Source organism: Dermochelys coriacea, chromosome 2 (assembly GCF_009764565.3).
Source record: "Dermochelys coriacea isolate rDerCor1 chromosome 2, rDerCor1.pri.v4, whole genome shotgun sequence".
In the NCBI taxonomy this organism is placed as follows: Eukaryota; Metazoa; Chordata; order Testudines; family Dermochelyidae; genus Dermochelys; species Dermochelys coriacea.
The window spans coordinates 14,488,633-14,776,990 of NC_050069.1; the positions used below are offsets into that span (position 1 = coordinate 14,488,633).

General features: G+C 40.5%; 1 protein-coding gene across 3 annotated transcripts; it reads right to left on the reverse strand.

Annotated features, from left to right (window-relative positions):
• Window positions 1-19,589: 19,589 nt before the first annotated feature.
• Window positions 19,590-229,156, reverse strand: KHDRBS3 (KH RNA binding domain containing, signal transduction associated 3). 3 transcript variants are annotated; one of them, XM_043507307.1, is made up of 11 exons: window positions 228,716-229,156; window positions 168,080-168,198; window positions 145,234-145,350; window positions 142,192-142,338; window positions 121,088-121,227; window positions 95,568-95,760; window positions 63,949-64,031; window positions 28,935-28,993; window positions 24,251-24,400; window positions 22,802-22,860; window positions 19,590-20,647 (listed from the first exon to the last, which is right to left on the reverse strand). In XM_043507307.1, the coding sequence occupies exons 1-9, from the start codon at window positions 228,801-228,803 to the stop codon at window positions 24,309-24,311; spliced, it is 1,038 nt and encodes a 345-aa protein (XP_043363242.1). In that variant the 5' UTR covers window positions 228,804-229,156; the 3' UTR covers window positions 19,590-20,647; window positions 22,802-22,860; window positions 24,251-24,308. The 3 variants fall into 3 exon arrangements, with proteins under 3 accessions (XP_043363242.1, XP_043363241.1, XP_043363243.1); XM_043507306.1 differs by having other exon boundaries at window positions 19,651-20,647; window positions 22,802-24,400; XM_043507308.1 differs by lacking the exons at window positions 19,590-20,647; window positions 22,802-22,860; window positions 24,251-24,400; window positions 28,935-28,993 and adding an exon at window positions 57,734-58,820.
• Between the last annotated feature and the right edge of the window lie 59,202 nt (window positions 229,157-288,358).

The following is a 288,358-nucleotide window of genomic DNA, read 5'->3' on the forward strand; positions in this document are numbered from 1 at the left end:
TTTGGAGCTACATTTGGTCCAAGCTGAGTTTACCAGAGCTAATAATCTGGGTTGTTTCCAAAAACAGAAGGACAATGATCCACATATGACTCAAGATCTGTGCAACCCACTGAGGTAACAGAGACTTCAACCAGGCTAATAAATGCTGGCCTCAAGATGGACATTAAACGGTTTAACAATATGGTTCATTTGCTTCTCAAAGGGTAAAGCCTGGGGTCAGGGATGAGTGCAGTTATAGGAAAACCCCAAAGGCACATAACTAGTCTTGCCAGAGGGCTCAGTAGGTGATGGGTCCTTGACTCATCAAGCCCTCGGATCGCTACCCCTTCCTGCTTCTCCACGTGGGCACCAATGATACTGCCAAGAATGACCTTGAGCGGATCACTGCGGACTATGTGGCTCTGGGAAGAAGGATAAAGGAGTTGGAGGCGCAAGTGGTGTTCTCGTCCATCCTCCCCGTGGAAGGAAAAGGCCTGGGTAGGGACCGTCGAATCGTGGAGGTCAACGAATGGCTACGCAGGTGGTGTCGGAGAGAAGGCTTTGGATTCTTTGACCATGGGATGGTGTTCCATGAAGGAGGAGTGCTGGGCAGAGACGGGCTCCATCTTACGAAGAGAGGGAAGAACATCTTTGCCAGCAGGCTGGCTAACCTAGTGAGGAGGGCTTTAAACTAGGTTCACCGGGGGAAGGAGACCAAAGCCCTGAGGTAAGTGGGAAAGCGGGATACCGGGAGGAAGCACAGGCAGGAAGGTCTGTGAGGGGAGGGCTCCTGCCTCATACTGGGAATGAGGGGCGATCAACAGGTTATCTCAAGTGCTTATATACAAATGCACAAAGCCTTGGAAACAAGCAGGGAGAACTGGAGGTCCTGGTGATGTCAAGGAATTATGACGTGATTGGAATAACAGAGACTTGGTGGGATAACTCACATGACTGGAGTACAGTCATGGATGGTTATAAACTGTTCAGGAAGGACAGGCAGGGCAGAAAAGGTGGGGGAGTAGCACTGTATGTAAGGGAGCAGTATGACTGCTCAGAGCTCCGGTACGAAACTGTGGAAAAACCTGAGTGTCTCTGGATTAAGTTTAGAAGTGTGTGCAACAAGAGTGATGTCATGGTGGGAGTCTGCTATAGACCACCGGACCAGGGGGATGAGGTGGATGAGGCTTTCTTCCGGCAACTCAAGGAAGCTACTAGATCGCATGCCCTGATTCTCATGGGTGACTTTAATTTTCCTGATATCTGCTGGGAGAGCAATACAGCGGTGCATAGACAATCCAGGAAGTTTTGGAAAGCGTAGGGGACAATTTCCTGGTGCAAGTGCTAGGGGAGCCAACTAGGGGGAGCGCTTTTCTTGACCTGCTGCTCACAAACCGGGTAGAATTAGTGGGGGAAGCAAAAGTGGATGGGAATCTGGGAGGCAGTGACCATGAGTTGGTTGAGTTCAGGATCCTGACGCAGGGAAGAAAGGTAAGCAGCAGGATACGGACCCTGGACTTCAGGAAAGCAGACTTTGACTCCCTCAGGGAACAGATGGCCAGGATCCCCTGGGGGACTAACATGAAAGGGAAGGGAGTCCAGGAGAGCTGGCTGTATTTCAAGGAATCCCTGTTGAGGTTACAGGGACAAACCATCCCGATGAGTCGAAAGAATAGTAAATATGGCAGGCGACCAGCTTGGCTTAATGGTGAAATCCTAGCGGATCTTAAACATAAAAAAGAAGCTTACAAGAAGTGGAAGGTTGGACATATGACCAGGGAAGAGTATAAAATATTGCTCGGGCATGTAGGAAAGATATCAGGAGGGCCAAATCGCACCTGGAGCTGCAGCTAGCAAGAGATGTCAAGAGTAACAAGAAGGGTTTCTTCAGGTATGTTGGCAACAAGAAGAAAGCCAAGGAAAGTGTGGGCCCCTTACTGAATGAGGGAGGCAAGCTAGTGACAGAGGATGTGGAAAAAGCTAATGTACTCAATGCTTTTTTTGCCTCTGTTTTCACTAACAAGGTCAGCTCCCAGACTGCTGTGCTGGGCAACACAAAATGGGGAAGAGATGGCCAGCCCTCTGTAGAGATAGAGGTGGTTAGGGACTATTTAGAAAAGCTGGACGTGCACAAGTCCATGGGGCCGGACGAATTGCATCCGAGAGTGCTGAAGGAATTGGCGGCTGTGATTGCAGAGCCCTTGGCCATTATCTTTGAAAACTCGTGGCGAACGGGGGAAGTCCCGGATGACTGGAAAAAGGCTAATGTAGTGCCCATCTTTAAAAAAGGGAAGAAGGAGGATCCTGGGAACTACAGGCCGGTCAGCCTCACCTCAGTCCCTGGAAAAATCATGGAGCAGGTCCTCAAAGAATCAATCCTGAAGCACTTAGAGGAGAGGAAAGTGATCAGGAACAGTCAGCATGGATTCACCAAGGGAAGGTCATGCCTGACTAATCTAATCGCCTTTTATGATGAGATTACTGGTTCTGTGGATGAAGGGAAAGCAGTGGATGTATTGTTTCTTGACTTTAGCAAAGCTTTTGACACGGTCTCCCACAGCATTCTTGTCAGCAAGTTAAGGAAGTATGGGCTGGATGAATGCACTATAAGGTGGGTAGAAAGCTGGCTAGATTGTCGGGCTCAACGGGTAGTGATCAATGGCTCCATGTCTAGTTGGCAGCCGGTGTCAAGTGGAGTGCCCCAGGGGTCGGTCCTGGGGCCCGTTTTGTTCAATATCTTCATAAATGATCTGGAGGATGGTGTGGATTGCACTCTCAGCAAATTTGCGGATGATACTAAACTGGGAGGAGTGGTAGATACGCTGGAGGGGAGGGATAGGATACAGAAGGACCTAGACAAATTGGAGGATTGGGCCAAAAGAAATCTAATGAGGTTCAATAAGGATAAATGCAGGGTCCTGCACTTAGGATGGAAGAATCCAATGCACCGCTACAGACTAGGGACCGAATGGCTCGGCAGCAGTTCTGCGGAAAAAGACCTAGGGGTGACAGTGGACGAGAAGCTGGATATGAGTCAGCAGTGTGCCCTTGTTGCCAAGAAGGCTAATGGCATTTTGGGATGTATAAGTAGGGGCATAGCGAGCAGATCGAGGGACGTGATCGTTCCCCTCTATTCGACACTGGTGAGGCCTCATCTGGAGTACTGTGTCCAGTTTTGGGCCCCACACTACAGGAAGGATGTGGATAAATTGGAAAGAGTACAACGAAGGGCAACGAAAATGATTAGGGGTCTAGAGCACATGACTTATGAGGAGAGGCTGAGGGAGCTGGGATTGTTTAGTCTGCAGAAGAGAAGAATGAGGGGGGATTTGATAGCTGCTTTCAACTACCTGAAAGGGGGTTTCAAAGAGGATGGCTCTAGACTGTTCTCAATGGTAGCAGATGACAGAACGAGGAGTAATGGTCTCAAGTTGCAATGGGGGAGGTTTAGATTGGATATTAGGAAAAACTTTTTCACTAAGAGGGTGGTGAAACACTGGAATGCGTTACCTAGGGAGGTGGTAGAATCTCCTTCCTTAGAGGTTTTTAAGGTCAGGCTTGACAAAGCCCTAGCTGGGATGATTTAACTGGGACTTGGTCCTGCTTTGAGCAGGGGGTTGGACTAGATGACCTTCTGGGGTCCCTTCCAACCCTGATATTCTATGATTCTATGATTCTATGAGGGAATTCAGATACAGCTGATTAATTCATCAGCTAATGTAAAAGGCGAGAGGAAATATCAAAGCAGTGCTTGCCTAGACCCAGAAATCACTGTTATAAACAAAAGTCAGGTCATTCATTACCATCTACTGTAGATTTGAATGGCTCAAAGGGGTGCTCATTTTCCCACCGTTGTACTTTGCATGGCCTGCTCTGAAGCTCAGCACTGTTCTGCTGCTCCAGTAACATCACGGCCCACAGGATATTTGGTGGCAAAATGGCTTTGACTTTGGACACTTAGGTCCAAGTCTAGGATTTGGTGACAGGTGAAAATTGGTTTGCAGGTCCCTCCTCAGGCATGACCTATGCATATGACCAAACCACCATCCATGGCTGTATTGTATAATTGGCAGCCTGTGCTAACAAGAGGGCCAAGACTGGGCTTTCATTGGTGCTGGGTTGAGGTTCGGCACCTGTCAACATTCTTTCTGGCTCTAATCAGCACTTGCAGTCCTTAGCTTTCACAGGCACTGAAATCACACATATGGATTAAACACAGACACAATTTTTAAAAAAACACTCTCCGCCCCTTCCCCCCCCCAAAAACCTTGAAGTAAAAGGCAACTTTTGAAAATAAACCATGAGCACTGGTGAATAATTCCATCCCATCGCACCCACCAATACCCATCCAGAGACCAGTGATGAGGCTTGATCAGCCTAAAAATCCCATTTAAGAAACCCTGAAGTCATGTAACTTTTATTGAACTTGTTAAATGTATAAAGTGCAGCTCCACGATTATATCTAGGGCTTCTGTTGGTCAGGGTTTATTTTAGCAATGTTTCAGTTCTATGTAGCTATCCAAAAATTGCGGGAGAGGGGCTTCCTTTTTGTGTATACACATAATCCTGTTTCAAACACCACTAGTTGGAAGCGCACTAGGGAACCTTTATTGCACACCAGCAGGGTCTATGCAGACCAATTAATATGCAACACATTAGTGCATTTTAGAAATAATCTCCCCTCCCGTAGTCCACATTACTGCCCTGAGTGGACAAGCCTTTAGATACAAACCAGTGGGCAGGGACATTGCTTCTGTAAACAAACTGCACTGGGAAAGGGGTAAAGCCGGCACGACTTGTGTAACCATTCCCAATGTTTTCCCTGAATTTACTGGATAAACACAGATTTTGTTTTCTATATCAGGCATATTTTATCAGTGTTGATCGGTTAAAACCTAAAATCAGAGGCCCTAGTTACAACTAATGCCAGAATACAATGCATGTACAAAGGACACTAAAAGGCATTGTCAACTCTCTTAATGCATCTAATGCATCTTAATGCAATCTGAAAGCATTTACCTGATTTTTGGGAAGGGCTGAAAATAATAGGTGATTGGGTGGGATTTTCAATAAAACCTAGGTGAGTTACAAACTCAAGATTCATTGAAAGTCATGGGACTGGCATGTTCTGGGGTGCAATCTGGACCAGTGAGGCGTTGTGTGACCACCTGCCCTGTAACCCCAGGTGCCTTAAATGCTCTGTTGCTGTGGCTCACAGCCTGGAGCCAGCAGGCAAGCATATACTGAGTGTCTGTACCTTAAACAGCTCTGGCTCAGTGCTCAGATTCCAGCCACCTGCTTGTTACACCACAGACACACTCTGGTATCCACCAGCCTTGGTTACTACAGGTCAAGTGATTCCAACACACTCCCATTTCCAAATTTTCCCCAAATTGCCCAAATTTAGACCCCATTATTTTTATGTATAGTTGGAATTATGTTTTCCAGTGTGCATTACTTTGCATTTATAAATATGAATTTCATCTGCCATTTTGTTGCCTAGTCATCCAGCTTTGTGAGATTCCTTTGTAACTCTTCACAGTCTGCTTTGAACTTAACTATCTTGAGTAATTTTGTATCATCTGCATCCCACTGTCCACCCTGGGGACACCATTGTATACCTTTCCTCATTCTAGTCTACCCTTTGTTTCTTGTCTTTTAACCAGTTACTGATCCATGAGAGGACCTTTCCTCTTATACCATGACAGCTTATTTTACTTAAGAGTCTTTGGTGAGGAAGCTTGTCAAAGGCTTTCTGAAAGTCCAAGTACACTATATCCATTGGATTCCCCCTGTGCATGTTTGTTTGCCAAAGAATTCTAATAGATTGGTGAGGCATGATTTCCCTTTACACAAGCCATATTGATTTTTCCCCAACAAATCATGTTCATCTATGTGTCTGATAATTCTGTCCTTTATTATAGTTTCAACCAATTTGTCTGGTACTAAAGTTAGGCTAACTGGCCTGTAATTGCCAGGATCACCTCTGGAGCCTTTTTTAAAAAATGGCATCACATTAGCTATCCTCCAACCATCTGGTACAGAAGTTGATTTAAGGGATAGATTACAAGCCACAGTTACTAGTTCTGCAATTTTATATTTGAGTTCCTTCAGAACTCTTAGGTGAATACCATCTGATCCTGGTAACTTATTACTGTTTAATTTATCAATTTGTTCCAAAACCTCCTCTATGGACACCTCAATTTGGGACAGTTCCTCAGATTTGTCACTTCAAAAGAATGACTCAGGTATGGGAATCTCCTTCACACCCTCTTCAATGATGACTGATGCAAAGAATTCATTTAGATTCTCTGCAATGGCTTTTATCTTCCTTGAATGCTCCTTTGGTACCTCAATCATCCGGTGGCATGCTTCCTGCTTTTGATGTTTGCAGTTTGACAGGCTTCCTGCTCTTGATGTACTCCCCCACCTTTTTGCTGTTAGTTTTTGTCTTTTTCTTTAAGTAGTTGCTCTTCAAATTCTTTTTTGGCCTGGCTATTTATTCTTTTACACTTAACTTGCCAGAGTTTATGTTCCTGTCTATTTTTCTCACTAGGATTTGATTTCCAGGTTTTAAAGGATGCCTTTTTGCCTCTAACCACTTCTTTTACCCTAATCACATCACAATAGATATAGCCAGGTACTTAAAATTCTGACCATTGTTGAAAGATATAAATGGATCAGGAGGTCTGTCTTAAAATACAGCTGAGGCTTTTTAAATTTTAAAGCCTATTACATAGAGCTAATGGGAACAATACATTTACAGATACATGAAATAAGGTGGCGCTGCGTTCTGCCCAGAGAATGTGAAATGCTGCAGGTACTCAAAAGAGAGTAAATAATATATTATAGTTGGCTGGAGTTTTAATAGTAAAAATCTTATTGAATATAAATGTCTGGGTACAATTGAAAATGCTTCCTGCTCTCTACCATGTATCTGTAATAGACAATAGCAAGAGCTGCTGATTAATAAGCACCACTGTTTACTGAAAAGCCATTTGATTAGTGGCATGCCCTCGTACACTGTGCTCCATTTGGCTTATCAAAAGAGAACTCTTGTGTCATAGTCAGTGAATGCCAGTGATGTGGGTAGGGAGGTGGATACAGAGGGATCATCTCTCTCCTATTAAAATTTATTGCATATAAGACATGCATTTGTTATCCTCTCCCTCTTTCTCTCTCTCTGTGCTGGGGAAGAGGTTGTTTTTTATTTAGTAAAATGTAAGCGGTGGGAGGGAATGAAATGAACGTCAATTCGTGCAGGCTGGTAAGGAAAATCCCGATTGAGGAAAACACTTAGGCATGCGCTTAACTTTAAGCACGTTTAAGTCCCGTTGATTTCCCTGGAACATAAGTACACTGGTGTTTGAAAGCACCTAAGTGACTGAGGAGCACAAGTCTTATTGAAAAGTCAATGAGGATTGAGCCTCTAAATCACCTGGGCAGTTCTGAAACTCCCACCCAAACTTGAAGTTAAGCACATGCTTAAGTGCTCTTGCTGAACAAGGATGCTATCCCAAACAAGGTGTCTCAGTATGTGAATGCAGATGGAAACTCAAATATGTACATGTTGCTGGGAGAGAAAATTGAGATGCTTAAGCAATTGTGTCCACTCCCTCTCACCTGGTGATGTCTATTGCTGTAGAACATCTATTTACAAACCAGGTCAGACACACAGAGCGGCGAAGTAAAAATAGAAAAGCTATTACAGAGCAGACAGGGTCTGAGATGCGCATTTCACTGAAGGGTCAAGGCTATGGATTTGGGTTTTTCTCCTGTAAAGTGAGCTAATATGTAAGTGACATGCCTCACAGCTGGTGGGGGGGGGGAGGGAGGGAAACCAAAAAGCTTTCCATAGTCACAGTTTAAGCAGCATGTCAGCAGCTGCAAGGTGCAGCTCCTTCGGGTTGCCGTCAGCCTTGTCCGGGAGTGATCAGTCTCTAGATGCGAGATGCAGGCCACTGCTGAGAGCCAGAACTCTGGAGTTCTGTTCAATGCTAAGCTGGCTGAGGAGCATATTAATCAGGCTCTCTTAGCTGGCACTTTATAACCTGAAGAAGCTTCTTTTAGAAGCTTCTTGGAGTCTTTCCCAGGCTGTGACCTGAACTGTCTCTTCAGGTCGCAGACTCTGTTACATTAAAAGCCTGTGGATCCCACTTGGACTGTTGTCTGATTTAGCTATTCTTGTAACTTACTGCAGGGCCTGCTTGGCAGAATATTTACTGGAGACAAGGTCTCAGGGCATGTCTCGTCAGTGTTTAACTTGCACCGTGTGACACCATATCGACTCGACGACTTGTTTATAGAGCCATACTGGGCCGGGGCCATCTGATGTGCTGGATCACCTACCTGTATTCATTGAACAGGGTGTGTCAGTGGATTGCTGTCCTTTGCTTAGATGATATTGCTGTGCAACCATGCCACCGTGAGCTGTGATCACATCAGATCGCAAAATCAGCACTCAGTACCCAGCACATGCGGCTCTTCAGAAGTTAATATGCGGCGCCTTGCATAGGCAGCAACTCTGGGGCTGGAGCTACAGGTGCCAACTTTCCAATGTGCCAGTGGTGCTCACTGCTCAACCCCTGGCTCTGCCCCAGGTCCTGACCCCACTCCACCCCTTCCCGCACCCTCCCCTGAGCCTGCCATGTCCTTGATCCTCCCCCCTTTCCCCCAGAGCCACCTGCACACTGTGAAACACCTGACTGTAGCAGGTGGGAGGCATGGGGAGGGGGAGGGAGAGGGAGGCACTGATTGGTGGGGCTGCTGGCAGGTGGGAGGGACAGGGGACAGGAGGCGGGATCTGATGGGGAGGCTGCTGACATATTACTGTGGCTCTTTGGCAATATACATTGGTAAATTCTGGCTCCTTCTCAGGCTCAGGTTGGCCACCCCTGACCCAGTAGGTTGAAGGAAACAGGAGGTAAATAAGTAGGTGACCCTCGTCCCTTTGTCAGTATCGATCCAGCAAATGGTGCTACAGGCTTCTGTTGGAGGGGGCAGCTAATAGCTAAGATTACAAACAGAAGTTCTGATCCCCTGCATTATATTTTGATTGGATACAGTATTCTGTACTCTTCCTAGATTCCAGTGTACCAGAGCTTTGTGCTTGTAAACAGCTGCTGTGTTCCACCCCAGAGCTGGCTGCAGTTCAAGGAATTCCTTCACAATGTGCATTAGGAATATGAACTATTCTTATCACATTTCTTATATAGCTCATCTTGGTAGCCTAAGATCAATAGTCAGGCAATGGCACCCAGTATTCTAATATTCCCTTGGACTTACCTTGGAGAGCTGTAATAATTCCATGAAAATCCCTACAACCGAGTACCCCTTCTTGTCACCGTGGTGCTATCCTGCTTTTGTGTCTTGCAGTCTGACTCCCTTCCCAATGCTGATCTTAACAAGTAGCAGAGAGTTTGCCAGCATAACCAAGCAACAGCAGCCTTGCCCCTGAAGAGTATCCTTAATCCTAGTTAAAAATGACAGCATCACATTATTACAATCTGCTAGCCTTCGAATAAATACAGCATGGGTAGTGGGTACTTACTCTCCAGTGGGCCTCAATAATCTCCTACATAGACCTTCTGTAGCGTATTCCTTTGCTTCTAAAACTGCAGCTATTTGGATGGTGGTCCCTGTCCTCTAAGAATTACATGGGGACCACCAACTATTTAGAGTGTAAGCTCTAAGGCAGGGACCTTCCATATATCTGTAAAGAACCATGCAACCAATGGCATTTGCATGCTCTGGCGGCACTTCTTAATACAAAACAAACTCTTGGAGGAAACACTGAGTGATGCAAAAGCAGATGATGAGTTTTCAGGTAACAGAATTCAACTCTGGGGCAGATACTGGCCCACAGTCACCCCACTAAATTCAGTGGGATTGCACAGGAGTTAGCCCTGTTGGCTGAGCTTGCTTTTCATCTTAAGAAACAATATGATTGTACCAAATTCAGTGTCTGCAGCTCTCTATACAGCTGCACACCCACTCCCATCTGAGGTTCCAATGGAAGCCACATCCCGTCGCTGCTGGTACCATGTTGTCATTCATTACTAGGGTCCTACCTGATTCACTGCCATGAAAAACACTTCATGAACCGTGAAATCTGGTCTCCCTCTTGTGAAATCTGGTCTTTTGTGTACTTTTACCCTATACCATACTGATTTCATGGGGGAGACCAGCGTTTCGCAAATTGGGGGTCCTGACCCAAAAGGGAGTTGAAAGGTTTTTTGGGGGGGGTCATGGTATTGCCACCCTTACTTCTGCACTGCCTTCAGAGCTGGGTGGCTGGAGAGTGGCAGCTGTTAGCTGGGTGCCCAGCTCTGAAGGCAGAGCAGCCGCCAGCAGCAGCACAGAAGTAAGAGTGGGAATGCCATCCAATGCCACCCTTACTTCTGCGCTGCTGCCTTCAGAGCTGGGTGGCCAGAGTGGCGCTCCTGACTGAGGGCCGAGCTCTGCAGGCAGCAGCACAGAAATAAGGGTGGCAAAACCCTACCATGCATCCTTACTTCTGCACTGCTGCTGGAGATGGCTCTGACTTCAGAGCCATCAGCTCTTGGCCAGCAGCTGCCGCTCTCCAGCTGCCCAGCTCTGAAGGCAGTGCTGCCGCAGCAGAAGTAAGGGTAGCAGTACCGCAATTCCCCCTACAATAACTTTGTCCCCCCCACCCCCCAGCTCCTTTCTGGGTCAGGATTCCTATAATTACAATGCTGTGAAATTTCAGATTTAAATAGCTGAAATCATGACATTTATGATTTTTAAAATAATATGACCGTAAAAGTGACCAAACTGGATTTGGTAGGGCCCTATTCATTACTTCCCATCCTGGGTCTATACTGATGGAGAGTTCTCTGGTTGAGTCTTGATCCTACAGCTACTGAATTGCTAAGTACTATGGAGCTTGATTAGGTCATTCATAGTAATGACCTATTACAGGACTTTCCCACTGTCCTTCCTGAGGCATAAAGCTCATAATCGCTATACCCATTCCTGTCAATGTGCTGCACAAAACAAAACTAGACAACTAAGCTTTACATTTCTGGGATTGAACTACAGGACCCTAACCTCCTGACCTCCTTTATGGCATACTACAGCAGTTTCTGGACCTATGTAACTCAGCAGTCAGTTGCATCCGATGAAGTGAGCTGTAGCTCACGAAAGCTTATGCTCTAATAAATTTGTTAGTCTCTAAGGTGCCACAAGTACTCCTTTTCTTTTTGCGAATACAGACTAACACGGCTGCTACTCTGAAACCTGTCAGCAGTCATTGGTTGTGCTAGCCACTTGTCACATTACAATGGCAATACAGAAAACTGCAGGCTATGCAAAGATCCTGAGGTTCTAATGTCAGAATTTTTTCCCATTGCCTTTTAAATCCCCTTTCAGTGGTTTATAAACAGTTGAACAATGCAAATGAGTTTATCCTTTCAAAGACTGAAAAGGCAATATTTGAGAGTGGCTGCAGCAGCTTTAATTGACTCTGTTTTTTTATACCAGAGTATTATATCCCTCCCATATTCTTTTTAATCTAATGGAATTTCTAAAAAAAAACCCCAACCCCAAAACCCTAAATTCGGACTTGAAAAATTAGCATCATACAAGGGACTTGTATGTCTTTTAATTAATCTCTTGATAGGACACACGGACACACATCCTATTAAGTGACCTATTTAACAACATGGGCTAATTATGGATTTTCACTGCAAATGCGTCATCTGTAACTCTGGGCCTGTTTCTTACTCCATTCCTGTGATTGGGAATTTGGTTTGGTGGAAGCAAAGGTAGATTTAAGCATCCTTTGCACTCTCCAAATTACAGGGCCATGTAGACACCTGCCTGGCCGTCAGTGTAAGTTAGAGCAGCCTCAAGGCTATTCTAACGTACGCTTTGTTCCATAAGTCCTCAGGGAAGCAAAGAATAGCTGTAGTGTACCACACTCTGGCCACACTTTCACATGCCCTTGGTACACCCCTTATGCATGGGACTGTGAGAAGGACTGGTACAGAGCCTTTGTACCAGCTGAATACTGGCCAGGAATAGCCTCTGTAAAACAGCTAATCTCAAGAAGACATTTCTGCCACTTTAATGCTGCCAGAATGGCATAAAGGAGCCTTAGAGTAACTGGGAATCGGCCCTTCTCTGTCTTTGATGAAACCAAGATCCTGACGACTTGTATTCATTAGAGAGCCCATGGCACTCTCTCCAAATAGGGTGTTAATGCTGGGACATTGTCCAGATCCAATTAAAAGTAATTACATCATGCCTGCCTAAATACTCTCTGCAGTTTCAATTACTTTTCCGGTCCTGAACTTGTGCAGTGTTGCTGGGCACTGAAATATAGCTGCTGACTTCCCACCTGGAGCTGGCTGCCTTCCAGTGGGGAGTGAAATGGTCCAAATGTATTAGCTTTGAGTTACCTCAACAGTGTTTTGTGAAGGTTAGTCAGATCCTCAAATGATAAGTCCTGTGTAAGTGTAAAGTCTCCGGTTCCCATTGGCAGGAGTGTTACATTACGATACCACTGAATTTACTCTGGACACCAAGTAGGCAGTGCATCCAGCTAGTGCCTAGATAACTGGGCTTTCCCTCAAAGGATTGACTCTGGGATAATGGCATACCAAAAATGAGCTGTTACTTACTCAGCGATACAGAACTGCACAATTGGCTAAGTATATTGAGGGGGTTCCCCTTTTGTCTGATGTGACAAGTATTGGCCACTGTTGTAGGCAGGCTGCCAGACCTGATGGACCAGTGGATCTGAAACAGCAAATCGATTAAATAATTTTTTGCACTTCCGAAAGGTACTTATCAAAATAAGTTTTTTTAAAAAGTAGATAAACATTAGTCAGAAGTTCATACTACAATTTTTCAAAGGGGCCTCAATTGTGACACTTATGTTTCAGTTTATCCCTTACACCATAATGAATGAGTTATTGTTATAATGCAAGTGACCCTGATGACATATAGCCCTGAGCTGCAGGGGAGGAGGTTAAAACACCCATCTAGGACTTTGAAAACCTCATTCAAGTCCCTGCTCAGCTACAAGCCTCCCCTTGACTTTAGGCAAATCACTGAGCTTCTCAATCCTCCATGTGCAAAATGGGGGTAATAGCATTTCCCAACCTCACTGGGGTGTTGTGATCATAAATACATTAAAGAATGTGAGGTGCTCAGATACCAGGATGGGTGCCCGATAAGTACCTAAGATAGATACTAACACATAATGCTGACAAATGATCTTACTAGACAGGTGGTAACAATAGGGCTGACACTTTGAAAATGAGCAGCTATCATGTGGTTGCCCAACAAAATCTGTTAATTAACATAAATATATAAAACCATTTACTAAAGGGACTAAAGAGCACAGGGAATTTGTATTGTGATACAGAGCCTTTCATTTCCCAAGTCTTAATTTCCACTCCAGAGCAGACCAACGGTTAATAACGGTTGTTACAACCTAATGATTTGGGGAGGGGGAGTGTCATATGAAAAGGATATGATGGTGTTTTTCTCCTCACTTTAATTTCTTCAAAGATACTATCATTTTATATTTTGTTTAACAAAACCAGTTTTACAATGCCAGTCATGATCAATTAAAAATGAAGGTCCCAATTACAATCACACAAAACAACAAGAAACATCCCCACAGTTCCTGAAATGTATCTTGCTGTTCACCGAAATGGAATGATAACTCACTCAGACTCATGTACTCTCCTCACTTAATATACTTTTTCATCAATCTTCAGAATCTTTCCATTTATTAAGTAGCAATCTTTTGCTAGTCAGCTGAATCAGTAGATGTTGTCCTGTAATTTACTAATGGGTAGAATACTTCTGAGGTCCCCCAGTAGAAAAAATGTAGTGTCCAAGGTAATAACACTGCTCAAAACATATTAGCTTTTTGATATACTTCAGACCAAATTCTCAATAGGTGTAAAAAGCTGAAATACCAGTGGAGCCAAGTTAATTTTCACAAGCTGACAATCCAGCGCATCATCTCAGAATGTACATACAAATGACCATTCTCAAAATGCATACAGCAAGGTAGCTTTTGGCTCATTTTAGACTTGTAATTTGCTTTGAACTCTATATTTAGGCACTCTGAATGGAATTCTTAAACAAATAGACCAAAATATTGCCATACAAATATGGCAGCACAGTTGAGCAAAATCCACAAAGGGTAATTTGGCTTCAGATAATATTTTGATGCCCTAGCAGCTGCATGCATGGGAGACAGAAATGAGTGATCTTAAGCAAGAATAGCTATTTTACATAAGAAAAGGATTGTTGAGCAGGTCACATGTGGTCATGCCATGGGGAAATACTTAACTAAACCAGGAACCATTCTATTCATTATTCATAAGAGGCCAATATGGTTCTTAAGGAGATGCCTTGCATAGCTTGTCTTCTACTAAAACAGGACAGGACACCACTACTATAATTATTAATTCAACAGATAATGAGGCAATATAACAACTGGGAAAACATAGAAGGGAAAAATGTGAAATTAATTACTCAAGGAAGATTTGGGAATGAAGACACCGACTTGGGGTCTTTCAACAAACAAATCACCACTAATAGGACAAACTACTATCAACCAGACCACTCAGCACTTTGCAGGAGATGGAAGCTAATTACTAATAAGTCAGTAGGTTCTCTTAAGTGGGCTATTCTGTATACAGTAGTTAGTGATTTAAGTTCAAGAGTGAGATTTTGGCACCATTGAAGTTAATGATAAAACTTCCATTGACTTCAGTGAGGCCAGGATTTCACCCTATTTTATTTGCCTAACTGTCATCTCACTGTCCGTTAAAATGAACAGCCTATATTTGTGTTCCATACAGCTAAATAATACTATTAATAGAATAAAAACTATCTGTGGAAAAAAATGTTCAGGTTTGCAACAGCACAAACTGACCTGTACAAATTGATTGAAGTTTGATTTTTTTCTCTGACTGGCAGGAATAAAAACAGAAGCTTGTTTAGCTAGCGTAAGGAGTCCAGGGTAACTTTCTATCTTGAAAGGACAAGAGTAATTTTTACTGTTTAATACACTAAAAGAGATTTCTGATCAGTTTTTGGCATAAGCCTTCATTAAACTAAGCCCCAGCTATAGGCGTCTGGCAGAAGTTTTGAGGCATCTATTAAACCTATCCATAATTTGCCATGTTTATTAACAGTGTCACTGTGCCATACATTCTTAACATTTTCCAGTGAACCATTTGTTAGAACAGAGTAAAACTACATATTGAGTCAGCTTTATGTTTGCTGCCAGCTAACGTTTCTAAGCATTTTTAAAATAAGGATTTGTCTGCAATATCCTCTCAACTCCCACTTTGCGAAAAGTCTGCCTGAGCACATGGGGAGCTCATTGCAGGACTGGGGTCTATGGGAGCATTTTTTGTTTTAGCAGCATACATTTCAGCTATAAATGCCTTCAATAATTCCCTTTTCCAAGACTCTCTATTAGTGTTAAGCAATTCCTCAGGCCATTTAACCTCTTATTCACAGTTTTGGAACCTGAGTTATTCCAAGTGTGTGTGTGTGTGTGTTCAGATGTGACAAAGCTAAATTTCTTGGATGATCATTGTCCTGGGCGCTTCTATTTTAAGATAGCCAGCTTAGTACAAAACAATGGTGAGCATGGTATAAGATCCTAAGCAGAACAGAAAGGGGGGCAGGAAAGGATGAGGGGGGGAAAATAGGAGGGCAGAGAAGAATTTTTCATTTAACTAAATTTATTTTCCCCTGTAAAAAGTTTAATCTACTCCCAACTATCAAAGTCAAATTTGATCTGCTTTATTATTGCATATAGATTCATTGTATCCCTTTGGTTTTTTTTTTCCTGAATATATAATTGCTTCAGCTGTACGGATGAAGAGCTCCAAATTGAAAAGCAATAATAGCTATGTCTTCAGGCTTATCCTCATTCACATTGTCGTTGGAAATTATTATTAAATCTATTAATGATGTTCAAATTTCCAGGAATTGTTTCTTGTGGCTCAGTTATAAACATCATGAGCATCAGCCCCTACTGGTGAGAGGCTCGCCTCAGAAAAACCACCAACATAATTACTGACAAGATAACATGGAGACTGAAACGTCCGTTGCTAGAGACGGTCAGACTCTCCACTATTTTATAGCACCGTTATATTTTCCCACTGAGATGTGGTATAAACCCAGTTACCAGGACAGTGAATCAGGCCCACTGCCTCCTGAGGAGAGTTAAAGCAGGAGTCCCAGGCACCTGGCTGCGTCTTGTGAAACACACCCTGGGACCAAGGGCCAGATCTACAAAGGTATTAAGGTGCCTAAATCCAAAATTTAGAACCTCAGCCCCCTTGTACAGCTGCCACCTAACCCTGTCGGTGCCTGAAATCGGCCCATGGGCTGTGCACAGCTGTCTATGCCCTGACACCCAGCTCGCATCTAAGCCCCAGTGGGATCCTCAAAATAGGCATTCCCCAACAGACCCCAATCTGGTAAACATGCTCAGAGGCCACCCTATATCACAGCAACTGGATGAGTCTTGGCACAAAGCATAGCTAGAGGAGGTGATGCTCCCCTTTGCCCAGTGGTAAGACCACTTGCACTGGACCCAAGAAACCCAGGTTCAAATCCCCATGCTACCTGATATGAAGCAGGGACTTGAATCAAACTCTCCCACGAGTGCCCTAGGCACTAATGGGTGAGGAAGAGGAGTGGTGGCTGCTCCTTTTCCTTTGTAAGAAATGGCCAACCTGGTTTACACGCCTAACTGCAGGAGAGGGTTCACTGCAGAGAATCCCAGCTCGGGATAGGCACCTAAATCCCAGAGTGGTGGTTTGGGCTACCCCCCTCTCTTCAATTTCGTATTGGCTAATCTTGGACAGCTCCCAGCTCAGCATGCTGGTTTTTGCGGATCCCATTCTCAGGTACCATGCTGTCCCCATGGAAGGAGACTGGGCACCTAACTTGGGGCTGTGGATTCCAGTAGGCAACAGGGAATCTAAAGTTAAGCCTTCCAAGGGTGAGCCATGTATGGCTCTAGCCCCAAGGATGAAATCCTGGCCCCACTGACATAGAATCATAGAATCATAGAATATCAGGGTTGGAAGGGACCCCAGAAGGTCATCTAGTCCAACCCCCTGCTCAAAGCAGGACCAAGTCCCAGTTAAATCATCCTAGCCAGGGCTTTGTCAAGCCTGACCTTAAAAACCTCTAAGGAAGGAGATTCTACCACCTCCCTAGGTAACGCATTCCAGTGTTTCACCACCCTCTTAGTGAAAAAGTTTTTCCTAATATCCAATCTAAACCTCCCCCATTGCAACTTGAGACCATTACTCCTCGTTCTGTCATCTGCTACCATTGAGAACAGTCTAGAGCCATCCTCTTTGAAACCCCCTTTCAGGTAGTTGAAAGCAGCTATCAAATCCCCCCTCATTCTTCTCTTCTGCAGATTAAACAATCCCAGCTCCCTCAGCCTCTCCTCATAAGTCATGTGCTCTAGACCCCTAATCATTTTTGTTGCCCTTCGCTGTACTCTTTCCAATTTATCCACATCCTTCTTGTAGTGTGGGGCCCAAAACTGGACACAGTACTCCAGATGAGGCCTCACCAGTGTCGAATAGAGGGGAACGATCACGTCCCTCGATCTGCTCGCTATGCCCCTACTTATACATCCCAAAATGCCATTGGCCTTCTTGGCAACAAGGGCACACTGCTGACTCATATCCAGCTTCTCGTCCACTGTCACCCCTAGGTCCTTTTCCGCAGAACTGCTGCCGAGCCATTCGGTCCCTAGTCTGTAGCGGTGCATTGGATTCTTCCATCCTAAGTGCAGGACCCTGCACTTATCCTTATTGAACCTCATTAGATTTCTTTTGGCCCAATCTTCCAATTTGTCTAGGTCCTTCTGTATCCTATCCCTCCCCTCCAGCGTATCTACCACTCCTCCCAGTTTAGTATCATCCGCAAATTTGCTGAGAGTGCAATCCACACCATCCTCCAGATCATTTATGAAGATATTGAACAAAACGGGCCCCAGGACCGACCCCTGGGGCACTCCACTTGACACCGGCTGCCAACTAGACATGGAGCCATTGATCACTACCCGTTGAGCCCGACAATCTAGCCAGCTTTCTACCCACCTTATAGTGCATTCATCCAGCCCATACTTCCTTAACTTGCTGACAAGAATGCTGTGGGAGACCGTGTCCAAAGCTTTGCTAAAGTCAAGAAACAATACATCCACTGCTTTCCCTTCATCCACAGAACCAGTAATCTCATCATAAAAGGCGATTAGATTAGTCAGGCATGACCTTCCCTTGGTGAATCCATGCTGACATGAATGGCAAAATGCTCATTGCCATCTCTGGGGCCAGAATTTAACACAAGAAGTTTGTCACACACATATGGAAGTCTACTTGGTATGTAGATATAGGTATTTAATTTAGGACAATCTTAACCAAGTTGCCTGGGTGCATACAAATTACATAGTCTGCAATCATACCATCTTGTTTTGTGATCTGATCAGATTCCTCAAGGTAATCAGAGTTAGGCCAGGCCAGTACTTATGTAGGAAACACTAAGAAAATACCAGAGATGCTGGAAATAGCTTTGATAATTTAGTACTGAACACTTTTCCCTCTGAGTCGGTGCCAATGTCATTTCGCACCATGATATTTGGAAGCTGTGCTGTTATAGTTGCAGTTTAATTAGATAAGACTTAGAAATGAAAATCTGATACTTTATTTGTAAGAGATCACTGTGTGACTAATCCCGGTGTCCTCCTGACCAAATTACAATTAAAGAAATTTCCCTCTGCTCTCTAAATTCCCTCTGCAGAGTCAGATAAATGTATTCATTTTCCAGTCTTACACACCTGGGTAGCATTTGCTACGAAAAGTTAAACAGTTGCTATTTCAGACCAGAGATGCCTGCATTTTGGTGTGATGTGAACTCATCCCTATGCAGTGAACACCTATTTCATTTGAAATGCTTGAGGCTTGTTTATTTTTAAATCACTTGTAGGTCTTCTGGAAGGAGCTACAGCAGTGCAGTTGTAGTATAGTGAAACGGAGTAAAAAGGTTTCAGAGTAGCAGCCATGTTACTCTGTATTCGCAAAAAAGAAAAGGAGTACTTGTGGCACCTTATAGACTAACAAATTTATTTGAGCATAAGCTTTCGTGAGCTACGGATCACTTCATCGGCACGAAAGCTTATGCTCAAATAAATTTGTTAGTCTCTAAGGGGCCACAAGTACTCCTTTTCTTTTTTAGAGTAAAAAAGGAAAATTCTTGGAAGATGTAAAACATAATTTTGAATAACTCTAACTTTAAGGTGATATAGCTAAGTGGTAAAGAAGTCACAGGAAGACTATCCTTTTTGACTACACCTGAAGCTCCTTCCAAACAACCAAAGGAGAAAAGAACTAAATGATACTCCATTGGCTTAAGGTAGCTTTGAGAAATCAACGTGAAGAATAATCTAAGATCTGAAATCAATTTTCCCACCTCCCTATAAAAATCCTTAAAGACAATCTTCAACAGCCACTAAATGGTAATAAAACATCTCAATGTGCGTTGATGGAGATGAGGAGTTTGAACAGAAGACACTTAAGTTTAGTGATATTCCTTTATTTTTCAAAAAAAGTAATAGTTTGACTTGAAAATATACACTTAGCTAAAAAGAAAAGTCTGGCCTCAGTATGGAAATGGATTAACTGGAATGCACAGTGGCTGAACTTGTTGAGTTTCAAGAACTATCAGAAAGGAAAATGCATCCGATGGAAGTAAATTTCTGAAGCATGGGTGGAAAGCAGTCAGCTTTGCAGTCAGCTTTGCTTTAAGAAAAAGTTAAATTACCAGAAGTTTATTTGGATTACAAATGATCACAATAAGGACTAATATTAAAATGAAAAAGCATTGAGGAAACAGGTCTACCAGGTATAAGAGTGCAAATTTATCAAGACATAAAAACTAGCTTGAAATTCTTTCACTGGAAAACATGTGACCTTATATTATAAGAGTAGAGAAGATTATCTATCTGTAGATGTAAAATTATAATCACAATATACATGGCATAAGTGAAAGACAACGAACAATATAATACAGTCCACAGTGATTATGACCTGCATGTTCTATAAACAAATTACTGAAGGAAATTGAAATTGGGTTTATTCTCTCTCTACTAATCAGTCTTGCTTCAGGCACATCTGTTTTCACTGAGCCTATGAGCAATACAATAGCTTCTGTGTAATACTCTTGTTTTCATGTTTACTTGTCCATGCTGCAGGTATAGTAGATAAACCACTTCCAAAAGTGAACTGTGGGTCTAGTCATAAGACTCCACACAAGGTTCGCTCATAGCTGCTGTGTAGGAATTACGAAGTCACTGACAGAACATAAGGATGCATTATTGCTTTGTGCTGGAGATTTAAATGGAGATTCTTTATTGACTTCTACATAAATAACATTGCTAAGTCATTAAACAATTACGGGATTTTACAGCAGTTGTTAAAAATAAAGGATATAATATGATACATTTTAGTACTACAGTATATAAAATACTGGAAGAGAAACAGAACTGCATTTTCAAATTCCAAAGCTGATTTCATTGTCGACTAGGCACACTGGTGAATATAATAGTCTATGCAGTCCATAATAATCACGACAGAAGTCCCTGGAAAAGAGGAAAAGAAAATACATTTATGTACTGGAAACTAATAATTTTTACTGACTCTCTGGAGACTGTCAGATTACAGGCAGTGGAAACTGGCAATTGGAAATACAATAAATTTATGTAGATTTCTGGAAAAGAATGCAAAAAAAGAGCTAATTGTTTAAATTTAGTACACAGATGACAATAAAGCCTGTGTGCAATATGGAAAAATTTATAATTATATGATTCATCAATTGTTAAGATATTATTCACTTGTGCTATTGGATTTGACTCTAGCGATATGTAGTGATTGACCAAGAGATGTGAGAACATAAAATTCTACACTGAATGAACTAGCTCTTCTTAGTAATTAAGTTTGTCACAGGAAGCAGGATTATCTAATATCTAAACTGTCTTCCTTGGTAGGTTATTCCATTATTCCAAAGAAAGCTGGAGATATAATAGAGGAAAATAAGGTCAAAGTGTGCTATTTTAGAAAGTGTTGAGAAAAGATTTATACTGCAAACACTGAACCTATAAAAGTGTCTAAAATTCTGCTTCAATGTAGTTTCAATTTTTTGTTTTTGACAAAAAAAGATGCTCAATCAAATCCTTGCAGAAAGATCAAAAATATGGACATAAATTATAAAAATATTCCCTGTCCAAATATTTTTAAAATCTAGTGCTGCTACGGTCACTATTTACAAGGTTCTTCTGTGTAGATTTAGATAAGGTCATAATAAGAACCATTAACTAAAACTGGGCCTAAGTGTGTAAGGGCTGCAGTTTTCATTTGATTGGTTCAAAAATTGCATAGGGCTTAACATCAGACTTTTTATGCAACCTTAACACTTACACTGAAACTATTTTTTTAAAAGCCATTTTGAGGATGTGGACAAAATCATGTTAACATAGCAATTAAGGGTTTGACCCAGGAAGCTATGAACGTTCAGAGAAGACAGTTTCAATATACCCCACTTTATTGCGCCTAGGAATAGCAGCAGCTATAGGAGTCAGCCTTGCTCACTGATTTTGGATCTCTGCAATTATTCTGGCCAAGGCAGATAGAAGTCTCAGCTGAACTCTTTAACCTTTACAGGTCTTATGGGACCTTTTGGCTAAATCTTAAACTAAGTCTTGAATTTGTTCCAGCAAACTTTGCATGTGCAAATGCAGGTTTTGTATATGCAAATGAAGAGACCTCCTAATGTTACTGTGTTAAACAGTAACTACATATGCATTATTTAAAAATATATAGCTCCATTTAGACTACCAATTGCAAATTAAAGGCACCAAGTTGCTGAAAAAGCTCCAGGACCCATTTATTAATCAATTAACCTGGAATTTGAATGTTTCTTCCGGGATTAGCATCGGAAACCATTCAAAGTAGGAAATAAATCCCGCAAAAGTTAAAAGTTTCTGTCCTAGAAAGACTCATTTTTTTTATCGCACAGCACATAAATAGGAGTGAATTATTTTTAACCTAGTATCTGACTAACCTCATTAGAAAAAGTAATCCACAGCAAACATGCACAGAAGCAGTAGATTCACAGCTCTGTAAATACATTTTTACGGGATTTGATTTTCCCCTTCACCAGTATTCAGCATGTTTCTTGTGCAGAAATGTTCATTTTGGTTCACCAAGTCATCCTCTACCAATTTTTTTCCCTATCAAACTATTCCCCACAAAGTTATTCTCAGAAAAATTATGGATTGGGACCTCTGTGACTAAAACTGTCAACATGACTTTTCTATCAGGATTGAAGTTCTCTGTGGGGGACTGATGGCATAAAATTATACTCATTTCCTTCTATGTTCCTCTATTAGCTCAGCAACTCCTTTACCTAGTTAGCTGAAATTCAAAGTTAATTCTTAAACCTCTGGAATAGAAATAATCCAACAATAGCTAGGGGCACAATGGGACAGTTCAATATTAAGCTTTGCATGTCAGACTGCCTGAAAAAAGGTACTTTTCTTTTTGGCAGACTCTTAAAGTAACTTCAGAATTCAAAATAATCACTGACTTTAGTGATTATTTAAGGATTAATCCAGAGCCTCCCAAAGTCATTGGAAGTCTTTCCATTGATTTCAATGGGTTTTGAAATAGGCCCTTAAAATTCTTTTCTCTGGTACATCGTTTATCAGAGAGTTTAAAATATATGAACAGGTACATACCAAAGCATCAACCGATTTAGGTTTCTGTTCTCTTGGATCCCCAAGATGTTTACCATTTCCTGACAAGAGAAAAGATCTGTTTACTAAATACAGAAGAAGACTTTAAAATATAAACTAAAACCAAACAATTCAAATGAAACTATAATTAAAAAGACAAACTGAATCATTAAGGAAAAGCTTTTGAAAACATTTGTAATGTTTAAGCACTGTTCTCAGTTACTAGAATTTATGGAAAAATAAGGTATTACAAACTACTAGTTATGAGGTTTTACATTTGTTTAATAGGGAATAGTTTGTCCAAATTAAACTGACTGAGCTAAGGCTTTTTAGATTACTAAAACAAATTAAACTTTTTAAAATGAGAATTTAGGTGATCTTAAAGCCTTTCTAAAATCTAAAATGAAACTTTCTAATTTGTATTCTCCCTGATTTTATTGGTTATATTAAGATAAATTAAGTGAGATTAAAATCTTATTTGATTTATTTACCTTTGCAAATGAAGACCGTTTTAAGGGTTACACATCCTCTGCCTCTGACGAAAGCGACCTCAATTAGTCAAGTCAGAAAGTCTTTAAAAGCTTTGTGTTTATTGCTTCCAGCACGGAGCGAGGTGGTCATTAAGGTACCAAAATTCTCATAAAAATTCCAAAGTTGCACTAGTGAAAAAATGCTCAACAAGATGAAAACTAGTCACATCTTTTTCAGAAAATTCATTAGCTATTTTAAACCATTTTTAACCAAGATTATTTTTTTATATGTGGCATTCAAGCAGATCCATACCATTTGGATATTTAAACATCATTTAAATCTATTGTGAGTATATAAATGTACATTTAGGTTTATACCATTTTTTTAAAAAAAGCTGTACAGTGTTTAGTATGAGCCTTTTATGTTGATCATTGTTAGATGAATTTCTCCCTGTTTACTACTATTTATGAAGGTTTATTATAAAATAAACTAAAGCATAAAATTACTCTCACACACACTGATTTTCTTTCAAAAGTTTATTTAGTATCAAGCAAGAGTAAACTTTGCTTAACACTACAGAACATTTCAAGACTTGAGTTACAAAATACCACATTATTTGCATTTGTAATTTGCTTCCCTTTTTACGCATGTTTGCAAGAGAAAAAACTAGCAAAACGGTTGAAAAATAAAACTAAAAGAACTAAATTGCTGAAAACCTTTAAAATAAAAGGTTACGCTTATGTTAAAAGAATGGATTAACATATTTAGTAAACCTAGTTTTTGTTTAACACTAGTTAATCAGAGGTTATTTTTTTTGATCACCTATTTTTCAAATACAGTCTGGAAATAACAAAGTTCCTTGTTTTACATATCTTTCTGTCCAGGTTGTTCTTTCAACAGAATAGTTTAAGTTCAGTCCAACCATTCAATTTTTACGCACTTTGATTTACTAAAAAGGGATTGTTTATAGAAAAAAATTACTTGGAACAGTATACAGGACTGGTGGAGATTGGATATTTCACAACATCAGACAGTACAATCAGTATCTGGCATATGGCTGGTCTCTGTAGATTCCCTTTGCTGTCCTTGCTGAAGGTGCCTTGTGTCTTGAGTTGGTCCATTCTTCTTGCCCTGAAACGAGGAAAAGCAATCATAATTAGATCTTTCCTAATGGTCCTTGTGGCAGTGTTTGTTTTACTTATAATTTTTTTAGTTTAATTTTGGAGTTCAGTGCTTTTGCATTGACAGTTGTACAGAATGAAGTCGAATATTTAGTCAAAGAACTGGTGAACTTCCCCATGCTGCTCTACCACCAGGTCTCAGTTCTGATTGGGATTAGCTGGGGGTTAGAATGTGTTTAGGTAACTATGATATTCAGTATGGCCTCTAATGAGGCTGCAAAGAAGAGTGCAACTTTAGTGGTAGATTGTGATGTGGGTACTTATACTAACAGGATCTGGAGTAAGAACATGAAAATCTATGTAGGCTACTGAATAGCTATAAATTCCTCCTCCCACCCAATTTCTTTTGGTCACTACCAATTTAGGATTACTTTGAATTAGAAAGTTACAAGTGAAAAGTTCCATAATTCCACTATGAACACTTGTGCTTCCCTTTTGAAAAACACAACCTAATACAGCATTTGAGATAACAGTGGATTTCACAGAAACAAATACATTTCCTGTAAAAAGAAAAGGAGTACTTGTGGCACCTTAGAGACTAACAAATTTATTAGAGCATAAGCTTTCGTGAGCTACAGCTCACTTCATCGGATGCATTTGGTGGAAAAAACAGAGGAGAGATTTATATACACACACACAGAGAACATGAAACAATGGGTTTATCATACACACTGTAAGGAGAGTGATCACTTAAAATAAGCCATCACCAACAGCAGGGGGGGGAAGGAGGAAAACCTTTCATGGTGACAAGCAGGTAGGCTAATTCCAGCAGTTAACAAGAATATCAGAGGAACAGTGGGGGGTGAGGTGGGGGGGAGAAATACCATGGGGAAATAGTTTTACTTTGTGTAATGACTCATCCATTCCCAGTCTCTATTCAAGCCTAAGTTAATTGTATCCAGTTTGCAAATTAATTCCAATTCAGCAGTCTCTCGTTGGAGTCTGTTTTTGAAGCTTTTTTGTTGAAGGATAGCCACTCTTAGATCTGTGATCGAGTGACCAGAGAGATTGAAGTGTTCTCCAACTGGTTTTTGAATGTTATAATTCTTGACGTCTGATTTGTGTCCATTCATTCTTTTACGTAGAGACTGTCCAGTTTGGCCAATGTACATGGCAGAGGGGCATTGCTGGCACATGATGGCATATATCACATTGGTAGATGCACAGGTGAACGAGCCTCTGATGGTGTGGCTGATGTGATTAGGCCCTATGATGGTATCCCCTGAATAGATATGTGGACAGAGTTGGCAACGGGCTTTGTTGCAAGGATAGGTTCCTGGGTTAGTGGTTCTGTTGTGTGGTGTGTGGTTGCTGGTGAGTATTTGCTTCAGATTGGGGGGCTGTCTGTAAGCAAGGACTGGTCTGTCTCCCAAGATCTGAGAGAGCGATGGCTCGTCCTTCAGGATAGGTTGTAGATCCTTGATGATGCGTTGGAGGGGTTTTAGTTGGGGGCTGAAGGTGATGGCTAGTGGCGTTCTGTTGTTTTCTTTGTTGGGCCTGTCCTGTAGTAGGTGACTTCTGGGTACTCTTCTGGCTCTGTCAATCTGTTTCTTCACTTCAGCAGGTGGGTACTGTAGTTGTAGGAATGCATGATAGAGATCTTGTAGGTGTTTGTCTCTGTCTGAGGGGTTGGAGCAAATGCGGTTATATCGTAGCGCTTGGCTGTAGACAATGGATCGAGTGGTATGATCTGGATGAAAGCTAGAGGCATGTAGGTAGGAATAGCGGTCAGTAGGTTTCCGATATAGGGTGGTGTTTATGTGACCATCGCTTATTAGCACCGTAGTGTCCAGGAACTAAAACCCCTCCAACGCATCATCAAGGATCTACAACCTATCCTGAAGGACGAGCCATCGCTCTCTCAGATCTTGGGAGACAGACCAGTCCTTGCTTACAGACAGCCCCCCAATCTGAAGCAAATACTCACCAGCAACCACACACCACACAACAGAACCACTAACCCAGGAACCTATCCTTGCAACAAAGCCCGTTGCCAACTCTGTCCACATATCTATTCAGGGGATACCATCATAGGGCCTAATCACATCAGCCACACCATCAGAGGCTCGTTCACCTGTGCATCTACCAATGTGATATATGCCATCATGTGCCAGCAATGCCCCTCTGCCATGTACATTGGCCAAACTGGACAGTCTCTACGTAAAAGAATGAATGGACACAAATCAGACGTCAAGAATTATAACATTCAAAAACCAGTTGGAGAACACTTCAATCTCTCTGGTCACTCGATCACAGACCTAAGAGTGGCTATCCTTCAACAAAAAAGCTTCAAAAACAGACTCCAACGAGAGACTGCTGAATTGGAATTAATTTGCAAACTGGATACAATTAACTTAGGCTTGAATAGAGACTGGGAATGGATGAGTCATTACACAAAGTAAAACTATTTCCCCATGGTATTTCTCCCTCCCACCCCACCCCCCACTGTTCCTCTGATATTCTTGTTAACTGCTGGAATTAGCCTACCTGCTTGTCACCATGAAAGGTTTTCCTCCTTCCCCCCCCTGCTGTTGGTGATGGCTTATCTTAAGTGATCACTCTCCTTACAGTGTGTATGATAAACCCATTGTTTCATGTTCTCTGTGTGTGTGTATATAAATCTCTCCTCTGTTTTTTCCACCAAATGCATCCGATGAAGTGAGCTGTAGCTCACGAAAGCTTATGCTCTAATAAATTTGTTAGTCTCTAAGGTGCCACAAGTACTCCTTTTCTTTTTGCGAATACAGACTAACACGGCTGCTACTCTGATTTCCTGTAAAGTGCAAGATCTACAGAGCTGGATTTTTTTTTATAATCTTCAAAGAGCAAAGGAAATTGCTTGCCTCACTTGTAACAACAAAATGAATAAACACAAACACACACTGAACTGTATTATTAACAATAATAATGGACTGAATTAGAGTCCAAATGTGTTAGGCATAGAAAGACATAGGAAGATATGGTCATTCCCCAAGGTCCTAACAATCTTTCTGCAAATCTCAAAAGGCACACTTAACATTTTGTACTAAACTTCTGGCAAACAAGTTTGCCCTGGCAAATAACAAGCTATCAGTTTTAAGTAACAAAAGATTTAATGAGAAAATTTTAAATTTTTTTACCTTATATATTGTAATGCTACAAAGATTACATCCTCTTGTGTTCTGCATTACGCAGATTGTAAACTTTATCACTATCGATTTTTCCCTTAGTGAGATACTCTGAGAAATCAGAGCCCTACTGTCAAACAGTCATCTTTAATACTGAAATATACAATGATTTAAGCAATGCAGTCCACAGAGACCAATTTAAAGAACTGTGAGGGGCAAAAATTGCTTGAAGTGACCTCCTCTTTTGATGAACTCATCTAATCAATGACTTTCCCTCAAGTTATTTGCATTGATTCAAGTTGATGACACGTGGCAAACCTATATGTTCAAAGTGTTTGTTATGACAAACAAATCTTAGCTGAGGTAATCATTGCTTCAGGGAGGAGATATCGTAAAATGCACTTCAAAAGATACACCAGGAAATGGTTTTTAGTTATGTTCTAAAAAATGTCATAACATCCATTAACCACAGTCATGATTCACTTGCACCAGTCACTAGCAATTCATGAGTTTCTGAGCTTCCTGACTGATGGAAAACTGCATTTCTCTGATCTCTAGCCAGAGGTCTAACATTTATCCATGAAGTAAAGGTGCCTTTTAACATGCTTTATGCTTCTAATCCATAACAGATTCCTTTAATTAAACCTGTCACCGCTACACTTCTGATTTGAAAAATTTAATCCTACTATTGTGGCATATGCTTTTTGCTTTATTATGCATTGTCTTGCCTTCACACAAGTACTCCAGTACCCTGGTGTCTATTACATACCGAAAATACTTTTATAACTTTTATATAATTACTACCTGCTTGAGTTTTCAGAACTGGCGCATGGAAATGAATTTATACATCAAAAGACCATAAACTAAGTGTGAAATGTGCTCAATTCAGCCCTGATGCAGCAAAGAACTTAAGCATACGCTCAAGTCCAATGGACTTCAATGAGTCTTAAGCACATGCTTTACATTAAGCATATGCTTATGTACTCTGCTGAATTGAGGCCTTATGGCTCAATTCTTTGCCATCCTTACTCACACTAAATATTTTGTATGATGAAAATAATCCCATTGATTTAGGGGAATGTAGTAAATATGAGTAAGGGTGGAAAATGTAGCCCTTAGTGCTTATTTTCACTGTTATATGGCAAAGATAGCAAACAGAATTACAAAAAAAAACCCCAAACCCCAACAAATATGTCTCAGTAACCATAAATCTTCAACATCTATAACAATGGGACTCCATACCAGCACAGAAGTTGATGCAAGTGTATCCTGATGCAGGTTTGCAGCATTCCTCATGAAAATTCTTTTTCGTTCAAATTGATTTTTGTTTCAAAATTCTTTAAAATCACCGATAATTCCACTTGCAAAGCTACTCACCATAAGAATCATATGTTTCCTCACTAAGTCCATGTCCATAATCATAGTAATCTGTTCCACTGTATGAAAAAAAGACAGACAACGTAAATAATGTCATTATAAATGTAGTGTTAAGCAGCATGTCTTAAATCATAATGGAAAAGATTCACAAGGGACTTAGGCACTTTGCCTTTTTAGGTGCCAAAGTCCAACATTTAGGTGGCAGTGTCATTCAAAAAACCATTTTTAGCTGCCATCTGACACTGTTGGTGCCTAAGTTTCTGTCAGAAGGCATGCAAAATCATCTAAATCTTGACACTGTGCAGCTGCTCGGTGCCCTAGCTTATTTTACAGGGACAACATCCCACAATGTTTTCATGGTCCATACATTTGTAATTATGTATAACCTTTTGCTTTTTGATTATTGCTTTAAAAATATTTTACATGTGATCAAATGCCTACTGGATGTTTGCAGGACACTAAGCAACAAATAAGAAACACAGTTTAAAATACAAAATGGGTGATTGCGCTAGTTTGGTACCCAGTAGCCAAATAAATCCAGATGCAAATTGGAATACATGACTATTTGGAAAGTAACTAAATTACAAACTGCTACAACCAAAGCCTTGTCTTCACTAGGAAAAAAAAGCTGTGATCTTATCTTATGTTGGCTAACAAGTGCTAACTAACATGAAGTAAAATCCAAGTCAAGATAAAGCAATTTGTAGTTTTAACAGGAGTTTGAAGATAGGTAAACCCCGGGCTTCCCCATAATCTTTTTATGTACAGAATAAACAATAGATGTACTTCAGTTGCATTTAACTTGCAGAGAGAACTACAGAGCTGAGACAGGTAATGAAACAGAGTTGTCAAATTTTGGAAAAGACCTGGCCCAAAAGTGTAAAAATTCTGACATATGCAAATACAAAACAATAAGATCAGTGAATGAGTATCTGTTAATGCCAGTCTAAAGCTTCCTGAACTAAAAATTCTAGTAGTGTCTGCACTGTGAAATTCTGAAGACCTATATAAGAGCTAAAATTCTCATCTATGGTTTGCCCGCCCATGTGATACAGACCTGTGTATTAGGACAAAAATTTGAAGCATACAAAGTAGCATAAATTTGTCCTGCAACAGTTCAGTGATAAAACAATCTTAGTGTTGACAATCAAGAACTTTAAATTGACATTCTCTATCATTTCACACAGCATCAGATTATTTATTGTAAGACTGTCATCAAGTCTAGAGGTCTATAGCAGCTGAGCCCCATCCCTGTGCCTGTCAATCCTGTCAGATTACTTTCGCAGTGTTTCATTTCAGACCTAAAATGTCTATTAAACAAAAAATGACTCACATTTTATGGAATGTAAACTGCAAAACCAATAAAGACTGGAAGGGAGAAAACCACTTATTTGCATTATAAGTACATCAAAATTTATCTTTATTACCTGACAGACTGTTCAGCATTAATAATCAAGTCAAATAATAATGTAAAGTGCTCAAAGTTGCTCATTGAAGAGCAATGCTCTCTCTCTCTTCCTTGCACCCTCTCCTCTCAGGCTCTATTACAAAGTAATGCTGCTAAACCCTTTCATGGCTGACTTCTGTCTGAACTTGAGAGTCTATAAACAAATATGAAATTTTACACAAGAGGGCAATGGAATGTTTGTAACACAGTGAACATATTTGATGTAAATGGTTGTAGGGAGGACTGAGAAAAGGAAAAATATAGAAAAATTGTAAGACTACCTATCTAGCACAGGTCTTCCTATAGTTAGAGCCCCGTGAAATTATTTTATTTTATTTTTTGGGATTTTTGTGTTATTTTGGTTTATCCCCAAACCCTCACAATCCCCCCCCATTGTAATAACTGGCCCCACAAATTTACACACATTGTAAACTTAACTGTAAGACATGAACATTTATAAAACACCATGTTAACCTATAACAACAAATATTAATGGAAAAAAAGTGCAAAAGGGACACAAAAAGACTAAATTAGTCCAAACAAAAAGGCCTATTGATATAACTCAAGGACTGTGTTAACATCATGTCTAGTAAACAAGAGAAGTGTTAGATGAGAAATCAATGAACTAAAATTGATGTGCTCAAAATGAGGTCTAATTAATGAACAAAACAATGAGGATGGGCTATTCCTCTATCACTCCCTGTTTGTTTGTTTGTTTTTAAAAAAAGACTTTTTGGGGAAAATTAAGAGAAGAACAGATGCAAATGCTGGCTGACTGAAGAACTAGAAAAGGGGAAGGAGGGAGCTTCACCATGACAACTGTCACTCCTATTTTCTCATAGGACCCCTGGCCTTCTTTGTCCTAATCCTGAGAAATGTCCTGACCAGGCCGGGCCAGAGAGAGGGAGCCAAATTTCATTGCCACTCCACTGGCCCCGGCTAAGTCTCCAAACACCACGTGGGAAGTGAGACTTTGTCACCTCCCTCTCCGTGTGTCCTTTTCCTTCCCACCTTATTTCTTTTCTTTCCTATCCCTCCCTTTTCCTTGTGTCTAAGAGGAGTCTGGCTTAGATGGTCAAAACTGTATATTTTGCAACACCGCTGTGAGTCTTTGACCAGAAAAAGGCAGCTAAATGCAATTCCCTAAACAGCCCAACATTGGTACAAGTTTGCCAGGTCTCAATACAGCTAATAAGACCACGTGTTATGCCCGTGTTTCTCCAGCAGTGAGGCTGCAAGTGAGTCAGCACCAGAGACAGAGGCTTCATTTTCTATCTTTGCTGTTCTCTTCTTTCCCCTCTTCTTTGTATTTGTCTTACTTTGTCTTCTAGAAAACAGGACTGGACTTCAAATAATAACAGCAACAATGATAGCTCCAGCCCATTTTAGCTTTTTCTCATTTCCCTAGAAAGGAGAGTTATTTCCATTTTAAATACCACCAAAAAGAATAATAGAATATCAGGGTTGGAAGGGACCTCAAGAGATCATCTATTCCAAACCCCTGCTCAAAGCAGGACCAATCCCCAACTAAATCATCCCAGCCAGGGTTTTGTCAAGCCTGATCTTAAAAACCTCTAAGGAAGGAGATTCCACCACCTCCCTAGGTAACCCATTCCAGTGCTGTAATGTGGGGTAGGGTTTCCTTTTAAAAACTTGTTCCAGCTAAAGGGAAAGGGAACACGGGTTGTTGTTAGAATAAAATTTACTTAATATTTTATGTGTCAAATGCTTTAACTCTTTTTCTCTCTTTTCTGTATCTTTAATTAAAGGTTAAAAGGAATTTTAATGGTGTGTTTGCAATGGTTCTAAGTAGGCTGAGGGCTCTGTATACAAAACCCTGAATCTTGTTTAACACTGTTTAATGTTGGACATTGACAGGGTCATGATAACACCTTTGACTCCTTGGGCCTCTTTATAACATCTGCATTAATATAACACCTCTCCCCCCAACAATCCTGACTCCAACTGCCTCCCTGCCCACAACCCTTGCCCCTCTGACCCTTAGACACCCTCCTCCCCCGACTCCTCCAACCTCTGCCTGATGTCCAGGCACTCTCGTCTAAATACCCAACCCGTGCCCTGACTCTGCAGTGATGCCTAGTGCCCAGCCAGGACTCATCACTCCATCCCATGGAAGGAGCGGAAAACTGCAGAGCTCCGACTCCTTTGGTGGGCGTGCTCAGGAGAGGTCGAGCACCTGCTTTCCATAGCTCCCTCACCACAATGACTGCCTCACTCAGGTGTCTGTCTCTCTCCTGCACTCTTCATGCAGCCGCCGAATCCTCCTGCTAGCACCGCCTCAGTACACAGATTACACATGAACCATGAATGCATGTGACCCAGGCAGGGCCTTCCCTGGGCTGTGCATGTCGTATGGTGGAAATGATCCTATTAGCTCACTGTTTGCACCTGTGGGTGCTCCACTGGCCACTGAATGAGAAGCTTCATTTTTTTGTTTTTTTTTGTTCTCATTTTATATGTAGTTTTTGTTTTATTTCTAGTTATTGTGTATTTGAGAAAAATATGAGGCTCTACCTGTAGTGCCTATCACTGCAGAGTCTAAGCAGTGCTTGAATTCAAAAGCTAACACCCCATATTTTCTTGGATTTATTAGTATATGTCCATCCTCTTTGGAAGCATCTCATATAAAATATGAAGGTACTAAAATCACATACAGAAGAACTGTCTCATCCAGGAGCTAAAGATTTAGTTTTCGGTAACTTTCCTTTTATAGCTATTTACTTATAGATATTTACTATTGACAGAGCTGAGCACATTTTACAAAGAATCTCCTATATTAAAACTTAAGCTTCCTTTCAAATTAAACATCTGAATTCATCCACTGAAACAATCAAATAATTTCTATTTTTATGGCCATCACACTCCTCACAATTTACACCTATGCAGAGGGCCAATTTAAGCCTGTTATGCAAATAAAGGGATCTTCAGTTTCCAAAACTCTCAAACACTTTCAAAAGCATTAAAATATAAAATAATTAACTAAATAAAAAGTTTAATTCTCTGAGTTTGTAAACAACCTGAATGCACGTCTTTTTCACATGTGTTAGAACAACAAGTACTTCAGTATCTAAAGATGCTGGTTAAAGATTGCCTAAAGTTTGTATTTGTTTTTAAATGATCTAAATCAAGAGCACTGGAGGAGGAGAGGGAAGTGGGAAATCTACTTTGTCAGTATTTCAATATTGCTGAATAATTTCTAAAATAAAAAAAATAATTCTTTCCTCACATTTTTCTCTTTCTGAGATTTTCTATGCTTGCCCAGATATGCTTGTCTGAGAATAGCTCTTCCTGCCAGCAGATGGAGACAGTACTCTGAAGCTTTTTTGGTGATGTCTGCTCTGTTTATATAGGGTCCTACCAAATTCACGGTGATGAAAAATGCGACACGGACTGTGAAATCTGGTCTCCCATGTGCTTTTACCCTATACTATACAGTTTTCACTTGGGAGATCTGTGTTTCTCAAATTGGGATTCCTGACCTAAAAGGGTGTTGCGGGGGGGGGGGGTGTCATGGTATTGCCACCCTTATTTCTGCGCTGCCTTCAGAGCTGGGTGGCAGAGAGCAGCAGCTGTTGGCCAGACGCCTATCTCTGAAGGCAGCTCTCCACCAGCAGCAGTGCAGAAGTAAGGGTGGCAATACCATATCATGCCCCCTTATTTCTGTGCTGCTGCCTTCAGAGCTGGGCAGTTGGAGAGTGGCAGCTGCTGACTGAGGGCTCATCTCTGCAGGCAACAGTGCAGAAGTAAGGGTAGCAATACCATATCATGCCATCCTTACTTCTGCACTGCTGTTGGAGGGGGCTCTGCCTTGAGAGCTGGGATCCCAGCCAGCAGCTGCCGCTCTCCAGCTGCCTGGCTCTGAAGGCAGTGCTACCGCCAGCAGCACAGAAGTAAGGGTAGCAGTTCTGCAAGCCCCCCTACAACAACCTTGCAACCCTCCCACAACTCCTTTTTGGGTCAGGACCCCTACGATTATAACACCGTGAAATTTCAGATTTAAATAACTGAAATCATGAAATATATGATTTTTTAAAATCCTATGACTGTGAAATTGACCAAAATGGACCATAAATTTGGTAGAGCTCTATTTATAAATATATTGCTCACCCATGTTGGCTGAAGCTTTGAAAGCTCTAAGGACATATTTTCTCAAAAATATGCAACTTTAATTCTGAATCTAGTCTGACTGCCATTGGAATTTTAACTATCTACCAGATGCTTCTGTACATTCATATATCTAATATCTACATCTGTTTGTGTGTATGTAACTACCTGGATTTTGATAGCACCAATGTAGTATCTTAGAGCTGAAGGGAAGGGAGAGTCTGAAAGATAGTAAAGAAAATTAAATTGTCAGGTAGGAAAAAATTCGCTTTGATTTTCTGTGCTACCTAAAAACTTGGAACCTCACAAAGCAGTATGTACACAACAGAATGAAGGGATTAGCATCCAACAATAGACTTCAGTATGCTGCTCCTAATTGCTGAAGGCTGGACATTAATCAAAGAATGCTTAGAGAGAGTGTGAAGTGAGGCCCAAGTAAATAGTTTACATGTTGCCAGGAGGGTAGTGTCTGATTTCTCTGTTTAAGAAGTCACCACTGATCAAGCAGAGTGAGCTTTGAGAGATTCTGTCGCTTCCTTATCACCACACAAGTAAGCCACTTGGATGAACTGTTTTATCCAGTTAAACAATATGGTACATAATGTGGACCTGCAACTGCCTGTCCTTTCTTGATGCAGTGTGAAGAATGTCTGTAATTAACTGAATTTATAAGTGTAGAAAATAGTGTAGAACAGGGCCTAAATTCTCCAATTCTTTTTGCTGTGTAGACTGCTTCTAAAAATAAAACTTTGGTAGACCATAGCTACAGAGTGATTTTTCATTCAGATACAAACTAGGCTTTCAGCACCAAGCTCATGCCTCAAAGAGAAATGGAAGCTTGATTGCTGGCCTTAACTACAGCCTGTTATTGCTGGAGATGGCTGGATGTTCCCTAAATGACAATTATCTCCAGAAGAGTGGACTTCTAAAGGGCTGGCATTGATTCCCAAGTCCAGCCCATCTTGTAAAGATATTTGCTATCTGGACAATCATAGGCTCAAAACCTCTACATAACCACCAGACAGTGAACGTATTCCATACTTTTGCATAGTGTACATGGGTGTACTCTAAAAATATACTATTAGTGATGAATTGGGATATAATGGCTCGCCAGGGATCAGTACTACCACATATCAAGGTATTTTCTAACAGACCACATTACAGGGACATGATTGCTGAGGTTGAGGAAATGGTCTCAGAATGGCAATTTGTAGTTTGGGGAGAAACCCAGACTGTTAACTCTGATAGGGCTAGTCACTGGAGTGCAAAAAGAGGAATATTCTGGAAGCCCATTTTCCCCAGTCAGTGCCTAGAGGTTGCTTTGAAGTGTAGTTCATAAGCAGCCAGTTGGTAGTTCTGGGCTGGTGCAAGGCATGGTGGAAGAAGTGACAAGCAATCCATTGTTTGTTGCTTTTGCTTGTTATTTTGCAATAGCAATTGTTTGTTTTTTGTGGGCTTTGAGGCTAACCCCTTTGGGGAGAGATCAGGATAGCTTTAGAAAGAGTAGTTGAGGAAACCCAGTGACAGGGAAGTTTTAATTTGTTTTTGAAAAGAGCTTTATGGGTAATGTACAGTAAATTCCTGCTCAAGGAGACATACCCACACTAGCTTTCACTGAGCTAACTTGCTGAAAATAGAATGTAGCCACAGCCATGCAAGTGGGTGGAAGAGCTAGCCACCTGAGTATGGCCCTAGCATCTTGGACAACTAGGTATTTGGGGGGGGCTACCACTGCCACTTGCACCACTGTGACTACACTCATTTTTTAGCACTCTAGCTTGATTAGAGTGGGTCTTGATCATATGCATGTCTCCTTGAGCTGAAATGTACACCTCTAGGATGGAGTGTAGACATACTTTTATGTATGTGGACCCTTTCGTTTGGCCCGTGACAGACTGATAGCACAGAACAAGCGAACCAGGGAACAAATGGCCTGTCAAAACAATTGTCTTATTTGGTCTGCAACCCCAGTTATGACAATGTCTGACAAACCCTCTTCCCCTGTCTTGCCCTCTCAATAGTTATGTCAAAAACCTAAAGTGAGTTAGCTCTTCCTGTGTGACTGGTCTTTATATTAAGAGATTTTCCCAACAATCAATTGTGGGAAATATGGACACTGCAACGAGACATGGATGTGATAGTATGTTTTGTCATAAAGGTAGGATCAGGCAGATGAGAGTTACCATTTTCTTATGTCTTCTGTGTTAATCAGCAACATACAAGGTTTTCCATCTGCTGGAAATGACTGCCCAAGTCAAACCAACAAGCCTGTCACAAACGAGATGACATCACTGAAAATATTTCAGCATATTGTCTTTATCTGCTGACAGAGATGAACTTTAGCCAAGCATATGGACTGGTACAGATGATCAAAAATAGCTGCTAGTTCATGACTCACTAAAAAAAAGTTTAGATACTATTTCCCCTCCACCCCCAACAAACTAACCAACCAACTCACCCACCCCACTATGTTAAAAGAACATTAAGGTTGCACAGTCAAAAGCTCAAAAAATTAGGAAATGCGAGAATGAAGGTTGTTTTTGGAAAACTTAGTTCAGCCCTCATGTCCACAGCATTTTCACAGTCTTGAATTACATGATCACATACTATTTTTAATCACAGGACTCTTGCTTGCTTTTTTTAGTGCCGATGATGGACCTGCTCTGGGGCTGAATCAGAATCTTGAAGTGGAAATTTATTTTTCCCTACTCTCATTCTTGGAAACAGCTGAACTGTTTTATCTGAAAATTTTCAAAATAATTCAGTCTGACACACCCCCAGCATGGAGAATTTCAACCCAAACTGTTAAAGTTTGGCAGCATCATAAGGAACTGAAAATAGGGTCTTATAATGCCAAGTGGCAGGCAACCTTGGTGATAGGCGATGGCAGTAGTCCTGCCTGGAATAACCATTGTGGCCTTAACAAATTTATTGTTCAGCATAGTATTTGAAATCCAGGATTTTTAATACTTGAATATTAATTACAGGCAGATGTTGCTATTAAAAATTTTATGAATCAAAATACACACAAAACACATTTAACATTGTAAATGAATTGCAACTATTTTAGAAATTTTGAATATAGCATTAACATTTGTGCTCTCCTTTGGTCTATGACAAGAATAATTTGTTAGTCACAGAACTGCTGCCCTACAATGATACCCACAAATATTACAAAGTGAACATTAAAAGGCTTTTGTTTTTAATTCAGCCGCTGTAGACAAGGTGCTCCTACTTGGGAGTCTTATTTCCCATTGCGAAATATTAATGCTGTACAAAATGTTCGGAAAGGCAGTAGAAAGGACACATGAAGTGTTGGTGATTGATACTAGTCCCGATCACACTGCCAGCAGGCAATTGTCTCCCCATGCTGCAGAGGAAGACGTAGCATGACCAAATTCCTCCCTCAGTAGCAGCCTTCTCTCCTACTTGGTGTGTCAGTCACTGGACATCTATATATGCAGGTGACCTGAGAAGTCTAAACCAGGAAGGAGGTAATGAGGAGCTACTGAATCGACAGCTGAGCATACAAGATCATTGTAAAGGCCCACCAAGCTATCAATATTTTTACTTAGAGCCATCTGCCATTCTGGTTCATTAGACTCTGAAGGGACATAACTAAAATAGGTAATTGGTTCAAAAGGGTAATAATGACTGATACTGCTCTCTCTGTTCTCCACGCACAGCTTCGGATAATAAATGTGTTATGTGGACAGTGCAGGATGGTGGGTTTTGCCATTTACCCATCTTTGCATGTTATCTAAAATTGATTGATTATTCCCCCTGGCACAGCATCCACTTTGAACAGAATACTGACCAGAGCAATAAGAGCTGTGGCCACTTTAGCCCCCTCACCATCCCTATTTGGCATCGTAAATGGTCTAAAAGTTGCAGTTGCAGCTGGTGGTGAGGCAGCAGAATTCCACTCTGTATGTTTTGGAATGATTCCTAAGTGCTCTACAGTTACTCAAGCAGCCATAAGAACAGAAGAATGGCCATAGTAGGTAAGACCAATCATCTATCTAGCCCAGTATCCTGTCTTCTGACACTGGCCAATGACAGTTGCTTCAAAGAGAACGAACAGAACAGGGCAATTATCAAGTGATCCATCCCATGAATCCAGTCTCAGCAACTGGCAGTCAGAGGCTTAGGGACACTCAGAGCATAGGGTTGCATCCCTGACCATCTTGGCTAATAGCCATTGACAGATCTCTCCTCCATGAATGCATTTAATTCTTTTTTGAGTCCAGCTATACTTCTGGCCTTCACAACATCACCCACAAACTAGTTCCATAGATTGACTGTATGTTATGTGAAGAAGTACTTCCTTTTGTTTGTTTTAAACCTGCTGCCTATTAAAATTCATTGGGTGACTCCTGGATCTTGTATTATGTGAAGGGGTAAAAACACGTTCTTATTCACTTTCTCCATGTCATTTATGATTTTATAGACCTGTATCATATGCCCCCCCTAGTCATCTCTTTTCCAAGCTGAACACTACCACTGGTTTTAAACTCTCCTCATAGGGAAGCTGTTCCATATCCTTACTCATGTTTATTATCCTGCTCTGTACCTTTTCCATTTCTAATACATCTTTTTTGAGAAGCAGTGAAGGATGGGTATTGTCTACTCTGTCCCTGTCACCTACAGTGGTATAGTGACATTTCTTGGATTCCAGTTTCAAAGAAGCCCCCTCTATTTTCTTCTCCAAGGGAGAAAGTGGCCTGGGTCACTCACTATAATAAATTAATAACCACAGAGAGGACAGGTTTATCCCTTACTACAGATAGGGATCAGGACAATGGTAGCAGCTCTAGAAAATGGAGAGGAAACTATGGCCAGCATCAATCCCTAGCTGTATTTAAGGTGCATACAGCACCTTTATTGTCCCAGTGAATTTATTTTCTTTAAGTTTGTGAAATAATTGGGTCAGGTGTCAGCATCTTGCTCTACCTTTAATGTAGCTGCTGACCTGTTTCTCTGTCATCCCTGTTGTGACATGTGCCATATATTGTTAGATATTCGATTCCATATTATTTTGTTCAGGTAGACTCAAAATGGGGACAAACAAAACAACGTGGCCTGTAAAATACTGTCACATACACAGAAAATGAGTATGTGGACTTCCTCCTATCCAGCTCTTTGGAAGTGTTACTTAATAAGATCATAAGAGACCAATTACCACGTCTTTATCAAAGTCGCTGAAGAAACAGCTACTCCAATAATTGTACTTACAAGTTTCACCAATATTTCCTGTAAATTCTGATTCTCCCAAATGCTCTTAAAAAGGACTACACAAGTGACTATTCACTCTATAAGTTAAGGAAAAAAAATTAACATTAACTTCTCATCATTTAAAAAAAGTGTGTCTACATTTAAAATGAAAAAGGTTCCCTCCAGTAAAATATTGCATAAACAGAAACTATGCAATCAAAATTGGCTAAGCCATAACATTTAGCCAATACAAATTCATAAAAGAAAGGAAATACCAAGTTTTAGACACCACTTAGCTGTACCTAATTTGCATTGCAGGAGTGATAAACCAAGGTCTGAATCTTGGACCTACAGCACAGACCTCTACCACTGGAGCTAACTTAAGGAGAAACTCAGTAGCCTGTTATTCTTTAGTGAACCAGCCATTACAGAGGGACTGAACATGCACTTTTGCAATGAGTTATATTGTCATCTCACATGATCCATCCACTGTAAAGTGAATAAACCCCTTGAGGGCTCTGTGCTATACACACTCTTCCCCTATTAGATGAATATAATGGTCTTCTCTACACCCTGTGGTCCTGGCTCAAAAGAGTGTACATTTTGTGTCTATAAACTATATAATTTTTTCAACTCTCTCTCAACTCCCAGACTTTCACCCACTTGCCTTACAACCCATAAAAGACAATTTTCCAAAGATGACATAAACCAGCTCTTCCTCTGCTCCTAAGTGAAGTTCCATAGTTTAAAAAAAAAAAAAAAAAAAAAAGAGCTTTGGCAACTCCCCAGCCCTTTCCAATTTGCTGTTTTTTTTCTCCCAAACAAAAGTTTATTTGAATCACTGCATCTAAAAAGAGAGTTGCTGTTTCCAAAAAGAAAGTGTTCAAAGGGGTCAGAAAGTAAAACTGCAAAATTTCATCCGGCTCTAGTGAAAACCATCAACATGTTGAATGCAAATATGCAAACCACTTTATCTTTGAAAAAAATGTGGTCTTGGTAGAAATTCTGGTGCATTTATTGTAGCATTTAGAGACTGAAATGAACTTTTAGATTCAGCACTTTTTTTCTTCCACAGGGCAGCATCCGGTGCTTGAAGTTGAGAAGGTTAAATTGCACACTTTACTTTTTAATATAGTATCACTTTATTGGGAAAACAAGAACTTTCAAAGGACAGGAAGAGGCAGATGGCTCATTAAAGCCTGTTCTTATAACCATTATTTGTTATTCCTATAACAAGTCAACCAATCATTTTAACATCAAGCAGTACATTTTTGAAGAGATGTGCAGAGAGAGATTTAGCTAAACAACTCCCTCTGATAGTGGAAGTTGTATAGCTCAGTCTCTGCACAATGGTTTGAAAATTTACCCACAAACAACTGTCTAGGCGATCACAACTACAGTATCTAAAGTCCAGATCTACAAATGGACTTAGACTTTTAAGCCCCAGTTTTAGGCACCACTGCAATCCAGAAAACTGCTTGGCTGCTGTGTAACCCAGTAGACACAAATTCACTTGTGCCTAAATTGTCATTGTAAAAGTCCCCTAGTCACTTAAGTTTCTGCTTCTGGGCATGCATACTGCTGCCTCACTCTAGGTGGCTGGATGCCTCTCTCACACCTAAGACGCAGTGCGATCCACAAATCAGGGAAAGATAGACATTCACCCATGTATCTTGCCTGCAAGGCCCAATCTGGTAGGCCTGCTCACAACCCCATTCAAAATCCAGATGGAAATGCAGGTAGTGGCATCTCCCTTACAATTTTTAGCCCTGTGCTTAGATCACTCACTCAGGCTGTGGGAGAAAGAGGTTCAATTCCCACTTCTGCCTGATAGGGAGAAAGGTTTTGAACACAGGGATCTCAGCTCTCAGGCTGAGATCAAAGCTTTTGAAACTATCTCCCACAGTATACATGCCAGCAAGTTAAAGTATGGATTGGATGAATGGACTATAAGGTGTATAGAAAGCTGGCTAGATTGTCGGGCTCAATGGGTAGTGATCAACGGCTCGATGTCTAGTTGGCTGCCACTATCAAGCGGAGTGCCCCAGGGGTCGGTCCTGGTTTTGTTCAACATCTTTATTAATGATCTGGATGGTGGGATTAATTGCACCCTCAGCAAGTTCACAGATGACTCTAAGCTGTGGGGAGAGGTAGATACAATGGAGGGTAGGGATAGGGTCCAGAGTGACCTAGACAAATTGGAGGACTGGGCAAAAAGATATCTAATGAGGTTCAACAAGGACAAGTGCAGAGTTCTGAACGTAGGAAGGAAGAATCTCATGCACCACTACAGGCTGGGGACCGACTGGCTAAGCGGCAGTTCTGCAGAAAAGAACCTGGGGATTACAGTGGACAAGAAGGTGGATATGAGTCAGAAGTGTGCCCTTGTTGCCAAACAGGCCAATGGCATATTGGGTTGTATTAGTAGGAGCACTGCCAGCAGATTGAGGGAATTGATTATTCCCCTCTATTCGGCACTGGTGAGGCCACACCTGGAGTATTGTGTCCCATTTTGGTCCCCCAGCTACAGAAGGGATGTGGAAAAATTGGAGATAATCCAGTTGAGGGCAACAAAAATGATTTGGGGGTTGGGGCACCTGACTTAAAAGGAGAGGCTGAGGGAACTGGGGTTTTTAGTCTGCAGAAGAGAAGAGCGAGGGGGGATTTGATAGCAGCCTTCAATTACCTAAAGGGGGGGGGTTCCAAAGAGGATGGAGCTAGGCTGTTCTCAGTGGTGGCAGATGACAGAACAAGAAGCAATGGTCTTAAGTTGCAGTGCTGGAGGTCTAGGCTGGATATTAGAAAACACTATTTCACTAGGAGGGTGGTGAAGCACTGGAATGGTTTACCTAGGGAGGTGATGGAATCTCCATCCTTAGAAGTTTTTAAGGCCCGGCCTCACAAAACCTTGGCTGGAATGATTTAGTGGGTGTTGATCCTGCTTTGAGCAGGGGACTGGACTAGATGATCTCCTGAGGTCTCTTCCAACTCTAAACTTCTATGAGTGCCCAAACCACTGGGAAATGGCATATTCTGCTGTGGAGCCCCTCAGTTTCTCCTGTTGAAGATACTCCCTCTTGAACAAAGAATTAGAGTCACTGGAGAAGAAACACTGGACCATGGATCTCCTACATGGGTGTCCTAACCCAAGTCAAAACAGTCATTCATTCGCTTTCTCTTCCTGGCCCAGTTACTAAGTATGCAGCACTGACATAGGCACATAACTCCTCAATAGGGGTGTGGCTTAAGACATACCTTTCTGGTCAGCATCTCCTATTGGCTAGTTTAGGGAGCACCTTGCCTAGTGTGCTGGCATTTGTGGATCCCACCCTTATGCGCCTTCTTTTCATTGTATAGGGCACTAGGCACCTAATCTAGTCTTTGTGGGTCCCATTATTGTTCCAGTGATTTTCTAGGCACCTAAGACCTTTTGTGGTTCCGGGCCCATGTGCCTAAATAAAAGCTATACTCCAAGTTCTCTCTGCAAAAAGTGTCCTGTTATTTGCTGAACAGAAAATTACTTGCTCTAGATTCACCTTTGGCAAGTTTGTAAACTTCAACTATCTTATCTTTTGTGTCAAAACGTTTTGCAGTTAGTTCAAGTTGTTCATGCAACTAAAAAGATATTTTTAATCCACAGTGCTTTTTAAAATTAGTTATTATTATAAATATCTGCAATGTATAAGTTCTGAAGAACTCACATCTTAAGATTACTTGCTTATTAACATCTTTCTAAAGTAGAGGTCACACTTCACCTACCCTTTCCTAATGATTTCAGCTCTCCAGTAAGCAAACGAGAAAATCTTATGTCCTATGATTCTCTTCTACCTTACCTGGCACGGTGATAATTCAGACAGAGGTTCAAAAACTGTATCTGTGGGCAAAACTGAAAAATTTGTGCAATATGAATGAGTTAAGTTTGCAATCAGAATTTTTTTTTGCATTTTCTGAATACTTAAAATATGACCTTAATGTTCTTGTGTTTGTATTATAATTATAGCAAATAAAAAAAAAATCTATCAGTTCTCCAAACTGATTTATTTTATTTATTTTTAGATATATCCTTCAACAAAGTTTAGGGAGTATTACTTAAATCATTTATAGCATACAGGCTAGATTTTGTTTTTTTTCCAACCGTTGAATTTTCAAGCTTATAAAACTCTGTCTATTCAGTATCGCTATTCTGTCTATTCAGTAACGCTAACTAAAAATACTCCTAATATTTATTGTATTTAGTAGCTCCCTGATCTGCACCTTGGACTACCATTTGTTTGATTACCCCTCATCCACTTTCCCCTATTTTCTGAAATATCATATGGTATGTTAGCCTCATGAATTCCATTATCGTTAGTCTCGGCTAACTTCCTATGCAATAATTTGGAAGTTTATCCTTTTATAGCATTCCAACTGCTCTACATTTTATAACATTCATTTGCAGACTAATCATTTGTGCAAAGCATCAAACACTTTTCTTAACCTCAAACAATTTGCTAGATTTGGGGCAAAATTTTCAAAAGCACATAAATTACTTAGGAATCTATAGCTAGATCCACAAAAAGGTATTTAGGTGCTCTAGTCCATAATTTAGGGACCACTGCCAGTCTCAAAACCACAGTCCAGCTACCACTGCACCCCACAGATGCTTCCGATTCTGCAGTCAGACATGCTGCCCCACATCAAACAACCTGCTTGGAGCCCTCTCTGAAGCCAAAGACCAGTGGTCCTAAAGTGGGATTCTTAAGGTAGGCATTCTCCCGCCTATCTTTCAGGCATTCTCCAACCATGTTTAAGACTTCACTCCTGTCTCAAAAGACAGCCGGGGCTAAGCAGGTTGGGAGGGAGAGAGAGTGTGTCAGAGCCTAGTAGTTAGGACACTCACCTGGGAGGTGGGAAACCCAAATTCAAATCCCTGCTCTCCCTGATTTGGAAGAGGGACTTGGAACCCAGCTCTCAAACATCCAGGTGAATGCCCTAACCATCAGGTTATTGAGTATCCTGGAAGGTGAGTTCTCAATTACCCTTGTTGAAACTGCTCCACTTTCCATAAATCATTACATATTCATTGGACTAAAGAGAGAGTGACACTATAGCCTAGTGGTTAGGGGTTCAGCAGAGATGTAGATTCAAGGCCCTGCTCCAAATCTGGCACAGCAAGCGCTTGAAACCAGGTCTTGCACATCTGAGATGAGTCTCCTAACCAAGAAAGGTTTGGGTTTTGGCTGCTAGGGCATGGGTTTTTTAAGCAACTCACGTGGCTTAGGTGCTTAACTCCAGGGAAGTGATTTCTTTCCTCTGCATTTCACTGCTAGCTAGCTTGGACAGCTCCATGCTTAGTCTGTAAGGATCCTGTCCTTCAGTGCCTAACTCTCCTCATGCATTGTATGGGGAGCATGGGTGCCCAATTTAGGGCTGACGATGCCACTAGGTGGCAGCCTAGGGATTAGGTGATGCTACACCTATCTTCCTTTGGGGATCCAGGCCCTAAATCCAATTGAAAGTCAGCAAAACTTAAAGGGAGGGAGAGAGTCACATAGGCACATCTGAATATTTTACCTTTTGTCATTATGTTCAAAGGTTATATAATTGAAACAAGAAAAGTATCCTTATATTGTTTAAGTATAAAAGTTGTATGCGGATGACAGCACTACATAAATAATAGCCTTTTTATAGACTAGACATAATAAGAATTAAGGACAAGTTTCAGAGTAGCAGCCGTGTTAGTCTGTATTCGCAAAAAGAAAAGGAGTACTTGTGGCACCTTAGAGACTAACAAATTTATTTGAGCATAAGCTTTCGTGAGCTACAGCTCACTTCATCGGATGCATTCAGTGTATGGTAATACCCATTGTGTCATGTTCTGTGTGTGGGTATATAAATCTCCCCACTGTATTTTCCACTGAATGCATCCAATGAAGTGAGCTGTAGCTCACGAAAGCTTATGCTCAAATAAATTTGTTAGTCTCTAAGGTGCCACAAGTACTCCTTTTCTTTTTAAGAATTAAGGGTACATCTAAAGTTCAAGTTGGGTGTAGCCACAGCAGTGCCCTTGAGTAAGTGCCTCTGGTCTCAGATGTGCATGACTTCGGGTGGCTAACACGTCTTGCAGCTAGAGTCTGTTTTTAACACACTAGCTCAACGAGAGCTAGAGCAAGTATTTGTCCTCGAGTTCAAAGTGCAGACACACTCTTAAAAGTAAGTCACAAGACACAGCAGACTCATTTTCAATTAGAAGCTACAGTACTATCCATGCTTGTGCTAATTCTTTTATAGGGTTGCTTTGTAATAAATTATGTACTTCCAATAAATAAATTTGTCCCAGCTGTTCTGTAATCAACAAATTGCAAGATACTAGTCATTTAACCTATCACAGGAAATCAAACTGTTATAGATAGGATCGATCGATTTCTGAATACATCAGAGATTGAAACATATTCTGCTGCAGTAAGATGCAGAAAATTACATGTTGAAAACCTATAACAGACACTGTTTTGTATATAATGCATATTTATACATCCTGAAAATGCATGATTACTGAGACGCCTAACAATGTAAATTTAAAACATTGAGCCTCACAAACAAAATGTCAGCAATTAAATTTTAGTATAACTTTGAAATACCATCATCTGCAGATCAATTCATTAGTGAAACTTTAAAATTAAAATTCCCATAATACAAAGACATTGCTGCTTACCAGTCTAAGAAACCTTTTTCTGATTGTATGCTTAGTGGCAGCTATGGATTGAAATTATGCTGATAATCACAATCAGTTTTTAGACTGGTTTCATCATATCAAGTAAATCAAAATTAAATATTGTTGCTGCTCTGTCTGATGAATTTCTTTCTATTCTGCTTGTTTTGGTTTAGACTGTTGTCTCTGGGTTTCTCAGTTTTATTCTCTTATTTTTAGTGCATCTGACTCTTTGTTGGTCTCCTATGTTTAGTTTTAACTTCACTTTAATATAAATTAAAATGTCACTGCCAACAGCAGCCTGGGAAAGAGTGAGAACCAAAACTATGTAGTAATTTTCCAATTCAAGTAAAAATTTGGATACCTACATATATCTTTACAAATGATGCCCGTCTAGAGAAGCAACTAATAAAGGATGGAAAAGGAAAATTTGGACGGAGTATCAGGAAAAATCTTCCTGACTTATATTAACTTGTAAAATTGTTTCCAATGGCATTCAAATGGTTGAGGTGAAAACCAAAGCTGGTCAGGAAAAAAACCTTTGATGGAATCGTCTTCTGAAGTAAAATGCAATTCCATTGAAATAAAAATGCCTTGCAAAGTCATGCTGATTTTACCAAAATTTAATTTAGGAAAAATAATAAGAAATTTCCAACAATGTCAAAACATTTTTGACACCGTCTAAATGAAACATTTTGACTTTTCATTTTGAAATGACTTTTCATTTCATTTTTTTTATATTTTACATTGTATATGATAACACACATTTTAAAAAGTTAAAATCAATTAAAAATGTTCCCATCAGTCTTATACATTTTTTGAGTTGTCCTTAGTGGGGAATTTCAAAATTTTCAGGTTTCACTCCAATCTGAAATGAAGCAAATTTTTAAACCTTATAAACCTTAGTGAAATGGAACATTCACCTCTGTGCAATTCATGAAGTATGGACATTTAAAACTCGACTGAAAAGTACGATAGTAAACATACCGGATGGTACGATCCTATATCAGCAGGAGAATGAAAAGGATGATTTACATTTCTAATACCTAAATCTACTAGATGAAGCGGGGGCGAGGGGGTGGAAGGAGGGAAGAGGCCACTGCTTAAGGCAAGGATGCTCAAACATTTTCATTGCATGAATTATATTACTTTACTTTTCGATTTAAGCAAATGCTGCAGTTGCACGCTAAGTGGTCACAAACTGAATGGAAGGAGGTCTGCATGACTGTGATTTGGTGGTGGTGGGAAAATGGTCCGCCAGACTCTCTATAAAGATGTGGACGACACTATAAAATCATCATTGATAAAGTTTGCAGGGAACACAAAAATTAGGGGAGTGGCAAAGAACGAAGAAGAAATAATGATTCAGAGAGATACAGATTGCTTGGTAAACTGCTGTGAAGCAAGCAATATGTAATATTATTTATTATTATTATTATTATTGATAGTCACACTTACAGGATTGGGGGACTCTATCCTGGGAAGCAGTGACTCTGAAAAAGATTTGGGGGTCATGAGGGATAATGAGCCATACACAAGCTCCCAGTACAACATTGTGGCCAAAAGGGCTAATGCTCTCCTGGGATGCATAAAAAGGAGAATCTTGATAGGAGAGTAGAGAGCTTGTTTTACCTCTGTATTTGGCACTGGTGAGACTGCTGCTGGAATACTGTGTCCAGTTCTAGTGATCAAGAGGGTTCAGAGAAGAGGGTTCAGAGAAGAGCCACAAAAATAATTAAAGGATTAGAAAACAAACCTTATAGCAACAGATTCAAATAACTCAATCTGTTTAAAATAAGAATATAAGAATGGCAATTGGTCCATCTAGCCCAATATCCTGTCTTCCAAAAGTGGCTGGTGCCAGATGCTTCAGAGGGCATTAACAGAATGGGGCAATTAAAGTGATCCATCCCCTGTAATCCAGTCACATGGTCTGCCCATCACAGGTTTAGGGACACCCAAAGCATGGGGTTGCATCCCTATCTTGGCTAATAGCCATTGATGGACCTATCCTCCATGAACTTACCTAATTCTTTTTTAAATCCATTTATACTTTTCATCTTCACAACATCCCATGACAATGAGTTCCACAGGTTGATTTGGGCTGTGTGAATAAGTAATTTCTTATGTTTATTTTAAAACTACTGCATATTAATTTCATTGGGTGAGCCCTGGCTCTTGTGTTATGGAAGGAGTAAAAAATACTTTCTTATTCACCTTCTTCACACCATTCTCCATTTTATAGACCTCTATCATATCCCCCCCACTTTGTCGTCTCTTCTCTAATATGAATAGTCCCAGTCTTTTTAATCTCTTCTCATATGCAAGCTGTTCCATACCCTTAATAATTTTTGTTGTCCTCCTCTGTACTTTTCCACTTCTAATATATCTTTCTTGAGATGGGGTGACCCAAACTGTGTGCAGTATTCTAGGCATGGGCATACCATGGATTTGTATTTGTATAGTGGCATTATGATATTTTTTGTCTTTTCCTAATATTTCCTAATGTTCTGTTAGGGTTTTTTTTTTGTTTTGTTTTTTGGACGGCTGCTGCACATTGAGTGGATGTTTTCAGAGAACTATCCATGGTGACTCCAAGATCTCTTTCTTGAGTGGCAACAGCCAAGTAGGACTAATCATTTTGTATGTGTAGTTGGGATTATTTTTTCCAATGTGCATTACTTGCACTTATCAACATTGAATTTTATCTGCCATTTTGTTGCCCAGTCACCCAGTTTTGTGAGATCCCTTTGTAACTCTACACAGTTAGCTTTGGACTTAACTATCTTGAGTAATTTTGTATCGTTTGCAAACTCTGTCAACTCACTTTTCATCCCCTTTTCCAGATCATTTATCAATATTTTGAACAGCAGTGGTCTCAGTACAGATTCTTGGGTGACCCCACTATTTACGTCTCTGTACTGTGAAAACTGACCATTAATTCCTACCCTTTGTTTCCTATATTTTAACTAGTTACCGATCCAAGGGAGGACCTTATACCAGGACGCCTTACTTTGCTTAAAAGTCTTTGGTGTGGGACCTTGTCAAAGGCTTTCTGAAAATCCAGTACATTATATCAGCTGGATCACCCTTGTCCATATTTGTAGACTCCCTGAAAGAATTCTAATAGATTGGTAAGGCATGATTTCCCTTTATAAAAGCTGTCTTGACTCTTCCTCAACAAATTATGTTCAGCTATGTCTCTGATTATTCTGTTCTTTATTATAGTTTCAAACAATTTGCCTAGTACCTAAGTTAGGCTTACTAGCATGTAATTACCAGGACTGCTTCTGGAGCCTTTAAAAAAAAAAAAGTCAGTGTTACGTTATTTATCCTCCAGTCATCTGGTACTGAGGTTGATTTAAGTGATAGGTTACATCAGCAGTTCTCAAACTGTGGGTCAGGACCCCAAAGTGGGTTGAGACCCCATTTTAATGAGGTCGCCAGGGCTGGTTTAGAGTTGCTGGGGCCCGGGGCTGAAGCCCAAGCCTGCATTGTCTAGGGCCAAAACCAAAGCCCAAGGGCTTCAGCCCTGGGTGGTAGGGCTCATGTTATAGCCCCCCTGCTTGGGGCTGAAGCTCTTGAGCTTCAGCTTTGCCCCTTCCCCCCACCCAGAGTGGTGGAGCTCAGATTTTGCCTCTCCCCCGCACCTGGGGCAGTGGGGCTTGGGTGGGATCAGGCATCTGTCCCCCCTCCTGGGGTCGTATAGTAATTTTTGTTGTCAGAAGGGGGTTGTGGTGCAATGAAGTTTGAGAACTCCTGGGTTACATACCACAGCAATTTCATATCTGAGTTCCTTCAGAACTCTTGGGAAGGATATATATCGGAAGGACAGAACAGGTCATGCAGGGGGGTTGGGAGTGGCACTATACTTGAAAGAAAATGTAGAATCAAATGAAGTAAAAATCTTAAATGTATCCACATGTTCCATAAAATCTCTATGGATAGTAATTCCATGCTCTAATAAGAATTTAACAGTAGGGATCCATTATTGAAAACCTGACCAGGACAGTGATAATGACTATGAAATGATAAGGGAGATTGGAGAGGCTATCAAAATAAAGAACTCAATAATAGTGGGGGATTTCAATTATCCCCATATTGACTGGGTTCATGTCACCTCAGGACGAAATGCAGAGACAAAATTTCTCGATATTTTAAATGACTGCTTCTTGGAGCAGCTGGTACAGGAACCCACAAGGAAAGAGGCAATTCTAGATTTAGTCCTGAGTGGAGCGCATGATCTGGTCCAAGAGGTTACTGTAACAGGACCACTCGGAAATAGTGACCATAATATAACAACATTCCTGTGGTGAGAAGAACACCTCAGCAGCCCAACACTGGCATTTAATTTCAGAAAGGGGAACTATGCAAAAATGAGGAGGTTAGTTAAACAGAAAGTAAAAGGTACAGTGACTAGAGTAAAACCCCTGCAAGCTGCATGGACACTTTTCAAAGACACCATAATAGAGGTCCAACTTAAATGTATACCCAAATTTAAAAACACAGTAAAAGAACTAACAAAGAGCCACTGTGGCTTAACAACCATGTAAAAGAAGCAGTGAGAGATAAAAAGGCATCTTTTAAAAAGTGGAAATCAAATCCTAGTGAGGTAAATAGAAAGGAGCATAAACACTACCAAATTAAGTGTAAAAATTTAATAAAGAAAGCCAAAAAGGAGTTCTAAGAACAGCTAGCCAAAAATTCAAAAGGTAATAACAAAATGTTTTTTAAGTACATCAGAAGCAGAAAGCCTGCTAAACAACCAGGGGGGCCCCTGGACGATCAAGATACACAAGGAGCATTTAAAGATGATAAAGTCGTTGCAGAGAAACTAAATGAATTCTTTGCTTCAGTCTTCACGGCTGAAGATGTTAGGGAGATTCCCAACCCTGAACTCTCTTTTGTAGGTGACATATCTGAGGAATTGTCACAGATTGAACGGTCATTAGAGGAGGTTTTGAAATTAATTGATAAACTTAACAGTAACAAGTCACCAGGACCAGATGGCATTCACCCAAGAGTTCTGAAAGAACTCGAATGTGAAATTGCAGAACTATTAATTAGGGTTTGTAACCTATCCTTTAAATCAACTTCTGTACGCAATGACTGGAAGATAGCTAATGTAACACCAATATTTAAAAAGGGCTCTAGAGGTAATCCTGGCAATTACAGACCGGTAAGTCTAACACTAGTACCGGGCAAATTAGTTGAAACAATAGTAAAGAATAAAATTGTCAGATGCATAGAAGAGCATAAATTGCTTGGTAAAAGTTAGCATGGTTTCTGTAAAGGGAAATCATGCCTTATTAATCTATTAAAGTTCTTTGAGGGGATCAACAAACAAGGGGGACAAGGGGGATACAGTGGACATAGTGTACTTAGATTTCCAAAAAGCCTTTGACAAGGTCCTTCACCAAAGGCTCTTACATAAATTAAGTTGTCATGGGATAAGAGGGAAAATCCTTTCATGGATTGAGAATTGGTTAAAAGACAGGGAACAAAGGGTAGGAGTAAATGGTAAATTTTCAGAATGGAGTGGGGTAACTAGTGGTGTCCCCCAATGGTCAGTCCTAGGACCAATCCTATTCAACATATTCATAAATGATCTGGAGAAAGGGGTAAACAGTGAGGTGGCAAAGATTGCAGATGATACTAAACTGCTCAAGACAGTTAAGACCAAAGCAGACTGTGAAGAATTTCAAAAAGATCTCACAAAACGAAGTGATTGGGCAACAAAATAGCAAATGAAATTTAATGTGGATAAAACGTAAAGTAATGCACATTGGAAAAAATAATCCCAAGTATACATACAATATGACGGGGGCTAATTTAGCTACAACTAATTAGGAAAGAGATCTTGGAGTCATCATGGATAGTTCTCTGAAGATGTCTATGCAGTGGCAGTCGAAAAAGCAAACGGGGTGTTAGGAATCATTAAAAAAGGGATAGAAAATAAGACGGAGAATATCTTATTGCCCTTATATAAATCCATGGAATGCCCACATCTTGAATACTGTGTACAGATGTGGTCTCTCAGTCTCAAAAAAAGATATACTGGCATTAGAAAAGGTTCAGAGAAGGGCGACTAAAATGATTAGAGGTTTGGAACAGGTCCCATATGAGGAGAGATTAAAGAGGCTAGAACTTTTCAGTTGGAAAAGAGGAGACTAAGGGGGGATATGATAGAAGTATATAAAATCATGAGTGGAGTGGAGAAATGAATAGGGAAAAGTTATTTACTTGTTCCCATAATATAAGAAGTAGGGGCCACCAAATGAAATTAATGGGTAGCAGGTTTAAAACAAATAAAAGGAAGTTCTTCTTCACACAGTGCAGTTGACCTGTGGAACTCCTTGCCTGAGGAGGCTGGGAAGTCTAGGACTATAACAGGGCTTAAAAGGGAACCAGATAAATTAATGGAGGTTAAGTCCATTAACGGCTATTAGCCAGGATGGGTAAGGAATTGAGTCCCTAACCTCTGTTTCTCAGAGGGTGGAGATGGATGGCAGGAGAGAGATCACTTGATCATTACCTGTTAGGTTCACTCCCTCTGGGGCACCTGGCATTGGCCACTGTCGGCAGACAGGATACTGGGCTGGATGGACCTTTGATCTGACCCAGTATGGCCATTCTTATATTCTTATGTAATACCATCTGGTCCTGGTGATTTATTAGTTTAATTTGTCAATTTGTTCCACAACCTCCTTTACTAGCACCTTAATCTGGGATAGTTCCTCAGATCGGTCACTTAAAATGAATGGCTCAGGTGTGGGGAAACGCCCTCACGCACTCATCAGTACTAAGGGATTCAAAGAATTTATTTGGCTTCTCTGCAAGGGCCTTATCTCCCTTGAATGGTCCTTTAGCATTTGAATTGCCCCCTGGTCCTACTGATTGCTTGGCAGGCTCCTTGCTTCTAATGTATCTAAACATTTGTTGTTGTTGTTGTTAGTTTGTGTTTTTTGTTAGCTGCTCTTCAAAAAAAATGTTGGCCTGCCTAATTTTACTTTAAACACTTGAATTGCCAGAGTTTGTGCTCCTTTCTATTTCTTTCAGTAGGATTTGACTTTCATTTTTTGGGGGATGTGGTTTTGTCCCTCTAATTGCCTCTTTTAATCTGCTATTTAGCCCTGGTGGCCATTTTTTGGTCATCTGTTTTTGGTTGTTTTTTTTCCCCTTTAAATTTTGGGTGTACAATTAGTTTCAGCCAGGGTGGATAAAAATCAATGATTTAAAAAAAAAATTTAAATCAGATTTTTTTTTATAAAATTCTTTTTGATTATAATAGTTTTAATTAAGATATCTTTGAACTATAATGTATCTCATCATGGAATAGGGATTATAAATTCTAATTCTATAGTTGAGACAATATATTCATGTAATGTTTAAGAAAAGTTTTGTAAATGAGTTCCAATAGTTCATGGATTAGGGACCCAATCTTATGAGGTTCCAGGGGCTCCTGTATAGATTATTTAGGTTAATGTTTCTATCTACCAATGGGACTCAATGCTCAGTCTAGAAGATTCCATCAGAGATGCTTAGTTTTGCAGTTCTCAAACTGTGGATTTGTGTTTCCAGAGATAACATGCTTGTAAACAGCAAAAAAATGTTTTAAAAGAAATACATAATATATAGAGGTGAGAAATAACAGACCTCAACTCTATTGTTCCTCTGAAAATTTGTGTACACAGAGTCAATCCCTTACCTCTCTAAAAGTGCAAAGTTTCAAAAAATTCAATGAATAGAAGATTGCTGGGGGTGGAATAGATCTGGACAAGTCTGGACATAAATGTGAAAAGGGAGGGACAGGCAGTAGAAACAAAAGTGAAACAGTCTGAGCAGCATATTCCAGAAGTCTTGAGGTCTTTAAGTGTAGCCTTCATTGATTTGAGATCTACCATACCATTCTCTCACTAGAGGGGAAATCGTATAATGGCAGCAGGCCGTAAAAGAGACCCAGTTTGGGAACAAGAAAAATTCAAGAAATATATGTTTGCTGATGATGTTTTTAAAGAAAGTCACACAAGTGAACTGGTGGAAGTCACTTAAACACTTAGATTCAGAGACTGCTGAAGTGATAATCTCACTTTTAACAGCAGTAGCTTCTTCTGCCGGCATTGAAAGAATATTTTCTCTTTCTTTGGATTAATTAATTCCAAATTGAGAAATCATTTGGGAGCTGAAAAAGCAGGAAAATGAACAAACTATGATTATGAACAAACAGGAAAATGAAGGTGAAGACGACTGAGTTAGCTACAGAAGCCAATATTTTAAGTTTCTCATGTTGACAGAACAAACATAACAAGAATACTTAAAGAGAGCTGTAGACTCAGAACTGGAAGTTCAGATTAGCTTGATTGAAATGGCTATGGCTGCTACAAACAATTTCCAGTTAATACAAGCTGATTACAAACTTTTGCGATCATTTTAAATAGTAGGAATTATTGTTGTGCGGGAAGTAAGAAAACTATGAAATATGGTTGACATGTTTAAGCCAAGTATCAGAGAAATCTATAGTGTATTGTGTCAATGGGCAAAAGGGCACAAACAATGTAACACAAAACACTGAAAGAACTAGACTGAGCCAACAATTAAATTTGGGGCTGACCCTCCCCCCTTTATTTCAACATCTAGCTTAAGTATGGTTTCTGCATCCTCAGCAATGGGACAACAGTATAAGCCAGAAAAGATGTTGTGTATGAACGGCTACTTAATTTAATTTTTCTCCTTAAACTCATTCTAAGACTGAGAAATAAATTTACAGCACAATCAAATATCAAGCGAGTAAAATACTGCCATCACAAATAACTTTATTAATTGGTATAGCAATTAATACTATATACTGCTTTGTCTATAAACAACTTTCGGTCAGATAGACACTGTCCAGTACTGAGGCTCCGATTTTTTTTTTTAATTTAAATTGTTTTGAAGATATTACTTTTTTATTTTTCAAAACTGATCCTTCAAGTTGCTAAATCTAAAGAAAAAAAATCATGAAGTTTGGTCCATTCTCCAAAATACAATGGTGTATAGACACAGCAGTAGCTACTATCAGTGTAGTATCTACCATCAGAATGAAAGCAAAGCACTATGGTGAAACACAAAATAGGATACATTCATTCTTAAAAATGTCCTTGTGGCTTGAAGGACTGATTTGAAGAAATTAATATTTACTGGGAATTTAGGACCTAAGAGCTACTACATTTACAAAATTTGTAAAACTGGTAAAATATCATGCCTGGCCATCTTATGTCCTTTTAAGACAAAAAAAATCCAAGGATTTGAAATTGAAAATTAAATTAACATTTCTTCTCGTTGAATACATTTTAGCTGTATTTTCTAAATGTTTACGTCTCTGCACCACTTGCATAGTTCAAAATGAACTGGACAAACTGGAGAAATGGTCTGAAGTAAATAGGATGAAATTCAATATGGACAAATGCAAAGTGCTCTATTTAGGAAGGAAAAATCAGTTGTACACACACAAAATGGGAACTGACTGCCTATGAAGGGGTATTGCAGAAAGGGATCTGGGGGTCATAGTGAATCACAAGCTAAATATGAGTCAACAGTGTAACACTGTTGCAAAAAAAGCAAACATTAGCAGGAGTGTTGTAAGCAAGACACGAGAAGTAATTCTTCCGCTCTGCTCTGCGTTGATTAGGCCTCAACTGGAATACTGTATCCAGTTCTGGGCACCACATTTCAGGAAAGATGTGGACGAACTGAGAAAGTCTAGAGAAGAGCAACAAAAACGATTAAAAGTCTAGAAAACATGACCTATGAGGAAAGACTGAAAAAACTGAGTTTGTTTAGTCTGGAAAAGAGAAGACAGGGGACATAATGGTTTACAAGTACGTAAAAGGTTGTTACAAGAAGGAGAGAGAAAAATTGTTCTTCTTAACCACTGAGGAAAAGACAAGAAGCAATGGGCTTAAATTGAAGCAAGGGAAGTTTAGGCTGGAAATTAGGAAAACTTCCTGTCAGGGGAATTAAGCATTGGAATAAATTATCTAGGGAAGTTGTGGAATCTTCATCATCGGAGATTTTTAAGAGCAGGTTAGACAAACACCTGTCGGGGATGGTCTAGATAATACTTTGTCGTACCATGAGTGCAGGGGACTGGCCAAGATGTCCTCTCAAGATCCCTTCCAATCCTAAGATTCTATGAAAAAGCCATATGACATGTAGGTTTATGCAAACTAGTTTACACTCTGTGGCTTTCACAGTTTAAAGTACTAACTCTATTCTTGACAAACTTCCACCACCGGTTGGAATATTATGGATATAGCATCCAAGAAGAACCTTTTAAGAGGAAGAAATTACTGTATCCATATCATATCGATGGACAAACGATTCTACAAATACTTTTTTTTGCAGTTTCTAGGAGACATGGGGCAAATTGAAAATGTTCTATACATTTTTAAGAGCAGCTTTGAAACCTGAGAAAAATTAAACATTTTGTTTTGTTTACAAGCATTAATCATTCTCTCCTGACAGAAAACTTACAAGTAGATAGTAAACCTTTAGTGCTGTTGGACAGGTAACAAACATATACTCTTTTTCAGCAATCTTGTCACATAATCTGAATTTTAGTAACAAACCTCATTCTCAGGCATGTTAATTCTCTGCAGCATCTGTCGCTGCTTTGAATGGTTGATCATAAGTACCTCTGTAGTCATCGCAATGCTATTAAGCAGATGGCAGCGCTAAATCCGAATGATGTAGTACATCTCCCTAGTGGACTTTGTTTCCATATACTACCATTATTCTACAATTCCTCAGTGATAAATCTTATGTATTCTAGAGAACATTAAACAGTGAACTGACAATGGCAATTGATTTATTAGCAGTAGTTTGCCTTTTCCCTATTATTGTCTTTGCAAACACTTGTGTAGATCATGTATGAAGCTTCCACGGCATAAAGGCCATTGGCCTAATTTTTTCTGTAATGTTTTAGAGATTTAATATTTTAATGAAATTTGTCTTCAGAGTTAACATGTCTAACTCTGGTCTACAGATTTGAAATAATTCCCTGTTAAAATTCTCCTTTTTCCTCTATTATTTTATAATCTGTGGATTTTCATGATAAAATGTTCTAGTATTAACATTAGGCCATTAAAACAACAACTTCTTTTGACCATAAATCCAAGTAAAAGATTACTGCCTGATGTACGGTTTTGAGAAGAAGTATTTGTAATTCAACTTTGTTTCATAAATATCATATATACACACACACACATACGTGAAGCTGGTAAAAAAAGGCACTTGTGTGCCAAGCAAAATGAATACAATAATATGGGGGGGAGGGTTATTGTTTTAGCAGTATTTAACTTCTGCAGTTCAATTTATATTTAAACAGATCATTTGTGCTATATACAGCAATGTATGTTAAATTATTATGTATCTATGCTGTGCAGCTTTCATGAAGAAATTACTGAATGCATAATGCAAAAGCTGCCTGCAGAAAAGCTATATTGCATGGCATATGGCAACATTAATTTTAGTCTTTTTGCTTTCCTTAGCTTGGCATTGAAAATCTACCATGAGTGTTCATAGCTTTTGACTGTTTCTATTATACTCTGGTTTTTAGATAGAGTTGGCTGTCTAACAATTTCACAAATGTTTACTATTCTCTAATTTTCAAAAGCTAAGCAACAATGTTTTGTTTGATCTTTCTCACTATGATTGGACTGCTTTAGCATTGTTTGTTCAATTAGCCTTACTAATTTGTATGGGTTTAATTTCTATCTAATATTATCCCCTAAATGTTAAGTGCTGCATGGGAATTTAAATCGCATATCTCCCACAGAAGTCAATGGAGCTGGCTTGCTAAATACAGCACACATAATAGAGTTATCTATTTGAAGACTATCATAATTGCCAAAGATAGTTCCTTTGAAAGCCCACCAAAATACACTCAATTATTTGTGGATTTACTCTATGAACCAACTGACTTGTAGACGATGCAACATTTTAGTATCCAAAATCCAAACTCTCCCCACAGCTATTGTCCTTGCTTGGTGGGACACTATTATGTAAAAGAATTGGAGAGAAATCTCAGATTTAGTCTTCTCCAATCTGGTATTAGAGTGAAAGGTTTTAAAATAAAGCTCAAGGTTGATAGGTACCAGGAGTCATGCAAAAAGTGATTCTCAGTGATGACATTTGAATACCAAACAAAATGCCATTAATAAAACTTAAAATGGGCAACACTTTCAGTCTCCTAGTTGAAAGTTGGCTACTATATAACAATATTGGTTGCTGGAAAGAAGGGGAGGTTAGGTTGTATAGAGAGGAAGAGCTTTTCACGAAGACAAGTGAACATTCAAGTACCCACCCACAATATTTAGACCCTGGTGTCTGAATGTCATATCATTCCCTTCAACCCCTATCAGCTACAGATATCCTGGGGAGACAGTAAGGAGGATGTGAAAGTATCAGATCGTGCAGTGCTAGAGGAGAGTTCTATCCAGTTGCACTGGATGCCCCAAAATGGAGAACAAGCTACAAAAATTTACTACTGCACTTCACATTAGAGATGTACTTGGGTGAGACAGGTTTTAGAGTAGCAGCCGTGTTAGTCTGTATTCGCAAAAAGAAAAGGAGTACTTGTGGCATCTTAGAGACTAACAAATTTATTAGAGCATAAGCTTTCGTGAGCTACAGCTCACTTCATCGGATGCATTTGGTGGAAAAAACAGAGGAGAGATTTATATACACACACACAGAGAACATGAAACAATGGGTTTATCATACACACTGTAAGGAGAGTGATCACTTAAGATAAGCCATCACCAACAGCAGGGGGGGGAAGGAGAAAAACCTTTCATGGTGACAAGCAGGTAGGCTAATTCCAGCAGTTAACAAGAATATCAGAGGAACAGTGGGGGGTGGGGTGGGAGGGAGAAATACCATGGGGAAATAGTTTTACTTTGTGTAATGACTCATCCATTCCCAGTCTCTATTCAAGCCTAAGTTAATTGTATCCAGTTTGCAAATTAATTCCAATTCAGCAGTCTCTCGTTGGAGTCTGTTTTTGAAGCTTTTTTGTTGAAGTATAGCCACTCTTAGGTCTGTGATCGAGTGACCAGAGAGATTGAAGTGTTCTCCAACTGGTTTTTGAATGTTATAATTCTTGACGTCTGATTTGTGTCCATTCATTCTTTTACGTAGAGACTGTCCAGTTTGGCCAATGTACATGGCAGAGGGGCATTGCTGGCACATGATGGCATATATCACATTGGTAGATGCGCAGGTGAACGAGCCTCTGATAGTGTGGCTGATGTGATTAGGCCCTATGATGGTATCCCCTGAATAGATATGTGGACAGAGTTGGCAACGGGCTTTGTTGCAAGGATAGGTTCCTGGGTTAGTGGTTCTGTTGTGTGGTGTGTGGTTGCTGGTGAGTATTTGCTTCAGATTGGGGGGCTGTCTGTAAGCAAGGACTGGTCTGTCTCCCAAGATCTGAGAGAGCGATGGCTCGTCCTTCAGGATAGGTTGTAGATCCTTGATGATGCGTTGGAGGGGTTTTAGTTGGGGGCTGAAGGTGATGGCTAGTGGCGTTCTGTTGTTTTCTTTGTTGGGCCTGTCCTGTAGTAGGTGACTTCTGGGTACTCTTCTGGCTCTGTCAATCTGTTTCTTCACTTCAGCAGGTGGGTACTGTAGTTGTAGGAATGCATGATAGAGATCTTGTAGGTGTTTGTCTCTGTCTGAGGGGTTGGAGCAAATGCGGTTATATCGTAGCGCTTGGCTGTAGACAATGGATCGAGTGGTATGATCTGGATGAAAGCTAGAGGCATGTAGGTAGGAATAGCGGTCAGTAGGTTTCCGATATAGGGTGGTGTTTATGTGACCATCGCTTCTTAGCACCGTAGTGTCCAGGAAGTGGATCTCTTGTGTGGACTGGTCCAGGCTGAGGTTGATGGTGGGATGGAAATTGTTGAAATCATGGTGGAATTCCTCAAGAGCTTCTTTTCCATGGGTCCAGATGATGAAGATGTCATCAATGTAGCGCAAGTAGAGTAGGGGCATTAGGGAACGAGAGCTGAGGAAGCGTTGTTCTATGTCAGCCATAAAAATGTTGGCATACTGTGGGGCCATGCGGGTACCCATCGCAGTGCCGCTGATTTGAAGGTATACATTGTCACCAAATGTGAAATAGTTATGGGTCAGGACAAAGTCACAAAGTTCTGCCACCAGGTTAGCCGTGACAGTATCGGGGATACTGTTCCTGACGGCTTGTAGTCCATCTTTGTGTGGAATGTTGGTGTAGAGGGCTTCTACATCCATAGTGGCTAGGATGGTGTTTTTAGGAAGATCACCAATGGACTGTAGTTTCCTCAGGAAATCGGTGGTGTCTCGAAGATAGCTGGGAGTGCTGGTAACGAAGGGCCTGAGGAGGGAGTCTACATAGCCAGACAATCCTGCTGTCAGGGTGCCAATGCCTGAGATGATGGGGCGTCCAGGATTTCCAGGTTTATGGATCTTGGGTAGCAGATAGAATACCCCAGGTCCTGGCTCCAGGGGTGTGTCTGTGCGGATTTGTTCTTGTGCTTTTTCAGGGAGTTTCTTGAGCAAATGCTGTAGTTTCTTTTGGTAACTCTCAGTGGGATCAGAGGGTAATGGCTTGTAGAAAGTGGTGTTGGAGAGCTGCCTAGTAGCCTCTTGTTCATACTCTGACCTATTCATGATGACGACAGCACCTCCTTTGTAGGCTTGAATAGAGACTGGGAATGGATGAGTCATTACACAAAGTAAAACTATTTCCCCATGGTATTTCTCCCTCCCACCCCACCCCCCACTGTTCCTCTGATATTCTTGTTAACTGCTGGAATTAGCCTACCTGCTTGTCACCATGAAAGGTTTTCCTCCTTCCCCCCCCTGCTGTTGGTGATGGCTTATCTTAAGTGATCACTCTCCTTACAGTGTGTATGATAAACCCATTGTTTCATGTTCTCTCTGTGTGTGTATATAAATCTCTCCTCTGTTTTTTCCACCAAATGCATCCGATGAAGTGAGCTGTAGCTCACGAAAGCTTATGCTCTAATAAATTTGTTAGTCTCTAAGGTGCCACAAGTACTCCTTTTCTTTTTGGGTGAGACAGTGAGCTATTCATTCCACTGCAAGAACATTCTCTTTAACACTGTACTATTTTGTTTCACATAAGAAAGCTATCTATCTGACTCAACCTAGAATACCAAAAATACAACTACTCTGAGATGTACAACAAATACTCTAAAAAGTCATTATTTTGAAAATCAGGAATCCTAAAACTGAACAACAGCAAATAGATGAAGCATCTGTAATTTCCCATGAGTAGTAGAAACACACATACAGTGGACTACATTTCAAAACTTTAGTTTCTAGAGATATTTCCAGTTCTAGTTGTATTCCTCATTTCAAGTACAGGGAATCTCTCTGAAATCTGCAATATTTTTAAATCAGTATGAACTTTTTAAGCATGCCAACTACCCAATGTACTAGAAAAAGGAAAATGTACCCCTGTCGACTGAGTTTAAAAGAGGCCTATTCTAATATTTGCTTTAACATTATTTTAGGGGTATTTAAAACAAGCAAAACTTGATTTTACATGCTAGTCAAAAAGTGACCCATTTTAAACATAATACATCAAGGGATGTTTTTTTTTGCCTTATAATTCGAGGACAGTATCAAATGGTTTAAAGATACTGTAGCATCACAATTCTCTTTTGTTTCACATAATTTGCATAACAACAAATATATTTAGATATATTCCAGGGTTACAAGCATCTCTCAGTAGTTACAAAAGACATTACAATATGTGCTACTCTTTGATCATCAGATTAAAAATTGTTCTGTGTAGCTCAGGTGGTTTGCTTATAGCTATTAGTTTTAGCCTGCTTTTGCAATTCTAAGATCTCTTTGCATAAAAAAATGTGAGCCTGGATTGTGTGAGCAATATTTCAGTGAGCCAATTCATACCTCCTTCCCTTTCACCATGAACTAACTCTATTGTTTACAAAAACAGCACAATAAATATGTGAATAAGTCATTCTTTTAAAAAGTTTACCAAATTTGGAGTTTAGTGAACATAACAGAACTGTACCGCACATGCAACATAAAGCAACTACCTAATAAAGTAGTTCTACCCTGGTGAGACTCAAGAACAAACTTCATGGCTAATAATCAGTACTTGACATGTGAATTATATGTGGTGTTTCATTTTCTTGGAAAATTGATTTTTGCTCATCATTCAGAGGACCACCAAAATTTGTAAAAGATAAAAAAAGTTCATAACAGGTCTTGTTTAAAACCTGACAAAAAGGAAAAACAAATTCAAATAATCATATTTTAAGTTTTAGTCTAGTCCTGTATTTTCATTGCGCTATCTGAAAGCATAGCTGTCAACAGCAAATAAAACCTATTACTAACATAAAAAGCAGCAAAGCAAAATAGAACTGCCAATGTTAAAAGTAGAGATTTGAAGACTTTTTGACCAGTATCTCTACTAAAAAAAATCATGTTAACTGCCTCTATTTTCTAAAGGTAGTATGCAAGGTAGACACGTCCACCAGAGTTCTTAATGCTTCTGATGTGCACATCAGAATAAAGACTACTTTTTTCCGGTTGTCAAAATCTTCATAAAAACGAACAAACAAATAATCTCAGTGAAAACAGTGAAATTTACGCTTTCCACAGATTTTTCACTTTGAGCAGTTTGCCTGGTTTTGAGAGCTTTCTTTCCTCACAAAGACTTAAATCATTCCTGACAAACAGAATGGCAAAATATCCCTCAGTTGCCAGCTGGGAAAAAGTGTTTTTCCTCTTCAACTGTGTTGTGAAATCAGGGTTCTTTAGTTTTTCAGATTTTGCTGCACTGCTACAATGCATTTAAGTAAGGTTGTCTTTAACTTGTTTACTGGTGGGTGAGATATATTGTCAGTTTGAGCAGCACACTCCCTATCCTTAGAAATATTGTAAAGAACATCTTATCCATGAGAAAAAAGGTAAGAGAAATCTTTTAAAGTCAATCACTATGGATAACAAATGAAACATAAAACCAGAATAATTGCATACTCAGCATGTCAGCACAATGAGCTCAACCAAATAAAAAGTTCCCTAAAATAAAAACTGCAGAATATTTGAAATTGTTTTATCAAAATCTATTTGTACTAAACAAGTTATACATATTATCCTTTGATTTTTTAAATTTTTCTAAGTCAATTTCCAACAAGCTAAAAAGTGAGTGAAAATTCCTTTTCTTTCAAGTATATACAGTTCAGGCACCTTATAATGCCACTGTCAACCAAGTTTCTGAATAATGTCATCTTGTAAAATTTGCCATTCTTTCAATATCTCTTCTCCTTGTTTACTTGGTTCCTTTCAACCCCTTTTTGGCAGCAATTTGTCTTTTGTACATTCCTGATAGAGAAGTATACAAGACTGCAGATTGTTTCTAACAAACCTTTTAGTTATGTTGTTATGTACTGAAAGAAAAATTAGCTCATTGATTGTAGGAGTTTTCTGCTATAAATACAGTGGGACTTGATACTTACCTTTGTGCCTGGGTGCTATAGCTGTTATCATAGGAGTCGTAGCCCTGCTCATCATAAGCAGTGCCATATCCATCATCATACTCCTGAAAAATACAATAGAAAAGTAATGTTTAAATTTAAAGAACACACTTCAGAACCTAAAATAAATACTTTAATAATTATAAATGTGAACAACTCTATCCACTGAAATCTAAATTCATGCAACAAGATGTACCATGGAACTATAAAATATTAATTTACTTAATATACACCAATTCTATCTAAGAGGCAACATAAATCTAAGATTTATGTAGTTACGTTGGATTTAAGTTTGAGATCTTGGTGGCAACCTATTTTGCACTTTTATGGGACAATAGCATGTTGAATAAAAATGGCTACTTACCACAAAATAACTGTGGTTCTTCAAGGGTGCTGCCTCTGCATATTCACACCTGTGGTATGTCTGGAGTCACAGACCTTCAAGAAAGCAGTGTCAGTTTGGGACCTTTTGTGGCAACAAACTTTGGACCCAAAGTTATAAAAAGGCTATGCAAATCCAGTTGCCTTAGCTCTTTTCCCTAAGCTCAAGAATCCTGTAAGAGTATAATTCTGAAGAAGAAAGAGGCTGACAGGCAGTGCAATTATGCAGAGACAACACCCTTAAGAACCATAATTACTAACATAAGTAACCATTTATACTTCTTGAAGTAGCCTCTGCATAGTCCCACTTGTGGGAGTTTAGTAACGGCATGAAGGAGGGCAGAGATCTAATTAAACAAGAATTGTAGAACTGCCCTCCCAAAACCAGCATCAGGCCTAGATCCCAAATTGAGAGAGCAGTGTTGTATGAAGGTTTATACAGAAGTGCAGGCAGGACCCTTCCAGATGTTTATAATGAAAAGAATACAGAGGTATGCCCATGATATTGGCTTACGTCTGGTAGAGTGAAATCTAGAACTGTAAAGAACTGACACCTTAGATAATTTACAACATGACTCAATACAAAGCCTAATCTATTTAAACAGGTGCTGACTAGAAATGGCATTCCCTTCACATTGATCCCCTGAGGCTACAAAATTGTTGACCTCGTAAGGCCTCAGTTTTACCCAAATAACTCAAAGTAACCATAGAAGGTATATAAGTCTAATTCCCCCAGATAAGAAAGAAGCTTTGAAAAGATACTTGGAGACTGATGATCTGATTCAGATGAAATTAAGACATGACATTTGGAATAAATTTGAGATAAAAATACAGGAACACTCCCTCTCTTGTAGATGTAATTATGACTAAAAATGGTGCTTTTAGTGTCAAGGGGAATAAACACCACTGTCATAAGATCTCCAACTGTACAATCTTGTCAGCACAACACTAAGGTTCCTTGATAGAATAGGTTCTCAACTCTGATGGGAAAACACCAGACCCTTTCAAGAATCTTCTGATGACTGAAAACAATAGAAACATATTCTGAGAGATAATATAGTAAGATTATAGATAGATGCACCTTAATAGAATACAAGGTGAGACTGAGACACCAAGTACAATACAGATTTCAAAATCAATTATATGGGCATGACTCATGGAGACATTATCTGAATACCTTGGAGAAAACATCTTTGGAGAAGAACAATTCAACACAGATGGCTTTCTAGAATGTAGCAGAGCCTTTTCTATTTCCACAGAGCATTTCACATCAGAAGTAGTCAATGTCTTATGATCAAAGCAATGGAGATGAAGTGACTCCAGATAGATAAAATAGAGAAAATAGTCTTCCTGTGATAGCAGGTCTGATGATGAATGTAGAAGATCTAGGAACTTCATGTACCAATACTGTCTAGCTCATACTAGGGCAACCAGCATGATTTGGGAGAATGTCTTGTATCTTTTTATTACCATTGGAACTGTTGGAAAGGCATAAAAGAATGCCTGGCTCCAGTTCAGCAAGAATGTGTCTGTGATAGTCTATCCATCCCTGTCTGTTTCAAGGAACACTCACACTGTTCCTGCAGCCAGCAACTGAAAGTTTGTTGCCATATTCTCTGTCAGATCTGCCAAGTTGCATTTGATGAGCCAGACTCCCAACCGACACAGCCATTGCTTCCTGGCATTATTGTTAATTAGAACCTCATTATTTATTAACGTAATATTTAGACATCATGTTAACAACATAGCCCTTATTCAATGCCACAAAGGATTTGAGGTAACACAACAGCTTTGTTCCACTACATTTATATGGCACTTGGTCTCCTCCCCCAGATTCCACCAATTTTGAACTCTCAGATTTGGAGATAAGCTCTCAAACCCAAACTGGATGCATCTGTGATGATCACAATAGCTGGGGATAGAGGATCAAAATGAACTTCCTATATTATATTGGTTGGGAGCTTCCACCAATGGAGAGTCCTAAGGAATTTTGGAAGACGACTCAGATAACCCATATTGGCTACATTAGGAATGAATGTTTTGCTGCCCTGGGGGGTGTGGGGGAAGAGAAGGGTCATAAGACAAAGAAAAGAAAAGGGGCTTTTGCTTGAGACCCAGCATAGCTAAACCTGCTTAAAAGGAACAACGCCAAAATGTGCTTCAAGTAGGAAAGAGAGCTAGCAAACTGACTCCACCACAAGGGAGACAAAATGCTGGATAAGTATGGCAGATTCAACTTAGAGTACAGAGAGAGGCTTGGTTCCATAAGTTGCTAGCACAACTGCCTTAATAGGGTGTAACTGGCATGGCCAATACTACCATTTCCTGTCCCATCCTGGTTGGCAGCTCTGTGTGTTACTATATTTAGTATTTGGATAACTTCTCTTTAAATATAATCTTCTTTCAAGAAGTTGGTATATTATTTAGTAGCTTTGGGTTTCATTGAACCTTCCAGTCTCTGAACACGTATTGTACTATTCCGTTTTGATGCCTTCACTTTATACTTCCCCATAACTCACAGTTCTTTGAGATGATTACATATTCACACTTACAGGTATTGTGCCACCTGGTGGCGCCTAACAGAAGAACCTCCTCCAAGCAGCTTGTGTTAAAGAGCACATGCCCTGCCTCTTTTCCTTGGCATTTCCAAAGGCCTTATAAGGGGGCGCTGGCTCTCTACAGTCTCAGTTCCTTCCATTGCTAACTCAGAGTGACCATAATAGGACTCTGAGAAAGAAGGGAAGATAGGAGGGAAGTGTGAATATGCAGTCACTTTGAAGAAAAAAGTAACCTTCATTTCTTCTTCGAGTGACTCTGCATATTATCTGCTATGGGCAGTTTGACAAGCAGTCCTGGAAACCCAGGAGGTGGGAACAAAGTCAAAATTAAATAATGACAGAAACACTGTTCTACCAAATTTGGCATTCGCTCTTGAAGCCAGATCCAGAGCATAACATTTAGTGAATGCGTGCACTGACTTCCAGGTAGCATCCAGGTAGCAATTCCTAAGTGGGACATTTTTAAGAAAAGCAAAAGATGCCTCTACAGCCATGTAGAATGAGACCATACAACACAGAAAGCACAGGATTTTCTGCTAATTTGTAGCACTAAATGACACATTGTTTAACCCATCTGGAAATAGTCTGAGCAGACACACACTGATCTCTATTTTTCTTAGCATAACAAACAAAAAACCTAGATGAACTCTTAAAACTCCATTATATTTAAACATGGAAGAACACTTCTAGCATATAAAGTGCATAACACAGATTTCCCTTTATTAGTGTGAGGCTTTTGGGGAAAAAACACTGGTAAAATTGTCTGGTTGATAGGAAACTTGGACACCATTTTTGGTAAAACATAGGGATCAGGTCTATGAACGATCTTATCTTTATGAAAAACTATAACTGGCAAGTCAGCCATCAGGGATGGAATTCGGTTACCCTTCTGGCTGATGTTTTAACAATAATGAAGATCTCTTTAATAGATGCACAAAATAAAGAACACTCTACCAGAAGTTAAAAAGGTACCCTCATAAGCACAGATAAAACAAGATTAAGATCCAAGCATGGAACTGCATACTTTAAAGGACGATAGACATTAAATACCCCTTCACAAAACCTTTTAACAGAATAATATGCAAAGAGTGATCCACCATCAACCAAAGCATGGTAAAATGAAACAGCTGCCAGGTGAACCTTTAAGGAAGAATCTGATAATCCTTCAGATTTTAAATATATTAAATATTCTAAGATACAGGGTATGGAAGCTGAAACTGGACAATCAAATTTTCCTGCATTCATGCAACCAATCTAGCCCATTCTAAATAGTAACATTTCTAGTAGACAAATTTCTAGAATTAAGCAGTACATTTTGAACCAATGAGGAACATGAGTGTTCTAGACTAGCCAAAGCAGGTAGTAAGATGAAGCGACTGAGGATCTGGATGAAGAATCCTACCTAGTTGCTATGATAAGAGATCTGGAGCCAGAGGAAGATACAGGTACAGTCTGACTAACAGCTGAAGAAAAAGGTCCTTATGCTACTGCTGTCTCAGCTAAACTGTGGCAATCAAATATCATTTTTGCCCTGTCCTGACGTTTCCTCTTCAGCACTTTCTGAATCAATGGAAAAGGGGGCGGAGGGGAAGGGAATACTCTTACCCAGTGTAGAAGGACTCTCCCTCTCTGCTCTTGAACAGAGGAGAGGAAACTTTTTATTAATCCTTGTAGCAAACAGCTCTATGTCAACAGGAAAAGATGTCCCACGTTACTCAATCCTTCAGGGACCACTCATGAATTTAAGAACTGTTCTTGCTGACAATCTGCTAGCACATTGCTGTCCCTTCCTAAATTCAGGACAACCAGATAGATCTCTTAAACCATGCATAAATTCCATAATCTGACTGTTTCACCAGATAACTGGAAAGAATGAGTACTTCTTTGATTTGTTCAGGTATTGTCTGTTGATTGTATTGTCTGTTGTCGTGATTGTATTATCTGTTGATATTTGAACAACCTTCTCTTTTATATGAAGGAAAGATCTGAAGGCCAAACAAATAGTTATTATTAACACGTTATGAACAAGCTCTTTTCATGAAAAGCCCAGTGACTCCAGATTGTAATCCAGCCTAAATGGGCTCCCAATCCACTGTTGGATGCATCTGACATTGTGGTGACCGATGAAGGGGTATTGAACAGAACACCTCAAAGAACATGACTGGTCTGTCTACCAATTCAGTAAATTCAGAATCTGTAAGACTTAGGAAGGGGATCCCTTTCTGGGATTGGCAGGCTCAAACTTGGAAAACCACTTGTTCCATTTGTAGAAACCTGTCCTCTGGAAGAAAAGCCTTCCCTGCTACTGACTCCAGTACAGAACCTATAAAAACAGTTCTGAGTTGGCCAGAGATTTGATAGGGTGACATTAAGGAGCAGACCCAGATGCAAAAAGAGTGAGATTGTAAATGTGATGTAGCAGCTTTTAGCCATCAATCATCGAAATATGAGAAAACAAAAATACTCTGTTTTCTCAGATGTACTACTACCATAGAAAGGCACTTTGAAAAGATTCTTGGTGCTGCGGAGAGGCCAAGCAGGAGCACTTGGTACTGGAAATGGCATCCCACCACTATGAAATGCAGATATTGTCAATGACTGTGTCGGACAGAGATGAAATAAGCATCCTTTAAACAGAGAGTGACAAACCAATCCATAATTATAAACGAAGAAATCATAGAGGCCAGGTTTAACATACATAATAGGAATGTCTGGGAGGATCTGTTAAGTTTTCTTAAATCTAAAATTATACAGAAACCTCAATCTTTTTCTCTATACCAGGAAGTATCTTGAATGGAACCTGACCCCACAGATGTTTGGGTACCTCTTTAACAGCTTCTGTCTGGAGCAGCTTGTGAACTTCCTTATGTAGAATAACTTTGTGAGAAGGTTACCTGAAAAGGGAAGGATAGGGGCAGCCATGCAAACTGCATAGCATAGCCTCTGTCTATAATTTTAGTACCCATACATTCTATGTAATCAGCCTCTGATGAACTGCTGATGAATTGGGCTAGCCTGTCCCCAAATAAAAGAAGAGATGGATCCTTGCTGGATCTATGACAGGACTATGACTGTCAATCCTCACATCAAATGTAAGACCTGGTGTTAAAGGAAGATGAAGAGGGAACAGATTGCCTCATAAGTCTACATCTGAAAAGCCTCTTTTTATGCTTAGTCTCAAATGAAGATGGAGGTTGCTGGTGCCGTTGACGACATCAGATTTGTACAATAATAATCAGATGATGGAGAATAATATTTCTACGGCTATTGAAAAAAAAAGAAGCAGAAAGTATTCTGATTGAGGGGTAAAGACCTAGAAAATGAGCAGTGGCTTTCGAGTCCTTTAAACAACAATACATCCGTCTTATTGAAGAAAAGAGAATTCCCTTTGAAGGGGACATCTTCCACTTTAATTCTAGTGTCTGCAGCCAGAGAAGGGGAATGGAGCCAACATGCCTCCTCAAGGTAAATCCAGACACCATTGCTCTGTCAGAAGAGTCTAATGAATCAAACAATGCTTTGAAGACATGTTTTGCCATGTTCTGTCCTTCTGTCAAAATGGCATTAGACAAGACTTTTTTATCATCTGGCAAATCTTAAGAAAACCATCCTTTCCCACAGGTAGAATTCATAATGGGCCATCACTGCCTGGTAATTAGCCACTCTAATTTGAGATGCTGAGAACAAAATTAATCAAGGAACCAAAGGACACAGAGAAGAAATTCTTACATTGCTTGTACATTAATACTAGGGGCCTGGGCAACAAACATGAGGAATTGAAAATTCTCATTTATGACCATAAAGTTGATCTAGTCATATTACTGAAAGCTGGTGGGATGATTTGCACATGTGGAATATTAAAATCAATGATTATAAACTATTTAGGACTGACTGACTGGGGAAAAGGGAGGGGTCATGGTACTTTAGGGTCAAAATGGCATTCTACTAATTTCTCAGGAGGATGTTAAACAGAAGCTACTAAAGTTAGACATTTTTAAAATCAGGTCCAGACAACTTGCATCCAAGACTTTCAAAAAGCTGGCTAGGGAGCTTGCTGGGCCATTAATATTGATTTTCAACAACTCTTGGAGCACTGAGGAAGTTCCAGAAGACTGGAACAAAACTATTGCTGTGTCAATTTGTAAAAAGATAAATGAGATGGCACAGGTAATTATAGGCCAGTGAGCCTGTCACTGATCCTGGGCAAAATAATGCAGTGGCCGATATGGGACTTGATTAATAAAGAATTAAGGGAAGGTAATGTAATTAATGCAAATCAACATGGGTTTATGGAAAATAGATCCTGTCAACTAACTTGGTATCTTTTTTTGATGAGATTACAAGTTTGGTTAATAAAGGTAATATGTTGACAAAATATACTTAGACTTCTTTATGGAGTTTGACTTGGTCCCATACAACATTTTGATTAAGAAACTAGAACATAAAATTAGCATGGCACACATTAAATGAATTAAAAAATGTAAATGGTGAATTGTCATCAAGTGGGTCTATGTCTAGTGGGGTCAGTTCTTGGCCCTATGCTATTTAACATCTTTATCAAAGAACACACAAAATCATCACTGATAAAGTTTGCAGATGATAAAAACTGGGAGAGTGGTAAATAACAGAGGACAAGTCACTGATTCAAATTTCTCTCAATATTTCTCTCTTCTCTATCAGCAGTAGTGGAGTGAGTTTGGCCAGACCTAAGCCTATTACCGGAAGCAGCCACAACCAACAAATTTGGCAGAGCATGCATATGAAAGAAAGAAAACCCTTCATGGGGAAGCTGATACAGTTTGTCTGCTTTCTTGGAAATAGGCCGACAGAAAGCAGGAGTTGACCCAACAGTCTTAGGAGGCTGCAAAAAAACATCCAGGATAGGAAGTGACAGCCTATTGGTGGAGATAGCCCAAGAACATCAAATACTGGATGAGAGGGTGCCTCCGCAGTCGCCAAAAGTAAGTTTAATGTGGGCTATCATGTGATCTATGAGGTCATGGAATTGCAAAGCATCCTCAGAAGGGGAGAAAGCAGAAGCTACACCTAACATGCTCATCAGGTGACAAATCAGGATTAAAGTCAGTATTTGTTTGTATCTCCTCATGCTTTCTGAAGCAGAGAGGATTTCAGGTACAACTATCTGAGCTGCTGATGGATCTGGAGTAAGTGGATCCAAAGACTGTTGAGCCACCGGATCCTTACTAGATGAAACATCACCTCTCCATCTATAAGCAGGATAATACAAAAATTCTTGTGGTGGAACCCAACAGGTCTCTTTAGTAGCTAGGATCTGGAAAGATTTCCACAGGAGGAGAAGCAAAAGCATATGGAGGTGTAGCAGGGTGGTCACCCTGCTCTGGCCCTGAAGGGGTTAAAACAGCCTTGGAATAGGGCTGCCCTGGGGAGCCAATAGTAAAAGCAGCCCTGGAGAGGGCTGTGGCTGGGGGAAGAGGGCTGCAGCTGGGGAAAAGCTAGGCTGATTGGGGAAGCAGCCAAAGCTGGGGCCCTGCCCCGATCAGGCCCTGCTGGTCCTTATAAGAGGGCTGGGGGCCAGAAGAGGGGAGTCTCACTCTAGCCCTGGAGTGGGAAGGGCTAGCTGCCTGGGAGCAAGGTACCTGAAGCGGAGCAGCACTGGGGAAGAGCAAAGGGAGCTGGGGCGCTCCAGCCTGGTAACCCCAGGCTGCAGGCCTTAGTGAAAGCCTACAGAGGTACTGGGGCTACAGAGGGGCAGCCTGAGGATAGGCAAAGGTAGCAGGTCCTAACCCCTTGCCAATGATGAGTGGCCATTACAGACTGCAGTCTGCCCCGTGAGCAGGGACTAGATGATGACTGGCAGTAGCCTCTGAGGCAAGGTGGGTTTAGAGGGTTGGGGGTTCCCCTGGGAGGGGAGACCCAGAGCGAGGGGGTACTGCTGGGGCAGAACCCTGAGGTAGAGGGCACCGGGGTCCGGGAGGGACACGGGGGCCAGTGGCAGGTGAGACACCAGCCTGCAGAGGGCACTCCATATGCTGGAGAGCTAATTCCCTAGATGACCAGCAGGAGGCGCTGCTCCAGTGAGTCTCACCTCGCTACAGGAGGCATAACCTGGGACAAATCAAGTTTCCTTCCTCTAGCCTCCTCTAAAATGGGATCTGACCTTGGATCTGCTCTATATCACACTAGACACATCCATATAACCATAGGATGAAGGCAGACAGATAGTGAGAAAGATCTGCCTGAAGATCCTGTTGGAACTGGAGGAGGAGGCAGCAGCACAGATGGCTCCTGGAGAAAAACTAACAACCTTCTCTGCTCTTCTCCTCTTTGCAGCAGGTGAAGCAGACCACAGAACTGAAGAAGACTGCCTCTTACTCATCACAAACTTCCTGTCAGTTGGATCTGATGAATGCACAGATGCAGAAAGGTACACATCAGCCACCACAGTTAACATCCTCTTTGGATCTAAGGACTGTCCCTGAACGGGGTGGAGGATGGAACTGGCATCACAGGCCTGAAAGCCACTAGATCTGGAGAAATACTCAGCTTCACAGCCCTGGACTTCGAAGTTGAGCCATAGGCGCCAACTCTGTGGGTGCTCTGGGGCTGGAGCACCAATGGAAAAATTGGTGGGCGCTCTGCACCCAGCAGCAGCTCCCCGCATCACCCCAGCTCACCTCTGCTCCACCTCCTCCCCTGAGTGTGCCACGTCCCGCTTCTCCCCCCTGCCTCCCAGTGGTTGCCGTACGAAACAGCTGTTTCGTGCTGGAAGTGAGGGGGGAGAAGGGGGAAAGCAGCGTGCTTGGGGAAGAGGCGGGGCCAGAATTTGGGGAGAGGTCCAATAGGGACAGAGACTTTGGGGAAGGGGTTGGAATGGGGGCAGGGCTGGGGCGCGCGCACCCACCAGCGTCAGGGAAAGTTGGTGCCTATGAGAGGAGCCCAATTTGGATTTCAAAGTTGGAACCATAGAAGCTGTGGCAGAAGCAGACGGATCCAATAAGTCTATCAGACAGGATCTGGCACTGCTAACAGTGGCCACCTTCTCTCTCAGCTGCTTCTTTTGAACCAATACAGTTGGAACCGAAATGGCTCTAGGTTCCTAAACTGTCAGCCCTTTTCTACCAATGGTGCCTTTAGAGCCTTAACAGCTTTTTTTTGAAGGACTGAGAGCTGGCACTGGCAAAGATACCAATGACTAGGAACCCTTAGACAATTTAGCCTTGCTGGAGAAAGCCACCAGATTAGAAACACCAGATTAGAAATACTTAGTCTTCATAGAATCATAGAATCATAGAATATCAGGGTTGGAAGGGACCCCAGAAGGTCATCTAGTCCAACCCCCTGCTCAAAGCAGGACCAAGTCCCAGTTAAATCATCCTAGCCAGGGCTTTGTCAAGCCTGACCTTAAAAACCTCTAAGGAAGGAGATTCTACCACCTCCCTAGGTAACGCATTCCAGTGTTTCACCACCCTCTTAGTGAAAAAGTTTTTCCTAATATCCAATCTAAACCTCCCCCATTGCAACTTGAGACCATTACTCCTCGTTCTGTCATCTGCTACCATTGAGAACAGTCTAGAGCCATCCTCTTTGAAACCCCCTTTCAGGTAGTTGAAAGCAGCTATCAAATCCCCCCTCATTCTTCTCTTCTGCAGACTAAACAATCCCAGCTCCCTCAGCCTCTCCTCGTAAGTCATGTGCTCTAGACCCCTAATCATTTTTGTTGCCCTTCGCTGTACTCTTTCCAATTTATCCACATCCTTCTTGTAGTGTGGGGCCCAAAACTGGACACAGTACTCCAGATGAGGCCTCACCAGTGTCGAATAGAGGGGAACGATCACGTCCCTCGATCTGCTCGCTATGCCCCTACTTATACATCCCAAAATGCCATTGGCCTTCTTGGCAACAAGGGCACACTGCTGACTCATATCCAGCTTCTCGTCCACTGTCACCCCTAGGTCCTTTTCCGCAGAACTGCTGCCGAGCCATTCGGTCCCTAGTCTGTAGCGGTGCATTGGATTCTTCCATCCTAAGTGCAGGACCCTGCACTTATCCTTATTGAACCTCATTAGATTTCTTTTGGCCCAATCTTCCAATTTGTCTAGGTCCTTCTGTATCCTATCCCTCCCCTCCAGCGTATCTACCACTCCTCCCAGTTTAGTATCATCCGCAAATTTGCTGAGAGTGCAATCCACACCATCCTCCAGATCATTTATGAAGATATTGAACAAAACGGGCCCCAGGACCGACCCCTGGGGCACTCCACTTGACACCGGCTGCCAACTAGACATGGAGCCATTGATCACTACCCGTTGAGCCCGACAATCTAGCCAGCTTTCTACCCACCTTATAGTGCATTCATCCAGCCCATACTTCCTTAACTTGCTGACAAGAATGCTGTGGGAGACCGTGTCAAAAGCTTTGCTAAAGTCAAGAAACAATACATCCACTGCTTTCCCTTCATCCACAGAACCAGTAATCTCATCATAAAAGGCGATTAGATTAGTCAGGCATGACCTTCCCTTGGTGAATCCATGCTGACTGTTCCTGATCACTTTCCTCTCCTCTAAGTGCTTCAGGATTGATTCTTTGAGGACCTGCTCCATGATTTTTCCAGGGACTGAGGTGAGGCTGACCGGCCTGTAGTTCCCAGGATCCTCCTTCTTCCCTTTTTTAAAGATGGGCACTACATTAGCCTTTTTCCAGTCATCCGGGACTTCCCCCGTTCGCCACGAGTTTTCAAAGATAATGGCCAAGGGCTCTGCAATCACAGCCGCCAATTCCCTCAGCACTCTCGGATGCAATTCGTTCGGCCCCATGGACTTGTGCACGTCCAGCTCTTCTAAATAGTCCCTAACCACCTCTATCTCTACAGAGGGCTGGCCATCTCTTCCCCATTTTGTGATGCCCAGCACAGCAGTCTGGGAGCTGACCTTGTTAGTGAAAACAGAGGCAAAAAAAGCATTGAGTACATTAGCTTTTTCCACATCCTCTGTCACTAGCTTGCCTCCCTCATTCAGTAAGGGGCCCACACTTTCCTTGGCTTTCTTCTTGTTGCCAACATACCTGAAGAAACCCTTCTTGTTACTCTTGACATCTCTTGCTAGCTGCAGCTCCAGGTGCGATTTGGCCCTCCTGATATCTTTCCTACATGCCCGAGCAATATTTTTATACTCTTCCCTGGTCATATGTCCAACCTTCCACTTCTTGTAAGCTTCTTTTTTATGTTTAAGATCCGCTAGGATTTCACCATTAAGCCAAGCTGGTCGCCTGCCATATTTACTATTCTTTCGACTCATCGGGATGGTTTGTCCCTGTAACCTCAACAGGGATTCCTTGAAATACAGCCAGCTCTCCTGGACTCCCTTCCCTTTCATGTTAGTACCCCAGGGGATCCTGGCCATCTGTTCCCTGAGGGAGTCAAAGTTTGCTTTCCTGAAGTCCAGGGTCCGTATCCTGCTGCTTACCTTTCTTCCCTGCGTCAGGATCCTGAACTCAACCAACTCATGGTCACTGCCTCCCAGATTCCCATCCACTTTTGCTTCCCCCACTAATTCTACCCGGTTTGTGAGCAGCAGGTCAAGAAAAGCGCTCCCCCTAGTTTGCTCCCCTAGCACTTGCACCAGGAAATTGTCCCCTACGCTTTCCAAAAACTTCCTGGATTGTCTATGCACCGCTGTATTGCTCTCCCAGCAGATATCAGGAAAATTAAAGTCACCCATGAGAATCAGGGCATGCGATCTAGTAGCTTCCGTGAGTTGCCGGAAGAAAGCCTCATCCACCTCATCCCCCTGGTCCGGTGGTCTATAGCAGACTCCCACCATGACATCACTCTTGTTGCACACACTTCTAAACTTAATCCAGAGACACTCAGGTTTTTCCACAGTTTCGTACCGGAGCTCTGAGCAGTCATACTGCTCCCTTACATACAGTGCTACTCCCCCACCTTTTCTGCCCTGCCTGTCCTTCCTGAACAGTTTATAACCATCCATGACTGTACTCCAGTCATGTGAGTTATCCCACCAAGTCTCTGTTATTCCAATCACGTCATAATTCCTTGACATCACCAGGACCTCCAGTTCTCCCTGCTTGTTTCCAAGGCTTTGTGCATTTGTATATAAGCACTTGAGATAACCTGTTGATCGTCCCTCATTCCCAGTATGAGGCAGGAGCCCTCCCCTCACAGACATTCCTGCCTGTGCTTCCTCCCGGTATCCCGCTTTCCCACTTACCTCAGGGCTTTGGTCTCCTTCCCCCGGTGAACCTAGTTTAAAGCCCTCCTCACTAGGTTAGCCAGCCTGCTGGCAAAGATGTTCTTCCCTCTCTTCGTAAGATGGAGCCCGTCTCTGCCCAGCACTCCTCCTTCATGGAACACCATCCCATGGTCAAAGAATCCAAAGCCTTCTCTCCGACACCACCTGCGTAGCCATTCGTTGACCTCCACGATTCGACGGTCCCTACCCAGGCCTTTTCCTTCCACGGGGAGGATGGACGAGAACACCACTTGCGCCTCCAACTCCTTTATCCTTCTTCCCAGAGGCTTCTTCAGAGCCGATGACCCTCCAGAGCTGGATAGTTTACTGGCAATAACTTCTTTAAGCAAAAGCAGAGAGGTCTGTCCTGCCTGGCTTTGTGTTCTCTGGGCATGAAAGCCCAGCAAACAGAATATCCAGAAGGAGAGTGGCCTTGTCCCAGGCACTTAAGACACCTAATATTTTTGTCCAATGCCAGGAAGATTGTTGGTCATGAAACACATCTTTTAAAACCCGGCTTCTACTTCTGTAGTATCACCATTACATGGAACCAACTTCACAAACTACATTGAACTATTTATGATTACTATGCTTAAAACTACCTTATTCCAAAAACTGTGCTAAGAACAACAATTATAAACCATCAATGCACTATAAATGGAGAAGAACCCTGGTGCAACAATGGGAAAGAATTGAGGTGGTAGAGGGCACAGAGTTGCCCTCAGAACATTCGGAAACACTGATGGAGAGTACGAGGGGGGTGCACATGTACTTTAATGGGCACTGTCTGCAGAAGGTTCTATCGTTAGGCTCCATCAGTTGGCCCATAAGCGGGAATATGCAGAGCCCCTCGAAGAACTGCCATTTCACTGGAATCCTATTGCACTTTCAAAAACAAATCTATCCTCTGCAAAGTAAAAGTATGATTCTTTGACTTTGTGATGTAATTCAAAGGTAGAATTACAATTGACTGTGTACTTACAGTGGGATGAAAATTAAAAGTAGTTGCTGTATTGTGATAGCTGTCTGATGTACTTTAATCTTTGAATATGCAGTAGTGGATATCAGGATGACAAAATTAATAGTTTAAACAGAATTTTCAAGTCATGAAATTGGCTACCAGATTTCAGTCACTCTCAAAAGTGTACAAAGAGTCTTAGGGAAAAAAATCTATTTTTTTCTCTTTGCTAAATATTGAGTGTCTACCAAATGATTTCATCAAACACAAGTGTCTTTGGACTATTTTGCATATGATACTTGCACATAGAAAACAGTGCCTTCCATACATCCATAAAAGGCTGCCTCAAGTTCCTTGGTTGTTGTTGTTGGATATCCTTCTACTGGATTCAGATCAGGTGACTGGTGGCCAGAGCACAAAAGAATTAACCTTCTTCAAATTTGTAACTTTTTGTGTACATTGGGTTATTTCTTGTTGAAAAATTCTCTTAAGGTTTATTCCCTAAAGGAACAGTTGTGGAGAGTAATATCCCTTTATGCACTGTTTTCTCCATTATGACATCAATGAAATATAGTTTTCAGAACAATTATCCAATGCCTTCATACTACTTTCATCATGCTTACTTACTGGAACCTTGAATATGCAAACCTTTCTAACACTATGGAGCATTTTAATCACATCAAACTGTGTTTAACATGTCACCCTTTTCAGGTTGTCTGGAGCACAGTTTAATTTTACTGCTTTACAGTATCATGATTTCCTACAGGCTATATTTTCATTGAAGCAATCACCCCTTATTGCTTATCAGTTCTTCCATTCACATCAGTAATACTGTGTTCCTTAGCCCTTTTTTTTTTAGTAGTGTACCCTCCTTTCTTACTGGAAATATCATTATTGCTTTTTCCATTTTAGATTGGTAGCCCCTCTCTGGTTTAACAGTACACAACTCGTTTTGTTGCATTCTCCATAATCTATTTCGATAATAGGTCACCAGTTCCTCATTTGCAGCCTAGTATTTAAATTTATCAAATAAACTACCTTGAAAATCAACAAGATATCTTTATTTTTGTAGATTGAGTTATCCAAGAACTACTCTGAATGGATTATAGCACCAAAACAGAAGGTAAAATATTCAAATCCTACAAATTCTCTTACAATCCATGATTCCCTTTAAACAGCAATCAGGCATGGATGTTTCAAGTATGTTTTAAAGCTTGCCCTTAATTAGATTTGACTTCTTTGTGTTAGTATTTGTGTTAGGACAGATTTTAAATGCTGAACATTTTCTCTTGGGCCATCCTGCATGTAAATTTATAGTTTTAATTTTAGATAAATCTCCATAAATTTGAATATGTAGAAAAATTTGCCCACCATTTGTTTTCAAAATAGAGACTTAGTGTGACTCTGCAGAATGTCCTCTTTAACCATATTTATAACATCAGTGAACAATACCCATGGCTATTTGGCAACCTGCATTATTGTAAAATTTCATAATAATTAAAAAAACCCACCATACATAAGCACCATTTTGCTGCTTTATACAATCAAAATCTACTGAAGCGATAACTTTGCTGCAGGAGATCTGAATACTTTAAAGTTTTCTTTGTAAGAAGGTATTCATTTAGGAGGGTTGTTATATGAAATATTTTATTATAATATACAGAAAAAATATTCATAACAGATGTTATCTTTCATGTTAATTTTGTATTGAGTTTATTTATACATACAATTCAAGCACTTGCTTCAGGAAACTTCAATGTATTTCCATATTTTTTTGATTTGGTGCATGGAAAACATTTTTGAGTAGTAAGTGGTTTTGAGTTCCCTCTAAGCCCCAAAGAAGATTATATTTCCAACTTACTTTTGCCTCCCTCTAGATATAATACCTTTCTGTCTAGCCAAGGAAGGTGGTACACAGTTCCTTCTGGAGCCAATCAAAGCTACTCCAGAAATGGCCAAAGAGTTTGCTTCAGAATCACTAGTTACTCCCACCATATCAAAGGCAAAGAATCAGTCTCTCATCTTATATTCTCTAAATGGTACACTAAATGGCAATTAGTGCTATCAGGCCAGCCTAGAAAATCTACTTTCACCAATTTTATTCTTATAAACAGAAGATCATTTTAAAGTGTGCTGAACGCATAAATCCCAAAAACAAGTAAATACTACTCTGTAAGTAATATAACCATCTTAAAAACTTCCATGTATTTTGGATAAGTCAAACCATGAACTGGAAAAGTAACAGAATGATTAGTGGCTAGTTTTCTGTAAATTTCAATCTTTAGAATTTCCTATGAAAGAATCACTTCTCCATGCAGAGCATCTCAGAATTCCAAGATGATCTGAGAAGTGATCAGGCAGCTCGTTTCACATTAGACATCTCTGAAGCATATTTAATATCCATTTCTTTGGAATGGACTCATATTAGCCAATTATCTAAGAAAGGACACAAAACTCCTGATGTCTTATAACATTGGTTACAGCCAGTCTTACTTTGGTCAATGTACTTGTAGTTGAGGCAAGAACAAAGGTCAAGAAATGGTACTGGTAACAGCAACTGTCCATTGCAAAGAATAGATATTTCTAAGGGGCACAAGCAACAAAGATATACAAATAAGCACCATTCAATTCTGTAAACATCAAGGGATTCCTCTGAGTCAGTGGCTAATAGGGTAGTGGAGGGAATCTCACCCAAAATATCCAAAACTTCTGTTGTTTCACAAACTATCTGCACCATTTTAAATCCAGAAGAGGGTAGCTCTCCTCAACTTCTTCCTTATAATGAAGTAATTTCAGTGCACTCTTTGACCCTGCTGATCTTGGCGAAAAGAAATAATAGCCTTAACTTTTGAAACGTGGGCAATTGTAGATCAAGATTTGGCCCTTTTCTTAAGAGGGGAAGTGTTTGGGAGAGAATGAATACAGGAGCACAGGGAAAAGGGAAGGGAGAAGGAATGCTAAAATAGCTGCTCGCTTTCAGCAAAAGAACTTTTGTTTTGTTTTGGAGTGTTGAAAGTTCACGGGCTGTGTAAGGTTTCAGAGTAGCAGCCGTGTTAGTCTGTATTCGCAAAAAGAAAAGGAGTACTTGTGGCACCTTAGAGACTAACAAATTTATTAGAGCATAAGCTTTCGTCGATGAAGTGAGCTGTAGCTCACGAAAGCTTATGCTCTAATAAATTTGTTAGTCTCTAAGGTGCCACAAGGGCTGTGTAAGGAATCACTTCACTTCCAATTCAAGTCCACAAATTATATAAGGGCCAATCCCAGGATGTCAGAAAGCATTACAGCTAGACAGATCTGAGATTGTTGCCTGGTTTATGAAAGCAGTGGGTGTTTTCCTGAAATGAAGACTTCAGACAGTACTTTACTATGGAATGCTGAGAACTGTGGTTTTCTTTTAGATAAGACATTGTGGTTGAGATAACTTGAGGTGGCACTCAGATTAGAAATCTTGGAAAGGGAGAGAAGACTTCACAGACCTATCTGCAAGTAAAATTAAGCACACCCTTGGAAATGTAGGAGCCTTAAAGGGAAGGAACAGCCATTTTCTGCTGTGAAGATATCACCTTCCTACAGTAAGGCTTTTGTCAGTCCCACATGACATTCTCATAAGCAAAGTAGGGGAATGTGGTATAGATGTAATTACTATAAGGTGGGTCACTAATGGTTGAAAGAGGAGTTACCAATGGTTCACTGTCAAACTGGGAGGGCGTAACTAGTGGGGTCTTGCAGGGGTCAGTCCTGGGTCCAGTACTACTGAATATTTTCATTAATGACTTGGATAATGGAGTGGAGAGCATGCTTACAAAACTGATGAATGACGCCAAGCTAGCAGGGGTTGTATGCACTTTGGAGGAGAGGATCAGAATTCAAAACAAACTTGAAAATTAGAGAATTGGTTGAAATAAACAATATGAAATTCTAGTGCAAAGTGCTTTACATTTAGGAAGGAAAAACCAAATGCACAACAAAATGGGGGATAACTGGCTAGGTTGTAGTATTGCTGAAAAAGAAGTGGAAGTTGTAATGGATCACAAATTGAATATAAATCAACAGAGTGATGCAACTGTGAAAAAGGCTAATATTGTTCCAGGGTGTATTAACAGGAGTGTCGTATGTAAGACATGGGAAGTAACTGTCTTGCTCTACTTCAGCACTGGTGAGGCCTCAGCTGGAGTTGTGTCCCCAATTTTGGGCATCCCAATTTAGGAAGGATGTGGACAAATTCGAAAGTCTAGAGGAGAGCAACAAAAATGATTAAAGGTTTAGAAAACCTGACCTGTAGGAAAGGTTGAAAAAAATCGATAAGTTTAGTCTTGAGAAAAGACGACTAAGGGGGGAATCTGATAACATTCTTCAAATATGTTATGGGCTGTTATAAAGAAGATGGTGATCAACTGTTTCCATGTCCACTGAAGATAGGACAAGAAGTAGTGGGATTGATCTGCAGCAAGGGAAATTGAGGTTAGATATTAGGAAAATCTTTCTAAATATAAGGGTATATTAGTTGTGGAACAGGCTTCCAAGGGAGGTCATGGAATGTGCATCATTCAGGGTTTTTAAGAACAGTTTGGACAAACCCTTGTCAGGGATGGTCTAGGTCAGTGGTTCTCAACTGTGGTCCATCACTTGTTCAGGGAAAGCCCTGGACCGCCAAGCCGGTTTGTTTACCTGCCGCGTCTGCAGGTTCAGCCAATCACGGCTCCCACTGGCCGTGGTTCGCTGCTCCAGGACAATGGGGACTACGGGAAGGGCGGCCACCACATCCCTCAGCCCACGCTGCTTCCTGCAGCCCTCACTGGCCTGGGATGCGGCAGGTAAACAAACCGGCCCGGAGTGCCAGGGGCTTTCCCTGAAAAAGCGGTGGACCACAGTTGAGAACCACTGGTCTAGGTTAACTTGCTCCTACCTCACCGCAGGGGGCTGGACTTGATGACCTCATGAGGTCCCTTCCAGCACTATATTTCTATGATTTTTAAAGTTTAACCCAGAGGGCACTTCAGACAACTACAAACTATTAAGGATGTTGGCCAGTAACTAAGGCCAACCTGAGTCACATCATTAAGGGTATTGGTAGCCAAAATACACTTAGATTGTAGGCTCCTTTTTTGCAGAGTTCGTGTCTTTTTCCCACCTCTAGTCTAGTATACTTTTGATTGGGATGTAAGTAATAAATAAGACTTTTCTTAACTGAGTTAGGGAGAGAAACACAAAGTGTTTTTTCTCCAGTTTTACCTCTGTAAGCCAAAAAAAATGAGAAATATAGCACTGGGCAACCATTGTAAACTGAGCCATCATGAGGTCAAAGAATACCCATTACTTTTCTATTCATTTGGATACAGAGGGAAATATTATACAAGAGAGAAGAATATGTGCCCAAACCATAAATAAAGAATGTACTTTTGGGAAGGAGAACACCAAGCCATTTTCTGGAAAAGCTGGGTGAGAAGCTAATACGGTTTGGAGATGGTTGTTTTTAGATGAATCAGTTTAAAATGCAAAATAGCACCGGAAGTCTTCATGAGTTTCTGTACTAACAGGTGGAGAAGTAAAGCTTTTCCTTGGACTTTACTCCCATAGAGATGTTGCAGTCCTTAAAAATCCAACTTTTCTTTGTTCTCACTCAACTTCATGGCCACAAATAAGAGTTTAATAAGGTAGCCTAAGTCCTCCTGAGAAACTGCATGGGGAGGTTATAAAAATCCTCTTTTTCTGGTCTAAATATGTATTTGTTTACACTCTGAGAAAGGTCAAGAGAGGAGAGACAGGCCGAAAGCATTAGAACCACAACCTACACATGCAACTTCTACTGGAGGACCATGGCAAAAAGTACATTGGACGCCACAGAAAAAACGGTCTATTGAGCAGGAGATTCCCACTTTTTCAAAGGGTTATCTGAGGAGATGATATTTGGTAGGGTATGGCCTTTATCCTTCTGTAGTCAGGCAGATAGCACATTTAGAACAAATGGAGTATAACAAAGTGAGGGAGTCTGAAATCCTTTACTAGTCCCAAGGTCTAGTTTCTCATACCATTCACAGAATCTATATCTCCTTTCCTGCGGTCTGCCGCTAGGTCTCATGGGCTACTCCGTATGCTGCAATCCTGGAGCACTGAGTCTACAGTACTTTTGTAGGAGCTGCCATTGAGGGATCTGCTGAGAACTATTGCTGTGAGATTCTCTGAAATTATGGTGGGAGTGGGGGCTGCTTATATTGTGAACAGTGAAGTATGGAGCTAGTGATTGATAAGCCTTTTTTCATTGGTCTAAACTCATTTTGAGCTGAGAAGCAAAAATGTAGGCCTAAAAACAATTGCTGTTGCTGTACCAACTTCTTGCCACACTACCTGCTATAACAAGACAGGAAGAAAACTGGGGGTTACAACGTTCATCCATGTGGAAAGAGGTAGAACTGGAGGAGCAAAGAATCAATGTGATTGCGGCAACCTCCCCCACATGAAAACACAGGCAGGTCAAAGTCTTTTGAAGGAGACTAAGTTTGAAAATCCTGTATAGTAAAAACATGGTTAGAACTCTGTTGTGATTGAATCAGAAAACTACCAATGTTTGGCTGACCAATGAGAATGAGGCTAAACAAAACTCCATGAAAACAATGTTCTTATAATCATTTTAATGCAAGTTACTTTAAAATGGGTAATGCTTACATTTACAGTAATAGAAACTACTGAAGACTCAGCAATTCTGAAAATCAGGTCACTTATTTAGGTGCCTAAATATGGAAATAGGAACCTAACTTCAGGCACTTTAAAAAAAATATCTTGGCCCAGAATTGTAAAATAGTTCAAAGGATTTGTAGAAATATTACCTTTTATTTAAAATTAGAAAGGATCCCTAAACGTCTATCTAGTATACTCTCCATCTTAATTAAATTTCCTGTTACGGAAACCAAGCTAATTGAAGCATCTTAGAGATTAGTTAATTGTCAGAAATTATGCAATTAGGCACTGCATTAGGAAAATCTGCCATCAGTGCAAACCTTGTCTGACGGGTAACACAAAAAGCATCAATAAAATAGCCAGACACATAATTAAAGCTCTGTCACTAATTTTCACAGACTGGAAGGAACCCTTATAACTAATTGGTTTCCACAGTGGTCTTAAAGAAAGACTACATTTCAAATAAAATTACAACACTCTGACTGTGGTTTGCAGGACTTCTGGGATTCTCTGGTTTACAGTGCAGAATCTCCCTACACTCATGAACCACTGGTTCTAAGTTTAAATTCAAAACCCAATCCCATAATTACCACTTGTCTAAACACAAAACATTATCTTGAATGTATATCCTGTCCATTTCAACAAGTATGAGCAGTAACTTGCCATGCAATGATTATATAAAGTCTTTATGTAATTCTTGAAGTCAAATATTTCATTTGGAATAAATCATTTTAAAAATTCTATAAATCAGATCAGTAATTTTTAAAATCTCTTCTCAAAACAATGGTACTTCAACAGAGTCCCTTTCAAATTATTAGTGAAGAGGTTTAGACGATCTTTAAATATTGTGGGAAGGGGATAATGGCAAAAAGGTAATAAAACCTTGATTATTTATAAGAAAAGTAAATTAGGGTAAACATACAAGTTTACTTCTGTAACCACAGTCATTGTTTCAGAGAGAACGAAATGATATGAAAACAATGAGTTACAGGTATGTTGCTACTAAATATCGGTCTTCTGCTTACTGAGAGAAGTCTAGAAAAATATGAAATCATCTCCATTCCAGTAGGTACTTATTAGAAATAATTACTCTTTCTTATTATAATGGAATAAAGTCAGTTGATTAAAGCGCATGCGCACACAAACACACGCACACACATAATGTCTTGATTTTTTGTCTGCTTAATTTGGCCCAGTGCTCAAGAGAATAATCTCTTCCTCAGTAAACAGCATGGACATCTTTATTAAGCGGACTAGGAAAGAGGTTACTCTAACTTACTAATTGAAGCAGTGTTCCAGCTAAAGTCTTTTGCCATCCTCCAGTTAAGAAATCATGAACACAACATGTTTTGATTGTAGTTATAGGAAGGTGCACAGACTGCTTTCCTGTAACCCTGTATCTCCTAAAGATGCAAGTCTTAAACAGATTGTCTGTCACTTGGAGGCCATATATGTCAATAAATTAATTTATTAGTTAGGGCTGTGGTTGAAACTATGTACAACCACTAAGCCAGCACTTAAAAATGAAATAGTCAAGGTCCACAGCTTTGAAATTCTCTCTCTCTGACTGACTCAAAAGGCCATCTAGTCCAGCCCCCTAGAGCCAAGTATACCTAGAATGGCGTAGTATTTTGGATAGAGTAAGCTTTTACTTAAAGATCCATCCCTTTCACCCCTTCTCATAAGCTGTTCAAAAACTCAAGACTAACCCATCCTTTGACCTCCCTGGGTATGTCTATACTGCAATAAAAGACCCACAGGCATGGCCATAGCTGGCCTGGATTATCTGACTCAGGCTTGCGGGATCAGGCTAAAGTGCTACAAAATTGCTGCAGGGAGAGAAGGTCTCAGAGTACATCTACACTGCGATAAAAAAAAATGTAGCACCATATCTCAGAGCCCAGGGTCAGCTGACTTGGGCTAGCAGGGCTCGGGCTGCGGGTCTAAAAATTGCAGTGCAGACATTTGGGCTTGGGCTGGAGCCCAGGCTCTGAGACTCAGAAGGGAGGATCTTAGAGGATGGGGTCCAGCCCAATCCTGAACATCTAACATTTCAATTTTATAGCCCTACATCCTGAACCTTGCAAGCCTCAGTCAGCTGACCTGGACCCTGAGACTTGGTGCCATGGGTTTTTATCATAGTATAGACATACCCTGAGGTCTTGCTGCAAAACCAAGAGATACCAGAATGGTCATACTTGATATTTCTCAGAAAGAAAGCAAACAGAAAAATCCTAAAACCCAATCAAACCTATCAGGCCTCTTTCTACATCAAGAAGAAAAAGGACACAATCCACTTAAAAAAAAAACCTTTGCAAGCTACGTAACTGCTTTAGGTAACTGATCTCTTATTCTCTGGTAATGTACACAAGCTCCTTCCCTTAAAAACTGACCCATTACATAAACACATTAATCTGCTTGAGATAGTGGCAATTAAGCACTGTCCCAGTTCCTAAAAGCTCCTTGAGCATCCAAAAGAAATGACCTCCTTCCCCCACACATCTTGCAGATCTCTAACCCCAGTTGATGGTGTGTATCTATTACACAAAATCTTGTAAGGACTGCAAGGGCACAGCCATATTCCCTTCCCAGCACAGCCAGTATAATATATACAATCATCTGTAGCAGTAGAGTGTTCACATCTTCACCATAAGGGTTTGGGGTCATCTAGTTCTGCCTACACTAGGGTGTTACTAACCTCCGATATAAATGAGGACCTCCTATTTCTCGCCCTTATGCTGCTCCAAATCTACACTACTCCTGATAGGGGAACATATCTAACTTTCCCCATCTACTATTCTGGTTTAATTTTATTCATCAAAACTACTGCACTTCTGAGGAAACTTCAATACTCTGATTTCACAAACTCTCCCAAATTCTGCACTAACTTGTAATACAGTAGAATCTGAGAGTTATGAACACCAGAATTACAAACTGACCAGTCAACCACACCTCATTTGGAACCGAAAGCGTGTAATCAGGCAGCAGCAGACAACAAAAAGCAAATACATTACAGTACTGTGTTAAATGTAAACTACTAAAAAAATAAAGGTAAAGTTTTGAAAAAAGATTTGATAAGATAAGGAAACTGTTTCTATGCTTGTTTCATTTAAGTTATGATGGTTACAAGCAGTATTTTTCTTCTGCATAGTAAAGTTTCAAAGCTCTATTAAGTCAATGTTCAGTTGTAAACTTTTGAAAGAACACCCACAACATTTGCTCAGAGTTATGAATAACCTCTATTGCTGAGGTGTTCATGTGTGTGAGATTCTACTGTATTAGCGTTGAGTAGGATAAATTTAGCCATCTAAATCTACTGGATATTTTCTCAAACATTCCTATAGGAAATGAATTAATGGAATTTTGAAGGGACATCCAGTATAGAAACTTCACTTGCGGTTCCCCCAATTAAGTTAAATTGAGTTTTGCACTTGAAACAAGGGTTCAACCACTTTGCTACATATGAAGAATACAGAGTATCCGCTTACTCTCCAAATATAGAACAATTTTTTAATTTTTATATATATATATATATATATATATATATATATATATATATATATATATATATATATAAAAACACACAAGTGGTTTTATGTGTTAAATTTAATTTTAAAAAATGTGTCCTTTAAAACATTTAGCATCCTGTGTCAAAACATTTTTGTCCCAAATCTTAATGAAAAAAATGCAGATTCATCAACTTTCCTCTATATTTAAAACACACTGAAATCTTGCACATTTGATTTTTTTCCTCAAAACTAAATATTTCCCCTTCAGCTGGGGCTGACAAACAATGTTTTCCTACAAAGAATTCCTTGAAAAAGTGCCCTCTTTCAAAATGGCTGCCATCTCCTTCTATTTTCTGTAAGAGTGAGGTTAAGGCAGCCTTCACTTAATATGTCCCCTTTTCAAAATGGCAACTGCCACCCATTGTTCCCAACAGCAGTTAAACCCAGCTGCACTGGCTAAAGGGCCACCATCTTTCTTCGTGGTTGCTTGGCTTCTCTTCTATTGGGAACAATGGCAAGCAGAGGCCATTTTGAAAGAGTGCAAATTTGTTAAAGGACAGCCTTTAGAGTTAATCTCTTTCAGAACAAGATGCGAGAGCAACCATTCTGGAAGAGGGCAATTCTTAGTGGAATTATCTTTATAGAAAACACCACCACACCTACTGCAAGAGGAAGGAGGAAACTAGTATAATATGTATGTATGTATGTGCCTGTGAATGTGCATGCAGGGAGAGACTAGCCTGTGTACTCTGGTTGTTTGAACCACTGCAGAGTGCATGTCTTCAAATAACTAAACATATTATATGGTAATATTTCTTGATTTCCTGTTAATTTTCATATATGAAATTTTAATAACTTTTTAAATCTCAGGAAATTTTCAGACAACAGCCATATGAAAGAAGAGTTAACTACATAGTAGTTATTCTTTGAGTTGCGCTGTCCATATAGATTCCACTTCCGATGTGCACACATCCCATGCATATGCGATCAGTTTCTTTTAGTCAATGGTTTCTGCTGGGGTCAGACCTGCACCCTAATGCCCCTCCACTCAAGGGCATAAAGGGTGAAACAAACACAACTGTCCCTCAGTTCCTTTGCTAATACAGATTCCAAATGGCTTAGAACATTATACATATGGGGAAAGAGGATGGGTCAAGGAAATCATGTGGATAACGCATCTTGAAAAACCACAGTTTTTGCAAGTTAAGTAAACCTTTGTTCTTCTGTGAGTGATTATCCAAGTGTATTTCACTTCTAGTGACTAGCAAACAGTGACTTCATCATAGTCAGAAGGTGGGTGTTACAAGTTTTGTTTAAACAAGATTTGCAGGATACCTCTACCAAACCAGGCATCAGATCTTGAGGCCTCAACTAAGGAATAGTTCTGGGTCAAATTGTGGACTCCTCTATCCTGAACATTTCAAAAGGAGCTGGTAAGACTGCCTGAGCCCTGGTGGAATGGGCTCTAACCTGCATAGGTGGATCTTGTCTAGATATTTATGATCTAATAGAGTGGATAATGCATGTTTTGAAACTTTATCTGCAAATGTCACAGTCTGGGGGAGCTACTGAAGAGACCTGTCCTGCTCAGGTAGTATGAAAGAGTCCTGACCATGTCAAGGAGCGCAGTTTAATTTCCTCCAGGTCTGAATGGGCTTGGGGAATAAAACTAGAAGATGAATCAGCTGCTTTAAATTAAAATCAGAGACAATTTTAGATAAGAAGGGATATGAAGGGAAAGCAGTGGATGTATTGTTTCTTGACTTTAGCAAAGCTTTTGACACGGTCTCCCACAGCATTCTTGTCAGCAAGTTAAGGAAGTATGGGCTGGATGAATGCACTATAAGGTGGGTAGAAAGCTGGCTAGATTGTCGGGCTCAACGGGTAGTGATCAATGGCTCCATGTCTAGTTGGCAGCCGGTGTCAAGTGGAGTGCCCCAGGGGTCGGTCCTGGGGCCCGTTTTGTTCAATATCTTCATAAATGATCTGGAGGATGGTGTGGATTGCACTCTCAGCAAATTTGCGGATGATACTAAACTGGGAGGAGTGATAGATACGCTGGAGGGGAGGGATAGGATACAGAAGGACCTAGACAGATTGGAGGATTGGGCCAAAAGAAATCTAATGAGGTTCAATAAGGATAAGTGCAGGGTCCTGCACTTAGGATGGAAGAATCCAATGCACCGCTACAGACTAGGGACCGAATGGCTCGGCAGCAGTTCTGCGGAAAAGGACCTAGGGGTGACAGTGGACGAGAAGCTGGATATGAGTCAGCAGTGTGCCCTTGTTGCCAAGAAGGCCAATGGCATTTTGGGATGTATAAGTACGGGCATAGCGAGCAGATCGAGGGACGTGATCGTTCCCCTCTATTCGACACTGGTGAGGCCTCATCTGGAGTACTGTGTCCAGTTTTGGGCCCCACACTACAAGAAGGATGTGGATAAATTGGAAAGAGTACAGCGAAGGGCAACAAAAATGATTAGGGGTCTAGAGCACATGACTTATGAGGAGAGGCTGAGGGAGCTGGGATTGTTTAGTCTGCAGAAGAGAAGAATGAGGGGGGATTTGATAGCTGCTTTCAACTACCTGAAAGGGGGTTTCAAAGAGGATGGCTCTAGACTGTTCTCAATGGTAGCAGATGACAGAACAAGGAGTAATGGTCTCAAGTTGCAATGGGGGAGGTTTAGATTGGATATTAGGAAAAACTTTTTCACTAAGAGGGTGGTGAAACACTGGAATGCGTTACCTAGGGAGGTGGTAGAATCTCCTTCCTTAGAGGTTTTTAAGGTCAGGCTTGACAAAGCCCTGGCTAAGATGATTTAACTGGGACTTGGTCCTGCTTTGAGCAGGGGGTTGGACTAGATGACCTTCTGGGGTCCCTTCCAACCCTGATATTCTATGATTCTATGATTCTATGAAGAACTTGGGGTAAGGCCTGAGAGTCACCTGGGCATTAGGCAACACCATATAAAGTGAACCAGCCAGGAGGACCTAAATTTCCCCTATTCTACAAGTTGAGCTGATGTTATGGCTACTAAAAAGGCAGTCTTCATAGACAGGTGGTAAAAAAAAACAGGTAGGTCAGGCTCAAATGGGGATCTTATTAAGCCACGTAATACTGTGTTGAGGTCCCAGGACTAAGGGAAACATGTATGAAATCTCTGAGGAATCTAGCAATGGTAAAGTGGAAAAATATATTATGACCCTGAATTGGAGTAGGATAAGTTATTGCTGGTAAAGGTACTCTTATGGAGCTAATACATGAAACATTCAGGACTATGGCTACTAGATACTCCAGAACAGCAGGAAAAAACCCAATGGCTACCATGGGAGACAGATGACATTGTGCTGCTCAAATGGAAAAATCTCATCAGTGTAGTTACATAAATTAGTCAAGTGGAAGTTCTTCCAATATTAACCTAGAGGTTCTAGACTTTTGGAAGAACAGCTTCTTTTGGTGGCAGTTAACCAGCCAGAATCCAGGTGGTCAGATGTAATGCTGCTGGACCCATGTGTAAGAATATAAACACTCTTCCTCAACCAGGTGGACATACTGTGTCAGGCATCCTAGTGTTTTACTGAAATCCAGTCATTGTTTGAACAGGAGAGCTCATCAGTGCAATGGCTGTGTTAGTAATCTATACCAAGAGAGAAATACCTTTGGTGGAAGACATACAGAATGTAGAGGTGACTCCGGTTCTGTGGTCACCTTGAGATCATTCAGTACCGAGAAAGTCTTTGGTACCAAGAAAGTCAGTGCCAGAAACATCTGCACAGTGGAGGTGATGTTGGAGTCCTAATCACTGAGGCTATTGGTAATGAGTACAATGGCACAGACATTAGTAATGAGGAGTTGGTAGTGGAAAAAATGCAAACCATAGCAGCAGCCAGTGCTGCAAGTACTCAGAGTTGCTGGTGCTGAGGTGTCAGAGGGAACCGATATGGGTTATGAACTATCCTTTCCCTGAAGGGCACGAGTTGATCTAGAAACTTGATGGATTTTATGTCTCATTTTAAGGTGATGTTTGTCTGTGTTCACCCTGGGAGTGATGCTCCTTCCTACCCCTTTCTGACAACAGGTAGGTGGAGGAGTTCTTGACCATTCTGGGCTCAGTAACAGGGGATTTCATTCTCTGAAAAATAAGTGTAGGAGCTCAGAGGAGACCCAGGGCCCACTACAGCACTTGTTTAAAGAAACTTGAGGGGGCTTAGCAGGAATTTTAGCCTGAGACTCTGAAGAGGCCCTCATCCAACACTCCAAAAAGAAAAGCTTGAGACTGGCTCCGCTGGCTTTGTGCCCTCTTGCAAAAGGAGTGGCCAAATGTACATTTATCAGGGATGTGTCCCTGGCCAAGTAAGAAGAGGCACTTAGAGTGCTCATCACTGAGTGGTATAGCAGCCTCACAAGAAAGATAAGTTTTCAATTCCAAGGATTTAGTCTCAGCCATATTGGTTAGATACTTGGTACCAGGGTTAACCCCAATTTAATTGGGGGGAGTGTCGTCTTTTACCAAAGTGATCAAGCTACGACAACTATTAATTAACTACACTAATTAACTAAAACGATAATAAAAAAGTAGCCTAACAACTAATTGCACAGCGTGCAGAATAAGCAGACACTGCAGGAGCTTCATCTCACTGCCACGGGTAGTAAGAAGGAACCAAGGGATGAGTGGACCTGCTCTGTTTTTTTATGCCCTATGGTGGGGCATCCAGGCCCCAGACATAGTCCCAGGAAACATTGCTGGTCAAAAGAATCTAATCTTACACATGGGGCATATGAACGCAGAAGCTGAAGCCATGTGGACAATCACTTAACGACAATGGAGTTAAGGTTAAGTATATAGCAGTAAATAAAGAGTAAAACATTACAGGGATTTTGTAATTATCTCAAAAAGAAACATTAGCAATTCAAAGTCGGGTGCAAAATGCACTGTTAAGGAACACCAATCTTTACTTCTATCTAACTAACTTCCTATCTACTAACACCAAGAGGGAAAAAAAATGATGCATCTTCAATTTAACCTAATATAGGACTACAAACACTAAAATGTACTAATCATAATTGCAACTTATTGCATGGTGTCACTACATGACGGAGTTAAGGCTGTTTGAGTGCCTTAACTGTGCATTTCTATTCCTTAATACGTTTTCATTTCTTTTAAGTTTATCCTTAATGTTGAAGTTCCTGGGTTTGTAAAGCGTGGTTTTGGCATAACAGAACAGTTCTCTAATGTTTTTACCCTGGAGCTACAGATATGTAATCAACTGTAACTTCATCATAGCACAGTTTATGTCTGGGAATATACTGTAATGTTAAAAATGAAACAGGCTCAATTGTATAAAACATGGTTTTAAATGGTGTTTCCATTCTAGCTCAAACATTTTCTGTTGTAAGACAAATGATATAGTACTGGAGAACCTTTCATTTAAAAGTTACTTTGTGTCTTATTCATTTTCTTTGTTATTGTTTTCTAAGAATTCTCTTTTAAAAGCTAGGTGTACCTCAATGTACTGACAACCCTACCAATTATTACCATACTACATGCAGCTACAGCTTTAGGCAATAGGTATATATTAATTAACAAACACCAATTTATTTTCTAACACATATTGCCATCAGCAATGAAGAGTATGCCTTGGGAATAGTTTGTGAGAACAGATTTAATGAGGAACATTTAAAAGACATTATAAATTACTGAATACTTTCATTGCTCACCTTGAGGCAATCAATCGTCAGTTAGGTATTATCAGGTATGGCAACAGGACATACTTTGTCATATGTGCTAACTAACTATATGAATCTATTAAGAATCCTTTTGGTTGATCACTCAATTGATCCTAAACCAGTGCCTATATTCAACTCTCTGTAACAGGCCTAAGAAAATTACAAGAAACTACAGATATATATTTAAGATTATGTGATATAAAGGAGGGGGTTTTTTTGGTGGGGGCGGAGGAAAAGGGGGGCAAGGGAGATATAGACTGAAGATCTAATTCATCAGATACGCTGTCTCTAGCAAAGGAAGACCATATGAGACTCCCATTACAGGGAGGTCCCTTGTGAGATATAAAACACACACATCCTCAGCCTTAGTAGGAACAGACCAGTCTTCAGACCTGAACTCAGATATCACCCAAAATATCATCATCAGAGTGCCAAAGCTTTCCATAAACAAACAAACCAACCAACAAACCCCTTGACTTATCTATCTGCAAATTTCTGTATTTTTATTTATACAGTTAATGGATTAATGAGCCATTTTTTCAACCCATTAGCTTTGTGTATTTAGTCAATATTAAGTTTCTTCTTTAACAGTTTTTGCCATGCAACTGTTGAGTACCACATTCAAAATAAAGGTTTCAGAGTAGCAGCCGTGTTAGTCTGTATTCGCAAAAAGAAGAAAAGGACCACTTGTGGCACCTTAGAGACTAACAAATTTATTTAAGCATAAGCTTTCATGAGAGCTGTAGCTCACAAAAGTTATGCTCAAATAAATTTGTTAGTCTCTAAGGTGCCACAAGTACTCCTTTTCTTTTTTTATTAAAAATAAAGTAATTTAGAATATGCCTGAAATCAAACATCTATATTTTATTTAAAATGTTTAATGCCTATACTCTTTAACAAATTAAAACATCATTTTCTCTTTGAACGTTTGAGACTTATAACTCCACTTTCAAGAGCCAGAATTCTTTTAAATCTCATATAAGGTTTTTATATTACATTTTCAGCATATGGAAGTTTTTCAACTGCTTAGACATAACACAATGCGATTCCTATAAATAAGGAAAAAGTAGTATATGGCTGACTGCATGGTTTTTAAACCACTTGCGTTGGAACCTATAATTTAACATTTTTCTTAAAGCTTATTCAAGTAGAACTTCATTAATTCATACTTACATCTAGACAACTGACCCATTACATAGTTTTGAGTGTTATAAATTAGTAAGAACAAGAAAAAAGCAGGGTAATTCATTAAAAGATTTATTTTATTCATTTGTCAACTGCAGGTTAGATTTATTTATATCTTAAGGTATGATAGTGAAGTGTAATAGAGTATTTTGTAAAGATACTAAAATTTAAGAATATGATATCCAGTACACTGTTAAATCTTTGTAAAAATGCTGAGACCACCAAATCTGGTGCAGATTTCAGGTGTGGGGTTCAGCAAAGTGCAGAATAAAGACTTTCTACTGAATTCTAAAATGATAGTCACAATCTTCTGTTACAAGAGTAATGAAGATTATGCTTGGTGGTGCCAACAGCTAGGCAAAAGGTTTCACTTACATATTCTCCATATGTCTCCTGTGCTGGAGGTGGTGGCAGAGGCCGGTAGCCTGCAGGTGGAGGTATTCCTCTTGCTCGGGGGGCTAGAAGTCCACGACCACGACTGACTGGACCTCTACTGGGAGGTACTCCCCTGGGAGCTGGTGCCCCTCTTGGTACACCTGCTGGTGGGGGTGGCACTCCTCCACGGCCCCTATGAACAAGATGATAATTGTATTAAATACCATATTCATACTCTTGGTTTTCCCTCTGCAAGTTTTCTCCCAGTAACTTCTCAATTTTGCTCCAGTTATCACTGCTACAGCTAGCTAAGAATGTTTAAAGGTTCTTTACAAAAAAGAGGCGATTTAGAGTTTGGCATTTGTATTTCACATTTTGATTCAGTTATGCTTAGTATGAGTAATACCAAAGGCACAAGTTGCACGTAGGTGATTTTTCACTAATGTCTTGTGAAAGTTTCTGCTGATAGTATATGTAGAAGCCTGCTAGTGAAATTATAGTAATCAGTCAATTGCACAACAAATTTAACTTGAGATGTGGAAATACCATTCCAAGAAATAAAGGATTATTATTGGTTACATCATGTCCCTTAGATCCATGAACAGAGAAATCAGACCCATCTCCCTTCAGACCCTGTAAAGATGTCTCTGCATGGTTCGTGGAACATGGTGAAAGGAGAGACTAGGTGGGTACAGCAATTGATTTTCTTCCCTTTCTGGCCCTATGGAAACTACATTAAAAGATATAGCATAGCTTGTACACTTGTGCTGTGGTGATAGCTACAGAAACACATTAAATTTGCAAAACACAGCCACTTACTTAGCAGTGCTTCAAGCAGAGAGCATATAAATGCCCTACTTCAAGAGCTTTATAAGATTCCCATATAAAATTCCAGGTGGAGTTCAAGGTGCTGGTTTTAACCTATAAGGCCTTTGGGGTACGAGGAGTGGTTATATTAGAGAATACACTTACCCACGTGTGGTTTATGGTAGCAGTAAGCTGTGTGCTGGTGTGTGAAGGAGCACAGTTATGTACTGCTTGGTGGCTTACCTTTTCATTTCCTTGCTTTTATCATTTAGTGTCTGGCATGTTTTTAATTGTTCAAGTGGAGTGAATGAGGGTGGGGAAAAGTTACCCAGAGCTTTGTCACAGAAGTGTAGCTGACACAGAAGCTGCACTTCTGTGGTAAATAAAACCTTCTCCATCCAACAGAAAAGCATAGTTGCTGAAGGTAAAGATGTTATGATTGTGCAGGATAAAACAATCAATAGGTGTGAAATATAGATAGCAAGTCAATTCTTCAGAAGTACTTATCCTACACACAAAGCTTTAGTCAAACCCCTTTTCTTGTTCTACAGAATTTATATTTGAGGATATGATGCCAGGGGGAAGGAGAGGAAAAACTTACATAAAAATCTATATGTCCCTTAAATGTAAAAAAAAAAAGATAGTGGTTAGCTTACAAATTATTACCTTCTTTGCTTAGCTTGTGTATTAAAATTGATGATGGATGACCTTTAAAATGCTAGCAGAAAGACCTAGACAAACAGCTTATTTCTTCCACAGAAAGGAAATGTGCACTTGGTATTCTGATTCACTTATCTACTGCCAACATCTTGTAATATATCTTGAGTAACATCAACAAAACTATATACTGCATTCTCTACCAGAAGTACGAAAGTAATTCATCCCAAAAGAAGTAGAGGAGCAAGAGTGACCCTTGCAATTACAACCTGGCTATTAGAGAGAATAGATTCTAGACAAGTCTGACTTGGGCAGAAATGTTTCGACTCATGTGATATGATATAAAATAATGAAGGTCAGGCTTGTCTTGTGGATAACGTATTGATGATCTGGGATCTGTACACACTTCCTGTGTAACCCTGATTAAACCACAGAACCGCTCTGCACCTTACTTTTCTTATCTGTACAATTGTTTTAACATTCCCTTACATCGCAGCTGAATATATTAATGTATGAAAAATTGTGGCACTGACTGAGAAAGTTAGAAGTGCAAAGTTTGATCATAATCAGAGTAGATACAGATGCAATTACTCATAATAATTAATCAAAATAGCTAAGGGCAAAATATTTTGAACAGTACAATGAACAGTATGATTAACTGGTGTGGTCTGCTGAGTACTTACTGGACACAAGCTGTTCGCTGAAGCTCCTACTTTATAGCTGCTTCTACAGGGTTTGCAGAAGCAGCAGTAAAGGAGAAACAGCAAACCTAGCACTTTCCACTAAGGGATGCAAAGAAAGGGAGAAGAGCTTGATGTCACCAAAAGGGTCAGTTCCAGGAGGTATCAGCAGATATAAACCAAGAGCCAGCTGCAGTGCCAGATCCAGAAATTTCCTTAATGACATACTTCAGCAGAGACAAGTACTCAGAGGTGCAAGAGACCAGGCAGATACATGCAGGGAAGTGGAGGAGGTGGATGTGGAGAGAAAACAAAACAAAACAAAACAGGATTCTTAGTTTACTTGCTCATCAATCTAAAAAGTTTATTAATTGACAAAATTCTACAATTGTTACAGAGCTGGCATGAGATCATGAATTCCCTCCCTTGGGCTTGCCTTCCTTTCCCCTCCTATAACACTCCTATAACACTCTCCCTGCTCACAGACTCAGAAATTTCTTCCCTGCTCTTCTCTAAACCTCTCCACTTACACCAGTGATCTTATCCCATCTGCCTCACACTCACTCCTCCCATCACTTTTCTCCTTAACCTCTCACTCTGCTCTTGTTCTTTCCCTTCACAATTACTCATTTACTTTTACTCATACTCAAAGTTTAAAAACCCCATTCTTGAACCTACTTGCCTCTCCAGTTTACCACTCTATCTCCCTTTCATGTCTAAGTTCATTGAACATGCTGTCTACAAACACTATCTGGAGTTCCTCTCCTCTCATTCAATCCTAGACCCTCTTCAATCTGGCTTTTGCCCCTTGCATTCAACCGAAACAGCTCTCAGCAAAGTTTCTAATGACCCTTTCCTAGCCAGAAAAGACTCAGTATCCTTATCTTATCCATCCTTATCTTTCTTGACCTGTCAGCCACATTCCATTCAGCTGACCATGTTCTTGAAATTTTGTCCTTTCTTGGGTTCTGTGACTCTGGACTCTCCTGGTTCTGCTTTTACCTCTCTAATCTCTCCTTCATAGAATCATAGAAATGTGACCTAGAGAAGTCATCAAGTTCAGCCCCCTGCACTGTGGCAGGAACAAGTAAGCCTAGACCATCCCTTTCAGGTGTTCGTTCAACTTGTTTTTAAAAGCTTAAAATGATAGGGAAGCCTATTCCAGAACTTAACTACTCTTATAGTTAGAAAGTGTTTCCCAATCCCTAACCTAAATCTCCCTTGCTGCAGATCAAGCACATTACTTCTTGTCCTACCTTCAGTGGACATGGAAACAATTGATCACTATCCTCTTTATAACAGACTGTAAAAGATATTGGAAGACTTAACAGGTTGCTTCTCTGTCTCCTTAAGACTAAACATGCACAGTTTTTTCAACCTTTCCTTACAGGTCAGGTTTTCTAAACCTTTTATCATTTTTGTTGCTCTCCTCTAGACTCTTGCCAATGTGTCCACATCCTTTCTAAATTGTGGTGCCCAAAAAAAGAACACAGTACTCCAGCTGAGGCCTCACCAGTGCTGAGCAGAGTGGGACAATTACATCCTGCTGCTTACATACAACACTCCTGTTAATACACCCCCCCAGAATCATACTAGCTCTTTTTTGACAGCTGCATCACATTGGAGACTCATATTCAGTTTGTGGTCACTATAACCCCCAGACCTTTGTCAGCAGTACTACTACCTAGCCAGTTATTCCCCATTTTGTAGCTGTGCATTTGATTTTTCCTTCCTAAGTGAAGCACTCTGCGCTTGTATTTATTGAATTTCATCTTGTCGGATTCAGACCAACTCTCCAATTTGTCAAAGTCATTTTGAATTTCAAACCAGTCCTCCAAAGTGCTTGCAACCCCTCTCAGCTTGGTGTCATCTACAAATTTTATAAGCGTACTCTCTATTCCATAATCCAAGTAATTAATGAAAATATTAAATAGTATGGACCCAGAACCGACCCCTGTGGGACCCCACTAGATATGTCCTCCCAATTTGACAGCGAATAATTAATAATTCCTCTTTGAGTACTGTCTTTCAACCACTGCTGCACCCACCTTGCAATAATTTCAACTAAACCACATTTCCCTAGTTTGCTTATTAGAATGTCATGCAGTGCTGTGCAAAAGCCTTACTAAAATCAAGGTATATCACATCTATTGCATCCACCCTATCGACTAGGTCAGTAATCCTATCAAAGGAAATTAAGTTGATGTGGCATGATTTGTTCTTGACAAATCCATGATGATTCCTTATAACCTTATTACCCTCCCAGTGCTTACAAACAGATTGTTTAATAATTTGCTCCAGTATCTTTCCAGATATTGAAGTTAGGCTGACTGGTCTATAAATCCCCAGATCTTCTTTGTTCCTCTTCTTAAAGATACAGTAGAACCTCAGAGTTACGGACACCTCAGGAATGGGGGTTGTCCGTAACTCTGAAAAAAAAAGTGCAGTTCCGGCTCCAGATACAGCAGATGACACTCCAGGCCAGGATTCATCAGCAGCTGAGCACCCTACTCAGCCCCAGCATGAGTTTGCAAGCTGATTCCCCTTCGGGCAGGGTGTGCGTGTGCGTTTGCATTTTTCCCCTCCTGGCGGGGGTGAAGGGGTGAAAGCTCCAGCTGCTTTGGACTGGCAGCCCCAGCTGGACCACATAGCTTGAAGAAACTCCAATTACAGGTAAGTAACCTCCTCGTATTATTTGAGTGATGTATTACACTGAAGGTGATTAACAAGCAGTACCTCAGTCGGAAGAGGGTGCGAGGATGAAGATGCAATTGGTGAGCAGAGGACACTTCCGCCGAAGGAGGCATCCACTACTGAGTCTTAATGCATAGCAAAGGTATGTCCTGAACTCTATGTGGCCACTCTACATATGTCCCAGAGTGGTCCAAGCCTGGGCTCTCGTAGAATGGGTCCACACCCAGAGGGTGAAGGCAATCCCAATAACTGATGGAGTGTAAAATGCACCCTGAAATCCACTTGGAGATTCTCTATGTGAAGGTTGCCTGACCTATAACTCTTTCAGCTATTACAACAAACAGTCGAGGAGATTTCCTGATCAGTCTTGTCCTCTGCAGGTAGAAGGACAAGGCCTGATGGACACTGAGGGAGCAGAGTCGTCATTCGTATTCTGAGGCACATGGCTTCGGAAAGAAAGCAGGTAAGTGAATGGGCTGATTGAGATGATACTGGGAGACAACCTTTGGCAGAAATTTCAGATGCAGGTGCAAGGAGACCATCTTTATGAAAAGTGATGAAAGAAGGGTCCGCCATCATGGCCCCAAGGTCACTTACCCTCCTCTCCAAACTGACCACCACGAGGAAGGTGACTTTCATTGAAAAAAGGAACCAAGAGCAGAGTCAAGCTTGAATGGTGGATTTTATTAATACTGAGAGAAATAGGTAGAGGTCTCACTGGGGAGCAATGGGTTGAATGGGTGAAAAGTTTTGATAAGGCTTTTCCAAAACCTAGCAATTGGTGTATGTGTAAATATAGAATGTCCTTCTGGGGGGGAGGGGGAGAACGTGGAAGGTGCTAATTATTGCCAGGTGCACCTTAAGAGAGTATAGAATGAGGCCCGATGTCTTCAAAGACAGGAGGCAGTCTTAAAGAAGAGGAATCTCCAATTGCTTCTGGAGAAAACCGCTTTTGCTAGACCCAGGAGACCAAGTTTTTCCACTTGGCCCAGTAGGAACACCTAGTGGACTCTTTCCTGCTGCTCAAGAGATTGTTTTGTACTTCTGAACAACATGCCTGTTCTAGAGAAGATGCCCATGCAAATACCATGCTCTGAGGTGAAGCCTCTGGGCATTGGGATATCTGATCCTGCCATTGTGTTGCATCAGTAGCTTGGGGAAAGTAGGGATGAGAATTAGGGGACGGATGGACACATGGAGGAGGTTGGGAAACTAGAACTTTCAGGGCCAGCAGGAGGCAATCAGGATGACTGTTGCTCTGTCTAGTCTGATCTTGTGGAGTACTCATGGCAGGAATGGAAGAGGAGGAAAGATGTAGTTGACCTGTTCCAACCAGAGGAGTATGAGGGCATCACCCTGAAAGTGGGGACCAATACCCACCCTGGAGCAGTTTGTGCTGCATTTATAGTTGACGGGGGAGGCAAAGAGGTCTCTGATCAGAGTCCCCCATTGGTTGAAGATGTCGCACACTATGGCATCATGGAGTTCCCACTCGTGGTGGATCACTAACCGTCTGCTGAACAAGGCTGTGATCATGTTCTGAGTCCCTGGGAGATAGGCCATAGATAAGATCTATGATTTCCTGCAGAGTCTGGAACCCGTCCATTGGAAGGTAAGCTCGTACTGTAACTCAGTTGATGGAGGCCCCTACAATTGTATGGTGTCCGAAGTTGATTTTTCAACACTGATGCAGACTCCGAGGGAGGAAAGAAATCCAAGAAACAGAGGATGAAAGCAGAGCTTCATCTCTGAATCTTGCCATAGAAGACAGTCATTAAAGTAGGGGAATACAAAAGGACCCCATAACACCTGAGGTAGACCACCATGATAGAGAAAATGTTGAAGACCCTGGGAGCAGTGGTGAATCCAAATGGCAAGACCCTGTACTGAAAATGCTGTGGTCCAACTGTGAACCTCAGAGGAACCATCTGTGCGCTGGATGAATGTTGTCAGGGTTCCCTCCCCACTCTGAACTCTAGGGTACCGATATGGGGATCCACAAGAAAAATCCCCTAAGCTTATTTTTACCAGCTTAGGTTAAAAACTTTCCCAAGGTACAAATTTTGCTTTGTTTTTGAACAGTATGCTGCCACCACCAAGTGATTTAGACAAAGAACAGGGAAAGGATCACTTAGAGTTCCTATTTCCCCAAAATATCCCACCAAGCCCTTAAATCCCCTTTCCTGGGTAGGGTTGAGAATAAACAAGATGAGAACAAACCAGCCTTGGATTTTTAAGACCCAAAAAACCCAATCAGATTCTTAAAAAACAGAACTTTATTAGAAGAACAAAAAAAGATGAGAACAACTCTAAGATCAGAATGGAAGATAATCTCACAGGCAGTCAGATTCAAAACCTAGAGACTCCCTCTAGGCAAAACCTTAAGTTACAAAAAGACACAAAAACAGGAATACACATTTCCTCAAGCACAGCGAATTTCACAAGCCAAAACAAAGAAAATCTAACACATGTTCTAGCTAGATTACTTACTAACTTTACAGGAGTTGGAAGGCTTGCATCCTTGATCTGTTCCAGGCAAAGATACATCACAGACAAAGGCCTTCCCCCCCGCCCCAGATTTGGAAGTATCTTGTCCCCTCATTGGTCATTTTTGGTCAGGTGCCAGTGAAGTTACCTTGGCTTCTTAACCCTTTCCAGATGAAAGGATTTTGCCTCTGGCCAGGAGGGATTTTACAGCACTGTATACAGAAAGGTGGTTACCCTTGCCTTTATATTTAGGACAAATGTCTATGTTAAAATAAACATCCTGCAAATTGAGAGCCGTAAACCACATGCCTTCTTCTAATGATAGGATGATTGTTGCTAATGTGACCAGACAAAACTTGGGTTTGCAAATGAAGTGATTGAGATGGTGGAGGTACAGAGTTGGTCTCCATTTTTTTGTTTTTGGTATCAGGAAGTAAGTGGAATAGAAATCTGTCCCTTGATATTCCAGAGGAACTCACTCTAATATTCCTCTCTGTAGTAAGTAGTCCATCTCTAGGGTGAGGATGATGTTGTAAGAGTGGTCTCTGAGGAGGGATTGGGGGGTAGGGTGGGGCTGTGCATAAGATATTGTGATGAACTTGATGTATAGCCAGAGTGGATGACATTTAGTAACCACTTGTCCATTATTGCATTCCAAGCTGGTTAAAAAAAGAGTGCTAGATGACCCCTGAAGGGTGTGGGTTTGTTGGTGGCTACAGGCAAGGTGGTTGACAGCTCTCTCGGGTTCCTCAAATCTCTTGTGTGGGGGTTGTATCTGGGAGGAGGAAGATTGCGAGGTCAGACCCCAAGGACAAGATTTTTGAGTCTTTCAATGCTTCCATGGTGGCTTGTAAGGCCTCTGATGGAAAAACTGGGAAGTCCTGTAACGTTGTGTGGGTGGTGGAACAAAGTGACGCTATCGAATCATTGAGGGTGCAGAGGTAGTCATCCATTTTCTGGTTGAAATGATGGGATTCGGTGAAAGGGAGGGCATTGATGTTATTTTTTACCTCCCTGGGAAAACCACAGGAATGGAGCCACAACTCCCTCCTCATCACTATGCCAGTGACCATAGAGCATGATGAAGTATCTGTTGCATCCACCACGGATTGAAGCCATGTTCTTGCTATTAGCTTCCCCTCCTCTATTATTACTTGGAAGAGCGCCTGGTTTTGTTGTGGTAGTTTTTGCAAAGTCCTCCAATTTGCTGTGATTCAGGAAATTATATTTGGCAAGCAATGCCTGATAATCCGAGATACTGAATTGAAGGTTGGGTCCCAAGAGGTCCATCGGATTGCCTTCCCTGTTGGATGAGATAAAGTATGGGTGCTGCTGTCTGGCCTGTTCCGTGCCTGCCTAGACCACAAGTCCTGGGGCCCGTTTTGTTCAATATCTTCATAAATGATCTGGAGGATGGTGTGGATTGCACTCTCAGCAAATTTGCGGATGATACTAAACTGGGAGGAGTGGTAGATACGCTGGAGGGGAGGGATAGGATACAGAAGGACCTAGACAAATTGGAGGATTGGGCCAAAAGAAATCTAATGAGGTTCAATAAGGATAAGTGCAGGGTCCTGCACTTAGGATGGAAGAATCCAATGCACCGCTACAGACTAGGGACCGAATGGCTCGGCAGCAGTTCTGCGGAAAAGGACCTAGGGGTGACAGTGGACGAGAAGCTGGATATGAGTCAGCAGTGTGCCCTTGTTGCCAAGAAGGCCAATGGCATTTTGGGATGTATAAGTAGGGGCATAGCGAGCAGATCGAGGGACGTGATCGTTCCCCTCTATTCGACACTGGTGAGGCCTCATCTGGAGTACTGTGTCCAGTTTTGGGCCCCACACTACAAGAAGGATGTGGATAAATTGGAAAGAGTACAGCGAAGGGCAACAAAAATGATTAGGGGTCTAGAGCACATGACTTATGAGGAGAGGCTGAGGGAGCTGGGATTGTTTAGTCTGCAGAAGAGAAGAATGAGGGGGGATTTGATAGCTGCTTTCAACTACCTGAAAGGGGGTTTCAAAGAGGATGGCTCTAGACTGTTCTCAATGGTAGCAGATGACAGAACGAGGAGTAATGGTCTCAAGTTGCAATGGGGGAGGTTTAGATTGGATATTAGGAAAAACTTTTTCACTAAGAGGGTGGTGAAACACTGGAATGCGTTACCTAGGGAGGTGGTAGAATCTCCTTCCTTAGAGGTTTTTAAGGTCAGGCTTGACAAAGCCCTGGCTAGGATGATTTAACTGGGACTTGGTCCTGCTTTGAGCAGGGGGTTGGACTAGATGACCTTCTGGGGTCCCTTCCAACCCTGATATTCTATGATTCTATGATTCTAAGTGAATTAGTTGGGAGGGAGAGTGAGAAAAACCTCAACCCCCTGGGCTGGTACATTGTAGCATTTCTCTGTCCTCTTGGGTGTAGGTGTACATGTGGCCAGCATATGCCAAACCATTCTAACTGGCTCAAGCATGGCATCAATGATTGGTAGAGCAACTTTACCTGACATGGATGAGTGAAGTATTTCCAGCAGCTTATGCTGAGCGTCTTGGATCTCTTCCAAGGGAATGTCCATCTCTCCCACCATTCTGTGCAGAAGATCCTGGAATTGGCGGTAGTCATCAAAAGATGCTGAAGCCACTGTCGCATCACATGAGGAGAATGGGAATCTCTTCTGCTCCAGCAATACTGTGTGAACCGGACTGAGCAGCTCCTCTTGTGCCATCGGTTCCAAGTGTCTACTCAAAGGCACCCAAGATGGTGAAATAGACAATATTTCACTGATGGAATGGACAGGTTCTGAGGGTGGGTATTGGGGTCAGGATCCCCAATAGGCCCAGCATGACAGAATCTGGAGGATGTTGTGGGCCCCACGGTGCAGGAAATGAGTGACTCCATGGTGTCTAGAGAGGAGGATGGTGGGGTCCATAGTGGTGGTACCGCTGGTGCTGGACTTGGATCCATAGTGGGAGGCGCACTCCTGGCTGCTTCAGGCAGATGTATGGGGGTCTGAATGAGGTCTCATGGCAACTTCCATGAGGTGCTTCCAGAGGTGGTTGAGAGCCCGACCTTCTTGGATATGGTTGAGGAAGGACTGGAAGATACTGCACGTGGATGAAATATGGACTTCTCCCAAACAGTAGAGGCAGTGTTGATGTTTGCGCTGACCAACAAGGAACATGGGCAGAAGATGCAGATTTTAAAGCCTGGGGTCTTTGGCATTGTCCAATACCCATATGTGGGTACAGGTGTGTGTGTGTGTGTGTGTGTGTGTGTGTGTGAGAGTGAGAGTGAGAGTGATGGGGTATTTATGTGGAAACAAATCCCCCCAGAGTAGCCCCAATTCTACTCCTTAATCTAGTAAACAACCAAAACTATAAAAATGTAAAAACAGTAAAATACTCTAAACTATGTACAACTCTATATTGTTAATAAGTGCATCACACACAAAAGGACACTAATAGTTCTAACCTGGACCATGAGGCAGCGAGAAGAAACTGGAGACATGGCCAGTATGTCCCACCCTTTGTCACTTTGGATGAAACCATGAAGTGAACCAAGGGCGTATGCACGGATCAACAGTCACTACTACTTTCAAAATCTCCAGTTCTGGGCACATGTGTAAACCCTCAGTGGCATACAATAAGGACCATCATGTGAAGAAGAACATGTTCTTATATAAAACCATATAAGCTGGATACAGGATTGTCATTTAACACTCATCACGCTGCATCATATGTGAAAGTGTGACAAACAGAAAGAAACTAGCATCTTCTTTATTATCTTAATTGAAAAGAAACCTTTTCTGGGAAGCATTTTTGCAGGAACCTTATTCTTTACATATTATTGTTTCTTGATTATATTTCCTATTTTGTTTTACGGATTTGAAGGGTGATAAAAAAATGGGGAAAAGTATTACTTTCAAAATTGTGTTGAAGGTCACAGACTAGTTCTACTCGTTTATACAATTCAGTAACTTTTTAAACTGACATCATCATTAAACATATTAAGGAGGAAGAGTTGGATTTTTTGTACAAAATATTGAAAGGCAGCTACAGCACAGATTCTAAGTAGTATTCAAAGTACCATTAATTATATGAACAATAGAAAGCAAAAAGATCCTTTATCGGATACAGATACAAAAAGAAGGAATAGTACTATATAAAGACTTATTTTTAATACTTATTACTTCCCGCCCCACCCCACCCCCCAATTTTTGTATGAAGAGTATTTCGAACACTTGGAAAGACATTCTGAGCAAATCTAGTTTCTCTCTCAGCACCATGTTATACAGTTTACTAGGGTCAGAGATAAAATAAAATTAGGTCCATCCCAGTCTACGTTTCATCAGCTGAAAAGAGTATGTTCGTTGCCAAGCAGCAGCAGCAAAAAAGGGGAAAGATGCAGTTTTATTTTGTTCCAATTCTTCTCAGCTTCTTTATGCACTAGAGGATAAACTGATTTGTCTGAAGTATTTGCTTCTCACAAATGAGATTTTTCAATGCATTTAAGATTACCTTCACCTTTTCCTTCTTTTTTATTTAGTCTCCTGGAGGAATTTAACCCTTTTCTAATTGGGGCAGATAGCTTTGGGAACTACTCTGATTTTCTTGAAACACTATTTGATAGGATCAATTCCAGATGTATATTGCCCTTCCTTTTTCAAATCTGCACTGGCTCTTTTTAGAAACTGTTCTCGGCAAGAATCTGCCACCAGGAACATATTGGCCTGGATAAAGAATACTCTACCCATACAATGAGAGAAATGAAATGAATAGATCCAACTTAAACATCCCCTTCTGTTTCAACTGGCTGCAATAGATGCCAACTGTATATTTAGAAGGGAAAGTCCTAATTTTTACAATTTACTTATTCTGTACCGCAAAAAAATCCATGTATTCCAATGAATTAAAAGTGTACCCTATTTACCCCCTCCAAATATTCCTATTAATAGTTCTCAATTGTTGACACCTACGACTATTACTATATACTTCCAGGCCTAAACTGTTGTGCATTATTGAACTGTGCTGTTAAACCATTATAGATTAAATTTATAACTGAGATCTCAGTACAGCATCTCCTGATATCACAAGATGCTATTTTCATGAGAAATAATAGCACAGATACACTAATATAACCATTGAAATCCCATTATGTGAATAAAATATGGACAGCCATTGTTAAACTATTGCCAGCTGCCATGCCATTATTACAAATAGCTTTAAGCCAGAAGTTTTGTCAACGTGTTCTATTTAATATTATGAATTAGATTCATAATAGTCAAACCTTGCTTAATTAATTTAAAGAGGCATATCCACTCCAAAGCACCAAGAGGAATAAATCCTTCCCTGCATAATTTCTAATGCATGTCAGTTAAAATGAGTGTAAGATTATCTGGCACACAGGGGCTCTTCCAATAGTTCCTTATCCAATTAAAAACACCGAGTTCAAAATATCCAATCCTATCAAGCCATTCTACCTTGCCCACATTCTGGAATCACTGCCACTTTTGCAGTTCCTAGCTGAAAAATCCATATGTCTTACATGTTCATGTTACAAAGGTGTTCACACCCGATACATGGAAATGGTAAATGCTCGATGTCTTGACGTCTTTAAATAGATGCTTTTCTGGAAAAAGATATGCTTTAGTTAAACAAAATATTAGGTTCAATACAGGGGTAACTGGGTAAAATGTAATGGTCTGGGATTTACAGAAGGTCAGACTACATGATCTAATGATCTATTCAGATATCATACTCTGTGATCTATATGTAGAGTCCTCCCAGAGCCCTGGATATCTCTAATTTATCATCTTCAAGAAGCACAGCCCATTCTTCAGATGTTGTTTTCAACTGTGCTCTCAGGTTTCAAAAAGAAACAGCCACCTTACTGTTAGCCAAAACTTCTGGGGCCACAGCCTACCAGAAGGCCTCTGAAGAAAGGGAGCCTTACCACACTTGGGGGACAATTCATTTGAGTTCCTTTTTTGTGTTTGTTGACAACCCTGGAAGGGGTGAATTGTCTCAGGCTCAGACAATGGGCTGAGCCCTTTACACCTGGAATACCCAGATGTCAGAGACCAGAGGCCAAGTGAAGATAAAGGCCTGGGCTGGTCCCTAGGGCCAATACGCGCAAGAAATCTGGTGACAAAACTCCTTAGACATTTTGTGCTTAACCAAACCAAGAAAAGGAGATTAACCCCTCTTTCTGAAACAATCTAGTTGATCAGACTTATTCAATCATTTTCAGGTAAAATTTAAGGGCTCGGACAAGCTGAGATGAATACGGGATCATTTCTTTGCCACATTTTCGGTTGAAGCAGGAAAAAGACTGGTATACTACTTGATTAATGTGAAGGCTAGAATTTTTCTTTGGAACAAACTTTGAAGTCCCATCTACATCAAAGAAGCAAAAGAATGCAGAAGTCTTTTTTTTTTTTTTCTGTTTCCAAATCACTTAAGTGACTGATGTTCTTGGCATTAAAATACTTCAGCAAGGTGTCCTCAGAATCAATCTGATTTAAAGAAGATGAAAACATTTCCCCTTCTTCAGAAATCTCAGAGGGATGTACTTTCTGATCTACTGGGCAGGAAAACCAAATCAAATTTCTTATCATGACAGTGGAATTCTTTGTTTGGTGTTTGACAGCACTTTCTCTTAATGAGCTGTGTATTTCACTTAGGTTCTTCTACTGTATCCATCACTGTGACTTTTTCAGATTCATAGAATTTAATGCCGAAGAGACCGTTAGATCAGGGTTTCTCAAACCTGATCACCTACTACAACCTCCTGTGTATCATATGTAAGGCTACGTTTTAGTCATAGGTATTTTTAGTAAAAGTCATGGACAGATCATGGGCAGTACACAAAAATTCATGGCCCATGACTTGTACTATACACCCTTAACTAAAACTTGGGCCGGAGGGCCACGGATGCTCTGGAGAGGCGGCTCATGTACTAGAGGGGTGGCCCAGGATCCCCGCTCGTGCTGGGGGGGAGGAGGATTGGCAGGGCTGGCAGGCTCCCCACCCGGCTCTGCATGGCTCTCTAGAAGCGTCCGGCATATCCCTGCAGCTCATACGGGGAGGAAAGGTCAGGGGGCTCTGCACATTGCCCCCACCATGAGCACTAGCTTCACAGCTCCCATTGGCCACAAATCACAGCCAATAGGAGCTGCGGGGGCAGCCCTAGACCCTCCACCTAGGAGCTGCAGAGACAATGTCAGCCACATCTGTGACTTTCGTGACCTCCGTGACTGGCATGCAGCCTTAATCATAGGCCATTATGTTTCACTCGGCTATACCAATATTGAGTCCAATAACTGCTGTTTGACTAAAGTAGATCTTAGAACTTCCAGAAAGGCATCCAGTCTTGATTCAAAGACATCAAGAGATGGAGAATTTACCATTTCCCCTGTTAGTTTGTTCCAATGATTTATCAACCGCACTGATAAAAATACGAGCCTAATTTCCAATTTGAATTTGTCTGGCTTATTACCACTTTCTTTGCTACATTAAAGAGCCTTTTAGGACCCTGTATTTTCTTCCCATAAAGGTACTTATACACTGTAACCAAGTCACCTCTCAACCTTCTTTTTCATAGCTAAACAGATTGAGCTCTTTAAGTCTCTCATTGTTAGGCCATTTCTCCAACCCTCAAATCATTTTGGGCACCCTCACCAATTTTTCAACATCTGTATTAAACCCCAACTGTACAGAACATTCCAGTATTGTCCCACCAATACCGTACACCAGTGGTTCTCAACCTATTTACTACTGTGGGACGCATATGCAGTTCTCTATATGTTACGTGGGCTGCATCCACACAATATTTATACAACCCTGCCTGCTGTGGCTGGCCAGTCGGGCACATCCCTCGATACCTGTGCCCAGACAGTCAGGGCAGAGATGATCCCACCAACTGAGTCATGAGAAGCCACCCACAAACAAATTTATCCCCCACATCAGCTCTCCACCCTGCGACAGGACTTATAGGGCTGCCTCCTGCTCTGGCTGTGAGTTCTGGAGCTGGACATGGCCAGCAGGGGACAGGCTGGTGGGCGCTGTCTGTTGCAGGCAGTCCAGAGCACACTGCAGCCTGGTCATCCCCCCCAGAGGTTACATGTAGCTGTTGCTAGAGTGTGCGTATGGGGGAGAAAACACGTACCTCTTCCCCACTTCTCCAGATGCCTCTGGCGCAGACAACCAGAAGCGACGAGGCAGCATTCCCACAGCGATGGCACTCAGTCATCCTCTTTTCTCCCCTCTACCCCATCCCCCTACTCCTTTTCTTCTCCCCACTGTCCTCTGCCCCACCCCATCCCCTTTCCTCTCCACACTGTCTCCTGCCTCCTCCCCCCATCCCCTTCTCTTCCCCCACCTATCCCATCCCTCATCCTTCCCCACTGCCTCTCCCTGCCCCACACAGGCACGTATCATTGTACAGAAACAGGACCCAGCACGCATAGACAAGGATGACAATGGGTACTAGGACCCAGAAGTCAGCATCCCGGAGCTGCCAGCTCAGTGGAGGGAAGGCACTGAGTAATCTGGCATAGGTTGGGAAGGACAGAACCTCCCTCCCCCGTGACAGGGTGAGCAGAGCAAGCCCTGCTAAGAGCTCACAGAAATTGGGGGTGGGGAGCAATGCCCCCCAAAACTACACCCATGGCCGGTGTGGACTGATGACTGAGCGCCTCCCCCCACCCTGGCAACCCTACAGTGTGTCACTGCAGTGTGGGAGCTCCTCCCCCACCATAGCAAGCTGCTTCACCTTCCCTCCTGGAAGGGAGTACTCCAGCAGGGCTCCATGGTGCCATCTCCCCCCTCTCCACTCCTGCCAGGACCCAGAAGCAGCAACCTTTTAAAAAAAAAAAAAGAAGAAGCACACAGCTGAGTTACAGCTGTGTGCTAACTTGGCCGCAAGCAACCCGCAGGCCACGTGTTGAGAACCACTGCCCTTCACAGAAGTAAAATCACCTCCTTATTCCTACTCACTACTTCCATGTTTATACATCCAAGAATCATATTATCCTTCTTTCCCCACAGCTTATGTTGAATTGCTTGTCCATTAGGACCCCAAAATCCTTTTTAAAGTCACTGCTTTTCAGGATACAGACATTCCATTTTGTAGCTATGGCCTGAATTCCATGTTCCTAGATGTATTACTTTGTACGTACCTGTATTAAAATGCATTTAGTTTGCTTGGTAAAACTGTGGGCCATTCAATCTAGATCACACTCTATCATCATTTACCACTCTACTAACAGGTCTATAGTTATCTGAGTCATCCAACCTGCCCTTTTTGAATATAGGCACAACATTAGCACTCTTCCAGTCTTCTGAAAATTTCCAGCATTCCAAGATTCATTGAAAATTAACTTCAGGAGGCCAGAAATTCTCAGCAAACTCTTTTAGGACTTTTGGATGCAAGTTATGTGAGGCTGCTGCTGAGGACTTAAAAATATTTAATATGCTCTTACTAATGGACCAGAAAATATTTCATCTTCCTCACATAAGTACATCATCCTGCTTATTGCCAAAAAGATACCAGAAATATTTATTGATCATCTGTCTTTTCTGCAATATTCAAAATTTTACCACTCCCATCGAGTAATGGGCCTATGATATGCCTGGGATTTCTTTTGTCCTAATATAGTTTTTTTAAAACCAACAAACCAACCCATATTGCCCTTAGCCCTGCTAGTCATGGATTTTTCCCTTTTGTCTTTAGCTTCCCTTATCAGTTTTCTACATTTTATAACTTCCATTTTATTGCTCTATTTCTCTCCCCCCCCAAGTTTTATATTTGGGGTTTTTTTTATTTCTAATCGCTGACTTTGTTTCACTACTGAAACATGATGGGCTTTTAGCTAACTTTGTCCTCTTTCTTGGTGGCTTTTGGCCATCCAATTAACTCTTCTTAAAGAGCTCCCATTTTTCATTCACATTTTTGTCTGCGCTTTCCCTTCCAATCAATTTTGCTCATAGATTTTCTTAGCTTTGATATTTCAGTGCTGTTAAGAATAAAGAAAGACTAATGTCGGTCATTTAAGTTTCCCTCTCAATTTCTTCCACTGGAAGGAAAAGTTAAAAACATGAATAGTTTTAAAAATATATACTGGGTTTTGTTTGGCAGGAAAGGAAGACTGAAGAAGTGACTTTACATTTGGATTTTTAAAAGTGTTATGGTTTTGATCTTTGTGCTTAGACTGAGTGTGTGAGAGGTGGAGACAGGAGAGGCATAGGTTCAGACTTTTCTGAAGACCTTGTAGATAGGCTCCCTGGTCCGGTACTAGAAGGTAAAATTTTAGAGAGCTGTCAGGCAGCTAAAGAAACCAGTGACAGGAACACGAGTGTCCTTGGAAAAAAACACCAGATAGTGGTACAGCAAGAAGTGTTCCATGTGAAAGGTTTTACTTTTCATTGGGGGATCTTGTCAGCAGTTTGTTTGCTCAGTGCTTGCAGAAATTGGGGGTGGGGAGCAATGCCCCCCAAAACTACAACCATGGCCAGTGTGGACTGATGACTGAGCGCCTCCCCCCCACCCTGGCAACCCTACGGTGTGTCACTGCAGTGTGGAAGCTCCTCCCCCACCACAGCGAGCTGCTTCTCTGTTTACTGGAAGGTGATGGATACCACACTTTACTAGACTCAGCAGCTGATTGCATGTTGAGCTGGAGGTCTCACCTCACATAATTCAGGCACAAAATCTGCCATAGTTGGAAGCAGGCAAATACAGACATTAGTTCAACATTTTACATTTTTTTTCTTTCCATCTACCAAATTAAAAAGAAGGTTCTTTGGAGGAGGGCTATACAATAGCTCCTTTCTGATGTGGAATGGAAACTGGTTCCACGATGGTTAGGAGCAGCATTCCCTTGTGGAAAGAGACTTTTTTTCTTTGGCCATCTGCTTGTCAATAATAGGTGGAAGCATCTCCCTTAGTAAAGATTATGTGACTTATTCCGTACCACTGCCCCCAATACCTACACAGCCCAATGGTATAATTACATGACAACAGTATTTTTCAAATGCAGAACTCTTTTCCTACAACCCTTATATACATGAATATAGCATTTTGTAATACTTTTTTATCATTCTTGTATACTAACATAACATTCCTTTTTATAAGTGTACAATAGGTCTTTAGTGATTTAGATTTGCATGATAAATTCTGTTTTTTAAAAAGTGGTATGGTTTTAGTGATTTCCTTTCTACAAAAACAATATTTTTCCCTTCTATGGGCACAGATACAAATCTTGTTCTAGTAGTAGGGCAGAAACTGATCCTCAGAGAAATGTAACTGTAGAGGTAGCATTTAGTAAATATATTCATATTTAATTCTCTCGTCACATTTCTTTAGCAACGTTGATATCTTAGCACCTTGCTATCCGCATGCCAAAAATAAATAGGTGATTAGCACCTCAGCCTTCCCATTTTGTTTGTTTTATTTTAAATACATGTCATTGCTGGAATAAAAACCATCAGAAAGGTGGCCTTCATTTTGAGCTGAACATAGTTAGGCTCATACTCAGTCTCTCATCCTCTGGTAACTGCAATAAAGCCATAGAGAACACACTGCCCCACACAGCTCCTGAATCTTCTCTCTCAAGCGTCAACAACCGTATGGAGTACATTGCCTCAGTGGATTGTGGACAAAAAGGCAATCGTCATAAATTCCAATTAATTCAGAGTATTACATATTAGGACTGGGAGTTTAAATTCGGTCTGGAAATTAATGAGGAATTTGTGAGAGCATTATAGAAGTGACATAATCCTATGTCACTTATGACTGAGGCAGGCTGCAGCATTCTAAACTAGCTGTAGAATTTGTGTGACTCTTATATTTAGCCCCAGGCAGAGTTGCAGTAATGAAGCCTTGAGGACCCCAGCCTGCACACAAAGGTAAGTAACAGGGTTTTAACTAGATATATGAATAGCACTTCTGATCTATATTAATTGGAAACTTGTGTCATTTTCCCAAATAAGCTATCCCAAAATATAAGGACAGTATAAGGAGGGCTAAGAAAAGGCATTATATGGGGTAGCATAATGGTAATACTCTATGAAGGAGACTGGTGAAAAGATTTGATAATAGCTGCATTCTTAGATACCACAATTCTAGGAATTTTCTTTGTAGGACCAACATAACTCTTGCAAGCACATAATTCCATCAAGGAATTGGAGCCACTGAATTTTAGGTGGATAATTTTGGAGATTTTCTACATGATATTAATACTCAAAAGGAGGAAAGAAGGTATAAAAATGGGAAGTCGCAATGCTTCTTCATATAGCACAATTGCACAAAAGTTACTGTATGCTAGTCTACCTTGAAGCAAATACTTGAAAGGACCATTTATACTTTCCAGGAGAATATTAGTCAGAATAGCTTCTTGTGCTCTTGTATGAGATCCTCAAAACCCAATTAAATATTCTACTGTAACTCCCATCATTTGCTTGCATAAATTCCTCAAATATTAGAATTTTGACTGCAAATCTGATCAAAATAAGTAGAAAGAAACCAAATGGCTAAATGAATTAGCACTGGTGGGTACTAGCATTTAACATAGGAGAAATTACTCAACCCCACCAGAAAGCCAGGTGAGTCATAAAAGCAATTCCCTTAGCAACAATGTCAAGAGCTTTTTTTAAAAAAATCAGGGCAACTGAGGTAAATTCCTTTACTCAGGTAAATTGAGAAGTAGTGTCCAGTAAAGTCCCCCCCCCAATATTTTTGGGTTAGGAAATTTGTCAGGAATCTGATTAATTCTGAAAAGCCATGTTTTAAGTTTAAAATCTAATTATTTTTTTCTAGTGTAAAATAAATAAAAAGAAATGTGGTTTTCAGGTTTGCAAGAGGCCCTTGGAGAGAGTCACTATCTAGAGTCCATAAGACTTAATATTCCTCACTACACACTTATAAAAATTGTATCTGCAATTCATATCATCGTCAATGCATGCATTTTTAAATAAGAAGATACTGAAAATCATATTGATTCCAAGGGAGATGTTACAATTAGAGCCTGTGTGGATACAAAATTCGTATTCACATCTAATCCACAAAAATGATCCGTGGATATCTGCAGATTTGCAGGGCTTTAAATAAAAAAACTGGATCCACATCCATCTGCAATCTGCAAAAATGGTCCACTGATATCTGCATCCACGGATGTGGATATCTGCAGATAAAAAGCGGATATCCTAGGATTTGCAGGGCTGTAGTTACAATCGCATGAATTAATACAACTGTAGGGAAGTGACATTGGCCCACTCACCCTTGAATAATTTTTCAAATTTTAGAGCTTGTTGGGCTCCTGGAGCTGGGTAGGTGTGAGGATAGAGATAGGGAAGGAATAGCAGCTGGGAGATGGAAGAAGCAGAAGCAGCATTACAGTTGGAGAACGGCTGGATCTGCATGCTAGTTAGTAGCATGTCTGAGTTAAACAGTTAAGATTCTTCTTCCCTCCTCTTCCCCAAAGAAACGATAGCTGAGACACCCATGATTACCAAGTCCCTTTGTCCCTTCCTTTCTGATGCATACTCAGAATAGATATATAATATCTAAAGAGTAAGAGATGTTTATCAATGTAAGCCCCACCATTTTGTAGTATTGCTTCCTTCCTCCTGTCATTGTCAGAAGAGCAGAGAAACAAGGGGGAGGGGACCCAAGAAAACTGAAGTAGCAGTAGATTCAAAATCAACGGAAGGAAGGAAAGTGAATACTTAAAAGCTCAAGTTGGGAAGGGAGGCAATCTCTTCTGTGACAATTAAGTCTTATTTTCTACTTCTTCTCTTTCTCCCTCAGGAGTAGGAGGCAAGCTTTCTGTACAAAGCCATGGGAAGGATGTGGAGATGATGATATGAAAGAGAGGGAGAGGGGCAAGATGACTGGGAGAGTCCTAGTTCTAAGCTAAAAAATGTTCTATGAAAAAAGCACTCTTGTCATGAAAGTTAGTAGGAAGCTAACTGACATACATTTATGACAATCTAACGTTTGGCAATTTACAAGAGATAACAAATGTACTGATCTCTACATTCTGAAACTTCTGTATAAAGCGTATACTGGAATTTTATATATGTAAGAAAAGGCACTTTTGACAAGCTATATTGTCTGCCCAATTTAGAATATAAAGTCCATAGGGAAAGTATCAGATCTTTTCCTGTGCAGCACTCAAGCATACAGTTGACATCTAATAAATAAAAATGTGACCAATTACCAGGTACTGTACAGGTATATATAAAGTACAGAAACTGAAAAAGAACAAGGTATTCTGTCATGTCCTTAAAACGAAACAGTGAATAAGGAGAGAATTCCACCATGTGGTGAAAATATAACAGGTGAAAACCCAACACTTTAACCAGTAAATAGGAAAATAACATAAGCAAAGGAATTGAAAAAAGATTCTGTGCAGAAAGGTGTTTGTTATATCATAGTACATAAATTGGTTGCTGAATGAAGGGAGAGGAAGGGTTTGAGATCTTATATTCAAAATGAATTTAAAAGTATTGGAATTGTAATCTTCCTGTCTTTTAGGAGGTATACGACTGAAAAGTTGTTGTTTTTTTAGATCATTAACTTTTCTGCATCTATGTTTTCTTAGAAACATCAGGAATGTCTTTTCTGTCTTCTCTGATTTTGTTGGCAGACCTCTCGGAGATCTCAGGGATGCTTGTTTTTTCCCAAAAAAACATCTGTTTACATGAGTTAGGTTAGCCTCAGGACTGTATATTGAACTTCATTTTGAAACTAACCTGTGAGTTAGGATTTACCATAAATAAAAATGACAGATCTGGTAGAAGGGAAATGGCTTAATTTACAGAGTAGCAACAGTTTTCTCTGTAGAAACTAAGATCTGTGTTATAATGTAAATGCCCTGCATAACATTTTTTACCCCCTCCACTACCCAACACATACTAGGGATTCAAAAGACTTGGAGGAAAAAAACCTGAACTGTCACTTCTGAATTTCAAAAAAATGGGCATGAAGAGGGTTGATAACGAAGGCATAAGACTGTTCTTGTAGCAAAGGAAAGTACTATAGAAGAGGAAGCATACTTCCCCCCTTTTCTCCATATAATAAAAGTGCTTGTTAAATACTCAAATTCAAATCTGAAGGATTTGGACATGTGGCTTTTTTTTTTTAATTGAGAGATGGGTCCAAAACCAAACTTGAACTTCAAAATACTTATGTGAACTTATATTTTTAGCTTCTGATCATGCTGACTTATCACAATAATGTTAAAATTAAACATTTAGTACATCTTATAAACCAGATAAAGAGTTAAAGCAAATTAGTCTAAAATTCAGGACTCAATAAAAGGAAGCCAGACCATTGAAATATTAACTTTTTTGTGCCTCAAAGAGTTTCGTGTTTGTACAATGGGGAAAATACATACCCTATTCTTACCTAATAACGTAATCAATTAAAGTACTGATTACAAAACCCTTAGCATTTTATAACCCTTCCTATCTGAATATCTATCTATATATTAAGCACATTATAACTAGGGCTTCTGTTTTTCAGGGTTTATTAGTTTAGTTGGGGTGGAGGGGGTTATTTTGGTAAATTTTGAGTTTTATGTTGGTGCCCAAAAATTGGGGGTAGGGGAGGGAATTGGGGCGCTCTCTTTGTATATACATTACTCATTACAGAAGCATATACCATAAGTAGTAATCTCATTGTAATGTTCCCTAGTGCACTATAATGTAGTACTGTTTCAAACAGCATTACTTTGAATTAGGCTAGGGAACCTTTCATGTGCACCAGCAGGGCCGACTCAGTTCAATTAACGTGCAACAGAGTGTTGTTCAGAAATCAAACCCCCACACTCTGCAGTACTACTCAGTGTATACAGGTAAATAATCATTTCCAGTTTTATACTGGTCTTCATTGGCTAAACCCCTTTTTATTTTAGATAAGAAGTGTTTTATCAGTTAAAATGAAAAACCAAAAGTCTAACTTATAATTAAAACAAAAAATTTGATTGGTCCCTTATGTAACTGAACATCCAGTGTAACACTCAGTATTACAGAGTTATCTTTTCTCAACACAGTCATCATATCACCCTTGCTAAGAGTTCGCAAGACATAGGCTTGCTATTTCAAACCACAATCTATGTATATCAATGTGTGCAAACAGGAAGGCCAAAGCACAATTGGAGTTGCAGCTAGCAAGAGATGTGAATGGTAACAAGAAGGGTTTCTACAGGTATGTTAGTAACAAGGTGGTCAGGGAAAGCGTGGGACCCTTAATGAATGGGGGAGGCAACCTAGTGACAGACGACATGGAAAAAGCTGAAGTATTCATTGCTTTTTTTGCCTCAGCCTTTACAGACAAGGTCAGCTCCCAGACTTCTGCACTCGGCAGCACAGTATGGGGAGGAGGTGAGCAGCCTTCAGTGGTGAAAGAACAGGTTAAGGACTATTTAGAAAAGCTGGACATGCACAAGTTCATGGATCTGGATCTAATGCATCCAAGGATGTGGAGGGAGTAGGCTTATGGGATTGCAGAGCCATTGGCCATTATCTGTGAAAACTCGTGGTGATCCGGGGAGGTCCCAGACAAATGGAAAAAGGAAATTATAATGCCCATCTTTAAAAAAGGGAAGAAGGAGAATCCGGGGAACTACAGACCAGTCAGCCTCACCTCTGTCCCTGGAAAAATCATGGAGCAGGTCCACAAGGAATCCATTTTGAAGCACTTGGAGGAGAGGAAGTTGATTAGGAACAGTCAACATGAATTCACCCAGCCAAGTCATGCCTGACCAACCTGATTGTCTTCTATGATGAAAGAATTAGTGCTGTGGGTATGGGGAAAGCGGTGGACATGATGTACCTTGACTTTAGCAAAGCTTTTGATAAGGTCTATAGTATTGTTGCCAGCAAGTTAAAAAAGTATGGATTGGATGAATGGACTTTAAGGTGGACAGAAAGCTGGCTAGTTCATCAGGCTCAATGGGTAGTGATTAACAGCTCAGTGTCTAGTTGGCAACCGGTATCAAGTGGAGTGCCCAGGGGTTGGTCTTGGAGCCGGTTTTGTTCAACATCTTCATTAATGATCTGGATGATGGGATGGATTGCACCATCAGCAAGTTCACAGATGACACAAAGCTGGGGGAAGAGGTGGATATGCTGGAAGGTAGGGATAGAGTCCATAGTGACTTAGGCAAACTGGAGGATTGGGCCAAAAGAAATCAAATAAGGTTCAACAAAAATAAATGCAGAGTCCTGCACTTAGGACTGAAGAATCCCATGCACTGCTACAGGCTGGGAACCGACTAGCTAAGTGGCAGTTCTGTAAAAAAGGACCGGGGGATTACAATGAACTAGAAGAAGGATATGAGTCAACTGTGTGCACTTGTTGCCAAGATGACTAATGGCATATTGGGCTGCATTAGTAGCAGCATTGCCAGCAGATCGAAGGAAGTGATTATTCCCCCTTTATTGAGCACTGGTGAGGCCACATCTGGAGTATTGCGTCCAATTTTGGGCCCCCCACTACAGAAAGGATGTGGAAAAATTGGAGAGAGTCCAGCAGAGGGCAATGAAAATAACTGGGGGCTGGGGAACATGACTTAAGAGGAGAGGCTGAGGGAATTGGGCTTATTTAGTCTACAGAAGAGAAGAGTGAGGGGGGATTTTATAGCAGCCTTCAACTACCTGAAGGGAGGTTCCAAAGAGGATGGATCTAGACTGTTCTCAGTGATGGCAGATGACAAAATTAGAAGCAGTGGTCTCAAGTGGCAGAGGGGAAGGTCTAAGTTGGATATTAGGAAAAAAAAAAACTATTTCACTAGGAGGGTGGTGAAGCAGTAGAATGGGTTACCTAGGGAGGTGGTGGAATCTCCGTCCTTAGAGGTTTTTAAGTCCCAGCTTGACAAAGCGCTGGCTGGGATGATTTAGTTGGGGTTGGTCCTGCTTTGAGCAGGGGGTTGGACTAGATGATCTCCTGAGGTCTCTTCCAACCCTAATCGTCTATGATTCTGTGAACCAATGTGAATCTTTCTACAGAACCAAGATAATTTCCTCACATTTTGGTACCCGTGTAAATAGAAATCATATGGTACAGAGTTGCTTTGCCATTCTTGTTTTTCTTACATAATACCTTGCCATATGCTCTGGAGAGTCAGACTTGATTCAAGACTGAGAGCAAATGTACATGTTCAAATAAAATGGTTTGGCATTTTGAGGTACCTACCTGGCCAAAGCAGGGACTGGTACTCCTCGTGATCGTATTGGTGGTTTTCCGCGAACAACTGGAACTTCTGCATTTTCTGAACCACCATTCAAATATGTTAATTCTTGGAGCTGTGCCTGTCTGATTTCATCATTGTAATCCTAGACAGAAGAAAGGAATGGAAAGTTATTCAACCAACACAGAAAAATACTTATCACAAGGACTGCTTCTAAAAAAAAGTATTTTTCATAATATTCTAGATGATTTTTTTTGTTGAAAACCCTTTAGAAACAACAATACAGAAAAATGCAGCAATGGGAATGCCAATTTAATCTAAAATATGATTAGAACCTTCAAATAAAACATGATGTTTTTAATTATATTTTTGCTCCAATCCTGTTTTCCTCTCTGAGGCTGCCCATTACCTCCATCATATATTCCATTAAACAAAAACAAACAAAACCAAACCCACACCAGTAAAAAAGAAGCAGGGTCTTTACTGACTAACAAACACTATATATGCCTCAACAATTTAGAATGAGTATCAGGCAAGAGCTGAAGGTGGAATCACATTCCACTGCAAAGTGGTGAAAATCCCATCACTTCATTTCAGCTTGTCAGATCTGATGAATTTTCAGCCCAAGGCATTTTGACTGCAGGCCAATGTACCACAGGGAGAAATCCTGTGATGGTGGAGGGTGGATTAAATGACCTGCCCAGTAGCTCAATTCCATCTTTAAGTTCTGATTCTATGAATTTCTCTCACATATAAGAGTAATTTTATCCAAATAATAAAAATACTGAGTGCTGAAAATATTTTCAATTGAAAAATCTAAAATAGACTTGTATAAGTAAACTGAGGACACACTAAATTTATTTGCTCTCCTCTATAGAGCTACTCATAAGTAGACTGAAGAATTCATAAACAGTTATTTATACAGAGTTAGTAGAATACTTCTCAAATACATGCAGACCTTGAAATACCATAAGCTATCCTTCAAATCCGGTATGCTATATAGGAATGAAACAGATGTTGTGAGCTAATGTGAACTCAGAGCTGAATTTCTTTATCATCAAATTCCATTCAGTATAAATAAGCCAAGGATTGCAGTTTTAGTGTAAAGCAAGAAAAAAGATTGTATTCAAAAAAAAGACTATTTTTAACAGGCTCCTCCATGTACCAGTAATAAATGCTGGTTCTCACATCATTGCATTCTTGTTAGTTCAACAACTACATTGTCTCTATTCATTTTCAACCAAAGTGGAAGAGTTTTATTCAAACACTGCCAATAGTTACAATTCTAGTTAAGGAAGAAAGGAAAATCTATCTATCAATGTGAATGCAACCAAAGAAATATTAAATGTTGCCTCATGTACTTTACTATGAACACAGAAACTGAACAAACAAAAGGGTTAATGCCACTCTAAGAACACTGGCACCCATCTGTCAGATGTTGTGCCTCCTCTCAATTGTAAGATGTTCTTTTGTTTTTTTTTTTTAAAAAAAAAAAGGCTTGGGTTTTCCCTCATACTTCATTCCAAGCCTTTTGGTTGAAACACAGGTACTAAACAGTTAAGCATCTTTGTACACCTTTGGGATGTTAATTCAGAAAGGACAGGTTGCAGTTCACTCTCCATTCAGGCAGAAAGGCTGCAACAACCAATCAGTAAGTAAGGCTAGGTCTACACTAGAGAGCTTACAGCGACACAGCTGTACTGATGCAATAAGATCTCTCGCGTACCTTCTCTATGCCGACAGGAAAGAGCTCTCCTTTTTGTGCCCTTTTATAGACACCTTCTGTGACAGTTTTATTTCCAGGACCTTGTTCTTTCTAGGGCAACTGCTTCAGTAAATTGTTAATACTTTAAACTTGTGTAAGCAGCAAAGAAAGATTTTAGATTAATACCCACATTTCAATTATTTCCATGGGGGAAGGGGTGTTTCATTCTGATTGACATACAGTACAGAAAGGCAATTTGAACATACCATGTCTATTTCTGCACCTGATGTATGCCAAGTCATGATGGATGGGAATTGTATATAGGAATCCCTTAGCTACAAAATACCAAATTATAAACAAGGTGAACAATGAAGAACATTCAGGAAGTACTAGATGAGCACAATAAGTAGGATGCATTGGCCAAAGTCCCCCACTACGCAAAGCAGAGGTGACTAGTCTGCAGAGTTTTGATAAGGCATCATATGGATGCCCTATATAACTCCTATCCATATGCACGTCTGCACCAGAAATTGTCAAAGCCCCAGACAAAACAGCTTTGACTTCTAAGGGGTGGGGCGGGAAGGATTAGATTTTTGGTAGGTTTCTTTCCTATATCTTTATTTACTAGGCTGTAGCAGACCTGTTTCAGTAGATCCTGATCTGGATTCTTCAATTAAAACTAACAGACATTCTGATTTATGAACTGCAGCCATTAAAATTTTGGAGAATAGCATGCTTTTCCAGTCACATTTGGGAGATGGTTAGAAGGTACACAAGAATATCTTCTGTTTAGCTTGGAAAGCAGAAGGGAGTTGGGGGCATTTCAGATTGCTTTCATCTCTAAGATGACGACACTGACTTTGTCAGCCAGATACTTTTGAGAAGTTTTAAGTGGGTGAATTTCCCCGCCTGGGAGACTGGCATCCCTTATGAATGTTGCCCATTCTGGTTATCTTATCTCCATTCTTCGAAGCAGTTTGACATATTATTACCATGGAGGAAAGTACTGGACAACATCCTAAGGAGGCTGACCTTCTTGGGGTCTCTCTTCACAGAAAAAGCAAGAAAACTGAATAGTAGCCTGGCCCAAGAGACTTGAGTATGCTGGCATCTCTCTCTCAGGTATTAATCTGACATTTTTAGGGACTTGGGGAACCAAAAGGACCACAAACATATTAGAAAGTTGAGATTTCGGAGCAAAAACTTAAGTATTTCTATCTTTTATGGGCATATAGTGTATTATCTTGGAGATCAATAGATCTTAGATTCTATCAATAATCCAGGATTATCTATTTTTTTATTATTATTAATAAAATATTTATTAAGCACGATCCACCTGAAAAAATGCTCACTGTGTTGAACAATCATAAAAACAATTTGTCATTCATTAATAAAAACACCCTGACCTCAAAGTTACAAACAAAGTGGATAAAACAAAACACACCGATATTTTACTTTTTTAAAAAAAATTACGTTTTTCATTTGCAAATTAAATCCATAAATCCAGTATGAATTTTATCCCTCCTCACATCTTCCAGACAATACATTTATAATTCTGTCTCTGTCTGATTTAGACACTGTAATTGCTGATCTTATGTACAAGGGATAGGATATTGTATTTTGGACTATGAGATTGGGTATGCCACATTTCTGAATTGAGGGGAAGACCCGTACAAAGCATGCAGTAACTCGTGTGAAATACTGATATCACCATCTGTCCACTTTTATTTATACCTAGCATTTCCAATACTATGACAGACCTCCTCCAACAGGGATGGGCTGGTGAATTTGGTGTCAGCCAATCAGAATTCATAGGGATTTATTTCAGAGACCATAGTGGGAAAAGAACAGAATTTCATAATAGATTCTTCCTCTAAACCCTTGAAAAAGGGAAAATGAATATACAAAAGCTTTGACTCGGAGGACATGTCCTTTCTGCCATTGTTACAGGTGGAACTTATCTTGTTTTCAGACCTCCAAGTTATCAGATCCTTTCACAGCATCTAAATACACAGATGGTTGTATTCAAAATACATTCAATGGAGAAAGCACATAGCTTTGTGTTGATGTAAATGTTTTGGATGATGGTGAGCTACTATCGCAGAAGCTGTACAAGCTTGGACTCCTTTAAAAAAAATTGGAGCACGGTCAGACAGGAAAATAAGTTATTTAGCAGACCTTGATTTTTCAGCCTCATGGGAATAGGATCTCAAAAATCTCTCTCGCAATGGAAATCTAATAAAACACAAAAGACTTATAACCATATGAAGGAAATAGTATACATGACGGTGTACCTTGTGAAGACAGGCATTTTGACAGGCAGGCATCCTTGATGGAGATCCTTCTACTCTTTAGTAAGACCTATCGAACTTGTTCCAAGCAAGTTTGTTCTCTGGGATTTAGCCATGGAGCTTCCAGACCATTAACACTCAACTATTTACAATAAAATACCAGAATACAGTCAACTGAGAGTACTTGCAAAAGCAAAGAGAGCAGTTCCAGTGACCATCATAGGCCATAAGAAGGAACTGAGGGGGCTCAGAGTCAGCTGGGCCTCTTATGTGGATGCCAGTGGCATGCAGCAGCAGCAGGTGCCTTAGCTGCCCCAACAGGTATTGTTCAGGGAAAATCTGCAGCGACTGTGAAGGGGGGCACATGTTCACCAGGAGCGATCTGCACATGTACAATCAATCACTCAAAGAAGAACTTTCAGTTTATGCTGCAAATAGAAAATAAAAAGTATTGATAATATTTTTGTTCCAATGAAACTAATGGTACAAGAATGACCTCTCTGCTCTGACAACCATGCTGCCTCCAAATATCTGTTTGCTTTGGTAGGAAGAACAGTTAGTTCTGCAAGTTGTGGTTAAATAATTTATCTTAGGAGCTTTCTTCTTCAAAAATCCTATTCACTTCTTGTTTTATCAAACTCTTCAGTGGTGTTGTATTTAAAAATTACCTTGTCTACCAGAATGCTTTCTTTCCTCTTTTAGAAAAATAAAACAGTAAGAATAGGCTCTGCTCTTTCCTGCTGGTTAATACAGTAAATTGACTGTTTGGACAATTTATTTTTCTCAAACTAATTTCTGTATCTGTAATCATGGGAGTTCTGTACCAGATATAGATCTTGAACATTTAAGACTGACCTGATCTCTTAGAATTTCTAATGGAAGTGTTTCCTGAAGGAACTGTTCCCAAGGGGTATTTAGCTTCTGAGTGAAAGGCTCACTGTTTGAACATATCTAATATGAAAATACTTTTGAATCAAGGATTTGAAATCAAGTTTTGATCAATTTTGATATTAATTCTCCTCTAGACAGATTCTCTTCATAGAACCAACATTTCTAGCATCTCTTCAACCATCAGTCATTTTTCGTGTTGTATTGAAGACCATTGAATCAAATCAGAGAAGAGAATGAGTTACTCCTTAAGCACCCATCTGTTCTGTGCAGAAAGAAAAATTGTGTTACTGGGATTTCCAATTTGGGATACATATGCAAGAGATCTTATGCAGAAATGGTACTGCACACAACACAAGGTAACTCTTTTGGATCTCATTATGACAGATAAAGATGAATTAGTCACTAGACTAGAAGTTGGTGGTGGTTGTGTAGAGACCAGTGATCATTAACAGATTATATCAATATAGGCAAAAAGAGGACAGTCATAACCAGTAACTGTATCTAGGGGAAGAGGTGAGAGAGAGTCTGTATCCCTATGTTCATTCTATTTACAAAACTATAATGGATTTTGTACAAAGTACACCTTGTGAGGTATTGTTTGAAACTCATGATGTGCTCATCATTATTGTCCTGGTAAAATATGTATGGCAACATTGTATGTAAAGTTATAAGATACTACTGTATAAACACTACTGAGACATATTCCAAGTTTAGAAAAGCAGGCACAAACTGGTTCCTCAAAGACAAAAGGCAAACTGACACCTCAGCCAGGTGTCAACAAAATCAAATGGACTATCACCTGGTTAAGTGACCATTCTTTGGCAGGAAAAAGGGTATGAGCAAGAAATTTACATGTTGGCAAACAAACAGCTGGAAGTTCCCATCCCACAGAATTTCTGTCTCCTGATCCCAGGGCTTGGTAACGAGTTTGTACACAGACAAGTGTCTGTTGTAAAAATGTTGAGGTCCATGGCATGGGGTATACTTACCTCGGGCAGTTCAGCTCCCCGTCCCTGCTGTTGCTGGCAGAGAAGAGATATGGCCAGACAGCTCTGCAGGCACGCTGCCAGCTCTGCCTCCTGCAGGCACCACCCCTCGAAACTCCCATTGGCCGTGGTTCCCGGCCATTGGGCTGGGAGCGGTGCAGTAAGCACTCGGCAAACAGGGGGACGACGGAGGCATTGTCACTAGTCACCGGGCAGAGTCAGCCAGAGGCAGCATCACTAGTTGCTGGGCAGAGTCAGCTGGGTGGCATGACCATCCCTGCTGTTGTTGGTCAAGGGGAGGCGTGGCCAGGCAGCTCTGCAGGCAAGCACGCACGCATGTTGCCAGCTCAGTCTGCTGTAGGCACCGCCCCCCCCGCAGGTCCCGGCCAATGGGCTGGGAGCCGCAGAGTCTGCGCTTGGGGAGTGGGGACAGAGTCAGTGTCATTAGTGGTCAGGCAGATCAGCCAGGACAGCATGAGGGAGCGAGGGAAAAAGACAGGAAATGGGCTAGGAGGTGGCATGATGCTCCAATGGCCACAGATAGCACGAGGGGGCATGCTGCCTCTGTCCCCCTGCCCCAAGCGCTGACGCCATGACCAATGGGAGCTGCGGGGGGACTGCACCTGCAAATGGAAGCAGTGTGCCTGCAGAGTTACCTGGCTGCACCTCGCCTCTGCCGGCAACAGGAGGGACATGGAGCTGCCCGAAGTGCTAGAAGGTAAAGAAGAAAGAGGTTCTTTCGAGCTGTTGGCACTGCAGGTCTCTAATGAAACAGGTTCCTACACAATTATCTGCTTTTACCCACTGTCACATGTTGGTAGGCTATGTAGAACAGGGCCATCTCAGCGGGAGCACCAGGAGAAATTAAACCTGATGGGAGCATAATCCCAGACACACAGGGTTAGAACACCCACAGCCCTATCCCTTTAGGGTAGAAGCCATGCTCCTCACCTCCTGCATCCGAGTAGCAGGCAGGCCATGACCTTCAGCCCTTTGCGTGCCCAAGGAGACCCAGCCCAGCAAGGCCCCGTTGTCAGCAGAGTGTGGGAAAGCGAAGCAGGAACTGCATCATCGTAGGATGCTCTTAGTGATGGTGCTTCAGGGTCCCTAAGAGATTAGGTTTGTATTCTTGGCACTGCCTCTGCCACGGATTTCCTGTCCAAGGCCTCATCCCTGTGACAGCTGGGGAACTAACAACAACCCATTGTGCAGTAATGACGGCCATAAAGAAATATTTGGAAAGAGAATGAAAGTCTGATGCTAAAAAAGAGATTCAAAAGGTGGGGAAGGAGAGGAGAATTTCTGGTACCTTCCCCTCCTCCTCCCCCTCCTCACAGCTGAGCATCCATGCAGGGCCCGGGTGCAATCTGGCCCATAGTTTTTATTAATTAACTGCTACTGCTGTACAGATCACAGAGCTTTGATTTTCTGTGTACCCTGTAAAAAGTAGTTATTTTTTAAAAGTATTCATAATTCAAAAGAATTTCCTCCATATTTAATAAAGTGTATAAACAGTTTTTAGTAATTGCAAACCCAATAAAATGCAGCAGGGATACCTTTTATTTCATATGTTTTGATACCAACCTAGGGTGACCAGATAGCAAATGCGAAAAATCAGGACAGGAGGAGGGAGGAAGGGAGAGAGAAGGGTAACAGAAGCCTATATAAGAAAAAGACCGAAAAATCAGGACTATCCCTATAAAATCAGGACATCTGGTCACCCTATACCAACCAAACCTGTGCACAGCTATAGCAGGCTTTAATCTATTGATCTACCTACCTACATATCCACACAACAATTTACTACACATGCGATACATAACATTTCTGAATGCCATCAACTTTGGTTAAAGTTAGTTAGCCCAGTCCTGAAAAGTCCTCAGTATCTTGAACTCACAGTGAAGTCAATGGCTGTCGAGGGCCCTCAGAAGCTCATAGCAGCTGCTCAGCACCTTGTAGTATCACGGCTTCATTCTCTTTCCAAACATCTCCCTAGGTATTTATATTGAACTCAGTAACATAGTATTTGAGCACATCAAACAATGAATTTAGCCTCATGCAACCTTTTTGAGGTCTCCCTATGTCTGCCTATACATATGCTATTATATCCCAAATCTATAGCAAGGAGCAGCCCTGGCAACGACTTACATGGCACTGTTTCTCATTTTCAATCTAAGTTTCTCTCATTGTCTCTGGAACCTCTGATTCACCCCCCCCCCTTTTTTTTTTGGTTACTTATCCATTAGTGCTATAGTACAGAAGCAGGACAGAACTAAAGCTAAGGAAATGCATTTATAATGAATTCCCAGCACCTGTAGATTTCCACTTAACTTGATGGGGTATTTTCCCTACATTATGAAAGTAACTATTCCACAGTAAGGTCAAAATCTGTCCTTCAAGTTGTGTGTAGGCAGAATTGTACTTCAGCAACAGATGTATGAAAAGGATGGCTGTAATAAAGAATAAATACAGAACACTGGGAAAGTCTGATTAACACTATGTTAAACTGTTTCATATTGAGATGACAGAAGACATGGGAATAGGGCACCCATTTCTGATGCCTGTTTCCTGTATGTATGTACGTACATACATACTGTTAGGTCAGTTAATCCCACCACCACAAGTGTTCCCTTCTTAGGGTCTTTTACTAATATGGTCCTTCCTGATCATAGCTTATGAATACGGATCTACATTACATGAAATTGGTTCTGCCTTTTCTTAGTGGAATCCAAATGTTCTTTTTATTTAACTCCTCAATTTCTCTTTTGCTTCCCCTACCCCAGAGGATCATTACATTTTAAAAAATATATTCTAACAGGGATGTCACAAAAAAGAGTTACATTGAAAATGGGTTGCCAAACCCTAGGAAGAGCTGTCAAAATACTTCTTAAAATACTTGGAAAGTATGAAGTTTGGTGGGCTGCTTGAGCCCCCGCAAGAAATTGTTCTCAAGGGACCAATCATGCAAAACTCCCCGAAAGGAATTTAGGAACAGACCCTAATTATTATTAAGCCCTCAGTAACAAAGTATGTAGCATTCTTTATAGACATCTGAAAATATCCTGTGAAAAGCTGTTGAAATAAATTTTCAAGACATATTTTCAGGATGCTGTTTTTCCTGTAGCTCCTACTATTTTTTCACCATTGTTCAAATTTATGCTATTACAGTTTTCTAGTTAACTTAATATACTGATCCTGCAGCCACTGAAGTCAGTGAGTTTTGCCCTTAACAGCAATGGATGCAGGATCAGGCCTTTCACTGAATGTATCTGAACTGAGTCTCTGTGTGGGTTTTTTTTTGAAAGCATAACTTAAAAATAACACGCGATATGAACATTTATGTCCAAGAACAATAAAAAAGTAGTGACAACAATGCACTGGATATATGGTTTTAGGATAAATATTTATTTAAATACCCCATCCTACAAAAAAAAATAATTGACACTTTTTTAAAAAAAAAAAAAAAAAACAACAGAAAGCCCATACTGGACTTTACAGAAAATAGAGTATGCACTGATAGAATAATAATAAAAAAATATTTAAAATGGGGGTATTCCATGTTTTTTGCCTCACCATGTCAGACTGATCTTTATCTTGAAAGTTACTGAATTAAAATTTCCATACTACGCGTGGCAGTAGCAGCATGATAAGAGTTTCGCTTCACTGATTAGAATAAAGTGAAATAGGTTACTATAGAATCTTGATGACATAAAAAGAGGCTCTCTTATCCAATCAGACAAAGCGTTAGTGTGACGTTGCACCCCATAATGCTTTATAGAAATATGCTTATAAATGTAAGTTTGACACAAGTTTTATGTTAGATATGCCATGTAACATATCTTTGCAAAGGTTATGTTCTACTGCATGTATTCATCCTATATGTATGCATGTATCATTTTTATATCTGAAGTTATGAGCGTTGGCTCTATGCTTGTATTTAAAGTGTTTGCTGTTGAAAGCACCTAAGGCAGATTTGGTCAACATAGCGTGAAGGGGTTATTCAAGTAAATGGAAGTACATGGCTAACAATGGACCTTGATAGACACCAATCCACATCTGAGCTTTCCTGGAACATTCGGGCTAACAAGTGGGCAATGACGTCAACCTGTTGAGAACTGAGTCATGCATGGAAATGTGACTCCAGAGCTCCATCTTGTAGCTGTAATTCTACATGGGGGGTGGGGGGGTTCTCCACTCACACAAGAGAGACTATACAAGGCCCTGGAAACCTCTCCATTTTCTCTTCAGCTGGCTTAAGAGATAGCCTCTCCACCCCAAAGAGATGACTGAAAGAAACTGGAACAAATAACTGTAATTACAGAGGTGTGAGTGATTGCTGGACCCAGACTAGGAGGAAATCTAGTCCGTAAAAGAAGCGTATTAGAACATCTCTGAGGGTGAGATTTACCTGCATTTAGTGTTCTACTATAGTAGGCTTAGACTTCTGTGTTTTTGTTTTATTTTGCTTAGTAATTTACTTTGTTCTGTCTGTCTGTCATTACTTGGAACCATTTAAATCCTACTTTTTATATTTAATAAAATCACTTTTTTACTTATTAATTAACTCAGAGCAAGCATTAATACCTGGAGGAGCAAACAGCTGTGCATTTCTCTCTATCAATCAGTGTTATAGAGGGCGAACAATGTATGAGTTTATCCTGTATAAGCTTTATACAGAGTAAAACGGATTTACTTGGGGTTTGGATCCCATTGGGAACTGGTTTTCTGGGTGCTGGAGATAGGAGCACTTCTTAAGCTGTTTTCAGTTAAGCCTGCAGCTTTTGGGGGATGTGGTTCAGACCTGGGTCTGTGTTTGTAGCAGGCTAGCATGTCTGGCACAACCAGGCAAGGTACTGAAGTCCCAAGCTGCCAGGGAAAATGGGCTCAGAGGTAGTCCCAGCACAGTAGGTGGCAGTTCCCAAGGGGGGTTCTGTGACCCAACCCATCACAGTTAGCTACATTCAAATCCACATTGAGAGAGTTTTTCCCCCTCATTCCAGTGGGGAAAAGAACCTGCACAACATGATGCTGAATTAAAAAAAAAACAAAATAAAAAAAAAATCGTTCAACCCAGCTTGGGAAAGAATATTTTATGTTCCAAAGACCCACAGATTGTTTTATGGAGTGCCCCAAGGTGTGGCCAAGTAATGAAACAGCTCACGTTAACTGTAGCTCACAACCGTGCTGAGAAGTGGTGCAAAAAAAAAACGTCCAAGACTTCAAAACACCTTGAGTGTAGAGAAGCAAATTCATTGAGGAGGCCACATCAAAAAGAGGAAGAGAGGTAAAGTCAATGACCGACTTTCTTAACCGGAATGTCAAAGATGCACAGAATGATCTTTGCCTTGCCTACAGTTTAGCAAAAGCCAAATTGCCCTTTAGAGCAGATATCTTCAAAGAAATTGCCAAAAAAATTGACCCAAAATGTTCTCCTTTTCAAAGACTGCACTGCTGTGCCAGAACTGTAGCAAAAAACACTGAGGATTTAGGTGACTAGCTTTACAGTGAAACTGAGAGCAGCAGTAAATGCTCCATTTGTTAACTTAATGTGTGATGAGAATATCATAGAATATCAAGGTTGGAAGGGACCTCAGGAGGTCATCTAGTCCAACCCCCTGCTCAAAGCAGGACCAATCACCAATTTCTGGCCCAGATCCCTAAATGGCCCCCTCACAACCCTGGGTTTAGCAAGCCAATGCTCAAACCAGTGAGCTATCCCCTCCACCTAGTACTGACCACAGTGACAAGAGTCAGCATATTATTTACCATTGCTTTGTGAATGTTGACACAAGTGAAATTCGCTTCCAGTTTTTGAGCTTAATTGAAATAGCTGAACGATGTAATGCTGAAAATCTGAATGCAGCCATCGTTGGCAGTTTGGAAAAGGACCAAAACAAGTATCCAGTGGATAAAATTATGGGATTTACATCGGATGGGGCATCTGTAATACTAGTCCAACGTGAAAGTGTTTCAAAGTGACTGAAAGATCGTTATGGTGATTTATTCATCCAGTACTGTGTGACCCAATACCAAGCCTTAATGGCTAGAGATGCTGAATCAGTCATACATGACTTTGTGGAAGATATGATCAAAGCGACACAAATATTTCAATAGGGCTGTGAGAAAAAAGGAGTTTAGACAGATTTGTGAGCTGAATAAAGAATATTCAAATCTGGTTAGCTAAAAAAAAAATTCACTAGTTAAGTTTGGTTGCCTGAGTTGAGAGGTTTGAGCTACTGCAGGATTCTCTAGTGCAATACTTTGAGACAGCGTCATTTGGGAATGGGTCGCCAAATTATAGAACACATTGCCAGAATATCTATGACACTATGTCATTAAGTCTGGTAGTTTTGTCAAGTGTCCGCCGTGCAACAGGGTGATGCTGACCCCTGCTTGAACCCCAGCTGGCAATGATTTTTAAAGAGGAGAAAAATTATAAAAATGAGGAACAGACTTCCCAAATGATCTCTCCCTTCATCTCTACTCATGGCATCACCACCACCTAAGGACAAGGAAATCAATACTAAACAGGAGGAGGGATCCTGGCTGAAAGGATTCCAACCAATAAGACTGGTTAGCATGTGGTGAGAGAAATCTTTGATTTGAATTGACTTGCGTGTTAAGTTAGGCATTTAGTGTGTGTTCTTACCTTTTATTTCTTTGTGTCTAATCCCTGTATGCCTCATTACTTGTAATCACTTAAAATTTATTTTTCTGTAGTGAATAAACTTGTTTTATCTAAACCAGTGTGTGTTCGGATGAAAGCATTTAGGAAAATTCATTTGACACAGAAAATGATATGGACAAATCTTGTTATTAATGAAATGACCAATTTTATATGTGCTTATATTGTCCAGGAAGGTACTGGACAGTACAAGACATTTGGGGGGGGGCTGGGACTGGAATTTGCTGGTGGTGCTCTGTAATGTAGTTCATGGCTGGCTGGCTAGCTAGTTATAATACTTATACAGTATAGCTGGAGGTGATTTACATGCTGTGTGTGGGCAGACCAGGAGCAATTGCTCTCAGCAAAGCCCTGTAAAGGGCACCCCAGTTAGGAGAATTGAGGGGACACAGCTGTCCATCTGTCCAGATTGTACCCTGCGTAATGTCACTCTGTGTGTGTGTGTGTGTACATACATACACACACACACACACACACACACACACACACACACAAACAGTACTCCAAAAGGGATAATTCCCCAAACGGAGGAAAATTCTGTGAGACTTGGGAGGGAAGGTGTAAATAGAAATGTAAAATTAAAATATGAAGTTCTTTACTAACAAGTTTATTAGGTGGCCAAAAAGCTGATTCCACAATCAAAAATGAGTCCAACTTTGGCTAAAAGTCCAGCCCAGTTCAGTAATGAAGTGAAGGGAGCAATTAGAAATCAAAACAACACTATAGAACAAGTGGGTGAAAAGGGGAAACAGAACAATCAGAATCAATTAGAAGCTGCAGTCAGAAAATTGATAAGGGAAGCTAAAGACATCAGGGGAAAATCCATGGGTCGCAGAGCTCAGAAGAATCAGGACCACTTTTTAAAATATATTGGGAATAAAGAAATCCTAGCAATAGTATAGACTCATTACTAGACAGAGATGGTAAAATTGATCATAATGATGCAGAAAGGTAGAAAGTATTTAATTTCAAGTGTTCAGATAACCTGTTGACATGGATAATTGTTGGCTGATTAGCCTGAAATCAATCCTGGACAAAATAATGGAGAAGTTGATATGGGATTCAGTTGATAAACAATAGGACTATAAGCAATGCCAGCAAACAGTTTTATCGACAACAGATTTCAAAGAATAAAATTGGGTTTGTCTGATAAGATTACGTTTGGTTGATGATTATTACAGATATGCAATTCAGTTTATAGTAATGTACAATATTCGGGTTAAAATATTTGCACACATCATCAATAAAGCACACTAAAACGGTTCAAGATAGATTTTGAACTGACCGATCTCAAAGTAGTCAATGGAGAACCATCATCAAATGGGAATGTTTCTTGTGGGGTTCTGTTGGGATCGGTACCAGGTCCAATGCTATTCAAAATTTTCATCAGTAGTAAAGTAAATATAAAACTACTGCTGATAAAATTTGCAGAGGACACAAAGACCTCCCATCATACAGAAAGATCTCAATCGCTTGGTAAACTGAGCCATTCGAATAAAAATACATTTTAATATGGCCAAATATAAAGTTGTACAACTAAGAACAAGGAATGAGGGACTGTATCCTGGAAAGCTGTGACTAAGAAAGATTTAAGGGTTACAGTGGACAAGCAACTCAACATGCACTCCCAGTGCAATGCTGTGGCAAAAAGGGATAATGTGATCACTGGATATATAAATAGAGAAGTAGTGAACAGGAATAAGGAGATTCTTTTACCTCTGTATACGAGATTGGTTAGGCAATACTGGAATGCTATATACATAGTTCTGGTTTTATGGATATTGAAAAATTGGAAAGGGTGTAGAAAGTGATTGGGTTTGAGAATTGCCTTACAGTGAAAGGCTTAAAGAACTCAAGCTGTTTAGCTATCAAAAAGAAGATTGAAGGGTGACTTTATTACAGCATATAAGTACCTTCACAAGGAGAAAATACAGGATTCTAAAGAGAGTTCTTTAATCTAGCAAAGAAAAGCTTAACAAGAATCTATAACTGGAAGTGAAGCCAGACAAATTAAAATTAGGCACAGATTTAAAATTAGGGTGATTAATTATTGGAATAAACTAACAAGGGAAATGGTGGAAATCCCCATTTCTTGAGGTCTTCAAATCAAGACTTTCAGGAAGAAGTTATTGGGCTCAATTCAGGTGCAACTGGGAGGGAAGATTTGCCTGCAGTATGTAGGACAGACTCCCTAGATGATCTAATGCTCCCTTTTGGCCTTAATTCAATGAATCTATCTTTTTCTTGGAGACTTTATTCTGGAAACAAAACAAGAATCATGGGTATACTTGTGTAAGTAGGAAGTTCTCTATAGTCCATTTTACAAGGCAAATTGAAAGGGTAAAATACTAATCTGTAATCTGCTTGTTTTTAAATTATATTTCACAGGACTTTCTTGGTTCTTGTAGTTTCAAAACATGAGAAAGCTTGAAATTCACATTCTTAATCCACCAAGGCACTGATAGATGAGCATAAAGTTCTGATATGAATCCTTCCAAAATGTCAGTGTCTTAGATAAAAAACAAAAAATGAAAGTGCTAGGGGAGGCGGAAGCTTGTGCCAGTGCCCCAGCCTCCTAAACAGCTTTCTGTCAGTTCTTGAAAGTGCAGTAAGAAAGGTGAATTGAAATCTTCAAAGAAGCAGAATTACAGGTATATACATTTTATTTTATTTTTAATAAGATACCATCTGCACCATAAATTAGTCCTGGAGACTAGATATCTCAAATTATACCTCAAAATATAAAGCATAATGATCAATAGCACAGTTGGCAGAGAGAATGAAGGGCAATACCTTACATTATGCAACAAAGATGAGAAGAATCCTCCTGCGAGCTACAGTAATACAAAAAAATGAAATAGTAAATGTTATCTGGGCAAGTAAAGAGTATCAGGTTTCCTTTCTGCTTGAGAAAGACATGAAGAAATGCTGGGAGTGGGCTAAGTGATAACAGGCACAAAGATACTGCCCTCCCAGTCCGGATGGAGGGAGATCAGACAGTTGAGTGGGAAAGAAGAAAAAAAGATCTCCGCTGCAAAGAGAAGGTGAACGAGAAGATGCGAGTAGAGCAGAAGCAGGAGAAGATGCAATCGGTACAATAGACCAAAGCCTCAAGTCAGAGGGGAATGAATTAGGCCTTCATTTCAGCCACAAAGATGATTTCTGGGGAGAAAGGGTTGAAACTGTGGAGACGTATACTGCTGATTATGCCTAGGGCTGAACATAATCTTAAAAGTGTTCTCTGCTAATGCGTGGATTATGGAGTTATGATGACATGAGAGGAGAGAGGTCAGGCTTGGAGTTTTCTGTACTAGTCATTTTATTGGGGATTGGCTGCCTTTCAAGTGTCTACTTAGCAACTTCTAGAGCCTTGGAAACTTAGCAGCAGCAGCTATAGTTGTTGCAAACCAGAGTTTGATTTGATTTTAAGAAAGAGATAATGTTTGCAAGTTACAGGTTATAACCAGAGTGTGTCGGAATGCAATTAATTTTTCCTGAAAGACAAGTGATAGCTCAATTTGCCAGGAAAGCCACACCAGGCTTTGTAGCAAATAAAGCTCAATTAGGTTACCCACTGCTACTGAAAAAAACCCAGCTTGATTGGATTTTAGGAGGTGGACAGCTTATCTCTTGTGCTACACAAAATGAATACTCTGTTTTTAAAATGTAGGTTTTTAGTCCTTCTGGTAGATTGAAAAGCCAAGAGATCTTAAGACAACATGGGCTTAACGAAAGGTCATTTTGTACTACCTGAGCTCAGCACAGGCAAGGTTCCACCCCATCTCTTGCAATCTGCTATGAAAAAAATAAACCATGTAATTAGGGAAGAAAGGAGAATGGTTGCTCTGGTTCTCTGTCTTCATCTTTCCATACTCAGCATGATAGCATGATACTGCTGAGCTGAGAAGCATATCAGTCTCATCTCTTATGGTGCTAACAGAATCATAGAACAACTTCTCCACTGAAGTTAATTAATGCCTTTGCTCCAGCTGTACCAGAGGAAATACCTTCATTGCCAGTGGATGGAGACAGTGTTTCTGATCAAGCAGTCTTCTGTTGGTGCCAGGTCAAATAGCTTCTTGTTCATTAGATTAGTCAATAATATCTACCTCCATTTTCTCCCACTACTCCATTACTACCTGATTCAAGAAACAGGGTTTATCATCTGTTGACTAAATATAATTTTGTTCGGATTAGTGGCAATCCAAAATACCTTGTGAGTATGGCCTACTGTAAGTCTTTCTGACACAGGAGGTTATAATCTGGTGCCTTCTTATCTAGAACATGATGTTCAGGTTGCCCATTTAGACATGAGCAAACTCTCTGAGTGAAAGTTCTGCTGTGTGGTATTCCATTCATCCAAGATTTGACACAAGTTTAGTATAGTGTTTAGACACTATGGTGATAAGGTACTTTATAAATACCTACAGGTAAATTCAAGTGATTCCTTTCATACCTGTGTGCCTGATCAGCTAGCCATCAAGATAGGAAACCATACGACTCCCAGCCCCGGCAGGCAGGTTCCCATTACAGCTAAGAATTTCACAAGTATACACAGTGCTATTGTAGAGCTGCTGAGGTATAGTCCTTTAGAGAGTCTGAACTTTTGGAGTCTCCAGATGCAGAATCTCCAACATACTGGAAGTCAGCGAACGTTCAAAGAGAGTCTCTCACCTTAGAAACATATGGAAAGGCATGCACAGGAAGGTACTACCAACCAAGAGGAACAGATGCTCCAAGTACCCCCCCACATTTAGAGCATCAAACTGTCAAATGCTATTGCTATAGATATACAGACATACTCTAGGCAAGGTATAGGTATGGAGGAAGGCACTAACGCAAAAACCAATAGTTTAGCTAAACTAACTGAGGCCTAAGGTCTAAAGATTTGACATAATGAACTAACCAGTAGGTGATCCTATATCAGAAGTTGTCACAAGATAGAATGCTGCATTAAGTAACTGATCCTAAACTACTGACAGGTAACCACAACATACCTGTTTGGAACAGTTTTTAATATTTTAAATCAGAAGCATCAGGAGATGCTGCCATAGTAACTAAACATATATGCTAATAAGCTTAAGTTAAAATGGCCTAGTAACCTATTGGAGAAGAGTATCCAAACATTAGTAGGGTGAGGAAGTATAGGTAAGGAAAAGAGGTTGAAATCCCTATTGCATATGCATGAGGAATAGGGAGTGTTGTCATAAACTATTATAAAGTTAGTACACTACCTGTGCACCCCAGTTAGATTTCCAGGAACCTACAAGTCCAAGGACAACTTGTGAATCATCTCACCTACTATTGGGCTCCCCACAAAGAATGGTGTGAGTACATGAATGCTGAATTCTGTATTATCTATTTTGCTAGGTTGTAGTGTTTGTGATATTGCTCATTGTGCTAATAAAACTATTACCAAATCAGAAATTGTCTTCCCTTCCCTAAGTGTGAGTCTCTCTTTGATGCACCGCGCCCTCACTCTAATTTTGTGGACGATCTAGAGGCAGGTGACCAGCGCAATAACACATGTTAAATTGTAAACTCTAAATAATAGATCAGGCAACAAAAGTAAACTGGAAACTATATGATGGTCCATACACCCAGTGACATCCACGCTGTGTCTAGGCCTTATGTGACAAAACACAAAATCTCCTCCACACCAGAGGCACTTGAAGATATGGATCCGCTGCTGCGTTGCACCAATTTCAAAGACACTGAATTTTCATTTCTTTTTGCACATGGTGCCTCCTACAAAGTATGTCACCAAACTACTGTTACCCAGGGTTTTCAGAACCCAAAGCAGTAGTAACTTCACTGTTTCACTCCAGGTGGTGTCAGGAATAAATCCATGGGAACACAGCACTTCCAGATGATGAAAAATTGATACAAGGGTGCTCTGATCTAAAACCACTATTTATTAGATTTAAGCACAAGAAATAATTTTAGAACATCCCAAACAATTACATAGAACCTGAGATGGTATTGAGTAGTTCGCAGCAGGTCCGCGATGGCTGGTTGCTTCCCCACCAGGGAGTACGGTGTCAGGAAAGTCTCTCAGGTTAGCTTCAGAGAGCTCACTCTAAAGTACACTCTATTATCTAGTCTTCTGATAACTAATGTTTACAAATCACAGACCTCATAGTGACCCCTGCTGGTTCATCAGTTCTCCTAACTTTAACAAACTAAACAAAACATTCCTAACAATTTTAGTCATAATAAGCTTCTATATCAAAAGGCACCCGAACTCAAGGTCCCCATCCACTGATTCTATTTCAGTCTCAACATGTTGAATCTCCTCCCATTCTGATTAGCCAAAACTGCAACTACTTTTGACCTTGCCTCTAGAAGCCCTGCTTGTTCAAATTAACCCTTAACTGATATTAAGGGGGATCCAGTGGATATAGTGTACTTAGGACTATGTAGTGTTCTATATTTCATTAATTCATGGTGGCTGAATGCACACAATAAGGTTCCAATTAGCTTGATCAAATTCTGGGGTAACAAAACACTCCATTCTGGAGCAACAGTAGAACCTCCCCAACTCGAGGCACCACCAGTGTGTCTCCTGACATTTAAGATGTTCACTCTGCTCCAGGTAATGGTATTCTGCTGTGGCTCTAAGTTCCAAGAGGGCACTGGAATTTGTGCTTGTACCCCAGAGTCCAGAAGAGAGAGAACTACTGAGCTATACAGACCTGCTTGAATGACTCCTTTCAAGCTTCATAATCATAAACATTAAACATAACATCCACCAGAAGCCAACTTTTGTCAGAGTATCTCTTCAACTTAGACAGGCAAAGACCTTATCTCCACCATGTGGTGTGAGTTACTCACATTGTAAAGTTTGTCTTCTGCATTCGTCACAGAACACTAACACTCTCTATGCACTTTATATACGCAATTTTAGTAGCATCCCTGTCATAACAGGCTCAATTAAAAAAAAAAAGACATCATGTAGGTGTATCAAACTTCAGTGCTGAGGACTGAAAGTGGGAACTAACTCTGCTTCAGCTGCACTTAAGAACAAAATCAAATACATAACAATAGCAAGTGATGAAACTTCAAGGAAGACTCTCAGTGATGACAAATAAATTAAGTAAGGTCCCATAGCTCACACTTGGGAAAAAAATCCAAGAGTAAGAATGCTGTGTGGGTAGTATCTTTAAAGAAGGCTCTTTCTCTACTAAGATCTGATGTAAGAGTTCAGTGTTTTCCTGCAACAGCTCAAGTACTCACTAACACAACACGATCTGTACCAAAGAAATCACCTGAATTAACATCTTAGCAGGCAAGTAAAGGGGAGGAACTGATTTTTCAAATATTTTGGTCTTATAATTATTTGTAAACTTAAAGTTCATGCATAGGTTTACAGAAAGCCATTATTGCTTAACTTAAAGATAATTTGATCTAGCAAAATAAGAAAAATGTTTAGATAAATAACCCTCTTATTATCTAGCTATTAATATCTATGGCCTTTTACTTATAATTCTTAATATTGTACCCTTATTTGCAGATAAGGTAACCATGGCTAATTTGCCTTCACCCAGTTGTCATTTGAAATTGGAGATTTATTTATTTTGTAATGGTTCCTACTTTTGGAATTGCAATGCAAATTTCCTCATATTTGCATCTTACCCCACCTAACAGCAAGCAAAATCATGGATCTGCATATTGCCCACACTTTCTAAGGACTTCCTTAACAGCCTACATGAAGAAACCCAAGTTACCAGGGCCATTTGAATTACCTTGTGTTTTACTACTAAAACCAAAAGTTGCTTTAAAGCTATATTGCCAAACCTGACTATAAAACTGGTTTAAAATCCATTCAGTTGCTACCTAATTTGTTTTGACAATGTATTTTTGATAATGAGCTAACTGCAAATTATATTCAATTTTAAAACAGAAGTGGCTAAATCCAAAATATAATTAGGATCAGTTATTGGGAAACAGCATACCACCAGTAATAAATAACTTAGCTCACATATGACAGGTTTCAGAGTAGCAGCCATGTTAGTCTGTATTCGCAAAAAGAAAAGGAGTACTTGTGGCACCTTAGAGTGTAGGATGCATCCGATGAAGTGAGCTGTAGCTCACGAAAGCTTATGCTCAAATAAATTTGTTAGTCTCTAAGGTGCCACAAGTACTCCTTTTCTTTTTAGCTCACATATAACGGTTTTCATCCATACATCTAAGAGTGCTTTCCAAAGGAAGATATCAGTCCCCATTTTATAGATGGGGAAACTGAGACATGGTGAGCTGGTGTGACTTGACCAAAGTCACACAGCATGCTAATGTCAGAGCCAGGAAGAGAATACAGGTTTCCTGATTCTCAGTCCAGTGTCCTACCCACTAATGATCATGCTGTCTTCCTATTAATATACACATATTAAAATGTTTTATTTTACATGGGAGTATTACAATTTAAATATTTTCATTCACATCTAGCGCAAATGATCTCTCAAATGAGTTATAGTACACATCCCTCAAAACCTAGGAGAGAGGGTTAGGTTAGATTATACATTAAACAACAGTGTAAGATTACAATACTAACAGGGATAAGGAACTTCTTGATTTCTTCCAAAGCGTGTCCCATTCTGGCATATGCCTCTGCTGGTGGGGCAAATACTTCAATTAGAACATGCAGGTCATCATTTAGGTGGAAGTATTTTGCTTCCCCACTTTTTCTCAACTCTTCTTCCTGGGAAGGACAGAAAATTTCACTGTTAAAATATAATCACAAAAAGAGAAGAAAAAAAAGTAAAATGAATTTGTGTTTGAGATGTTTGCCATATACATATAGTTTATGCACTTTTTGGTTCAAATACTAAATGGAAACATAACTGGAAATTATAAATTAATATTCTCTATTGTACTCCAAGCCAATGAAACTTTACAATATTGCTATTCTGCCTATCAAAGAATGTTTTATGAAGTATATATTACTCAAGAGAAAATTAGTAAATAAGACTTCTACCCTGAGACAATGAATGACTGGTTCCTCTAACAGACATAATTGTTTCCATTGTTTTGACTTGATTAAAATAAACTCTCAGTATTTGTGAGCAGCGTGAAAAATATCTGTGTTCTATTTACTGTTTCAACATGGGGGGTTTTACTCTATTCATTCCTCTTGCACCAACCTACTTCTAGGCTGGCTGGAGAAAGTGCATAATCTTTATTAAGTGACAGGTTTCAGAGAAGTGGGGGGAGAGGGAGCAGGCGGGAAACCTTTTGTAGTGATAATCAAAGTGGGCCATTTCCAGCAGTTGACAAGAACTTCTGAGGAACAGTGGCGGGGGGGTTGATTATCACTAGAAAAGGTTCCCTCCCCCCCCCCGCTCTCCTGCTGGTAATAGCTCACCTTAAGTGATCACTCTCCTTACACTGAATGCATCCGATGAAGTGAGCAGTAGCTCAGGAAAGCTTATGATCAAATAAATTTGTTAGTCTCTAAGGTGCCACAAGTACTCCTTTTCTTTTTATTAAGTTAATGAGCACTCAGTTCAATCTGTGTGTGCTAAGATTTCTGGAAACAGAAATTTCTGGAAATGCTTAGAGGCTTAAAGGAGGTCATCAATTTAAAAATCATACTTATGCCTGAAATGTGTTTTGATGACTTTTTAATAAGCTTTGGAAAAAACAACTGTGTGTTTTAAAATCCCAACACAAAAAGCACTGCTAACAGCCTAAGTACGGTTTTTTGTGCTATTAGACAAGTAGTAGAAGAGTCTGCTAATCTAAGTATTAATATAATTTGATTTTAATTTTTTTCTGCCAAATATCTGAGGCTCTAAAAAGTATGCTATTCCTGAAATTCATTCTATTTAAATAAGAAATTAAGTGCTTCAACATCTCTTTTAAATGGGTCCAAAAATAGTTTTAATTACAGATTAAAGCTTTCTTATTTGTTCCTTCTGTGTCATAATTATGAGTTAAAGTTATGACAATCTTTTTGTTGTCAAATGTACACAATATATGAATATTGCAAAATTGGTTGGAAAAGCAAAGTAACCTGATTAGTTGATAGAGCATTCAGAGCAGGAATATTAACACATCATAATTAGTTGGCTGAATCTTGTCAGCCTTAACCATCATCTTGTCCATACAAATGATGAAAGGACCACAAAAATAGAAAGTAAAAACCTCCCTCAATGAATAAAACAATGAATATAATGTTCTAGCTAGGAAGGTGTTTTTTTTTTTTTTTAAAAAAAAGGTCCTCAAACTCATTTAACAAATCAGACTTCTCAAAGTGTTAAAGAAAATTTCTGCTTAAGCGTCATTTAGCATGGTCCAAAGAGTTCAGGTGAGAGCACCATGAATTAAATTAAAAATTGAAAAACTTAAGCTGGATATCACAAACTTAATGGAGAACAATCAAACTGTATAATAATCTCTCTTGGGAAACAGCACAAACTCTTGAATAATCTGAGAGAACATACCACTGGAAAACATATGATAGTGAATAATCCTGCATGCCACTGTATGACTTAGAAGAAAGATGGAAAATATCTAGGATTCTTTGGGTGGTAGCAGGTTCAAAGTACAAAACAAAAGGGATTTAATCAGCCTAATTTTAACATGTTTATGTAGATGTCAACAAAGTTGGTTTAAAATCACAATAAGCAAAGTTTGCTCATACAGAGAGTGCATATGCTAAATTTCATCCCTAGGAAATTTGTTGGCTAAAGGATTTAAAAAGCTAGTAAGTGGAACAGATAACAGTAGTGTGCACAGCACTTGGATGTATGGGACCAGGGGTGGGCAAACTTTTTGGGTCGAGGGCCACATCGGGGAATAGAAATTGTATGGTGGGCCATGAATGCTCACAAAATTGGGGTTGTGGTGTGGGAGGGGGTGCAGGCTCTGGGGTGGGGCTGAGGATGAGGAGTTTGGAGAGTGCTCTGGACTGCGATTGAGGGGTTAAGAGGGCAATCAGGGCAGGGGTGGGGGAAGGGGTGGGGGTGGACATGAGAGGTTTGGGGTGCAGTTTGGTGGTGTAGTTGCCTACACCATCTACCTACGCACTTCTGATGGCCATCATCACGGTATCTATATTTTCTTGGGAGGCACTTCATCACAATATGCCAGGGGTCTAATTTTCCTCACTGCATTCTTTGAGACAGTTTGGTTTTAAATAACTTCATCCTTTTCTCTCCTACTGTTACATTTGTTTAACATGAAATAAATATTTCAAATGCCTTTGAATGGCTATTCATATTAAAAGTTTTAGGTTGGTCTGCGATTAAATTATTTCCTCAGACATTTAACATTCTGGAAAGTTCATGACAGACCCCAATATTGAGATGAGTTTCACGGTGGGCGGACCCACAAGCCCGTGCTGAGTCCCACTGACTTCACTATCTTCACATGTTTGGGGGTTTGCTTGCATAGAATTTGCTTGCAGAATCGGAGGGTTCATATGGAAAAACAGACCACATCTGAATCTGGCCCACACATGCTTTGTTTTAATATTAATTTTCTAGTTCTTCTGGGCTTTTCCCACTTTCCCAAAAGCTGTGCTGGGAAGACTAGAGGAAGCCACATACCATGGTTGTCCTATGCACGAAAATGTTTCAGCTACTTGATTTACCTTCGCTTTGTCCCTCATGGAACCTTTTCCCAATATAGACATTTTTGTCAATGTTTCTTCCTGTAAACGTTTCAGTGAATTGCCACGTGGACCCAAAAGTTTTCCCACAAAGTTGAACTGTAAGGAAACAACAAAACAATAAAAATATTGTAACACTGAGGAACTGTCATGTAAAATTGCAGCAAGGTATGAAAGATTTTGCTTAAACAGGATTTTGATGTAGCTGCAAACAAAAAAAATATATTAGGTCACAACTTTTATAACCATTAAACAAACACATATCACCACTTCAGTGACTTCTCCCATTGTACAGAAATCTACAAACATCAATACACAAAAACTTTCAAATCCTAAAAAGAGGACTCAATTCATGTTCAACTATATTATTTTAGATTTAGAACAGACAGAAGAAGATGCCAACACTTAAGCCCTAAGTACCTCTGGCCACCATCTAAAAGCCCAGGTCAATATAAAAATAAAATCAGACATTAACTCAACCGTATAGAGAAGCAACCAATCAAGTCTTATTTCTTAAAAGAAAAAGTAGCTCATGCTCCTTAAAAATTATCTGTGAAGGAATATGCCCCCCACCCCCCAAAAACCTCCATAAGAAGATGAGCACTTATGATTAAGGCTGCCAGTTTTGTCATGGAGGTCACAGATTGAGACTTTCCATGACTTCTGTAGTGGCCAGTGTGCCTGGCTCAGGGGCAGCTCAGGCAGTACCTGCGCCAGTTGCACGGGCCGCTGGGGTAGTCTTGGGCTCCTGCACCCTCCCCTCCCCAGCAGCAGAGTTTGGGTGTGGGAGGGGGGAAGGGAATTGGGGCACGGGATGGGGTGAGGTGGGCTCTGGGCAGCGCTTACCTGGGGGGGCTCCCCAGAAGTGGCGACATCCCCCTCGCTCAGATGCTAGGCGCAGGCATGGCTAGGCAGCTTTGTGGGTTGGCTCCAGCCCCCGGGCAGCCCCCTGCAAGTTTTAGTCACTAGTATTTTTAGTAAAAGTCATGGACAGGTCACAACTGGTGAATTTTTGTTTACTGCCTGTGACCTGGGGTGACTTACTACAAATACATATGACTAAAATGTAGCCTTACTTATGATCAACAGATTTAAGCTACATCAGACCAAGGTCAGAAGCCATTTCCAAAGATCAAGGAGCTGTTATGGAGAACATCCTAACAGCAGCTTCCACTTGTTGACACCAAGGAGCTCAAGCACCTATGTTGATCTCAACTGAGATTTGTTAGAAAAAGAAAGGAAATTCAATAGCATATTGATAAAAAAATTCCTATATTTTCTATATGCCTGAGTGTCTGCCTGGAGAGGTAATACTGAAAGGTAATTTACTGTAGAAGTTATTTTATCAGACACTGACCATGATCCTTTTTTGATCCTGTGATTAACAAGAATTAGAATATCAGTTTTAACAGAAAGATTGGAACCTGCTATTGGAGTAGTCAATGAACATTTAAACATAATATACCAAAACTATTACATATTTCTTTCAGGAGGGGATCAATCTTAGCTAGATATTAATGTGAAATAAAATCTTACTAGATTAAATTATCTGTCTCTAGTCAGGATTTCCACAAAATTCTTTATAAGATGTTACAAAATTTTCCATAGCCTTAAGCTTCCAGTTTTCTACACATTATATATTTAAACAGAGTGCTAGTTAGTTGATCCCGCTCCTTACAGATTTAATGGTTTTGGTTAATCATTATTGCTAACAAATAGAAGCCTTATATTTAACATGTAAAAAAAAAATCTCCATTTCAGTTTAATGGAACGACAGGTCAATAGTTCAAACCATACCATGTTTCAATGTTTACAAGGCTATTTTTGTAGAAACAATTAGAAACACAGAGCCAGGTAAGCTATTAGAGGAAGGAATAGAAATAAATCTTCAATGCATATATAAAGGAGGATAATTCATTACAGTAAATAATGCTGAAATTATTTCAGAATGCCAAGTGCTTATTTTATTATATAAATCAGAAGACAGAACTTTAATACTTACCCAAAATATCAATTAGAAATATTTAGCCTCAATTCTTCTCTCAATGACATTTGATAAAAGTAGTTTATAAAAACAAATATTCAGCTGACTAAACACATAATGTAATGTAATATTGTTTTGTAGTCTTCCCACATAACCCTACACAGTAAATACTATTTACAAAATTAAAATAATTTTAATGCATAATTAATTACAGTTGCTGAACTTCACTTCCTTTTGAAGAGAAAAAGCTTTTCCAACTCATTTTAACTACAAGGCTCTCCTAACTAGCAGGCATTAGACTCAAAAGAACAAAACAAACAAACAAAAAAACAGTACACCCTTTATCCTGAGGGAAGTAATCCAGCTAAAATGCACCACTCTCAAATCTCTGCAATATTCACATAGGAGAAAACAAGCAGAACCAGAATTAACATAACTAAAAATAAATTGGATTCACTCCTCAATTATAAAATGTCTGAAGGTAAAAGCTAGTCATCATGTGCAAGCTAAGTAGACAACATCTTCTAGTCAACATATCATTTAGTGAACAAGGAACTGTGTTAGCTATGCCCTTATGTCAGATCAAGAACTGCTCTCTGTGCTCTGAGTAGCTCTAAATACATTGACAGGTTTCAGAGTAACAGCCGTGTTATTCTGTACCCGCAAAAAGAAAAGGAGTACTTGTGGCACCTTAGAGACAAAAATTTATTTGAGCGTAAGCTTCCGTGAGCTACAGCTCACTTCATTGGATGCATGCAAAAAATATAGGAATTTTTATCAATATGCTATTGAATTTCCTTTCTTTTTCTGACAAATCTCAGTTGAGATCAACCTAGCTGCTTGAGCGCCTTGGTATCAAAAAGTGGGAGCTGCTGATAGGATGTCCTCCATAACAGCTCCTTGATCTTTGGAAACAGCTTCTGACCTTGGTCTGATATAGCTTAAATCTGTGGCACCTTAGAGACTAACAAATTCATGCATCCGATGAAGTGAGCTGTAGCTCACGAAAGCTTATGCTCAAATAAATTTGTTAGTCTCTAAGGTGCCACAAGTACTCCTTTTCTTTTTTCTAAATACATTATAACTCATGTTTCAAAACTGTCAAATCCATGCTGCAAATCTGTAAAGTTTTGATGGGTTCAAGATATAACAGTTGGAGCCAACTTAAAACCCTGAAAAAAAATGAAGTTTAGTGCAAGGATGTCTAACATAGGGTCCACAGGCTAGATTCAGCCTCAAGGACCTCTTCCTGCAACGTTCTCCAAAGACCAAATATAGAATAGACAGCTATATTTTAAAAATCTAGTTTGCTACCCTGTTCATAGAAAAAGAAAAAACCTACAAGCTAGAAAAGGTAGGAAGTAAACCCCCTATAAAAGTTTGCTTTGAGCAGGGGTAAGACTAGATGACCTCCTGAGGTCTCTTCGAACCCTAATCTTCTATGATTCTAAAAATGGATAAAAGTATGGAAAAAGAACATTTCCTCCAAATGGGAATTTACTTTCCCAAACTAAACCATTGTTTCAGCTCCTATTCAAGTTAAATACCTGAGAAACACTTGATTGGAAAGACTTCTTTGTTTGAGATTCAATACAAGATATGAACCCGCATATTCCAAGGCATAAATCGACCAATAACTGATTATTATTTATATCACTGTAGTTTCAAATACCCAAATTAAAGTCAGGGCCCCTCATGCATGGTGCTGTACAAACTTCTTGTAAGAGAAGCTGAAGCCCTCTTTGAGACTACTCTGAAACCCGTCTAAATTACAGTGGGGAATTTCCCCTCAAGAGCCCTTGTGAAACAGGGGGACACAAAATGACTTAATCCCACCTTTGTGCTCGGATACCCAGCTACACTGAGCAGAGCTCCTGTGTAGCAGAGGATCTGGGCAAAAAAAGACTCTGTTTTCAGTTATTCAATTAAATGCCTGAAAAACACTCAAGAAAAAAAGAGGTCTTGATTAAAGATACAAAACACCTGCCCCCTACAATTGAGATTTTTTTTAAAAAAAATTACAACATAAATTTGAAACCTCCAAGACTTCCAGCAAAACCAGAGAAAACTAGATTTCACCTTTCCTGATATTTCCAAGATTAAAATCCAAAAATAAGGACAATTATTTTTTAAACCTTTCAGAGCTTTCTTCTACACATCATAAAGAAGTGAAAAGGAACACAAGCCATTTTCACCCCACTTTGAAGGTCACCTTTAACTGCAGGATAACTATTTAAAAAAGTTATTTTGAGTGTAAAAAACATAAGACGGCTGTTCATTTTAGGTTAATGAAGAACAGTTAAAAATAATTCTATACGCTGTCAACATTACATCAAAAGAAAAATTTCCACTTGAAAATTCTGTATTAAATATATTCAATAATCGGTATGTTGAAAAATAAGTCTCAGCACTAATAAAGTGCATAAGTTTAACCTAATCATTGTACAGATTTACTTCCTACAAAACCCCCAAATTTAAAGTGTGCCTAGTTATATATACACACAGGGTTAAAAATCTCTTTTTATCCAACCACAACATCCCATCAATAGGAAAATGTATCAGTGTCTTACCTTTAAATTTCCTTTCTTGGAATAATGGAGGTCCAGAGATCCATGACACTGGGATTTTCATACAAGCATCCACTCAGGGGAACTGTACCCAGCTGTATACAGATGTGAAATATAATTATTTTCTAATAGGTACTGGGATACTAAAGGAAGAGGCACCCATCTATAGAAGGCCGCATCAGATGATGACTGTAGAATTTGAAAATGGCATGAGCAGTTGGCCATGTGGCTGTTTTCCAGATTCTCTCTTTCTGCCCATAAAGCTCCCACAAGTCTGATAGATTGAGCTCTGATATTAGAAAATGCAGTTACGCTGCTTTGACTCTTGTTCTGAGATACAATACCTCAGCCACCTGCAAATGGAGAATTCCAAAACTTGCTTTCCCTCTGACACAAGATAATAAAGCACAAACAGAACATTTGCCTTTCTGACCTGAGCTGTGTGGTGAATATACACTTTTTCAGCTCAGACGACATCCTAAAGTAAGCCACAGTTTCTCTTTGGGGGGAGATGGAGCTTTGCTGAAGGATGGAAGAATAATCTCCTGTGCTCTCTAGAGAATGGAGTTTTTCTTTGGCATGAAGACAAGGTCGAATCTTGAGCACCACTTCAGCTTTATGGAAGGTGCAATACTGAGGTTCCAGAAAGACAGCTCCCAACCTCAGACACTGAATAGCCAGGATTGCAATCAGAAGAGCCACTTCAATGGTTAGAAAGTAATAGGGTACCTTCATGACAGGCTCAGATGGAAGGCCTGTAATGGCACTGAAAACCAGGTAAGATCACATAAAGGAACTTTAGGCATCTAAGGAGGATGTAGCAGAGATACTGCTCTCATAAGAAGAATGCTGGATATTTGGGTAAGATGAAATTCACTACTTGTCTATTGCAATAAGGATGTTAGACAAAACAGCAACTTGACCTCAGTGTTTGAACAGTTAGGCTTATTACCTGGAATCCATCCTGAAGGAACTTGAGAATCTGCAGTAGCGTTGCTAATGGCGGAGTGAGACCTGTCCTGGTGGTAATGGGTAAGCCTCAACCAGGCTCATGAATATATGGAATTGTGGATATTACCTTTCTGAATAAACTCTTTGGCTTAAGAGGCTCTATTCAAGAACCACGCACTCAGGTTCATACTGTCTGGATTCTGATGCATGACTGGTCCTTGTAATATATCGCTTCTGGATGGAAAGCAGATGAGAGAGTTTTGTACCATATCAAGGCAGTCAGAGAATCATGTGCTGCCAGAATTACCAATGATGTTTCTCTACTGCTCTTCAGTAACATTCTGGTGAGAATATAAAAAGGGATGGAAGGTATACGAGTCCCTCTTTTTGCCACATTTGCAACAAGCCATCTGTTGCTTTGACTTTGAGATTCCACTGGCAAGAGAATACCACTGAAACCTAGTTATTCATATGGGAGGCCAACAGATCTGTTGCTGTGAGATTAAATTCCTTAACCAAGTGATGCAACTCCTCCGGCTCTAGTTCCCATTTTTGATGATCTAACTTTTGCCTACTGAGCTAGTCAGCCACAACATTGACTTTTCCTTGGATGCAAAGGCAGCAAACTGTCCTTTGGCCAAGTCATCAGGAGGTGAGCTTCTCTTTCAAGGATTGTAGACCTTGTTCCCCTTTGTTTGCCAAGGTATGATATGGCAGAGATGTTATCTGTCATGATCAGCACATGAGGGCAGTCCAGATGATAGAGAGCAAAGCCTTGAGACTGACTGGACTGCCCTGAGCTCTAGCCAGTTTATGCTGTGCTTGGTCTCTTGTTTGGAACAGATCCCTTGGACAGCCCTTGATACAGGGTGAGCGTTTGTGGAGATAACTATCCTGACTGGTTCTCCTACTGGGAAAAAAAAACCAAAATCTTAGTTTACTTGGATTCATCCACCACATGAATGACCTGACAATCTTCTTGGGGTGAGACACTTTCGCTGAGGGATAGATAAAACAGTTGATGGAGGAATAAGAGGAAGCTCTGTAGTGACTTCATGTGAGCACTGGCACACTATGAATATCCACACAGTAGACCATTGATCCCAGAAGAGACAAGCATATGAATGAGAATTCCCTTTGAGAGGTTGACTATTTGGTAAGATTTTTCAGCTTCTCCAGTCTTTCCTGCAACAAACAACTTTGTAGAGGATAATGGACTTCTCCCACTCAGAGAGATTGAGAATATGTTGAAACTGTTAATTGACTCTTTCACAAAACCATGGCTCAGCACATCCTTGCTGTTTGGGGGATACAATTTATGACTGACTCTAGATGAGGCTTGAATGGGAGGTTACCCAGGAAGAGACACACAAACATCTTTCTGTCTGAGAGCTGTTATTAACAATATCATCACTTTCATAAAACACTTGCAGTGTTGTTGCTAAACCAAAAAGGGAAAGGACCAAGAGGAAAATTTAGGAAGCACCTATGAGACTTTTAATTGTGATATAGACAATCATCCTTCAAATCTACTTGAAGTCATGCAGTTCCCTTTGCTGATGGCAGCTAGTATGGATTTTAAGGTCTTCATCTTCAATTTTTAGTTCTTCATAGATCTGTTGAGATAACGGATGTCAATAGCTGCTCTGCAGTGTTCTTTTTTTGGCATGATTATGAGCAATATGCAGTGATGTCTCTGGAGAGGAGGAACAGGTCCTACTGCTCCCATTTATAGAAGACCTAGGATGGCTATCTGCTTACCCAGATTCCTCCTCTTTTTCAGGAAGGCGGCTTTACGGTTTGCAATTTAAGTTTATAGGTTGAAAGGGACCATACTTGCAATACCATCCAACCATGTAAGCATTGTTTGTGAAAGTCTGAGGAGGCACTTAAATAAATAAAGAACTGTCATCTGATATTCTATTTATTCTTGTTGGCCTGTTGTCCCAGATAAATTTCATGCCACAAAGAGGGGGCTGAGATTATGGCTGCCTGGCCTTAGCTGCTTGTGAAGTGAGGAGGCCATATGACATTACCCAGGGTACAATCTGGACTGTTGAACAGCGATGTCCCCTTAACTCTATAACCTGAGGTGCTTTTTACACTGCTTTGCTACCAGAACAGCTAATTCTGACCTGCTCACCATGCAAATTCAGCATGCAAATTCACTTCCAGATAAATACATGAGCACTCTGACCACTCACTCATGAATTAAATTGCAGAGCAACATCAGCAAGTTCCCTAGTCCAGACTTTCCCACCCAGAAATGTGCGTCTTGTACTACCCAGTACACTACTGAACAATGCAAGCTCATAGAAAGTCCATCATTTCACTGAAGTGATATATGCACCAACCTTGTTATTCAAAGCAATAAGATAAGTTTCCTAACTACAGAAAGATAGATTTTAAGTGATTATCAGTAATGATGCATAAAAAAGGCAGGATTAGTTACAAAACAAAATAAAAAAGGGTAATATATAAGCTAATCTAATTTAACAAGATAACTGCAATTAAAAGCAAAAGGTTTTCCTCACCGTGTTCTGCTGTACATTTTACAGCTTGAGTCCCTTTTCAGCCTGGGGTCACCCCCCTCCTCTAGTGGTGTCCTTCAAGTATTCACTGATGTCATTAACAGAGAGATGGGGGGAGGAGAGGTGAGTTGGAGGTTACTGTCTCTGTTATATCCCTCTCCCTTCTTCAAGGATTACCCCCAGCTGGGGTGCAGATGACAAGCAAGCAGTCTCCTGAGGACGTGAGAATGGCCATTTAAGCTTCTGTTTTTTAACACCTGGCTGGGGCTAGTGTGTCTGTCTCTGAAAAACTGGTTTGTAGGGCTACTGAAATGTTATAAATCTGGGTAACAATATACAGTAGAATCTCATAACCTGACATAGTATTACTACACATTTCAATAGGATAATAATGTTCAGCAGATTGTGACTTTTCAAATGATACCTCAAGGCATACTTTGTGCAACATCTGTCAGAGTCTTGTAAAAGTGGTGAATATAATGGCATAGACTGTCACAGTCACTCTTTCAGATAAAAATCTCATCCAGTTAGAAACGAGTCCCTGACCATCAAAGAGAAGGAACATTTATCTCTGGCAGTGATGATAGGATAAATTTTTACTGGTGAACACCAAGGAATCATCTGGCCTTGTAAAATGGAGGCCTGGGAGGAAGCATGGAGTAGAAAAGAAGAAATGGTGGGCAAGACGCCCTTACTGCCTGCCAGTTCTTCCACATCTGGGCTGCTATCCCTCTCTTCACTCCAGAGCCATCTAATGGGGGGGGAAGGAGGTGCAGGTGGTAGAAAGGCATGTGGCAACCTGCAACAGAAGGTGGGAGCAAAAACCAGGATGGCAGGGCCTGGTGACCTACATTGGCAGCTGAGGAGGATAGCCTGATGCTTTCCCAGACTATTAGGTGCCACACTGGAATACACTGGAAATTAGAGCTATTAGGTACCCCACTGTTACACACACAGTGCATGAGAGATATACAGCTATAGCTTGCCTAAGGAATCTGTATACCTCATAACTGCAGTTTACATTTCTCAAAATACTCAGTGCACGCTGTCCTGAAAGTCTAAGTCTATCCTGTGTGTGATTGGCTTTTGTTTAAAATATTTTCTTATTTGCGTCTCTAGTTCTGATTAGGAGTATTGGCATTTCTCCCCTAAGTAGGGAGATTCCCTGAGGGGAGCGCAGGATATGTACACTTAGAGGAGACAGCGCCTATTTATGGCCAGGTCTTTTCTGCACTGATTTGCCATGCTGCATTCTGGGAAGGTGGGCAGGGGGCCCCAGCATTGATTATCCCCCTTCATGCTGCACTCTATGGAAAATGAACAGGGTACACTGGCATTGAGGAATATCTGCCCTGGTGCATTCTGGGGAGGTAAGCAGGGGAGCCATGTGCTGAGAATACCTGTCCTTCTGCACTCTGCTGATGTATACAGCTGAAGGGAAACCGATTCCCCTTTGTGGCTCTTAGAGTACCTCCTAGAGGAATCCCCTGAATCAGATTCTTCAAAAGATAGTGCTTGGGGACTCTTTTTTTGTGTGCCCATGCTTTATGCTGGGGAAACTTGAAGGTTCTGAATGTCTGAGAGACCTTTTTCTTCTACCTACCCTTGATCTGTCTCCTCCCCAGAAGAAGAAAGAGTAATTTCATTCTGACAGTGCCCTGGAGAGGGAAAAACTTTGTGGTTACTCTTTTCAACAACTTTCCTATCCTGAGAAATAGAAGATTCAGACTGAAGGTGTTGCTGAACTGGGTGAAGAAGAGATTCACAAGTTCCCAAGCTTTGTTCAAGGGAGATTCCTGGACATGGCCTGAGCACAGGCTGACCTCACCCCAGAAGCACCAGGCTCCAGTCCTGGAGGTTCAAAGGGAGTCCCCCTTGACCCACTTACTGCACTGGGAGACAGCGCTGGGCTGACACTGCTGGCAGTGAGTAGCCCTGAGCCACTGCAGGGCTGGGGAGGAGGCATGCTGCAGAATGGAGGGAAGGGTTGGACCTGACTGCCTCTTAGCATACTCTCCTTGTTTTGTCCCAGATGCTTTTCCTTAGTTCCCTGTCACTGCCATAGCTGCAGGGTAGGAGGGGGCAGCTGCTCTGCAGTCAATAGTACTGACTGGGAATTGGCTCCAGTAGCTGAGTGAGAAACTTCCCTGACCCTTTAATATTCTACTACAAACTATATTCTCCCCATGTGGTGGAAAATGAGGGATTCACCACTTGCTGGTGCCAGGTCTAGGGGACGTTGCTGTTTAGATGCTGCCACAGCTTCCTGGGAGCTCTCCTGGCTGCTTGGGGACTGAGGCTACAGGAACCTTTGTCCCTGCCTGAGTACTTGAGAGGAGGCTGGGCCACCACAGAACAAGCTTACATCTTCATGCAGGCGCTTAATCAGCAGGAGAGGTGCAGGAAACAGCGTCTGGCTCTCTCCTCCACACTTAGCTTTCTCATCCGGGAGCACCCCATGTGGGTGAGCTGCTGGCACAGAGTTCCAGTAACTGAGGCAACCCTCTCTTTCAATAAAGGCAGACCATGACAACCTCCCCCAGCCCTTTTTTCTGCAGTAGCAGCAGGAGCTAGTCTGCCTGCATTTGGAGAGGCAGATGAGGTTGGATTTTTCAAGTGGAACCACACTAACCCTGCTTCCGATGGCAGGCATGGTCTGCCTCCAAGTCTGTATAAAGCAGAGTACCCAAGTCTTGGATCTGTGGACCTTATTAGGAATCAGAAACAGATTTTTTTTTCCAGATTTATATTCGGACTACAAAGGACATTCCTTTCGTAGGCATTTAATCTGCTGTATGAGATTCAGCTAGAAAAGAATATCAATGCTAAATCAAGTTTAAACATATACATTACAGGGTAGAGGGGATACGTAATAAGACAAGTAATCCTTGTTTATCCCCACCAAAGACAAATCTGCAGAGAATGCTATCTATCCAGCTTAAATGCTTAGTGAAAGTATAAACGCTTGACCAAATGGTCTATTTCCAAAGCTCTAACAAGCCAATTTCAAAGCTACAGGTAGCTTTCTGGCATATTAGGTCCTCCACTAGGGGGTTCTGTCATTTGGGATCCCTGAAAGAGAGTACGGTTCTGATTTGTTTATTCAGCATTCGGAACTCATTGTTCCTAAACAGTCTGATATCAGAAAACCCTGAGAGAATTTCCTCTGCCTCTTCAAGAAAAGCAAAGCTTCCACAAGGAAAAAAAAAAAAAAGAAAGAAAAAAAAAAAAAGTCTCTCCCTTTCAAGCACCCAGTTTGTATTACACAATATTCGCCCCCTTCACTTGGGGTATCCAGTAACCATAGCTATAATTACAACAACAGATCTTAAAACAATGTTATCAACTTTAGATTTAATCAATTAAAAAAATTCCAAAGCAATTTCCAGTACTACATCTGTCCCCAATTCCTTGTAGGAATTTGTCGCGTTAGAACCATCTTTTCCTGCTTTTTTTAAAAATTATCTCTCCTTCCTCTTTGTATCTGTGTTAAACATCCATGCAAAACAGGAGACACTGACTTATGAAACAGATTAAGCACTGTCAAATGTGCAAAACAAACACATGGATAGAAAAAGGAAAAGGTTACACTAATCTTTGGTGTTACTTGTAACAGTAGACAAAATGCTTCTAGACCAAAATGTCATTTTAAAGTAAACAGTAGCAATTTAACTTGGGGATAAACCCACTATACAGGCTCTGACTGCTGAGGTTACATAACTGAGACTAATACTTAAGGGAATACAATATGTAGATTGATCACAGCTTTATATCTATACACCAGTCATTCTCAAAAGTCAATATGAAACAATCTTTAAATTTTAACCTACCTTAGAAGGGGAGTAACTGCCCCCGAAGTTATGATGAATCTCTTTAGAAAACTGGTTTATTATTGACTGAAGCCATTTTTCCCCATATCCCTTCTAATGCTAAAGCAAAGTCAGGTTTCTGAGCGGATCAACTGGCTCAACAAACTACTTACTCATAAAATGGAAAAGAGTAGTTAACAGTAACTGTGGTTCCTCAAGATGTACTGTCAACAAGGATTTCACTTCTGGTGTGTATGCATCCCATGCACATGAGATTGGATTCTTTTGGCCAGTGATGTCTGTTGGAGCCACATCTGCACCCTGGATGCTCAAGGGCCTCTCCCCCATAGAGGACATAAAGGACAGATTGGGCCCAACAATCCCTCAGCTTCTTCACTGATACAAAAATCTCAAAGCTACAAGACTATGCAGAAGCAGGGCAGGTCATGGCTTCCATGAGAACAATACAGCTCAAAGAACAACAGTTACCATAAGGTAAGTAGCAGTTCTTTCAAATAATTGTCCATAGGGATCTCATTTCTGGTGACTAGTAAGCAGTTACACCCCTTAGTTTGTAGGTAGATACTAGGAGTCCTATTTAAAAGGAGCATAGCTGGACAGCTCTACCAAAGTGAAAATCCAGTCTGAAAGCCTCAACTAAGGAATAGGGCTTGGAGAACATGTTGACTGATCTCTTTGTATCCTGCAATGGATGCATCTTAAGGAAGCAATATCGCTGCCCATACTCGGCTGGACTAAGCTATAATCTAGACAAGTGGCTTTAACCAGGCTAACTTGCAGAAGGATCTTACAAAAAGTTACATACTTTCTGACACTGTCTAAATGGAGTATTGTCTGACCCTTAACCCTGTCAGTAAAGGTCACAAAATCTAGGGGAGTTCCTGAAAGACGAAAGCTTTCATTATTTCAAGCATGTGTGGTTTAGTTTCCCGTTAATTTGAGTGAGGCTTGGAGAAGTAAACCAGAAGGCAAATAGACTGATTCAAATAAAGCAATCTTGGGCAAAACCAGGGCGGTGAGACCTAAGTCACTTTATAGATCACCATGTAAGGTGAACTAACCATATGGGTCTGAATTGTCTCTACCTCCAAGTTACAAGGAAGGTAGTCTTCATAGACCGAGGGTATAAAGAAGTCAAGAGGAACATACAGGGGGACCCATTAAAGTTTGTTAGTACTATACTGAGGTCCCAGAAAAACTAGGGCTCCTGAGATTCAGGAAACGTGTATGGTGTGTGGCCCTGAACAGGAGGGTGATGTGTGAAAATTGCTGTTAGATATCCTATGGGATTGATGGAAAGTGCCAATTGTTTTAGGTCTAGCCAATAGATCAAAATAGCAGAAATAGTATTTTCAAGCGAGACAAATGATGTCAGGATGTCCAAATAGACAGACTGTTCCACTCTGTTTTTAAAGTCAATTTAGTTGAAGTTTTTTTCCTTTGCTCGAGAATTCTGAACATCTGACAGGTGCAGAGCCACTGGCATTATCTGATAACAAATACACCACGTCCAAGACCTCCTGAAAGATTGAAGTTGATTTTGCTCCCCCAGTCTGTCAAGGTAGTGAATGGCTGTTGTATGGTCTGTCAGCACTTGGGCTGATGCGAGGGAAGGAACACTTTGTTTGTCAGGTAGATGGCTATGAGCTCCAGAACATTTCATGCAGACAAACTTTTGGGGGAAGTCTGTAGGGACTCTATATGAGCACCCCACACTTGAGTCTAAGCATCTCTCACCAGAATCCTGGTAACAAGAGGTGAGAAGTTGCACACCTGAAGTGGATCTTTCCACCAATTTTATGAGGAAAGGACCTTTTACGGGACCATCATAGGCATGTCCATGCAACATGCGCTTGGAAAATGCACTAATTTCAAGTACCCTTATAAAGAGCAATCTGAAGTGTGGCAAACTGCAATAGACAAAAGAGGTCATACAACCCAGAAGTGCAAGGCACATTCTTACTAATGTCTTTGGATGAGCCTACAGATGGCTGAGAAGGTCACTGTGTAGTTTAGAATCTTTCTTATAGTAGATAAGCCTTTGCTGACCTAGAATCCAATATAGCCCCTATGAACTCTACGCTTTGAGTTGTTGCAAAGGTGGATTTTTCTCTGTTTATCTGGAGGTCCAGAATAGCACAGAACCTCTAGATTACACTGGTCAACCTGGTCAGCTGCTAGGGTAATTTCCTATGGATGAGCTAATAGCAAAGAAATGGATAGACCTGAATACCCTACATCTCAAGTGAGTGGCCATAGTGGCTAGGCACTTGGTGAAAACCTTCAACACTATGAAAAGACCAAAGGGTGGGGGCCCTGTATTGGAGGGCAATCTTCCATATCACAAATGAGGTAAGTCCTGTGTACCAGAAGATGACACCCGTGGAAATAGGTCAAGAGCCCCAAACCAGTTTTGAGGGGATTATAAATTCCAGCTTCACCATTATGAACTTTAAATGTCAGAGGAACTTGGAGGCATCATAGTTCTAGGATAGGGCACAACCTCCCTTCCTTCTTTGGGATTAGAAAACAGTGGAACTACAGTCCCTTGACCCTGAACTCTACAAGCATCACCTCCATTGCACCAAGTTGCAGAATGGAGTTCAACTCCTCTTCCAACAGTTTCTAGCAAAAAAAGATCCCTGAGAAGGTATGGGGATGGAGAGTAAGAAAGCAATATCCTTTGCTGACAAATTGAGACAAACCAATCCTTTGTATTGCCAGCCAACGATTCCCAGAAAAGGACAAAACGTTTACCTTAAAGAGGAGGGGCAGCAGTTCTAGATCCCTCATAAGTTCTGCCAGGGTCTTAAACCTTAGGCCAAGAGGAAGACACAGACTGGATAGCAGCTAAGGAAATGGCAAAGAATCATCTCCACTGGAATTTCTTCCTCAGTGGTTCTGATGTCCTTGGCAGACTACAAGTGTATGGGGCTGAGGGATGCTGCCTCATGGATCTCTGAGGTCTGACTTGTGCTCTCTGGGCTTATACACTGAAAAAGAAAGCAAAATAGCCCTACAGTCTTAACAAATCAAGGGCCTCATTGATCTTGGAGCTGAAGGGATCACAACCATCCTCTACAGTGCAACTGTCTGATCGCCTTGAGTATCTGACAACTTGGGGCAATATTGGCACAAGAACAAAGAGCAAGACCAAATGGATATAAAGATGCCATCAACAAGTTTAGGCTTGAAATTAGATGAAAGTTTCTAACCATCAGAGGAGTGGAGTTCTGGAACAGCTTCCCCAGGGGAGTAGTGAGGGAAAAAAAACCTAACTGGTTTCAAGACTGAGCTGGTTAAGTTTATGGAGGGGGAATGGTATGATGAAACCGTGTACAACTGCATGTGGCACAGCTGCCCCTGCTAGTAGCAAATGTGTCCAATCTTCAACCGTTGAGATGGGCCATTAGATGGGCAGGGATTTGAATTACTACAGTGAATTCTTTCCCAAATGTCTGCCAAGTCTGTCTTGCACACGTGCTCAGGGTCTAACTGATCATCATGTTTGGGTTGGAAAAGGAATTTTTCCCCAGGTCAGACTGGCAAAGATCCTGAGAGGATTTAATCTTCCTCTGCAGCACAGGGCACAGATCACTTGCTGGTTAGATCTACAGTAAATTATGGATTCTCAGTCAGAGATTATGGGTTTATGACAGAAGTGGGAGAGTGAGATTCCGTGGCCTGTGATGTGGAGGTCAGATTAGATAATCACAATGTTCCCTTCTGGTCTTAAAAGTTTAGGAGTCTAAATGTAGTTATGGTGGATGCTGCAAGTGTCAGACACTTCCAAAGCTGTCTGCAGGAAAGTTTGGGCAATCGGCTCCTCTCAAGCACTATCATGACATGCAACCCTGGCCCCAGATGTGAATAAATTTATCCAAAGCTTTTGGCAGGTACTTTGTACATCTATCTGCTCTTCTGAATGTTGCCAATATTGATGCTGGAGCCTGCCATGATTCCTTGCAAGTTTAACAATCCTTCATTAACAAGCAAGTCTGCAAGGTATTAAAGAGTATAGAATACCTAACAGCTTATGCAACTTCTCTTGCACTACCTCCAGCAGGATGTCAAGGATCTGAGACGCGTGTTTCATCAAAACTTGGAATGCCTTAAAGTCATCCACTGGACAAGGCACAGGGGGAGTTGCCACCTTACCAGGGAAGATGGCAAAATTGCAGCCAGGATGAATTGTTCTTCCACAACTGTTTGGTAATCCTCATGATACTCACTCCTTTTTCTTTAGGATCTATGACTTTAACTGAACTATTTGGGAAAACATACCGTACCCTTAAGAGGCAGTGTATCTAACCCTATAAGGGGGCAGGAGTGAATATTCATTTATAGGACCAGGATTGTATACCCAAGAGTACCTAGTAGGGACATGACTGATAACCATATGAATACTGGACTGGTGGATCCAGGGGAGAATACCAAGGGAGCCTGTTCTTTTTGAGACCCATGCCTTTTACTGCTCAGGGAACAGTGTCCTAAGTTCCTCTCTAATAACCATAGAGAAGAAGGGGGACGCACAGGAGATGACTATTTATCTGTAAAGACATAAAAGATAAGGAGTACATGCCCAGCAGCAGTGGGGTTACTTTTTCTGGCATGCTACGGTGCTCTTCTATCTGGGAAGGCATTGACACAGACAACATTCCTACATATGGGACAGTGATAATGGTACCCAGGAGTTCGGTACCAGAGTCAGGTAGTGCTGTGCGTGTCAATATCGAAGAGTCTGTGTTGGAGGAAATGTGACCTGTTGATTTAGCCAGTACCACAGGCACTTGTTTTATGGTTAATACAGAGGCCCTAGGGAGACCCATCTTATGCCAAAGGTTATACCTTTGACTGGGGAGCCAAGCCTGAGCCAAATCTAATATATGATGATTCAGGTCTTGTTTTCATAGACACCTACATCTCAGCTCTAGAGGAGGACTTCATTGCTCTGCCACCCTCCCTCAATCTCTCCCAGTGAAACTGTTCTACATGGGATAAATAATTAATCAAATCATTAGGCCACAGAGAGACAGCATGTATAAGAATGGCTGTATATGTGAAACACAGGATCCAATCCCCCTGCTCCAACAGGCCAAACTGAAGGAGTCAAAACATCAAAATATCCCACAGCCCAGTGGGTAGAGAACTCCCCTAAGAGGTAGAAGATCTTTGATCAATATCTCTTATCCCCTTCAGGTGGAGGGGGAACTTGAACCAGGATCTCCGAAATCCCAGGTGAATACCCCAACCACTGGGTTAAAAGTTACAAGGGAAATCCTTCTCCCACTCTGCCCACAACTTCTTTCTTGCAAGAAAGACCTTAGGCACCTAACTTCAAGTAAGTGTTCACAGTTCCCTGCCGCCCAGACTTAGGCATCAAACCTCCGAGAGGGGCAGGGATCAGGACACATTCTTCTTCCATTGGTTATTAGTGTGCTGACTTTTGTGAATCCCACTCTTAGGTGCCTATCTTCCTCCATTCATTGTATAAAAAGCCTGAGCACCAAACTCATATTAAGATACATCACTCAGAACATTACTCAAAATGGAATAAATGGGAGATCCCTCCTTTCCCTAGAACAGAGTGTGCCAAAAGTATAATTTAGAAGGGGTCCAGAGAACATCTTAATAATGAGAGAGGGCGTCAAGGTTCCTTCCCCACTCTGAACTCTAGGGTACAAATGCGGGGACCAGCATGAGAGACCCCCTAAGCTTATTTCTACCAGCTTAGGTTAAAAATAAAAAACCACTTTCCCAAGGCACAGACTTTGCCTTGTCCTTGAACAGTATGCTGCCACCACCAAGTGATTTTGACAAAGAACAGGGAAAGGACTACTTGGAGTTCCTATTTCCCCAAAATATCCCCTCAACCCCTTACACCCTCTTTCCTGGGGAGGCTTGAGAACAAACAAGATGAGCACAAACCAGCCTTGAATTTTTAAGACCCCCCCAAAAAAAATAATCAGATTCTTAAAAATCAACTTTATTAGAAGAACAAAACAAAAATAAAAGAAACACTCTAAGATTAGAATGGAAGATAATCTCACAGGCAGTCAGATTCAAAACCTAGAGACTCCCTCTAGGCAAAGCCTTAAGTTACAAAAAGACACAAAAACAGGAATACACATTTCCTCCAGCACAGCAAATTTATAAGCCAAAACAAAGAAAACCCAACGCATTTTCTAGCTAGATTACTTACTAACTTTTACAGGAGTTGGAGGGCTTGCATCCTTGATCTGTTCCCGGCAAAGGTATCACACAGACAGACAAAAGCCTTTCCCCCCCACCTCCAGATTTGAAAGTATCTTGTCCCCTCATTGGTCATTTTGGGTCAGGTGCCAGTGAAGTTACCTTGGCTTCTTAACCCTTTCCAGATGAAAGGATTTTGCCTCTGGCCAGGAGGGATTTTACAGCACTGTATACAGAAAGGTGGTTACACTTCCCTTTATATTTATGACAGAGGGTGAGTTAGTAAATGAAGAAGTGGACAGAACACGCTTCAACAACATTATACTGATTAAAAGCATGAAAAAAGTTTAGTTAGGAAGTAGAAATATAGTTTAAGTAACCAAATAATTTGTTAGAGTGTATTTCTTACATTTCATTTTTGCCTGAGACAGAGGTTCAAAGTGCAGAGTCAGCATCAATGTCCCAAAATACAATGTTGTTGTTTTTTTTTTGAACAGTTCTAGAGGGGCAGGTACTTGGAGTTTTCTCTCGCTCAGTCTATTAACTGACAGCAACATGAAAGCTTTTTGTTGCAACTGTTGGCAGGACTATTAACTTTTATACAGGGTTGACTCGAAACTTTCATGCTCAATTATTCTGAGCAGAAACATCCCTATTTTAGGCACTCACTGGTGTAAACCATTAAAATCACACCACCTCCAAGCAATGGTTCTCTCAGTAGGCTACTCAAAAAGTTAGGCTGGTAACAAAGTGGCATTCTACATCTTATCTGCATTTATAACAAAGTCTTGATCACAAAAAACAGAATCTATATTAAATATAAATCACTGACAACTTTCTATTTCATACAGAGACTGGCTAAGAAAAATAATGTAGTACAATAAGCAAAATATAATGGAGGAGGGGATTTCACGAAGTAAGGACAAAAATCACTCAGGGCTTTTCTATACAGACTATTAGTGTGCAGAAAGCTAAAACAACAATAGGTCCAAGTGCACTACAGATCTTTTAGCATGCGGTAGCAGGGCTCACATGACCTGTTACTGCACAGCATGCTAGAACGCTGTAGATTTACACCACAGTTTGCCATGTACTAACTCTCTGTATAGACATGCCTTTACTTAAAAGCAGACAGTCCCTAGGATTTTAGTGGTTTTAACCACATCTAGACATCGTAATAGGAAATTCAGATCTTTGAAGTAAAACCAGTATATGCTGTCCATAATGCAGAGTACTACAGATCAGAATGAAAAAAAATCAAATACACAAATACAAAATGAGCAATAACTGGCTAGAAAAGGATCTGGGGGTTATAGTGGATCACAAATTGAGTGAGAGCCAACAATGTGATACAGGTGCAAAAAGGTGAATATAATTCCGGGAGGTAACTGTCCTGCTCTATTTGGAGCCACTAAGGCTTCAGCTGGAGAACTGTATCTCGCTTTGGGCACCACACCTTGAGTAAGATTTTGACAAATTGGAGAGAGTCCAGACGAAAGCAACATAAATGATAAGTGGTTTAGAAAACCTGATCTATGAGGAAAGATTTAAAAAAAAAAAAACTGGTCATGTTTAGTCTTGAGAAAAGATGACTGATGGGGAACCTGATAAGTTTTCAAATATGTTAAGGTCTCTTATAAAGAGGACAGTGATAAATTGTTCTCCATGTCCATGGAAGGAAAGACAATCAGTAATTAGTTTAGTGTTTGGTAAGGGACATTTAAGTTAGATGTTAGACATTTTTTCTTAACCATCCAAATAGTTAAGCACTGGAATAGGCTTCTCTGTCACTGAAGGTTTTTAATAACAGGTGAAAAACACCTGTCAGGGATGGTCTATGTATACTTAGAATCATTGAACTGGAAGAGACCTCAAGAGGTAATCTAGTCCAGTTCCTTGCACTCAAGGCAAGGCTAAGTATTATCTAGACCATCCCTGTCAGACGTTTGTCCAACCTGCTCTTAAAAATCCCCAATGATGAGATTCCACCATCTCCCAACGCATTTTATTCCGGTGCTTAACTACTCTGACAGTTAGGAAGTTTTTCCTAATGTCCAGCCTAAACCACCCTTGCTGCAATTTAAGCCCATTGGTTCTTGTCCTATCCTCAGAGGTTAAGAACAATTTTTCTTCCTCCTCCATGTAACAACCTTTTACATACTTGAAAACTGTTATGTCCCCTCTCAGTCTTCTTCTCCAGACTAAACAAACCCATTTTTTTCCAATCTTCCCTCATAGGTCATATTTTCTAGACCTTTAATCACTTTCTCCAGTTTGTCCACATCTTTCCTGAAATGTGGAGCCCAGAACTGGACACAATACCCCAGTTGAAGACTAATCAGCGCAGAGTAGAGCAGAAGAATTACTTCTTGTCTCTTTCTTACAATACTCCTGCTAATACATCCCAGAATGATGTTTGCTTTTTTTACAACAGTATTACACTGTTGACTCATATTTAGCTTGTGAATCACTATGACCCACAGATCCCTTTCCGCAGTACTCCTTCCTAGGCAGTCATTTCCCATTTTGTATGTGTACAACTGATTGTTCCTTCCTAAGTGGAGTATTTCACATTTGTCCTTATTGAATTTCATCCTATTTACTTCAGACCATTTCTCCAGTTTGTCCAGATCATTTTGAATTTTAATCCTGTCCTCCAAAGCATTGCAACCCCTTCCAGCTTGGTATTGTCCACAAACTTTAAAATTTATAAGTGTATGCTCTAGGTCATTATCTAAATCACTGATGAAGATATTGAACAGACCCAGACCTGATCCCTGTGGGACCCCACTCATTATGCCCTTCCAGCATGACTGTGAACCACTGATAACTACTCTCTGGGAACGATTTTCCAACCTTATTGTAGCTCCATCTAGGTTGTATTTTCACAGTTTGTTTATGAGACGGTCATGCAAGATAGTATCGAAAATCTTACTAAAGTCAAGATATATCACATCTACAGTTTCCCCCCCATCCATGAGGCTTGTTAGCTTTCTTTAACAGGGTATCAGGTTGGTTTGACATGATTTGTTCTTGACAAATCCATGCTGACTTATTTAATCACCTCATTGTCTTCTAGATGTTTGCAAATTGATTGCTTAATTATTTTCTCCATTATCTTTCAGGGTACAGAAGTTAAGCTGACTGGTCTAATTCCCTGGGTTGTCTATATTTCCCTTTTTATAAATGGGCACTATATTTGCCCTTTTCCAGACTTCTGGAATGTCCCCCATCTTCCATGACTTTTCAAAGATAATTGCTAATGGCTCAGATATCTCCTCAGTCAGCTCCTTGAGTATTCTAAGATGCATTTCATCTGGGCCTGGTGATCTGAAGACATCTAACTTGTCTAAATAATTTTGTACTTGTTCTTTCTTTAGACTCTGATCCGACCTCATTTTCGCTGGTATTCACTATGTTAGACATCCAATCGCCATCAACCTTCTTGATGAAAACTGAAACAAAAGTAATTAAGCACGTCTGCCATTTCCACATTTTCTGTTATTGTCTTTCCTCCCCTCATTGTGTAATGGGCCTACTCTGCCCTTGGTCTTCCTCTTGCTTCTAATGTATTTGTAGAATTTTTTTTCTTGTTTCCTTTTAATGTCCCTCGCTAGTTTGATCTCGTTTTGTGGCTTGGCTTTTCTAATTTTGTCTCTACATACTTTTGTTATTTGTTTATATTCATCCTTTGTAATCTGACCAAGTTTCCACTTTTTGTAGGACTCTTTTTTGAGTTTTAGATCATTGAAGATCTCCTGGTTAAGCCAGGTGGTCTCTTGCCATACTTCAAACTATCCCACTGCATAGGAAAGATAGGCTCTTGTGCCCATAATAATGTCTCTTTGAAAAACTGCCAATTGCCTTCAATTGTTTTTCCCCTTAGACATGCTTCCCATGGGATGTTACCTACCAACTCCCTGAGTTTGCTAAAGTCTGCCTTCTTGAAATCCATTGTCTTTATTGTGATGTACTCCCTCCTACCATTCCACAATCATTTTCACCCAAGTTGCCTTTCACTTTCAAATTCTCAACCAGTTCCTCCCTATTTGTCAAAATCAAATCTAGAACAGCCTCAGACTTGGTCTTGCCTCAGAGCAGAGTTGGATTAGTTGACCTATCCAAACCTCTTCCAGCCCTACATTTGTGTGGTTTGATATTAATTTATTAGCATCATTTTGTTAATCACCTAGGCAACAATATCCAGTAGGTGGTGTACAGGACCAGGAGACAGGAGGGCCAAGTTCTAATCTCAGCTCTAATCATTGTGCAGCCTTAGGCAAGTCACTTCACTTTGTGTGCCCTGAGTTTCCCCACCTGTAAAAAACAGGATAATAATGCTCATCTTACCTGAAAATTGCTTTGAGATCTATGGATTAAAGTCACTATAAGTATTTTTATTCTTTTTTATTAGAGGTTACAGAACAGCTGCAATATCCTCGAGGTTTTGGTTATGTGCTAGTATCAATGTACTACAAACAAATATTTCTTTTTACTACTGCTTGAAAATGAGGGTTACAAGTACTCTTCCCTTCACACAGGTAGACATAGGTGCAGCTTTAAATCTACAGTTCATAGAAAATGTATCTGAAGCAGTATGGGGAGGAAGCTGGTATAAGACCTATATAATATAAACTATAGAATAGCATGAGCAATAATAGATAATACTGTCTTAGGTTTAGGAACAATCTTTTGTTCCTTAAACAAATGAATATATTTTGCTATCACATTCTTACAAAGAACCAGTTTTAAATTACTAACAAATTAACTTACCTTAGGGAATTGTTTTACTGGAATTAACACTTTCTGCCCCAGCTTCATATTTTTATTTATCACTACATCAATATACTTTTCTTCTTCCTTTCCTTCCCCTTTTTGGAATTTCTCAATTTCTGGAAAGAAAAGTACAAAAATCTGTTACTGATTTTTTTTAAACTGGATATCATTTTCCCAAGTAGAAGAATAACTTATATCAGCAAAAATTCCAAAACCAGTGTGTAACTTGTAAAATAGATTGATCTCTCTCCTAGGCTGCAATTTATAGCTACATATTTGAGTCAAGGTAATTTTTTTAAAATACTTTATCTGTAACTATCAGCACTTCGGACTACAACTGACATTTAAGAAAATATAATTTATACTACACACAATCATTTATGAGACTTAAGTTACTCAGCTTGGACAATTAAATGTCTATACTATCATTTTAGGGGGTTCTCCTGCATTTGCCTTATGCCGTGCATGTTTCAGCTTCCAAAACTTCAAGTTTTAAATAAAAGGAAATCATTCACTGAAAACTCAAGAGCTCATGAGAACATTTCTATTTGATTTTATAAAACCCTTGAATTAAGAAAACAAATCTTGTAGCTTAAGCATAAAACAGTTGCTTTGAAACAACTCTTTAAAGCGCTTTAATTTTATATATAAATAATGTGATGGAATGTACCTGGACCTTCCTTAGCCGTATGCCTACTACACCCTGCTCTAGAAAGGATTGGCAAAGGAGGGTCCTCCAGGCCTGCCTAGAGAGGCTTTGTGGAAGCAGCCAATCAGAACTAAGCAAGCTCAGCTAAAAAAAACTGCAGGGCCTTAGCTGGTCAGTTCCTGGCTAGTGCTAGAGGGTGCTCCATTCTGGCCACAAGATCTTGATGGGCTGTTTGCACTAAATCTGGGAGCGAGAGAACCTAAGAACTCTAACCCTAAGGTAGACAGGTAGAGGTAAAGGGACCATGTGGGAAGAGGTCCAGGGAATGTAACAGCAACTAATTAAATGAAGCAGTATCTGTGTCTGCCTGGGTTGGAACTTGAAGTAGCGGGTGGACCCAGGTTCCCACATCAGCCACTAGCAAAGTGGCCTAAGTCCCAAGAAGGGGACAAGGGTCCTTTAGAAGCACGAGAGAAGAGCTGGATTTAAAGGGCACAAAGATAGGGGGTGAAGACCCTGGTGAATGCATCTGATGAAGTGAGCTGTAGCTCATGAAAGCTTATGCTCAAATAAATTTGTTAGTCTCTAAGGTGCCACAAGTATTCCTTTTCTTTTTGCGAATACAGACTAACACGGCTGCTACTCTGAAACCTGGTGAAGACAGTTTGGCAAATGCTTTGCTACCCCAAAAGGGCTCCCATTTGATGGTGTGACTTCGTCAGAGGGCCAAACCACTGAAGACCAGCTTAGTGAGATTGGCAACCAACAGGGGGCTCCAGAAGAAGGGGAAACAATTACAGTACCACCCCTCGCTGCTAGGGGATACTTGAGGTGAGTGCCCCATTACAATACTGTATATAGTTTATTTGTATTTAAATTCTCTTCTCCCTCCATAAGCCACTCCCTATTCCCAACATACATTTTAACAAGAGTTGTAATGGAGTTATAATCCTCCACTGCATATGTTTGACATCTACTTAAACACATTACTGTTAACCGCCAGATGAAGTAAAAACAGTCTTTCCAATGTTTAAAGCTACAAATTACCAAGACAAAATAACCACATGCCAAATCCAAAAGTCTAGGATTGAAGTTAATGTACAGATGATAACATTCCTGTGAATGATGGTTAGAAACACATTCACTCTTCACGCTTTTGAACATCCTGAGGATGTTATTTCCGCATCCACATCTATGGTCTCTCATTACATATTCCACATTACTTTAACACAGTCTCCTTTAAAACAAAGTGTAAAGCTTTGCATGTGCTTAAATCTTTGCAGTACTAGAGCCCTAAACCCTGATCCTGCAATATGTTAACCAGATGTGGAGTCCTGTGCCCACACAGAGCCCAGCTGATTTTAGAAGTGCTCCATACAGGTTTAGGGTCCCCCTCCCCCATGATGTCATATTAAAGGATCAGGGGCCTTTGTCAGTTAACCCCTCTGCAAACTGATGGCCATTACCATAACTTTTGTTTGGGCTTGTCTATACTACTGCGCAGAGTCGATCTAAAAATCACGTAGCTGAAGTTGCATGAATAGCCTAGCTGAAGTTGACGTACTTATATCTATTTACCATCACGTCTTCACTGCAGTAAGTCGACAGCTGATGCTCTCCCATCGACTCCGTTTGTCCTCCTCATTCTGGTGGAGTACTGGAGTTGACAAGAGAGCGCTCGGAGGTCAATTTATCGACCCCTGCTGCATCGATCGCTGCTTGCCAATTCGGTGGGTAGTGTACACAAGCCCTTTGTCAACAGGAACAAAATTTATTGAAACACCTGTTAAAGGTTTATCCAATATAGGCTTGATCCTACACCCACTGAATTAAATAGCAAAGTTTCTAATGACATCAGTTATACAGGAACAGAGTCTTGTTTACTCCCCACATTTTTGCTTTGGGTCAATACCAAACTCTGAATTATTTAAAAAGACTAAGAGAACCAGAGCGTCTTCAAGGTACCCTCTCACAGACTAATTTGTCTCCTTCACTGCTAGCAGAAAAAAATTAGAAGGAACTAAAACTAGCTCAACACCAAATCTATTCCTACTGGTAAACAGGCAGTTTTGGATCATTAGTAATTGATTTTAATGAATACTGAGTCATTCTTGTTCATCACTGCAATAAAATTTGAGGGACAGCTAACAGATCAATCAGCTCACATTTTTCCTCAGTACTGAAATTTAACTGTTTTTATTTTAGAATACACTTTCACACAGCAAACACAAAAAGTAGGAAATACATAGTCATGCTTATTATCTATGTTAATTTCTTATGACCTTACAAATTAAACAAAAACAGGATTCACAAATGAAGATAAAAGTTTCTTGTAGGGTGTGAAGTTTGAAATTTATTTCAGTAGCCAAAATATTAATAAATGCAAAAATAAAACCAAAACTATTTTTAGATGTCACAAATATCTGTTGGCCACCTCTTTACTTTTAAAGACCTAGTGCATTTTAACAAGTGAGTCAAATGTAAAGTTAGCTTGAAATTTACTTTCAGGTGAAATTGACAAGAGTGTGTATCTACAACAATTAGAAATTTAGGTTATAGGAAGATTGAAATTTAACGATCCATTTAAAGTTATAAAACTTTTCCTTTTTACAGCTTTATATCTCCATTCACACATCGAGTGTAGTACTCTCTAAAATAATAAAAGGATGCATCCGATGAAGTGACCTGTAGCTCACGAAAGCTTATGCTCTAATAAATTTGTTAGTCTCTAAGGTGCCACAAGTACTCCTTTTCTTTTTGCGAATACAGACTAACACGGCTGCTACTCTGAAATCTAAAATAATACTAAACTAGCTATAATGCCTTTTTCCAAGCAAGGTAAACTTAATTATAATCATCTGTTTTATATATCGCTCAGCTAATAAGGTCAGCATATTACAAAACTTTTTAAGAGGCCGTTTACTCAATTAAAATAAATTCTGCAATATTTAATATGGAAAAAGTGGGAGAAAATGTGTGGCGTGTGTTTAATTGCAACATCAAAGACAACATACTAAAGATATATAGACTCCAGACAAACCCAAAGCTTTATCATTTAAAAGACTTCAGTTATTCAACACTGGTCCCATTTTACTGACATAACATCTCATGAAAGATCACAACACATTGTACATTAATTGTTTGTAATATAATCGTTTGCCTATGCATTTATTGCCTGTGATTGAAACAAATTAACTAAATAATAGAAATATACAAGCCTCAGATTTCATTTCCCATCCTCTGAACAATAATTTTTACTAGAAATTGCATAGAGGTGGAAAGTAAAACAAAAAAAATTTCCAACGTACACTTTTACTTGTTTTATTTTGTTTCACGGAGATAAAAGTGCTACTCAAAATTGAGACTTCTGGGCACATACTGTGCAGGAGTAAGTTAAATTTGCAGTGACTTCTCATTATAAAACTAATTTATTAATAGATTATATGTAAGAAACGCATTCAAAGACGTACTTTAATTCATAGAATAAGTTAAGTTTACTAGAAAAGAAATTATCTGGCATCGTTTCTCTTTGCAGGTGAGCTAACCTGTAAACAGTCAGTCATGTTTTTCTTAATAAAAAGGTTTCTCATCTCAGCATAAACAAATAAAAACTGAGGTTTGTTTTCTTCTACTAATTAAAGCTAAAGTCATGCACTGTTGCACCCAATTGAACAGATGACATGAGATTTATTCCTCTTTTCCCAGGGCAACAAGCAAATTTAACTAGTTCTAAACCAAAATCAGAAAGGACGTTTATTAAAACTTTAAAATAGACTTTTGCAATGAATGGTGGTTCACTCTAGGCTTTTATGTACACTGATGGCAAACAACAAAAATCACACAACTGAAAATAATCAGCAGTCTGACCAAGAGCTGCTTACAGAATTAAGATACACTGGATGATAGGTAAAATAAAAGCTCCCACAATGCCTATATGTGCTATTCAATAGACATTGGGATTAGTTCTCTACTATCATGAGCACACTGTAAAATATGCTATTTTCTTAAAATGAGATTTTATTCTACAAAGTGAAGAATAATGAATATATATGAACTCAGTGTTCTTAAGTACCTCACTTTAAGGACAATCAATCCACTTAATATTTGTTTACATGTAATTTATATTGTAATTTGTCCTACTTCAAATATTTTAAATTTCTAAATTAGATTTAAGTTGATATGAGTAAAAATATGTATTATCTGGGACATAAAATGCTATAAAAACAGGTAGCTTTAAGATATTATATTCATTCATCAATGATAAATAATTAGTTAATTCAAAATATATATCACAGATAAGTGAAAATTCATTGATTCATCTAAATACTAGCATTTCTGTCCAGAGCAAGGCATATCAACGTACATTTTATCGACCAGCCATTTGACCTATCCTATATGTCCTGCTTTCCCAATGTTTTTCAAGCTTTTTCTTAGCCTCAATAAAACTATTTTGTAAACCCTTAAAGGGTCACTCGTAACTTGCTGGTAAATAACAGATGTTCTTTTAAAAATTGCCAGAGTCAGTTTTTTTCCCTAAAATGAATTACTCTTCTTCCAGTAATAGTAAACCTTCCCCCAATAGTCACCATGTTAGTACTAAAAACAAAAAAACACGAAAGACTTCTCCTATTACTCTGTTTTAACAAATTAATAATAAACTGCTGTTCCAAGAGTTGTGCTAGTTCATGTTATCATAAAATTGAATCAGATTCTGAAAGAGCATTAAAAAAAAAAAACAAACAATGTGCTGTTGGCTGTTGTATCACTAAAGAAACAAAAAAATATTATGCATTGCAGAGCCAGTTTATTTTTACCTCTATTTTTTCTTCTCTTTCTGCTCATTTCTTCCCACTCCCAACTCCCTTTCAGGAAAGCATGAACACCAAAAGTTTTTAGCATCAGGGTATACACTCATAAGATATACAAGACTCATTTGACAAATATTCATGTATATCAAGCTTAACTTAATTGGGGAAAACTATGCCAGTCCAAAGAGCAAATCCAAATCAGATTTTCAAGGTCGAACAGATAGGAGGATTTGCCTTTCCCTAATCCTGAGATTACATTCTGTACTACTCGGCTTTGTGGGATAGTACAGTCTCCTTGTTCAGAAATAATAAATGAACATGTGATTAAGGCTTCTGATAATGCCAAGGGATTAAAATCCCATGTTCTCAGGCCATAGATGTAGCATTTGCATTAGTCTAGGAATTCAGCTGAATGAATAATTACATGGATTTTTTTATCCACAGCAGAGAAGGCTAAGCAATGATTGCTTGCTGATTAACCCACATGACACAATACAACATTATTGAATATATTAGATAATGGCAAAGTAGACTTCTTTAACTTTATCTCAAGCTTGAATTAATCACAGAACTACAATAGTCAGGCATGTTATTTCCAGTTTAAATGGTATTGCTTAGACTTTTAAATACTGCATATCTGCCTTTATCTGTTTAATTATCATCCTTAGTCTGAGGCCAAAATGTCAAACTCAAATCTGAAGAAGGTATTGCTATAGTCTGTTCTTTTGTGGGCCGTTGTGTCAAACGATATTGCACAAAACTGAATTCCTGATGCAATGTTTTCCAACTCACTGAGATTATAGCTCCTAAGCAAGATTCAAAAGATGGTTTCTCCCACTAGTACTAGGACGACTATTTTTTTCAACATGACAGATGCAAGGATGAGAGCTAAAAATGTGTCTCCTAATCTACAAGGGATGTTCTTACGGCAATACCAGAAGTTTTCATGCAGTCTCTCTACTTATGTCCAGGTTTTCTATAAACTACTGATGCTGTGCTTACAGCTCAATTACGAATAACAAAAATAATTGAGAACAATTTTTGTATCTGCAAGCCTGGAAAAGAGAGACAAGAAACCACATCACTATTATTTTCAAACAGGAAGAGTGGTCATAAAATACAAGACTCTTCCACAAACTTCTTTTTCACAAAACCTAATCACTTTACATAATGTAAAAAGTCAGCAGGGTTAGTACTTTTAAGAACAGTATGAATTCAGAGCTTCTAAAAGGAAATGACTGAAAGTTTGTTGACAAATTATAGCAACGGACTTGACTGAACAATCTAAAATGGACTAGAGAATAGGATAGTCAACAGCTTAAGGAAGTACTGAAGAAACCGCAATTATAACTATTAACTGGTCCAGCCCCACATTTCAATACTTTAGGATCAGATCCAGACACAAAATAAGTATTTTTTAAAATATCTTCTGTCCACTGACCCCAAAGCACTTTACAATCAATACTCAAGAGATTATATATAGAATATATAAATGTGGGACTTAAGTTAGTTTTAACAAAGATATTTGAATGGTCTCATCACACGACATTGATTTAAGGCATCCAAATCCACTCCTACGCACCACCAGATTCAAGACAACCTTGTTCTTAGGATCATTTGAAACTGGTTCAATAAACATGGGTCAAGCTGCTGAAGCCAACTAAACTGGGTCTATACTAGCTTTAACCAATTTTAAAATCATGTTAGCTGAATCAGTTTTAAACCTGTTAGAAAGTTTCCCCTGGATAGACAAGCCTTAGATTTTCTTTTTCAAAGTTTTAACTTTAGCAGAAAGGCATACTGCAATCAGTTGCTTAACCTACACACCAGTGGTTCTCATACTTTTGTACTGGTGACACCTTTCACACTGCAAGCCTCTGAATGTGACCCCCCCTTATAAATTAAGCACTTTAAAAAATATTTAGCACTATTAGAAATGCTGGCACCAAAGCAGGTTTTGGGGTGGACTAACAGCTCGTGACCCCCCATGTAATAACCTTGGGACTCCGAGAGGTTTGAGAACCCATGCTACACACTGCACATAACTAAATTTTTGCAGGATTGGGGCCTTAGTATAACCATAGGGAAGATGCTGCTTCATATAATTTTTTACTCTACAGTTTAAAACAGAAACAGATTCACTAGAAAGAATATTTAAAGGAAGCAAGATCAGCAACAAATATGTATCCTTGACAGGAAGCCAAAGGAAATATCAGTTTTATCTACCTTCAAGTTCAGAAAACTTTCACTTGACACTGTGCTAAATCCAGCCAACCATATAATAATTTATACAAGTGCAACTGTTTCTATTTCAGACGGAAGTGAACAAAAGAGCCCAATCCTCCATTCTTTATACACCCATCATTGACTTCAATGAAAGCTCTATATAAAAGACCAGATGCTATAAAGGATCTAAGAGCTGACAAGACAAAAATGTCTCTATTAAAGATTATAGCTAGAAATTCAACTACCACAACAAATCATAGTGAAACAAGATGGTGATCTTCCCTTAAATGCTGCCAGTGCCTGATCTTGAAGTGCGGTAAGGGAGGAGAAAGGTTCTAGATTGTGGAAGGGAGTGGTCACAAGGAATCCAGAAGGACCATCAGAAAGGATGTGGGACCAATTCTGAGAATGCCACTGACTCTTAAAACGCTGAGGCTGAACTGTACTACAGTGGACAAGCACTTCACTAGGGCTGTTGGGCAAGCTCAGATCAGGACACAGTGGATCCAATTTTCAAGTCCTATGAGGAGTCAATTTCCTGGAGGTGAATGCCTGACTGTGAAGATGGTGTCACCAGGAGGACTTCAGCTTCCTGGACTACAGGATGTTGTTCAGGGAAGAAGGACTGCTATCATGGAAGGGGAAGAACATCTTTGCATACAAACTGTCAAACCTAGTGAGGAGAGCTTTAAACTAGGTTTGATGGGAGCAGAAGACGACAAAAGTCCCCAGGAAAGTCAGTCAAAAAGAGAAGGGCCAGAATCTGGGGGAAGCATGGAATATTATAGCTGTGATAAGAGAGAACATTGGGAGAAAATCAAATCAGTATCTTAGATGCCTGCATCATAAATGTGAGAAGTATGGGGAATAAGCAGGAATAACTAGAAATGCTAGTTAATAAAAAGAACTGACACAGCTGGCAACACAGAATTGATGGGATAATATACAGGATTCTAATATTGGTATAGAAAGGTACAGCTTGCTCAGGAAGGACAGGCAGGGAAAAAAGGGAGGAGGTGTTGCCTTATACATCAAAAATGTATACACTTGGACTTAAGCTGAGATGGAAATAGGAGACAGACTTGTTGAAAGTCCCTGGATAAGGATAAAAGGGGGGGGGGGGAAAACAAGGGTGATATCATGGTAGGGGTCTACTCCAGAACACCTAACCAAGCAGAACAGGTGGATGAGGCTTTTTATAAACAAAATCATCCAAAGCACTGGACTTGGTGGTGATGGGGGACTTCAACTATCCAGACATCTGTTTGGAAAAGAACACAACAAGCCACAGATTATCTAATAAGTTTTTGGAATGTATTGGAGATAATTTTCGTTTCAGAGGGTGGAGAAAGATATTAGGAGAGAAGCTACTCTAGATTTAATTTTGACAAATAGGAAAGAACTGGTTAAGAATTTGAAAGTGGAAGGCAGCTTCAGGGAAAATGATCATGAAATGATATAGTTGTTCATGATTTTAAGGAATGATAGGAGGGGAAACAGCACAATAAAGAGAATGGATTTCAAGAAGGCAGACTTTAGCAAACTTAGGGAGTTGGTAAACAAGATCCCATGGGAAGCAAGTCTAAGGAGAAAAACAGTTCAAGAGAGTGCAGTTTTTCAGAAGAGAGACTACATTAAGGGCACAAAAGCAAACAGTCCCACTGCGTAGCAAAGAAAGAAAGTATGGAAAGAGACCCCCTGACTTAACCAGGAGATCTTCAATGATCTGAAACTCAAAAGAGAGAGTCCTACAAAAAGTGAAAACTAGGTCAAATTACAAAGAATAAATATAAACAAATACCACAAGTAAATAGAGACAAAACTTAGAAAGGCCAAGACAAAAAATGAGAGTCAACTAGCTAGAGACACAAAGTAACAAGAAAACATTCTACAAATACATTAGAAGCAAGAGGAAAACCAAGGAAAGGATAAAAGTCAGTTACTCAATGCGGGGAAAAAAACAAACAGAAAATATGAAAATGGTAGAAGTGTTAAATGACATTTTTGTTTCAGTTTTCAGCAAAAAGTTTAGTAGGAATTGGATATCTAACTTAAAGAATGCCAATGAAAATGAAGTAAGATCAGAGGCTGAAGTAGGGAAAGAACAACTTAAAAATTATTTAGACAACTTAGATGTCTTCAATACATCCTAGAATACTCAAGGAACTGACTGAGGAGATATCTGAGCCATTAGGATTATCTTTGAAAAGTTTTGGAAGATGGGAGAGATTCCAGAGGACTGGAAAGGGGCAAATATAGTGTCAATCTATTAAAAGGGAAATAAGGACAACCTGGGAAATTAAGAACCTATCAGCTTAACTTCAGTACCCAAAAAGATAATGAAGCAAATAATTAAGCAATCAATTTGCAAACATCTAGGAGAGAATAAGGTGATAAGTAACAGTTCAGCATGGATTTGTCAAGAACAAATCATGACAAATCAACCCAATAGCTTTCTTTGACAGGGTAAAAAGTCTTATGGATGGGGGGGGAGGCTTTTGATACCGTCTCACATGACCTTCTCAAACAAATTAGGGAAATACAACCTAGATGGAGCTATTATAGGATGTGTGCATAACCGGTTGGAAAACCACTCAGAGTAGTTATCAGTGGCTCACAGTCAAGCTGGAAGGGCATATGAAGGGGGGGGGGGTGTCCTGAAGGGATCAGTTCTGGCTCTGGGTGTGTTCAATATCTTCATCAATGATTTAATAATGGCATAGAGAGCACACTTATAAAGTTTGCCAATGATACCAAACTAGGAGGCGTTGAGAATGCTTTGGAGGATAGGTTTAAAATTCAAAATGATCTGGACAAACTGGAAAAAATGGTCTGAAGTAAATAGGATGAAGTTCAATTAGGACAATGCAAAGTACTCCACTTAGTAATAAACAACTAGTTGCACACATACAAAATAGGAAATGACTACCTAGGAAGGAGTACTGCAGAAAGGGATCTGGGAGTCAGTGGATCACAAGCTAAATATGAGTCAACAGTGCAACACTCCTCCAAAAAAAAAAAAAAAAAAAAAAAAAAGTGAATGTTATTCTGGGATTTATTAGCAGGAGTGTTATAAGCAAGTCACAAGAAGTAATTCTTCCACTCTACTCCATGCTTTTTAGGCCTCAACTGGAGTATTGGTGTGCAGTTCTGGGTGCCACATTTCAGAAAAGATGTGGACAAATCGGAGAAGTCTAGAGAAGAGCAACAAAAATTACTAAAGGTATAGAAAACATTACCTATGGAGGGAAGATTTAAGAAACTGGGTTTTTTTAGTGTGGAGAAGCACAGACTGATGGGGGACATGCTCACAGTTTAAGTACATAAAAGGGTACCTACAAGGACGAGGGAGAAAAATTGTTCTAGTTAATCTCTGAGGATAGGACAAGAAGCAATGGTCTTAATTTGCAGTAATGGCAGTTTAGAGTGGATATTAAAAAAATTCCTTTCTGTCAGAGTAGTTAAGCACTGGAATAAATTGCTTAGGGTGATTGTGGAATCTCCAACACTGGAGATTTGTAAAAACAGGTTAGACAAATACCTGTTAGGGATGGTCAGATAATACTTAATCTTGTCATGAGTGCAGGGGACTGGACTAGAAAACCTCTCAAGGTCCATTCCAGTCCTACAACTCTGATTCCTCTGACTACACAGGAGCTGAACCTGTAGGTCTTGAGATGGGGGTACTGGCAAAATCATTGCTGGGTTGCCTCTAGACTCAGTCTTCCACAGAGGTGCCACATGAGTAGAAGTAGTCAGTACTGATCGGTGCTCTGGGGTTAGAATTGAGACTGCAGGAGCACATGGTTCCAATGTCAGTACCATGTGAGGATCTTGAATCACAGGAGAAGTCAAGTTACTTCCTATCTGCCTCAAATACCTCGGGTGTCAACAGCACCAGAAGGAGTCTTGAATCTGTGGTTCCAAGAGGTGCACTGATACTTCAGGGATTTATATCAATGGATCCTTCCTGGGTTCTGGAGTCATCAATCCTTTGTGGTTCAAAGGATTGCTCCAGAGGGTGAAACTTTTTAGGATGCATCCGAGTGTGATTTTGAGACTCGGTGCCTTCCTCGTGGTAGGTCCCGGTACTGATTCCTTAGGACTTACAGAACCTCTTCTTAGACACTGGTGATGCACATCTGGCTCACGACTCTAAGAGGAGGAGGAGCATTTCTTATAAACTCTGAAGTGCTCAGTACCCATTTAGAGCAGGTGGGTTCCAATGGTGGACCAAGTACAGACTCTGAGCAGATACTTAAGTCTGGCAGCCCTGTTCTTTTTTCAAAACAGAGTTTGACAAATGTCACATTTGTAGGGAGGTCACTCAAATGCACCTTAATGCAATTGGGATGAGGGTCACTCGCTGGCATAGACCCATTATATGAACGGCAGGCCTTGAAGCAAGGAGAATGGGGCACCAAGCTGGCACCGGTGATCTCACACTAAAGAGATTGTTATAATATAAACTTATATCTACTATGTGTAGAACTACATACAAGACTAAAACACTCTAGACACTAAGGGAAGGAAGATATGAAGATAACAGGTCTTTAATTACTGTGATCTTGCTTTAAAATATTCCTTACTCAAAACACTTATGTTGGTGACTGAACGGTTTCTTTTCAGACCAGCAACCACTCTCTTTAGTGGAAAAAATATTCTACAACACACATGTGGTAGGAAACTGAACTTTTAACACTACTTAGATTACATGTAAATGGTGAATCATGTTTTGTTGGCACTTCCTGACTTACACAGGCTGGTACATGGATCAAACTGAAAACAAAACATGTTCTACAAAAATTACTATATTACATTGAAGCTGAAGAACTCAAATCAAATATTAAGAACCATGCTGAAGATGAACACTGGAAGCAAACCACTTTAGTATTCTCAGTCACGTCCCCTATGTACACACATTACTTGCAGCACTTATACACAGCATTGTGAACTCCTGTTTGTGGCATAAGAGGAATATAGATAGTTACACTTTTAAAGTTGTACTTAAAGGTTAATCTAAGACAGATAAAAGTAACTAGTCTATTATAAGTGAGATGGCATGTACAGTTAAAGTATACACCTCAGCAATAAGATATCCAGGTATTTAAAGACTACTGGAAGCTATAACAATGTATAAAAACATTTGTGGGGGAATACTAATGATATGGGCTTTAATCTAGTTTAAGGCTATTAATACTTTTTTTGAGGATATTGAATTAAAGTATACAGACAAGATGCAATATCTCAATTATACTTCTTTAACTGGACTAGTTTTGCATCAGTCTGCCCACAAATCAAATCACTGAAGACCTGAAAAATTAGTTACCATGAATAGCTCAGCGTACATTTTTGGAGACCCAAAGGGTTTATCAGACAAAGTTTAAACACAACTATAAGTTAATATCTTCCTAAACTAATGCGTTTTGGGGGGAGTAAAGTGTATAGATTATTGAAGTCTCAGTAATGAAAACTGAGTCAACTCTTCAGCTAAATCAACAGAAGGGTTAAGCTACATTTCTCATTTTTAATTGCAAAGGCCATTTAGATATACTGCAAAAGATCAGCTATGTTATACAATTACCAGGCTCTGGAGGTCACCAATTAGAACCCTGCAAGGATTTGAATTAAAAAAGGCTTTGTGATTAGGTGAAGTAATGATCCAAGAAAGAGATTAGTTCTGTTCAGACTGCACTCATTATAAAACCTATTTCCTTTGTGCGAAGATTCAGTGTCTCTCACATTTATCCTGCTGGCGTTATCACACTACGAGACAGAAATATGACTGCACTAATACATTCTGTAAGAGGCATAAGAGCATTTAACTCCCTATTTTATCACTAGATGTGAAAGTGGACAAAGCGTTTTTTTTTCCCTATTGACTAGCTACAAGTATGTCACAAAACTTAAACAGTAAGAGCCACAATGAATATGGCAGGTAAGTCTAAGGGGAAAAAAATCAGCTATTCATTTCTGGTCTTGGTTTTTTTTGCTTTAACTAGTAGTTCAGTACAGGCTGTGGGTTTGGGGGTGGAGGGGGGGGATGGTGTTTGCTTTTGTGGGACTAAACAGGAGACAGGTACCATAGTATACATTTAAGTGTGTGGAGAAATTGATACCTTAGAAAGATTATTTTAGGTGGTTATTAATGTACCTGGGACTGTTATTCGTAAATCCAGAAGGATTCTAAATTTGAAAGATTCTAATTAAATTCCAAAAGAGAAAAACATTTTTCAATGTATGTATAAATTGTATGGGGGAAAAAAAAAAAAAAAAAAAAAAAAACCACAGAACTGTTGAATAAGATTTATAGACTTTTCAAAACAAATATGAAATGTGGAGGGGGGGGAGGAAATCATGTAATAAGAGGAGGTTACTTACCTGTAACTGGAGGCTCTTCAATACGCGAGATCCCTCTCTGTATTCCACTTCCCACCTCCTCATTCTCCTCTGCTGCAGATAGTTTGGATTTGCAGTGGAGAAGGAACTGGAGAGGTAGTCACAGTCCGCCCCACCCTTTAATCACCTGAGATGAAACTATGGGGCGAGTCAGGGTGCACATGCAGACCAACAGACACTACTACTTTCAAATTGTCCAGCTCTGGACACATGGTGTGCATGAGTAAACCCTCAGTGGAATACAGATAATAGGGACCACATATTTGGAAGAAACCCCAGTTACAAGTAACCAACTTTCTTCTTTACACGATGGTCCCCATTGTTGTCCACAGAGGGTGGTTAGCAAGCAGTACCCAATTCAAAAAAAGAGGGTGCAAGGATGAAGATGGAAGGGTGGAGTGAAGGACAGCTATACTGAAGGAGGCATCCATTGCAGGAGTCTTGCACCAAGGCATAATGCATAGCAAAGGTTTGTACTGAACTCCACATGGCTGCTCTACATATGTCAAGGAGCAGCATGTCGTGGAGGAAAGCCATGGTTGAAGCCTGGGCTCTTGTGGAATGGGCCCTCACCTCAGAGGGTGGAGGCAGTCCCGATAACTGATAGAGTGTAATGCACCCCAAAATCCACTTGGAGATTCTCTGTGTAGATATAGCTGAAAGAGTTCAGTGTCAAGCAATTACAACAGCCAGCCTGGGGGATTTTCTGGTCAGTCTCATTCTCTGCAGGTAAAAGGCCAAGGCCCACTGACATTAAAGGAACGGAGTTGTCAGCCCTCTTCCAAGGTGTGCAGCATTGGGGGGCAGGGGTGGGGGGGACGCAGGAGTAAGTGAATGGGTTGATTAATAAAACTGGGACATGACCTTTGGCAGAAATTTGGGGTACAGGCGCAAGGACACCATCTTTCTGTTAAGTGGTGAAAGGAGGGTCTGCCATCATGGCCCCAAGCTCAACAACCCCTCTTGCTGAAATGATAGCAACAAGGAAGGTGACTTTCATGGAAAGGAGACACAGAGCATGACATCAGCAGTTGGAATGGTAGTTTCTTTAGTACAGACAGAACTAGATTGAGGTTCCACTGTGGAGCAATGGGTTGTATGGGTAGGAAGGTTCTGATGAGACCCTTCCAAAAACCTAGCAGTCAACAGATGTGAAGACTGAATCCACACAGGGGTTGAGAGGGGGAGTGTGTGAAAGGTGCTAATTTCCACTAGGTGGACCTTGAGGGCAAGACCCCATGCCTTAAAGGATGGAGGTAGTCCAGGATAAGGGGAATCCCCTCCATTTCCAGGGAAAGTCCCTGTTCTTGTACAGGAGATGAAACATTTCCACTTCGCCTGGTAACAACTGGAGAGGATGTTTTGCACTTCTCATGAACACTCCCGTTCTATAGAAGATGCCCATCCAAATACCACAAGCAAAGCGCTTCTGGATTGGGATGTCTGATCTTGCCACTGTGTTATGACAGCATATTGGGGAAGGCGGGAAAAGGGAATTGCGGGATGGGCAGACATATGTAGCAGTTTGGGAGACCAGAATTGTGTGGGCCAGTGGGGGCAATCAGGATGACTGTCGCTCTGTCTCATTTGATCTTGTGGAATACTCGTGGTAGGAATGGAAGAGACGGGAAGGCGTAGTTGATCTGATCTAACCATGGCAGTATGAGAGCAACATAAGAGTGGAGACCCAAGAGACTCATATCCCTGGAGTAGTATGTATTGTATTTGTTGTTGACAGGGAAAGTAAAGAGGTCTCTGGTCAGAGACCCCCCCCCCCCCCCAACAGCTGAAGATGTCATATACCATGGTGCTGGAGTTCCCACTTGTGCCCAATCACCAAGTGCCTGTTGAGAGAATCTGCAACCATGTTTTGCATCCCTAGGAGATAGGCTGCCAATAAGAGGATATGGTGAGTGATGCACCAGTTTCATAGGTTGACTGCTTCTGCACATAAAACAGTTGACTTCATGTGATGTAGCAAACAGCAGTGATATGTCCGACATAAGAACATGATGGAAACGGATGAACAGGATGAAAGTTTGGCAGGCCTTCCTTACAGCCCAGTGTTTCAGAATGTTTATGTGCAATCTGGATTACTGAGGAGCCCATGTTGTGCGTCATGTGCGCCCCCCCCCCCAGTCTACGAGGAATGCATCAGTGATAATTGTTTTGTCCGAGGAGGAGGGGAGAAAGGGAATCCTAATGCAGACCTGATGTGGGTCCATCCAGCAGTGGAGGGGCAGGACTGTCATCACATCCATGGTGTGATGTTTGGAAGAGTAAACCATCTGCAGCCACCTCTGGAGGTAACAAAGGTGATGACATATGTGCACGAGGCCAAGGACAGGGAGACAAGTCCTGTCTGGGACCAAAGGATTGTTGACAATGAGCGTTATGAGTTCTTGCAGAGTCTGGAACCTGTCTAATGGTAGGTAGGCTTGTGCTGTGACTGAGTTGATGGAAGCTCTTATGAAGTCTAGGAATTGTGTGAGGTCCACAGTTTTTTTTTTTTTTTTTGCATTGAAGTGCTAGATGACCTCCAAAAAGAGTGAGGGGGTAGTATGGCAGTAAGGAAGGTGGTTGATGGCTCTCTAGATTTTCTCAGAAATATCTTTTCTGTGGAGGTTGCACATGGGAGGAGGAAGGCTGTAACGAGGAACCTGGAGGGGAGACTTTGGGTCTTTTGACATTTGTGTAGTGGTTCATAAGGCCTCTGATGGAAAAACTGGGAAGTCCTGTAATGCTGTGTGATGACAGATGGTAGGATTTATGCTTCAGCACAGATGTTTAAGTACCCAAGCAACAATGTGTAGCTCTTGAATCCTTGAGGATGTGGAGAGAATCATTCACTTTCCGATTAAAAAAGATGGGATTCATCATGCTCAGATAAATTTGTTAGTCTCTAAGGTGCCACAAGTACTCCTTTTCTTATCACAAGGTAGGTCTTCAATGGTATTTTGTACCTCCCTGGGTAAACTACAGGAATGGAGCCATGATTCCCTCTTCATGAGGATGCCCGTAGCCATAGAGTATGATGAAGTGCCTGCTGCACCTACAGCTGATTAAAACATTGTCCTTGCCACCAGTTTTCCTTTCTCCAAGATTGCCTGGAATCAGACTTGATCTAGTTGTGGCAGTTTTTGACCAAATTCCTCCAGTTTGCCTTAAATTCAGGAAATTGTATTTGGCAAGTAATGCCTGAAAATTCAAAATTCTGAACTGAAGGAGAAGACTTTGTGGCCTAATATGTCCACTTGCCCTCTCTGAGCTGGAATGGAGCATGGGTGCTGTTGTCTGGACCATTCAGTCATGGACTGTACCACAAGAGAATGTGAGAAAATAAACAGACTCCATAGCTGATACATAGAAGCACTTCTCTGCCCCCTTGGGAGTAGGTATACACATGGACAGGACAGCATGTGTATTCTAGCTGGCTTGAGAATGGACTTGTTGATTGACAGAGAAACTTTACCCAGTGCCAATGAGTGGATGTCCAGGAGCTTATGTTGTGTGTCTAGGATCTCCTCCAGGAGATGTGAAATTCACCTGCCACCCTACGCAGGACACCTTGGAAGTGCCAAAAGTCATCTGAGGGCAAGGGAGATGCTGAAGCCACTGCAGCATCTGGTGAGGATGATGGGAATCATTCCTGCCCTAGCAGTACTGGTGGAACCGGACTGAGTGGCTCTTACTTCATCAGCTCAGAGTGTCTATTAAAGCAGTGGTAGTTATTATGGCCAGAGACCCCAACAGGGCCAGCATGACTGATCCGGAGGGTGTTGTGGCAGGCCCCACAACATGTGGGCCTAGTGGTTCCTTGGCAGTTGGACTGGAGGATACTGCCAAAATGTAGACAACCTCTTGGAGTATTTGTCATTGAGATAGGGGTCGGGAGGTCCCTGCCCTTCATCCAACTCCTCCAAAGATGAAAAACACAAACACCAGTTCCATCAGCTTCCACCAGCTCCAAGAGTACTGCTAAGCGGGCGGGAGAGGGGGGTTTGAAGGGTGCCTTGGGTGTGGCATGCTCTGAGGGGGAGATCTGGCCTGCCTAAGAGGTGCAAGGTATCAGAAGGCATGGAGACCTGGGCTCTCCCAGGGCAAACACTTTCTGGGGCTCTTCCTGACCTTCCTGGTCTTGAGGGTACTCTTCCATTGCCTGAAACTGGTACCAGAGCAGCGGACTTCCTCGGAGCGGGCAGGTCTTACACTTTTATGGGGGTCCGACGTCGAGCATGGTTCGTTAACTGGTACCGGCGGATCCGTCAACTTGTGTGGTTTCTTCTCATGTTTATGTGCTTTAGAGGTTACTCCCTCCCCCTGACTAGAGCTCATGGAAGGGGCATCCCCCTTCTTAGGTTTAGAGGAAGACATATTGCGATGCTTATGTGCATGCTTCCTTACCTCCCAGCTAGACCGCAGCGTAGGATCCATAGTGGTGGTACTGCCGATGCGACTCAGTGCCGGATATGCACTCTTGTAGGAGGATGGGGAGCATCCCCAACCTGGGTCGGAATGAGGTCTTATGGCAATTTCCATGAGCTGCTTCTGGAGGCAGAGAGCCCAGCCTTCTCAGCTACGTCTGGGTGAAGGACTGGCAGATACTGTACTCCGATGCAGTATGGGCTTCTCTCAAGCAGTAGAGGTAACACTGATGTTCGTTGCCAACCAAGAAGTAGCACAAGCAGGAAGTGCATATTTTGAAGTCTTTAGTCTTCAGCATAGTCCAGTATCTGCATGTGGATACTGGTGGGGAGTTAACAAGGAAACAAAACTCCCAAAGTTCCAATTCTACTTTAAAAACTATTATATATAAATATACTCTTCTACAGGTGCACCACATGCAAGAGGACACTAATAGTTCTGACCCAGACCATGCAGTGGTGAGAAGGAACTGGAGACATGGTTGGTCCATCCTGCCCTCGGACGAAACCATGAGGTGAGTTAGGACGCATGCACAGACCAATGGACACTACTATTTTCATCTTCTCTGGCTCCAGACACATGGTGCACATGCATAAACACTCAGTGGAATACAAGAGGGACTATACTCGAAGAAGAAAGTGTGCCTACTATAGTGTATTTCTGAAAACAAAAGTATTCCCCCAGTGTCCAATTCAGCTATAGGTATACGTATATTGACACAGCTGATTAGTCAGATACTATGTAAAACACACAAAAGAATCTTCCATATCTGCAGTAAACTGCAGCCAAGGTTTAGATTTTATTACATTAGATTTGACAAAGGCTCTAAAATGTATTTAGAGAAGTCAGTTTATACACTAGCCACATAGTGGGGAAAGGAAGTGGGGAGATGGGATGGGGAACAAAAGGGGATAGGGGAATTGTGGGGTGCAGCAGGAGCCCAGCATGCAGCATCCTCTCAACAGCAACAGCAAGGGCTCCCCCGTTAAGCAAGCCCATCAAACTCCCACCCTGATGAGCTCCACCCCCTCTTGCACCTGGACCCCCCAATGAGATCTGTGCATCCATATCCTTCACTGAGCTGTCAGCACCCAGAATGCCCCGTCATAAATATAAAGGGAAGGGTAAACACCTTTAAATCCCTCCTGGCCAGAGGAAAAACCCTTTCACCTGTAAAGGGTTAAGAAGCTAAGATAACCTTGCTGGCACCTGACCAAAATAACCAATGAGGAAACAAGATACTTTCAAAGCTGGAGGGAGTAGGGGGGAACAAAGGGTTCTCTCTGTCTGTGTGTTGCTTTTGCCGGGACCAGAGCAGGAATGCAGGTCAGAACTCCTGTAAAGGATTAAAAAGCAATCTAGTTAGATATGTGTTAAGATTCTGTTTTGTTCAAATGGCTGATAAAATAAGTTGTGCTCAATGGAATGTATATTCCTGTTTGTGTCTTTTTATAACTTAAGGTTTTGCCTAGAAGGATTCTCTATGTTTTGAATCCGATTACCCTGTAAGGTATTTACCATCCTGATTTTACAGAGGTGATTCTTTTACTTTTTCTTTAATTAAAATTCTTTTTAAGAACCCAATTGCTTTTTCATTATTCTTAAGATCGAAGGGTTTGGATCTGCGTTCATCTATGCAAATTGGTGAGGATTTTTATCAAGCCTTCCCCAGGAAATGGAGTATAGGGCTTAGGGGTAAGACGTTTCCAAGTATCCAAGTTATATTTGTTAGACGCTTGGGAGTGGCAGCAATAAGGTCCAGGGAGAAACAGTAAAAAATAGTTTGTACCTTGGGGAAGTTTTAACCTAAGCTGGTAAAAATAAGCTTAGGGGGATTTTCATGCAGGTCCCCACATCTGTACCCTAGAGTTCAGAGTGGGGAAGGAACCTTGACAGCCTCACACAAAACCCTCTCACCTCGATTTCCCCCCCCCACGTGGATCCTGCTGGGCTGACCCCGCCAGCTCACATCTCGTGGGTCTGGTACAGAGGGGCAGGGCCCTGGGGTGTTTCTGGGGCAGACCCAGCCCTTGCTGTATGTCAGGCTCAGGTGCCACCTCACCGCTGAGTCCCTAACCCAGGGGAAAGGGGGATCTGCAGGATGATCTCCCACCTCCATGCAGCCAGAAGCCTGTGCTTCCCATTGTCATGATGGAACCTCCACATTTATTTATTGACAAATAACATTTGCAGAATTTTAAAATATTGTGTGCAAAATTTTTATTTGTGTTGGTACAGAATTCCCTCAGGAGTACACAGTGTATGTGATACATTGAAAGGTGGTATTAAATGGAAGCCCCTTTTAACTTTCCTTAAATACTGCAATAAAAGCTCAAGGGTTTGAATTACTTACATATTACATAGTCTCATCTGAAACTACTGCCACATTCAGATAGAGTCCTCCTTTTATACATGTAAATTATGGCTCCTTGATCTAATCCGGCATATTTTATGTTGAGGCTAATTAAATGTTCCTTTCCTCTATTCCTTCCCTGAATCACTTAAAGGAGGAGCAGATGAATGAGTGCTCTGCGGTATGTCAAACAATTTGATATCCAATACCGACTTTGTGAAGTCTGCAGCGGGTTTGTGTCCCAGTGCAAGTGTGGTGAATGTGGTATTTGTACTGTGTTTTGTATATGTTGGAGATGTATGGTTTAGTTGTGAAGGGGTGGAGTCTGTCAGTAAGACAGGTTAATGGGTTACGAGAGTGATAAGAAGAAAAGGAGTACTTGTGGCACCTTAGAGACGAACAAATTTATTTGAGTATAAGCTTTCGTGAGCTACAGCTCACTTCATTGGATGCATTCAGTGGAAAAAAAAAAAAAAAAGAGGTAAGGTATGTTATAAAAAGTATCCCTCAGCTTGACTTTGTGTTGCTTTTAAAAGTTTGCTCAAAGGCAACCCCCATTCAGTCTTAACTGACTGTAAATGAAGTTTCTTTATGGTAATTGTGTGGGTCTTTTCAATCAAGGCATGTATGGTAAAACAGGAGATGTAACTGACATTTTTTGAGGCAAAAATCTTTGTTAACTGAACTATAAATTTGGTCCTTCCAATGATATATTATAAACCAACATGGTCCAAGAAGTTTGAAACCAGAGAAGATATTTACATTTAGTGAACATAGCAATTTAACTTCAAAAAAGAAAAAGGAGTATTTGTGGCACTTTAGAGACTAACAAATTTATTTATTAGTCTAAGGTGCCACAAGTACTCCTTTTCTTTTTGCAGATACAGACTAACACGGCTGCTACTCTGAAATTTAACTTCAGTGGAACATGACAATTATGTCTGAAAATATGCCTGGACACAATAGTTAGTAATCATGTGTCTATCATCTAAAAAATAATTACTATACCAAGAATACATTCAGTTTACAAACAGCGTTGTGAATAACAGAAGGCACTATATGCAGAAATCACACTTAATTATTCAGCTGACAAGGCAACAACACTACAGGTATTACATAAAAATACTCCATCATAGCCAGGTCCATTAAAGTCAGACATCTCAGCAGTGGAACAAGACACCACCTGGAACATAAATTGTAGATTTCAAACATTCTTCTCTCCCCTCCCCCCCCTTAGTAATCAACAATGCACTACAAATTCTATACCAGTCTGTTAGCAAATGAGAAGTGGGTAAATTTTACTTGTAAAAACGAATGAAACTAAAGCAGACAATAGAGACTTTTCATAGAAAGCTTGTTTATCACTGATAGACACTGACTACTTTGTCTCTTCCCATAGGATTTTGTGGTGTAATTTTTAACTGTTCTTATAACGCATGATATTTCAAAACATCAGAACTGACAACTTGTCTAAAGCTGTAGAAGCTAGAAACGGGACACCTGTTTGGTCATCCAGTTCATCTCCCTACCAATACTGGATTGCCCTCTATACTATATTTTCTAGTGATTTGTAGAGTGTATTTTAAATATCCCAAATAGAACGATACTTATCCCTAAGGTAACTATAGTTCTTTAAGAGTGGAATTCACATGAACAAGGCATCTTGGACAGCCCACATAAGAGAGATCAGATTCTTTTGGTCAGTGTCCACACCTTTGCTTTTGATACCCTCTCCCACTTCCAGTTGAGAACATAAAAGGCAGAGTGGGCCTAACCAACCGTCAGGAGCAGCTTCAGCACTGTGGTTTCCAGACAAGTGCACCTCCCCTCCTCCCTGAATTGGGGAGCTATCCCTTGAGATACACCAAAGCTGTATTTAAAAAATAACCCAGGAAAAACAAAATGTTCAGTGACAATCAAGTTTGTATCAAGGACATTTTCTGTCCACCCAAAACCTTAGAAAATGGAAATAAATTAAAGGTAAAGACTTCTTCTTTCCACCTTCACGTTGCCTTCAAAATTGTCAATAAATATATTTCATCACACAAACATTTTCACTTCCATTTTCAAGTGATACATAAACAAATTGCACTCTAATGCAAAGCATAATAGTAAATCAGCAGCATTAAGGCAAACAAACTTTCCAGCTGCATGGAAGGTGAAGCAATCACCAGCAGTTCTCAAACTTCATTGCACTGTGACTCCCTTTTGAGAACAAAAATTGACCCCAGGAGGGGGGAAATCGAAGCCTGAACCTGCCTAAATCCTGCCACCCTGGGCAGGGGGGGCCAAATCCAAATACCAAGGGCTTCAGCACCAGGCAGAGGGGTTGTCCCAACCCACAGTTTGAGAACTGCTGATCTGTTGATATAAAAGCATATGAGGTCAACATTAAGGTTTTGATTTAGAGTGCAATTTCAGGCATGTCTTGCTTTTTCATACCTGTGGAACATGGGTGGGATTCTGATGCAACCTAAAGTGTAACTAAATGTAGTTTGTGAGCACCAATTTAAAGTATTCTCAGGGAAACCAACTTGTGAATGAGAAAACTTCCTGAAAAAGTAGCCACAAAAAGAACAAAATGTTTCAGGTGCGGAGCTCGAGTGTGGGAGTGACATTTAGATCTACTGAAAAGTAGATTTTTTTTTTTTTAGCTTTTGGAGAACTGAAAAGGAGAGGGAAATTCCAATGTTTACATTTTGCTCAACCAATGTTAGACAGAATTGATAAAATTTTAATTTATGGGAATTGTAATTGCATTTTTTCATTTTGCCCAGAGCCCCTCGAGTGGCATATTAGTATTCTTTCTTCACCCCTCACCCAATATAAACTGAAGGGAAAAGAAATAATAAATAAGCCTAAATCAGGTAGTTCCTATGCACTGAGAATATTTGCTTGAAAATATTTCTGTTGCTCTATCCCCTTCTATATCTCAAGAAACTTTATGGGGGGAGCAGCTTGTGATTATGGTACTGGACTGGGACTCATGGGATGTCAGTTCAGTTATTAGCTCTATCATGGACTTTTTGGGTAAGAGACATTTAACATCCCCATGCCTCAGCTCCCCACTTATAAAACAGGGATAATTCTGCCTTGCACCATTATAGACAAAACTGGAGACTGTTTACAGTAGGGTTGCCAACCCTCCAAGACTATCCTTGAGTTCCCATGATTAATCTTTTTAATTAAAGATGTGTGATGAAACCTCCAGGAACACATCCAACCAAAATTGGCAACCCTAGTTTAGAGTATAAGCTCTTAAGAGACACGTACTACATGTACGTACAGTGCTCAGCACAATAAAGCTTCAACTTTGATTGGAACCTCTAGGCACCAACTAATACAATTCCATTTCTCTTGGGTCCACTAGAAGGTGAATGAGGTCCCTGGCAAAACAGGTCTAGGAAAGGTGCCATTTTTCTTCTTCCACCTTTGATAGGGAGGGAAAAGAGACAATCCATCGTGAAGTGTGATTTGGATGCCAGTTGTGCCCTAGATAGGTGTTCGTTATTTACAGTGCATCGTCAGCTATATTGTCTTTCTACAAAAAGAAAAGGAGGACTTGTGGCACCTTAGAAACTAACATTTATTTGAGCATAAGCTTTTGTGAGCTACAGTTGACTTCATCGGATGCATTCATTGGAAAATACAGTGGGGAGATTTATATACACAGAGAACATGAAACAATGGGTGTTACCATACACACTAAGGAGAGTGATCAGGTAAAGTGAGCTATTACCAGCAGGAGAGCACAGGGCGGGGGGAGGATGGGGAACCTTTTGTAGTGATAATCAAGGTGGGCCATTTCCAGCAGTTGACAAGAATGTCTGAGGAACAGCGGAGGGTGGGCGGGGGGAGGTGTGGAATAAACATGGGGAAATAGTTTTACTTTGTGTAATGACCCATCCACTCCCAATCTTTATTCAAGCCTAAATTAATTGTATCCACTTTGCAAATTAATTCCAATTCAGCAGTCTCTCCTTGGAGTCTGTTTTTGAAGTTTTTTTGTTGAAGAATTGCCACTTTTAGGTCTTTCTAAGGGATGAGGTTGGATGGAAGCAAGTTTATTGCAGAGCTGCAGCCAGTCCCATTGGTGACACTGTCCCCTGCTTGCAGACAGTTAGGGCCTTTGGGCCAGTTGCAGAAGACAGTTATTTTTGAAATTTCCCACAGTTTTTATGCTATTCTCTGGGCTTACCTCATATATTAGACTTAAAACTATGAAATGGAGTTTACTAGATGATAGATATATAAATGTCTCAAATTTAGGAAGCATCTTTAATATGGTATTAATACAATCATAACTTTCACCAAGGTATTTGATAAACACTGATAAACTGATGTGTAAGGCATTTTACTACACAATATAAATATATTAAAAAAACTGGGGTAACAACTAGGATTTACAGGGTTAAGAATGTCATCAAAGCAGCATCATTCTGTGGCACAGTCATTCACAGCACCTCTCCTCCTACACTCCACATACAGAACACAGCCCTGTTTTCACCTTGATTCACTCCCCTCTCTACCTCCCTTTCAGCCAAGCACTCACTCCATCCTCACATAGCCAGGTGCCAATCTAAAGCGCTAAAGCGTAAGGTGCTAAAGCGTAAATTACAGAGAACATTCAAGCTTCTGGGAGAAATAGGTAAAGCCTGCCTCTTGAAAAAGAAATATTTAAGTTACCTAGTAAGAGCATGTAATTTAACTTATGAGAAGTATCAAATTTACAAGATTATGGAATATTGTATTTTATTTGGCAATTCAATTCCTGACAAAACTGTCTTCTTTACATAAAGTGCAATCTAAGAATCACATTTCACAGTTTAAATGAGGTATATGAAAGATTTTTGCTTAAGTTTTGTTAGAGTGTATTTGTGATTCTTCGGGTAAACTTCCTGCCCAAAAAACGGGGGTGTGGGAGGGGGAAGAGTTCTACCACACACACACAAAGCACAAATCAGAAGTGACAATTCATACAACAACCTTAACTCTAGCCATATACTCCCATACTGTTTGCAACACTGCTTCTTGTAGTATATTTGTTTAAGATGTGTTTGTTAAATACACTGTTAAGATACTATCCTAATAGGTTTACTCCAACTTAACAGTATTTATATAGTGATTGGGGAGGTGCAAGATTGAAATATATTTAGTTCAGATAGTCTTTAAAGAGAGAGACTTAAAAAAAAAACAAAAACAAAAACTTAAGCATGGCCACCAATGATTGTGTATTTCCTTGCACCATCAGTAATTGTACCAATATATTAAGTTACTACACAAAACATGAAAATTACTATAGTGCAATTTTATTTTATATAAACACATGTTTACAGGTCTTTAACTTGCAACATAAACAAAGTGGGGGGGGTTTCAGAAATTGCCTGAATACACTAGGTATATAAATATATTTATGTACTGAAAAGCTAAACTCACCTGTTCTCAGGGAATGTTGCGATATGAATTTTGATTGTACTGATTAAAATATTTCTCCTGAAAGATAAAAGTTATTTCTAGAGTTTATGGAAGATTTCCTGCAATCTTTAATATTTGTGTTATGGGGGAATGGGCATCAGCAATCTAAACTCTGTGGTAAAGCAGCTGCGTGTTTTCATTCCAACCTCATTTACCATAAGTGAGCTGTAGCTCACGAAAGCTTATGCTCAAATAAATTTGTTAGTCTTTAAGGTGCCACAAGTACTCCTTTTCTTTTTTTTCATAAAATGTAAGTTTACCTACACAAGAAATCTGACTATTTTGAAAACTTATTTAATGAGTACAACTGGTTTGATGCAATGATATATAATTTAAAGGATTTAATCTCAGAACAGAGCATTGAGCCTGATATCCTTAAAATTAAACAGTGCTGTTTTCATTTTTGTAGCAACATTGTTAGTTAACTAGTTGTCCTACACACTGATGTGGGTTCTTTTTGTCAACAAGAATATATGTTGGTTTTATGTGCTGTATTCAATTTGCAAGTAGAAGCAGAAAGTATCTACTGATCTGGACGAAAGTTAGTCCTCTCTTTCCCAACTAACTGTAAAAAGAGAACTAGCTTTTTTTTGGTAGAGAGATTAATGTCCACTGCATCTTGTATAATGATCCCTTCATTTTTTTTTTGAGAGAGAGAGAGAGAGAACACACTGGAATAAGTAGATTAGTGATAGCTATTTGCAGTAATGAAGAAAATAAGTAAAAACAGAAGTAATCACCAAAAGCACACAAAAAGTCCCACAAAGTTAATTTCTACTGACAAAAATTAGACTAAATGCTCCCGTGGCTGCAATAGTAGATGTTATACTATAGACAGTACACATGTATTTTTAATCACAATGTTGTCCAACTCTGTTTAGGAACAAATCCATTGATCAAAAAAAAGTTGTAATAGCAGAAGAACGCTCCATAATGGAACTGGTACTCTAGCAGCTTCATGGCATGAATTCTAGAATGTCAAAACAGAGACAAGTCTATTTTTCCTGTGTGCTGCACCAGAAGAGCTTTTCCATACTCTCGAGCAGGCAAGGGAAGTAGATGTACATAAAATATTTATTGCCAGAGATTAGATTTTTTGTTTGCTTTTCCACTGCCAGTATAATGGCTGCCAACTGCTCCTGTTCTTAATGGGGAAAACGCAACAGCTGCCGTCAGGTAAGATGCTCTCTTTTAAAATGCCCACTACCTCCTACTACTGTTCAGGAAAGATGTACAAGTCTCAAAACTGAGAATACTTGGAAACTGTATGATAGACAATAGTTTACAGTCTCTCAGCCAGATTCCTACACCTTAAATTAGCATATTTACGCTTCAGTGAGCTTTACAAACTGCACTCACTATCAGGGATCCTAAAGACTGAAGTCATCCTTGATTATCACCACAAAAGGTTTTCCTCCTTCCCCCCCCCTTCCTACTGGTAATAGCTCATCATAAGTGATCACTTTCCTTACAGTGTGTATGATAAAACCCATTGTTTCATGTTCTCTCTCTCTCTCTGTGTGTGTGTGTGTGTGTGTGTGTGTGTGTGTGTGTGTGTGTGTGTAAATCTCCCCACTGTATTTTCCACCGAATGCATCCGATGAAGTGAGCTGTAGCTCACGAAAGCTTATGCTCAAATAAATTTGTTAGTCTCTAAGGTGCCACAAGTACTCCTTTTCTTTTTTGCGAATACAGACTAACACGGCTGCTACTCTGGAACCATTGAACACCATGAGCCATGTTCCAAGCTGCTCTAGGAAGTTCATGAAATATATTTTTAAAACGTTGGTATATTTTTGGATTTCAAACACTGTCAGATTGTCAAATCGGAAAAAGTTGTGAAGATTTCATATATTTTTCTCTGATTATGCCAAAATTGACTTTTAATCTAAAGAAAAGTTGATGTTTAATGGTCAACTATTGATAAAAATTGTGGCCTTCCAGAAAGCTGGAGCTCAGTCCCAACTGGTATGAGAAATTAGTGGAAAAATGTTAGTTTCCTTCCTGTTACTCAAAAGTACTCTTGTGCAGAAAAATTATATGCAAATTTTCTTCCTGTTGATTTTGTTTGATAAATAAAATAGGGATTAACTCCATTCATTAGCATAGTTATTTTAGCATGCGTTTTAAAGAAAAAATATTTTACAATACCAGTACACTGGATGAGTATGCTGAATGCTATACATAAATTACAGTAACAGAACTGGGGAAATTATATAAAGTTTATCACATCTGATAATCTGAACTGTCCTAAATGCTGTGCTATCACAGCACTACTTTACTGCATGAAAGAGTGTAAAAGGTTACTTCTATTCATAAAATGTAAGCTAGATATCAACTTCTTCCTGTAGTTCATTTTAATTGTGTTGGCTTGACCTATTGTTCACATTGTTCTTACACAGTTTGCTAATTTTGTAAGGTTTACAAGTTCTGTGGCCCTTTGATGTCTGTCACTGTCACCAGAGACTCCAGAGCACTTATGTATGTGACCTCCTGTTTATTAAAGTGAAAGCCACAGAAGTGCACACAAGCTGTGTAAATTAATAAGAAAAAAATTGTATGCAAGGAGAGCACTAAACCAAAGATTAACATTGTAAATTCTTTTTTAAAAGATCAGCATGCATTTCTTAAAGGACACAAGAAGAGTTTTCTGCATGGTTTGCTTGTTGTTTGTATTTTGTATATTTGATCCATAAAACAAGATGACAGTATAAGAATTTGGAAATTGGTTTTTAATGTGTTCTAAAAAAGTATGAGAATATTCTACCTGTCACTACAACATATTCATCAGAAGATCTTAAAAGGGCAAGGTAAGTGTCACCTCCATTTCACAGACACTGAAACAGAGGTAGGAAGGTTACTTGTCTTGTGCATAGTAACAGGAACAGAATCCATTCAGAATATTGAAGTCTAGCACTCAATCCACTGGATCACCCTGACTCTCTTCCTTCCGAGAAGGCATTACTCCCAAAAATCAGATCCTGGTGACAAGAAAGGAAGCTAAAAACCTTGCAGGAACAGACTGGACGTGTTACATTTCTTATTACCACCAAAGAACTCATTTGTTATTTAAGCAGGTCCAGACATTAGTACTAAGAACTTATCTTAGCCAAGAATGAATAACCGCATACAAGAAATTGACCAACTACCTGACATTGTACCTAGCAATTCTGAATAGTGTTCCATTGCATGGGGTAAGCCAGATGTGACCTGAATCTCAGTTCCCATTGCATACTGGAACAAGGAAAGGAAACAAGTCACTGGACTTTGATCTAAACCCTCTTTCCAAAAAAAAAAAAAAAAAAAAAAAAAAAAAAAAGTGTACACTATGAATGTGCACAAGGAGCACAAGATGTCTGTGTTGCAGAGTTCTTCAATGGAATCCCCATTTTTTTTCCTGTGCAAGAAGCTGTGATAGCCACATCCAATCCAGTAGGGCTATTCACTTGGAAAAAGATTACTTCTTTTCTAGGACCCAAATACAGGCTAGCATCCAAGTTTTAATCATCACCTTTTCTTAATGAAAAGCCAAAAAACAGAGGGAGTAAAGCAAGACAGGGCAGCCAGATCTTCCCCCCTCCTACCCATTGTGAGAGCCAAAATAGCCCTCTTTCATGAAAGAATTGATACAAGATCTGAAACAGATGAAAAGCTTATAAAATCATGAGATGGAGTCACCATGGGCATGTCCCTGGAGGTCTGAGGAAAAATTACTGCCTTTAACAAAAAATGGCAAAGGGAACCCAGACTATACCTCTTTCAGAGATACAAGTACTTTAGGTATAGCGAGGTGCACATCCTGACAAGACAGCATTAGCCCCAACACTATCAGGGAAGATTCTGAAAAGTATTACAAGAATGATCCAGAAATGGAAGACCAGTTTATATAACAGCACCAGAGAGAAATTCCAGCTAGCTAAAATCTATTAGAAACCTCAAGTTCCACGAGAGAATTAGCGTGATTAAAATATATATATCATTTCTTGGTCCCCACCCCATCATGTTAACTGAAACCTATGTTTTACTATAAAAGCTGTTGCTTCTGTTACCAGAACAAAAGAGGCATGGATAAGCCAGTCATCTAGGCACACACCATTGCACTGGGACCATATGTTTAATTGCTTATTCACTATGACCCCTAAATCCTTTTCAAAGTCACTGGTTTCTAGAATGCAATCCTCTATTCTATAGGTCTGGCCTGCATCCCTGGTTCCTAGATATATAATTTTGCATGTGACTGTATTAAACACACATTTGCTTCCATGGGCCCATCTTACCAAGTGATCCAGCCTGTTGTATAACTGCCCCCTCCTCATTATTCCACCAATTGTCGTCATCTGCAAGCGATCAACAATGAATTTATATTTACTTCCACATCACTGATAATATAGATATCAGGCCTAATATCAATTCCCACAGCATCCCATTAGAAATACCTCATACAATGTCTGAGCACAGCTTTTCTTCCAGGCCTTGCACTAATGATTCCCTTGTCTAATAAGTCTTTTGGTTGAAGGGACCTCTAGTCTCTCTCTGGGTTAGCAGTATAACAATTTCCGATGCCTGTCCTTGCTATTGCTGCGTGCTTTGTGAACGTGGCAGGCTTCTTCTGACATCAGAACAGACATGTCTGCCCTAAAGGAACTGTATCTTCCCATTCCACTTCCAAAGAGTGTTTGCAATTAAAAATCTCAAATTCCATTTTCTACAGAGTAAAGATCAGGGAATAAATAAGGACAATGACCCTGGCAGTTTTTGAAAGCACTGCCTATAATAGTTTTAGCATCTTGCACAAGAAAATGCACAGTCTGGCGATACTGGGGTCTCACCAGCATATATGGGGATGTCAAACCGCTCAGAACAGGCAAGACAGTTGTGTCCTAAAAAGTTCAAACTTCAATTTTATCAGCACCAAAGTAAATTAATCCAAGTATGTGGCAAGAGGACTAAACTCTAACCATACAAAGTTCTCAGAGATCAAAGCAGAAAGGCATGAGTTGCTGAACAAGCTGAAATCTGCAATTTCAGCAACTGTAAGCACAGTGCAATGCTCCTATATAGCCCAACTCCATGCTCTCAAAAAGCTCCCTTCTATATACCTGCTGAAGCAGCTTTCTGCAGATTTCCTCTTAATAAAGGCTCTTCCTATGACTTCCACTCTTCCAAACGATAAATATTGGATGGAATTCTATGGGGCCCGTCAATACCATTTATTCAACAAGTGGGTGAGCACACTAAACATGGTTTCAGAGTAGCAGCCATGTTAGTCTGTATTTGCAAAAAGAAAAGGAGTACTTGTGGCACCTTAGAGACTAACTATAGCTCACGAAAGCTTATGCTCAATAAATTTGTTAGTCTCTAAGGTGCCACAAGTACTCCTTTTCTTTTCACACTAAACATGTATTTGTAAAAATAATTAGCAGGGTTTCGGCTAAGGAAGAGATCTGTAAAAGTTCTTCAAAGATGCAAAGAGATGAGAAATACACTATTTTAATCTTGAAAGTACACAAGAAACATTGCAGAATTTCTAAATAAACTTTAAATTAAAGGAGGCATTACAATCAATAGAAGATGCACTAAAAATCAACACAAGAGGTTCTTCTATTAAAAGCAGTCACATGGAACTAGTTTATGGCTGATATCTTTCCTAAAAATAAGGACACTTTTTTGACCAAAGGCAGCTAACAGAAGGCTCATGGCCACCAATTCACACAGATATTTTAATTCATTGTTTATACACCATAAGGAATGCTTTTCACCATGTGAACCAAGATCTTGCTCCATACCATAACACACATCCAATTTCCTTTTATGCGATTTTCTGCATTGCTGTAGCCTTCGGTGACCTAGCTATGTATTTTTGACCTACAGCTAAGCATTACTTCTGCTGCCTGCTGGGAATTTATTCTTTTCTTCCTTCCCTTAAGGCTTATTTACACAGTGCAGCAATGTGCACTACACAGCTGTGAATTCTGAAGTGCACTAAAATGTTGCACACTAGTTGTTTCATGTAGACCCTTCTGGGGCATGTTAAAAGCTCCCTAGTGCACTTCAAAGTAGGGTGAAAGCTGTAAACAGCACTCAACTGGGGACAAGAAAGCAATGGCAAACAGGTGTATGTAGCAGATGGTATGTTGCATGGGTGCTTGAACAAATGTGTATAGTGGGTGTGCTGAGAGCCATATATATATATATATATATATATATATATATATATATATATATAAATGGCTCAAGCCAGAGGGTACAGCAGCATCCTTAACACCTCTAGTTCCAGCACCTATGGTATCTTGGATATGTGCAGCTCTTTGGAAGGAGATGTTCTAATGTTCACTAGTTATAGAGAGAAGCAACGAAGGCTAGCACCAAATGCCTGTGTGACATGTAAGGCCTTGAGAAACTAAGCTTCCCAAGATATACTCAGATTTGTATAAGGACTGCAAGCATTTCTTCATAAGAAAGAGTTTCTATATATTTAATATTAGTTGCCATGTAAACAAATTAAGAATAGGAGTTACCATATACGTTGGTGTTCCTCTGTTCCACATCTAACCCCAATTGCTCCATAGGACTTGGATGTAGAAGAATGCCTCACTTCATCCAAACTCATGATTTGTTATTTTTCCTTAAATAATGTAAGCTAGAATTTGTAGTGGCCTTCCAAGTGATGCATTTAAATATCACATGAGAAACACAGGTGTTCTACTCTATCCTGAGCAGCTTCATATCTAGCACACACACACACACACACACACACACACACACACACACACACACACAGACACATACACACAAACTCTGCACTCTTCATGAGGACCAGTGACTGACTTGATTCCATCAAGCAGCCAGAGGTGCCACTAAAAACAATCTCCAACTGAACTGTCAATGCTATGCTAGCTCAAAGCAGCAGGGATTAATATTACCCAATATCACTTATAAGACCTAAGAATATACTTCAGCATATACCATTCTGGCATGCTGCCAATTTTTAATAGCCACTCCCTAATTATTGAAAATATGACAGGGAATTTAAAGATTCCTCAAAGATACAAAGCTGAATGTGTCTGTTTTGGCATACATGCTATTTTAAAATAATATACTGTAATGGCAACTCTGAAGGAAGAGATTCTCAGTTAATACACATTCTCAGCTGTATTCATACCATCTCCCTTTTCTCTAAGGCTTGGCACATCATTTTTCAAAATAGCATGCATTTTACACTGTACTTTGTGAGATGCACTGTATTTAAAAGGCTATTCATTGTTTTAATTTAATATATTCATGTCTTTTTTTTTTAAAGTATCAGAATCTTCCTAAATTCAACAGAAAGGGAAAAGGATAAAGCAGGAAAGCTCTTGGTCATTTTTCTGCTTTCATTAAAGTCATAGAGCTCACTATACATTTCTATCCTACTTGCATAATCACTAGCAACTGGCAGTACCTCTTGACAAGAGACCAGGGATTAAAACTCTGTAGCTGGCCAGGAGTGTCTATTCTTTCAATCTATTTTTCTGAAGGGGCCATCTGCTCTATTCCTTAATTTCATGCCCTAGCTGCAAATTAAATTCACCATTTGGTCCGATTTCAATTAATTGCATGTAAAAGTTTCTTCCATTTCAGGATAACTGGCTTGATTGAGGATCAAATCATGTAGGGCAGAGTTTTTACCATAGTAACCTGATTCCCCAAACTTTAATAATGGATTTTATTGGTGGCTCAAATAACTGATTAGCCACCAATAAAACAAAGTAGAGAAAATAACCCCCTCTTTAACATTTGTTTTATTATGCCACAACCTGTAATAAGTTACAAACCAATGTGGGCAGCCATGTTTTGGAAAAACCACAACACTGAACTTGAATAGGAAAGGGACCATATCTATGTTTTCTATGGCCACTGCTCACACAATGACAGCCAACAAGTGTAGGGAACTTGAGAGCAACATTGAACGTATACCCTCCAAATAAAGACACTAGAGGAGCAGACTTCACAAAAAGATCTGTGCCACCATCAATATAAGCATTTCTCTTGCAGGTTCAAATGCTGCTGATTTTTTTTTTAAATAAAACTTAAGGTGCCAGCTCTTCTTCCCCCACCCCCTTCATCTGTATTACCTCTCCATGGTCCCTTAATAGCACCCACTCTAAGTGCCCCTCCCTTCATCTGTCACCTCTTGGGCAGAGACCCATTTCCCCCCCCACACACACACTCCTGACTAGCAGTTTTCCAGGCCCCCTGCCTACACTGTGACATTCTCAGAAAGCTAGACTGCCTCAACATGCAAGCATCTGCACTTTGTTTTCTCTCCAGAGTCCATCAACAGCAAATGCCTGTAGTTATAAGTTACCATACAGCTCTTTACAAGCAAGCACTTATATTCTTAAGGTGAAAAAGAAAACATTTAAAAAAAATAAAAAGCTACAATGCATGCTAAAAAAGTTTACAAAGGTCATCCTTTTTAACATAGACAAGTTAGATGTCTTAAAGTAACCAGGGCCCGATGAAATACATCCTAGAATACTCAAGGAGCTGACTGAGGACATATCTAAGCCATTAGCGATTATCTTTGAAAAGTCACAGAAAACAGGAGAAATTCCAGAGGACTGGAAAAGGGCAAATATTTTGCCAATCTATAAAAATGGGGAAAAAAAAAAAAAAAAAAAGACAACCTGGGGAATTACAGATCTGTCAGCTTAACTTCAGTACCCAGAAAGATAATGGAACAAATAATAAAGCAACTTGTAACCACCTAGAAGAGAATAAGAGGATAAACAGTCAGCACAGAACAAATAGCGGCAGCGGAGCAGCGGGGACAGCAGAGCAGCTCACAGCAGGAGTTTGCCTGGGACTGGTAAGTATCCGAGTGTGTGTGTTTGCTTGCTGAGGAAGTATCCGAGCGTGTGTTTGCTGGGAGGGAGCCTGAGTGAGTGTCTGATTGGCTGCTAGCCTGCAGGGGGCGGGCATTAGGGTGTCTGTGTGTTTGCGTCAGGGAAGCCTGGCTGTTTAAAAATAGCCAGAGCCTCGCGAACCAGCTGAGCGGCAGCGGAGCAGCGGGGACAGCAGAGCAGCTCACAGCAGGAGTTTGCCTGGGAGTTCGCCTGGAGTGAGCCCAGTGAGGCTTACATCTTGCCAACGTCTCTGAGGAAGCTCATAGTAGGTAGGTGATATGGAAGGGGGGGATTCACCTGTTGTGACCTGCACTGGATGTGCCATGTTTGTCTTTCTTCCACAGGACAGAAGCGACTTTGTCTGTACAAAGTGCAAGCTGGTCTCCATATTGGAAGAGAAGATTGAAGGTCTGGAGCAACAGGTAACGACCCTGCGTTGTATACGAGAGACTGAGGATTTTCTGGACCAAACTCAGGATAGCCTTCTAGGGGCACAAAGCTCTAAAGATATAGAGCAGGTTGCACAGAGGAGCCAAGAGGCCAGTGAAGAAGCTTGGCAACATGTGACCTCCAGAAGAGGTAAGCGGAATGTCCGGGTTCCAGTAACACAGACACAGGTAACTAACCGCTTTCATGTTCTCTCCACAGGTACCAATGCGGAGAGTGGACCAGATGATATGTCTGGGGGGAGAAAGCGGAAGGAGACTCCGCTGGTTGGGAGGCATGAGATGCGATGTCCTGAGGTTGGGGGTTCCACGACCACCACTCCCAAGAGGAGAAGGTGGGTGGTGGTGGTCGGGGACTCTCTCCTCCGGGGGACTGAGTCATCTATCTGCCGCCCTGACCGGGAAAACCGAGAAGTCTGCTGCTTGCCAGGGGCTAAGATTCGTGATGTGACGGAGAGACTGCCGAGACTCATCAAGCCCTCGGATCGCTACCCCTTCCTGCTTCTCCACGTGGGCACCAATGATACTGCCAAGAATGACCTTGAGCGGATCACTGCGGACTACGTGGCTCTGGGAAGAAGGATAAAGGAGTTGGAGGCGCAAGTGGTGTTCTCGTCCATCCTCCCCGTGGAAGGAAAAGGCCTGGGTAGGGACCGTCGAATCGTGGAGGTCAACGAATGGCTACGCAGGTGGTGTCGGAGAGAAGGCTTTGGATTCTTTGACCATGGGATGGTGTTCCATGAAGGAGGAGTGCTGGGCAGAGACGGGCTCCATCTTACGAAGAGAGGGAAGAACATCTTTGCCAGCAGGCTGGCTAACCTAGTGAGGAGGGCTTTAAACTAGGTTCACCGGGGGAAGGAGACCAAAGCCCTGAGGTAAGTGGGAAAGCGGGATACCGGGAGGAAGCACAGGCAGGAAGGTCTGTGAGGGGAGGGCTCCTGCCTCATACTGGGAATGAGGGGCGATCAACAGGTTATCTCAAGTGCTTATATACAAATGCACAAAGCCTTGGAAACAAGCAGGGAGAACTGGAGGTCCTGGTGATGTCAAGGAATTATGACGTGATTGGAATAACAGAGACTTGGTGGGATAACTCACATGACTGGAGTACAGTCATGGATGGTTATAAACTGTTCAGGAAGGACAGGCAGGGCAGAAAAGGTGGGAGAGTAGCACTGTATGTAAGGGAGCAGTATGACTGCTCAGAGCTCCGGTACGAAACTGTGGAAAAACCTGAGTGTCTCTGGATTAAGTTTAGAAGTGTGTGCAACAAGAGTGATGTCATGGTGGGAGTCTGCTATAGACCACCGGACCAGGGGGATGAGGTGGATGAGGCTTTCTTCCGGCAACTCATGGAAGCTACTAGATCGCATGCCCTGATTCTCATGGGTGACTTTAATTTTCCTGATATCTGCTGGGAGAGCAATACAGCGGTGCATAGACAATCCAGGAAGTTTTTGGAAAGTGTAGGGGACAATTTCCTGGTGCAAGTGCTAGGGGAGCCAACTAGGGGGAGCGCTTTTCTTGACCTGCTGCTCACAAACCGGGTAGAATTAGTGGGGGAAGCAAAAGTGGATGGGAATCTGGGAGGCAGTGACCATGAGTTGGTTGAGTTCAGGATCCTGACGCAGGGAAGAAAGGTAAGCAGCAGGATACGGACCCTGGACTTCAGGAAAGCAGACTTTGACTCCCTCAGGGAACAGATGGCCAGGATCCCCTGGGGGACTAACATGAAAGGGAAGGGAGTCCAGGAGAGCTGGCTGTATTTCAAGGAATCCCTGTTGAGGTTACAGGGACAAACCATCCCGATGAGTCGAAAGAATAGTAAATATGGCAGGCGACCAGCTTGGCTTAATGGTGAAATCCTAGCGGATCTTAAACATAAAAAAGAAGCTTACAAGAAGTGGAAGCTTGGACATATGACCAGGGAAGAGTATAAAAATATTGCTCGGGCATGTAGGAAAGATATCAGGAGGGCCAAATCGCACCTGGAGCTGCAGCTAGCAAGAGATGTCAAGAGTAACAAGAAGGGTTTCTTCAGGTATGTTGGCAACAAGAAGAAAGCCAAGGAAAGTGTGGGCCCCTTACTGAATGAGGGAGGCAAGCTAGTGACAGAGGATGTGGAAAAAGCTAATGTACTCAATGCTTTTTTTGCCTCTGTTTTCACTAACAAGGTCAGCTCCCAGACTGCTGTGCTGGGCATCACAAAATGGGGAAGAGATGGCCAGCCCTCTGTAGAGATAGAGGTGGTTAGGGACTATTTAGAAAAGCTGGACGTGCACAAGTCCATGGGGCCGGACGAATTGCATCCGAGAGTGCTGAGGGAATTGGCGGCTGTGATTGCAGAGCCCTTGGCCATTATCTTTGAAAACTCGTGGCGAACGGGGGAAGTCCCGGATGACTGGAAAAAGGCTAATGTAGTGCCCATCTTTAAAAAAGGGAAGGAGGAGGATCCTGGGAACTACAGGCCGGTCAGCCTCACCTCAGTCCCTGGAAAAATCATGGAGCAGGTCCTCAAAGAATCAATCCTGAAGCACTTAGAGGAGAGGAAAGTGATCAGGAACAGTCAGCATGGATTCACCAAGGGAAGGTCATGCCTGACTAATCTAATCGCCTTTTATGATGAGATTACTGGTTCTGTGGATGAAGGGAAAGCAGTGGATGTATTGTTTCTTGACTTTAGCAAAGCTTTTGACACGGTCTCCCACAGCATTCTTGTCAGCAAGTTAAGGAAGTATGGGCTGGATGAATGCACTATAAGGTGGGTAGAAAGCTGGCTAGATTGTCGGACTCAACGGGTAGTGATCAATGGCTCCATGTCTAGTTGGCAGCCGGTGTCAAGTGGAGTGCCCCAGGGGTCGGTCCTGGGGCCCGTTTTGTTCAATATCTTCATAAATGATCTGGAGGATGGTGTGGATTGCACTCTCAGCAAATTTGCGGATGATACTAAACTGGGAGGAGTGGTAGATACGCTGGAGGGGAGGGATAGGATACAGAAGGACCTAGACAAATTGGAGGATTGGGCCAAAAGAAATCTAATGAGGTTCAATAAGGATAAGTGCAGGGTCCTGCACTTAGGATGGAAGAATCCAATGCACCGCTACAGACTAGGGACCGAATGGCTCGGCAGCAGTTCTGCGGGAAAAGGACCTAGGGGTGACAGTGGACGAGAAGCTGGATATGAGTCAGCAGTGTGCCCTTGTTGCCAAGAAGGCCAATGGCATTTTGGGTTGTATAAGTAGGGGCATAGCGAGCAGATCGAGGGACGTGATCGTTCCCCTCTATTCGACACTGGTGAGGCCTCATCTGGAGTACTGTGTCCAGTTTTGGGCCCCACACTACAGGAAGGATGTGGATAAATTGGAAAGAGTACAACGAAGGGCAACAAAAATGATTAGGGGTCTAGAGCACATGACTTATGAGGAGAGGCTGAGGGAGCTGGGATTGTTTAGTCTGCAGAAGAGAAGAATGAGGGGGGATTTGATAGCTGCTTTCAACTACCTGAAAGGGGGTTTCAAAGAGGATGGCTCTAGACTGTTCTCAATGGTAGCAGATGACAGAACGAGGAGTAATGGTCTCAAGTTGCAATGGGGGAGGTTTAGATTGGATATTAGGAAAAACTTTTTCACTAAGAGGGTGGTGAAACACTGGAATGCATTACCTAGGGAGGTGGTAGAATCTCCTTCCTTAGAGGTTTTTAAGGTCAGGCTTGACAAAGCCCTGGCTGGGATGATTTAACTGGGACTTGGTCCTGCTTTGAGCAGGGGGTTGGACTAGATGACCTTCTGGGGTCCCTTCCAACCCTGATATTCTATGATTCTATGATTCTATGAAATCATGACAAACCAACCTAACAGCTTTCTTACACAGGGTAACAAGCCGGGGAGAATGGGGGGGGGGGGGGAAAAGAGGGTGAGAGAGAAAAAAAAAAAAAAAGAGTGGTAGATGTGATATATCTTGACTTCAAGTAAGGTTTTTAAACACTGCTTCCTCTCAAACAAAATTACGGAAATAGAACCTAGATGGAGCTACTATAAGATGGGTGCATAACTGGCTGGAAAACCATTCCCAGAGAGTAGTTATCAGTGGTTCAGAGTCAAGTTAAAAGGGCATATCAAGTGGAATCCCACAGGGATTAGTTCTGCTTCCTATTCTGTTTAATATCTTAATCAATGATTTAGCGAATGGCACAAAGACTACACTTATAAAGTTTGCAGATGATATCAAGCTAAGAGGGGTTGTGAGTGCTTTGGCACATAGACTTAAAATTCAAAATGATCTGGACAAACTGGAGAAAGGGTCTGAAGTAAATAGGATGAAATTCAATAGAGAAACACAAAGTACTCCATTTAGGGAGGAACTATCAGTTGCACACATACAAAATGGAAAATGATTGCCTAAGAAGGAGTACTGGAGAAGGGATCTGGGGTCATCGTGGTTCACAAGCTAAGTAGGAGTCAAGAGTAACACTACTGCAAAAAAAGTGAACATCATTCTGGGATGTATGAGCAGGAGTGCTGAAAGCAAGACATGAGAAGCAATTCTTCTGCACTACTCCACGCAGATTAGGTCTCAACTGGAGTATTGTGTCAAGTTCTAGGTGCCACATTTCAGTAATGATGTGGACAAACTGGAGAAGTCTAGAGAAAAGCAACAACAACAATTAAAAGGTTTAGGAAAAAAATTACTTCTGAGGGAAGACTGAAAAAAATTGGGTTTGTTTAGTCTGGAGAAGAGAAGATTGAGAAGGCACATGACAGTTTTCAAGTACGTAAAAAGTTATTACAAGGAAAAAGGAGAAAAATTTTCTTCTCAGTGGTTAAGGAGAACAAGAAGCAATTGGCTTAAATTGCAGTAAGGGCAGTTTAGATTGGATATTAGGAAAAACGTCTTAACTGTCAGTGTAGATAATTACTGGAATAAATTGCCTAAGGAGGTTGTGGAATCTCCATCACTGGATATTTTTAAGAGCAGTTTAGACAAACGTATGTCAGGGATGGTCTAGCTAATACTTAGTCCTGCCACGAGTGCTGGGGACTGAACTAGATGACCTACCGAGATTCCTTCCAGTACTACAATTCTATTATGAATCTGATGATTTACTAAATAGATGGGACAAATATTTTTCTACATCTCTATGATCCCAACTTCAACCTCAGGCTCCATTAGGTGTTAGTCCTTCAAAACACACAACTGGGTTTTCTCCATGGTTAAAAGGTCACAACTGTCTCAGATTCAGACCCCAAAACTACCATGAATAGCTCATTCATTCCTTTAGAGAGCTTGGGCCTTTGTCTGTTGAACAACAGTTATGTTGCTGAGATCAAAGGCCAACGCCTGAAAGCATAGCTTCAAAAAGCTGGGCTTTTGCATAGACAGGAAATTTGCATTCACTTCCCCTTAGATATTCCTCAGGAAAAGCACTTAACACTTTTTGTACCAATAGTCCATTCTTGTCTGGCAAATTGTTGAATATAGTCCTTTGACTCTCCAGGTCTCACATCAAGGGATATGCACAATCCTGGACCACAATAATAAATAGGCTACTGATTTAATACAATGGCCCCAAAGAGGAAAAACTTCATTCAATAAGGTCTCTTAAGGATACTGCAGGAAATTGCCACATCTGTCACACACTTAGAATCTAAAAGAAAAGAAAACACAAAAATCACCTCCACTACTAGGTACAGTTTGGTGCAGTGCTTCTCTTTTAAAAGTTCATTCGGTTAATATCAAATGGGATCGATCGCCTTAGAAAATGAAGTCCTAGATCCACAGAAGCATACACAGAAGCAATATTAACTTCAACCAACATGCCCCAACTATATCCGGAAACCCCAACTCTAGAGATAAGGTGATCTAGTCTCAGTTGTGATGCTCATTCTATCGTTAAGTCTGAGCTTCCCACCAAAGGATACCAACTCTAATGAGAGCAACTGAGATAGATACCTAGCTAGCCTACGTGAAGTAAGGTGGTAGAGAAGGCAGACTGAAATTTAGTAGTGGTTGTGGGGCAAATCAGTTAAATTCAATGCATTCAATGCATCCGATGAAGTGAGCTGTAGTTCACGAAAGCTTATGCTCAAATAAATGTGTTAGTCTCTAAGGTGCCACAAGTACTCCTTTTCTTTTTTACAAATACAGACTAACATGGCTGCTACTCTGAAACCAGTTTTAACTTTGGCATCTTTCATATTCATACAGTGTGTAGCCACTGTGACAAAGTTCCTGCTCTACCTTGGTGGGTCTTGCGCTTATTGGCGGATTTGATCGCCTTGGAGCTTCACGGCAAAACTCAGTTTGGCCATTTTTCTGAACCCACAGTCCAGGTCAACTCCTCCTGTGTCTGACCAGGAGTTGGGAGGATTTGGGGGGAACCCGGGCCCGCCCTCTACTCCAGGTTCCAGCCCAGGGCCCTGTGGAATGCAGCTGTCGAGAGTGCCTCCTGGAACAGCTGTGTGACAAATACAACTCCCTGGGCGACTTCCCCATGGCCTCCTCCCAACACCTTCTTTATCCTCACCATAGGACCTTCCTCCTGGCATCCGATAATGCTTGTACACCTCAGTCCTCCAACAGTCCGCGTTCTCACTCTCAGCTCCTAGTGCCTCTTGCTCCCAGCTCCTTACACGTGCATCACAAACTGAAGTGAGCTCCTTTTTAAAACCCAGGTGCCCTGATTAGCCTTAATTGATTCTAGCAGCTTCTTGATTGACTGCAGGTGTTTAATCAGCCTGTCTCAATTGTCTCCAGAAGGTTCCTGATTGTTCTGGAACCTTCCCTGTTACCTTACCCAGGGAAAAGGGACCTACTTAGCCTGGGGCTAATATATCTGCCTTTTATTACTCTCCTATAGCTATCTGGCCCGATCCTGTCACACCACTTATACCTGAAAAGCCTCTCCCATATGTTTTAATTTAAAATTAAGACCCCAGATTCAAAAGTTGACCAAAAAATGTTCCTCTAATAAGCATGTCAAGGAGGGGGGCCAAAAGGAAGGAATGCAAAAAAGTTCTCCAAGGGCATCATCTCTCTTAATACATCTCACCCTATAAGTCACTAAACTATTACAAGTTAAGCATGAAGAAATGCTCTAAATATATTGAACAATTGTCTTCAGTTTCCACAGCAATAGCTCCCAGATTTCCTCATTAAAAGCAAAATTAATTCCCTATAGTTTTTTCTTTGCTAACTATCTGCTAAATCTCTTGTCCAGTACTGATGGGGTTTCTGCCTTTGTTACACACATCAGGAGGTAGACAATATCTTTCTGATTCTCTGGTCAGGCTTAATGCCAGCTCCCCCCGGCTGGCATGCTTCTGGTACTCGAGCTACATACCGGCTCTACCAAATTCCCTCTACTGAACAAACAAACAATATCCAAAAATGGTCTCAAAAAAGGTTGTCCAGGAAGGAACAAAATTAAACCCAAGAGAAAGTAGCAAACAACAACAAACAGACTCCAAAATCTAGATCCTGAGAGGAACTGAAAACACTTAACAGGCGCTTTCAAGGACTATTCTTGCAGAAGACCAAGAGCAGACTGGAGAACTCTTCATCCAAAAGCATGCTGGATAAGTCTAAAATAACTGTGAAAGCAATCAGTATATACTTGACCTGAGACCAAGTTGCCCTAAAGAAGATCTCATTGTGGACATTACATACTGCTCTTCCCCTGACATAGCCAGACTGAGTGATACCCTCAGCTACACAGAGGTTTTGCAATGGGTGGTTAAACAGCAGGCACTGAGTGCTGCAGGAGTACAGACATTTATGAAAACGTTCAGTCCTGCTAGGAGACACTTACCACCACCACCAATGGAGAGGAGAGAGAACAAGAGAAAACAGAGGTAAATGAAAATGCCAGCCAGTCTTCAAATCCTATGTCTCATTATCAGCTGAACATTGGGTTTAAAATGGCATATTGCTGCTAGATATCAATCATCCTCCCGCATTTTTGTGGTTGCTTCACTTCCCCTTACCATAAGAAGTTGACCCCTAGGAACAGCAGTCAAGATACAAATGAGGAGAGAAAAGGAGTACTTGTGGCACCTTAGAGACTAACAAATTTATTTGAGCATAAGCTTTCGTGAGCTACAACTCACATCATCGGATGCAATGAAGAGAGGAATCACTAATCAATATGTTTGTCCTCCTAGCACCATTTAGGCAAAAGGAAAGTTATAGAAGCAGTCTGAAGTTCCTACAGTTGAGATATTTCCTTCATCTCTGACACGTTTCTTGATCTTGCAACTGTGTTCAGTATTATCTGGAAGAAGCTGCAGGAGAGAAATTGGCTGTGAACATCTAAAGGAGCGGTTCTCAAACTTTTGTTTTGTGGACCACTTGAAAATTGCTGAGAGTCTTAATGATCTTTCCAAATGTTCGTACCATTAGCTAACTCTTGTAAAGCGCTTTGGATAAAAGCGCTATATATTAAAAAAAACATTAGCTTTTTTGTTCTACAAATAAAAGCACACAACTCATATTTTAATATCAGTAGCCTTACTTTTCTAATGCGATGGATATGCCCTCTCTCCTCTGCCACAGCAGCCCCTGAGCTGGGGCCTCTCCCCTGCCAGAGCAGCCACAGAGCTGAGGCTGGAAAGGAGGACAGCCTCTCCCCAGCAGCTGCAGCCCTGGGGCTGGGAAAAGTCTCCTCTTTCTCTGGCTGCCGCAGCCCTGCACATCCCAAATTCCCTCCACCCCACTCTGACCCCTCCCACCAACCCCCAGGCCACCAACTCATCTTACATGTTCATCTTCTTCAGGGTCCAAGCACCTAATTAGTGGAGCCACGCCTGCAGGCCTCCACTAATAAGGTGGGTGGCCCTTCATTCTCTCATGTGCAGCTGCCCAGGTGTGCACCTTAGAGGGAACTATCCACAGAGTGCCTAAATGGAGCTTGCGGACCACAGGATGAGAACCTCTGATCCAAAGTAGCTGCTTTAAACTTTCCCCAAATCACCCAAGACAATTGTTACCAGCATTTCTATTGAGTGGGAGAGGTAAGAGATGCATCCCAAAGCACAGAATGAATGCAGAAAGCCCATGAGTACTGGACTAATTGTAGCAGGAGTCATCCAAACAAAAAGGGTGGGGGGGGGCTGTATGTGTAGCTCATACACGTCTCCCACATTTTTTCTAAGAGGTATTTTTCCTATTCACAGTTCCTCTTGCTGTATGATTTAAATAGGTTAAAATGAGAGAAATTCTCACTGAAATTGAGGGGGTATATAGAATCTTAAAGGATTCAGGGGCAGCCGCAAGTCATCACTGTCACTCCATCATACCAATATTTCCATTGTGGAGAAAAGAAGATAACCCCAAAGAAAATTGATACAAAGCTTCATATGAATGTACACACAACAGCAAGAATTTATTGAAAAGTTTTTAGCCAAAGGTTTCATAGATGGAATTTCTCTATAAAAAGAAAACCAAGGAAGGAAAAATCCTCCCATGAGTTGTATAAAAACTTCCTATATGCTCACCAAGAAAGATAAAAAGATTTACCAACCACTAATGTTAGATTGGAATTTGTTTGCTGCCTTGTAGGTTTGCTCTTGGTGAGCTGCTAGCTGAAGCTGAAAATCTGATAAAGATATCAAATGCAAGAGATGGAAAGCAGCCAGAGATATAGCAGCAACTGGAAGTGGAGAATAATAGGTGAAGCAAAACTCACTTAACTTCCCAGTTTCCTATTAATTTTATACTTGACAAAAAAAAAAAGAAAAAAGAAAAGGTGAGACAAAAGACGAGCAATGGAAAGCGAGCAACAAGGAGAATAGCATACATGAAAAGTTCTATTTAAAGGGACGGATCTGAAAGGGGAATCTATGCAACGAAAAACAGCACATTACGTAACCAGTGAGACACCCCACTGCTGAAAGAAAATTGTGTTTTAGTCTCTTACAAGTTACAGTACATGGATATCTGTTCCCTTCCTCCTCTTCCTACCCCAGTCTTCATGGCCTGCTCCTTTCCTTGGAGATCATATAGTCTGAACTCCTATACATCAAAGACCATCATGCTTCACCCAGTTACCCTTGTATTGAGCCAGATAACCTAGTTGACTAAAGCATACATTCTAGAAAAGCACGGTCTTAATAGAAGTGGATAGAGAATCCACCACTTCCCTTAGTAGTTTGTGCCAATGGGTGACCACCTTCCCTATTACAAATCTGTGCCTTATTTCCAATTTGAATTTGTTTGGCTTCATCTTCCAGACACTGATTCCGGTTATCTTTCTCTGACAGATTAAATGACTCTTTAGCACCCAATACTTTCTACTTGTGAAGGTATAAGTACACCCTTGAATCAGTCATCTCTCAATACTCTTTGATAAATTAAAGAGATTGAACTCTAAATCTCACCGCAAAGCATATTCTTCAGACCACAAATTTTGTGGCTCCTCTGCGCACTCTCATTTTTCAACATTCTTCTTAAAATGTGAAAACCAGAACCTTCACAGTATTCCAGTATTTTTTCCACCATTGCCATATACAGAGAATCACCTCCCTACTTCTAATCCCTTTGTTTATTCATCCAAGGATCACAATAGCCCTTATTGTCACATCACACAATTTAGTTGATTGCCCACCGCCCCCAAGTCCTTTTAAGAATCACTGCTGTCCAGGATGTAATCCTGCAGTCTGTAGGTTTGGGCTGCCTTCCCTGTTCCTAGATGTATAACTTTGCACTTGGCTGTATTAAAATACATTTTGTTTGAATGGACACAGATTACCAAGCAATCCAGCTCACTCTATACCAGAGGTTCTTAAACTGGGGTGTGAGTCCCCCTGAGGGCACACAGAATGTATTCTGGGGAGTGACATGAGAACATTTGGGGAAGAGAAAACTTACTGCCTACATTTTACCCACATCAATGAAAAATTAGAAAAATTGGATACCTCCAGATATATCTGGTCCTCAGATGGCACTGTGCATTAGACTCGAGATGGCACTGTGTATTTTGACGGATTTGTGTGCATATTTAATTGTAAACACTGACCACAATTGAGTTTTGCTTTTGCTCTTATTACAGTGGATAATTTGCTCTGTTTGAATCAATACTTTACTGTTTTTAATATGTAGTGAGATTTATATGGGTTGTTTTTTAAAATTGGTATATGGACTTGTATGAGAGGGTGTAAACTATGATAGATACAAAGAAGGGGAACACAATCAAATAAGTTTGAGAATAACTGCTCATACAACTGACCTCTCCTCATTAATTTACCATTCGACCAGTCTGTGCATCATCCACAAGTTTTATAAGGAGTGATTTTAGATTTACTTCTAGTTTATGTACCCCACTAGAAACATCACCCTTCAATGATTCCTCAGATAACTACCTTGAGATGTCTCATATAGCACATTCTTAATCCATTTACCATGTGCTGCAATATTGCATAGTGATTTAAAAAATCAGAATGCCATGCAATACAAAGTCAGATGCTTTACAAAAGGGGCTTCCTTACCCCCAACCTTGATACTTAGCTCTTCCATATAAAAGGGACAAAGGAGTTTAATATCTTGACTTGAATAATAATAATAAAAAAAAAACAAGAAAAACACCACACACACCCCCCACAGTAGGGGGGGGGGGAAATTACAGAGAGGGCATAAAAAAGGTTGCCTATGTAGAATTTAGGAGTACATGCAAGTCAAACAAGACCAGGACATAAGAGCAGATGATCAGTACTCTGACCTTCTTACTGAATTCTCCAGTAAAGTGCTCAGAAGGTTACAGTTTTAAATTGCGTGGCTGATGTTAATGAGGATTAGAAGTGACAAACCATATCAATTTAAAATTTGAAACCTTTATATTTGATCACTGTCATTGACTGCCAAAGTAAGTGTGCAACTGAATTAGAAGTCAGTTTAGACTAGATGAGATCAGTGAGTGGCTGCAGGCTGGAGTCATGCTTCAGAGCAGAGGAGCCCAGGGTGAAGCACAGTGCGATTAGCTTAAGCTGTATTTTACAGCATCCCTGTTAACTACTTGCTACATAAAGTATTTGACTCATGTTAGCTTCAAAAGTACAGAGTCCACAAATTTGACATTTAAGGTTCTTAGAAGTTTCATATAGTTATTCAAAACCCAGTTTTATTGGGAAGGGATCACAAAACCAGTCTTTTCAAGAAATGCCGAACTATACAACCAATCCTATTAATGAAAGTTTTAACCAGTGAAGTCTTATTTATTGCAGGTATAAGGCCTATGAGTGGGTGAGGAGCAGTATTCAAACACTAAATGATTTCTAATGTATCTGCCGTCCCATTGCCTACTACTGCAGTAATAAGGAGAGGGGGAAAGAAAGAACTAAAGCAACTTAGTTATTTGTTTTTTGTGAAGCTTCTAGAAAACCATGTCCAGTCATATAGCTAATTCTATTTGCCATAAAATCTGCTAACCAATCTACTTTTGCATGAACCTTTCTATGGTCTGACATTATCTGGTTAACGTAGGACCATATAGATCATTGTTACAACCATGGTTATATATTTGCAACAAATCTTTTACAAAATGTGGCATGTAAGATGTCTATGGAAAGGTTATGATTTGCTGAATACGATTATACTATTTGTATGCATGTATAACTTAAAATACAAAAACGATGAGTACTGGATCTATACCTGGATTTCAAATGTTTGCTCCTGGGGTAACGCCCACAAGGTAGTTAGCCAGCACATCTTGGAGAGACTATTCACATTGCATCCGATGAAGTGAGCTGTAGCTCACGAAAGCTTATGATCTAATAAATTTGTTAGTCTCTAAGGTGCCACAAGTACTGCTTTTCTTTTTGCGAATACAGACTAACACGGCTGCTACTCTGAAACCTATTCACATTGAGTGGTCCATCAAAAGGACACTTAACTCACAATGAGCCACTGGAGATGCCCATCTAACCTGAATGGACCTTCCTGTGGCTGTTACATCTGAAGTATAGGTAATGGCTTCCTGCCATGACTAAGCAAAAATCAGGCACAGACAGGTGACTTGCCCATGTGACTCCAAACTCCCATCTTTTTACCTGTAATTTTCCACTAGCTGTGCTGAGGGCTTTGATTGAAACAATGGGTTTCCCTCACCATGGCAGAAGCAATAAAAAGGTCCTGGAAACACCTTCGTTTTGCCTCTTTCCTGCTCAAACCTCTGGACTTATACTAATGGGAGCACTCTAACCAAGGGACTGATGTCCTTCCAATGATTTGGAAGTAACCAGAGACTTAGACCAGCAGTTTATTCCATCACTGCTACAAGTCTGAGCCAAGAACTTCGTATGTATTTGATTCCTTTAACCAACTTTTAATGAATAAACCTTTAGATTTTAGACACTAAAGGATTGGCAAGAGTTTGATTTTGGGGTAAGATCTGAGATATATATTTACCTGGGTGTGTGGCTGATCCTTTGGGATCAGAAGAACCTTTTATTTAATGAGGCTGGTTGTAAAGAACCACTCATCTTTAAATCCAGTGTTTTGGGGTGTGATAAAAGGACTGGAATACCTAAGAAAACTGCTTTTATAAACTTTTTTTTAGTCAGTGTGGTGAGACAGAAGTTTTTTTGTTGCTGATTTGGTATCTTATAGAGGAATACACCCCAAACTGGTGGTTATCTGCCTTATTTCTCAGCAGTTTGTCCTGAATTCGGTGTTCTCAGTTGTGACCCACAAAAGCACTGTTACATGTGGCGCTTTCATTCTTTTGCCATGATCATTATTCCATCAAGAAAATCATTGCCTATTCCCAAAGACATTATTTTCTAAGTCACTTCTGGGGAGGACAATTTACTCAGAGTGACTCATAGGCTTAAACAAGCCTCTTCTCGTTATGGATCAATTATTTTCAACTGAGTAGACTAAGCATACAGCCCGTGAATGGTTTGATACATCTTATTAACTTACTGTCATCTCCGAGGAATTTTCTTTATCTACATTTTTAGTTACAAAATGTCTACTCTTATGAAGCAATTTGATAGCCACTCAGAAGAAACACTTATACAAATCTGTACTGTCCCTCCTTCTCAGGTCAAAAGAAAGACACTGTGATAGCAGATGAAAGATTAGAGGTTATGCAGGTTAAACAGTGGCCACAGAATGAAGGTTTAAGGAGAGATCATCATCATCCCCTGACCCTGTCGCACTCCCAATCCCCACACAAACAATTCACTACCAAAGATATTTACATCAAATAAAATATGAATGTCACTTCACAGTCTTCTAACCAGAAACACACCTTTAAAGGAGTCCCTGAACATTGAAAGATTATGGCATATTCCATGTTGTGACAAAGTTCCTCCTCTACCTTGGTAGAACTTGCGCTTATTGGGGGATTTGCTCACCTTGGAGCTTCATAGCAGCACGCAGTTTGGCCATTTTCATGAGCCCACAGTCCAGGTCAACTCCTCCTGTGTCTGACCAGGAGTTGGGAGGGACCCAGGCCCGCCCTCTATTCTGGGTTCCGGCCCAGGGCCCTGTGGAATGCAGCTGTCTAGAGTGCCTCTTGGAACAGCTGTGTGACAGCTACAACTCACTGGGCTTCTTTCCCATAGCCTCCTCCCAACACCTTCTTTATCCTCACCATAGGACCTTCCTCCTGGTGTCTGATAATACTTGTACGCCTCAGTCCTCCAACAGTTTGCGTTCTCACTCTCAGCTCCTAGTGCCTCTTGCTCCCAGCTCCTCACACATGCACCACAAACCAAAGTGAGCTCCTTATTAAGCCCAGATGCCCTGATTAGCCTACCTTAATTGATTCTAGCAGCTTCTTGATTGGCTGCAAGTGTTCTAATCAGCCTGTCTGTCTTAACTGTCTACAGAAGGTTCCTGGTTGTTCCCTTACCCAGAGAAAAGAGACCTACTTAACCTGGGGCTAATATATCTGCCTTCTATTACTCTCCTGTAGCCGTCCGGCCCGACCCTGTCACAATGTATAAAAGTTACAAATTCTTAGTAAGTACAGTATACTGCAGACTTTTGTTGAAGAAACCTGACTGAAGATGCAGATGCTTTGAGAAATGCAGTCACTGTTTACAAAATAAAACTAATTTATTAATTACAGCTTCAAACACTCAATTCTTTAACAGCACAATAAAATTAATCAGTACTACTTACCATTTGTGGAGGAAATCAATTGAATAAGTCAGTAGCTTACTTTATCCCTGAAATATTTTGGGGACAAAGTTTAGTTCACAAGATCTTTAATTGTTTTATTTCATTGTTACTCCAAGTAATTTGTACATAAGAACCAGCAGGCCTGTTCTGTGATCAGTACTAGCTGCCCATTCAATAAAATGGATCAAAAAAAAAAAAGTTAATATACAAAAAACAGCCTCTCCTGAGGAAAAGGTCTATTGCTGCCTTATATCTGGCCATGTCAATGGAAATCAGTAAGAGTGGAACTGCAAACTAATTCAACTACTCTGTACAGGATGAGAGACAGGGTCTTGTGTCATGAACTTGCATCTGTGAACCTCTTCCCTTCAACATACATAAAAGTAAAATATATTACATCTTTCTGCAATAACCTGGAATCTGTATTTCCTTTTAGTTAATGTTTGCATCTCTAATGCTTTTACATTTATATGGTTCTTCTATTCCAAGCATTTAACCTAAATACAGTACATGGGCCTTAGTGGATGGTATGGGTTGAGAATGTTTCTTTTGAGGGTGAGGGGCAGGTGTAAGGTTCCCATATGCCTTCTGTAATGAGCAACTACAAATGAAATGTGATTAACAGGTTTTATTTCTATTAATTTCTTTAATTTGATCTTAACACATTTCAACAGGCATTCACAAGGGCTAACATACATAACTAGAGAACGGCAGATCCTATCCTCATTTCTCTCCATTATTTTAAACAGAAATCCTTCCCTTTCCAACCTTTTTCAGCATTCTGTGTGTTCACAGCCTGGTCTGGTCCTAACACTACTGAGTTAGGTTGAAGGAAGCTGCTTTAAGTCAAACTGTTAATGTATGTGTTTACACTACCGGGTCCTTTATGTCAACCTAAGTTGCCTCTGACATGGACTTCTGTAATCCACCTCTGCAAGGGGCATAGCGCTTAGTTCGATTTTCATGGGCCGACTGTGAGGCAGTGCAGACATAGTGTTGTCTAATTTGACTTAATTGGCCTCCAGGTGGTATCCCTAATGCTCATCTGTGACCGCTCTGGAGACGATTCTCAACTCTGCTGCACTGCAGCCAGGTACACAGAAAACAGCCCCTCCCCTGCTAAAGCACCGGAACTTTTGATTTCCCATTTCCTGTTTGATTAGCACTGGGAGCATGCCAGCTTGAGCACAGCTGATTGTGGAGACTACACACCTAAAATGTGCCTCAGCCTGGCCTGCACAGGAGGTGGTAGATCTCATCACTATGTGGAAAGAAGAGAGTCTGTGCAGGCAAAGCTCCAATCCAGCAGAAGAAACATTGATACCTATGCAAAGATCACTCATGGAATGGGGGAGAAGGGCTACATGCTGACACAGCAGTACTGTATGAAAATAAAAACTTCAGCAGGTGTACCAGATGAACAGTTCTGGTGCTGAACTCCACACATGCTGGTTCTACAATGAGCTGCATGTGATTCTTGGGGGGTGACCCTACAAGCACCCCCCACAAGCAATGTGGACACCTCACAGGTGTGAGAGTCTAGGGATAATGAGGAGAATGATATGGTAGAGGAAGAGGAGGAGAATGGGAGATAGGTGAGTGGTGGATCCATTCTCCCCAAGAACCAGGAAATATTTTTAACCCCGGAGCATTGTGGGTTGCAGGACATCACAGTGGCTTACCATGATGCCAGGGAAGGCACCTCTGGCGAGTACACAATTACAATGAAAGTCTAGTTAAACTTTAGGGGGTACACACTTTCAATGGTATTACATGTTTACTGTGAAGAAAAAGCGAGGTGCTGTGGTTCTCTGCTCACAAGAGGCTGCTCCAGCTATGCAGAGGGTTGCCCCCCCAAAAGACTGTTTATGTGGATCGAGATATCCATGGAGGATTCCCAGGCTCTCTAGGAAACTTTCATGGAGGTACTCTGCAATCCTTTGCAGAAGGTTTCTGGGCAGGGCAGTCTTATTTCTTCCACCACGGTAGACACTTTCCCCAACCAACTCCTGAATTAATTCAGCTGGCATTATTGTGGTACACAACGACTGGGTTTATACCCAGCACTTGCAGCATCTCCTTCCTTTCCACCTCTGTTACCCTCAGGAGATGAATATAATATAGGGTTACCTAGGAGAAAACAGGTGAAGTCCTCATTAAAAGTGCTCTTACATGGGTGGGAGGGAGTTAAAAAAAAAAACCCACACACATGACATGTAGACCCATCCCGCCACACACACACACATTCCAGATTGCCAAACCACATGGCCACTAATGTGCCTTTAGTGCGGTCCACCTGGATCAGCAAATAGTTTAAAGTGGCTGATAGGGGATTTGAGCCCCACATGAGAGATTCCATGATTTGGAAATGAAAACATTTGCCCCTGCCCCCTTCATAAACAGCTTCCCATGGTTCTATGGGAAAGGGCCATTGTTTGACTAGCTACCTGGGCTCCTGACACGAGCCTGCCAGAAAACTTCATTGAAAGTGCAGTCACCCATAACCTGGGGGGGGGGGGAGAGAGAAGGGCAATACTACCCGTGATTGGAGCAGCAAAAAAGACAGCAAAGTGAACAGTTATGGATTCTGATTATGTTATGGCTTGCACCTAGTGTAATAAGTTTGTTTGTAAATGAAAACAGCCTTGCTATGGAAACGTTTTATTCATGTACAATGGCTCCTTTAGACCCCCCTCCTTCCCCCTGACAGCTGGAAGTGTGTCCTTAGGCATGTCATCAACACCTGAAAGCAGACTTTTGGTGATTAGGAGGAGAAAGAACATGGGAGGACATTTTCACGGAGATAATGAATGCCTCTAGGGCTGCTGACAGAGCTGAAAGCAGAGGATTTCACCATCTGAGAAGTTAGCAGGAAAGAATCCAATAAGTGAGCGTGTGGAGAGCAGAATAAGATGCTTTGGATTATGAGGGACCAAGCATGTTGAGGAATCTGGTTAAACTACAGGAACAGAAGCAGGAGGGTGGAGTCCCTCTGCAGACCCTTGTGGACAGCCAGCCAGCATAGCCTGGTGTAGAATCACCCGCCCACAAGCGCTCCATGAGGCGGGGGTAAAATGTCCCTTATCCCTTCACTTAACTCGGGCAGGGAGGGTACAAGGAACAGAGGACACCCATTCACAGACTTTTGATGATCTAGAATGTGGTGTTATGTTACACAGCTGAAAATGTTTCTGACCTTCCAACCCCCTCCCTCCCACCCTCATGGCGGGCTTGGGCTCTCTCTTCTTAAACAAAGAGAATGGATTTGAGAAATAAGTGTTCTTTATTGAGTAGAAGCACTGGGCTTGGGTGGGGGGTTGGCTTTACAGGTACAGTGATACAAGCAAGGTGGAGGTTTAGGAAAGCAAAATGCAGACAAGCAACGCACATTACTCTGACTCATTACTGGAACAGCTTTTCAAAACCTCAAGGATATGCAGTGTCCCTTGCTGTGTTCTTCTTATTGCCGTGGTGTCTGGCTGCTCAAAAATGGCTGCAATGTGATCAGTCTCAATTTCCCCCCCCCCCCCCCCGAGATATTCTGGAGCATACAGCTATAACCATGGGGATATTCCCCTCACTAAGGTCCAACCTTGCTAGTAAACTTCTCCAGCACCCTTTCAAATGACCAAAGACACATTCAACCACCATTCTGCACTTGCTGAGCCTATAATTGAACTGTTCGTTACTGCTCTCCAGGCAGCCAGTGTATGGCTTCATGAGCCATAGGAACAAGGGGTAGACTGGTTCCCCCCAGGATAACTATAGCATCTCAACATCAATGTTAATTCTGTGGTCTGGAAAGAAAGTCCCAGATTGCAGCTTTTTTAACAGACCCAAATTCCTAAAGATGCACATGTCATGAACCTTTCCTGACCATCCTATGTTGATGTCAGTGAAATGCCCCCTGTGATCCACCAGTGCTTGCAAGATCAGTGAAAAGTATTCCTTTTGGTTTATGTACTCTTTGGCAATGTGATCTGGTGCCAAGATGGGGATATACGTGCCATCTATTGCCCCACTGCAATTAGGGAACCCCATCGTGGGAAGACCATCCACTATGTCCTGCAAATTTCCCAAACTCACTACCCTTTGCAGCAGAAGTCTATTAATGGCCCTGCACATTTGGAGCACAGCAACTCCCACAGTTGATTTGCCTACTTCAAATTGATTCCCCACTGCCCAGTCTCGTGTTGTAAGCTTCCAAATACAGCTATCGCCACTCGCTTCTCCACTGTCAGAGCAGCTCTCATTTTTGGTTTGCTGAACTGCAGGGCAGGGGAAAGCTCTGCACAAAGTTCCTGGAAGGTGACCTTCTGCATTTGAAAGTTCTGCAGCCACTGCTCATCCCATAGCTGCAAAAGATGCAGACCTAGTCAATGCTTGTTTCACAGGACCAGAAACGGTGCTCAGCATGCAGCTGCTCTGTGACTGCCAGCAGCAACTGAATTGTCCCCCCCGCCTCCCCATGGCTTACAGCACAACTGAGCAGGCTCCATGCTTCTGGGATTATGGCATAAGCACGGCAGTTTTAAGGCACGAAAACCACTGGACTGTTTGCTGTTGATATGAGGGAGGGAGCACAGTGCATCATAGGATGCTGATGCAATGTTCCCATTCGGCACTGTACAAGCTTCCCAAAACAGTGTGGCAAGTTGCACTTTGGGATAGCTACCCATGATGCACTGCTTTGTGCATTGATGAAGATGCTGCTAGTGAAGACGCCACTCCATCGAGATAATGAGCATGGTGTGGCACTGCACAATTGACTTCATTAATTTGGAGACTCTAGGTCAAATTAGATAGAGTCGACTTAATTTTGTAGTAGAGACAAGCCCTAGTTACTGAACTACGGAACAATTTAATAGGTATTATGTCAGCCACTCTAGTATTTAGATTTGCAAATGTATATTATGTATAATCTGAAAGACAAACAAACAGTCAGCCTTGCAGGCACAACACTGTGCTTGATAAAGGGCACTGAATTCTACACCAAGAAAAAGTAGTTGAACTTTTGACAGTAGTGACAAGTCCAGAGGTAGAAAACAAGTTAGGCAACCTAATCTTAAAAGACAGATTCAAGTTGTACAGCTTTAAGTAGTATTTCCAGTAGCAGATATAAAACAAAAACCTGGTGATAAATTCAGCTATGAAAGTTCACCCTCACCTCAGAAAATAATTGCTATAATTCTTCAGACCTTCAAGCGCATTGCTTTGCTAGAGAGAGAGAGAGATTTTATTTTAACCAGGAGCAACTTACCACTGCAGTCTTCAGCTCAGTCTGTTTCCATATAAGGTAAGGAGCAGATGTAACCATTGCATATTAAAATTGTTACACCTGCAAAGATTTAGTATGATGCCTGACAAGTCACTTATGCTACAGAGATTTTAAACACTTCCCTCTGCATGATAAGCTATTGCCATGACAAGGTTAAAGATGAAAGCTATATCTAATGCCTTTGATTAAGGTGATTGTTTGGTGGCGGGGGGGGGGGGGGTTTAATATGTTTTGCTTAAGTAGAAAAGTAAAACAAACATCTGATTCAGAGAAGAACTGTGACAATATATTCTCATTACCTCCTGGAGAAGGACCCCTACTGTTCTATCAAGTTTAAGCAGTAGTGGATTGCTCCAATACTCGTTTAACACTGCACTTCAACAATAACCTTTTTTCAATTTATATTGGTGAAAATTCTATTAAAGCCATTGGAGGCCTCACATTTTGGGGGAACAATATGAGAAGATTACTGCTCTATAGCAATTGAAAGTAGCAAGCAATGAAGTATGTAGGTAGGCAACAAATATGTAGGTGCTCATTTCAATTCCATCAGTATGCTCAATGCCAGCAAATGCTTTTTGCCAAGCAAACACAGTAGTACTAAACTTCGTTTTTCTGTAGTATTTCAGAATTATCTGGTAAAGGAGTTCCTCTCTCCCCCCTCTGACCCGATGTTTATTATGCCCTGTAGTTTACAGAGTTCTGTAACTAAACCTTCAGACCAAGAAAGCATATAAGCATGCATATTTTTCTGTATAGTTTATGATTTCTAATGGCAGATGAAAAAAAATCTCAGTATACTGTTGTGTATTTCCATGTGGAGACTATAATTGGCAGTTATGTAAAGTCTGGGCACAGGGCAGCTTCTCAATTCCCTCTTGATACTCAATTTCAACATGGCAAGACATTTGTTAATATTATTGTGCTCTTGTATGGAAAAATTGCACTTAATTCAGCCCTTCTGACCTTTTTTGGTTATTTTTTCCAATACTGTGACTGATGCTGCTCAATAAGTCTCAAGAAGTGATCCTGTAAGTTTTAGGAAAATTGGCTTTATTCTTCAAAATATGTTTGCCTTTCCACACAGTGGAGCGTAACCATAAGACAACAATCTTTGCTGTTGATTCTGCAAGAGTTAAAATAAACTAACAAACAAACTAGTTATTTGTAAAGTTTTTAAAATTCATTTTTGCAATCCAAATACCAATTTTGATTATTGCACCATTGGGGGATGGGGAGGAGAAAGTAGTGTTACTGAATGGGTAAGAATTAAACTGTTACTTTCAAATGAGCAAAAATAGTGGCATGTTTAGATTTTCCAATTCTTGAACAATTGTAAGAAAGGGAAGTTAACTCAGCTTTTCAACTTTAGTACAAAAACCACAAAATTACAAGTTCAGGTAGAATAAGAAAACATTTAAAAAAAAGTGTTATATTCCATTTTACCAAGAAGATCATAGCCTGCTATAAATTGAGGAGAATATGTTAAAGAGTTATTAACTTCTGAAGTCACTGAAATAGGATGTTTTTAGTATTACTTTAAGACTAGCAGATACCCTATACAGTCCATTTATTTTAGTCAGCAGCAGCTTCAAAACACTAGATTATACAACTGTCTACGAGGCCAGCCATCAACTCAGGTAATTTTAAGTAGTTAAGGTTACAGAAGCCTGATTTTAAGTTGGAACAGTAACTTGGTTGTTACTATGCTTTTATTTTAGGAGCTTACATTTCAAAAGATAAATGGGTGAAACTTCTAAGTCTGTGACTTAACGGCACAGAAATTAAATCTGAAGCCGAAGAAAAATCTACCCAAATACAAGATACGTTACTAACAAACATGCTACCAAGAACACCATTCATGTTTTAGTTGTATGAGCTAGAAGAGCACCTCTGAAACTGTATATAGATAGATGGATACTAGAACTACTGTACCAGGAAACAGGATTATAAATAGATGTGACCCTGGTTTTCAATAAAAAACAAACATACTAAGGGGCAAGCCCTAGGTATTAATTCTGGTTAATTTACTTTGTCATCAAACTTCAGACCCACAGTTAAGTACATTAGTTAAAGATCAAACGAACAAACAGAAAAGGGAATAACTGTCATGATGTTTGAGGACAGTATATAGTGTTGTCAGTTTAATCAACTTCTATCAGCCATTAAAATAAAATTTAAAGCACATATTTAACAGATACTTATTCACAATATCAAAAAACTTGATTTACACCAAGATTTCCCTTCTCAAATAATTTTACCTTAATTGGAATTAAGTTAATTGGAAACTTTTTACAAAAAAATTCCTTCAGATAAGATTGTCTGGTGTTTCACTCATGGGATGTTTGGGTTTTGGGGCATAAACTTTGCCTTGTTTTAGAGTATCAAGCTAAAAAACCCATGGTATTTGCATTTTGCAATTGAGATTGTGCGCATTAATCAACGCTACAGACCATTTTAGCAACACCTTGTTAGTCTTGAAATTTCCTAGCACACTGCAACTCAACAAGCTATGCCAATCTAACAACATTTGTAACTTAGATATGTAACAATGAACGTAATGAAACAAATACCAGTATAGCCTTCCAATAATTTCAGCAATGAGATCAAGGTGCATACTTGATTTTCATTTTAAAAAAAGTTAACTAGTGAATTGATTTGGTAATAAATCTGGATTACTACTATTTGTGAATTTTGTACCATATTAGCTCAGCACATTTTATGAATATTTTAAAGCCGTCTACCCATTATAAAGCAGTTTACCATTCAGACACTTCCCTGGAATTATAGCCGAACACACACACACACACACACACACACCGCATAATTTACACTATACTTTCTTCTTTAATATTCAGGCAATAGACGTTTCTGAAAATACTAGTGAGCATTTTAAAACAAATTATTTTTCAATTTACTGTTGCCAATTGCCTTTGATGCTTAGAAGTCACTTTTTTCAATCATCGCAGATTGCCTAAAGCAGAATTTTCTGCAATTATAATTTTGCATAACATTGATTTTAAGAGCTAGTTCCAATTTCTGAAGTTACTTACTAAGGTGTACATGACTTCCTGTGGGAAAGCTTAGTTTGCAGACCACTTCTTGAAGAAAAAATTACGTTCGTATTTGTTCTATTTAGGTTTGCTGGCAAACCAACATTCTCAACAGGAGAACAATTTTTTTATGGAATAAGTAAGGCTATTTTGAGATAAACGATGCACATGCAGTTGAATCTATTCTCACTATAGATTAATACATAACCCAACTATAGACTGTTTGCAGCATAAACTGACAGACGTGAATGCTCAATAATCCCAAAGCAACACGAAAAATCTGGAATCGAGACTAAATGTCCTATGCATACAGACTTAAACAATTCTTCTCATTCTGCTAATAGGATGTTATTTTGCTGAGTAACTAAAATGACACTTTGTTTTGTTTATTCTCTGATTTTGTAACCCCAGTCCTCCTTAACGCCACTGATCACACACACTATAATTCAGATTCTCACAGCAGCCTGCACAGTAGATAATAAAAAAAAAAAAAAAAGCATTAGTTCATTCAACACAAGAGCAAGCCCAATTAGGAATATAAACAGGAAAAAAAGCCAAACCAAAAAAAAAAAAAACCTATATATTCGAAGTGAATCAAGAATAATAAACCTTTTAGACACTGCAGTAATTAACCTAAATGAACATCTTCATCTGTTCATCACTAATCCAATAGAAGTAACCCAGGAAAATATCGGGATTCATTTTAGTTCAAATAAAAGGTAAGTGAGCGTGTTTGACAATCCTACATTATCTGCTCACTAAAAGGGTTGTATTTTCCTTCTAAAAACCCTACTCTTTAGATCATTTGGGTATTTAAGGGAACTTCACTACATCAGTCTGCTGACATGCAGAAGAATTACAATGTGCATTCTTCTCGGGGCCATTTTTTTTTTCCCTCCCCCTCCTCTTACTTGGCACAAACTCGTCGGGCTTCCTTCTCCTAGCGGGAACGTACATCGCTATTAAACCCAATTGAAAGCCACAACATCAAACCCGCAAGTGTCAACCGACCGGGACAGGGCTTCACGTGCCAAGCACGCCCCCGGGAGAAGACCCGGCTTCCTCCCCACCCCCAGTACCAGACGCATCCTATTGCGAGGGATCACAACAGGCTCCAGAGCTGAAGTCACCCCCTCGCCGGCAGCGGCTGGACGGAGGTTCCCCCCCCCCCCCATCCCTGGCAGGTGCGTCGCCTGCCACCGGGGTGCGATGTGCCCAGGCACCAGCCGCCCCCTCCCCGCCTCCCGGGCCACGCGCGCTGGGCAGCGCCTCGCGACAGCGACCCCGCCTCCAAACCTCCCCCCAGAGCAAGCGGCGCTGGGCCCCGGGAGTAACTTTCAGCGGGCAGCCGCGGAGCAGGAGCCGGTGCCCCGTGCGGGGAGCCCAAGGAGCCGGAGATGCCAGGCGCCGAGAGGAGCCCGCCCCGCCCGGAGCGAGCCCCGGTCCCCAACTCAGGGCCGCCCCTTCCCACGCCTCGGGGGTCCCGTCCCCTGCAGCCCCCCGTGCCGCCCACCTTGGTTCACCAGCCGCAGCGCGTGGGTGAAGGACGGGTCCAGCGAGTCCTTCTCCGCCATCAGCTCGGGCAGGTACTTCTCGTCCATCGCCGCTTCCCGCGCGCCGGGGGGGGGGGACCTGCACACAGGGCAGGGGGCGGCGGCACCGGCGCCAGGCGGAGTCCGAGACGTAGTAAATCCTCTTCGGCGGCGGCGGCGACGAGACAACGCCTCCCTCCGGCCCCCTCCTGCCCCGGGCTCCGGGCGCGCATCCAACGGGCACCACAGACCCACACACACGCCCCCCCCTCCTCCTCCTCCTCCCCCACGCACCGAGCCGCAGGAGCCCGCCTTTGCTGCGGAGGAAAGGGGCCGCCACGGGATAAGGAACCTGCGCGCACAGCCGTTATCCACAGCGGCCTCCACCGAGGCCGCAACACCTGCCGCGGCGCCGCGCCGACTCCGCGTCTGAGGCGGGGAGCAGCAGGTTTAAATAGCGCCGACTAGGCCACGCCCATCGCCCAGCACAGGCCACGCCCAACGTCCTTTCAAACCGCGCCCTCGTGCGGTTTAGCCGCGCCCCTACGATCCTCCCCGGCGGGCGGCGCCGTTTAGCCTCCTCAACGATCGTCCCCGCCCTTCTCTTAAGATGCCTCACATTGGGTAGGCTCGCCTGTCAGTCAGCTACGCTCTGCGGCTTCTGATTGGCTGATTCTCTTCAGCGCCGGCTTCTTTGGCTCGGGTCTCCCGGCGGCCCGGGAGCGGGCGGGGGTAAGCGTTAGAGGCGCTGCCCCTTCCCCCTGAGCGCACCTGAGGCGGTGCTGGTGGCAAGAGCACCTCAGCCTGCCCTCCGCACACCCAGGGCTCCGGGCAGGGGCTGGGCGAGGGTGAGGGGACAAAGTAAATGAGGGAGGGTTTAAATGCCTCCTCGAAACACCCAGCAAAATCTTTCCCCACCCTCCAGATCCCGCCCCCGCCCCTCCAGTCACCTCCATGTGCACACACACCCCGATCTAGGAGGGTGGTCTCCAGCTAACCCCCCCGATGCAGAAATCCCGGCTCAAGATCACGTAGGCCACACCGTGTCACCACCTGGCATTTCCCCAAATCCCATTATTTAAAAAAAAAAAAAAAAAAAAAGAATTGAGGGATCTGAAGCTATCCCCACTCACTCATCCCTCCCCACCCGTGGACAGTCCTGTTGCCAACCATCCTGATTGTATCAGGAGTCTCACAATATTTGAAATTTAATTTAAAATCCCAGCTACTGAAGACAAGTGATTGTGGGAATCACAGCTATCATTAGAAAATGCTTCTAGCTTTTGTGGTTGCAAAGAAAAGATTAAACGTATGACCTGAGTGTACCCTAAAAGCTCACAGGTTTCAGAGTAGCAGCCGTGTTAGTCTGTATTCGCAAAAAGAAAAGGAGTACTTGTGGCACCTTAGAGACTAACAAATTTATTAGAGCATAAGCTTTCGTGAGCTACAGCTCCGATGAAGTGAGCTGTAGCTCACGAAAGCTTATGCTCTAATAAATTTGTTAGTCTCTAAGGTGCCACAAGTACTCCTTTTCTTTTTCCTAAAAGCTCAAAAATCAAAATGCCAATTAAAAAAGCAATTTTTTTTTAAATCTCATGATCTTTTGGGTACTTGTGATATTTTTTTAAACACTTGTGGTTGGCTATATTGAAATGCCCCACTAACATTCAGCTCTCTTGCCATACGTAATACTGAGCACTCACATGTCTCTCCAGACTGAGATTTAAAGCTCTTTACAAAGGTTCGCTAAATAATCCTCAGAACAGACCTATGATGTAGGAAGATAGCTTAGTATACGTGTACAGATGGGGAAACATAGGATAAATAAGTTGGTCAAGATCACCTAGAAAGCCTGTCACTCTTTCCACATTTTTTCTGTTGGTAAACATATTAGAAGATTGTTTACCTTGATCTGTGTAACTTTGTGACGTTGTGTGGCTTCCTGCTTGGCCTTCAGAAATTTCACCAATGATTCATTGTTGATAACCTAAGAGGAGAGAGAAAAAAAAATCTGCTCCCCAGCGGACATGAGAAAAATAGACAACCTATTTCACTAAAGCCTTTACAAGAAACTGCCATAATGCTAGTGGAATATTTTAATTTCAAAGTTTATGTTTATTGAAAAAAATCAATATAGATGCTATATATGATCAACAACATTTCAAAGATCTGTGGAAAAAATACAAAATATGTGGTGATATTCAGATAACTTTATATTTATATAGTGCATTTCATCCAAAAGTGTTTTGCAAAATAAATACAGACGTGTATAATATTAATACAAAAAGAGAGAGACTAGTATTAATATCATGGTTGAGAAACCATGCACTCAAAAGTAATGAAGTACAGAATTAAGACTGAACTCTGAGCATTTCATATGCTCTTTTTTGTATTGAATATAAAGAGATTATGTTTGAAAGCATATGCATCAAATATTACAACATATAATACAAACTGGATTTCTTATGAACCTTTTCACATGGTACTTTATTGTATAAAACATGGTATGTATTGTATATTGTATTGTATAAAGTCATCAAACTTAGCTTCATTACATTCCTCATATGATTTACAGAATAAATCCGATTCAAAACTATTTAGTTCAAGAAACCTAGAACCAATCTATACTGGGCTAAACAGTTCCAAAAGCAACCCATCATTAAGTAAGGACTCAGATCCAACCAAAAAGAAATTTTGAACTTACTGTTAAAGTAGTTCCAGTTTGGGACAGTTGTCCCCATATGTATACCTAAGTTTACCAGACTGATTTTAGTTAAACTTGGCTTAATACTCAGATCTTTTAATGAGATCTATTTGTATATGGCTTGTTTTTTAAAGATAACATTTCCATAGTTATGAATATGTGAAGTCAGCAAATGGATTTAGAATTGGGGCAACCTTAACAAAAACTACTTTAAACGAACCAGGAAAATTCTAATACATATACAATTAAGTTGTTCAAAGTTTCTAGTTGTTGAGGAAGATCAAATAGCAAGGTTTGATGGGCAGACACAGATAGTACCTGGGATAGCTACACCCAAGAGATCAGTCCCTAAAAGTGTGGCGTTCTCAGGGTCCAGAGAAGATATGCGAAAGTGTCTGTTCTAGGAGCAGGGCTGAGAAAGGAGGAGCAGCCTGTAAATATTAGTATTACTACCCTCAAGACTTCAGAGAACATGAGTCAGTTTCAAAAAAATAGCATTACTTTTCCTCTGCCTTCTGATTTGAGTCTTAGTGGTTAAGCAACTCCCCTCCATTTTGTGCATGATTGTGGGATTAAATTTTGAAACTGAAGCAATCATATGAACAGATGAACCTCCTGTTCAGATGGCGATTCTACTTACCCTCTTAACTCTTGGGGTCAGAGGGAAAGAAAAACATTCTATACATCTTCTTGTATTATCCCACCTTCCCTCTCGTCTTCTGCACCACTAACATTCTCCCTCCACAGTCTACCAGTCTTTAGTCCCCCTTGTTTACCCCACAATCACACACCTTTGTCCCTGTTCTGTACACCAATTTAGTGACTTACCTGCCCCCAGCTAATACCTTGTCCCTCTCACAATTTTCCAAACCACATTCATAGAATCATAGAATATCAGGATTGGAAGGGACCTCAGCAGGTCATCTAGTCCAACCCCCTGCTCAAAGCAGGACCTAATCCCCAATTAAAACATCCCAGCCAGGGCTTTGTCAAGCCTGACCGTAAAAACCTCTAAGGATGAAGATTCCACCACCTCCCTAGGTAACCCATTCCGCTGCTTCACCACCCTCCTAGTGAAAACGTTTTTCCTAATATCCAACCTAAACCTCCCCCACTGCAATTTGAAAACATTACTCCTTGTTCTATCAAATGGTACCACTGAGAACAGTCTAGATCCATCCTCTTTCGAACCCCCTTTCAGGTAGTTGAAAACAGCTATCAAATCCCCCCTCATTCTTCTCTTCTGCAGACTAAATAATCCCAGTTCCCTCAGCCTCTCCTCATAAGTCATGTGCTCCAGCCCCCTAATCATTTTTGTTGCCCTCCTCTGGACGTTTTCCAATTTTTCCACATCCTCCATGTAGTTTGGGTCCCAAAACTGGACACAGTACTCTAGATGAGGCCTCACCAATGCCAAATAGAGAGGAATGATCAAGTCCCTTGATCTGCTGGCAATGCTCCTACTTATACTGCCCAAAATGCTATTAGCCTTCTTGGCAACCAGGGCACACTGCTGACTCATATCTAGCTTCTCATCCTCCGTAACCCCTAGCTCCTTTTCTGCAGAACTGCTGCCTAGCCACTTGGTCCCTACTCTGTAATGGTGCATGGGATTCTTCCGTCCTAAGTGCAGGACTCTGCACTTGTCCTTGTTGAATGTCATCAGATTTCTTTTGGCCGAATCCTCTAATTTGTCTAGATCCCTCTATATCCTATCCCTACCCTCCAGCGTATCTACCACTCCTCCCAGTTTAGTGTCATCTGCAAACTTGCTGAGGATGCAATCCACGCCATCCTCTTGATCATTAATGAAGATATTGAACAACACCAGCTCTAGGACCGACCCTCGGGGCACTCCGCTTGATACCAGCTGCCAACTACACATGGAGCCATTGATCACTACCATTGAGTCTGACGATCTAGCGAGCTTTCTATACACTTTATAGTCCGTTCATCCAGCCCATACTATTTTAACTTGCTGGCAAGAATACTGTGGGAGACTGTGTCAAAAGTTTTGCTAAAGTCAAGGAATAACACCTCTACTGCTTTCCCCTCATCCACAGAGCAGGTTATCTCGTCATAGAAGGCAATTAGATTAGTCAGGCATGACTTGCCATTGGTGAATCCATGCTGACTGTTCCTGATCACTTTCTTGTCCTCAAAATGCTTCCGAATTGATTCCTTGAGGACCTGCTTCATGATTTTTCCAGGGACTGATCTCAGACTGACTGGCCTGTAGTTCCCCGGATCCTCCTCCTTCCCTGTTTTAAAGATGGGCACTACATTACCTTTTTTCCAGTCATCCGGGACCTCGCCTGATCACCATGAGTTTTCAAAGATAATGGCCAATGGCTCTGCAATCACATCCGCCAACTCCTTTAGCACTCTCAGATGCAGTGCATCCGGCCCCATGGACTTGTGCTCGTCCGGCTTTTCTAAATAGTCCCGAACTACTTCTTTCTCCACAGAGGGCTGTTCACCTCCTCCCCATACTGTGCTGCCCAGTGCAATAGTCTGGGAGCTGACCTTGTTCATGAAGATAGAGGTGAAAAAAGCATTGAGTACATTAGCTTTTTCCACATCCTCTGTCACTAAGTTGCCTCCCTTTTTCAGTAAGGGGCCCACACTTCCCCTGTCCTTCTTCTCATTGTTAACATTCCTGTAGAAACCCTTCTTGTTACTCTTAACATCTCTTGCTAGCTGCAACTCCAAGTGTGATTTTCCTGAGCAATATTTTTATACTCCTCCCTGGTCATTTGTCCAATCTTCCACTTCTTGTAAGCTTCAAGAACATTGCCGTATTCTAGTCTATCTTCCTTGAGTTCTCTTTGACTTCACTCTCACAAAAAACAATGGGAGGTAGTATCCTTCTTTACTATTAATAACCTTGCTGCCACTGGCAATCACTGTGGGAACAGTGACGATCTATCCTGACAGCAGGTTGTGGCTTCAGTCCTGTTGGAAAAGATGGAAAATGATGCCCATTTTGAATTTGAGCAATGATTCATGAGAACAGTGCAGATGATCATGAGAAGCCAAAAAACACCACAGGAAAAATAGTGAGACTTGCAAGAAAATTTGGAAAAGATGGCAATTCTGAGGTTTGCAAACATGAAGCAAGCTGGTGGTGTTGGGAGAGCCCCAGGGAAACCACTGAAGAGCAGGTAGTGCAACCAGTTCTACCACTCCTTTCTTTTATGATGGGAATGTACTAATTTTATTCTTTCCAACGTGCAATGTATGGCAGAGGATAAACCTCCCACAAAAGAAGGGAAGAGATTTCTACAGAATTTAGATGCTCCACTTTCTGCTCTGAATGAAACATATAAGCAGAGCAATAAGTGCAAAGATGATTTCATGAGTGCTTCTGTTCTGCCTGATGCTCATCAAGCAGAGCATGGTGTTCCTGACAGTTTGTGCTGCCTTTGTGTTCAGTGACACAAAAGGGTGAAATACAGAACCAGTGAACAGGGTTGCACTCATGTGTTTAAAAAGCATCTTTTAAAAAGTGGAAGTCAAATCCTAGTGAGATAATAGAAAGGAGCATAAACACTGCCAAAATTAAATTTAAAAATCTAATAAGAAAAGCCAAAAAGGAGTTTGAAGAACAGCTAGCCAAAAACTCAAAAGGTAATAAATTTTTTTTTAAGTATATCAGAAGCAGGAAACCTGCTAAACAACTAGTGGGGCCCCTGGACGATCAAGATACACAAGGAGCACTTAAAGATGATAAAGTCGTTGCAGAGAAACTAAATGAATTCTTTGCTTCAGTCTTCACGGCTGAGGATGTTAGGGAGATTCCAAACCCTGAGTCGTCTTTTGTAGGTGACAAATCTGAGGAATTGTCACAGATTGAAGTATTACTAGAGGAGGTTTTGGAATTAATTGAGAAATTTAACAGTAACGAGTCACCGGGACCAGATGGCATTCACCCAAGAGTTCTGAAAAAACTCAAATGTGAAATTGTGGAACTATTAACTATGGTTTATAACCTGTCCTTTAAATCAGCTTCTGTACCCAATGACTGGAAGATAGCTAATGTAACGCCAATATTTAAGAAGGGCCCTAGAGGTGATCCTCGCAATTACAGACCGGTAAGTTTAACGTCAGTACCAGGCAAATTAGTTGAAACAATAGTAAAGAATAAAATTGTCAGATGCATAGAAGAGCATAAATTCTTGCACAAAAGTCAACATGGTTTCTGTAAAGGGAGATCATGTCTTACTAATCTATTAGAGTTCTTTGAGTGGGTCAGCAAACATGTGGACAAGGGGGATCCAGGGGACATAGTGTACTTAGATTTCCAGAAAGCCTTTGACAAGGTCCCTCACCAAAAGCTCTTACATAAATTAAATTGTCATAGGATAAGAGGGAAGATCCTTTCATGGATTGAGAACTGGTTAAAAGACAGGTAACAAAGGGTAGGAATAAATGGTAAATTCTTAGAATGGAGAAGGGTAACTGGTGGTGTTCCCCAAGAGTGAGTCCTAGGACCAATCCTGTTCAACTTATTTATAAATGATCTGGAGAAAGGGGTAAACACTGAGGTGGCAAATTTTGCAGACGTTACTAAACTGCTCAAGACAGTTAAGACCAAAGCAGACTGTGAAGAACTTCAAAAAGACCTCATAAAACTAAGTGATTGGGCAACAAAATGGCAAATGAAATTTAATGTGGATAAATGTAAAGTAATACACGTTGGAAAAAATAACCCCCACTATCACAATATGATGGGGGCTAATTTAGCTACAACTAATCAGGAGAAAGATCTTAGAGTCATTGTGGATAGTTCTCTGAAGACGTCCACGCAGTGTGCAGCGGCAGTCAAAAAAGCAAATGGGATGTTAGGAATCATTAAAAAAGGGATAGAGAATATCTTATTACCCTTATATAAATCAATGGTATGCCCACATCTTGAATACTGCATAAAGATGTGGTCCTCTCATCTCAAAAAAGATATATTGGCATTAGAAAAGGTTCAGAAAAGGGCAACTAAAATGATTAGGGATTTGGAACGGGTCCCATATGAGGAGAGATTAAAGAGGCTAGGACTTTTCATCTTATAAAAGAGGAGACTAAGGGGGGATATGATAGAGGAATATAAAATCATGAGTGATGTGGAGAAAGTGAATAAGGAAAAGTTATTTACTTGTTCCCATAATATAAGAACTAGGGACCACCAAATGAAATTAATGGGTAGCAGGTTTAAAACAAATGACCAGGGAAGAGTATAAAAATTGGACAAATGACCAGGGAAGAGTATAAAAATATTGCTCGGGTATGCCGGAGTGAAATCAGGAAGGCCAAATCACACCTGGAGTTGCAGCTAGCAAGAGATGTTCAGAGTAACAAGAAGGGTTTCTTCAGGTATGTTAGCAACAAGAAGAAAGTCAAGGAAAGTGTGGGCCCCTTACTGAAAAAGGGAGGCAACCTAGTGACAGAGGATGTGGAAAAAGCTAATGTACTCAATGCTTTTTTCACCTCTGTCTTCATGAACAAGGTCAGCTCCCAGACTACTGCACTGGGCAGCACAGCATAAGGAGGAGGTGACTAGCCCTCTGTGGAGAAAGAAGTAGTTCGGGACTATTTAGAAAAGCTGGACAAGCACAAGTCCATGGGGCCAGATGCACTGCTTCCGAGAGTGCTAAAGGACTTGGCGGATGTGATTGCAGAGCCACTGGCCATTATCTTTGAAAACTCCTGGCGATTGGGGGAGGTCCCGGACGACTGGAAAAAGGCTAATGTAGTGCCCATCTTTAAAACAAGGAAAGAAGGAGGATCCTGGGAACTGCAGACCAGTCAGCCTCACCTCAGTCCCTGGAAAAATCAGGGAGAAGGTCCTCAAGGAATCAATTCTGAAACACTTAGAGGAGAGGAAAGTGATCAGGAACAGTCAGCATGGATTCACCAATGGCAAGTCATGCCTGACTAATCTAATTGTCTTCTATGATGAGATAACTGGCTCTGTGGATGAGGGGAAAGCAGTGGACATGTTATTCTTTGACTTTTGCAAAGCTTTTGACACGGTCTCCCACAGTATTCATGCTAGCAAGTTAAAGAAGTATGGGTTGGATGAATGGACTATAAGGTGGATAGAAAACTGGCTAGATTGTCCAGCTCAACAGATAGTGATCCATGGCTCCATGTCTAGTTGGCAGCCAGTATCAATTGGAGTGCCCCAAGGGTTGTTCCTCGGGCTGATTTTGTTCAGTATCTTCATTAATGATCTGGAGGATGGTGTGGATTGCACCCTCAGCAAGTTTGAGGATGACACTAAACTGGGAGGAGAGGTAGATACGCTGGAAGGAGGGATACGATACAGAGGGACCTAGACAAATTAGAGGATTGGGCCAAAAGAAATATGATGAGGTTAACAAGGACAAGTGCAGAGTCCTGCACTTAGGACAGAAAAATCCCATGCACCGCTAGAGACAAGGGACCAAATGGTTAGGCAGCAGTTCTGCAGAAAAGGACCTAGGGGTTACAGTGGATGAGAAGCTGGATATCAGTCAACAGTGTGTCGTTGTTGCCAAGAAGGCCAATGGCATTTTGGGATGTACAAGTAGGGGCATTACCAGCAGATCGAGGGATATGATCGTTGCCCTCTATTCGACATTTGTGAGGCCTCATCTAGAGTACTGTGTCCAGTTTTGGGCCCCACACTACAAGAAGGATGTGGAAAAATTGGAAAACATCCAGCGGAGGGCAACAAAAATTATTAGAGGACTGGAACACGTGACTTATGAGGAGAGGCTGAAGGAACTGGGATTGTTTAGTCTGCAGAAGAGAAGAATGAGGGGGGATTTGATAGCTGCTTTCAACTACCTGAAAGGGTATTCAAAAGAGGATTGATCTAGACTGTTCTCAGTGGTACCAGATGACAGAACGAGGAGTAATGTTCTCAAGTTGCAGTGGGAGAGGTTTAGGTTGGATATTAGGAAAAACGTTTTCACTAGGAGGGTGGTGAAGCAGTGGAATGGGTTACCTAGGGAGGTGGTGGAATCTCCTTCCTTGGAAGTTTTTACGGTCAGGCTTGACAAAGCCCTGGCTGAGGTGATTTAATTGGGAATTGGTCCTGCTTTGAGCAGGGGTTGGACTAGATGACCCCCTGAGGTCCCTTCCAACCCTGATATTCTATGAAATAAAAGGAAGTTGTTCTTCGCTCAGCACACAGTCAACTAGTGGAACTCCTTAGGTGAGGAGGTTGTGAAGGCTAGAACTATAACAGGGTTTAAAAGGGAACTAGATAAATTCATGGTGGTTAAGTCCATTCATGGCTATTAGCCAGGATAGGTAAGCAATAGTGTCCCTAGCCTCTGTTTGTCCGAGGGTGGAGATGGATGGCAGGAGAGAGATCACTACATCATTACCAGTTAAGTTTACTCCCTCTGGGGAACCTGGCATTGGCCACTGTCGGTAGATAGGATACTGGGCTGAATGGGCCTTTGGTCTGACCCAGTATAGACATTCTTATGTTCTTTTGTTTGTGAAGTTCACTCACTACTGCTGAGCAGTCTGGCACATTTTCATACCTAGCTCCAAATAGTAAAGAATTTTTGCATATTTAATGTATGTTTATACAGATTTCTAAAGAACCATATCTCCAGGTCATCCCCTAAAACCTCTTCCCATTTGCAGTACTGGTCTGGGTGGTAACTATTTGTTCACCACCCTGCCACTGACAGATTTTACTCTCTTTAGCATGGCATCACCAAATGAGTCAGGCAGTGAGTCCAAAGCAATTGTATTGAAGAAAAGTTCAATTTACACACATCTTGGTAATTGTTAATGATGGATAAAAAAAATATTACATGATGATTAAGGCAGAGTTTTGTTAGAGATAGCGTGTATAAAGTCTCTCTTATAACAATTGCTCTTTACATCCATTATAGGTTAGGTTAAAAGAAAATCAGGCCCAAATTCAGGTGCAATGCAACTCTTACACCAATGATTAATCTGTCTTCCCTCCACACACACACAAACTTCTTATCTATACTACAAATCTACATGTTTATAACTGAAATAATTTTAAAAATATTTTTCTCTAGGTTTTGAGGGGAGGAAATCATAGAATATCAGGGTTGGAAGGGACCTCAGGAGGTCATCTAGTCCAACCCCCTGCTCAAACCAAAACCAATGCCTGTACTTTTGTATACAAACAGAAATTATCATATTGTTAGCATTAAATAAATAATATTCAGATTATTTATTTGGGCATTTCTTGCTTTGGATAATGAAAATAGACTAGGTGATTTCCATTTTGTTGCCAGTCTAATTTCACCACAAGATTTCATTGCACTAGTTGCAATCCAATGTTTGTATTGCATGCTCTGCAAGAGAATTTTAGTTAAATACCATCAATTTTTTCCAAACATTTCTGTTAGTCTTAGTTTTTATTAAAGCTTATTTTTACTAAACCTATATTTTAGGCTACATTAGAACTTTTAATGTCATTAATACAGAACCATTCATTTAAACATATAAATTATTACATGTTTAAAATTAGTTGGATGTTTCAGACTCTTTATCATCTGTCTCGGTGTAGAAGGTAAAGGATGATATTTGTATCCTGGATAGTTTATTGAAGAGATGGGTTGCCACAACAACAAGTAATGTTGCAGGAACAGGTAACACAGCTATTGCATTAATAGTTCAAAATATTATGGTTTTAAAGTTATAAATGCTTGGCTAGCTGTGTTAAATATACAGCCTCCCTTACCATTCCTGATTCTAGTACTGTTTAAAATCTTACAAGATTAAAAGCAGTATAAACCGGCAAGGACAAGGAAAAAAAAACAAGTAACAGGAATGCTTACAAAAAACGTGTATTCAAACTTAACTGATGGGATTTCCCAGTAAAGGGAAATAGTAAAGGGATGAAACAACAAACAACAACAAAACCCCTTCCAATTATATTTCTGAGAAGTAAAAATACCAATCAGAAAGCATTCACCCATCTTAATGGTAAGTGCCATGGGATCCTGTCCTATGCAGCTGTACATTGGGAGAGTGGTCTTGGGAGCATAAAGAGAAATTGACATAGTAATCATGGATTCAGAGAAGTGAAGAGAAGGAAGGTCTGTGAGGGGAGGGCTCCTGCCTCATACTGGGAATGAGGGGCGATCAACAGGTTATCTCAAGTGTTTATATACAAATGCACAAAGCCTTGGAAACAAGCAGGGAGAACTGGAGGTCCTGGTGATGTCAAGGAATTATGACGTGATTGGAATAACAGAGACTTGGTGGGATAACTCACATGACTGGAGTACAGTCATGGATGGTTATAAACTGTTCAGGAAGGACAGGCAGGGCAGAAAAGGTGGGGGAGTAGCACTGTATGTAAGGGAGCAGTATGACTGCTCAGAGCTCCGGTACGAAACTGTGGAAAAACCTGAGTGTCTCTGGATTAAGTTTAGAAGTGTGTGCAACAAGAGTGATGTCATGGTGGGAGTCTGCTATAGACCACCGGACCAGGGGGATGAGGTGGATGAGGCTTTCTTCCGGCAACTCACGGAAGCTACTAGATCGCATGCCCTGATTCTCATGGGTGACTTTAATTTTCCTGATATCTGCTGGGAGAGCAATACAGCGGTGCATAGACAATCCAGGAAGTTTTTGGAAAGCGTAGGGGACAATTTCCTGGTGCAAGTGCTAGGGGAGCCAACTAGGGGGAGCGCTTTTCTTGACCTGCTGCTCACAAACCGGGTAGAATTAGTGGGGGAAGCAAAAGTGGATGGGAATCTGGGAGGCAGTGACCATGAGTTGGTTGAGTTCAGGATCCTGACGCAGGGAAGAAAGGTAAGCAGCAGGATACGGACCCTGGACTTCAGGAAAGCAGACTTTGACTCCCTCAGGGAACAGATGGCCAGGATCCCCTGGGGGACTAACATGAAAGGGAAGGGAGTCCAGGAGAGCTGGCTGTATTTCAAGGAATCCCTGTTGAGGTTACAGGGACAAACCATCCCGATGAGTCGAAAGAATAGTAAATATGGCAGGCGACCAGCTTGGCTTAATGGTGAAATCCTAGCGGATCTTAAACATAAAAAAGAAGCTTACAAGAAGTGGAAGCTTGGACATATGACCAGGGAAGAGTATAAAAATATTGCTCGGGCATGTAGGAAAGATATCAGGAGGGCCAAATCGCACCTGGAGCTGCAGCTAGCAAGAGATGTCAAGAGTAACAAGAAGGGTTTCTTCAGGTATGTTGGCAACAAGAAGAAAGCCAAGGAAAGTGTGGGCCCCTTACTGAATGAGGGAGGCAAGCTAGTGACAGAGGATGTGGAAAAAGCTAATGTACTCAATGCTTTTTTTGCCTCTGTTTTCACTAACAAGGTCAGCTCCCAGACTGCTGTGCTGGGCAACACAAAATGGGGAAGAGATGGCCAGCCCTCTGTAGAGATAGAGGTGGTTAGGGACTATTTAGAAAAGCTGGACGTGCACAAGTCCATGGGGCCGGACGAATTGCATCCGAGAGTGCTGAAGGAATTGGCGGCTGTGATTGCAGAGCCCTTAGCCATTATCTTTGAAAACTCGTGGCGAACGGGGGAAGTCCCGGATGACTGGAAAAAGGCTAATGTAGTGCCCATCTTTAAAAAAGGGAAGAAGGAGGATCCTGGGAACTATAGGCCGGTCAGCCTCACCTCAGTCCCTGGAAAAATCATGGAGCAGGTCCTCAAAGAATCAATCCTGAAGCACTTAGAGGAGAGGAAAGTGATCAGGAACAGTCAGCATGGATTCACCAAGGGAAGGTCATGCCTGACTAATCTAATCGCCTTTTATGATGAGATTACTGGTTCTGTGGATGAAGGGAAAGCAGTGGATGTATTGTTTCTTGACTTTAGCAAAGCTTTTGACACGGTCTCCCACAGCATTCTTGTCAGCAAGTTAAGGAAGTATGGGCTGGATGAATGCACTATAAGGTGGGTAGAAAGCTGGCTAGATTGTCGGGCTCAACGGGTAGTGATCAATGGCTCCATGTCTAGTTGGCAGCCGGTGTCAAGTGGAGTGCCCCAGGGGTCGGTCCTGGGGCCCGTTTTGTTCAATATCTTCATAAATGATCTGGAGGATGGTGTGGATTGCACTCTCAGCAAATTTGCGGATGATACTAAACTGGGAGGAGTGGTAGATACGCTGGAGGGGAGGGATAGGATACAGAAGGACCTAGACAAATTGGAGGATTGGGCCAAAAGAAATCTAATGAGGTTCAATAAGGATAAATGCAGGGTCCTGCACTTAGGATGGAAGAACCCAATGCACCGCTACAGACTAGGGACCGAATGGCTCGGCAGCAGTTCTGCGGAAAAGGACCTAGGGGTGACAGTGGACGAGAAGCTGGATATGAGTCAGCAGTGTGCCCTTGTTGCCAAGAAGGCCAATGGCATTTTGGGTTGTATAAGTAGGGGCATAGCGAGCAGATCGAGGGACGTGATCGTTCCCCTCTATTCGACACTGGTGAGGCCTCATCTGGAGTACTGTGTCCAGTTTTGGGCCCCACACTACAGGAAGGATGTGGATAAATTGGAAAGAGTACAACGAAGGGCAACGAAAATGATTAGGGGTCTAGAGCACATGACTTATGAGGAGAGGCTGAGGGAACTGGGATTGTTTAGTCTGGAGAAGAGAAGAATGAGGGGGGATTTGATAGCTGCTTTCAACTACCTGAAAGGGGGTTTCAAAGAGGATGGCTCTAGACTGTTCTCAATGGTAGCAGATGACAGAACGAGGAGTAATGGTCTCAAGTTGCAATGGGGGAGGTTTAGATTGGATATTAGGAAAAACTTTTTCACTAAGAGGGTGGTGAAACACTGGAATGCGTTACCTAGGGAGGTGGTAGAATCTCCTTCCTTAGAGGTTTTTAAGGTCAGGCTTGACAAAGCCCTAGCTGGGATGATTTAACTGGGACTTGGTCCTGCTTTGAGCAGGGGGTTGGACTAGATGACCTTCTGGGGTCCCTTCCAACCCTGATATTCTATGATTCTATGATTCTATGAAGGTGAACCGTCCGAGAGGTACTACGGTGAGTGCTGCATTAGGGGGCTGTCAAGGTTCCTTACCCACTCTGAACTCTAGGGTACAGATGTGGGAACCTGCATGAAAGACCCCCTAAGCTTATTTTTTACCAGCTTAGGTTAAAACTTCCCCAAGGTACAAACTGTTTTACCTTTTGTCCCTGGATCTTATGCTGCCACCACCAAAGTGTCTAACAAAAATAACAGGGGAAGTGTCCACTTGGAAACGTCTCCCCCCGCCCAAATATCCCCCCAAGCACTACACCCCCTTTCCTGCAGAAGGCTTGATAAAAATCCTCACCAATTTGCATAGGTGAACACAGACCCAAGCCCTTGGATCTTAAGAACAATGAAAAAGCAATCAGGTTCTTAAAAGAAGAATTTTAATTAAAGAAAAAGTAAAAAAATCACCTCTTTAAAATCAGGATAGTAAATACCTTACAGGGTAATCAGATTCAAAACATAGAGAATCCCTCTAGGCAAAACCTTAAGTTACAAAAAGACACAAAAAAAGGAATATACATTCTATTCAGCACAACCTATTTTATCAGCCATTTAAACAAAACAGAATCTAACACATATCTAACTAGATTATTAACTCTTTACAGGAGTTCTGACCTGCATTCCTGCTCTGGTCCCAGCAAAAGCATCACACAGACAGAGAAGACCCTTTGTTCCCTGCCCCCCCCCAAGCTTTGAAAGTATCTTGTCTCCTCATTGGTCATTTTGGTCAGGTGCCAGCAAGGTTATCTTAGCTTCTTAACCTTTTACAGGTGAAAGGTTTTTCCTCTGGCCAGGAGGGATTTAAAGGTGTTTACCCTTCCCTTTATATTTATGACAGGGCTGTGTTGTGAGCTGATAGGATGAATATCACTACAAAAGGTTCCCCCACGCACCCCCCTGCTCTCCTGCTGGTAATAGCTCACTTAAGTGATCACTCTCCTTACAGTGTGTATGGTAACACCCATTGTTTCATGTTCTCTGTGTATATAAATCTCCCCACTGTATTTTCCACTGAATGCATCCGATGAAGTGAGCTGTAGCTCACAAAAGCTTATGCTCAAATAAATTTGTTAGTCTCTAAGGTGCCACAAGTACTTCTTTTCTTTTTGTGAATACAGACTAACACAGCTGCTACTCTGAAACCTGTCAGAATACAGACCCTGGACTTTAGAAAAGCAGACTTTGACTCCTTCAGGGAATTGATGGGCAGGATCCCCTGGGAGGATAATTGAGAGGGAAAAGAGTCCAAGAGAGCTGGCTGTATTTTAAAGAAGCCTTATTGAGGGTGCAGGAACAAACCATCCCGATGTGCAGAAAGAATAATAAACATGGCAGGCAACCAGCTTGGCTTAACAGAGAAATCTTTGGTGAGCTCAAACACACAAAGGAAGCTTACAGTAAGTGGAAATTTAGACAGATGACTAGGGAGGAGTATAAATATATTACTCGAGCATGCAGGGGTATAATCAGGAAGGCCAAAGCACAATTGGTTTTGCAGCATGCAAGGGATGTGAAAGGTAACAAGAAGGGTTTCTACAGGTATGTTAGCAATAAGAATAAGGTCAGGGAAAGTGTGGAACCCTTACTGAATGGGGGAGACAAACTAGTGACAGACGATGTGGAAAAAGCAGAAGTACTCTATTTTTTTTGCCTTGGTCTTCGCAGACAAGGTCAGCTCCCAGACTGCTGCACTGGGCAGCACAGCATGGGGAGGAGGTGATCAGCCCAAAGTGGTGAAAGAACAGGTTAAGGACTAGTTAGAAAAGCTCAACATGCACAAGTCCATAGGTCCAGATGTAATGCATTCGAGGGTGCTAAGGGAGTTGGCTGATGTGATTGCAGAGCCATTGGTCATTATCTTTGAAAACTTGTGGCAATCGGAGGAGATCCCGGATGATTGGAAGAAGGCAAATATAGTGCCCATCTTTTAAAAAGAGAAGAAGGAGAATCCAAGGAACTACAGCCTCACCTCAGTCCCTGGAAAAATCATGGAACAGGTCCTCAAGGAATCCATTATGAAGCACTTGGAGGAGAGGAAGGTGATCAGGAACTGTCAACATGGATTCACCAACGGCAAGTCATGCCTAACCAACCTGATTGCCTTCTATGATGAGATAACTGGCTCTGTGGATATGGGGAAAGCGGTGGACATGATATACCTTGACTTTAGCAAAGATTTTCATATGGTCTCCCACAGTATTCTTGCCAGCAAGGTAAAAAAGTATGGATTGGATGAATGGACTATAAGGTGGATAGAAAGCTGGCTAGATCGTTGGGCTCAATGGGTAGCGATCAATGGCTTGATGTGTAGTTGTCAGTCAGTATCAAGTGGAGTGCCCCAGCGGTCGGTCCTGGGGCCGGTTTTGTTCAACATCTTCATTAATGATCTGGATGATGGGATGAATTGCACCCTCAGCAAGTTTGTGGATGACACTAAGATGCAGGGAGAGGTAGATACGCTAGAGGGTAGGGAAAGGGTCCAGAATGACCTAGACAAATTGGAGGATTGGGCCAAAAGAAATCTGATGAGGTTCAACAAGGACACGTGCAGAGTCCCGCACTTAAGACGGAAGAATCCCATGCACTGCTACAGGCCTGGACCGACTGACTAAGCAGCAGTTCTTCAGAAAAGGACCTGGGGATTATGGTGGATGAGAAACTGGATATAAGTCAACAGGGTGGCCTTTTTGTCAAGAAGGCTAACAGCATATTGGGCTGCATTAGTAGGAGCACTGCCAGCAGATAGAGGGAAGTGATTATTCCCCTCTATTTGGCACTGGTGAGTATTGTGACCAGTTTTGGGCCCCCCCCACCCCACTACAGAAAGGATGTGGACAAATTGGAGCGAGTCTAGCGGTGGGCAATGAAAATGGTTAGGGGGCTGGGGCACATGACCTATGAGGAGAGGCTGAGGGAACTGGGCTTATTTAGTCTGCAGAAGAGAAGAGTGAGGGGGGATTTGATAGCAGCCTTCAACTACCTGAAGGGGGGAGTTCCAAAAAGGATGGAGCTAGGCTGTTCTCAGTGGTGGCAGATGACAGAAGAAGGAGCAATGGTCTCAAGTTGCAGTGGGGGAGATCTAGGTTGGATATTAGAAAAAAAACTGTTTCACTAGGAGGGTGGTAAAGCACTGGAATGGGTTACCTAGGGAGGTGGTGAAATCTCCATCCTTAGAGGTTTTTAGGCATGGCTTGACAAAGCCCTGCTGGGATGATTTAGTTGCGGTTGGTCCTGCTTTGAGCAGGGGGTTGGACTAGATGACCTCCTGAGATCTCTTCCAACCGTAATCTTTTATGATGAAGAGAACACAAAGGAGGGTCAGAACAATGTAAGAAGAGTGAGGAGAACTGGTAATTTGAAGTTGGGAATTGTTGGTTATGAGAGGAGAAATAAGATTCAACAGCTACTGATATAAAATAAAACCTAAGATAGGTAACTTGTTACGTGGGTTCTGTATGTACTGATGACCTGATTTCAACTTTTAATTTAAGACTCAGATCTTAACTAGGAACCAACATTCATTTCCTCTGTCCTAGCCATATCATCGCAAACATAACAGCATTTATCTCCATATATTTTTATTAAAATGATAGAAGATATAAAAAGACCAAAGTAGTAATCATACAGAACTGTATAAACTGAAAAAATGTTAAAACAAAAATATCTGTTTTTCTCCTAGAAGGATTTCAATCAAGTTTAAGTTTGTGTCTTTTCCATGAAGGCAGCAACCAGAGCTGTTTAACAGAATACTACTCAGATTAAGGTTTTTTTTCTTGTGCCAGTTAGAAGTTTATCTATATACTAGATACAACAATAATAAGCATAGTACAAGAACCAATAGCACAGAATAGAATTTGGTTTTCCCTTTCTCCCATTAAAGTTTTCCTTGTTTCATATACAGACTCAGTGTTTGAGAAAGTATTGCCTATTAAGAGTGTCCAGAAAAATATTCAGTGATCTCAGAAATTCTGCATAGGGACTTGAGCTGGTGGTGTTTATTAGTGTTTAAAAGGGACCCCAAATTTGAATCTGGACCTTGTTGATGCTGACAACACCTGGCAGAAGAGGTGCATTATAAATTCTTTACTGGTATCTTCCAGATATTTCAAACTGATATCAAAGGGAAGGCCTAAACTACTGCTTAAGTTGATCTAACTTACGTCACTTGGGGTATGAAAAAGACATCCCCGAATGATGCAAGTTAGAGTGACCTAAGCGCTGGTTACACTTGTGCTATGTCAGCAGGATATGCTCTCCCTCTGACATAGCTTCCATCTCTTGCAGAGGTGGAGTAATTATTCCAACAGGAGAGCATTCTCCCATTGACTTAGAGCATCTTCACCAAATGTGCTACAGCAGCACAGCTGCACTGTTGCAGCTGCGCCAATGTAGCGCTTCTAGAGTAGACCTGCCCAAAGAATCCTTTATGCTGTCCAAGCACAAAACTTTAGTAAAAATAAGGCTTATACCTTTCTCCTTCCAATTTAGTATCCTTTAATGTAGTCCACTTGCTTTATTTACCTATTTCTGACGTTGGGTCTTAGAAGTAGGTTCCCCCTTCCAGACAACTGCCATGGTTGGAGACAACCTTTCAAACAAGTGGTAAAAGTCCAGAACAGTAAGGAATTCTTCTAACTCCATTTCCCATGCAAAGACAATGCCAAACATCTTTGGAAAACATGGAATCATTCACAATTCAAACAAAAATGCTATCTTAAATTTGAAGAGAAACAATTAATTGTTTTAGTGACATACTAAAAACCAGAAGTTAAAGATTTCTGGCTGTTTTCCTCTAGTTACCAATTAACGTAACAATAGCGCAAGACTATCCTGCCAGTTCATATTTTAAAGTAGTCTCAACTGGTTTAAAGCAGTCATGATAATATGTGCAAGAAAGGGTTAGAGGGCTACAGATTTTTCATTTTCAATCCAAAATGAATGATATTTAGAAAGAAAGTCCTAAAGTGCCAAAACGTTTCAGATTGTATAAAAATTGATATTAACATCTACTTTAGCACTTTACGTAATATGTCACAGTTATTCTCACTTCGGCCAATATCAAGATTTAATGTACAGATACTAAATTACAAAGTTTTTTGGAGATATATTTTATTAAAGAATCAGATAATTATCAGACATCCGGCAACACTGCAGACTACTCCCACCCTTGTGCCAAGGTTAGGCGAGTACGTACTCGCATAGATTAATTAGCTAGTTAGATTAGTATGTGTTGATACTTCTTTTGTAAAGGTTGATCAACAAGACTCGCTAAGTGCTGGGATTATGGAAAAGTGTGTCACAAGACGCAACAATTAAGATATCACAAACAGGTATATTGCAAAAAAAATAATGTTTTTGTTTATTGATATATTAAGATATCACAAGAGATATTAACCACTTAAGCTCATTTCTCACACAGGCTTCCGTTACCGGTACATTTGTTCATTTGTACATGCTCCCATATCATTCTGGCGGACTTATTTTATATGTCACGTGTTCAACGGTCTTTTGATAGCATTGTTTGTAATTTAAAATTTACTGAAAAAGTCACGTGCAGCAAGCATATAAATATACAGTAAAAAAAATTTAATAAATTAGGAGTGATTTTTGTGATATATCCAGAGTGATTGGAAAATGTCCAACACAACTTTGGGGGTGAATCCTTAGGTCATTTTAAGAAAAAATGTTTCTGTGAACACATGCCCTAAAATTCTTCCTAAGTGAGCTACAGTCCCTTCAAGGAGGTGATGAAAAGTTAATTTCTGATTAATATCTCAAAAACACTTTAATATAAAGTAATGAAATAATGTCTGTGTCTTAGCATTAGTATGTGCTACCATATTATATTATCCAAAATTATTTAAACCATAGGAGTCCCGAATTGGCGGTTGGTCATTTTTATTTCATATTTCAAGAAAGGCTTGTCATTGACTGCCCCTGGCTAGGAGCGTTAATATTATGTTCCATAATAAATTAATAATTTTTGCTTATTATTTATTATTATGTTGAAAATTTATGGTTCCAAAGTTGAAAAATAAGTAATAAGTAAAATTGTTTGTCTCATTCTAAGCATCTAAGCAGATTAAAATTTTTAAACAGTTTTCTCAGAAATGGTTAATTATACAAAATAAAATTAAGAGTACCATTTTAATGCATGTTTTAGCATTAAATCATATTCCAGGGTCGTATCTGTTAAATAGTTGAAGAGTTAAAAAATATTAAATAAAATTGGTCCAGTCCCCCCAGTTCACGATGCCTATAGTTTATATAATTTTATTTGAATGATGTTGTATGATAGAACATTGGAAATAAACTTTAACAGGAAAGTGGATTCAAATTGCAAGCATAGTAAAAGGACCGTGCTTGCAATTTGAATCCGCTTTCCCTTTAAAATTTATTTTCAACCTTCTAACATGTAGCCTTGTTACTTCCCAACAATTAATGTTGTAGAACAGTGATAGCACGTATTAACGCTACAGCACATACCAAATTTCATTGATATATCTATATTAAAGTGTTTTTGAGATATTAATTAAAAACTTGGAAAATATTTCAAATATTTTACCGCAAAATTTCATAAGAAAAAACTAACTTGCAATTTATATATAAAAATGTATATTAATTATGTATATTAAAATACTTCTTACTTCATTAAAACTGCAAGAAAAGTTAAAATATTAAAAAATACTTTAATAATAATTTTGTGTAAAAAGAAAATACGATCATTTTTGTCCAGAAAATCCAAAATAAATTCAAAGTACCTTAATTGGTTAAGATATCACAGGCAGGTACATTATAAAAAAAATGTAATGCTTTTGTTCATTACTTTTTGAATATCATAACAAGAAACATTTGGATGCGGTAGCAGCACAAGACGACTTGGTGTCAAGGTTCCTTCCCCACTCTGAGCACTAGGGTACAGATATGGGAACCTGCATGAAAACCTTCTAAGCTTATTTTTACCAGCTTAGGTTAAAACTTCCCCAAGGTACAAACTATTTTACCTTTTGCCCTCGGACTTTTGCTGCCACCACCAAACGTCTAACACCGGTTACTGAGAAAGAGTTTGTTTGGAATCGTCTTTCCCCCAAGAATCCTCCCAAATCTTACCCCTTTTTTTTCTGGGGAAGGTTTGATAAAAATCCTCACCAATTTGCATAGGTGAACACAGACCCAAACCCTTGGATCTTAAGAACAATGAAAAAGCATTCAGTTTCTTAAAAGAAGAATTTTAATAGAAGAAAAAGTAAAAAGAATCACCTCTGTAAAATCAGGATGGTAAATACCTCACAGGGTAATTAGATTCAAAACATAGAGAATCACTCTAGGCAAAACCTTAAGTTACAAAAAGACACAAAAACAGGAATATCCATCCCATTCAGCACAGCTTATTTTCTCAGCCATTTAAAGAAATCAGAATCTAACGCATATCTACCTAGATTGCTTACTAAGTTCTAAGACTCCATTCCTGTTCTGTCCCCAGCAAAAGCATCACACAGACAGACACAGACCCTTTGTTTCTCCCCCTCTCCAGCTTTGAAAGTAACTTGTCTCCTCATTGGTCATTGTGGTCAGGTGCCAGCGAGGTTATCCTAGCTTCTTAACCCTTTATAGATGAAAGGGTTTTTCCTCTGGCCAGGAGGGATTTTAAAGGTGTTTACCCTTCCCTTTATATTTATGACACTTAGCCATGGCTTCAACAAAAAAAAAATCAAATCTGCCCCCTGTGATTGATAGCCGATTTACGGAAAAGGATCTCAAGGACGTCTTTACTTTTGAATTTGAAAAGCCCAAATTTGGGCTTTTGGGAAAAGCAAAGAAGAAATCAGCAACGTGCAAGGTGGAAAAGGAAGTGAATGGTGAACTCAAACCATGTAGCTTCAAGACAAGTGAAGCAAGTGCTGTGAAATGTTTCAACCTTTGCCTGCATGTAAAACGTAACCATCCTGAAAACTATGCGGCTCTGGTTACAAAAAAGGACCAGGAAGATGAAGCAAAACAGGAAGCTGACACGGCTAAACAACATTCATCTGGCTCTTTGAAAACTCCTGGAGAAAAGATTTGTGGAGCTTCATCTGAAAAGAAACCCAAAATTGAGCAAATAAAACTTGACTCATATTTGAAGTTCTCAGGTTACAGTCACCATGGATACTTTCCGGGAAGCACTGATGGAAATGGTTTGCTTGAGTTCAACACTACTCACTACCTTCAGGCTAAAGAACAAAGGATTCCAAAAAATTGCAGGTGAAATGGGTCAGCAGCTTGGCATTTCAATGGGGCATGATGCAGTTTGTCATTTAGTTGTCAGCACAGCTGAGTCTGGTCGTGAAGAACTCAAGAAAGCTTTGGAGCAAAAATTGTCCCAACTGAAAATGGATGCTGCAACCCATGGAAACAGAAAATTCCTTGCAATCAATGCTCAGTACTACGAAGAATGAAAAGATAAAGCTGTGGTAAAAACCTTGGACATAATCGACACTGAAGGTCATCACAATTCTTCGTACGTGAAAAGTCAAGTAAAAGCTATTTTAGAAAAATTTGGGATCAGTGAAATGCAAGTGCTGAGCATCTGCGTTGACAATGAAGCAAACATGACATGTGCTGTCAAAAATTTCAGCAAGGACAATGAAACCATTTCTACCTCTGAGAACAGGAATGTGGACAGAACTGAAGTTATTTTGCCTGACGAAGGAACTAAAAGAATGGATGAAATCAAACTCAGCATGGATGCTGCTGCACAATGGATTAATGATTCTAGCCTCATACTTCCAACATGGCTTCATAAGGATGACTCAGAAGTCCAACAGATGAGGTGTAGTATTCACACTCTTCAGTTGGCAATCTGGGATGGACTGAACAAAGAACATGTGAAGAAATTTCTGGCAAAAATTCGACAAGTTGTTGTCAAACTACGAACCCCAAGTATTCAAAGTGTTCTGCTTGATCTACATGGGGTAACTCAATCATTGGATACTGTGACTCGCTGGGGTTCAACATTTGCAATGATTGATCGTCTTCTCATTTTTCAATCTTACTGTGAACAAGTGGCTGCTGCTAGAACAAGAGAACTCAAGTTAACAAAAGTTGAATGGGACGAAGTGAAGAACCTGTGAGACCTCTTGGCAAAACCAAACCAAACAACCGTGAATCTTCCAGTTGTCGATGTAACCCCAGGAGTTTTAACGAAGGAATGGCGAAAACTGTCAAAATTCTTGCAAGAAAATGGTGGACAAATTGCAGAAGGAATTCTATCCTCCATGAAGAAATGCAAAGAGAAGCTTTTTGACAATATTAATTTCCTTGCTGGAGTTTATGTTGACCCATGGTATCGGATTCTTCTTATCTCAAGGGAAATACCAAAGGCAAAGGAAGGGCTCCTTGATATTGCTCGATGACTCGAAAAACAAAATCTATTCCTACATTTGAACTCGGCGAAAGAGGTTGAAGAAAATGAAACACAACAAAAGGAGTCATCAACAATCAAATTTGTGGTTTTGGAAATTTCACATAGCAGGCTGTTCTCAACCTTCCGTCTCCACTCTGAACTTGTTCAAGCGTCCATCTCCGAGACCTCTTCAACCATCTCAGGGAAATGGAGATAATTCAAACACCAATTCTTCAGAAGATGATGCCTTTGAAAAGGAATTGGATAAACAAGAAAGATGCCTCTGCGATTCATAATTGTAATGAAGCATTACTCGAGAGAAACTTTCGGGAAGATTGTGAGGCGATGGAGTCTATTGCTAGGCTAAAAGTTAAGACTGTTTTTGAGGCCATTCATAGCTACCCATTCAGGCTGCCTGTAGAATTGCTTCAAGCATGCCAAGAACTCAAGCTAGTGTAGAGCAACAGTTTTTGGCTTTAAAGTTAATTTTAAATGATTTGCGGCAGGCTATGAAAGACAACTTGATTGCTGCCATAATTTTTACAGGATGAATTATGAATGATTCTAGTTTATATCATTGTTGATGACATTTAAATTGTTTTAAAAGTCTGAATAAAAATGTTTTTTTCAAAATTACAGTATGCACTTTTTTATTTAATTAAAAATAAATTTGAGTTGGTGCGCGGAGCGGAGTCGGAGCAGAGCTGGAGCAGTCACTATTGGTGCCGGAGCAGAGCTGGAGCAGAGCAATTCAAAAATTTGATTTCTCCAAATCTTTGGCTTATACAACAATCTGTAACCCACTAACCCCCTCTTTTTTGTCCTATGACTGCAGAGGTGTTAACAGGCCACTCTATCTTGAATGGTCCCTTAGAATATGTGCTAACTACTTATGCTAAACAATCTGTTCCACCTTGCTTTTAGCCGCAATGCTCAAAGTACCTTTCCCAGACCTGAAGAAGAGCTTTGTGAAGTTCGAAAGCTTGTCTCTCTCACCAACAGGAGTTGGTCCAGTAAAAAAATACTACCTCACCACTTTGTCTCTCTAACATCCTTGGTTCAACACAGCTACAACTATTCCATATACAGCATATTTTAAATCACTTTCAAAGCCAAATACTACTGCTTAATTATAGGTTTGTGCAGTCATCATTTAATTCAAGACGAACAATTCAACCAAGTTTGATAAAATAATTAGGACAATTCTAACATTAGTCTGATTTTCCTCTGCTCTCATTGTTACTCTCTCTCCCTTTCCCACCACTTTTTGCATATTTTCTGTCTTTTTAAATTATAAAACTCTTCAAGGCAGAAACTTTTTTCTTCCTACAGATCTATACAGTGTTTAGTACATTTTGACCAGTATTATAAGCAAAATGGTTTATGATTTCATCTGAAGGCCTTTGATATATTTTGTTGTAATTAACAATTGATTGTCATTTATGCTATATACATGTATTATTATGATCTAAACATTAATGATATAATTGAGGGATTTATTCTGGTATTTTTTAAATATATGTGTCCACATTAGGAAAGTATGAGTCTTTATCCCCCTCCAGTGACCAATGCATAGGAGGTTTAGGAGTCTGCTACTGTTGCCAGCTGAAAGAACTGTCTTTCATGCTTTTAGCACTGAAGGTTCCGGGTTCAAACACAGCTGTTAGTCCAGGTGGCATTCACAGGCTAAGGCCAGGTCTACACTACAAAGTTTTTTCAGCATAGCTATATCAGTCAGGGTTGCCAGCAAAACCCTCAGCATGGATGCAGCTATGACAACAGAAGAGTGATTCTATCAGCATAGCTTATATTATTTGGGGACGCGGTGTTACTATGCAAACAAAAAACTCCTCCTGTTAGCATATGCTGCATTGGCATTAAGAGGCTTTATATCAGTTTATCTGGATCACCAAAACGCTACAGTGCTTGTATGAGGTGAATTGAAAAATACTATTTATTTTGTTTGTTTATCTTTTTACAGGGCAAATATTTGTAATCAAAAATAATATAAAGTGAACACTGTACACTTTGTAGTCTGTGCTGTAATTGAAATCAATGTATTTTAAAATATAGAAAAACATCCAAAAATATTTAAATGGTATTCTATCATTGTTTAACTGTGCGAAGAAAACTGCAATTAATCATGATTTTTTTTATCTTATGATTAATCAATTAATTTTTAATGGTCTGTTCACAGCAGAATTCATTTGGGGCAGGGACTGTCTCCCACTATGTGTTTGTACCGCACTTAGCACAATCACAGGTTTCAGAGTAGCAGCCGTGTTAGTCTGTATTCGCAAAAAGAAAAGGAGTACTTGTGGCACCTTAGAGATAAATTTGTTAGTCTCTAAGGTGCCACAAGTACTCCTTTTCACTTAGCACAATGAGGCCCTAATTTTGGCTGGGGCCGATAGGCATTATTGTAACATAAGAGTATCTGCGTTTAAATTTAATCTCATCCTCACTCGAGTTATAATGTTTTAACATGTTCTCACATGTAATACATATGTATATGGAATGTTGGAGTAAACAATTACAACATTTATTAACAGACACAACATAGGGATATATGGAGATGAGCAAAGCCTTCACTGACCTTGTACCAAATTTAAGATAATGGATTAATGGTTTTTGATACTGTTCAAAGTATATAGAATATGGGCATGGCCTTATATATATGTTGACATGATTGTGGGAAAGTTGGTACTGTCTTTGTCCCAAAACCTGGAAACATTGTATTAGAAAAGTCCCATTAGTGCAATGGTGAAGATAATGTGACTGTAGTCTACTCAAGATTTAGAGAGTTTGGTAATACAAAAGAAAACAAAAAGGGGCAAAAAAAAAAATGTAATGGTGCCTAAGAGCGACTATAGATTAAACAAAAATAAACCTTTTTTGGTACTTATCTATATAATATTGCTAGAAAAATGCTCCACATACTGTTGATAAAATTCTATATAGTATCTTGTCTACTGTAATATATTTTAAAATAAAAGTTTAACAAAGCAAATGCAAAAATTTATGGTAACAGAATGACAAAGTTATGCAATTAAAAATCACAATAGATCAGGAAATGGAAGAGTTAAGGCCCCAATCCTGAAACTAGATGCACACAGATACACTCCTGCATTAACTTCAATGTGGCACCATGAGGACAAATCATTTTGGGGAAGTTCTATGGCTGTGTAATACAGGAGTTCTATGGCTGTGTAATTGGATTAGATGATCACAGTGGTCTCTTCTGACCTTGGAATCTATGACACAAGAATCTGCTTCTGTTGATATAATTGCAAGATCAAGGCCTAAATTTTCAACAGCAAATTCCCCTATCCATGTGCATATATGGAGTACTTTTTATTCCTGTTTACCTCATTAGAATGTGTAATTTATTGTATTATTAATGTTAAATTGTGTATTGTAATATACATGATATACAATATGGTCAAGTTAACATTGCTGCTGGAACCTTTCCTTTTGCTCCTGACTTCTGATTTTAATTCTGCAACTTTATCATTGCACTGTCCTTTTAAAAATAATTTATCATACTGTTGCTTAGTGGAGCAGTTGAATTTTGTGTGTACGTATTGATAAAAATTAACACTGAAGACCATATGAGAGACTTTTTCCCACTATCATGAAACTGCTTTAAGAAACATTATGGTGCTTGTCTTAATGAAATTACAAGATGCCCAAACTACAGTCATGGTTGAGTGCTGAGATCTTCTCCATTTTTTGAGTGGTGAATAAATCAAGTTTCTGTTGTCCTAACTGTGGTTTTATTAAATCAGTGACCATTTCTGATCTTATTTTCTGTCACCTGTATATAAAACTGTAATACAAGTTAAAAAAAAGTATTAGTATCACAAGAAAAAATAACCTACTGAAATCAATATATTGAGTTTTACTGAAGTACTTGCAAGAAATGTTTCTGAGTGTGCGCAACAAGTACCAGGGAGCTATGCTTGACAGTGAAATATTAATAATTCTACCTAATCAAATCTCTCTAAATAAAGAAACTTCCTTAAAAATTGTGAAATAATTGGCTAATACCTTAAATCCCCATTCTCATTGCTATCTTAAAAAAAAAAATCTGACTAGCCAGTTGGCAGATAATTAGAACATAATACTTCGCCAAGAAATAACTGCAGTTTTCTTAAAGAAGCTGTTAAGTTTTATAGAGTTTCAAATAGTTTACCTCTCATGAAGTTCAAGCAGAAGTGCAACGCTTGAAAAATAGTGAAAATAAGTGAGCCTTTTAAATTATCTTGAGACACTAAGGATATCTTTGTTGCATTAGTAGTTAGTAATTAATGTATTCATCCTGATTCCCATCTTTGCTGTTGCAGCAAGTCCCAGAAATTAGCATGACAATCCCAAGAACAAATGGGTCCCTAGTTGTAAGTTTCTCTGCTTCTTATTTTTTCATTCATTACTGTGATTTGTGTCTGGTGTTTCGCCACAGATATTTTGTTTGCATGAAAATACACATTTACAATTCTCTTATTTTATACTTGTTTTTCTAGCAATTGAATGTGTAGCACTGATGTGCCATATCAGTGACTGTACTGTAAAACTAATAAAAATACTATAATGACACCTTTCATTAGACACTTTTAATGATATTTTTAAATTCTTATTTTACTTCTTGAGACCTTGCATTATGGCTGCAGGAATAACAATTTTATGGTCTATTTTTTTCTCCTACACTGTATGAGAAAGATTTCCACAGAAGCTTGTGAAACACAATTCTAAAAGGTTTCAGAGTAGCAGCCATGTTAGTCTGTATCCGTAAAAAGAAAAGGAGTACTTGTGGCACTTTTGAGACTAACAAATTTATTTGAGCATAAGCTTTCGTGAGCTACAGCTCACTTCATCGGATGCATACAGTGGAAAATATAGTGGGGAGATTTTATATACACAGAGAACATGAAACAATAGGTGTTACCATACAGACTGGTTTCAGAGTAGCAGCCGTGTTAGTCTGTATTCGCAAAAAGAAAAGGAGTACTTGTGGCTCCTTAGAGACTAACAAATTTATTTGAGCATAAGCTTTCGTGAGCTACAGCTCACTTCATCGGATGCATTCAGACTCTTGATCACTCTTGTTACAGTCTGAATGCATCCAATGAAGTGAGCTGTAGCTCACGAAAGCTTATGCTGAAATAAATTTGTTAGTCTCTAAGATGCCACAAGTACTCCTTTTCTTTTTACTATACAGACTGTAACAAGAGTGATCAGGAAAGGTGAGCTATTACCAGAAGGAGAGCTGGGGGGGGGGATCTTTTGTAGTCTGTCCACGTCCCGCCTGGCTCTCCTTCTGGTAATAGCTCACCTTTCCTGATCACTCTTGTTACAGTCTGTATGGTAACACCCATTGTTTCATGTTCTCTGTGTATATAAATCTCCCCACTATATTTTCCATTGTATGCATCCGATGAAGTGAGCTGTAGCTCATGAAAGCTTATGCTCTAATAAATTTGTTAGTCTCTAAGGTGCCACAAGTACTCTTTTTCTTTTTACAATTCTAAAAATATCTATATGCATTTCTGCTTTATTTTTACACTATATAAATAGCACAAACATAATTTTATAGTAGTAACAAATGTCTAAGATCCTGAGAATAAAGGTGGCAAAGTGTGAAACAAATGTGCTGATTTCATTTTGCAGTATCTAAATATTGCAACCCTAAAACCATGCTGTCTTTCAAAAAGTGGCAAATAAAAACATGAAAGTTTCTGTATCGGAAGATATTTATAAGTAGTTTTTCTGCCTGTGTTGTATATGTTCTGTGGATAAATAGGACTTCAAAAAGCCTTTAAAAGGTTTATACCTTGCTCTGTTGTAAACAGATTTGTGTTTAATTAATGGAAGGCAAAGTTCAGGCATACAATTAATGTACTCAATTTAAAAAAAAATAATAATTAGCACTTATATAGAGTCTTACATGTTCAAAGCACTTTACAAACTATACCTAATCCTTAACACTCCTCTGGGGAGAGAGAAATATTAATAAGGATCAGACACTACATTAATAAGAATAGCCTCTGTAATTAAAACATCCAGGATAAAAAAATTACAAGGATTATCAATCCTCATGTTTAGGGTAAAAACTGATCATGCTAGGCATCAATCCTGAAGTGAGCTCCATGCAGACCTCTTCCCCCCCCCTTCCCCTGCCCCTTTGGGGCTCTTTTTGGATGCCGGAGTCTGCTGATATGGAGTTAATTTGCAGTATTGAGGCCTAAATGAGGTCAAGAAGAAATTTCACTCTGTAGTGTATTTCTGCATAAAGTGAGACTTATATCTTTTACTTAAACTTTCATTTATAAGGCTACAGGCTGGAAATGGTTCTACCTAAAATTATAGGAAAATTGTTGACATTTGTTAAAAGCTTCCTTTCCATGTTTGACTTATTATTGCAGGAAAAGCCCTATTCACCCCTTGAAACATAAGATCATTTGTTCCACAAACAGGGCAGCTGTTAAGAGGTAACTTTATAGAAGCAGCTTTTAAGAATCTTGACCCAGAATGGGATGTGAAAGAATTTGTTTTTACATTGAAATCAATAAAGATGTTTTCAATCTCGATCAGAAAAAAATATTAGTTCAAACTAAACTGGAAAACCCAAAAGGAGCAAGATCTTTAACAGGGTTCTGTTTTATGGTAGTTTTTTTTCTTCTTTTTTGCCATATGTGGTGTTCAAATCAGTGGTGTCAGCATGGCATATCTTTTTTAAGAGCAGGGAGCTCAGGCTGTAATATTAAAGCTTTGTGCTTCAAGCTTTGTGCTCTCAGTTTTCTACAGCTTGGTGCTGCCTTCTGATTAGTGAGCTGTAGAAGTAGCTTGAGTCAAATGTTATAAGAATGGAAAACAAGGAAACTCTAAAAACACTTCTCACATTCACTTAAAATTGACTAAAGCTTTTTCAAAAAAAAAAAAACCTTTCAGGCCTTGACCTTGTAATATGGCAAGTTTTACCCCAAATCTAATTTTTGCAGCTGAATTTTATAAGGCACTGATACCATGGTATTACAATATAAAAACTGAATAGCCTCAGTTATGACAGTGCTAATAGCACCACTATCACCCAATTAAATTGGTTTCAGCCTATGTGATTGGTAGATATCTGATTTCTTATTTAAGAGCCACTGTAACAATGTTGTTGCAGACTAATGGTCTTTTCTACTTCTAGGTAAACATCAAGGTCAAATGAAGGTATTTGTAGAAAAGTTACCATAAAAGTTATCGGCTTTTGGAGAAAGCTGAGTCAAGCAAATGCTCTGAGATGAGCAGTGTTACATTCTTTATAATTAAGACTAGCATGTTTAAGTCAACCTCATCATTCTTCCATGCATTGCATTATGGGACATAAAAGGCTCAGAAATAATATTTGCTCTCAAAGTCCCTCAGATGGACACAGTTTAGGAAATTTGTTTGCAAAAAATATAATCCAAGATTAGATGCATAAAGTGGTAATAATAAATGAAAACAAGAGGCTCTCAGACTCACTTGCTGAAAGATAAAGATTTTTAAAAACAAAAGCACCCTTTGCAAGTTTTATAGAAGTTGGTGCCATGGGAGAAAAGGGAAAGCTATAATTTGAGGAACAAGCATTTGTTTTCTTTTTAATAGAGAGAAAACCAAATCTATCCACTATCTTTGGTCCTGATCTTGCAAGCTGGTTGGTCCATATGGAACAGTATACAAGATCTTGACCCAAGGCACTTTCTCTCTAAGATTATTTTGCTGAGAAAAGAAAAAAAAGTGATGCTATTTTCCTTCCAGAAAAAGAACATCTCAACCTTTCCAGGAACAATAAGATGCACTTATATAGTGCCTTACCCAAAATCACTTACAAAATCACTCTAAAATTGTGAAGTTTCACAGCAATGCCGTGAGAGATAGGAAAAGAGATGGACTAAATTTTAACCTAATTTGGTATTTAACTAACCTGTTTATGAGCCAGCTTCTTCTCATTTAAAACTTGAACAGGGCCCTAAACTATTCAAGTTTTTTGTTTGTTTGTTTTACATTTCCACACAATTCTGCATGGCCCCATTTCATCCACAAGCTAAAATGATGACACCACAACAGCCCACTCTGGAGTCATTTCTAGTCTAACCGAAACCATGAAAAACATACTAGTCTAGTGAGATTTCTAGCTTGATTTTTAGACAGAAGTTCAGAATGGATCTGAATTTAGATGCTAACCTACAAGCTGTAGTAGATGTGTTAAACTTAGCCAAACATTTAAAAATAGCAGTTTGTTTGCATATGTATTAACACAATAGGGAAGACTAATAGGGATAATAGGAAAGGATAGGGAAGAAAAATAGCTTTAGGGAAATAGAGCCACTCATATTAACAGGCCCATTTGTTTCCTCAGATATATTTTTCCCAAGCCCTGAAATTGGAGCTCCATCAGTGTATTTTAGGATTTCTTATAACACTAATCATTTAGCTATCTAAACATTTCCCAAGCAAATGAGGTCTTTAGAGGAGGTCCCTAGTGGACTTTCCAAAGTCTTCTGCTTTTCTTCTTAGTTAAAAGAAGCTATTGTTGGAGTACATAAATGCAAGTAAAGGGATCTGTGTCACTGTGGTAGAGACTAGGTGAGTTATCTACAAACAAAGAACCACCTTAACAATTTCTCTTTATTTATCTGCTGGTGCATAACCAGGAGTTGGGAAAAGTTAAACAGTACCTGTTTGTGTTGTAGCTGGCTCTATTCAATCCTAAAATCCAGTTCCCAAGAAAGGTTAAGGAAATGAGTAAATCAAACTAACCAAAAGAATTCACTTGTAATTAAAATACTACTGCATGGGGCTTGATGATAGTCAATTGGAAATGGGGGAAGCCAGTGGTTTCCCACTGCCTCTATTTAAGATTGACCCTTTTGCAGTAGCATCCTGGGAAATGGGGAGGAGCCTGGGGCCCTTTATGAAAAGGACCTCTTAATAGCAAAAAAGAGGATGTGTTATCAAGAATGAGTTAGGCTGATGAAATAATGTCTGTTAGTATTCCAGTTGGCTCTGTTCAGGGTTTGTAGGGTTTACAAGCATTTTATTTAGGGGCAGGGAGGCTAGCTGTTTATGAGTATAGTACAGAGGTGATTTATTTAAAAATGCCATTTGTTTTAAAAAGGGGGCTCTTTGAAGAGCACAGAATCTATCTAAAACTCAGGATACAATTTGCTAATAGCAATTGAATGAGTAAATGGTGCTGTACTCAGCAACATTCTGTCAAAGTGATGTTTGGTCTCTGTTTATACCGTGGCTTCTTTTTTATCAGTACAACTTTGCTGGTAGCTCTTTGACCTCTGCAACAGTAGGTTGAGTTCCCTTCATCAGAAACATGCACGTGGACATCACAGTGCACAATTAGGAGCTATTGCACTGTTGGAGGACCCTTTACCCCATCTTTTCCCTGTAAGAGTGGATGATCCTATCACTCTTTCAGAAAAGTGAAGCTGATTGTCCTAGTGCTCAGGGGAATGTTCTCTCACCAATTAAAGGAAGCTATTAGTACTGATCAGATACTATAAAACAAAGTCAGTAATATCCAGTAGAATCTTTTAGCGAATTCATTTTGACTTTGTTGTCATCCCTTTTGTGTTTGCTTTATATGACTATCCTTGTTAGTGGCTGAAATATTCACAAAGGCAGCACATTTTATGTGATTTTGGAGGATATTGGTACAAAGTTAAGTTTGAAATTGTGAATGGAAATATAACCCTTGAAATGATGTTTTTGGTCTATGCTCATTCAGTCAGTGGAAGGAAACATGCTATGTGACCTATGTCTAAGCCAAACTAACTAGTATACTCACAATGAATAAATAACAAGACTTTAATTATACCAGTTCTAGATGCCAGGGGGGAGAGTTATAACTGCTGTTCAACCATACCTTGAATTTGTAGACTTTTGAGTTTAAAATCTGATTGCTAGTGTTGTAGTAATGCTGCTCTCTGTGAGTTAATGATAACTGCAGAGTGAGTGATATGCTCTCTTACAAAGTAACTGTGTTACTGCATCTCATTGGGGAGGGGGACGTGGTGGGGGTTCTTTGGCATAACCTGAGTATGTAAAGTTGCTTTATCAAAACATGCTGCTTTATGAGAGAAACAAAGTTATTTGAACAATGTGTTGTCATAATATAAATGTAGCCCACTTGGAAAATGAATGTCTTGGTTTCACCTCAGTGTTTATTTTTGAGAAATGCCTCATGTTTGCCTTATTAATCTAGCAGCAGACACTACTATCCAATGACAACATTCTGTTCCATTGACATTATCTCCTAAAGAAAAATATCTTTATGTTAGGTTATTTCTATCACAAAATGTCCACTTTATAGGGTTAGTGTTTATAGACATGTTAAAATAAGAATACATTCACACATGTTCAGTATTCTGAGGTTCTACGTTAATAGTTTTTCAGACAATTTTCTGATCTCCCAGAGATATTTAGTGGGATTGTATTGCCTTGGTAACTTCCTTAGAGTGTGGAAAAACAAGTTTTCATGTAGTCTCTTGAAAAGAAATTTTCCACCAATGGAACTGATTGTTATGATCCCCATCCTGCAAAGATTTATGCAGGCACTTAATGTGAGACCTATGAAGTCCCGTTATGATGGCCTCTAATCCTCTCATTTATAATGGATTCAAAGACAGAGTGTTCAATGTTAGCCTAAATTAGCTCTCTGTCCAATTCCACTTCTTGATTCCTATATTGCAGTGTGGGGAATACTTTAATCCCCTCTATTTATTTATTTATTTATTTTATTTATTGCAAATCAGGCTTCTTCACCTGTCCTTTGTGGTACTTAATTGGCAAAACTAGTATCAAATATGACTCTACCAATTGTGGCAACACTAGGGTCAAATATACCCATAGTCCACATCTGGCCATCATAATATTTGTTCTAGTCCACTACTGAGTCATAGACTTTTTTTTCAGTATGTAAAGTAGGAAGGGATGAGGAAAACAAACTCATATATTCACTAAGCCCAGGTCTCCTGGATAGTAGAACACATTGTAGGAAATGACAGACTATGATGAGGAAGCAGGGGAATGCTTCTAATGATGCCTCAAAGACTGAGGTGCTGAGTGAACTGGATTTAAGAGGTGTATGTTTATTTTCTTTGACTAAAGTAATTTCATCACCCATATTGGTATTTCTGAAAATATTGGGTCTGTTTTTATGGCCTTTACTCACATGAGTACCCCCAGTGTCCACCCATTGCTACTGTTGATGTGTTTTTTTTTAAATTATAGTATATTATAGTTATAGGTCCCAATCCTGAAATTGGATCCAGTTGGGAAGATTCTTGTGGCCATGCAGTGCTCATTGGAGAATGAAGGCCATATTTTTGACAACAAAGCAGCCTGCATCCAAAGTAAGTTGCTTTGTTTAGAGAAAAGAGTTGGCATAACACTTATGCTCTCAATTTTTTTTCCAATAAGACGTTGCTATAGGAAAATAATTGTATGCTCATTCCTAAAACCAGGAACTAATAATATTAAAAGACATAACAATTATATAGCATCTTTTGTTCTAGGATGTAAAGTACTTTACAAATAGCAATTTTTGCAACCTCTTCTGAATCTAAGATAATACTGTTAGACCCACCTTATAGATGAGTAAATTGGGGCCCAGAGATTAAGTGATACACACAGTGAGTACGCATATCTTGCCACTAGACAAGACTCCTTTTCTTGGGAACAAAGGATAATTAAAATGGGGTTTAGATATATATTTGTACAAAAAAATGAACCTGGCAGGAAGTCCCCTGAGCTTAGTTATAACAGAATGTTTGTATATTTTCCAGTTTGCATGCTGTGCACAATCTCTGTATTATAATTTCTTTTATTTGAAGGTGTGAATGTGAGAAAGAGAGACTGACTACACACAGCAGTACCCTAAATTCTGTTTTAAACAAAATGAAGCCCCCAAACAACAATGGTAAATACCCATTTTCCCCTCTTTCTTATTTAATACAAAAACAATTGTGATTCTATACTTTTATAAGAATGCAAGGAACTTTAGCTAATTGAACCTGTAGTTAGAAATGGTGCATGTGATTTTGTTCTCACATTGGTGTGAATCAGAAGCAACTTCATTGCAGCGAATGACATTTCATTGTTGTAAATATAGTAGATGAGGACAAGGATCAATGTGCTTTTTTTTTTCTTGAAATACTCTGTCCAGATGCTTAGTATTAAGTATAATAATAATAATTAATAGGTGAAAGCTGCCAAGAGGTCAGAGCATCCTTTCTGACCCTTCAGAACTGCAGCGGAATTACAACTTCTGGTAAATCAACAGGTTAAGTGTATATATTTTCACCTGAAAGTTGGGGCTTGCAGCAGCATAGTGCCCCCTAATGCCATGGTGAAGTACTGTTCTGAATGACTGATACAAGTCTACAAAAAGAAAAGGAGTACTTGTGGCACCTTAGAGACTAGCAAATTTATTTGAGCATAAGCTTTCATGAGCTACAGCTCACTTCATCAGATGCATTCAGTGGAAAAAAAGTCTAGTTTATCTACTCCAGACTGAGCCATAGCTCATAAAAAGCTGTATGCCACTCCTGTTGACTTCAGTGGGAACAGGATCAGGCTTGGTGTAGAGGAAGAGTCATCGGTACTCCAGCCTTGAGCTATTCCAGATTCCCAGTGCCAATAATAGATTAGTTTCATTTGGTCAAACCTGGCAGTTCCCAAGAATTGACACAGATTGTCTCTATCAATGGTTTCAGCTACAGAAAGAGAAATTTAGAAAAAAATGTCCTCCCACCTCAGTCTGATGACCTGCAGATGTACTTGGTGGAGCTGGACCAAGAACCTGTCTTTGATCACAAATGTCAGGCAGTACAAGAAAAAGTAAGTTTTATAATTCACCTGCAATTGTTTTCTACCTCAAGGCTACTTAAACTTTGTGACATCAAGGACTGCTTTGGGAACTTTTGAGAAGTACCCCACTTTTTCCTCATTCTTATCCCTCCTAATAACTGACTTCTTCCACAAGGCTCAGAAATTAAGGAATGAAAACACACATGCACTCTCACAACTTTATAAGAGAACCTTTCAGTCCATCTTGTCTTATCTGTGTTTGTCTTTTAGATCATATGCTCCTTGGGGCAGGGACAGTCTGTAGACGTGTCTTGTACGTGCCGACCACATGACTTGCTTATAACAAGTTTTGAATGGCACATGTAACTAGGATTCACATTTACACAAATTATTTTTAGTAAAGATAAATGCAAACAACCACAATATTTGCTTGTACTTCGTATTACATATTCTCTCTCTGGTATAGAACTAAAAGATTATTCCTTGTTTGTGCTTACCATCTGTCATAAACAAATAAAGCAAGTAATCTGCTTTTTCCCCCTCTCCATGAAGCTGTGGGTTGCATTTCAGAATACAAAAGGCCACTAAAGGACCTAGAGCTTTGGATGCCCTTCTCTTATTCTGATTATTCAGCTGATTTTTTAAAGACCACTCTGGAAATTATCTATAATCTTAGGTAATTGTATGTCCCCCATTACCATGGTATCTGAGCACCTCACACCCTTTAATGTGTATATAGCCTTATAACTCCCCTGGAGAGTAGAGAAGTACTTTTTCAAATGGGGGACTTAGGCTCAGAGACACAGAATGACTTGCCCAAGGTTACATAGAAAGTCCGTGATAGAGTGGGCAATTGAATCCGGGTCTCCCTAACCATCAGACCATATTCCTTCTCTGGTAGTCTCGCCAGGGGTGCTGAAACAATTTATACAGTGGGGGTGCTAAGAGCCATTGAACTAAACTGTAAACCCTTTATATGATGGAGACCATTTCAAGTCAGGGGGTGAAGCAGCACCCCCTGCACTACTTGTTCCAGCACCAATGAGTCTTGCTGGATGATTCCAGTGCCAACCATCTTCCACATCTCCAAAGAACTAACCTTTTGTATGCATCAAATTGCTATAACGGTAAAAACTCTAATCTAAAGGGATATTTGTTTTGGGGTGTGCCCTTATTCCTCCCCCCCCCATTATTCTACTGAATGTAGAAATAAAATAATACAAAAACTAGGATGTGCCTTAAATAGTCCAATTATGGTTCTTTACTGATTTCTCATAATATCAGCAAAACTTGATGGGTTAATTTTCTTTGAGTGCTGTGGTGAGTTACACGCACAACTTCCAGTAACAATAATTGGAGGTGCATGAACCTTTCTTTATGTGACAGAGGGCATGCGTTATGTGGATATAAGCAGGGTCTGAATGAGCTGTCCCCTGACATCTATTGATGATTTGGGGGAAAAGACTTCAGGAGCAGACCGTATTTGCATGGCACCTACCCTTCAGCAGACAAAGCAGCTATCCCAAAGTGATCAGTTTGGGCTGGTTTTGAGTTACAATTCACATTCGTATTGAATTCAGGGGTAATGAAATGTTATATTTACTGTATGAGTAAGGAGCAGCAGAACTACTTAGCAAACCCTGACTGAGGAGGTCACCCTAAACTGAGCCTCACTTGCTAAGCAGGTGGTAGGGATGCCAAATCCCACTGCAAATGAGAGGGGGTGGGAAAAGGTGTCTTTACTGTATGGTGTGGACTCTGCCTAAAGAGCCCTAGACACCATTTGACCCTCCCCGCTCCAGACAGAGCTGATTGGACTCGCTTGAGAGTCCTTGTTTCTGTTCAGGGATTACTAGAGCCAAAATCTCTGATGAGCAGTTCTACAGGATAAGACTTAGACTGGCAGAGAGAGACAGTGTGCAGTGACATGAAGAGGGAAGAGCAGTGAGGTTCCCCACTACCTAGTGAAGTCTGTGAGAGCTGAAATCACTCTGAGCTGGGCTAAGTGGTGGAACCTCAGATTACAGTATCGCAGAAGTGGCAGTGAGTGGCAAGCAGCTGTGACACAGATGGCTCCAGGTGGCCAGTGACAGCAGAGGTAATGGTGGCAGAGAGCCAGACGCAGAGCAGCAGCAGAGGCATTGCTTGGGCCCCCCTACCGGCCCCATTTTCAGGGGTGGGAGGTGAACCTGCATGAATGCACCTCTGAACTCTGGGTCTTTTCTGACCAGCAATAACCACTGTGAGTGGGATGCAGCAGCTGGAGAGGGGAGTGGCATATTAAAGGGCCATTCGTTCATTGGACTTTCACACTGCAAGGTGGGAAACTGAGACAAAGGACACTGCCCAATGTACTGTTGGGTGGGTGTTTGCTTATGGTGAAATGCTTTTGAATTGTGGTAATGGTGTTTTCCCAAATTAATGCTGGTTTCCCTTTCCCTTCTAATAAAAATTTTCTTCTATAATACGCAGACTCAGTGGTTGTGAGTGGGGAAGTATTCCCTCTTAAACGTGCCTGGGGTGGTGTTTAATCTTCCCAGATTACAGGATGGTGGCTTGAGTGAATTCTGTTTTGTATTGTTAAAAGGAACTCTGAACTCTGCCCTTGTAGCTGTTGACTCCACCTGGCAGAAGGGTCTGAATGCAGACTATCGTGGGTAACAAAGGAAAAGGAAAAGTGCTGTTGGCAATTTAAGGAGCAAAATATTCATGTGACCATATGGGTTAATAGAGATTTGAAGCCATCATCTGAAACAATACCTTATGTTTCTTTTTTTAGTGAAAAGCATTTTGCCATTTTTACATGTATCAGCTATTCCTGCATTTTAACAAATTCACAGCAACTGGGTAAAACTTGGCAGAAAAATGTAAAAATTCATTGGTAAATGGGAGCCTGCTCTGAGTGCAGCACTGCGATTGAGGGTCACAATTATTTTGAGTGAATGGCTTCAGAATTATAGAAGTTAGAGATGGAAAAGACCTGTGAGATCATCTATGACAGGTTTCAGAGTAGCAGCTGTGTTAGTCTGTATTCGCAAAAAGAAAAGGAGTACTTGTGGCACTTTTGAGACTAACAAATTTATTTGAGCATAAGCTTTCGTGAGCTATAGCTCACTTTATCGGATGCATTTGGTGGAAAATACAGTGGGGAGATTTATATACACACACAGAGAACATGAAACAATGGGTTTTATCATACACACTGTAAGGAGAGTGATCACTTAAGATGAGCCATCACCAGCAGCAGTGGGGGGAAAGGAGGAAAACCTTTCATGGTGACAAGCAACGTAGGCTATTTCCAGCAGTTAACAAGAACATGTGAGGAACAGTGGGGGGTGGGGTGGGGTGGGGGGGAGAAACAACATGGAGAAATAGTTTTACTTTGTGTAATGACTCATCTATTCCCAGTCAATATTCAAGCCTAAATTAATTGTATCTAGTTTGCAAATTAATTCTAATTCAGCATTCTCCCGTTGGAGTCTGTTTTTGAAGTTTTTTTTTTTTTTTTTTGAAGGATAGCCACCCTCAGGTCTCAGAGTAGCAGCCGTGTTAGTCTGTATTCGCAAAAAGAAAAGGAGTACTTGTGGCACCTTAGAGACTAACAAATTTATTAGAGAATAAGCTTTCGTGAGCTACAGCTCACTTCATTGGATGCATTTGGTCTGTAATCGAGTGACCGGAGAGATTGAAGTGTTCTCCGACTGGTTTTTGAATGTTATAATTCTTGACGTCTGATTTGTGTCCATTTATTCTTTTACGTAGAGACTGTCCAGTTTGACCAATGTACATGGGAGAGGGGCATTGCTGGCACATGATGGCATATATCACACTGGTAAATGTGCAGGTGAACGAGCCTCTGATAGGGTGGCTGATGTGATTAGGCCTTATGATGGTGTCCCCTGAATAGATATGTGGACAGAGTTGGCAACGGGCTTTGTTGCAAGGATAGGTTCCTGGGTTAGTGGTTCTGTTGTGTGGTGTGTGGTTGCTGGTGAGTATTTGCTTCAGGTTGGGGGGCTGTCTGTAAGCAAGGACTGGCCTGTCTCCCAAGACCTGAGAGTGATGGGTCGTCCTTCAGGATAGGTTGTAGATCCTTGATGATGCGTTGGAGAGGTTTTAGTTGGGGGCTGAAGGAGATGGCTAGTGGCATTCTGTTATTTTCTTTCTTGGGCCTGTCCTGTAGTAGGTGACTTCTGGGTACTCTTCTGGCTCTGTCAATCTGTTTCTTCACTTCAGCAGGTGGGTACTGTAGTTGTAATAATGCATGATAGAGATCTTGTAGGTGTTTGTCTATGTCTGAGGGGTTGGAGCAAATGCGGTTATATCATAGAGCTTGGCTGTAGACAATGGATCGTGTGGTATGATCTGGATGAAAGCTAGAGGCATGTAGATAGGAATAGCGGTCAGTAGGTTTCCGATATAGGGTGGTGTTTATGTGACCATCGCGTATTAGCACCGTAGTGTCCAAGAAGTGGATCTCTTGTGTGGACTGGTCCAGGCTGAGGTTGATGGTGGGATGGAAATTGTTGAAATCATGGTGGAATTCCTCAAGGGCTTCTTTTCCATGGGTCCAGATGATGAAGATGTCATCAATGTAGCGCAAGTAGAGTAGGGGCATTGGGGGATGAGAGCTGAGGAAGCGTTGTTCTAAGTCAGCCATAAAGATGTTGGCATACTGTGGGGCCATGCGGGTACCCATTGCAGTGCCGCTGATGTGAAGGTATATATTGTCCCCAAATGTGAAATAGTTATGGGTGAGGACAAAGTCACAAAGTTCAGCCACCAGGTTAGCCATGACATTATGGGGGATACTGTTCCTGATGGCTTGTAGCCCATCTTTGTGTGGAATGTTGGTGTAGAGGGCTTCTACATCCAGAGTGGCTAGGATGGTGTTTTTAGGAAGATCATCAATGGATTGTAGTTTCCTCAGGAAGTCAGTGGTGTCTCGAAGATATCTGGGAGTGCAGGTAACGTAGGGCCTGAGGAGGGAGTCTACATAGCCAGACAATCCTTCTGTCAGGGTGCCAATGCCTGAGATGATGGGGCGTCCAGGATTTCCAGGTTTATGGATCTTGGGTAGCAGATAGAATACCCCTGGTCGGGGTTCTAGGGGTGTGTCTGTGTGGATTTCCCCATGTTATTTCTCCCCCCCACCCCACCCCCCACTGTTCCTCAGATGTTCTTGTTAACTGGTGGAAATAGCCTACCTTGCTTGTCACCATGAAAGGTTTTCCTCCTTTCCCCCTGCTTCTGCTGGTGATGGCTCATCTTAAGTGATCACTCTCCTTACAGTGTGTATGATAAAACCCATTGTTTCATGTTTTCTGTGTGTGTATATAAATCTCCCCACTGTATTTTCCACCAAATGCATCCGATGAAGTGAGCTGTAGCTCACGAAAGCTTATGCTCAAATAAATATGTTAGTCTCTGAGGTGTCACAGGTACTCCTTTTCTTTTTGAGATCATCTAGTCCATCCTCCTACCCGTGAAGGATTATTTACTATGCTCCAAAACTGAATCTAGCTCACTGTGTCTGCTACAAATTCCCCTTATTTTTTACATGACTTAGAATAGTAATGAAATGTTGGATAATAAAGGCATGCTCTATTAACTAGACAATGCATTTTGGACTTCTGACTTTGATCTTTAAAAAATTCACCACACACATCTCTTTGTCGTTTAATAGGAGCCAGTAGTCAACGGGGATGATGGGTAAAGCCTTGAAACCATAAGAAAACACAAATTTAAATTGTTAGGTCAATCAAAAGAGGAATCACATTAAATCACTTAACTCAGTTTCTTTTTTACACAGCAGTTTGTGCTCTTAGAGGAAGAATAATCACTCTATAGAAAGGACATAATTTCTCCCTTACAAAGGGGCCCTTTTCTGAGCACGTAAAGTGCCAGTTTGTACAGTATAACCTCTGCTTTCATTATATCAAGGTTGTATCTGATTAGGATATAAGACAGATGGAGGGGATGCTGTACCAAAAAGAAAAAGAAGTTTTAGTTTTGGGTCACTTGTAGAAGTAGTTCATCACTTTTATTGGAAATGTTTTCAATACCATTCAAGATAGGTTCAAATACATCAGCCTCTAAAGATCTGTATGTGATATATTTTCTGCACTTTGATGTGCTTATTTGGAAGTTGACCTGCATTCAGTACTACTACATGCTGCTTTTCAGTGTTCTGAGGACATAGGACAGAAGGAGAATGGAGCGCTGACAGCCATACTTGTAAAGTGACAATACTGCCTCCCAGTGGCTTTGTGTGTCATTCTTTACTGGCTTATTGAAATTTAAAACTGACTGAACTGAATCATTTTTCCTTTTTCTTTAAGAGCTAAATAAATAAAAATATCGTTTTCAGCTGCATTCTTTGATTTGTATAATAATAAAGTAATACAGATTTAAAAATTATTTAAGTGAACTGGCCTGGTGTAGACAAACCATAGGAAAAATAATAAGTATTTTTATGCATTAATTTTGATATGTCTTTAAATCACACAATTCTCACCCGGAAACTCTTGCTATATGATTTTTTTCTGTCTGTTGAGCTGGAAACATTTTAAGAGAGCACATAGATGTGTTTTTAAACAGTCAAATGAGGGCACAAAACAATTCCCTTTCCAAAATGTAGTGCAAAATTTGTAGGGGTGTCAAAAAAAATTGTCACAATTAATTGTAGTTTTAATGACACAATTAAACAATAATATAATCCCATTTATTTAAATATTTGTGGGATGTTTTCTACATTTTCAAATATATTTATTTCAATTACAATACAGAATACAGTGCTCACTTTATATTAGTATTTTAATTACAAATATTTCACTGTAAAAAGAAACAAACCAAATAGCATTTTTCATTTCACATCATACAAGTACTCTAGTGCAATCTCTTTATTGTGAAAGTGCAATTTACAAATGTAGATTTTTTTTTACATAATTGCACTCAAAATCAAAACAATGTAAAAGTTTAGAACCTACAAGTCCACCCAGTCCTACTTCTTGTTTGTCTTAGCAATTGACTGAACAAGTTTATTTACATTTATGGGAGATAATGCTGCCTGCTTCTTATTTACAATGTCACCTAAAAGTGAAAAGTGGTGCTCACATGGCACTGTTGTAGCTGGCAATGCAAGGTATTTACATGCCAGATATACTAAACATTCTTATGACCCTTCATGCTTTGAACACTATTCCAGAGGACATGCTTCCATGCTGATGAGACTTATTAAAATAATTCATTAATTACATTTGTAACTGAAGTCCTAGGGCAGTAGTTTTCAAACTTTTGTGTTGGTGACCCCTTTCACACAGCAAGCCTCTGAGTGAGACCCCTCTTATAAATTAAACACACACTTTTTATATTTAACAGTATTATAAATGCTGGAGGCAAGGGAGGGTTTGAGTGTGGAGGTTGACAGCTGGCAACCCCCAGCTGTTAACCTCACGACCCCCTGAGCAGTCACGACCCCCAGTTTTAGAACCCCTGTATGTCTCCTGCTCCTTGGTTTTACTCATATTCTGCCACATATTTTATGTTATCTCAGTCTCTGATGACCCAGCACATGTTGTTCAATTTAAGAACATTTTCACTGCAGATTTGACAAAACACAAAAGGTATCAATATGAGATTTTTAACGATAGCTACAGCACTATACTCAAGGTTTAAGAATCTGAAGTTCCTTAAAATCTGAGAGGGACAAGGTGTGGAACATGCTGTCAATAGTCTTAAAAGAGCAATACTCCAGTGCAGAAACTTCAGAACTTGAACTACCAAAAAAGAAAATGAACCTTCTGTTGGTGGCATCTGACTCAGATGATGAAAATGAAAGAGCATTGGTCCATACTGCTTTGGATCATTATAGAGCAGAACTTGTCATAAGTATGTCCTCTGGAATGGTGACTGAAGCATGAAGGGACATGTGAATGTTTAGCAAATCTGGCACCTAAATAGCTTGCAATGCCAGCTACAACAGTGTCATGTGAACACCTGTTCTCACTTTCAGGTGAGGTAAATAAGAAGCAGGCAGCATTATCTCCAGCATATGTAAACAAACATGTTTGTCTTAGCGTTTGGCTGAATGAGAAATAGGACTGAGCGGACATGTAGGCTCTAAAGTTTTACATTGTTTTGTTTTTGAGTGCAGTTATGTTAAAAATATCTCAGTATTTGTAAGTTGAACTTTCACAATAAAGAGATTTCACCACAGTTCTTGTATGAGGTCAATTGAAAAATACTATTTATTTAGTTTCTTTTTTACAGTGCAAATATCTGTAATAAAAATAATATAAAGTGAGAACTGTACAAATATTCTGTATTCTAATTGAAATCAATATACAGTAAAAGCTGTTTTATCCGGCATGTTGGGGAGATGGGGAGTGCTGGAAGTGAAAAATGCCAGTTAACTAAGAGGGAGGGAGTTTGGGTGTGGGGGTGCAGGTGCAGGCTCTGGGAGGGAGTTTGGGTGTGGGAGGGGGCTCGGGGCAGCAGGAGTGCAGAGTACCAGATATGGGGGATGCTCACCTCGGGCGGTTCCCTGCAAGTGTCACCTGTCCTGACTGCTCCTAGGCAGAGGCACAGCTGGCAGCTCTGCATGCTGCCTCCACCCGCAGGCACCACCCCTGCAGCTCCCTTTGGCCATGGTTCCCAGCCAATAGGAGCTGTGGAGCTAGCGCTCAGGGCAGGGTAGGGGCAGTGGGCAGAGCCCCCTCCTGCACCCAAACTCCCTCCCAAAGCCCATATTTGAACATGTAGAAAAACATCCAAAATATTTATAATAAATTTAAATTGGTACTCTATTATTGTTTAATAGTGCAATTAAAGCTGCAATTAATTGTGACTAATTTTTAATCTAGTTAATTTGTTTTGTATTAATTGCTTGAGTTAACTGCAATTAATTGGCCACCTTAAAAATTTGTCTTTCTTTTTGCAGAATGCAAACACTACCTGGTGTTCAGATAGGACATCAGCAACCTTCTACTGATCAATTACATGCTATCAGTGTCCGTCTGCATTCTTTAAGGCTACATCTGAATACCTGAATCCATTTGGGATATATGCATAAGGGAGGCTGAGGGCTAGAATTTTTAAGCACTTGGAACCCACAAATGAGACCAAATTTTCAAAACAGGTCAGCTCTCATTTAGACACCAAAAGAAAGGCCAGATTGTCAAAAGTGTTTGGCACCCAGAAGCTCCCCCTGGGATGTTTATGGCCAGATTTTCAAAGAGCACTCAATGTTCTGAATACTTTTAAAAAATTGACCCTGATTGTAGGTGCCAAGCACTATAAAATCTGTCATTAAAAGTTCATGTGTGCAGGCGTGCGTGCATGGGGGTGTTATCTGATTCTATAAATATACAGATGGCACAACATGTATGGAGCTGAAATTGTTAATTTGTAGAATGAAATATAGAGGCTAGCATACAGTGAGATCTTGCAATCTAAAAGTCAGTGAGGGTGTTTCAAGTGGGCCTCCCAGAAACTTGACAGAGACCTTAGAAAAGAATAGGAGCTACACCTTGGACAACATGGACAAAAATGTCTCTTTGGCACACACACTGAAATCTTTCCAAAATATTCTATCTTAATATCAAGAACAGGGAGAAAAAATTAAATTTGTAATAATGCACAGTAGACTTTAGGTTCTTAAGATTTCATATTAAAATAAGTTTCTATATTTTGTCAAGGTACAGACATTATTACAATACTAGTAGCTGAAGGTCCATGCTGTCGCACGGTGTAATTTGTAAAATTTTGTATTAAAAAAGCCAAAAATCTCTGAATACTTAAAAACTGGAAGGTAACAGACTACAAATCCCAGTGTTGGTTGAACCTGCTGATATTCTAAGCTCTCAACCATGCTTGCAGTTATTTCCATCACTTCACAAGCACTCAACAGATATTCTAGGCTTCAGGATGGTGTTGGATTTGTTTTGTGCGCTGGTTGTTTTGGACTGGGAAAGTTGTGTTGATTTGTGTAGGTGGCAAATGAGGGGTATGTACTGCAATGAAAGGCTATGTGTGTTTGGGATTATGATGTATGCTGGTTGTGTTGTATGGCTGGTTTTGAAGAATGGTGGCAGTTGGGCCAAGTAATTCATCTTCTGTTTGCCTCATACAACCAATGAAATTGTTGCATACAGATTAGCTGTAGAGTAAGGCTGGTGACTGATAGTTACCTCTGATATCACAATGCATCCGATGAAGTGAGCTGTAGCTCACAAAAGCTTATGCTCAAATAAATTGGTTAGTCTCTAAGGTGCCACAAGTACTCCTTTTCTTTTTGCGAATACAGACTAACACGGCTGCTACTCTGAAACCTGTCACAATGATTTAGGACTCTTGGTATGGCATAAATACATGCCTTACTGTAGCTTTAGACTTCATGGGTATAATCTGTAAAGGCAAAATGGCTGAGAACTTAAACATCGGATAGTATCAGACCTTGACTCCCAGTGATGATTCAACCTGGTGATATTCTGAACAATAAGAAATGTCAACCACAGTTGTAGCTGTTTTCATCACTCCGTACTGACTCAACAGACATTCTAGGCTTCAAATGGACACAGTGACAATCCTGGAATCCTATTATATAGATAAGTAGATGTGCTTCTGCTTTATTAATTAGCACAGCTTTGCCAAAAGCTTGTGGAGGTAGAAACTTACTTCTCTTCCACCTATTTTTCTTCAATGGCTTGGTGAAATTCAAAGCCTCATTGGGATTATTAAATAAGTAATTTATCTTTTCCCTTTTTCTTAAAAAATAAAGCTAACAAGGAAACTAGATGCAGAAACTATATTAATGTGATATTTATGTTGCACAGTTAAAATATCTCTCGAGAAATGCAAAAGTCAAAGCTCTCATTGAAGCCAATGTCTGTCTATATTCTTGATTTCTTTCATAACAGGATTTGGCCTAAATTTTTCTTACCACATTGTTAAAATGTCCAGGTTCTCCAGGCCCTATAAACTCCAGGACCTATAAACATTTAAGCTTACATTTTCAAAAGTAGCTAGTGATTTTTGAATGCCCAACTTGAGGCATATAAAAGGGTTATGATTGTAAATGGCAGAGGAACTTTCTGAAAATCAAGTCTGTCGGGTGTCTCATGTTGGGCACCAAAAACTGAATCACCCATAATTAGCAGTGGCTTCTGAAAATGTAGGCCTTTGATTATGATATATTAAGCAATAGCTAAAGATTTACAATAGCATGGAAAAACAGGAAAAGAATGTGATACATATATGCAACAAAGATGAGCTAATGCTACAGGAAAAATAGTTTTTTGCTGTTCCTGGAATTGTGATTTTTACCTTTAATCTTTATGCTGTATTAACATATTTGCATGTAATACCTATATTTATTGATTACATACATAGGTATATAAGTACCACAAACACAGGAATGAACTCAGTGGACCTGATTCTCCACTGCCTTGTGCACTCATTTACATCTGTGCAAAGTGAGTACAAAGCTGGATGTAAAATATGCATGTCAGAAGTCTCCTTCTCTTTAAACTCACGTTAGCATTTCATACTCCCTTACACAAAGGCACATAAGTACACAGTGTGTGAGGCAGTTGAGAGTCAGGCCCTATGTCTTCAGGTTACTATTAAGACAAGACTTAAGAAGAAGATAAGTTGTCATGTTGACTGGTCTCTCTTTGCACAACATCAGTCTACTCACTGTTTTCTAACACTAGATTTTATGTCCTAGCATTTATTTTGTTTGTCATCTGCCTCATATGGGAAGCTCCCTTTTAATTCTCAAATATGTAGGGAGAGGACAAGTGATCCCTTTTATGTAACCACTTCTTCTTCCTTGCCCTGGAGATCATCTCTCACACATTCAATTCACGAGTCCCCTGCAGGTAAGTACATATTTCCGAAGAAGACAGCTCTCTTTGGTAAGTGCTACTTTTTTGTACACTCCCGCTAACTTAGCTTTTTTGGGGGGGAAGCGGGGAGGGAGGGTGCAGAGGAATCAAAAGCCTTCAATTACAGACATGTTATGAAGGCTTAATATGTTATAGCACCTCCAGTGCTACTTGAAGGACAAAGCTAGCTTTGTGCTTTGCTGGCAGGCAACAGCTCACTCTAAGGAGAACACTGCACAGATGTAATTACAAAGTGCCATTTGCATATTTAGGAATTTATTCAGTATCACCTAATACTCCCTGACTCCATTCTATTAGCTCATAAAGGTAAGCCTGTAGATCAGAGCAAATGACTTCAGTGTGTTCAACAGCAGTGGCAAGAGTGAGAAATCCATGTAAGATATGAATCTCTCTGGTTTGTGCTCCATAGCACCTGAATCCTGTTTCCAAGGGGGTTACAGGAGAACTCCTTATTCACTTCTTGCTCTAAGTAGTTATATAGAATTGTCCTGGTCATGTATTCTTATTTATTTATTTAAAAAAAGAAAAACAACTTCTATGTTGCACTCCAGAGTTTAGTGTTAAAAGTTTTTCATCATACAATATCATTATATGATCATTGTTCTTAGCATATTCTGTTTATTGACAAAGAATGCACAAAGTCTTGTTTCTCTGAACACAGTAGGAATCAGATAAGACTGTTTTTCTCTGATCACAATTCCAAGCCTCTTGCCAGCCAGTATTCTGATCAAAAGGCTCTCAAAGGGGGTTTTCACAGCTCCCTGCACCCATTGCTCATTCTAGCTGTCTCCTTGACTTTCTGCTGCTTCTGAGTTTCTCTCACACATTTGTAAGCAAATGCATCCCCTGCCCCTGAGCATTACCAGATCATAGTGGAACCCGTCAGGATATATGGCCCAACTCATATTCTAGCTTTGCATATGCCTGTGTTTTGGGCAGAGGCTCCTAGTGTACTAGCTATCTGTCCCATAAATGAGCTTGTTAGAGGATGGACTTGGCCCTTTTACACGGAGTTGGTGTAGCCCACTTGTGCCTTGTTAACTGCCTTGCTATGGGGCCTGGTAGAGGGCAGCTGGTCTCTTTAAAAAAAAAAAGCCAGAAGAAATAGACACAAAACTGTGGCAGAGAATGCAGAATAGCAGAAGTGAGCAGGAGGTTCCTAGACTGTAAGAACAGGGTGTTTGTGGAGTTCATTACAGAGCCCTGAGGAGGGAACACAGAGACAGGATACTGCTGAGCCACTGCTGGCCATGAGGGAGTGTTCAGAAAGCAGCTAACCCTATTACCCTCAACAGCTTACTTATCCTAAATGAAAGGCAGCTGTTACACCCACCAGCTTAAATGAGGGTTAACCCAACCCATAACAAGACTATATGTTGTCTGGAGGGGCTTGTCATTTGTAATTGTGTTAAGCATATTGGAATGCTGTTTGTAAGAAAATATTTATATAAAATCAAGCTATAGTGTACTGAAGGGACACACTCTGAGTAATCAGTTACTACTTGAACACTAAAGAATTCCACAAGGTTAGCAGTTCCCACACTGTAACTTGTAGACTACTGTTGGTCTGTGGAAACTTACTGGTGGTTTGCAAAGAGCCGGCTGGTCACACGGTGCTGTGTCTGAAGGGTTTCCATCTGCTTTTACGTGTCTCTGTCTTCATCACAAATGAGAGTATGGAGGCCTGTAAAAGCACTTGGATAGAAGGAAGAGAAGCCATACTAGCTGCCTCTGCTATGAACAGCTACTACATAGGAACAAGAGAAGGGAGTGGTCGGTCACTTCAGGGAAAGGAACAAAGCAGCCAGTCAGTGTGTCCAGAAGAGCAGGGGTAGAAGAGATCCAGGTGGATGGATGGTGTGTCCAATGAGAAAGAAACCAAAGGGCATTGAAGCATGTGCCAGGGAGAGGAAGACCAGGCAACAGGGAAGCATATGCAGGACTGGGGGAGGAAAAAAGGATCAGGTGGTTGAGATGTATATTCAGGGAGAAGGGGGAGAGGGAGGAATAGAAGAGATCGAAGAAAGAGATAATGTACTAAACAAAAATGGAGAAAGTGGTTGAACTCTTATTGCATTAAAGACAATTAAATATATGCAAATATTTTTGCAATATTTTCCATGTGAGCAATTGCTGCAAGTGCCATTCGGGGTGGTCTATGATAATGCCTAAATGTGGTATGCACTCTGAAAAACTTTTTGTGAATCCCTTAACTATAGGATATAGAAGGCTTCGTTCACTTCTGAGCAGAATAAAAACTCTGAAGCATCTTGATATTATTGTTGAATTCCAGTATTTCTGTAATTCTCTGGAGTTGGGTATACAGCCTTGGATCATTCAGGTATGAGATTTGATAAATGGCAGTTAGAATATAGTATATAGTTAGCATAATAGCTCTTAAATAATTACAACAAACAATCTTAGATAAATAGACTAGTGCTGCACCGTGCTACCCAAGAATGTGTTTCCAAAGTCACTACAGACCCATTCCTAAAGCTCACATTCCTTGATGCACCTATTAATTGCTGACTTGCTGTTTTAGAGGAATACAATATAAATCAAAAGAGGTGGTTATGCGGTTGTACAATGTAGTACTTATGTCAGGATGGGAGTGTAGTCTAATGGTTACAGCAGAAAATGGGCAACAGAGACTCTTGGTATCTTTTTTTCCTGGTTCTGCTACTTTATTTCGTATATGTCCTTGGAAAAATTAACCATGTTCTGCCTCAGTTTACCTGTTACAGTTATAACTAAGGCTATGATTTAGTCATGGGTATTTTTAGTAAAAGTCATGGACAGGTCATGGGCAATAAACAAAAATTCACAGCCTGTGACCTGTCCATGACTTATTCTAAAAATACCTGTGATTAAATCTTGCTGAGGGTGTGTGGGGGGCCACTACTGGGAGGGATGCCCGTGGCACCAGCTGCCAGGGGCTACGAACTGTGGCTGCTCTGGCCAGCAGGCCACTGCCGCCGCAGACCATGGCAGCTCCAGCAGCCTGTAGACTGCTGCGGGGCTAGCAGACCATGGCTGCTCTGGCCGGCTGAGGATTGCTGCTGGGGCCATGGACTGCGGCTGCTCCGGCCAGCCAGCCAGGGACCGCTTCGTGGGGCTGTGGATCGTAGCTACTCCAGCCATCTGGGGACTGCTGCCACACTGGCCCCTGCAGAAGTCAGAGAAGTTACGGAAAGTCACGGAATCCGTGACTCCTGTGACCTCCGTGACAGACCTGGAGCCCAAGTTATAACACCCCTCAAGGATGTTGTGAGAATTAATTATAAATCTCTTTGAAATACTTTCAGGAAAAGTGGTACTGCATAAAGGTGCAAAATTGAATTCTATATGTATAATATTGTGAAGAAAATTATAGCTTATTAGAAGACAGCAGAATATACCGTTGGGCCCAGATTTTTAGAGGTATTTAGGCACTGCTGCACTCAGCATTGCAATGCCTAACTGACTTAGGAGTTTAAGATCTTGTCTATGTTGCTCCACAGTGCGGACTATGGTATGGCAGGCAGGAGAAGTGAATTGTAGAGCGCACCAAAATGTTGTGATCTGATTGGCCTGTGTGCACAATGCCATCACAAATTAAAAGACACCTAGTTCATGTTAATGTACCTGGTGGGATTTTGTTTTCTAGGGCCCAGATTTTTAAAGGGATTTAGGTGAGCAGAGCAATGTCTAACCCTTAGGCAACTTGCCTCAAAATGGAACGTTCAGACCTGAGTTAGGTGGCTCTGTGCTGCCCAGTCTCCCTGTGGAAGGCATGGGGATAGTTAAGCACCTAAGAAAGGGATTTTCAGAGGCTGGCCAGCTGAGCAGGGAGCTACCTGAGCAAGCCAGGACTGAAATGTCTAGGAGAAGAGTGGGAAGAGGAGTGTTGCTAAGGCATCTAAGGGTCTGTCAAAACTTCAATGTAAGCCCAGACTTAGTAGCACTTGAGTTAACAGACCCTGGGTTTGTTAATCTAGGGGTTGAATGTCTAGAGTAACTTGTCTACAGTTCAGGTTAGGATTGTTGAACTGTGGGTCCCAGACTGGTGTTCCAGTGCCTATGCTGCATTATGCAGGCCTGAGACCAACCACCCATATCCCAGAATTCCTAGGTGGCCATGCTAGTCCTTTGTTCATGGTGCAGTGTGGGAAAATTTGACTGCCTACCAAACTTGACTGTCCAGAGAACAAAGAAAGTTGTCCCATCCTATGTTGCAAAGCAATAGGGCTTGAACTGTGGGTCACAGCTTGACTCAGGCTTGGACCCTCTACTCTTGTGAGATCCTGGGACCTTGGGTTCAAGCCCTGAGTTAGCCCAATTTGTGTGTAAATTTCCACTGCAGTTTAGACACCGTAAGCAGCTGACTCCATGTTCCTGGCTGAGGCCAGAAATAGTCATCTTCCTCCACTGAGGATCTTCAGCCATGAACCCTCTCTTGGAGTTAGGCCAATAAGCCAGGTCAGCTGAGTGAAGCAACACTTAAATGCCTTTGAAAATCTCTGCCTTAGAGTCCAGTCCTTCATCCCGCTACTCTCATAAATTCCACAAATGTCTATGGGACTTGTTGCATGAATAAGGGATGCAAGATTAGCCCTTTCCTTAGGCTCCTTAGGAGAGCTATATTTGTGCTTACTGGTGTTAATGGACTGATTGAGCCAATAAGGAGACCTAAATTAAATCTGTACAGCCTGAAACAGGGAGTTAAGGCAAAATCTATTTTTCTTAGCAAATATATGGATACAACAAATGGGTGGTAAAGCAAGAACAGTTGTGTTCCGTACATAATTGGATGGCTTTTCTAAAGAAAGTATAGAAGATATAGAACAAATCAGCAAAGGAAGTTAGAAAGTAAGTGTGCTCAAACACCTTTCCCTTTTCCTGGAATTTCACATTTTCACAATAGATAGTCACACAGTATATTGCCTAGCTTTGCGAAACTGTGGGGAACATTCAGTGATGCAGAGGATGTCATCCAAGTACCTGTTTCATAGACAGTAAAGTAAACCAGTAATTTAAGTTTCTATGATTTATAGATAAACAACCAGACCACATATTGGAATTGCCTCTAGGCAGGGACAACTCATTCAGTGTTCTCTTAATAGTAATAACTTAGATATATAGAGTGCCTTTCATCCCCAAAGATCCTGAAGCATTTTATTAACTCAACCAACTACTGTGTAGATAAAGGAAATGCTTGATTCGTGAAGAAAATGCAACCACTTCTGGGGCAAAAAGCAACAGTTGCTTAATATCACTACACAACAGTTTAGGACAGGAAGTGAAGAAAGAAACTATATCAAATTAAAATTGTAGGTGAAATTTGGTTAGGTAGAATATAACTAAATCTAACTGCTGGAGTTGGAATGTGGGCAGTGTACAGCATCCAATACATCTCCACTAGAGAAAAATGACTTTTAAAAAAAAGACTCATTTGAAATGAGCACAATTTCCCTCACTACTACATTGGAACATGGTTTCAATGCTGTCTTAGCCCCTTATCCTTCAAGCTATTTTGTGTGGGTGGACCTTTGTGTCCCCATGGAGCCCTACTCCAGTGGTGCTCTTCATGAGTACAGGGCTCTGTCCATGTAAAACAGCTTGAATAATTGGGACACTGGAGAGAAGAATACAGTACCACTTCTTACTGCACTTCGGGGTTTCCTGAGAGGTCTCCTTTCCAAAAACTGACCACATTCGACCCTTCTTCATGACATTGGAGAGGATTGCTGTGGTTTCAGTTTCCTTGGAACTATTTAAGTGTGTGCATGTATGGGTGAAAGGAATATATGTTTTTATCATTTATATTCCAGAATCACCCAAAATATGAGTTGCTGTGCAGACACTATGGGGAGACACTGTCTTGGCCCCAAGGAATTATTCAGTCTAAACAGACATGACGAAAGACATGGGAATAGGATGGATATACAAGAAAATCTATTTGATGTGCTGTTATGGCAGTAACAAGTAGTGGATTTGACAGTGTTTTCTGTCCATCACCTCCTCCTTCCTTCATGTTTTGCATGTGTTCTGTTATTCCAAACTAGTTGCTCCCCCATGTGCTATTCTCAGTTACAGTAAGCCCCCTTCCTAACTTACTTCATAACTAGGAATTTATTGTGGGAGATAAAAATGCAAAACAATCGGACAATAAGAAGGTGTTTCTGCTTTAAACATATTGGGCCAAAATCTGATCAGATTTGCACTCTGTTCAAATCAATAGGATCTATTGGAGTGTAAATCAGGACAGCATTTGGTCCATTGTTTATTTGTTTTAATACTGTGTTTTTATTATTCATGCATATGAGAAGGCAATGACAATTTTGAATTCCTTTCTCTGCGCTTTTTAGTCTACAGGGCGTCTGAAGAGAATGCCTACAGTGAAACATTTATTTGCAGACAAGTGAAGAGAGGTTTATCGAGTAGTGAAAATATTGTCTTGTTTGGTTGCTGTCTTTTCCACTTTTTTTGAGAGAGAGATATTACTTTGTAGAAGAAAATCATTTTAATGGAACATAACTGTTTTATGAATAGAGTGCAAAGAGATCTCCATGCAGTATTTATATGCTGTCTCAATTACCACTGCAAATAGATTTGATGATTCAGCAGATAAGAGTTCTAACAGGATCTTCAGTAATTCCTTTCTCCATTAAGTTCTCTGAAGGAGAACCCAGATCTACACTGTAGGCTGGTCTTGTATTCCATTTAGGTCACACATTTCAGTGCAGTAAGAAATAATGTAATCTGTTGTAAACCAAAAATGCAGACAAGCTAGTGAAGCAGAGCCTACTGGAATGCTGATATTCTGTAGCAATTTAAGTTTCCAGTAAGCTTTCTTTAATATAAGATTCTTTGAGGTAAATGTGTCTGGCTTCCAATCACATTGAAATGTGTTGGGGATGTGTGTGTGTGTGGAAAGGAATGTACATCTTATTGTAACACACACACACACTAACACAGAGTACAGAAGCATTCTAGAATGAAGCAAATGTGTCACGTCCAAATTTTGGTCACTTTACTGTACAAAACAAAGGCATACATTTTTATTGTTTCCAAAGGGGAAAGTCAGTGAATTACGAGAAGTGAAGAAACCCTAGCAGAAACTTGGAAGAATTAGCATACGGCGCTGTGTGATAGATCTTACTAAGAAAGACTTTTTTCCCCCCTTTACCAATGTCAGAATGCTTGCTGCCTTTTTAAAGCATCATCAGGGGAGTAGAGAGCAAGTGCCACTCGCACAGGAATACATGAAGAACTGCTGTTAAGAATATTGTGACAAGTTATATGAAGCACCAAGGGATATTCCAGACTTTATCAAGAATGAGGCAATCATTTCCACAGTCATAAAAGTACCTTGGCAGGCAGACTGCAAACGTAATAAAAGGACGGGAAGCAGGGGGGGGTATGTTGCCTGTGCTCATAAAAGGGGATGGCAATTGTGTAGTTACAGTCCTTCATAAAATCCTTCACGTTAGATGGAGGGAAGGAAATTAGGTCAGAAGACCTGGTTACAAAGTGACCTACATTATTTTAGCTAAAATAAAGGCGACTAGTAGGATCGAAAACAGCAAAACAATCTCATTATTCCAATACGTAAGGGCCTTCTACATGTCATTACAGATCAAGAACAACAGACAGGACAATGTAGATGCTTAGGAAGAGAAGAGAACTGTGTCAGATTTCTTCCCTGGAAAGCTGTGATGGAAGAGGCAAGGGATTGTAACCAATTACTCTTCTCAATGGGATTAGTTAATTGCGCAAAGATTTTTAATGTCCAATCCTTTGGGAACTTGAATGGTTACAGGTTTCCCTTTTGGCCTAAATGGATTTATTCAGAACCAATAAAGGAATGCAGTGGATTGTCAGCATGTTACAAGACTGTAGAATTACACAAGAAAGGGCTTTACAACAATACACTTCCTTTTTATCTCTTACGAGAAAATTATAGTGGGTGGTTTTGAGGATGTAGTTCAGATACCTGATAGACAATTGGAAATGTGAAGTTCAATATGGTTTTCTTTTTCATATGTATCATAGACAGCAACCGAGGTAGTCCTTTGGCAGATATTTTGTGACTTGTACTGTGGCATCTTTCTGGCTTTTAAGACACCAAGGCCATGGTAACAGAGCTAAAAATACATAGGTTTGGAACAAGCTTCAGTCATTTAGGCTTAGTGATTAATGAGACCTGTGATAGCTCTCTGGAGATTCATAAGAGACCATTAATGACTGGTTCATTTATAAAGGATAAAGATCTCTCAACATCAAAGTACTTTAAAAAGTACAATAAATAAGGGAAATTTTGAACTTTGGTGAAATCTGGACAGTGGTGCAATATGATTGTCACCTAGTTAGTGTGACTTCTGAAAGATGTATTTATCAAGAAGATAAGTTTTCATTTTGTTTTGTTTTTTCCTCTCAAAACATTTTGTTTTCTTCTTCTTATGCTTCACACATCAACCTACCAATACAAGGTGGTACAAGTTTCAAACAGCTGTGAATCTCTCCAGAACCCCCATCAAATCCCAAAGGATGCACATAAATAATGTTAACAAATTTAGTTTAAAAATTTTAATGAATAAATAAATAGCCTTCCTCCTTGTTATACACTATATCTACTTTCAAATTTTAATCCTACCCATGTACTTTAATATATATTGAAATTTGATCAAATATGTACTGTAAATAAAAGCATAATTTGATATTTTCAATATTTTTTCTATAAATAAATAAGTAAATCTAGTAGTTACTTCAGTGAATATTTTTAGAAAGAACGAATAGGAGAAGCAAACATGGTCCAGTGTTTAGGGCACTGGTCTGGGAGTCAAGATTAACAGGCTATTTTCCCAAATCTGTCCCTGACTCATTGTGCAATCTTGGCCAAGAAATTTAGGGCTGAATTTTTAGAACTGTGTGTTATTCATGTAATCCTTCTGTGCCTCAGTTTCTCCCTGTAAAGTTGGTATAATACTTGTTTCACAAGAATTTCACATCTCACAAGATGCTTCGTTGATGTCTATACAGTATTTTAAGACCCCTGAATAAAATCCGAAATAAATGCTGTATCTTTATTATTACTATTATTATTTATTATTAAATTCCCTTACAGTATGAGAAGGCCATATATTCAATGCAATTTTGAAAAATAACTCTCTCTCCATTATTTCTTATTTGTGATCCAGTCCTGCTCCCATTGAGCTAGTCACGGGCCAGCCTGCAGCAGAGCCAGTCTCCTGGCAACCTAATGAGCAGGGCTGGTCCTCATAGAAGCTGTCTGATTCACTGCACCACCTGATTGGTTGCAGGAGTCAGCAGACTGATACTTAAGCTCAGTAGCAGCAACAGTCCAATGGCTGCTCAATGCATTCCTACCCCACAGCTGTGCTTGGGTCCTGTCCCTGCTGCTGCTGCTGCTGCTGCTGCTGCTGCTGCTGTCATCTCTAGCCTTGCCCCAGTCTGTACTCATTCCCATTCCTCCAGCTTCTTCCTGACTTCTGACTCCTGGTTCCGACCCTTGGCTCTGCCTTCTGACTGTGACTCTGTTTCACCCTTGGATTTAGGCTTTGGCTCCTGGCTCTGAGACTTGGCTTTGATCTCCTAACCACCTGGTCTGGATCCAGCCCTAACTGGTAGTCTGGACTCTCGTGTCAACCATTAGGGAAGATCACCCATGATCCAGTTGCTGACAAGTGACCAAAATCCCATTAACTTCAGTGTTGCAGGGTCAAATTCACAGTTCTCATCAATCAGAAGTTATGTCAGCCATCATAATTGTATCAGTAGCTGGAGATGCAAACTTTGGGTCAAGACCTGAAATGTTTTGAGTGCCTGTAACTTCCATGGGAATTATAAATGCTCAGAACTTCTCAGGAATGTCCCAATATTGTGAAATATTGTCCTGAGGTATGAACTTGTGTCCTGTCTAAAGAGCAAATGGTAGTTTGGCAAAAATATTGCTGTAGGATCAAATGCTCATAAAATCAATTAGCAGTTCAACTTAGCTAAGACTGTTGAAGCAAGATCTCTTTTGTACACACACTATATTTTTAATGTAGCATACAGGAGTGTTGACTGTTTTGCCTATTACTTCCATATAAAATGGGGGTGAACAAACTTTTTGACCCGAGGGCCACATTGGGGTTCCAAAACTGAATGGAGGGCCAGGTAGGGAAGGCTGTGCATCCCCAAACAGCCTGACCCCACCGCCATTCACTCCCCTGACTGCCCCCCGTCAGAACCTCTGACCCAATCAACCCCCCCATCTCTGTGTCCCCTTACCGCCCCCCCAAGGACCCTACTCCCCCTGTCCCCTGACTGCCCTGACCCCTATCCACACGCCTGCCCCCTCACAAGCCCCCTGGGACTCCCATGCCTATCAACTCCCTCTGTCCCCTGACCCCCCCCAGAACCGCCACCCCAGCCAACCACTCCCTGTTCCCTGACTGTCCCCCAGGACTCCCTGCCCCTTATCCAACTCCTCCTAATCCCTGCCCCCTTACCATGCTGCTCAGAGCACCAGGACTGGCAGCCACGCCGCCCGGCCAGAGCCAGCCACGCTGTCGCACAGTCTAGAGCACCGGGGCAGGCCAGGGACTCTCGCAGCCGTGCTGCTCAGCAGGAGCTTGCAGCCCCACCGCCCAGAGCGCTGGCTGCACAGCAAGCTGAGGCTGCGGGGGAGGGGGCTAGCCTTCCCGGCCGGGACCTTAAAGGCTGGGCAGGAGGATCCCATGGGCCAGAGGTAGCTCGCGGGCTGCAGTTTGCCCACC

Coding starts and splice junctions, on each gene's coding strand:
- KHDRBS3 (XM_043507307.1), bottom strand. CDS start 228,803: ATGGACGAGAAGTACCTGCCCGAGCTGATGGCGGAGAAGGACTCGCTG. Junction 28,994..63,948: donor TATAGCACCCAGGCACAAAG/GTAAGTATCAAG, acceptor TTTTTCATACAG/TGGAACAGATTACTATGATT. Junction 24,401..28,934: donor GGAAACATATGATTCTTATG/GTGAGTAGCTTT, acceptor TCCTCGTTTCAG/GGCAAGAAGAATGGACCAAC.